The 288358-nt window shown below is 44.4% G+C and overlaps 1 protein-coding gene and 1 pseudogene across 14 annotated transcripts; both read left to right on the forward strand.

Annotated features, from left to right (window-relative positions):
• The first annotated feature begins 6708 nt into the window (after nucleotides 1-6708).
• On the forward strand, nucleotides 6709-143186 carry NEK7 (NIMA related kinase 7). Of its 14 annotated transcripts, none has more exons than XM_027975997.3 (10): nucleotides 6709-6984; nucleotides 60542-60626; nucleotides 76654-76794; nucleotides 83243-83305; nucleotides 84802-84912; nucleotides 106322-106430; nucleotides 107416-107523; nucleotides 122310-122404; nucleotides 126457-126570; nucleotides 140274-143186. In XM_027975997.3, exons 2-10 carry the CDS (start codon nucleotides 60570-60572, stop codon nucleotides 140382-140384), a joined length of 909 nt encoding a protein of 302 aa, XP_027831798.1. In that variant the 5' UTR covers nucleotides 6709-6984; nucleotides 60542-60569; the 3' UTR covers nucleotides 140385-143186. The 14 variants fall into 14 exon arrangements, with proteins under 14 accessions (XP_027831798.1, XP_027831799.1, XP_027831800.1 ...); XM_027975998.3 differs by having other exon boundaries at nucleotides 126472-126570; XM_060396771.1 differs by lacking the exon at nucleotides 6709-6984 and adding an exon at nucleotides 7395-7483.
• An 11045-nt stretch (nucleotides 143187-154231) lies between these two features.
• On the forward strand, nucleotides 154232-159731 carry LOC114117306 (6-pyruvoyl tetrahydrobiopterin synthase-like; annotated as a pseudogene).
• The last annotated feature ends 128627 nt before the right edge of the window (nucleotides 159732-288358 follow it).

Here is a 288358-nt window from a genome sequence, read left to right on the forward strand (position 1 = left end):
AACAGCTGAAAAGAGATGTATATTTTAAGCAATAAAGGCTTGAGCGTAAGCAGAGATTAGAAAGAGAACAACAGTGGATGTGGCTTTTCACCTTTTCTATTGACTTTGTTAGGAATGCACTTGAAGATTCCTAGTCCAAGGGCAGCCACTCCATTTACCTATGTGAAATACTAAAAGTAAGAAGAAAGACGTTATTTCCTGTTTCTTGCCTGCATAGGGAATAGACAACCGCTTCGACTGCTCAGGCCTGAAAGAATCTGGTGCATCGCAAGGCAGAAGCGAGAGCCCAGGCAGGTTGAAAGTGACAGAAATTAGAGAGGACTCTTCGAGATCTTTCCGTCCAGCTTTCTGAGATTACAGGGTACTTGTAGCATCCCCCTTGCAGGATAGATACACACACACAAAATATTCCAGAGAAACTGGCATTCTTCAAATTCATCTTTGAGATTTGATTACTGTATCACCAGGGCTCCCAGTTAGCAGAGGTCTGCGGAACTGCCACCAGTGTGGAGGAAAGTGTCTCCTGGGTAGTGGCCTCAGCTCGGCCCCACACCAAGAGTGGAATGTACAAGTGTGAAAAGGGAAATCATCCCTGAGTGTATTTCCTTCATTGCTTTGACTCACCGCCCACTGCATACTGGCCGTCGGGCTTCTGTGCCGTGCTGGGCTTAGCTGCTCAGTCGTTTCAGACTTCACAACCCCATGGACTGTAGCCCTAGAGTCTCCTCTGTCTATGGGGTGTTTTTTGGCAAGAATACTGGAGTGGTTTGCCAATTTCTTCTCCAGGGGATGGATCTTCCTGACACAGGGATTGAACCCACGTCTCCTGTATCTCCTGCGTTGTAGGCAGATTCTTTACCAGCCAACCGGGAAAGAGTAAAAAAAGCATAGATTCAGTTAAATTCTGTTGACCAGAGAAAATCACAATATAAACTGCTAGTTGTGTTGTTCCTTTCCTGTTTTGCAACCAATATAAAATATTACATTTCCCTACGTTCAGTTCAGTTCACTTCAGTTCAGTTGCTCAGTCGTGTCTGACTCTTTGCGACCCCATGAACTGCAGCACACCTGCCAGCCCTCCCTATCCATCACCAACTCCTGGAGCCCACCCAAACTCATATCCATTGAGTCGGTGATGCCATCCAGCCATCTCATCCTCTGTCGTCCCCTTCTCCTCCTGCCCTCAATGTTTCCCAGCATCAGGGTCTTTTCCAATGAGTCAACTCTTCGCATCAGGTGGCCAAAGGATTAGAGTTTCAGCTTCAGCTTCAGTCCTTCCAATGAACACCCAGGACTGATTTCCTTTAGAATGGACTGGTTGGATTTCCTTGCAGTCCAAGGGACTCTCAAGAGTCTTCTCCAACACCACAGTTCAAAAGCATCAATTCTTCGGCGCTCAGCCTTCTTCACAGTCCAACTATCAAATCCACACATGACCACTGGAAAAACCATAGCCTTGACTAGACGGACTAGATGTCTCTGCTTTTGAATATGCTATCTAGTTTGGTCATAACTTTCGTTCCGAGGAGTAAGCGTCTTTTAATCTCATGGCTGCAATCACCATCTGCAGTGATTTTGGAGCCCAAAAAAATAAAGTCTGACACTGTTTCCACTGTTTCTCCATCTATTTCCCATGAAGTGATGGGACCAGATGCCATGATCTTCGTTTTCTGAATGTTGCGCTTTAAGCCAAATGTTTTAACTCTCCTCTTTCACTTTCATCAAGAGGCTTTTAGCTCCTCTTCACTTTCTGCCATGAGGGTGGTGTCATCTGCATATCTGAGGTTATTGATATTTCTCCCGGCAGTCTTGATTTCACCTTGTGCTTCATCTCCACATTAAACATATGTATATATTTAAATGGGGTTTCCCCTGTGGCTCAGATGGTGAAGAATGTACCTGCAATGAGGGAGACCCAGGTTCAATTCCTGGGTCAGGAAGCTCCCCTGGAGAAGGGAAAGGCAACCCACTCCAGTATTCCTGTGTGGGGAATTCCATGGGACAGAGAAGCCTGGCGGGTTTCAGTCCGTGGACATGCAAAGAGTAAGATACAAATGAGCCACTTTCACTTCACTTCACTTCACATATAGGTATATATGTATACACACACACACACAAACACACACACACACACACACACACACACAAGATGTTGAAATGCTTCCTCAGTCTTAAAACTACTACAAAAATAGCTAGGAAAAAGCCACCGTCAGTATGCTGCTATTTTTAACCGGGAACTGTATTCTCCAAATACAGAACTAGACAATTGGGACCGAGCAGAGTTGTCTTTCCGTGACTTTGCATTCCAGGGGTTTGATGAGAGAACGAAATGAAGGCAGAGTTTATAGTTTGAAAGGGCGGTTCACCTGCGTGATCTGCTAATAAGTCAATGCAGGAGGTCCCGAGAGTGAAAAAGCAGCTTTCAGATGTTTTTCCTGAGCGTTCTCACAGCTTGGGGGAGAGAGGATTTCTGCTCCTGTACAGTGACCACTCCAGGCTCTGGAAAGGGATCTCCCCGGGGTTGTCTGCAGGCTGCACTTTGACCTCCTCCTCTTGGCCCAGGTTAGTCCAGACATTTCAACAGCTTGACTAAGCCTTGTCACTATTCAGGTGCCAGATTCGGTGGCTGCCAGGATCACTGGCAGCTTTGTATGTACACCTGTTGCCAGCGCTATGTATGAGTCAGGAAGGCTAGACCTTTCTGGTTTATCCCAATGGCTAGGATCTCTTTCAAAGGAGAATTCTTTTTAATATGATTTCATCATCCTTCATCAGGAAAACATTTTTTTTCTAGCAAGCTTCTTTCCTTACAGAGATGTTACATGGACTCTGAACCTGATATGGGACTGCAGGTCTGGGTTAACCTACAGGTTAAAAAGAAAATGGTTCTGACAATCAATACTGTCTCTACTTTTGATTTTTAATTGTGTTGGGCCAGCAGAGCTATGGATTTTCCAGCTGGCTCAGTGGTGAAGAATCCACCTGCAATGCAGGAGACACAGGAGACACTCGTGGTTCTATTCCTGGGTCAGGAAGATGCCCTGGAGGAGGAAATGGCAACCCACTGCAGTATTCCTTGTTTAGAAAATCCCACGGACAGAGCAGCCTGGTGGTCCACAGTCCATGGGGTCACAAAGAGTCAGACATGATTGAGCATGCGTGCTCGGCAGAGCTCTATTAACAACAATACATACAGACTGGGTGTTAACTAAAAGGTTTTAAGTGTCATAATCAAATATCCTTTACAGAAAAGTGAATCTGCTAGTTAATGGTATGTATTGCCTGGTAATTAGGAATAAACAGTAAGTAGCACATATATAAAGGACTGTAATTACCGCATTTCATGGAGTCAGGCAAGCATTTTTGAAGCAAGCTTGGTGGGAAACTTGGTGGGAGCTTGGGGGGAAGGGGCAAGCAGTTAAAGCTGGACTCTGCTCTGATCATTCCTGGGACCAGGGGAGCCTCTTTGGCCAGACCTCTGCCTCCAATGCAGGAGACCCCAGTTCAATTCCTGGGTCGGGAAGATCCCCTGGAGAAGGAAAAGGCTACCCACTCCAGTATCCTGGCCTGAAGAATTCCATAGACTGTACAGTCCATGGGGTTGCAAAGAGTTGGATACAACTGAGCGACTTGTACTTTCACTTTTTTTCTCTGCTTTTCCATGAGCATCTGCTCCAGGCCAGGGGCCTAGGGCAGGGGCACAGACCTCTCTATCAGCAAAGAGGTGATGAAAAGTCATAAAGAGAAAGTGCGTTGTATCTAGACAGTTTTCACAACTTCTGAAGCACTGTACACTATTTAGCTGTAGCTTTGTATCACTGCAGATGGTGACTGCAGCCATGAGATTAAAAGATGCTTACTCCTTGGAAGAAAAGTTATGACCAACCTAGACAGTATATTCAAAAGCAGAGACATTATTTGCCGACTAAAGTCCGTCTAGTCAAGGCTATGGTTTTTCCGGTGGTGATGTAGGATGTGAGAGTTGGACTGTGAAGAAGGCTGAGTGCCAAAGAACTGATGCTTTTGAACTGTGGTGTTGGAGAAGACTCTTGAGAGTCCCTTGGACTGCAAGGAGATCCAACCAGTCCATCCTAAAGGAGATCAGTCCTGGGTGTTCATTGGAAGGACTGATGCTGAAGCTGAAACTCCAATACCTTGGTCACCTCATGCGAAGAGTTGACTCATTGGAAAAGACTCTGATGCTGGGAGGGATTGCGGGCAGGAGGAGAAGGGGGCAACAGAAGATGAGATGGCTGGATGGCATCACTGACTTGATGGACATGAGTTTGGGTGAACTCCGGGAGTTGGTGATGGACAGGGAGGCCTGGCGTGCTGCGATTCATGGGGTTGCAAAGAGCTGGACACGACTGAGCGACTGAACTGAACTGAAGGTGAAGATGATGATGTCAGCATTCTGGGCACCGTAGAGCCATGATAGGAATCTTCCAGGGCTTCATGGGCTCATTTTGATCCATTTCCCTATTAGTCAGTATTCATAAGAGATATGTTTTCCTTATACCAATGAAGTTTCTTTGTATACCAGAATGTGTACTTTAATTAGGGCTGTTTTATTATCTATCTATGGACCTTTCTAAAAGGTGTTACAAAAGACAGTTTTTGAAAACCTTAACCTTTTCCTGCCAGGTGTGCCTGTGTATAACTCAAATGACCCTGTTCTTATTTGACTGAGTTTGGTTTGGTGTGACTTGACAGAGCAATCTGGTTCAAATGCTGACTTTATTGGCTTCATTCATGCATATTTACTTTTTTTAAGAAATATATTTATTTATTTGGCTACACCAGGTCTATCTCTGTTGTGGCACGTGGATTCTTTTAGTTGAAGCAAGTGGGATCTAGTTCCCTGCCCAGGGATAGAAGCAGGGCCGTTTGCACGGGAAGCATGGAGTCTTAGCCACTGGACAACCAGGGAAGTCCCTTGCCTACCTTCTTACCCCACGTTCAATTCATCTGTAAATCTTGTTGGCTGTACCTTAACAACATATCTGGACCTGAGCATTCTTAACACCTCCACTGTTAGCACAATGGTCTAAGTCATCAACATCTACCTGATCCTTATAACAGTCTTTTAACCATTTTAGTAGTTCCAGCCCTGCAATCTGTTCTCCACAGCAGAGCTATTTTATACAAACCCAAATGGATTTGGTCACCCCTCCAATGACTCTTCACACCCTGCTTTATTTTTGAATGAATCACCATTTGACACAGTATGCATTTATTGGCTTATTGTATTATTATTGCCTTTTTTACAATGTAAAGGCCATGAGATCAGGGACTTTGTGTCTTGGTAACTGCTTTACTTCTTAGAACAGTGCTTAGCAGATTTACCCATACTTTATTAGCCATTGAAATAAAAGTCTTCTACTGAGATCTTGAATTATTTTCTCTCTAAAAATAAACTTTCTAAATGATAATTCCATAGGTTTAACGTTTCAAGCATTTGAGCTATAATCTACTCATTCTTGGCTCGAATCCGTTGGTTGTGGAGCCAAACTAGTGAACAGGCCTAGGAGTAATAGCAGCTACTCAATGAACACTTCTCTGCCAGGCTCTGGCGCTTAAGCATTCTGCTGTATCTCACTGAATTCTAGTGTAGTACTAGTGCTGTGTTTAGTGGCTCAGTCTTGTCTGACTCTTTGCGACCACAAGGACTGTGCCTCACCAGGCTCCTCTGTCCTGGATTCTCCAGGGAAGAATACTGGAGTGGGTTACCATGCCCTCTTCCAGGAGATCTTCCCCATCAAGGCATCAAACCGGAGTCTCCTGCATTGCAGGTGGATTCTTTTCCAGCTGAGTTACCAGGGAAGCCCTAGAGACAGGTATTATTACTACTGTCCTCTTACAGAGTGTGACTACAGGAAAGGTGAAATAACTTGTCCTGCCAGGTCAGGGTTAACCTCCCAGGTGGCGCTAGTGGTAAAGAACTCGCCTTTCAATGCAGGTGAAGTTAAGAGATGCAGGTTCGATCCCTGGGTGTGAAGATCTGGTGGAAGGCATGGTTGGCAACCCATTCCAGTATTTTTGCCTGGAGAATCCCATGGACAGAGGGGCCTGGCGGGATCTAACCCTGGAGAGGGTTGCAAAGAGTCAGACACGACTGAAGAGACTAAGCAAGCTCACGCACCACCTGAGATTCAAATCAAGGTGAGGCTGACCCTTCCTAGCCCTGTCCCCCGGTTACCGAAGTAGCGAAGCGGCTGGATTCACAGTATTCCTTTTGTAGTTCCGTGTTCTAGGGTTCTGGGATGTAATGCATACCCCTCCACCCACCACCAAATCCTCCTAGGACCAAACCAGGTAGTTCACTTCTTAGAAATGTCCTAAAGGCCACTGTCCTCTAGGCTGGGATAAAAAACTCGATGATCCAGAAGAAAGCGACGTACCAATTCGGCTGACCTCTTGAACATTGGGCATTTAAAGTTGTCAAAAGGCAGCCGACCCCCGATTTGGAGGGAAGGGGGCCGGAAAGAGGGGACTAGGGCTGGGCCTGACCACAGGAAGGCTCCCCAAGACCCGCCTGGGCGCCAGCGGGGGACTTCGGGGCTCTGACGCTGAGGCCTGAGGGTAGTGGCCCAGTAGGCCGATCCCAGCCCGGCTTGGGGCGGGGCCGGCGGCTTGGGGCGGGACCGACGCCCTGGTGGGCGTGGCCGGCGCCCGCCCCGCCCCCTCCTCGGGGATGCCGGGATGTTTACACTCCTGACAGCCGCGGCCGGGGGAGGAGGCGCGGGAGTTGTGGGAGGATGGGCCGCCGCTAGGGTCTCGCTCCTGACGCGCCTCGCCGTGCGCAGGGTGGGTGCCCGCTCCTGCAGCGTCCGCCGGAGCGGCGCGGCGGGAGGTGGCCAGCGCTCCGGGCCTCGCAGCCACAGCCCCGGGCCCAGCGGGCCTGTCCGCGGCGCCGCCTGGCCGAGCCGCCCGCCCGCTCCGGGTCCTGCGCGGGCCAGAGGACGTAAAGCTCTCCGCTTCCTGGTGAGTCGCTGCCGCTGGGGTCTTGGGCACGCGGGCCGGGGCTCCGCCGGGTGGGGCTGCCGCGGAGCCAGGCGGGGAGGAGAGGTCGGGCCCGCGCGCGGCGGCCTGGGGACCATGCTTGGGGAGGGTCGAGGGAGGCCGGTGCGGGGCGCGCGCGGCCGGGGGGCTTTGGGCCACTCCTGGGCCGTGGGGAGAGCCTCGTGCCCCGCGCGGCTCCGGCGCCCGAGCCCGCCGCCGTAACTAAGAAACTCAGGCGGCCACGGCGGCGGCGCAACAGGTCTGGGTTTGGGGACCCGAGGAACTTGGCGAAGTCCCGCCTCCCGGCGCACGCTCATTGGCTGCGCGTCTTATTTATTCCTCGCGGATTGGCTAGGTCCAGCTGTCAGCAATCGGCCACCGCGGGACTGGGCAGAGCGAACTTCCAGGGAGAAGTGGGTGGTGGGAGATTTGCAGCCTGGCTTGGAGGAGTAGGGGGAAGACGACCGACCTTTTGGAGAAGGTGCTTTACTGGGGCTCTGTCAGGAATAGGAGACGTCAGAGAGAAGGACTGCAAGGCAAATAGCAAATGGTGGTGGTGCTAGTGGCAACAGAAGATAAATAAAGTCATTGAACATTGAGGCCAAAAATCAGAGACGAAAGGGAGCTCAAAGGAAAAAAGGAGAAAAAATGATAAGACTACATTGTCCCCAGTGTCAGGAAGGGAACACAACCTAGAGAAGGATGCTGCAGTGGGATTTAAGAACCCCTGTTACCTCTTTGCGGTAAACTAGGCCCTGGGAGATGATGTTTAAAACAGATGAGTCTTGTTCTCGCCCAGCTGTAGTTAGGGATGGATACTAAAAATAGTTACTTACAGTAAGATATGTTTCCATCCTTGAGCGTTGTTGGTGACGAAATTGAAAGAAACATTGCAGAAACGAAACGATTTTTCCTCTGCTTTGAGGCTACTGATCGTAAGGACGCAGTTGAAACAGATACCCATAGTTTGTAGAGCACTGTGTGCCCGCCATAATTAGAACCGCTGTTGATAATTCCTCCTCCAAGGAATTTGCAGTTTATAGAAATATGCATATTCCCTTCAGGCTACAGCTGCGCGTCTCACCAGGTTGCGTTACAGAGTAAAGGGCAGAATGTGTGCGTGATCATTCTGTAAGGGAGCTTGAGCTCTTGAGGGTGTGGTCGGAGAATGGCTTAGCACTTTGCCTCAAAAAATTTATAGTACCTTTGGGACAGTCTGACTGTGAAAAGGGTGAATAGTTAAACGAGATACAGTTAACTCTGTAATGCTTGCGGTGACTCCTGGTGAATGGACGCCGAGTATTTTTGGCCGGAACCCTTGATGAAGGCCCGTGCACCCAAAACAAGTTAACAGAAGACCTAAGGAATTTCATTTCCAGAGATCCAGTCCACAGCTTGCTTCACTCCTAAAACCGCAGCATCCTCAACTTGGTCCTGGACTGGGTGGGAGCTTTGAAAAAGTTTAAAACTGCATGGGGCCGACGGGAGGAGGGCGGCGAAATTAAAAGGCGAAGGTACCCCTAGTGGAAGCTGGTCGCTCGCTCTGCAGGGGTCTGGGGCTGCCCGGGACCTTTCCCGGAGGCGCGGGCCTGGGATTCCGCCCTCGCGCGGGAGGCCCCGCCCTCTGCAGACGGACGACCTCCGCAGCCAATGGGCGGCGAGGACGGCGCGGCTCCGGCTTGGGGGGCGGGCACTTCCTACGGCGCTCGGGGGCCAGCGGGAGGGGCGGGGCTTTTCATCGGGGGGCGGGGCTTGCGGAGTAAGGGAGAGGTGGGGAGAGTTGTGAGATAAATCCGAAAATAAGGAGGGGGGAACTGGTCAGTTAAACACATACAGTGGGAGGGCGGTGGCAGGTCCCTGGGATTCCCGCCCGCCCTCCCCCAGGTGCTCGTCTCCTTTCAAGGTTCTGCTGCACCTAGGGCTCCCCAGTTGGTGTGACTGATGTTTGTGGAGGTGCGGGGGGGGTTGTTCTTTGAAATCGTGTGAAAATGCAAACCGAGAACTATTAAGACTCCAATTCCTTAAGCCTTTTTACAGTTAATTTGGGGCGCTTTCCATATACAAAAAGTGGTTTGGAGTCGCCAAAGTGAAGACGACCCCCCGGGTGCAGACCCATTTGCTAATGCGCACTGCTGTTCTGCTGGGGTCCACTGATCCCGATCGCCCCTGCCGCCCTCCACGCCTCTCCACCACGCACGGCTTCTCCTGGCTGGACCATCTCGGGAGCCCTTTCCAGCCCAGTAAAGCAGCACTTACTGCAAGAATGAGGAAGGCACGCCTGGTATGATGGGTGCGTTCTAGTGGAGGAGGGGAGACTGGGGGCCTCGGTGTTAACGTCCCCGAATAATAGGGCTCAGTTTTGCAGTTTCACACGACCAGAATGTGGGCTTGAGTATCTCACCTCATACTCCCCTCCCTCTATGTTTCTGGTGGTTGCAGTTGGCAGTTTGAGGCACTGATTTATTTGGAATATTCACGTATTTTCTTCTTGACCATTGTGTATTTACTGAAACGTAGATTTATTTTTTTCACTTAAATAAGTGGTCTGAGATGTCAGTCACTACAGTGAGACTTCTACAGGCTTTTACATTTACAGTGAGATTGTTCCTAGAACCGAAGGTGTTTTTTCTAGAAACTGTCGAATGTTTTAAAATGTATCTTTCTAGTGTTACTGACGGAGCCACCCTTTAAGGCATCTGGAGGGGACAGAAGTGCTTACTTCATGCAGTTTTGGAAAAAAAGTTGCTTAATTAGATAGTAAGTCCCCAGAAATTCCTTTTAGGTTTTGTTTCATTTGATTTTTTTTTTTTCCTTTTTAAATGGGCTTTGGTATTTAAAATATGTGAAGTGTAGGTGCGCAAAGTGATACTCTGTCTGCATTCCTAGTTTCTCTCAAATTAAAATTTTTGTCCCTTCAAATATTTGCCCAAGAGTTATGTGGGTAGGTATTCTAGTACATCATATACAAAATGTGGCAACAAAGTCAGTAATATACTAAGTGTTTTGGAAATGGCATGTATAGTCCCGCTTGCTCTGGATTGCTTTATCAGCAGTAATTTTTCAGCATTTTTATAAATATGTAGTAAGATGTTTTAAGTGTTTTTTCATACTTTTGAAAGTTTCAACTTAATTCCTTCTCCCTTCAGATTTAAAGGGAATTTATATAATAGTAATCAAATTTATTGGCAGGATACAACAGTAGAGAATTTTTAAACTTATGCATAGAACTAATATAGGACCATTCATTCTTAGAGTTATAAAACCTCTAGACTGCTGATTTTCTTTTGGTGATTAAATAGTTTGACTATCCCTGTGTATTATACATCTTTCGTTCTAAAGGAAACAGAGAATATATTTCATTGTTTTCAGTGAGCAGTGGGAATGAGGAGAACAGATAAGTGGCCTTGAAGCATTTATTCATATTTTCAAGCAGGATAGCTTCTTTTTTTAACCTTTGTTAAAATACTAGCTCTGGCACACTGTTTATATAGTGAACTGATACAACGAGCTGTTTGGCAGTAGCCGTCCAGAGTGTGTTCACCAGAATAGTGTGCAAATGGATGGAACACAAAATTGGTATTTAATTGGTCTATCAAGTTTTAGAAATGTACGTGTTTTCGGTTATTTAGTGGAAACAGCCCTTTCTGCGAATCTTGCCGGTGGTCTTCTATTGATAATCACTGTAAGTCATTGAAGGAGCTTTTTCATTCCAGGTTGCTTTCATATAGAACAGGAGCTTGGTTGTCTCAGAAGGGCGAGAGAGTAAATATTTTTGGCTTTGTGAGCCTTGTGGTCTCTGCAGCTACTGCCACTGCACCCACGGGCATACCTGAACAGGTGGGTGTGGCTCTTCCAGTAAAACTTCATAGTCAGGCTGGAGGCCCCCTCCTGCCCTGGAAGGTAACACACAGATCTAAACCTGAATCTAGGATTGGTGTTTGGGCTGGTAGGGATTTTCCAGGGTGGCATTTTAGTGTTTCCTGGTCCTTTGATCCCTGTGACAATCTCTTGATCTTCCCCAGTCCTCTCAGAATAATGCTCAGTTATTCATTGCCAGATCTTGCGTGTAATCTCAGAGACCTGGTAACATTTCAACCTCTGTTAGGGATTTCTGCCGTCCTTGCCTCGGGGGACCCCGTCACCCATCCTGCAATGTGCCAACTCTTGGCTTCCTTCTTGATGTTAAGCCAAGATGGACCCTGATGTCAGACATTTATCTTTCCTTAACCGACAGATAACACTGGGAGGAATGTCTCTTGGTGTGTGTCTTTAGCAGCTTTTGTTCTAAGTCTGCTGGAATGGCTGCCTTTGCTGCCTTTAGAGAGAATTTCTGGCATGAGTAAGAGTATGCACAGATTTTTGTCTTTTTAGAAAAACTGACTTAATATTTTTTTATAAAAGACTTTTTTCCAGTTTTTTTTTTTTTTTTTTAAACTTCTAAAAAGGGCCTGCATTGTAAGGAGAGGCCACCATCTGGGTGTTTGTGTCCTGGGGTGTGCTTGGGGATTGCCTAACTCTTTCCTTGGCGTTCAGTAGAGTTAGCTGCCGCTGACCTGGGTGTAGATACTGGAAAGAGCTTGAATGCAATGGAAAAGGCAAGAGCTGTGAGCTTACACACGGTTTCCCAGCCCAGCCTGAGTAAGTTCTGGGTGGGCAGAGATAGTGACCCCTCAGGGTGGGGCCTGGGGCTTCGGGACTAACTGTCACCAGTTGCCACAAGCCTCTTCTCTTTGTGTGACCTCGCTGCACAAATACCATTTTCTGTGTTTACCCTGATGTGAAAAAGACTGAGGCCCAGGTTTCTCTTCTCTGCTGTGACCTTGGCTGAGCTACTCGATCTGTTCAGACCATAGTTTTCCCAGCTCGGGTCCCATCATTGCTTGGAGGAGTAAGTGACAACATTTTTTAGAAGTAGGGTAGGAGGCTTCGTCGGAGAAGGCAATGGCGCTCCACTCCAATACTCTTGCCTGGAAAATCCCATGGATGGAGGAGCCTGGAAGGCTGCAGTCTATGGGGTCGCTGAGGGTTGGATACGACGGAGCGTCTTCACTTTCCCTTTTCACCCTCATGCATTGGAGAAGGAAAAGGCAACCCACTGCAGTGTTCTTGCCTGGAGAATCCCAGGGACGGGGGAGCCTGGTGGGCTGCCGTATATAGGGTCACACAGAATTGGACACGACTGAAGCGACTTAGCAGCTGCAGGAGGAGGCTCCGTAGTGTTAATTTTTCTCTAAGGATGTTTGGTGGTGGAAACCCACTTCTTCTGTTTCTTCTGCCGGGAGACCTTGCTGCCTACCCTCTCCTGGCCCAGCTGTATCCGAAGAGGTTCCTTCCGGCTCTGCTGCCATCTCTATCTTCTCTGCCTTAATTCTTCTTCCCTTTTGCCCTGTGATGTTCATATTTATAATTTAATTGTTCCCAGTAGGAGTTAATTTTTTACTATATTTTCGAGGGATGGGGCAGTAAACCTTAGTTCCTCAGGAAAAAACCACAAGAGGCTTGGGGGTTATATTTTGGACAAAAAAAAAAAAGATGAGAGCTGCAAAAAGACACTTAAATACTGATTGAAAAATGGAAAAAGTTAGAATATTCTTTCTAGTATATTTCTACTGTGCTTCCAATTATTTTTTTTTAATTGTTGTTTTCCTAATATTCCCGTGTTTACCTGGAAAATTAATTTCTTTCTGATCAGAACCATAACAAAGCCATATATCATCTATTATATTATTATTGGGAAAGTGAAACATGTAGACATGTGTATTAAAAATTGTCACACCTCTGAAATGTAAGGAGTTGCAACTCTTCCATTGCCTTGTTTGTCTAACTGCTGGGCCCTATAATAAAATAATGTGATACATTTGCATACTGTCATAAAGATACCCAGAACCAGACAGTAGGTAATTTATTTTAGGCAAATAGCACGTCCTTATTTTAAGTAGTCGTGTTTAGGCATGTTTCGCTACTTAACAAATACGAGTAAATTGAAAGACATTGTACAAAGAGAATGCTTGCTGGTGGATTGTTTTATAGCAATAAATTGATGTTTCATTCTCAATTTCACATGGTAACCTATAGATTCATTTCTTTCTTTCTTTTTTTTTTTTAACAGTCTTTGATATGAAGAGCGTGGTAACAGGGGAAGTATTCAGTGAAAACAGCATTTTTAAAAAACATTTTTTGTCTACATCTGAAAGTTTTAGTAAAGTTTCTCCAGTTGATAAGTATTTTGATGGTTGAATGGCATACTCTTTTCAGCTTCACTTTGTCATCTTGAGCCCTGGAGTGTTCAGGGCATCAGCCGTAGACGACGAGTTGCATTTTATCAGTTGGTTCTCCACTAGTCATCGTTCTGATTCATTCTCTCTCTGTCTCTCTCTCCCTCTCTCTTGTCAGAAGGCTCAGGGGTATTGGGTGGCTGGGTGGGAGGGAGTCTGAGCTTCTGGCAGAGTTTCCCAGCACCCAGCCCCCAGGGAGTGGCTGCTGCCTCTTCCGTGAGCAGCAAGCCCAGGGCTGGGACTGCCCAGCCGCTGGTCATGCCTGTGCTGCCCTCCCGGGGACCCAGGACCAGACCTGGCTTCTGGGGTCCAGGCCAGGGCGCTCCAGGCTCCTGCACACAGCACTTCCTTTTGTTAGTTTCCTAGGGTGGCCCCAGTGAGTTAACCACAAACTGGATGGCTGCAGACAGCAGAGGTTTACACGTGCCATTCTGAAGGTCAGAAGTCTGGTTGTCCACCGGGCCGTGCCCCCGTAAGGGCTCCTGGGAGCGCGTGCCCTGGGCCTCTCAGCCCGCGTGTTGGTGGCCCTTCTGGGCCCTGCATGATGGGTGGCCATCCCCGTCTCTGCCCTGCCACCTGGCTGCCTTCCTGTGTCTCCTCCTGTCCTCAAAAGGATGCCAGTCTTAGTGGATTAGGGTCGTCCGATGACCTCATCTTTGTTTCTGATCGCTTATGCTTAAAATTTAACAAGCATGATCTAAATACTTTTTGTTTTTTTCTTCCAGTTTCTTTACCATACCAAAGATTTTTAGATTTCTGGTCTTTCTGTTCTGAACAGTCTTTTAAGGCTGTACAGGAATTGTGTTGTATCAGTACCGGAGGGACGCTGGCGCCCAGGTCATCCTGTACGGATGTCATCTGCAGCTTGTATCTTACTGCTACCCCAGAGCAGCTGTTCCAGAATCAAGTTTCCACTCACCCTTATTTTGTGGTTTCCCTTAGGAGACCTTAAGTGCGTAATTCACTGAATCAGATACTTTCAGAGCTGGAAGGAAACCTAAAAAATCGTCTAAACTGACCTTTTCATTCAATGTGAGAATAAACTGAAGCCCAAGGCTGTGGATTTGCTAACGCACATTCCTCCACATCCCCCTCATTCCCTAATAGCCCACACTGCCTCGTGTACCTCTGTCTGTCAGGCTCTTGGTGGTAGGCATGGTGTTCGGTTTTTTACTTCTGTTGGGTTAACAGTCTTGTGTTCCTCAAACAAGAAGAAATGCCACATGGTCTTTTTAGAAAAGAGTTGCTAATTTAAAGTAGTATTTATTTATGATGGGAGTCCGGCCCTGCTGCTCCCATCTTTCCGCTCTGGGGGTGGGCAGCTCTTGGGGCAGTTAATGCTTAAGAATCAGCCCCTCCTAGCAAGCACAGCCAGCCTCTCAGCTCAGCTGCTGGCCAGGTACTATCGACGTCACTGTTAATCATCAGTGAAAATAAATGAGGTAAGTACATATAAGTCTAGAGATTTCCCTGTAGCTCAAACGGTAAAGAATCTGCCTGCAAGGCAGGAAGCCAGGGTTCCAGGAAGCCAGTCCCTGGATTGGGAAGTTCCTCTGGAGGAGGGAATGGCAACCCACTCCAGTATTCTTGCCTGGAGAATCCCACGGACAGAGGAGCCTGGCGGGCTACAGTCCATGGGGTCGCAAAGAGTCAGATGTGACTGAGCAACTCACACACACACAACTCTGCATAAGAGTTGAGTAAGAACTGGAGAGGGAGTTTGGCTTCAGCCCAGCGGAAGAGAATAGCACCCTAAGTGTCAGTTTTGGTTCCGTCCTGACCCAGCGATCCCTGGTGAGTGTGCTGCTTTGCTGGTCTCACCATTTGGGGCTTGTTCAGGGTGTTTTCCTTAGTGTGAAAGCTCACCGCTGCCCCCGCCCCGCCATGGTTTGCTCTGCTTCAGGCCACAGCCCTGGGCCCCCGCAGAGACTTCACTCTGCCCGCCCCCCCTGCAGCCCGCGCTCACCCCAGGGCTTGCCACACCAGGCTTTCCTGTCTCGAGGATCTGGCCGAGCTGGCCCACGTTCAGGAAAAGCGCGATGACTCACCTGTTCCTCTTTCCATGACCGTCCTATTTCCATTGATAAGGTGGGCTGACTCTCTCCTTGTCCCTCAGCGCAGCCTTTGCATGGGAGTATGCTCTTAACCTGAGAGAGTGTGCGTGGTCATTTTAAAACTACTGTTATCAGTGATTTTTTCAAAAAAAAAGGCACCTATCTATCTGGGTCTTTATTTATTTATTTATTTACACCGCATGGTGTGTGGGATCCTGGTTCCCTGACTAGGGATTGAACCCATGCCCCCTGCCCTGGAGGCACCGAGTCCCAGCCACTGGACCCCCAGGGAAGTCCCTCTCTCAGTGGTTTTTTTGTTTCTCTTTTTCTTTAATTTGGAGTTTATCAATAAATCCAGGTCCTTTTTCCCACCATTTCTACTCCCCCCCACCTTAAAAAAATACATATACATATATATGTGTGTGTGTATCGTAAATAGTACCAGCAGAGGCAGCTTGACAAAGTGGGTTTTGAAGTCCTGGACTGAGTCTGGGTTCATTTCTGTGTGCTTTGAGATGGCAAGCACAGGGTCTCAGGGTGAGCTGGGTTGAAATGCATAGGACGTGGCCTAGGAGTCGAGTGTCTGGCTATGCAGGGAGAGCTGGGCATGTGGTTAATGGTTCGGTTAATGGGAAGGCACCTGGGCCGCAGAGATGCGCTCAGGGAGCAGGGTGCCCTGACTCCCTGGGCGTGGTGCCGGGCGGGCACGCTGCTGCCGGAGGCCTTTTCTGTTCACAAGGTGGGCTGTCAACCTCAGAATGTCAGTGTTTCCAGACTCGGCCTGGACACCAGTTTTTCTTCATTGTGAAGTCTGGGGGGGTATTTGCATATGCATTTCGAGACAGTTGGAAAGAGGATCCAATTGGCTGCCCAGCCCTTGACGTTAAGCTTTCTCTGGACTGGGAAGGCACAGCCGCCTGCAGGCCTCGCCTCGGCCTTTGGCTCTCCGGAGATCTGCAGCAGCTGAAGGGTGATCCGGGGCTTCTGTCCACGCTGGGACCCTCCTTTCTCCAGTGTTCCCCTTCACCGTTCGCCCCACTTTCCCCCTGGGTCCCACCACTTCACAAGTTGAAGACAGAGACTTGAGGGTATCGGTAAGTAGCTCAAAGTGAGTAGACGGATCATCTAAGCACAGGTCTATCTTTGTGCCCGAAAACTCGGTTTTGGTGAATTGCAGAAGATGGGAGACAGGCGTGAGTAGTAGTTTGTATCATCTCGCCTGGCTCACCTGTGCCTCCAGTCAGGACCCTGACTCGCCTTTCCAGATTCGCTTCTTGACTCTCCCCTAAATGTTAGTCCCACCTGACAGCTCAACTCTTCATTTTTTGGTAAATTCTGTATCCTTTCCCTGTATCCTTTGCTCTCTGATTTGTGATTTTCTCACTGTTTTTAATGCCTGTTTTTTTTTTTTTTTTTCATACTTCAGTTGTTAAATCTCAGTGGTTAAAAATCATCTTTATCCTTTAAGGCTCTGCCCACATGTTATTAAAAAAACACAAAGACCTCTCCTTTAGGCCTTCAGTGCTTATCCACTGGCCCCGTGGTTGTGCTTGTCTCAGCGTCCTTCCTGGCATCTGTGCTTCTGGAAGGTGTGAATCATGGCCTGTGCACATCTGTGTTTCCTGCAGGGCCTGGGACCTTTCTTGTCGGGACCAGCCATTCAGGGAAGGCAGGTGACGGCGCCCCAGTGCCTGTGTGAGGCCGAAGGCCCCGGGCAGATCCCTGCAGCGACGGAGGTCCTGGATGGCTGAGCTGTGGACAGGCCCTGAGGGGGCAGGGCAGACCCAGGGCCTCGGGTGAGGGGGGTTTACTCTGTGAAAAGGCAAAGGTCTGACCTTCAGGTGCTCACTGTCAGCCGGGGGTCTGGGCCTGGTGTCTGAACTCTGCATTGTAAAATTTGAAAGATCTCAGAGTGGGGTGAGGTGAGAGCCAGGACTGGGAGAAACCGGAGCACGCCAGGCAGGAAGTTGGTGGGAACTGGAGGGGTGTGGAGTCGGGACAGAGACCATTGGGATGGTTAGGTATGAATTAGAGGCTCGGCAGCCAGAACGAAGAAACAACTGAATGCCTCTAATTAGGAAGGACAGTAAACCAGGAAGGGGAGTCAGATGAAATTGATTTGAATCTGATTTGCCGAGATGTTCACTCAGTGTCCTTATGTTTGCCTTCCTTAGAGGCTGGCCCATTCCTAGTTCAAGGGAAGGAATTTGGCTTTTCTGTAAAGGGAAAGGAACCTCTTTCTATCCATGGAAAGTGCTTTTATGTATATATTTGCTAAATTAATTCCATTTTGTTGTTCTAATAATCCCCTCCTGAGGAAAACGTTGAACTAAGTTAATAAAGAAATCACTAGCTTAATACTTAAAATTATTCACTTCTTAGGAATAATTCATGTTGTGCTTAGTCTGGCTCTTTGCAACCTTTTGCAACTCTTTGAACTGTAACTCATCAGGCTTCTCTGTTTATGGGGTTCTCCAGGGGATCTTCCTGACCCAGGGATCAAACCTCAATCTCCTGTGTCTCCTCCACTGCAGGCAGATTCTTTACCTGCTGCTGAGCCATCAGGGAATCCCCTTCGAATGGATGGAAAATTATCATTTGATTAGTGGTCATCAGATACTGACATAGTAAAACCTTGTTTCACTTCCACACAGATACATTTTATTTGGTATCTTCATATTTTTCATTGCTGGAAGTTTGCGAGGACACTCAAAATGTCAGTAAGTATTTAAAAAAAAAACATGTAAGGTCTTTATAAAACACCAGGCCGCATGGACCCATGTACATTTGTATATTCGTGAATATATTCAGGAAGAAGCACATAGGACACTAACCTGGGAAAACACCCAGAGATCGTGTGTCAAAGGCCCCGAGCGTTGCTCGAAGGTTGGCCCTTCTCTTCGCTGTGATGCGATGGTAGACTGTCACTTGTACCTAAATGTGTTCATGGTCTGTTTTTAATAGCAGTGAGAGCTGTAGTGCTCTGGTACCTCTTTATTTGGTTCTTAGTTAATGGCAGGTCAGGAACTAGCATCAGAATAGAATCAAGATTGTTGTAGAGGGAACCTCAGATACGTTTGTTAAAGAAATGTCTGAAGCTTAGTTTGGCTTATGAGAGGTGTGAAGAAGTTTAGTTTATATTTGAAAATCCAGACTTCAGTAATACTATAGTATACTTTAAAGTTACCGAGAAAAAGTAAAATTACCAAGAAAAGGGGCTGTTTTTTCTTTAAAAAAAAAAAAATTCCCCATTAGTATCCTCTAACGTTCTCCCCTTTTAAAATTTAGGTTTGCATTAGATTTATTTGTTTATCTGTCTACCCGTTGATTCATTCAAGACCTTCTCCCCATTTGTAGGTAGGTTTTCCCCCTCGTTTCAAGTCCTCCAGCTACTGTCTGTAGAATACCTGCTGATCCCTTAGTCTCCTGAGTGTGTGCGTGTTAGTTGCTCAGTCGTGTACGACTCTCTGCAACCGCATAGACTGCAGCCCACCAGGCCCCTCCGTCCATGGGATTCTCCAGACAAGAACACTGGAGTGGGTTGCCATTTCCTTCTCCGAAAGGAACTATAGAAAGAAAGTGAAGTCGCCCAGTCATGTCCGACTCTTGGCGACCCTGTGGACTGCAGCCCGCCAGGCCCCTCCGTCCGGGGGCTCTCTGGGCGAGCACGGGAGCGGCTGCCATCGCCTTCTCCGCTTACTCTCCTACCTGCACGGTTCCGGCGTTGGTGCGTGCTCCGCCGCAGCCTGTCTCGCGCCCTCCTGCCCCGCGGCGGTGGCCTCGCTGTCCCCATACCCCTCCTCTGCTCCGTCGGCTCCCACACGTTCCTCTAGACTCCCCTTCGAGTCTCGGTGAGGCCGGCCCGCCGCCTGCGTGGACCCCCTGTCGGCTCTGGTACTGGCAGTCCCTGCCCCGGTGTCTGGAGGAATCCTGGTTTCCTGATGTGAAGTCCGTGTCTCCCCTGCGAATAGCCTGAGGGGTCACGATTGCCTCCCTTCTTGTGCATTTCTTGTTCTCAGCAGCAGTCTAGACAGAGTGGCTGTGCTCACAGCTGCCCAACGAGTTGGGGAGGACTGGAAAGGAGGAGAATGGGGGTCCAGGGAGGCCCTCCGTCTGCACAGGGCTCTGGGGGCAGCGTTGACCTGCAGCCCAGCACTTTGTTCTCGGCCTCCCTGTCCCCCATCTCTGAGTAGCTGTGGCTCTTCCTTGAAATGGGGTGAAATAAAGCAGTGAGAGACCTTACTTTCTTGCAGACTCTTAGGACGGCTTATCGGTGTCATGGTGTATGCTTCCTTGCTGAAGGCAGGGGAGTGCATGTCTTTGGTCATAAAGGGGTTTACTCACCTCTGCGTTTATTGGAGCATCTAGTTTTTTGCGGCTGTGGCTCTGTCCGCCTTCATCAACGGGGGTGATCACGGGGTTACAGGAGGAGCCGACCTCGCCCCGCGTGGTGCCGGAGGCATCTCACAGCTCTGCGCAGTCCCCTTGCAGCTGGTCTCTCCATGCCATCGTGGCGCTGAGGTGTTCACCCACGCCCTAGCACCGTCAGGTCAGAATGAGCGTCAGAGTGGTGTGAATTCCTCCAGTTGGTGGGAAAGGAGAGTTGAAATGCTCTCCTTTCAAGGCAGAGGAGACAGAGGTCTTGCTTTGGTTTGGGGTAAAGTTCTCATAGTGCCTGTCGGTGGAGAACCAGGGAGAAGAAATACTAGCCAGATCAGCATCGGGTTGCGAGCCTGCTGTCTGCACAGAGCGCAGGGCGGAGTCCTGTGTTCTCATGCAGTCCCCTTTCATCACAGCAACCCGAGTGCAGGACAGACCCGCCTCCATGTGAGGCGGGGAAGGATGCCCCACTCAGGTTCGAGTTTGGTTGCCTGGGGGACTCCTGGTGACATTCTCCAGGGACAGCTGGTCACCTGCGGCTTGAACACCGCAACGGGGTCTGGTGAGGGGGCAGCTCTGGGGTCACTGGTGTGAAAAGGGGAACTGGGAGCCTCTCTGGGAGGGTGTGTCCGCGGCTCACACCTTTGCTTGTGTACAAGGGCTGCTGCTGCTGCTGCTGCTAAGTCACTTCAGTCGTGTCCAACTCTGTGCGACCCCGCAGAGGGCAGCCCACCAGGCTCCCCCGTCCCTGGGATTCTCCAGGCAAGAACACTGGAGTGGGTTGCCATTTCCTTCTCCAAGTATGAAAGTGAAAAGTGAAAGTCAGCCGTGTCCACCTGTTAGCAACCCCATGGACTGTAAGTGACCTCATGGACTGTAACCTACCAGGCTCCTCCATCCATGGGATTTTCCAGACAAGAACACTGGAGTGGGTTGCCATTGCCTTCTCCAGTGTACAAGGGCAGTTTTACTAAAAGGTATGTCAGTACTCCATGAATCCTGGGAGAAACTAAAAGTTAACTTGCGTGTTGCCATCTGACTTTAGCTGTAAGTATAACATGTAAGGTATTTTCTTGTGAAGACCCGAATAATGCTATTTCCATCCTTTATATACCTGTTTAATTGGAGGATAATTACCTTACAATGTTGTGGTGGTTTTTGCCATGCATTGACATGAATCAGTCATGGGTGCACGTGGCCCCCAGCCTGAGCAGCCCCCGCCCACCTCCCTCCCCACCCCCGTCCCTCTGGGTTGTCCCGGAGTACCGGCTTTGGGTGTCCTGCTTCATGCATCGAACTTGCACTGGTCATGCATTTTACATATAGCAATAACCTGTGCTTTTAAAGTCTCTTGCTGTCTGCCAGCTTGCTAAAATTTTTATCGTTTCTTTAGGCAGAGGAGCGGGTTTCTGCAGGGGCAGAAGGTTTCTGAAAACAAACATAAGTCCTGTCAATTGTATAATAGCTCCGTTCTGAGCGTGTGTCTGGCGTCACTGCTAATCCGATTTTCAAGCTTTTGTGAGTCCTTTACGTTTAAAGTCTTGGTGGCTTCCTCAGCATCACGTGTCTGTTATTCCTGCTGTTAATTTAAAATAGTCATCTTTACTCTTTGGATAGTATATTCCTAAAGTCATGGTGTCACATGACACGGTGCCAGAGAAAGTAGATTTGTTTCTACTGAATGCAGAGGTTTGTGTGATTGTGGTCTGGGTGCGGAAGAGCTGGAGGGGCCTTCTGGGTGCAGGGCAGGGCGTCAGGGCAGGGGGCTGCAGCATGGGAGGGGATGGGGGGCACAGGGCAGGGCCGCAGGGCGGCACAGCAGGAGCCACAGGATTTGGCAGAGTTCGCTGAGGATGTCTGCCCAGCAGCTGCCTCACGGAATCCCCTCAAAGCCTGCTTGGGTTCTGTGACATCAAGAAGAATGTGACTGTGTAGTATCGCACTGTGTATACGGCCACGCCTTCTTTACCACCCATCTGCCCGCGGGCGTCTGGGTGGTTTCCGTGCCCTGGCTCTTGTGAATACTGCTGCAGTGAACACTGGGGTGCACTTGTCTTTTTGAATTGTAATTCTGTCTGGATATAACCAGAATATGCCCTCTGCCCATTCCACTCTTTAGGTTGTCCTTTTCTTATAAATGTGTAGGAGTTTTATTTTTATGTATTCTGGGTGGTAATTGTTTGCCTACTCTGTAGTAACTGTTTTCTCCTTTGCTCATGGTGCCCTTTCCAGTGATTAGATTTAGTTTCTCAGTAGGTAAACTTTAAAATATACAATATAACCATGACTTGCTTGATAAGCAAGCTCATCGAGAAGCCTTAGAAGAAACTAGGGCAGTTCTGTGCAACTGTGGAGCCTGGGGCCTTTCCTGCCTGCTTTGCTCCCTCTTTTCTCAATTTTCCGTTAATTTTAATTTGCTGTCAGAGTCCGCGCATGGTGAAAAGGAAGTCAGGTGGCCCAGAGGTCTGATTATTCTGCCTCTTTTTCGGAGGGGCGAGGGTGGGCAGGAAGGGGGCAAGGCAGCTGTTCTCATGGACATCGAAGGACACGTTCGGTCTGTTTTGCTGGACACTGACTGTGTCCGTCTCACCTGATTTTCCGTTAGGTACATTCTGTTATGACTGACGCAGGTCTCGGGAGAGTGGCGGGGCCTGGGTGTGGGTCAGTGGAGAAGCGTCCTGGCAGGGACGCGGGGAGACCTGGCGGGCGACCTGGCTCCCCGCTGGGCTCCAGGGCTCCTTTCCTCGCCTGGTGTTGAGGAGCGTCAGAGGGAGGCGTGAGAAGAGGGCTTTGAAAACCACTTCGTAGTTCACCGCAAACTAGTCTGGGCAGAAAGGAGGACCTTGGAAGTTCAGGAATAGTCTGTAGAACTGTGTCTGTTGTAGCGGACTTGTGCCCAACAGATGAATGAGCAGCAGTTAATGAGCTTTTTTTTTTTTAATAAGGATAAAATGTAAAATCATGAGTTAATTCAGAAAGATCTATTGACTTTTTCCTTTATTTAAATGAGAAGCGTTTTTCATTTTCTCGTGATGATTTTTGGCTTAGGGAGTGCTTGATACAGACGAAAGACTGTTAGAAGAGATGGCCTTACAATACATAATTCGTGCCCATTAAAGTATTTCCGAGTCCCCGCTTGTATTCCGTGGGGCCATATCAGCTTTGTTATGATAGAATTCACTACTATGAATTATTTAGTATTCTGTTATAGTATACTATTCAAAAGCAGGTGATCGTGTGAATTTGAACTTGTTAGGTCCCAATTGTTTGACCTGTGTTCCATGCAACTTCTTGTTTTCTAAATTTGGTTATTTAACAAGTGTGTTTATAGGACTTTCCTATGTACTGGAGGTGAAAAAAAAAAATGAAGCGATCGAGTGTGCTCTTAAATAGGAGTTGCTAATATTGTTATTGGACCTGGAGGTATTGGACCCCAGATGCTTAGATGACTGCTTCATTAAAATGCCCAGGGACAGGTTACTTAGAGGGGTGTTTTATAAAGGGTCACCTGAGTGTGAAGCAGGGGCGCCAGGCAGGTTACCTGGGAAGCGAGTTTCAGCCAGGGTGGCCCTGTGTCGGAGGCACACAGGCATGGAGGATCCTGGCATTTGGAAGAAGTGACGATGGTTCATTAAGGCCAGAGGGGAGGACGTATATGCGAGCCAGTAAGGAGCACGGCTGAGAAGAGAGCTTCTTTCCTCAAAGGGTTTTGGGCGGGACTGTGACATACCTATGTTTTTGTTTTAGATTGATCATGACGGTGGGTGTGTACAGTAGGAATTACGTTATCCGAGAACGTTTCATAGGTTATAGTCGTTGCGAGGGCTTGGGAGAAGCCGAGGGAGGTCTGGGAGGTAGACTGCACGGGCGGTGGGGACTTGTGGAGGTGAGGGGGTCGAAGGTCTGCTGTGGCCTGGAACCTGTATGCCCGGGCTGCAGGCAGTGCCGTTCCCTGAGAAGGGGACTCAGAGTAGGCTGGATTTGAGGGGGCGGGGATTGTAGGTGTTTCTGCTTTGGCTCATCAGGCAGAGAGATGGACCGGTAGGGTGGGAAATGAGATTCCAGAGCTACCAGCTCATAAATCATCAGTATGTAGGAGGCAGGTTCTGTGCCAGCTGAAAATGCATCCTTATTGATTTAAATAATCAAGGGACTTGCCATTAAAGGAAACCTGAACAAGCAGATAGCAGAGTTGCTCATTGATCATAGAGCAAAAGATGTATTTTGCGTGGAAATGAAGTAATTTCCTTATCACACCCTGTATGGTGGTGACTCAGGTTGCTGTTGCTGCTAAGTCGCTTCAGTCGTGTCCGACTCTGCTGCCCCGTCCCTGGGGTTCTCCAGGCAAGAACACTGGAGTGGGTTGCCATTTCCTGACTCAGGTTGCTAGCTTGATTTATTTCAGGCAGATACTAGATTAAGTAGTAGTAAATACAGTAGCTAATAATTGATAAAAGTAAGTCCCTAGAACTTGGATCTTCATCCAAGAAATTGGAAGGAATCCATGTTCTCTTTAGTATCACAAAATGCTGGAAGTAATGGACCACCTACTGCAGAGAACAAAGCAGTGTTGTGGCTGAAACAGTGTATACACAGCAAATTACTATTCACTTGCGAAAAGGGAGTGATGGCTTCAGGTTTCAATGATTAGAGGAAATGGGTTGCATGTGTGCCCTTTAGAAAAAAAAATACTTAGAGATGTGCTGTAGAAGTGAAATAAAAAAAGCTAAGTTTGGGAAGGGGCCATCTTTGTACAAAAGCTCTGGGAATGAGCATGGGAGCAAGTTACATGTAAAAGCAAGACTTAAAAAAAAAAAAAATGAAATCGCTCAGTCGTGTCCGACTCTTTGTGACCCCATGGACTGTAGCCCGCCAGGTTCCTCTGCCCATGGGATTTTCCAGGCAAGAGTACTGGAGTAAGCTGCCATTTCCTTCTCCAGAGGATCTTCCTGAACCAGGGATTGAACCCGGGTCTCTCGCATTGCAGGCAGACGCTTTACTGTCTGAGCCACCAGGGAAGCAAGACTAAACAGGAGTTATTCAGGATTTGAAATAGTAAGAATGCCAGGAATAACTTGGAGGGGCTATGGCTGGAGAACCTGTAATCTAAGCGTTTGGGGATGGAATGAGTATTAGAGGGGAAAGTAATGGCATTGTCAGTCCTTGGCTGCCCTGGATTGGACTGTGTGTCACAAGATGGATTTCACTTCTCCTTTGATGCTCAGCCAGAAACTGGTTAATGGAGAACTTAGAAAACCTTGAAAGTCACCGTTAGCAGAATTTAAAATAGAGTGGGACATATGTTTGTTTTCTTGGGGTTCCCTGGTGGCTTAGACTTGGAAGAATCTGCCTGCAGTGTAGGAGACCTGGGTTGGATCCTTGGCTGGGAAGATCCTCTGGAGGAGGGCGTGGCAACTCACTGCAGTATTCTTGACTGGAGAATCCCATGGACAGAGAAGCCTGGCAGGCTCCAGTCTGTGGGGTTGCAAATCTCGTGCGTGACTGAGCAACACACACACACACGTTTGTTTTCTGAGTAGTTGGATAGGATTAAGGCAATCAGGCATGGTCCCGCATGGCGAGAGATGAAAAAAATAAACATAAAGGAAACAGGAAGACTATAAAAGACCAATATCAGTAAACCAGTGTACATTAAATGTATTTAACATATGAAGAATGGTAAATTTCTGTTTTAAAAGATGGACTCAACCTAAAAAATAATCCTTAACTGCGTCCTGTTTTCAGAAGATACCTTAGAGCAAAGAAACCCAGAAAGGTTAAAAAGGGGGGTCAAGATTTATAGGGAAAACACAACAGGAAAGACAGCAGGTTAACAGTAAGAATTCCGAAGTAGAATTGAGTGAAGAGAAGCACCAGGTACAGCGAAGGGCAGGTTTCCGCAGCTCACTCGCTATGATTAGCAGCAGCGCGGTAACTGAAGAACAGAGGTTGCGCGAGCTGCCTTCACAGCAGACTTTTAGGCCCAGTTTTTATATATGTTTCATAAAATTAAATGAATGGGAGTCTTTCTATTCATGCCCTTGAGTTAATATATTTTTAATACCAAAATTGGACCAGAGGCGAACATTTAAATACAATATCAACCAAACTGTGTGCTACAGATTACCAGAGTTCTCCAAGATATTAATAGAAGTTCTGTGGAAGTAATTAGTGCCTAGACAATTCTAGAAAAATCTGTAGGGTACCATCTTGGAGAGTCACAGTGCGCTCTTTAGCATATTAGAGTCTCTAGGAAGCTGAGCCCAGTATTAGTTGAGCCCAGTATTTTGTAGACACCTTTATGATCCATCTCCTCTCTCTCTCAACTTAAGGGGATCTGGTGTTTTAAAGAACAGTTAGGAAAACACTGATGAATACTGGTGTACACTCTGTAATACAATGAAGACTTAAGGAACACTTGAAGAGTCTTTGACTAATCACAGAAAGTTTATCTGACCAAGAAAGGTTTATCTGCGCATATGAAGATGGCCTGATAGGAGAGATCTAGTTATATGAATCATTACGTCGTTTGGTTCAGTGAGAAAACTTGATAAGCTTGCTAGAGCAGAAAAGTGTTTAATGTCATTTGGTACCAACCCCCCCCCCCTTTTTTTCACATTAAAGAAAAGCCTCTTAGAAAGTTGGGAATATTGTTTGATATGGAATATGGTCATTATCATAATTCGCTGCAGTTTCGTAGAAGTTCGTCCTTATTGTTTCCTATCTGCTATATTTTAAGCTCTTTGAGAGAAGGAAAGTTAATTTTTACATTTTTTTGTCACCCATTCTAACATAGGACCTTATATTTTATGTATTGTATAGCAATTTGTCAAATAAAAACATTATTTGAAAGTGTATCCTTATGTAAATTTTAGATTAAAATGGATTATAATAAAAATTTTTCTTTTCTTTATGTAAAAATCTTTTTAAAGTGTGAAATATACGATTTCTCAAAACTGATATAGACACTCTTCAGGATGGGCCCCCATGTTTACTTTATTCATTTGTCCAGCAAACCTTGAAATTCTGAAGTGGATTTAAATCTTGTCTAACAGTCAAGTGACAGACAGGGGCATTTATAAACGTTCTTGAGCAGTAAAGGGGTATTTACAAGTACTGTTTTTAAAAAGGATTATCCTGGCCAGAAGGATTCTTCTTGATAAAGCAGGATGCCTGAGAGGAAGACTCCTGTAACCGTGCAGGTGTTCATTTAGGGAATCAGGGGGTTTGGGACCCAAGGCTGGCTCAGAACTTCCTAGGATGCGGTTGGGTTTCGAGCTCATTTCTCTATGGTCTTGAGTACTGCATTGCAGCCCATGAAACCCCAGCTCCGAACTGTGGCTTCACAGAGCAGAGAAAATGTTCATATTCAGATTTCTGCAGTCTTGAGGAAGAAGCTGCAGTTACTCAGGCTGTGTGTGCGGGTGTGTGTGTGTGTGAACAGGCACAGACAGGATGAGCTTTGTACTGATTTATAGGAGTCAGGAAACCTGGAGTTCCATTCTTTTCTCCTGCGGCAATCTTGGATAAGTCATGTAACTTCTCTCTTTGGAGTTTTCTCACCTGTAACCTGAACGTTATTCCTCCCTGCACTGTGATGTTTTGAGAAGTTGCCTGTGATAACATTTTAAAATTCCAAAACTCTAGGTCTCAGAGGTCACTGAAGCATATTGGTACTTATTTTACTGGAAGAGGACATATGAACATAGAATTTGGAAACCCTAAAAATCAAGGGATTAAGGAAACATGAAGATCTTTTTTCCTTTTTCTTTTGGGTTTTCAAGTAAAAAGTAAGCATGTAGTTTTAGCTGCAGTATTTACTAGTATTTAAAAGACTTTGTGTTACAGGAAAAATTAATAGTAAAGTTGCGTCATGATTCAGAATCAGTATTTACAGTGCTAACATTTTGTTAGTTATTCTATTCACTATTTACACAAAAATCTGCTGTTTTAACTGTGTGGTAAAAAGTAAAGTGTCCATGAGATCCTGCAGGCAGGAATACTGGAGTGGGTTGCCATGCTCTTCTCCAGGGGATTTCCCCAGTCCAGGGCTCGAGCCCAGGTCTCCTGCATTGCAGGCAGACTGTACCCATCCGGGGCACCAGGGACTGTATAGCTCGGTGCACACATGACGGAAGAGGTTTGGACCAGGTTTCTTCTCTGTAACAATTTGCTGGAAGAATGGGGAGGCTTTTCTTCACCTGACAGATGGTAGAGGGAAGACACTGAGAAGGCAAGTGGGCTTCTAGGCGTGTTTTTGCTGGATGGTGACAGAGTCATTGCTGGAATTCATGATTTTTGTTGTTACCACATTTCCCATTTAAGCACAGCATCTTTTGCTGATGATTATGACTTTGTAATAATATTTCATAGTTATAATAGTTTTTTAGGAAGATAGTCAAAGGGTGTCTGGTTTTTTTTAATTGATTTGAAGAATCACAATACGAAGCCACAAGGATTATTTTCTGTAAGAGGACATACTTTTTTTCCTTTGAGAAAACAAATTCTCAGGCTTATTAAATAAATTATGTTCATATAGTCATTTACTAAAAAAAAGTGTGAATAAGTAATGGGCTTATAGCTCACACATTTTTCCATGTTGATTTATAATAGGAAAAACTGTATACAACGTGTTTCATGAAATGATGCTCTAAATATGCATTCATAAAGTGGTTGACCTCTCCACATAGGAGAAATATCTATGTGGAAAAGGTTAAAAGGGAATAAGTTATGAAACTGAGGATGTCACCCATTTTATATCGTTTACCCCATTAACTTTATACACGTAATAGTTCCCATGCTACCTTGATGAGATAAATAATTATAAATCAGAATTTTAGAGCATCACATCATCTTTAAATAGTTCAGTAGACAATAGCAAACCCGGTAGTATTAACTTGATTTTTTTTTTGGGTGAGGTCAAGCCTGTAGTTGAAATGTCTTAAAAGCAAAGCAAAACTATTCCTTCTTGGTATTTCAGATTTCAGACTAATCGGTCAAGGTTTGCTTTTCAGGAGGGTTTTCCTCCATGAAGACTCTGATGGAATGGCTTCCTCGGGCTCCCTCTCGAGCAGCCCAGGCTCCCGGCCTGGAGCTGCTCTGTCTGAGGAAGCTGCTCTGTCAGGAAGCTCTGCATTTGTGCACCGTGACTTATTTCAGAGGAAATTAGAATCCGGCAGGCAGACGTTTGAGACTGGAAGGGACTTGGGAATTCAGGCCATCCAATACCTTCATTTGATACTTGAGGTGACGGAGGCCCAGAGCCTTCAGTCAGACGTTACACAGAAGGTTCCTGGTTAAAGTGGGTTGAGTTGTATTCTCTGTGTCGTATTCAAATGCTGTTCTCCCGTGGCTGTTCCTTGTGTTTGTGAGCATCTCCTTAATAACATCACCCAAGAAGTAAAGAGGAACGGTAAAGTTCTAAAGAGGTAGGTTGTAGGACTCTTAGATTTCATTCAGGGCTGTAACAGAGGAAATGATTATTTGAGAAATTTCTCCTCAGTTCAGTTCAGTTGCTCAGTCGTGTCCGACTCTTTGCAACCCCATGAATCGCAGCACACCAGGCCTCCCTGTCCATCACCATCTCCCAGAGTTCACTCAGACTCATGTCCATCGAGTCTGTGATGCCATCCAGCCATCCCATTCTTGGTCGTCCCCTTCTCCTCCTGCCCCCAATCCCTCACAGCATCAGAGTCTTTTCCAATGAGTCAACTCTTCGCATGAGGTGGCCAGAGTACTGGAGTTTCAGCTTCAGCATCAGTCCTTCCAGTGAACATTCAGGACTGATTTCCTTTAGGATGGACTGGTTGGATCTCCTTGCAGTCCAAGGGACTCTCAAGAGTCTTCTCCAACATCACAGTTCAAAAGCATCAATTCTTTGGTGCTCAGCCTTCTTCACAGTCCGACTCTCACATTCATACATGACCACTGGAAAAACCATAGCCTTGACTAGACAGACCTTAGATAGGCTAATCCACAAATTGTATTTAAAATATGATTTGTTAATGTTTAACAAAATGCTGTAAAGCAAATCAATTTCTGCATGAAAGGGGCTGTGCTTAAAGACCTCATTAAGCTTTGACAATTAATGAAATAACTACATTTGTTAGTACACCGGGTTTTATGTTAATACACTTACCTTTGACATATTAAACAGAAGTGTCAAGTTCCACATAGTCGACTGTAATGGACACTTTTGATATCAAAACTAAAAGTCCGGGGCGTCCCTGGTGGTCCAGTGGCTAAGACTCCCTGCTCCCAGTGCAGGGGCCTGCGCTCGAGCTCTGGTCAGGGCGCTAGATCCCGTGGGCCAGAGGTCGTCATTCACAGGCCACACCCAGAGATCCCGCATGCCGCAGCGGTGCCCACGTGCTGCAGATAGGACCTGGCCCAGCCAAGTGAGGAAAATAGTCTTTAAGAAAGACTATAAATCCCTAAGACGTAGAGATGTGCGTAATCTGACAGCCAGCTTTCAGTTCTGAGGGTGTTCTTGGACATGATAGTGGTTTTGCCACTCTTGAGTTTTCTCTTTTATTTAAGTCATGTATTAAATAATAAGTAGGTCTTGTTTGGCCTTTGTTTCCAAGCGGGCAAGGCTGCTGTAATCTCTCCGGCTTTGAGCTGGAGAGAGGACAGTGGTGATTAAGGGGGGGTGTGGGAGAGAGAAAGGCTGCCTGGTGTCACCTCACCTCCTCCTCACAGCCCACGGTTCTGGTCCTGGGCGATGACTTGCTCCGTTTTCTGGTTGGTGTGGCCTGCGATTTTGGTTTCTGTAGGTCTTACATGTAGTTAAGTCATATGAAAAAGTCCTGCAGGGAATTTAGGTTTAGTTTTTTGGAAACATTACTTCTGGTTTTAGATTTTAGAACCTGTTACTTTTCAACTCTCTGTCCTTTGTTCCATGATATTTACTCAGGGGCTTAACCAGACTTGACTGTTTCAGGGAAGTGTAGTCTAGCTAATCAGCAGCCGTCAGACCCTGCAGCTCGTGAAGGCACCTCCTGCAGGTGGACTGAGAGCCATCTGTGATCACGGATTCGGTAGCCCTGAGCAGTGGTGTCACTGACAGCAAGGTGATGCCCTCGACACCCTGGAGGGACCGTAGAGGGGGTGCGTCTTCCTGGCTCCAGGGGATACGGTGGGGCGGGGGGCCCTGGCTGCCGGGCTTTGCCTGGAAGCCCTGGAGGTAAGTGAAGTTAGGACTTCTGCAGCTCAAAAATGGGCCAGTTTGGCAAAAAGAGTGGGGCAGGAGGCTCTGATTCATTCTCTCTGTGGCTGCCAAAGTGGAATTTGTGAAATGGAAAACTAGCTGTGACGCCCCGTCTGAGAACCAGCCAGTCTTCCAAGGCTGCATGCAGTAGCAGGAAACCCGAGCCTGCCCTTGACTTTCCATGGGCTGCGTCTCCTCCAAAGCCTCTTCTGGGCTCGGAGCTCTTCCAGGGAAGGCTCCCTTTGTTGTTCGTCTCGTTTTCCTTGGTACCCGCCAGCTCCACAGAAGGGAGTCAGTACCTTTCTGTAGGATAAATGGGACTGTAATTCCAGCCTAAGGAATTTGTACTTAATTTTAATGGTGGAGAACAATTAGGCAGTTTTAAGCACAAGAATGATATGGTGAAGGTATTCTAGGATCTTTATCAACAATAGATTATTATGATGCAAGCCTTCTAAGCATTATGCTCTGAAACGCCTCAGACTTAGAGTAAGTACACATTTGTAGTCCCAGACATTTGGGTAAGTTACTGATGGAGCCGCTCCTTGCTGCTGTTCAGTCACTAAGGCTCATCCTCTGTCGTCCCCTTCTCCTGCCCTCAGTCTTTCCCAGCATCAGGGTCTTCCAATGACTTGGCTCTTTGCAAAAGGTAGCCCAAGTATTGGAGTTCAGCCTCACCATCAGTCCTTCCAGCTAATATTCAGGACTGATTTCCTTTAGGATGGACTGGTTGGATCTCCTTGCTGTCCAAGGGACTCTCAAGAGTCTTCTCCAGCTGCTCTTCTTAATTTTACGCTGAAGTAGCATGTAGAGTCAGTTGTAACCACGGCTTTTTAAGTTTACCGAGATGGAGCAGGACTAGGTGGACTTTATTTTTTCATTCCTTTGGCAAATATTTGAATGTCTCCTCTGTGCTTGCTACGTTCGGAGCTTTGGCGGACACAGCTGTAATGGGGCACAGCATGTGACTGCAGGAAGGATTTTTAATGCTTGAATGACTGAGAACCCTAGAGGGGCTCAAAAATCATGTGAAGAGAACGTGTCAGTAAAGAGACATTTTCCTTTGCTCTCTTCACATGTCTCTGAAGGACATCGCTAGTGTCCTGGGAGAGTAGGGGCCTCCTCTGATGATCCTCAGACACTGTGAGTGTTGGCGGTACCCGGACCGTTTAACAGTTTGGTGTTTAATTAGCGATACCTTTCAGGTGGTTTAGTAACAAGATATGCCCTCGCTGGATTTCAGTTCTAGGAACGCGTGTCAGTGTTATGCTGTTGGTGCTCCCTGGCTGTCCACAGTATACTGGGCACCCTGGCAGAGCGCAGGGCTGTGACTTTGTTCACTGGGCAGTTTTCACAGGTGGTGAATACGTTATAAATAAGTGTGCATGGTACTCCACTTCCGTAGACACTGGAGTTCGTCATAGTAATAAGTCTATGACTTTGCCTCAGCACCATTTTCAGAAGGAGCCTATTAATAAGCACCGTGCAGCTCAGAACTTTGTTTCCTCAGTTGACAGGCTTGACTGACTTCTTGTCAACCTATTTGAGAGTTTTTAAATGGCTTTATTGGAAAATTTGGAATATATTTTCAATTTAAAATAGTCAAACTGCTTATATATTCAGAGAACTTTCATTTCTCTCTAGATCATCCAAAAATCTGGAATATTTTGTGACTAATGGTTGACCTGAGGATTCTTAGACGAATTTGATTTGTGTTTGAAGTGGCTTTGCCAATTCCGGAACACACCCACACCCAGCAGACATGATGGTGGCTGTGCCAACAAGATTGTCCTTAGGTCCAGTGACGTCACGACACAGCGTTCTAAGCCAGAGGAGAGCGTTACTGGTGGTTCTGGGAAAGTCCAGTGACAGTGCCCTTTGGAAAGCTACTAGGAAAATCTGTATTAAAAAGTGTCTTCACTCTGCTCTTTTCAAAACACAAGCAGGGTTGCCTGTGAAGAGTGAGGGCACGAGCGTGGCCGCCTACCTCTCCTCTCTGGGGAGTGTCTTCTGCTCAGCACGTACTGTACCATTCTGTATTTTTGCTTTTCTCAGAAGAGAAGCTTTTTTGCCTAGTGATTGTTTTTGACCTAATCCTGTATCCCTGGTGGGTCAATGGTAAAGAATTCTCCTTCCAATGCAGGAGACCTGGGCTTGATCCCTGGGTCGGAAAGACCCCCTGGAAGAGGGCATGGCAACCGACTCCAGTATTCCTGCCTGGAGAATCCCATGGACAGAGGAGCCTGTGGGCTGCAGTCCATGGGGTCGCAAGGAGTGGGACACGACTGAGCACTGCGCTGGACTCATCTGTATTTGAACTTGGTTCTGTCATGAACGGGAATTGTGTCCTCAGCTGAGATTAGTGAGGTTTTCTGGTGGGTGTTTTGCTTTAAAGAAGTGTTTTCAGTGGCTGCCCCCTGTTAGGTGTGGGTCAGCCTCGTGAAACTACCTGAGATGTGAAACTTTCACTTTGCACCCCTCTGGGAGGGAGGAAATGAGTTCTCCCAATTTAGAACGTCCCCCGGCAAAGCTTTCTTGATGGCTCTTTTAAAGTTTGTTCTGACTTGCAGAACTTAGAATCTCATTTCTTAAACTATAGTGCTCTGATATAAGAACAGTTGACGTTTCAGAAATATGGTGTCTCAGCACAGAAGGACGCAGCCTTCCCTGGCCATCCGTGAAGTGGATCCTCTCTGTGTGTGAGAACAGACCGAACACCCCATCTGGGGGTGGGGGTTGCTGCTGGGAGGAGTCCCGCCTGCCCTGTTGCTTCCTCTTCTCTGCCTCCCTCCCCAAGTGAACCCCCCTCCCCTGACCCTTGAGGCTTCAGTGGAAGGATTCCTGGACACCCCCACCCCCTTCCCCCAGACTGTTCCATGCCCCTTATCACTTGGCCTTTTTCACGGGTCAAGCGGACCGTGCTTATTACTGGCCCTCACGGTGAGCTTTGCCGACCAGATTGCAGACGCCCCGAGGGCGGCGGCCCTGTCACTTTTGTGCAGGCCAGATGCCCTGTGCCTAGAACGTGTCTGCTTATCACAGGCCCTGATAAATAGTGTCCGTGAGCTGACCAAGGAGACAGGAAAGCCATCAGAAACACTTAATCTGTGTCCATGAGCATCCGTGTTCATGAAATTGGGTGAAACACAAGTCAATCTGAGAATGAAGAAGAGAAAATTGGTATGATAATGGTAATTGCCGAAATTCCTAAAAGTCACATTATGCCAGAAGATTAGATTTATAATCATGCTGACCAGCTTCCCATTGTGGATTTGAACGAACCTGAAAATAAATTCCCCAGGGCCTTCCTCCCAATCAGCTGCTTAGTTTTTATTTCTGTCCTGACTGTGCAGCTGTCCACGCATCAGCTGTGCTCACTGACAGCGCCGCCGTCTCCCCTGCAGCCCGCCCAGCGTCTGTAGCCCGTGTGATTCTGCCTGGCCTTACTGATCAGGTTCTCCTCAAAAGTTCACCGTGGTATCTGATTTCAGTGTTTCCTTTCTTGGAAAACATGGCTCTCCTCCTCCCTCCCAGGGTCTCATGGGTTTGGAAACTGTTTTTGTGATTGCTTACTGCCTGGTGTGGTGACCTTCTGATGGCTGCTGAGTTGTGGAAATAGGTTTGATGGTGGAGAGACAAGAGGACAGGCTCTCAAGGAGGGTTTTCCCTCTGTTTTTAAAGTGTTCTTGTTCTTAATCATGGCCAACCTGATTTAAACATTAAAAACAGTTATTCTGAACTTTTCTCACACTAATGAGCGTTCTGGACGGAGCACAGAATATACATGTGAGCAACACACACTGAAAGTGAAAGTCGCTCAGTCGTGTCCGACTCTTTGTGACCTCACGGACTACACAGTCCATGGAATTCTCCAGGCCAGAATACTGGACTGGGTAGCTGTTCCCTTCTCCACGGGATCTACCCAACCCAGGTCTCCCGCATTGCAGGCGGATTCTTTACCAGCTGAGCCACCAGGGAAGCCCAAGAAGACTGGAGCGGGGAGCCTGTCCCTTCTCCAGCGGATCTTCCCAGCCCAGGAATCGAACCAGAGTCTCCTGCATTCCAGGTGATTCCTTATCGACTGAGCTATCAGTAGAAGTTGATTTCCATGTACATTTGCTTGTGTAATCTTAAGCTTTCTTGTTAGCTGCGAGGTGTCACCCAGGGAACTGGTTTCAGAAAGCTGCAAATTATTGAATTTGCTAAAGAAACAGATCGCAGTGGTCCTGTGCATCGTATTAATATGATGGTTGCTTAAGGCTTACCTACAAATTGGTGTGGGAACAACAGCTGATGAAAGGGCCCAGAGTGGGGAGAGAGGTAGTCTTGTTACTTGTTTCACTGGAAACAATGTTGGTATAAAAAGTTATGTATAAATATATAGAGCTGGGTTTTATTAAAAGAAAGGATTTGTTCAGTTTGATTGGTGATTGGTTGCTGGTCGTCTTCCAGGTAACCTGTCATTTCTATTTCAATTTCCTGAGGCCATACCGTCGGGTGCATGCAGAAATACTGAATGTGAAAATGAAAATCTGTAAATCATTTTCTCTGTTAAAACATGAACCCAGAATCTTGGCTCTCAAAGATACCTTATCTCAAAGGAGTTACATGTTGCAGAGAAGAGAGAACTTATGCTGCGCTTCTTCAATGAGCCAGAAGATTTATGTCACCAGATCACCTTTCTAATGGTCGTTTTATTTAAACTTACGGTCAGTAAGTTTAGAACAGTAAACTGACTCATGGAAATTATTTTAACCTGTGAAAGGATATATTTGAAATTATTTCCGTAGCTATTGAAATACTATCTTACTTAGTTTTCGGTTTAGTAATGAACTCAGCTATAAAGGAGTCTTGGTTGTGTGTTTGATGAAATAGAACACTAAATTCATCGAGGTAAGAATTCTGATTTGTTGAACTTCCTCTTGCCTTTACAGTTTCCTTTAAAGGTTTGAAATGCCAGGGTACTGTGTGAAGAACAGGTGGTTGTCGTTTTATCTTGTTTTTCAATTCAGTTCAGTCGCTCAGTCGTGTCAGACTCTGCAGCCCCATGGACTGCAGCATGCCAGGACTCCCTGTCCATCACCAACTCCCAGAGTTTATTCAGACTCATGCCCATTGAGTCGGTGATGCCATCCAGCATCTCATCCTCTGTTGTCCCCTTCTCCTCCCACCTTCAGTCTTTCCCAGCATCAAGGGCTTTTTGCAGTGACTCAGTTCTTTGCATCAGATGGCCAAAGGATTGGAGTTTCAGCTTCAGCATCAGTCCTTCCAGTGAACATTCAGGACTGATTTCCTTTAGGATGGACTGATTGGATCTCCTTGCAGTCCAAGGGACTCGCAAGAGTCTTCTCCAACACCACAGTTCAAAAGCATCAATTCTTTGGCACTCAGCTTTCTTTAGAGTCCAACTCTCACATCCATACATGACCACTGGAAAAACCATAGCCTTGACTAGATGGACCTTTGTTGGCAAAGTAATATCTTTGCTTTTTAATATGCTGTCTAGGTTGGTCATAACTTTTCTTCCAAGGAGTAAGCGTCTTTTAATTTCATGCTGCAGTCTCCATCTGCAGTGATTTTGGAGCCCCCCAAAATAAAGTCTGACACTGTTTCCACTGTTTGTCCATCTATTTCCCATTAAGTGATGGGACCGGATGCCATGATCTTTGTTTTCTGAATGTTGAGCTTTAAGCCAACTTTTTCACTCTCCTCTTTCACTTTCAAGAGGCTCTTTAGTTCTTCTTCACTTTGTGCCATAAGGGTGATGTCATCTGCATATCTGAGGTTACTGATATTTCTCCTGGCAGTCTTGATTCCAGCTTGTGCTTTATCCAGCCCAGCATTTCTCATGATGTACTCTGCATATAAGTTAAATAAGTGGGGTGACAATATACAGCCTTGTTGTACTCCTTTTCCTATTTGGAACCAGTCTGTTGTTCCATGTCCAGTTCTAACTGTTGCTTCCTGACCTGCATAGAGGTTTCTCAAGAGGCAGGTCAGGTGGTCTGGTATTCCTATCTCTTTTAGAATTTTCCACAGTTTATTGTGATCCACATAGTTAAAGGCTTTGGCATAGTCAATAAAGCAGAAATAGATGTTTTTCTGGAACTCTCTTGCTTTTTTGATGATCCAGCGGATGTTGGCAATTTGATCTCTGGTTCCTCTGCCTTTTCTAAAACCAGCTTGAACATCTGGAAGTTCATGGTTCACATATTGCTGAAGCCTGGCTTGGAGAATTTTGAGCATTACTTTACTAGTGTATGGAATGAGTGCAATTGTGCGGTAGTTTGAGCATTCTTTGGCATTGCTTTTCTTTGATATTGGAATGAAAGCTGACCTTTTCCAGTCCTATGGCCACTGCTGAGTTTTCCCGATTTGCTCACATATTGAGTACAGCAGTTTCATAGTATCATCTTTCAGGATTTGAAATAGCTCCACTGGAATTCCGTCACCTCGACTAGCTTTGTTTGTAGTGATGCTTCCTAAGGCCCACTTAACTTCACATTCCAGGATGTCTGGCTCTAGGTGAGTGATCACACCATCATGGTTATGTGGGTCATTAAGATCTTTTTGTACAGTTCTTCTGTGTATTCTTGCCACCTCTTCTTAATATCTTCTGCTTCTGTTAGGTCCATACCATTTCTGTCCTTTATTGAGTTCATCTTTGCATGAAATGTTCCCTTGGTATCTCTAATTTTCTTGAAGAGATCTCTAGTCTTTCCCATTCTGTTGTTTTCCTCTATTTCTTTGCATTGATCACTGAAGAAGGCTCTCTTATCTTTCCTTGCTATTCTTTGGAACTCTGCATTCACATGGGTATATCTTTACTATTCTCCTCTGCTTTTTTCTTCTTTTCATAGCTATTTGTAAGGCCTCCTCAGACAGCCATTTTGCTTTTTGCCTTTCTTTTTCTTGGGGATGGTCTTGATCCTTGTCTCCTGTACAGTGTCACGTGCCTCCATCCATAGTCATCAGGCACTCTATCTATCAGAGCTAGTCCCTTAAATCTGTTTCTCACTTCCACTGTGTAATTGTAATGGATTTGATTTAGGTCATACCTGAATGGTGGTGTGGTTTTCCCTACTTCCTTCAATTTAAGTCTGACTTTGGCAATAAGGAGCTCATGATCTGAGCCACAGTCAGCTCCCAGTCTTGTTTTTGCTGACTTTATAGAGCTTCTCCATCTTTGGCTGCAAAGAATGTAATCAGTCTGATTGATTGATATATCGATCTGATATCTGATATAATCAATCGCCACTGCAGCACTGCACAGCTGCCGCTCTGTCTTACTTTTATTGTTGTTATTTAGTGGCTGTCTTGCAGGCTGGAAAGGAGTCAGTACTGAGACTCGAAAGTTAAGCGGCAGAGCGACCACCTGGACTCTGCAGTCCATGGAAAGTGATCAGGTTGGCCTGAGCTGTGCCAAGGATGCTGAAGGTGGGCGGGGAGACTCAGAGATGGAGGCAGCGCTGAGGAGGCACCAGCCCAGCAGCCTCCGTCCTCCTGCTGGGGTCTTGACCTGGAGCAGAGTAGGGGCCTGGATGGCCCCTGTTCTCACTTTGAGTTGGGTCAGAGCTCCTGAACCCAGGGCTGTCATTGGAAACAGACATTTGAGAATCTTGCTGCCTTTGGTTAATGATAACATAATTGATTGTTGATTGTATAAACCAGTGTCTTATTCTTTGATTAGTTATGTTGAGTGCACAATTGAGGGAAAAAGACATTTGCATATTTGCAGTGAGGTGGACTGAGCGTCCCTCTGAACCCGGAATGAGCAGGCCCAGGACACCGCCGGCTAGAGCGTCGCAGGGTCAGCTGACGTTCGGTTGGACTTTCCATTGTTAATCCTGCTTTTGGTTTTTATAACCTCTGGTTAAACATTCTTTCCAGGGAACAATTTGTATACAGATCTTCGTGTGGGAACACATATCCTATGACCCACTTACAGTCCTCTTTAAACAGTCAGATGAACGTTAAGGGCTTTTAAGATGAAGTCAGATTTTATGTTTTAAGATATTTCAAAATATTTATTCTCTGGGGACCAGCCACTGAAAATTATTTTATTCATTCCTGGAGGGGCTCTGCTCAGAATAGCTACTAAGCGCTGATGATACACTTTAAAAAAATAGAAAATGTAAGGACTCAGTTAAAGGGCTTTGAATGTGTCTTAAGAAGTTGTTAGAATGAATAAAGAATTTGTATCATTTAAAATTTAAACTTTAGATTCCACTGATTTAAGAAAAAGAAGGGGTGAGTGTCATCCTTTTGTGTTTACTTAAATTACTTGATCCATATGGCCGTCACAGTACAAACAGACGTGTTAATTTGTTAAGAGCACAGTGCTGTATTAGTCCGGGTTCTCCAGAGAAACCGAACCAAGAGGATATGTATATAAACACGCACTCAAGTTATACCTTTCTCTGTACATGTGGTTACCTTAATATGTAGCCTGCCACGTACCTAGCTCTGTACCCACTCTCACACATATACAGATGCACACATGTAGAGAGAGCCGTTGTGAGGAATCGGCTGGTGTGGTCACGGAGGCTTGGGTGCCCCAGGTCTGCCATCTGCAAGCTGGAGACCCAGAGGAGCTGGCGGTGGTGGTGTCGTATCCGAGGCCGGAGGCTCCTGAACCAGCAGCATGGGTGCGGGCGAGTCTGCAGGCCTGAGGATCCCACGTGCGGCGGGGCGGTCCCTGCCGGGCCGGGGCGCAGGCTCTGCAGCTCTGGGACGCCCTCCTCTCCCTGCCTGTCTGTCCTCCGCGGGCCTGGAAGGGTGGGTGATGCTCCCCCGCACTGGGGGCCGGTGTGCGTGTGGGCGGACAGGTGGCTTAACTGCGCGCTCCCCTCCGCCAGAAACTCTCTCCCGGATGCTCAGAAATCATGTCCAACCGAAGACCCAGGCAGCTGTGACCCAGTCAACCCGACACATAAAATGCACCATTCCCAGCACCACCAATAATTCTTTCCTACGCGCTGTTTCCGAAAGTGCTTGTCCCCTGCTTGACTCGGATGAATCCAGAAGACAGTGTTCTGATGAGAGTATTACTGTAGCACCAAGTTTTCTTCTGGAGATGCATACAAGATACCCAGCGACGCCCTCTCGCACCCCCAGTGCTGAGGACTGCTGTCCAAATCCACCGTGCGACCCCGGAGTGGAGGCGGGTTCCGGGCGGTCTCTGGAGGTTTCTGTCCGCTGCGGCAGACGTGGCAGACTCACAAGACCCGTCCGAATTTCAGCATGCCTCAGTCTTCCTACGTCCACTCACTGAAACTTTCTCAAAAGGCGAGCAAGCCCACTTGAACTGTCAGAGATGAGGAGTTTTTATGCCATTAGTTTTCTTTAAGGCTTTTTGAATGACTTAGGCTTTAATAAAACCTGTGTTTATTGAGTATGCTGTTTTCTGGAATGCTAGAATTAAACTAACAATTTTTCTAAATGAATAATTATCACTATAATTATACTTTTAGAGATTCAGCATTTTTTTTTCTGAAAGTGTTTTGTTTTCTTTCTTCCTACCATTTATTAGAAGATTGGCCCAAGAAGAGAAGAATGGTTTCTTTTTTTAAATTTTGTTTTCTTTCCAGCAAGTGGGAGTTGTCAGAATATTGACTTTTCTAAATCAGTAGAAAGTTTTTGCTGTGTTTTCTATTAGGTAAACAGTAAAGGGATAGTCATGAATTTTTTTTTTTTAAACAATATTTACTTGGTTGCACTGGCTCAATTTGGGCAGATAGGATCTTCTCTCTTCAGTGTGGCGTGTGGAATCTTTAGTTGTGGCCTGTGAAGTCTTAGTTGTGGCATATGGGATCTTGTTCCCCAGCCAGGGGTCGAACCTGGGCCCCTCAGTCGGGAGTGGGAAGTCTTGGCCACTGGATCACCGGGGAGGTCCCAGTCATAAATTTTACGTAGTATTTTGTTTTGGGCTTCTCTGGTGGCTCAGATGGGAAAGAATCTGCCTGCAATGCAGGAGACTCGGGTTCAATCCCTGGGTCGGGAAGATCTCCTGGAGGAGGGCATGGCTACCACTCCAGTATTCTTGCCTGGAGAATCCCATGGACAGAGGAGCCTGGCGGGCTGCAGTCCGTGGGGTCACAGAGGGTCAGATATGACTGAGCAGCTAACATGCATGCGTACAGTGCTTTTTAGGCTTAGAGGGGTATGGGGCCTTTGATCTTATTTTATTTGGTGTATCCCTTAGTATCTTTTATATTTTTAACGTGTTTAGAAACAAGTCATAACAGACATCAAGTTTAACAGAGATTACTTCTGTTTTAACTCAGTGGATTCAGTTCAGTCGCTCAGTAGTGTCCGACTCTTTGCGACCCCATGAATTGAAGCACGCCAGGCCTCCCTGTCCATCACCATCTCCCGGAGTTCACTCACACTCACAGCCATTGAGTCGGTGATGCCATCCAGCCATCTCATCCTCGGTCGTCCCCTTCTCCTCCTGCCCCCAATCCCTCCCAGCATCAGAGTCTTTTCCAATGAGTCAACTCTTCGCATGAGGCGGCCAAAGTATTGGAGCTTCAGCTTTAGCATCATTCCTTCCAAAGAAATCCCAGGGTTCATCTCCTTCAGAATGGACTGGTTGGATCTCCTTGCAGTCCAAGGGACTCTCAAGAGTCTTCTCCAACACCACAGTTTAAAAGCATCAATTCTTTGGCGCTCAGCCTTCTTCACAGTCCAACTCTCACATCCATACATGACCCCAGGAAAAACCATAGTCTTGACTAGACGGACGTTAGTCAGCAAAGTAATGTCTCTGCTTTTGAATATGCTATCTAGATTGGTCATAACTTTTCTTCCAAGGAGTAAGCGTCTTTTAATTTCATGGCTGCAGTCACCATCTGCAGTGATTTTGGAGCCCCCCAAAATAAAGTCTGACACTGTTTCCACTGTTTCCCCATCTATTTCCCATGAAGTGATGGGACCAGATGCCATGATCTTAGTTTTCTGAATGTTAAACTCATTAAATGTTGAGTTGTTGCGATTCCTAGTTTTTAGGTTGTAACTCTTGTGGTCTGTGATGTACAGACTATGGTTTATTGTATGTTATTTTATTAATCTGTGGGGTTTTAGTGGAAGAGGGTTGTATCTCCATTGTGGTAGGGGGGGAGTAGCAGAAGTGAGTCCTACCAGAATTACTCTTGTGGGGCAGCCACACAGTAGTTCAGTCTGCGGTGGTGGTGCTTACTTGTACCCGACTCTTAATGACCCCGTGGACCCTGCCCGGCTCCTCTGTCCATGGGTTTCTCCAGGCAAGAACACTGGAGGGGATTGCCATTTCCTTCTCCAGGGGATCTTCCCGACCCAGAGATCGAACCCGTGTCTCCTGCACTGGCAGGTGGTTCTTTATCACTGAGCCAGCAGGGAAGTTCGGTTTTAACTTTAGTATAAATGTAATAGGTCTGTATCCTGTTTTATCTCATTGATTGACTTTATTCCTTTGATAAACCCGGAGTATGTAGTGGAGTACTTAGTGGAGTGGGCAGGCTCCAAGGTTACCGGAGAGGGTTTCAGATTAAAAGGGCCAATGTAGTATTTCCCAGGTACTGGATGTTCACTGAGCCCAAGTGTGACAGATATGTGCTTTAGCTCAGGGGTGGGCAGACTATGGCCTGTGGCCAAATGTGGCCCCAGCTGGTTGTCCTGAATGAGGTTACACGAGAACACAGCCCCCTATTGCTTGGTGGATGGTCCATGGCGGCTTTGCTATCAGGGTTCAGTGACTGATACCAGCTTGTGAACCTGGACATGTTTGCTTTCTGGCCCTTCGCTGAACAAGGGTGCCAGTCCCTGCTTTAGATCATCAGACTTAAGTGACTGAATTCCTTCACAGAATCCTTCATTAATATGCTATGAAATTGGCCGCCACTGAAAAGAAAAAAGCCTCTGTCTTTCTTGTTCAGTTCAGTTCAGTTCAGTCGCTCAGTCATGCCCGACTCTTTGCGACCCCATGCACTGCAGCACGATAGGCCTCCCTGTCCATCACCAACTCCAGGAGTTCACTCAGACTCATGTCCATCGCGTCAGTGATGCCATCCAGCCATCTCGTCCTCTGTTGTCCCCTTCTCCTGCCTTCGGTTTTTGGGCACGGCTTTTTAATGCTTCCGTCTCTCCTGTGTCTGAATCTCACCCTGTTGATACTCTGCTGGGAGAGGGCAAGTGGCCCTGGCAGGCACGGTGTCTGCTCGGGGCTGTGTGAGCCTTGAGGAAGTAGCAGGACTGGGCGGTGCACCTACCCTCCTGGGCCACAGACAGGGAACGTGGGAAGGTCACCCTGAAGCTTCGTTTCAGAGTGCAGCAGAGACTAGACTGGTGTGAGACCCTGCCGGTTGAGAGTCATCAGCCTGGGAGAGCCCTTTGTTCAGCAGGGCTTTTAATAACCCTCGTGGCAGTGCAGAGAACAGCGTGGTTTAGCTTCAGCCCCGAGCTGAAATGTCACGTCTGAGGACACCTGGTTACAATCATCCGTCTCAGGCCTCCGGGCTGCTGACTGTCCCTGGCTGAATGTGGAAAGTCAGAGGTGCTTGCGCCAGGCCTCCTTCCAGACCAGAAATAGCTCAGGCGTGGCCTCAGCAGTGCTGCAGTCCGCGTTGGCTGCCCCAGCGCACGCAGGGGCTGGGTGTTCGCACGCATCAGTTTTCCTGCTCAGGTTCTGGTGTCCTCCGGAGCACGGACCAACGCGGCCTCCACCTCTGTTCACTCGGAGGGCTGCCTGGGCGCCCCGGGAGCCTGGCGTTCCCCTGCCAGTCTCAGGGAAGGTGCCGAAATCTGTGTGGAGGCTCCATGCTCAGGAAGGTGTGATCTTGGGCTGGACGCCGATGATGGTCGCATCTCTGGAGCGCGGTGTGCGCTCCTCGCCCCCGACCTTCCCTGGCACCTGCTCACCAGGGGTCTCACTGGAGTAGCCTCCCAGGCAGTCTCCGCTGGGAATGTCTCGCTGGGATGGTTCCACCAGGCTGGTCTGGCCGGGAGTCTTGGGGGCCTGGGTGGTGGAGGGGAGCAGTATTCTCCCCAGTCTCCCTCCTAGCTAATGTCACTCTCTCGTCAGGAGGGAAGAGGGTGAAGGAAAAAAACAGAAACAAAAATTTGTTGCAAAAAAATCTTGTGGCTGCTTTTGGTTTTGAGCTAGACTCGGCACATTTGAACCACAAGTGCTTTTAGAATAAAATAATATGAAGTTTGCATGCATTCACACATTGCATTTATAATCATTTCTCTCCCCGCCATTGATTTCCAAAGTCCATTTAGTCTCTCAGAGATGGTAATCCTTGTGTGAAATTGAAGAGGAGAGTGAAAAAGTTGGTTTAAAGCTCAACATTCAGAAAACTAAGATCACGGCATCTGGTCCCATCACTTCATGGGAAATAGATGGACAAACAGTGGAAACAGTGTCAGACTTTATTTTGGGGGGCTTCAAAATCACTGCAGATGGTGACTGCAGCCATGAAATAAAAAGACGCTTACTCCTTGAAAGAAAAGTTATGACCTACCTAGATAGCATATTCAAAAGCAGAGACATTACTTTGCTGACTAACGTCCATCTAGTCAAGGCTATGGTTTTTCCAGTGGTCATGTATGGATGTGAGAGTTGGACTCTAAAGAAAGCTGAGTGCCAAAGAATTGATGCTTTTGAACTGTGGTGTTGGAGAAGACTCTTGAGAGTCCCTTGGACTGCAAGGAGATCCAACCAGTCCATTCTGAAGGAGATCAACCCTGGGATTTCTTTGGAAGGAATGATGCTAAAGCTGAAACTCCAGTACTTTGGCCACCTCATGCGAAGAGTTGACTCATTGGAAAAGACTCTGATGCTGGGAGGGATTGGGGGCAGGAGGAGAAGGGGACGACAGAGGATGAGATGGCTGGATGGCATCACTGACTCAATGGCTGTGAGTGTGAGTGAACTCCGGGAGTTGGTGATGGACGGGGGGCCTGATATGCTGCGATTCATGGGGTCACAAAGAGTCGGACACGACTGAGCGACTGAACTGAACTGAACTGAATTGAAATAGATGGCGCAGTGCGCGCCCACATCCACGCTGGAGCACCTGCGGGTCAGCTTATTGCGGTTCATGTTCGTCCGGGGCCGCGCCTCATGAGCTTGGTTTCTGGAGCCATGATCCTGGGGCGTCAGTTGCTCTCATGGTTATTTTGGGGGGCACATGTGTTGCGTGATACAAAGAGAGTAAAAACTTGGCATCTTCTAACAGAAACAGTTGACTGGGAGTGAAGGTTTCCCCAACGTGACCCAAGTCCAGCTCCTCCTGCGCTGGAGGAGGTTGGAGAAGCCGCACAGGACACCCCAGCACTCAGGGACCTCGCTGCCCGGGGGCAGCAGGAGTGTGTGCCGTGCTTCTGTCTCCACCGAGAATGGGGTTCCTGTTCGCTTGGCCACTCTTGCTGCGCCTCTGAGCCCGAGAGCCCTGTCCGGGGAGTGGGGACCACAGTGAGGGCCGCTGAGGACTGCGGCCCCCATTCCCGGAACACTTCCCCATCAGGACAGGCCTGCAGCTGAAAGGATGGGAAGGCCGCCCGCACCCCGCCCCTGGGTCTGGGAAAAGCAGCATTGGTGCAGCCTAGACCAGGCCTCGCTGCCTCGCTGGCCTCCCTTCTTCCCGCGGCTCCCTCCTCCTTGCTCTTCCCTCTCTCCTGATTTCCTTCCCCGAGCCTTTCTTTCTCAGAGGTCCTCTCCAGGAATGCAGCGGTGGGTGCACCCTGGCAACCCATCCAGGGCTCAAGAGAGGAGCGCACGTCTTAGCCCTGACCGGTCGCTGCGCTGAACCCACAGAAAGGAAGATGCGTGATGGCTCTTAGGCTCAACAGCTTAGACATACTTACTTGTTATTTTAAAAATCAAACTCAGATTTTCATTTGTAAGTATGGTCTGACATGACTCTTCCAAACATTGTAATTTAGGGAATTAGATCCTAATACATGGTTTTGAAACCAATGGATGATCTGTTTAGATCTGTTTTAAATAGTGAGGGGGAAGACATTCAGAAGAGACTTCTGTGTGTGCTGAGAGGTGTTTATGTTCCTTCTAATTTTACTTAAAAAGGCAAACATACAATAATAACATGTTAACAACAGAAATCCACCTGAGAGCGTCTGGAGCTCCTACTGGGGTCACTCCCCCCTGCCCCGTCCGCCACCCCCACCTCCCTCCCCTCCCCAGATCACTGGTCAGTGTCCTGGAATAACCACACCACCCCCCACCCACCTTTTCTTTCTGTTTGGGTCCAGTTTAGACTCACACAGAGGAGCGTGAGCCGCCTGTCTGCCGTGTCTGACGCAGCCCGGTTGGTGGGCCCGGCCTGTGGGGCAGGTTTGGTGGCCAGCGAGCTGGTCACCCCAGCTGCAGTGATGCCCCGGACACCAGGGCAAAGTGGGACATAGCCTGTTAAGTTCTAACACCGTGTAGTTCACAAACCAAGTCGTGCACCGTCCTCCTCTGTGTACCTTTTGTGTATATTATTCAGCGGAGAGATGCAGGTCCCACTCCAGACGGATCGGCTGGAATCAGGGGCCGGGAATCGGGGCGGTGGTCCAGACAGCTGAACAGCAGCAGCAGCACAGACCTGGTAGCCAGGCACGGCTGAGAACTGCTTCACAGGCTGCGTTCAGGACTGGTTCTGTTCAGAACGGGCTGTTAGAAAGTAAATCTCATTTAGGTTTAAGCAACTCTTTGCTGCATCAGTGCATAATTAAGAAGTGAAGGTGATGTGTTTACTCACAACCTACACCGCACATTTTCTGACTTCGTCTTATGTATCCTTGAGCACCGTCTTGGGTTTGAATTAATCCAGCCTCTACTGAATGGTGGTGTGTGGAGCCTGTTGCTTATTAGATTTGCTGAACTAGGGAAAAAGTAGCAAGTAAAAAGATGACTTACTGGAGTATTTCTTTTTCTTTAGAGACATTACATTTTTTTTTTTAAAATGTTAGCAGTATGAAACAGCAAAGATCCTAGGAAGAAGAAACTTAATTTTTTTCAGGTTTGATATATTTATTCAGAGGGTGAGTCAACTGGAATGAAGCGTTTTTTAGCATTATGAAATCCAGTGTTAGGAAACCTTTTTCTTCGCAGTTCTATTACAGGTTTATAACCCTGAAGAGTGTCTTTCATCTGGAGTTTCCCATGCACTCAGGTGTTTCGCGTGACCTCTGATGTGATCGGCAGTAAAGACTGCGGTGCAGCGGTGGCTGTGAGCATAAACCTCTGACATCATATTTTATAATGGATTTAGGAGAGAGGAGGAGGAAGGGAAGGGGTAAAAATTTGAGGACTGACTGAGTTAGGGATGTGTGTTATCTTATTTTACCAAGACACAATTTTGGACTTGCTGAAAACAAACCAGAAAATTATCCTAGATAATATATTTGAAGACATTTACTTTTTGGCATTTTTGAATTCTAATAGCATGCTCTACTGTCTTTTGCAGTTGAAGGTTAAAAATGTAACTTTAGTATCAGAATTAAATAATAAGGTAGAATCAAAGTATTCGGTCACAGACAGCTTGTTTTCATCAAATTCATTGGGAAGTGACTTCTAGTAAACCCAGCAACACTGATTTCAGTCACTCAGTGGCTGTGAGGAGTGAGTAGTTGGCTGGCGTGTGCTCATTATGCTTTTGGCTCTTTGGTCCCTTGATTAATCTCAGGATTCTGTTTCATGTGCTACAGAGTTTGTATATAAAATGCTTCTGTCTCACACAAGGATGTATATTAGGGACGAAGATAAGATCAAACCAGCAGGTGTCACAAGAACCATAATGAAAACGTTGGCCCTGATTATCTCAACCTTTGTTTTGTTACTTTTCAGTGATTCTTTACCAAAAAACAACGTTAAAATGATTTTTCAGTGGACACTTCTCTGCCTTCTCGTGTCGAACCCTTCTTTTCAGATGTTCTAGGGAGCATGTTTGAACTGTAGCAGTGGCTCTAAAAAGATTTAGTTCAGAGAAGGACATATTTACCGAGTGTACTGAACTTTTCTTCTTTTCACTTTCTTGAAAAATAGTTCACCGTAAATTACTCCATATCCAGAAAGTTTATATTTTACTACTTAAACATATCTCTGGCTGGCTGTGTTCTACTTTTTTCCATATTTCACTCCTATTGACTAGTCAGCAAGCGTATGCATTTTATAGGAGTAGGAATAGGAATTCATAAACAAACTGTCCTCATACTGGGCTCAATTGTTCAGTGTGAAAATACAGCACTTACATTCTTTCACACCCTATTATCTGTTTTATTTGAGGCCAGTTCTGAGTCAGTGAATAATCACGGGGCAGTAATGTCTGCCTTTCCAGAAAAGCGAAAGGTTCAACACATTTCTCAGTCTGCCATAATTTTTATTAGAAATTCTCTCTCTTATTTCCTTGTTTCCCACGTGATGACTTGACAAATACAAATCCTGTAGGCAAATAGGATGCCTGTCTTTTACGATGGCCTCCCTAGAGTAAACAAACGATGAATGAGGAAGGAGCCACTCACTGAGACCGCAGGGGGCTGCGCGGAACGCAGGCTGGCAGCAGGCACTGTTCATTTCCTTACTTCTCAGCATACCAGATAAAGACCTTCTGTTTTGCAAGCAGCGTTATTAAAATCTTAACGTTACCCAGGTAATCTCTTTGCTAGATATTTACCTGTGTGAAGTGAAAACCTAGTGTGAACCGGTACGCAGATGTTTACAATGGTTTTATTTGTAACTTCCCAGAACTGGAAAACAAGTCACATGTCCTTTACTTAGAGAATGGATGAGCAAACAGAAAGCCTGAGCAGACTGCGTGCAGCAGCACAGATGCGTCTCAGGGACACTGGGCTGAGCAGAGGAGGCCCAGCTCAGAGGGCTGTGCTCCGGGTGGCTCCATCCGCACGCTCTCCTGGTAAAGGGGAAAGGAAGGGACGGAATACAGATGAGCGGTTGCTGGGAATGGGTGGGGGGGGGGGGGGCGCGTTTGACTGTGAAGGGACACAGAGAATTGTATGGGCCGACAGACCTTCTCATTTTGTTTCTGGTGGCAGTTAACAAGGCTAAATTTGCCCAAATGTATGAAAATCTTACAGGAAAATGGAAATTTTCCTGTATATAAATTATACTACAATAAAAAAAGTGCTAACATAAGTTTTAGACAAGATATATAGACTAGCAAGGTAAAGATAGTGTTAATTTGTACCTTTCTCTTTCCCAGACATTCTAAGAGGAACCTCACAGCGCTTTATCTCCACGTAGCCTTCTGTTCATGTGGCGGTTTTCACGTGTTCAGCCCTACTGTCACTTTTATCTGTTGGCTCATGCCGATAACACTTACTTAAATGTCTGCCAAATGTCTGCCGTCGCATTTATGATTGCTTCCTGCGTCTTCTGCCTTCTCTCCGAGAGGGCTTTCATTCTGTCTGTTCCGTGCTGGTTTTTGTCTGTGTGGTCTTGTTTGCTAGAGTGCCTGATTATTTTTTGTTACCTGTCTGAAATTATATGTTTAAGATTGATAGTAGAAGTGATTTGAAGCCTGAGATAATCTCTTTGTCCAGGGTATGTTTCCAGGTGTTTCTGCCAGGTGCCTGGGGGTTTAGCTCTGTGTGTGTGCCTGCGTGCTTAGTCGCTCAGTCATGTCCGGTTCTGCAACCCCATGGACTGTCGCCCACCAGGCTCCTCTGTCCATGGGATTCTCCAGGCAAGAGTACTGGAGTGGGTGGCCATTCCCTCCTCCAGGGGATCTTCCCGACCCTGGGATCGAACCCCTGTCTCCCGAATTACAGGCGGATTCTTTAACCCTGAGCCATCTGGGAAGCCCATTCTCTCAGAGATGACCTCAGTCCAGTTTTGGGGGATGTAATGCCCTGAAGGTCGTCCCAGCCCACTGGCGGGGGTGTCGCCAAGGCCTGGTGGGGAGCTGTGGACTGCACTGTTGCTCTCGTCCGCAGGGGTGGGGAGTGCTCTGCAGCCCCAGTGCTCAGTGGGGAGTGCCCAGATAGTAGACCCCCATCTCTGGGTTTTCCTCCACCCTTCAGGTACTGGTCCTTTAACTCTTCCCTGTTTCCAAACTGTGATGCTTTATAGTAGATTAAAAAGCATTTGTATAACTAACTGTCCTCCTGGGGGTAGGGGGTTGTCTGAATTGTCCTTTTGCCATTATGGAAGTGGAGTTTGCCTGTATTATTTTTTATACCCATACATGTAATTCAAATGTGCTTTAAAAAAGAGAACAACAACTGTTAGGATACTTCTGCAACTTGCTATTTTTGATTTACTATGCTGTGAATTAACATTAGAATTATAGATGGCTGTCTAGTCACTGTATGTTTAATTCCGTGCCGGGTATCGAGGGGGTGCAGTGACGTATAGAATAGACGATTTCCTACCTGCATCCGGCTGATCCTCTGGTAAAATAGTTAGCTTAAACAAGTGCATGATCATCTAATTGTCAGTGATAAAAACAGTATACTTTGAGTACATCTAACACGGAAATTCGGAGAAGGCAATGGCACCCGACTCCAGCACTCTTGCCTGGAAAATCCCGTGGACGGAGGAGCCTGGTGGGCTGCAGTCCATGGGGTTGCTAAGAGTTGGACACGACTGAGCGACTTCACTTTCCCTTTTCACTTTCATGCCTTGGAGAAGGAAATGGCAACCCACTCCAGTGTTCTTGCCTGGAGAATCCCAGGGATGGGGGAGCCTGGTGGGCTGCCATCTATGGGGTCGAAGAGTCGGACACGACTGAAGCGACTTAGCAGCAGCAGCAGCAGCAGCAACATGGAAGTTGTCTCTGAATCTTGCTTTTTCGTTTCACATTGTATTGGGTACATCTTTAACTATCATTGCAATTTTTATAAACGTTTGGTCAGTCTAGGGTTCCATTTTCTGTATTTACTATAATTTATTGAGACATTTTCTTATTGTTGGACCATTATGTTGTTCATAGTTTTCCTTTTTGATAAATGTCTTTTAATATACATTCTTGTATGTAATCCAGAATTCAGTCACTGATTTATTTCTTTAGGACTGAGTTGTGGGATTAAGAGTACTGAGTAAAAGGGTATGAATGATTATTAATGTTTATTTCTGTTTTGATTTCTAGAAAGGTTACTACATATATGTAAGCATTACATGTAATTTAAAAATATGTGTCATTCTGAAAGGCTAGCAATTGCATACTTTGTCATTGTTTAAATTTGTATTTCTTTATCAGTAATATTCAACATGTTTTATATTTATTTCTAATGTCATTTCTTTGTGCCTATAAACTATACACAATGTTAAGATAGGACATTCTGCTTTATGAATGAAACTGTAGTGTTCGATTTAAAACTAGAATTAGATCTTCTACTTTTTTTTCCCCAGTGCTATTATTTTATTATTTATACTTGGATTGCAATTTTTAACTTGCCTTTGTTGAGAATACTTTTTTAAAAGTTCCGTAATGAGTAGCAGGAAATAACTTCTGAAGTCTTTAGTAAAATGAAAAGTATATGTTAGTTAGAGAAGGAACCATATAATTGATCATTGTTTATCTTAAATCTGTCTTCAGATTGCTGCTAATAGTTTAATATTTAGGATTTTGTACTAGGTCTGCATTGGTTGCAGAGAACCTGGGTAGTGATGAAACTGTCAAAATATGTGTGTGGAAACAGAAGGAGAAAGATTTTTAATGAACAGAACCAATACATATCCATTGTTATGATTTGGATTTGCTAAAGCTTTAAGTTAGAAATTGAAAGATTGCAAGATTGACTGGCCTTTATGTCTTCATTGTTAGGTAATTTTTGTTGCAGCATGAAGGAAATATTTTTCTTTAGCTCAGCATTCTTTAACTATAATTACCTTTTTAAAATTTAATGGCTAGTTAGGTTTTTTGACCAACATCATGATCACAAGTAAAATTCACTAAATAATTTTCTTACAAATAAATATTTAAGTCTCATCTTTTTATATTCTATTACATATGTTTCAGTACTATATTTTACAGTTGACAAAAAGTCAGGTTTGTGTTTTGAAATGTATGATTTTTAAGTCAGTATCTGTAAAAATTAAAAATTTTTAAAGGTGAAATTCATTGAGGATGTCTGCAGATAATAAAGATTCTCATTTTGTTGAAGATTTTATCTAAGGTGAATATATTAACTGAAGGTATTTATTTCAAGTATTATGCAGAAAAAAGTATATAGTTAGCATGATTTAATTTCCTTTTAACTGTCTCAGGGCTTTGTATTTTACACATTTATTAAAATATGGGAACTAGGAAAGGTATTGTTTTCACTTAGGGAATGGTGCTGTAAGTGTTTCACTGTTTAAATTAAGATGGCCATATCATACTGTGTCCCTGAGGGCTGTATTATTTATTATTTATTATATATATAGTATTTTGATTTTTAACAATTTTCTTACCAGGGTCATGTGAATTACGAAATTTCAGTTCACTGGCAGACACAACTGCATAAAAATAGTTTGTCACTCAGCTTTTATATCTTGAGATTCAGATTCCTAATTTTGTAGTTTTCTTTTCTGCAAAATATGTGACTACACACAAGAATATGGGAAGATTGTTTTACTTTAATGTGTACTGAGGTTGTGGATCTACATGAAAATATTTGTAGTATTTAAACATCTACTTATGATAGAAACTCTCAACAAAGTTGGTATAGAGGAAATACACCTCAACATAATAAAAGCCGTAATGACAGCCCGAAGCTTCCTTCATACTCAGTGATGAGAAGCTGAAAGCTTTTCCTCTGAGATCAGGGGTAAGATAATGCCCACTCTACCCACTCTACCCACTTCTATTTAGCACAATATTGGAAATGCTAGGCACTGCCATCAGACCCAGGAAAAGAAATACAAGCACCCAGACTGGAAGGGAAGAAGCAATAGGTTACATGATATTGTATATAAAAAACCCTAAAATTCTCCACCCCAAAATTGTTAGAACTAATAAATGAATTCAGTAAGGTTGCGGGATACAAGATTAATATCCAGAAGTCTATTGCATTTCTGTACACTAATAATGAAACTATCTTTAGAAAGAGAAATCATGAAAATCCATGTACAACACCATCAAAAAGAACAAAATACTTAGGAATAAATTTAAGCAGATGAGAGACCTATACTTTGAAAAGTATAAAATATTGATGAAAAAAAATGGAAGATGATACAAATAGATGGGAAGATATACCATATTCATGAGTTGGAAGAATTAATATTGTTAAAATGTCCATACTACCCAAAGCAATATACAGATCTAATTCAATTCCTATTCAAAATACCCATGACACTTTTCACAGAATTAGAACAAATAATTTTAAAATTAGTGTGGAACCACAACAAAAAATGGGATAAATAAAACAGACATTAATGCTGTTAAAACAAGATTTGGTATTATTACTACACTACCTAAAGTTGGCTTCCCTGGTTGATCAGACTGCAAAGAATCTGCCTGCCAATGCAGGAGACCCAGCTTTGATCCTTGGGTCTGGAAGATCCCCCTGGAGAAGGGAATGGCAACCTACTCCAGTATACTTGCCTGGCGAATCCCATGGACAGAGAAGCCTGGCAAGCTACAGTCCATGAGGTTACACAGAGTTGGACATGACTGAGTGACTAACACAGAAGACCCCCAAATAACCAAAGCATTCCTGAGAAAAAAGCACAAAGCTGGAAGTATCATGCTGTCTGATTTCAGACTATGCTATAAAGTTACAGTAATCAAAACAGTATGGAACTGGGACAGAAATATACACAACAGTCAGTGGACTAGAGCAGGAAGCCCAGAGATAAAGCCGTACTTATGTGGTCAGCTAATGTATACAAAGGGGACGAGAATGTACAGTAAGGGAGGGACAGTCTCTTTTAACATATGGTGTTGCAGACACTGGTCAGCTATATGTAAATGAATGATATTAGAAAATTTTCTTATACAATATGCAAAAATAAAATAGATTAAAGACCTCAATGTAAGGGCTGAAACCGTAAAAGTCTTAGAAGGAAGCAGAGGCAGTGTGTTCTTTGACACTGATCTTAGCAATATAGTTTTTGATCTATCTCCTCCAGTGAGAGAAACAAAAGCAAAAAGAAATAAATGGACCCTAAACAAATTTAAAAGCTTTGGCACAGAGAATGAAATCAAAATGAAAAGAGCCTACTGAATGGGAGAAAATATTTGCAAATGACATGTCTGATAAGGGGTTAATCTCCAAAAATATATAAAGAACTCATACAACTCAGTATAAATTTTAAAAATGAGCAAAAGACCTGAACAGAGTGATGATGTGAAAGGTAAGTGGGCTGGGGGAGGTCTGGTCCTACTTTGGAGAGGATTTTTAGCATAGAGACAGCGAGCACAGAGGCCCTGAAGCCAGGGAGGACGCCAGCAGTTTCAGGGACAGAAGAGGGGTTTGTGTTGATGGAAGGGAGTTAGTGAGAGAGATTGGGATGACCTGCTGTGGGAGAGGTGGCTGGAGATGATTTACAGGGAGGGCCCTGCAGTATTTGGCAGGTAGTTGGGACTTTAACCCAAGAGCAATGGGAGCATCATGAGTTGATTTGTGTTTTTCAAATATCACTGCGAAGAGAATAGTGGAGAAAGAGAGGCCACTTCATAGGATATGAAGGTAATCCCTGGCAGAGATACAGAGATACCTTGTAGGGTTGTATTAGTGGCGCTAGAGGAGCATGGAAAATTTTCAGATTTGTCTTAGAAATAGAGCAAATGGTACTTCCTGATGTGTTGGAGTGGGGAGCAAAGAGATGATGGAAAGGGAACAGTCAGGATGAATTCTAGGTTTTTGACTAGACCAGAGCTTCGGAAAGTGTGGTCTGTCCACTTTGGCGGACCGTGGGGGTTTGGAATTGGGTGGGGTCCTTGAGGTTCATTCTTGTGGTCTGCACGAAGGATTTTTGTAATACTAAGACATTATTTGATACAGAGAGCTGACTCATTGGAAAAGACTGGGAAAGGTTGAGGGCAGGTGGAGAAGGGGCTGACAGAGGATGGGATGTTGGATGGCATCAGTGAATCAATGGACATGAGTTGAGGAAACTCTGGGAGATAGTGAAGGACAGGGAAGCCTGGCATGCTGCAGTCCATGGGGTCGCAAAGAGTTGGACACGACTTAGCGACTAAACAACAAACAAGTTTGTAAAAGCACGGATGCCTTAGCTTAAACTGGTGCAGCAGTACCAAACTACTAGTCCTTGTCTTATCTACCTGTATAAAATTGTAATAAAAAAGACGAGTTTCCTTTTAACCTGTATTTGATGAAGCAGTTAGAGAGTATTATTTTTGATCACATTTCGACCTTCGAGCACAAGTCCTTTAATCTGCGTGGTGCAGCGGGAGGGCGACATGAAGCCCCGTGGCAGCAGATGGAGTTGCGTCGAGGACGTGCATCTCTGCAGTTGTTGGACTGGCCAGCTCAGGTTTTCACCAGACACTGTTTTCACTTGAAACAAAAACAGACACTCAAACTTGGGACTTCTGTAGACATTTTCCTGTCATTTAAGGGAAAACAAGTGATACTATTTGTTCCTCATGGTGAAATTTGAACTTCTAAAGTGAAGGTTGGAATTTTGGAAAAATTATATCCATCACTCTGACCTTGACATCTTCCTGGTACTTGAAGATTTCTGATGAGATGAGTGGTGACACTGTTGAGTGTGTTTATGAATGCTGTATAATGAGATGGTCAGCATTCAGTGGATCTGTGTAACTCAAGGAGCTAAAGTTTTCCAGGTGACATGCACGGATGTTGTAAGATCATGCATGAATAGAGGATCTATTTAGACGGCAAGAGAGCCCGTTAGACTTTCACATCAGAGTACAAAAGTTCATTGATAAGTTTTGAGAGTCCATGTTGCAGTTAACCTTTACAAATCTGCCACTTGTCAAGTTTGATGTAGTGTTAAAGAAGAATATCCACAGTGGGTATGAAAAAACAGCTCTGTTTTCCGGCTGTATATCTGTGTAAGACCAGATTTTTAAAAATACACCTCAGCCAAAACAATACATCTCAACAACTTGAATGTAGAAGCTGCTTCTTTTCTGAAGATAGACATTAAAGAGATTAACAAAATGTAAAACAGTGCTTCTCTTCTGGCTAATATTTGCAAAGATAGCTATTTTTCATAAAAATATGTTATAGTCATGTAATAATTTGTTACTGTTATTTGTAAATGAATTAGTATGTATTTTAAACTTTTCTCCATTTTGATTTCTAATATGAGAAATAGGGATATTTATGACCCATGTGAGCAAAGAGTGGGGTCTTTGGGGTTCTCAGATAAAGAGGTCCTGAGATGCAGAAATTTGAGAGGTTTGGGCTGGATCAGCTGAGTAGGTGGTGATAATGTAAGGAGAGAAAGATGATTAAAGAACTTAGCAACTTTTTTTTTTTTTTTTAGAAATGGCAGATGGAATCTTCTGTTCAAAAACTGTGAAGATACTAGGTGGTCATTTGGATATTGGTGTTTGTGGTTCAGAACTCAGAACAGATGAGATAAATTTCAGAGTAATCATAGATGTAATGATTTCAGAGTAATCAAGTCATGGGACAGGAAAGGATGACCTGAAAGAATGTAGGTTTAAAAAAAAAAAAACAGGAAGATTCACATCATATAGCACTTGGACATACATGTTAGACTGGAAAAAGAACTCAGAAAAAGGAGTGATTATATGAGAGTCCATGGGGCACAGAACATTTCCAGAAAATGAGATAGTTGTGTTGAATGCTGGTTGAGGTCAAGTCAGAGGACCTTGGTGAGGGCCCTTATCATCTCCTGTCTGGATTGTTACTATCGCTTCTTGACACGTCTGTCTTGTGGTTGTGAGCCCCTCTCTGTCATACGGCAGGAAAGATTGTATTTCAGAAAGGGCACTTCCCTCTCTTAGCTGCTTGAAACAGAGCATTAGCTCTCTGATAGCAGTTGAATAAAGGGGGTATCATAAAAGTTAGCCTGAGTTCCCCCAGCTATCTCTCACCACTTGCCAATTTTCATTTTACTTACATGATGTTGTGCTCTGCTTTTGGATATTTTGATGTGTGTTTTCCTTTCCCCAGACTTCCTGTCTTCCTTGCCTCATCTAACCTGTGTGAGTGTTTCCTCCTTATTTAAAACCCAGTTCAAGAAGCATCTTCTTTGGGCAGCCTTTTTTGATGGAAGACTGGTTGCCAGATTTGTTGAATTGGATCGTAATTTTACTCACCATTGATTTTAGACTTATTAAAGTGTAGCAGTTATTACCTGATGTTTGGATAGCGATTCATTCATTCATTTATTCAGTAAATATTTGCTCAGCGCTCATTGTGTGTCAAGCATTGGCCTAAGCACTGTGAGCAGAGCTGTGGACAGCAAACACAGGTCCCTGCAGCATGGAACTCACAACTAGAAGACCGGATGTGTGTTTCACATTTATACATTGAGTGTCTTTATTTATGACGGGGTTACCTGGAAGATAATATGTAAGCATATATGGCCTTTGAAAATATGATAATATTAGATCAGCATGTAAACACTGCTATTTTCTTTTTCAACAGAAGCAGTTAGAATCGAGTGACACCTGGATCCATGTTAGATATTATGCAAAGAAAATTTTTTTGCTCCTTGTTCATTGTATTACCAGGTTTATGTGCAGTATGAGAATTTCACTCAGGCTTTCCTTTACTAAGCAGGGGCTGTTTGTCTGGGATGGTGTGGGAGTTGATTTCCCAGTGATGCAGACTGCTAGTCACTTCTAAGATTTCTTCGAATTTTATGTTTCTTTTTTTGTGTTTTATTTATTTTTTTCATTTTGCCTTCTTTTCTTCATAATTTTATTTGCTTAGGCATTGCACACATCAGGAGGTATGATGAAACCCACTTTGTTATAATCTAGCTCATTTCTCATAGCATCTTCTTACAGTTAGGCAAGCTGTGGACTATTAAAATATGCTGCACAAGGAAAGTGTTTTGTGACTAAATAAGTTAAATGCAAATGAAGTTTTTTGTTTGTTTCCTTTTTTAGCTGCTGGCCTGCTTGGATCCTTTAGTGTGCTAGTATTCACTATGATCCTCTAAGAGAGCTTCATATAGCAAGTAGTATTTCACAGAGGTTTTGGACCAGGAGGCCTTTTTTTTTCCCATGGATTGTCTCATGTAAATTGTATGGGGCACTAGATGTGAAATACTGGTTTTAATGATATAGATTTATTTTTTAAATTTCAAAAGTCTTTATTCTGATGTCACCTTGCTTTAAAAAATGAAAATATCTTGATGTTCTGACATGTGCAATTTTGAGCAATAATCTGTCCTGCATTAGAATAATAGCAATAAGTTGTAAGACACCATCTTGGATGTGTAGTTGGCCTGTAATAGTTTTTCTTTTCCTAAGCTGGAGATACTGTTTAATTTATATTACCTTTTGCAAAAGTGTCCTTGTTGCTTATACACATTTTAAATAATCAGTGTAGCCTTAATGTGTAGCCTTAAATAATTGTTTCTTGATTGTTTAGTGATTCAGATTTCACACTAAAAGGTATTCTAATTCATTACCAGGATTCTAATTCTCCTTCCCTCTTCTTCCTCCTTGAATCAAACACTATATAAACTTGAATCCAACAATACATAAATAGGATTCTATATCATGGCTAAATAGGGGTTCATCCCAGAAATATTGGCTGAACAGTTGCCAAAATAAATGTTCAAAATTCAAAATAAATGAGCCACCAAAATTCAGCATTTAAAAAAAGTGTTTAATCAGTTCAGACACAGAAGAATTTGACAGAAACCTAACATCTATTCTTTATAAAATCTTCCAGCAAAGTGAAAACAGAAGGGCACTATCTCATCCTGATAAATTAGGGCATTTATAAAATGCCCATCTTACATTATACTTAATGGTAGATGACTGAATGCCTTCGTCCTCAGATAGGAACAAGAAAAGGATGTCTTTGATTCTGTTCATTGTACTGGCAGTTCTAGCCATTGCAATGAGACAAGAATCTACAAAAAAAAAAAATCTACTTGGAACCATTAAGTGAGCTTAGCAGGTTTGTAAGATAAAGGGTCAATATACAGAAATCAGTTGTATTTCTGTACACTATCAGAAAGTTGAAATAAAAACACTTATAGTATCAAGGTATACTTAGGAAATAGCCTGAAAAAAAATATGGGAAAGACCAGTTTGTTAAGTGAAAACCATTCTTGAAAGAAATTAAACCTATTAACAAGATATCCTATGTTTATGGGTTTGAAGACCCAGTGTTATTAAAATGAAAGATCTCTCCAGATTGATCTATAGAGTTCTTGTAATCCTAATCAAAATCCCAGTAGGTTTTTTTTTTTTTTTAAGTAGAAACAAATAGGCTGGTTCTAAACTTTATATTAAAATCAGAAATATGATTAGGCATATATCTAGACTTTATAATAAAACTACACCAGACATGAGTCTAGTATATATATGTGCAGTCATTTGATATATGTTGAGGCTGGTATAGTGTAGTGAGACATGGGAAGATAAAGGATAATCTTTGCAGTAAATTGAAGTCAGTTGGATAGCCATGTGGAAAAATAAGCTGAATATTGACTTCACCTTACATTGTACAGAACTTTAACTCCAGGCCAATTGCAGATAGGAATATGAAAGAGCAATAAAGCTTATGTTGGAAGATAATGTGTGTGAATATACAATAGGAAAATTATTCTTAAATATTTAAGCATTTTGTATACAAAAGCATTAACGGTAGTAAAGAAAAAGATTGGTTAATTAGAACTGTTAAATTTCAAAAGTTAACAAGTTAATTAAAAGATGCCATTGGGAAGGTTTTTAAAAGACAAGTCACGGGATGGGAAAAATATTTGCAATACAAATGCCCCATGTCTAGAACCTTTTCACAGGTTTTTAAAGGGTATAATGAAGTGAAAATGTGTTTTAGTTTCTCTATCTGTTGATCCTAATGGACCCTAGTTTTTTAACCCACAGATTTTAGTTATAAAATTACAGTTATGAAGAGCCTAAAGATTCTTGGTGTTGTGTAGAATCAGAAGTGGACCCAGGTGTTTGCTGTGTTGCATTTCTAGCTCAGTTCTTCAGCCTTGTGCAGGACTTGGCGTATGGTCTTCAGCTTGTGTTTAGTGAATTAATGGATGGACGCCTTATAATCGCAAGGAAGGTCTGCATAAGTCCTCATAGGAGGACTGGGTTTCTAAACGTAGGCCTGGAAATCACAGGAAGCAGTTCAGTTGGACCTGAAGAGCGCAAGTGCTAACGTCTGTGGAGTGGGAGATGAGGTGCGATTTGGGAATCTGAAGCATTGCTCATGACTGCAGGAATCTTTCCATGGTGATTGTCTTCTCCTGTTGGGGAGGGAGTGGGGGAACCTCTGTGATCTGTAAAACAATGGAGAAGAGAGGACTTCATCGCATAAAACAGGATTTTCTAAGCAGGAAATGCTGCTTTTGAGAAAATGAGTTGAGACAATGACTGTTTGTGTTAGCCAAACAGTGCTTGGATTTAGCAAATGGCAGGTGAGAGTAGGGAATGTCTTAATGGCCATTTTTGAAGCATTGGGCTCATCTCAAGTGTGGATTGTGTTATGGTAATGATTGCATTATTTAAAGTTTGACTCAACATTTTTTGCAGAGTTCAGAAGTTCCTGTCGCTTCAGACAATGGATGAGCAATCACAAGGAATGCAAGGGCCACCTGTTCCTCAGTTCCAGCCGCAGGTAACTTGTTCTGATAAAGGCTGCCTTGAGACTGTGTGTGTGTGTCTATGTGTGCATGAGCACGCGCGCTCACAAGTGGATACAGGTACAGTGAGAAAGGAAGCAGAACCTGTACAGTTCCTTTAGGGATAAGGTGCTGAACATGCTGATTATGAGTTTCCAAGCTTAAATCAGAATTGTTTCCAATATAAAATACTGTTTTAGAATATTTAGTTCTCATGGACATATATTTGAAAACAAAAAATGGAGGCAGCTGTAGCTTTGACTTGAATGAGCTGCTGGTTTGGGAGCTCCTGTTGGGCTCGGGGAGGAGCGGAGGCGAGGCGGTGCCTGTGTTCAGCCTGTCTCCACCTCAGCCTGGGGTCCCGCATTGCCCACAGTGCCGTCTTCACTGTGGCTGTTCTCGTCCTCTCTGACCAGCAGTGTGTTTCTCCCGTTACGTATTAGCGCGTTCTTTTGTACCATAGGGTGAAGCTAAAGGAAGGTTTCGGCAGAAGGTGTACACACACTATTGAAATGAATTACTTACTGTGCTGATTGCCTGTGGACGCTCGCGCTGAAGCCCCAGCATGTGATGACGTGTCTGAAATCACGTTCACGCCTGCACAGCTGTCGTTCATAAATTCCGTGTTTCTCAGTTCGGTGTTGGAGGCCTTGTACAGTGCCCCAGGTTTACTCCGCTAGCCTTGCTCCAGCTCTGCTTGGCAGTCATTCTAGAAACGAAGAATCCATAGGTGTTCTTTCGTGGTGTTTTTGGTGTTGGTATGAGGGTGAAGGTGGCCTCACAGAGTGAGTTTGGAAGTGTTCCTTCCTCTGCAGATTTTTGGAATAGTTTCAGGTGTTAACTCATCTCCAAATATTTGGTAGAGTTTGCTTGTGAGGTCACCTGGTCCTGGACTTCTGATCGTAGGAAGTTTTAAAATTGCAGATTCAGTTTCAGTACTTTGCGATTGGTCTTTTACAGATGTGCTTTGCAGTGAGTGAGATGAGTTTGGGAAGCTTGGGTTTGCACAGCTGCTTCCTCAGAGAGGTGTGCACTGTGAATTTCCAGGCAGGGTTAGTGTTTTCCAAACTTATTTGACTGTGGACTGTTTTGTAAGCGCATCTATTGGCTTCTCAGAATCCGTGTCTGAGGCACAGCCCAGGAAATACTGCCGTCTTTTCTGTGAAGAATCGATGCTTTTGAACTGTGGTGTTGGAGAAGATTCTTGAGAGTCCTTTGGACTGCAAGGAGATCCAACCAGTACATCCTAAAGGAGATCAGCCCTGGGTGTTCATGGGAAGGACTGATGCTGAAGCTGAAACTCCAATACTGTGGCTACCTGATACGAAGAGCTGACTCATTTGAAAAGACCCTGATTCTGGGAAAGATTGAGGGCAGGAGGAGAAGGGGACAACAAAGGATGAGATGGCTGGATGGCATCACCGACTCAATGGACATGAGTTTGGGTGAACTCTGGGAGTTGGTGATGGACAGGGAGGCCTGGCGTGCTGTGGTCCATGGGGTCACAGAGAGTCAGACCCGCCTGAGCGCCTGAGCTGAACTCTCTGCCTGTGTGACTACTCATCTTGCCTGACCCCTCTTCTCCCTCTCCAGAGTTTGACATCTGCCCACCCTTCAAGGACTGTCTAAAATGCTGTCTCCACTGTGAAGCTTTTTCTGATTTTGTGAATGTCATACTTTTTCTTGGAGCCCTGATGATGCACCCTTGGTAACATCTCTTCTGGTGTTTCTGAGCCCTGTCACTTCACATGGACATGAAACCTCATCTTTCCCATCGGGTTAGGATAGGAAACCTCTCTCCACACCTTGAGGGTTTGTGCTTTGTCTTGCTCTCTCTGGGTGCACTGTGACGATACAGGTCCCTCATCGCTGGCAGGCAGGCGAGCGTGTGTCTGCTGGCCCTTTACCTAGTTGAATTTTATGGTGTTCCCTCTGTTACACTTGTTTGAATTCTCTGTACTGTATTCACAAAAGAGACCCTTAAGAGCTTTAGGAAGGCCAGCATTTTAAATTCAAGAGGATTGTTTTTTCAAATCTACCATCTGTAGTTTATATTACGGTCATAAAATGTCCAAGATCATGGTATGCAGTTTCTACTAGATGCAGCCGTATCTTCGTGCCAGTTTTACACACGCACACACAGATACACACGGATATTACTGTTTTGTATATTGTTTCTGTGCAGACGGTAAAAGCAGCGCTTCTGAAATTAGGCAGTTGTGTCATGATTTTGAAATTCTGTTTTGAACAGCTCCAAATTCCAAAGGAAAGGAAAAGGAGCACTTTGATTTTTGTTGCTGCTGACTCACCAGCCAGGAGTTGCGGTTTCCTGGGACCCACGGCTGCCACGCAGCACGAGTCTAAAGCTGTGTCCGTGGCTCTGTGTCTCTTTGACACGGTTCCCTTCATCCTGCCTCTGCCCCCCAGTGGGCAGAGGTACCCCCACTCTCCTGGGAAATAGGCCGGTGCCGCCCATGCAGGCGGGGGGTGGCAGGGGGACCCTTGTCTCTGCACCCAGACCGATGGTGGGAGATTACCTGACAAGAGTTCACGAGCATTACTGCTGATTAAGTCTTTGAAAAATGTGAACGCTCTCAGGAGCAGGGTTTTAAAAAGCTGGCAAAGGACAGCTTCTGCTCCGGGTTGACAGCCTCCTTTTGTTTTGTTCCACACCATTGGCCCGAACAACAGGGTGATGAGGCAGCATGCGGTTAGCTGAGCGGCTCCTTCTCTGTTGTGATCCTAACATGCCGTCTGCACAGAAACAGGGAACCGAGGTAGTCAGGTTTCTCAGTGTCAGGCACCCACTGCCTGTGTGACGACATGCGATGTACATTCTCCGTGTGTCTTTTTCTTGTTCTGAGATGAATACTCTAACCCTGCAGTGCGTACTGTGTGGCCTCATTTTTAGTGCCATATGAGTTCCTTTTTTTCCCATGCTCTAGGATGTGAGATTTATGTAGCTCTATTAATTTTTTTTGTTGTCATTATTGTCATTCACTGAACTCAGGGAATTTTTTTTTTCTGTCACCTTCCGTTTCCTTCCTGTTTTCCTTCTTTGACTCCTTCCACTAAAGTCTCAAAAGTACTGACAGGGCATTTTGACTAGAGTTGCACACTGTTACGCTCACGTTGCTTTTGGACTCTTGTTTTTGGAACAACAAATTTATTATAGCTTAATTAAAAAAAACCTGCAGACTGTATCATTGATGGTGACACAGAAATGGTAAGATATTTACATTTTAGTATGAGGCTGATTTTAAACGATGGAAGTCTGCAGCTAACATTTTGTGACTATTTTGATTTCTCGTCATTGAAGAGCACTCTGCTGCCTTCACTTTTTATCATAAAGTTAAATATGAAACAGTTATAATCAGAGCACAATTTTAAGAATTCCTGGGTGTGTCTAGAGGGTGGATTTATTTTAATTATGATCATCACCAGGACTTAGGTCATACTTACTGTTTGTAAACTTGAAGATGTTACTGTTTGTAACCCTTTGGCTCCCTGTGAAGGCGGGAAAGCATCCCAGGGGTACAGGTAGGAAGAGGGGCCTTCCTCATTCTGGTTGCTGGGAAGGTACAAGGGTCTTGTCTGGGACTAGCCAGAAAGCAGTGAGGTTGGCCGGCCGTCACTTTAAGCTTCCTGGCTGGAACAGACCTCTTTGCCCCAAGGCCGCTGTTTCCCAGCATCCTTTCCCCTGGAGGCTGCTGGTTCTCTGATGATATTAATGATAAACTGTGCACCATGAGAGTCCGGGGTCAGGGGCCACTTCTCCATCCACAGAGCCTCTTCCAGCCCATGACTTCTCCTTGTTTTTGGGGTGACGGGGGCAAGACCCGCTTCCTCGAGGCTCCGCCTCCCAAAGGAAGGGCGCTCACCTTCCTTGTTGCTGTTGTCTCCCAACCTCCTTTTGAGCCCTCACACTAGCTGGACGCTTGACTCCCAGCCCCCACCTTCCTTCTCAGCATCATCTGGCTTTTGTCCAGGACAGAAGCCCTGCTGCTGTGAGAGTTCTTCCAAGAGCACCCACCCTGCGCTGAACCCTGTGAACATGTGTTTCAGCTACAGTAAGTCCCCGACACATGAACGAGTTCTGTTCCAAGGATGTGTTCATAAGTCCAACAACGTTAGCTTGGGTACCCGGCTAACAGTCACCCATATAGTACTGCACTTCACTGGGTTCATAATACTTTCCAGGCCAATAATGTATAAACACCAAACACAGAAAGCAGAGGAAACGGTTTTAACCGGACAGTACAGTAGTGCAGCACAGCAGCTGGCATAGGGGCTGGCATCCAGTGGACAGGCGGGCGGAGTCACTGATGGAGGAAGGAGAGGGTTCTGCTGCCTCGAACTAGAGGCAGGGTCTCATCTTGGAAAGTTTGCAACTTGAAGTTCGTGTGTAGGGGCCTTGCTGCATTCCTGACACCAGCCGCAGGAGGCATTATCAGTGGCGCTTCACAAGCGAAGAGACCGAGGCTCAGACCGGTGATCTGACTCGCCCTTGGTCATTTAGCCAGTAAGCAGGGCGGCTGGGATTGAAGCCGGGTCTGCCTCCCGCTTTGGTTTCACAGAAGCAGCGTCTCACCTGTCTCTTGGCCAGTCTGATCTCAGTCGCTGTGACTCGATGCTTTCATAGTTCCCGCAAGCTCCTCCTTTCAGGGTGGCTTGCATTGCCTTCTGCCCAAGGCTGTCCTTTCGCCTGTGACTGTTAGCACCGTCCCTCTCGCTCTGCAGGCAGGTTAGTCACATGTTTCATATGCGGGCCGTTTCACATTGTCTCGACTTTGCTCCTTAAGCACCTCTGGAATCTGCTAGTTCTCTGCATCCCGACTGTGCCTACTGCCGCCTTTTGCCTGGATTATTGTGGAACCTTCTGAACCAGTCTCTTTTCCTCTCATTTTGCCATTTCTAGTTCAGTCTTCACACTGTAGCAAGAGTCATCTTTCCAAAGTGTGTGTTTCATCGTTATTACTTCTTGTTGTTGCTTAGTCACTGAGTCGTGTCTGACTCTTTGCAGCCCCATGGACTGCAGCCCGCCAGGCTCCTCTGTCCATGGGGTTTCCCAGGCAAGAATACTGGAGTGGGTTGCCATGCCTCCTCCAGGAGATCTTCCCGACCCAGGATTGAACCCGCTGCTCCTGTGTTACAGGTGGATCCTTCACCGCTGAGCCACACGTCCGAGAAACGGTGATCTCTGGGCTTGAGGAAGGGCTCTGCGTTTTCTTGTGCAATGCAGAGGGTCTCGCGTCATGGGGCTCCTTTTTCTTCTCCAGCTGCATGTTGTGTCTGTCCCTATTTTGGACACAGACTCAGTCATATCTCGCTTATACTAAGCTCTCTTTCAACTCCATATTTCAGGAACTTTGATCGCAGTCTCAGGAGCTGTTCAAGGAGATTTAGTCCGTAATGGGCTGTAATCAGGACTTTCCTGGTGGCTCAGAGGTTAAAGTGTCTGCCTGCAATGCAGGAGACCAAGGTTCGATCCCTGGGTCGGGAATATCCCCTGGAGAAGGAAATGGCAACCCACTCCAGTACTCTTGCCTGGAGAATCCCATGGAGGGAGGAGCCTGGTCGGCTACAGTGGACTGTAATCAGCATAAAGGCTCATTATAATGTATGTGAGCTACATGGCAGAGGCCATAAGAAGAGTGTTATCCTAGAGGAAGCATGTAATTTGGAAGAGAGCAGAAAGATTACTCTCAGGGAAATAATGACTACTGGGTAGTTTCCTACACTGATACGCTTCTAATAAATAAGAATGCACTATGCCAGCTGTGCACTGTCCACTTCTGCAGACCATACTTTATATGAATGAGTAGCTCATGGGTACCCAGATATTTGTTGGATGAATGAATTAATCTCTAAATGAAAGCTTAATTTTGATCAGCCTAATTATCTTAATATTATATGGATTTTAGTTATTGAAAGCTCCTTTAGGAAAAGACTTGGTAATGTAGACTAAAAAGAACTCTGTCAAATGAGAAGTGACATCAGAATATTTAAAGCTTGATTGAGTTTTGAATTTAGATTGGTTGTTCATACTTAATGTATTTAGGGCTAGATGTTTCTCAGCTTTTAAAGGAAATCCTTGAGAAATTTAGATGATTTTTAAAAGAATGGGAATACAGTAAGGGTTCTCCCATCTGCTGTCTTGGACATGTCTGTTTGAATAGTCTGATGTGTTCAAAGATGATGTTGTTTGGTCGCTGAGTCGTGTCTGACTCTTTGTGACTCCATGGACTGCAGCACACCAGGCTCCTCTGTCCTCCACCATCTCCCAGAGTTTACTTAAATTCATGGCCACTGAATCGGTGGTGCTGTCTAGCCATCTCATCCTCTGCTGCCCTCTTCTCCTCCTGCCCTCAATCTTTCCCAGCATCAGAGTCTTTTCCAATGAGTCAACTCTTCGCATGAGGTGGCCAAAGTACTGGAGTTTCAGCTTTAGCATCATTCCTTCCAAAGAAATCCCAGGGTTGATCTCCTTCAGAATGGACTGGTTGGATCTCCTTGCAGTCTAAGGGACTCTCAAGAGTCTTCTCCAACACCACAGTTCAAAAGCATCAATTCTTTGGCGTTCAGCCTTCTTCACAGTCCTCCGGCAAGGAGGAGGCGGGATGCGGGGCTGCGTGGCCCGGTGATGAGCGCAGCGAGCGGAGAGGGCTGAGCTTGGCGCCACGCGGACCCCAGCATTTACGGGGGTCCCGTCTGAGGGACCAGGAGGACACAGGAGGGCTGACGTTTAGCAGGGTGGCTTAGGGCCTGAGCCCTGACGTTGCACTGCCCCGAGTAAGGGCTTGGATACCCCCACTTCCTGGCTGCGTGCTGGAGGGCAGATTACTGAACACCTACGCCTCGCTCTTCCGCCCTGTGGGTTAGGGAGCACTCGTTTTTACCGAGTCCCGGCCGTGGAGCCCGCGTGCTGTGCCCGGCACGTGGACAGCGCTCGGAGGCGGGGACGAGATGCTGGGTCTCGGTGGGCGAGGACGCGTGCGGCAGAGACATGCAGCGCTCTCGGCGCACAGGTCTCTCTGCCGTGCCTGCTTCTGTGTCGTGTTCCGTCCTTTGTCACACCTGTTACCAACACACCCCAGTCAGCGACTTCCCTCCCGCGTCGACGTGCTCAAGCCCCGAGCCCATGAGCCGTCCTTGGCGTCCGGCGTCCCTCGCCCCTCGCCCTTGTGTTCAGCTCCCGCAGTCCGAGTCCTCGGGGTCCACCTGGGGGTCGCAGCGCGCGCCTCGCTGTCACCGTCCGGTCCGGCCAGGCCTTCCGTGCTCTCCCCGCTCTCCCCCTCTCTGGCTCTCCTCCTCTCCCTGCCTCTCTCCGCGCAGGGTCAGGGTCCTGAGTTCCGAGCCTCTCTGCTGCAGACCCACAGCCCACACCAATGCTCTCAGCGTGCTCACCGCTGACCCCGGTCCTTACCCGCGACCCCAGTGTTCACCACCCTCCAGCCAGTGTTTTTCCGACACACCTAGCTCCTTGCTCCCTGAAGGTTTCTCCCAGGGCTGCTTTCCAGCACTTTCTTTTCCTTCTGGTCTTTTAATCTCAACCAAAATGTCACCACCTCCGTGGGGTCATCCTAGTATCACCCAATCCAAAATAACCATCGTTTATTTCCTATTATATCACTCTTTTATTTCTCTGCATAGTACCTAAATATTAGATACTAATCTTGCTGCTGCTGCTGCTGCTGCTAAGTCGCTTCAGTCGTGTCCGACCCTGTGCCACCCCTAGACGGCAGCCCACCAGGCTCCTCTGTCCCTGGGATTCTCCGGGCAAGAACACTGGAGTGGGTTGCCATTTCCTTCTCCCAGATACTAATATTGCTTATTGCCTTTTTACTGTTTTTGGATTACATGTTTGTTTAAGCCCATCCTCTGTTAATAACTGTGAAATAAATGAATAAATTGAAGAAAACGTCTTCCATCTGTCTCTGCTGCAGTGGAAGGCTTCTGGTCGCAGTGCTGAATCTCACCAGCTGCAGCTGCTGGTGCTCACTGGGCTGGTGCCGGTATCTCTGTCCTGGTCCTGAAATGCCAGGAGAGGTGACTGGTATTTTTGGTTACATAATTTGGATATAGTAATTATCATGCTAGGTAGTATAACTAATGATGGTTAAATGATACAAATACCAAGATCTTATAAATGTTTAAATAATTGATTGTATTTGATCACTCATTTTTCTTATGCTGTAGTGAATTCTCTCCTTTGTTTGATAAAAAGCCAGTTACAATGATTAATGGTATATCATTCCAGCTGACTTAAATCTCAGACTTTTAGTGTCTTTAGGAATAGGTTACTTTTGAAATAGCTTAACAAATTTCAGGGAGATGATTTTTCAAATGGGAAGAAGAATGACTTAATTAGATTGCTGGCACCTGTGATGTTTTTGTTTTAACATGTTTTTTAAATTTCTGTTGAGGTTTATATAGAAAGTAGTGTGTAAGAGCTCTGTGTGAGATATTGTCAAAAGGGCGTTCCAGTTTGTGTAGTTGGGAACTGAGTAATGTCTCTTTAAAGATCATCCATAGAATGAGCTTCATTGCCAAATAAAATTGAAGGGCATTTTTAAGTTTTGTTACTTTCAAATTTTGGAGACATTTAATAATATTAACATAAAGTATAATATTTGTTAGATTACACAGTTGGTAAGATGAAAATCACCAGTAAGAGATGAGTTTGCAGTAATAGTGAAAACCTTGTTAATGGTGTTAAGTATTGTTAATCCTGGCTTGTACGTTAGATCGTTGATAACAGTACCTCCAGGAATTGTCAGGACAGGATTTTCTCCCTGGAGAGTCTGTCGAGTCCATGGCGGGGCTCCTCTGATTTCCCCAGAGAGAACTATTATCATCATGTTACCCTGAATTATCTTACTGCTCATTAAACGTTCTTGCCTTCAAATTTAAAAGAAATTAGAGAAATTAATTTAGTCCTGGGAAATCGTTGTTTAACGAGTTTGCACCTGTGAGAGTATGAGCCAATGGCACAGCAGACTGTGTTTTATTTTGAAATGAAAAGTATTTATGTGCAGGAGGGGACTGACACGGAGAAGTTAATCCCAGTTAGTCAGCATGATCTGGTGGTAGGTAATTAAAGCACATTCAGATCAACAAGAGTTTCCTTAGTGAGAATGCCGGACATTTAAGGTGTTAGATAAAGCTTCCTTCACTCTCAGGTTTGATTTTTTTAGTCGTCATATGTGATTTTGAGTAATTATTTTACTTTTCTGAGTAAAATAATTTACTTTTAACTTGCGGATTCACACATCTCAGGAGATTAAACATAATTTACCACAAAAATGTAATGCACATGCTTCCAGCGTCTGTCATAACCATGCCCTCTATTTAAGGAGTCACGGGTGTCTTACCGTTAGTAATTAAGAAATGAAATGACACCAGTAAAAACAATCAAACAGTAAGAAAAGCTGTATAAGCTTGCAGTTATATTGTCCATGTTGAATAGTTACATTTTAAGACTTAATCCAAAAAAGAATCCATTTGAAAAATGTTTTATGGAGTGTGTGGTCTTTATTTCATGATTTTGGAAACTACTCTGTGCTGAACTAGTCATGTCCCTCAGTTTCTTTTGTCACCAAGAGCTTGCAGTTTCAAACTTGGAAGGTTTACAGGCTTTTAAGCAGTTGCTCTCTTCAGTTTGCCTGCGACTTTAAACTTGAGTGTGACCATGTTCCAGCCAGAAGCCAACTTAAAACCACATGTGGTTTTAGGTATTACCTGCTCCCTCACAGTAATTAGAAGCCCTTTGGGCAGGAAAATTTTACTTAGATATAGTGTATGTCTCCAAGGAGCCTTATATGCAAGGAGTCCAGCTGTGTTCATCCATGGATCAGGGCAAGAGTCCACGTGCTAACTGGAGTGTCTGGCTGGAGGGCGAGCTCAGGGCTGGGCAGTGCTTGGAGACCCTAGTAGAGAGGCTGCTGGCATGAGGAAGTCTGGCTGTAGATTCAAGCTTTTTGGGGCCCAGAGGAGGGCCAAAGAAAAAAATCAAGGTCAGAACTAGGGAATTTCAGTCTTGATGCCTAGAGTTGGAGGAGGCTGTGAGTAGAGAGGGTCGGTGCCAGGCTGTGCCCGCAGGTGCCCCGGGGAAGGGGCATAGGTGACAGTGAGCACGTGTGTGTGCAAGGCTCTGTCCCTGGTAACACTTGCACGCCGCCTTCAGGTGGGCTCCCGCCTGCCCTGGAGGAGTGGGTACAAGGTTTGGGCAGCTGCCCAGCTGAGAAAGACACTGAGAATCGGATGTGAGGCTCCAGCCCAGCCCTGTGGAGTGACCGGCAGACCCTGTGCTTCTCTGGGGCTTTGTGAGAACCTGGCTTCCCTGGTGGCTCAGTGGCAAAGAACTCGCCTGCCGATACAGGAGACTCAGATTCAGTGCCTGGACAGGAAGATCCCCTGGAGAAGGGAATGGCAACTCATTCCAGTATTTTTACCTGGAAAGTCCCATGGACAGAGGAACCTGGTGGGCTACAGTGTGTGGGGTCGCAAAAGGGTCTTACTTGACTTGGTGACTAAAGCACCATCCCTGTCAGGTCAGGCCTCAGATGGCAGTGTTCAGGGCTTCGCATATCACCCCAGCAGGGACAGGGGATTAGCACTCAAGGCTCTTGACCTGGCAGGGGTGCAAGGCAAGTCTCGCAAGGCAAGTCTCGTCTCACCCGTTGGAAGCTGTTAAGGGCAGAGGGAGTTCTTTCAGCTACATTTACCTATTTAGTAAATACTTACTGTCTGTTTCATGTCACGCCACCTTCGTGGCATGTGGCTTCGTGGACACAAGCTTGGTTTCTGCCTTTGAGAAGCTGTGCTTGGAGGGAGAAATAGACCTATGTAAACAAATAATTAAAAGCCAATGAGATCTGGAACCCAGACCAGTGCCTGAGCTTGCACGGCTGTCTGCAGAGTTGACTGCTGCTGAAGACTGTGGGCCCAGGGCAGGGGCCCCTGAGAAGGGCCGTCAGATGGGTCTCCACAGTGAGCAGAAGTGGGCCACGTGTGCAGAGCACAGGTCCCCAGAAGGCCAGGTCACTTGGACGCTGTGTGTGGAGGAGTGAGCTGCTGCTGTAGGTGTAGGTGGGCTCAGTGTGTGATGGAAGAGGCAGAGTGGTGAACTTTCATAAAAGCTGAAAATCCTTTAAATGACTCACGTTATTCCAGAAGTCATTTCGAGCTGCTCAGACACACAGCCTGGTGGTGAAGGGGCTGCAGGGCCTGGGACCCTGTTTATGCACCGCATGGAGAGTAGAGTAAGGCAGTTGCAGTGCTTCTACTTGCTTTATTTTGTATCCAGTTTGCATCTCAGTATTTGCTGAGTTATTTTATTCCCCAGCATAACTCAGGTGCTAAGTTAAAAAACATGGGGAATTGGACCACATCCAAAAGAAAAAAGAAAATACAGCTCTTCCCTAAAAATAGTTCTTTACTTGCATGGGCACTGGCCTGATGATGCCATCTCTTTTATTTTAAGCACCTCACACAGTGCTGTTTACCGGGCACATAACTCATCCGCATGCAGCAGGGCACCGGCCACAGCGTCTGAGAATCACTGCCCAGGTGTGTGTCGCCTGCCCGGCCACATAAAGGAGACCACCCCGCGCCCAGGCTGATCCTTCCGCAGGTCGCCGCAGCGTGCCCGAGCCTCGGGGCGTGGGTGTCGAGATGTGCAGCCCAGCTCCGTCTCGTGTCTGCTCCGCGCGTCTATGCCGGGCGACAGGACATGGGAGCAGATGAGACAGGCTGTCAGTCAGCCGCGCTGCCCTTTGAAGAAAGGCCACGGGGGGAAAGGGTGCCGCAAATGGGCTGTGAAGTTTACATACACTGCCCACTGTTAAACAGATTACGTCTAATGAAGTGTCTAATGCTCAGGCCGAATCAGCCTAATCCTGGGTGGCAGCTCATCCCTCCGCTGCCAAAAAAACGCCGCCCTCTGGCCCTCACTCGCCACTCCGGCGGCCACGCGCAGGGAGGCGCCCAGCCTTAATAAACCCAGACAGTGTGTGATCTGACATGCAAATATAGGTCATTGCATATGTAAATGTGTGATTACGCGCCTGCATGCCAAAACACATTAGCCGGCCTCCGCGCTCAGCATGCGGTCATCACAGCGCCTCAGCAGCCCCTGCGCACGTTTGTCAGTTACCGCGCGGACAGGGGACGGGGTCCCTGGCAGGCCTGAAGTGCATGCAGGGCTTGCGTGGTAGCGTTCCCGATGAGGAAGCCGAGTGTCCCTGGAGACCGGCACGTTTTCATCTGGAGGAGGAGCGGTCTAGATGTTTGGAAGAGAGGAAGGAAACCCACCTCTTCGATGTTGCAGTCTGTCCTAGTGTGTAAATTAAAACAAACAAACAAACATTTGTTAGAGAAGCTTGGACAATTGAAAGTCTCTCCTCGTTGAGTGAAATGAAGTTATGAAAGCTAGAAGTTGCTAATATCCACTGACTGTATCTGAGAAGTGAGACTTCGTTAGGTTTCCTTTGTTAAGTAGGGGACAGTTCCTTGATGGGTCAGCTGGTAAAGAATCCATCTGCAATGCAGGAAACGCTGGTTCAATTCCTGGGTCAGGAAGGTCCCCTGGAGAAGGGATAGGCTACCCACTCCAGTATTCTTGGGGTTCCCTGGTGGCTCAGCTGGTAAAGAATCCACCTCCAATGCGGGAGACCTGGGTTTGATCACTGGGTTGGGAAGATCCCCTGGAGAAGGGAAAGGCCACTCACTCCAGTATTTTGGCCTGGAGAATTCCATGGAGTGTATATAGTCCATTGAGTCACAAAGAGTCGGAGAGGACTGAGCAACTTTCACTTCACTTTACAGTGACAGTTGTGAATTCATCTCAGTGACCACAAAAAGAAATCTTATACTTGAACAGCGTGGCAAGTAGCCTCTCTTTATTTTATGATTTCATTCCTATTTTTTATTTTCATTTTCGGTATGTGTGTTTCTAGTCCCATTTCTGTTTTACTCATCGAAAAGGCTAAAACTGAACATACTGTGGATTATCGCATAGGGTACTGTAATATTTATCATATTGTAGGTGGCTGTATGACTAACCCTGTGCTTGGGAACTGGGGCTTGGGCATCAGCTAGCCATAGATCTGGTGTGATAACATCTGTCTCATAGGATCATCATGAGATGGCTGGATGGCATCACGGACTCGATGGGCGTGACTCTGAGTGAACTCTGGGAGATGGTGATGGACAAGGAGGCCTGGCGTGCTGCGATTCATGGGGCCGCAAAGAGTTGGACACGACTGAGCGACTGAACTGATAGGATCATCATGAGAATTGAATTAAATAGCATAAAAAGTACTAATTTATAGGACCTGTTACATTATAGGTGCCAAAATGGGACCTTTTTATTGTAGTAGTGTTATTATTCTATTCTGGCAGTTATTTATGGTTTATATTCACATAATGAATTTGTGAAACTTGTATTCTGATTATTTTGCATCTCTTAAAGGAAGAGTGGTATTTCTCTTATTTTGTACTTTTCAGAAGAAAGAAAAGCAATGCACAGTAACAAGTTATTGTTACTTTTCCCCTCTTTTTTGATAAACGTTGCATTTGAATGGCAGTGAAAGTCCAGCAGAATTTTACAGGTTTTTTTGCTAGCATGATAGGTGTAGTGACATGGACAAGGTTGCATGTATTAGGGGTTAATGTAATGCCCATATGTCAAAACAGCCTTTTGCCTACATCATAGGATCATCAGCCCTAACTAAGGTTTATTTGACGACTAAGAGTTCAAGCTACCTTAGTGGGTTTAGGAACCCATGCGCCCTTTGTTTGAACCAGTAGGTCTTTAATGTTCGGCCTTAATCAGGCCCTGCAAGAATGTTATGTTTACTTCGAGTTGGTCCAGAGTAGAGACGGTCCATTCAGATGTGAGCAGAGTGGTACCAGGCCAAGAAGGGTCTACTTATCAGGAATCCCGGGATCTGGGAGAGGCCCATGAGTGGCCAAAAAAAGAGAAGATGGAAAAGCACATGTGATCGCTGAGCTGTTATATTTCAGTAGACTGAGATGCTGCAGGTAGAGCAGGAGTGACATGAGGCCGTGCAGAGGCAGCCTTCCCAGAGCATGTGCAGTGGCCTCCGCGCTGGGCAGCGTTCAGCCCCGTGGGCGCGCAGCTCAGGTCTGTCCTGTGGCTGGGTGATGGTGACTGAGTCTGTAAGCAAGGGACAGAAGAACTAGGACAGTGGGCAGAGCACATCCACCCCCAGAGGGGCCTGCGGTGATGCCGCCTCCTGGCCCCGTGATCCCAGTCGGCACAGTTGAGGCCCCTTCGTGTCTCCGCGTGGGCTCTTTCAGAGCAGAAACACTTCTTAGGATACATCTGTTTCCCTAGGGGCTAGTCCAGTGCCTGCTGTCTGCTGCTGCTGCTACTCCTAAGTCGCTTCAGTCATGTCGGACTCTGTGCGACCCCATAGACGGCAGCCCAACAGGCTCCGCCACCCCTGGGATTCTCCAGGCAAGAACACTGGAGTGGGTTGCCATTTCCTTCTCCAATGCGTGAAAGTGAAACGTGAAAATGAAGTCGCTCAGTCGTGTCCGACTCTTCGAAACCCCATGGACGGCAGCCCACCAGGCTCCTCCTTCCATGGGATTTTCCATGCAAGAGTACTAGAGTGGGGTGCCATTGCCTTCTCTGTCTAATGAGTACTAAAAAGTGTGAGTTTCAAAAAGAAATGACTTTTCCCAACGAACAGCAAAAAGTATATTGTTTAAAAGATATTTATGTACGAAGTGACAGAAAGAAAGACAGACAATGAAGTTGCTCAGTTGTGTCCGACTCTGCGATCCTGTGGACTGTAGCCTACCAGGCTCCTTCGTCCATGGGATTTTCCAGGCAAGGATACTGGAGTGGGTTGCCATTCCTTCTTCAAGTGACAGAGGCCAATCTGAAAGGCTACATACTGTATGATTCTAACTATGTGATATTCTGGAAAAAGCAGAACTATGGGTCCAGTGAAAAGATTGGTGGCTGCTAGGTGTTGGTGGGGAGCGAGGGTTGAACAGGCAGAGAACAGAGGGGTTTTGGGGCAGGGAAAATACACTATGATGCTAAAATTCTGGGGCGCTTCCCAGGTGGCTCAGGGGTAGAAGAATCCACCTGCCAGTGCAGGAGATGCAGGTTCAGTCCCAGGATCAAGAAACCCCCCGGGAGAAGGGAATGACACCCCACTCCAAGCCCATGGACAGAAGAGCCTGGTAGACTCCAGTCCATGGGGCCTCGAAGAGTTGGACACAACTAAGCGACTGAGCATGCACACAAGCACTCTGATTATGGATACAGGTTGTTGTCCATTTGTCCATGCCCATAGAATGTGCTGGGAAAGACTGAAGGGGGAGGAGAAGGGGAGAACAGAGGATGAGATGGCTGGATGGCATCACCGACTCAGTGGACATGGGTTTGAGTAAGCTCCGGGAGTTGGTGATGGACAGGGAAGCCTGGCCTGCTGCAGCCCATGGGGTCACAAAGAGTCGGATACGACTGAGCAACTGAGCGATTGAACTGAGAGTATCCAGCAGTAAGGGTGAACCCCAGTGTTAACTGTAGACTTTGGGTGACAGTGGCTTGTCAGTGTAGGTTCAGTGGTGGCCAGGGTCCGGCTCTGATGGGGTGTTGATAACGAGAAAAGCAGTGCCCGGGTGAGGGTGGGGGTGTACCGGGAACCTCTCTACTTTCCTCTTAATATTCTGCTTTTAAAAACTTAGGTCTTTAAAAAAAAATGTAATGATAAGGTGGTAGACTTGCTGCCCCTGGAATTGTTCTTTGCAGAAGTTAAGTATCATCAGAAAGTTTAAAAGGTTTTCATGTGCTAGTTGGCAGGTTGACTGAGTGAATGTGTGTGTTGGTTTTTATATAATATGAATAGTTTGATAAATGCCTGTCAAACAAATGACTGTCTGCAGGTTTACCATAGAAATCACCTACATAAGTGAAGACAATTGACAATTGTGTGCATATTGTGTGATTGAAAACTTTCCTGACTTTTTTAATTACAGAAGGCCTTACGACCGGATATGGGCTATAATACGTTAGCCAACTTTCGAATAGAGAAGAAAATCGGTCGCGGGCAATTTAGCGAAGTTTATAGGGCAGCCTGTCTCTTGGATGGAGTACCAGTAGCTTTAAAAAAAGTGCAGGTAAGATGACTTTAATTCTATAAATCCATGTAAAATTATATGCTGTGAATAATAAATAGAGAAAAGTATGTCCTGAACGATTGGGTCACGACAGTCTCGAGTTGAGAATGATGGGAGAGAGTAAAGATTGTCCTGTAAAGGCTTGCATTAAGTGCTGTGTATGGTGGAAATCACTTTTTAGTTGTAAGGCTACTTTTAAAACTGAGCTGGCTCTGTTCACGAAGATCAGTCATGGCTGGGACGGTCTTAGAAAAGCTTTCACAGCTCTTGGTTTTCAGAGGCAGATTGGAGTTGTCCCCACGGCTCCTAGCTGGGTGTGTGGCTGCACGTTGTAGCCTCAGCTGCAGGCCTCGAGCACGGAAACCTGACTCACGGAATGCACCGCCTGAAGCGAGGACTCGGCGGACACACCCCGGGGCGGGTCTCGGAGACTAGGCTGGAAAACCAGCCTGGCAGTAAAAGACAGAAAACCAAGGTGAACTTTATCTACTGGAGGAGACGAGAAATGAGATAGGTGAACGTAGGCAATTGCTGTCCCGCTTACCATGCCCACTCTGTGTTGGCATCGGCCCGTCCTCCTACCCTGGCTGTGTGCGGGCTCCTCAGGTGCCCGGGTCTGCCCAGCTCCCCTGGCCCGGCCCTGCCCCGATGGGCCCACTGCCTCCCCTCTGGAGCGCTCTCCCTTTCTGCCTCGGTGTGTGTTTGCCGTCCTGCAGTGTAACTTCTCTTTTCAGGGAGAAGGTCGTTCTTGTTGACACTCGCCTGTAGACTCCTGCTTTATTCTGCTACCTGGTGCTGTTTTCTCTGTCGAGTCCTGTGAAACCTCAGTGTCCTCTTCCTCTGTTTAATTTCATGAAGGATCAGTGTCCTTGCAGCAGCCATCACCAGCAGAGGTGAACAGTTTTCCCTTGTGCAGTAAATGTTTAGGAAAGTGTTTATAGGACACACATGTCAGAGGTCAAGACTGAAACAGATGCCCTCATACCCACCACATGGCTCAGACACATCCATCACTCCCTTCCCTCGCAGGTCACCACGTCCTGAATTTTCTGCGTATCATTCCTTTGCTTTTCTCTAGAGTTTTATCCACATCGGTGTAAATTCTGAGTGAATCCGTTGTTTCCTCTGCATTTGTGAATTAAATATTGCCACGTGTTGGTGTGTGGCTACGCGCTCGTCTTCACACGCACAGTAGTCAGGGTGTGGACCCGCATGTCCGTGTGTAGCGTTGCCTGTCGTGTGTGGAGTGTCCTCTTCTTGCGTGCTACTAGTTTCGGGAGTGTACGGTTGTGTGCCTTCGAATTATTTGTCACGTTCATGTCAGGTCCTGTGTGTCTCCTGGCGCACACATGCAGGAATCTCCCTTTTGGATGTGCCTGAGATGGAAGCAATGAGCCTTCTTCTCTGCTGTGTTGAGTTGCAGTTGGGACCTCTTCTAGCTTAAGCATAACTCCCTATATACGCAAGAGAGGAATGATGCTTCGAAGATATTCTTAGCTTATGTAATTAGGGAACAGTTATCTTGAACCTTTACAAGAAGAAATGTATTTGCATTTCAGACGTGTTGTTGATTTTTGTGCTATATTGCACTTGTGCTGAGCAAGAGAGACCAGGGTTCTTCCTTTTTAATAAGCCACCTCTGCAGCTTAGTGTGAAAATGTTTTAAAATACCATTGACCAGACTCCTTTCCTGTCTGAAGAATCCTAGCCTCTCTTCAGAAACTTCACCAGGAACCAGACATTGGATTTCCTCCTGCAGTTTGTTATTTTAAGGCTTCTTACTGGTCTGAAGGGCTGCGTCACTGTTTCCAGCTAATTCAGGACCCTTCCTGGAGGAGTCCCTGTGTTGAAATGTCGCATCTATAATTCATTGCTCTGCTCACAGATATTTCATGAGACTCTGCAGGAGCAGCGTCCAGCCTCCTCCGAGCCGCTCTCCGGGCGCTTCTGTGCTTCGTCTGCGTGTCAGGTTCCCGTTGGCCGTGACCGGCCTGCTGGAAGCCCCGGTGACTTTCCTGGATGTCTGCCTGGTACCTGCGTGTGCAAGGGAGGGAGTATGTGCTGAGTGCACCTTCCTTCTCGAAATCATGCAGGGATTGGGAGCCTGCGGTGGTGACAAGACTAGCGGGTCTTTTGGACAATTCGCCCCATCCCGTCACGGTTTGTTCGCCACCGTTAAGGTGCTCCTTAACTGGGGGGCACGGGCTGGCCTTGCTGCCCTGCCTCCCGGCCTCCCTTCCTGCTGCTCCTCCAGTGGGAGTGGGCGTCTGGTGTTCAGTGGTTAGTGCCAAAGGCTTTGAGAACCAAGATGAACGAAATAACAGGACTCAGGGATCCCAGTGCAAGTGCAGCCAAGACAGTGAGAGAGGAACCACGCGGGAGCAGCCTTGAGGAGCCCAGAGTGAGAGGGAGGTTGAGAAAGTCTTCCCGGGGCACTTGGCCTGGGTCTTAGAACCGCAGTTGTATCAGAAGATCAGCAGCCAGTTGTTTTGATCTGGTCCATGCAATGTCTAGTTATACTTAGCTCATCCATCGTTTGGTCATTAATTCTTGTCTGACTCTTTGAGAACCTGTGGACTGTAGGCCACCAGGTTCCTCTTGTTCATGGGATTCTCTAGGCAAGAATACTGGAGTGACTTGCCATGCCCTTCTCCAGGGGATCTTCCCAGCTCAGGCATCAACCTGGGTCTCCTGCATTGCAGGCAGATTCTTTACCATCTGAACCACCAGGGATGCCCCATATTTGCTTATATTTAATAGCTATTTTAAAGCATTCATCAAGAAAATCAGTTGCAAGTCAAATTTTCCATAATTCAAGCTTTTAAAAAACTATCCCTTTTTAAAGCATATTAATGCTTTTCTACCTGTGTTAATTCTCGATTCTACATTCTGCATATTTTGCATGCAGTCCTAATTGCAATTAGGATTTTCGTGCATTTAAAAATTTATGGATAGTTTCTTTTGTAACGCATGCAGTGATTCTAATATATTTCTAACCCTTTATGGCCATATATGCAGTCTCTTTCAGAGTTCACTGTGATTATGGAATTTATCCCAGTTAAATATTTGGCTCCATCTTTGTCCCTAGTCTTCCAGTCTGCAGGACCTCTCTTTATTTTCTCCTTTTTACAGTGTGTTCTCAGCCCCTGCTCTTATGTTCCTGTGCAGCTCCCAGCACCTCCTTGTTTCTGCCGAGACCAGGAATCCTGGTTTCTCCCCAGGCCAGCCACCGGCACCTGGTCGGTCTGCTTAGTCCAGGCCCTCACTGCGCTCCGGGGGTTCTGTCTCAGGCGTCCACATCCCCTCTCCTTCTCCCCTGCTTGTCTCTGACTTCACCCTGACCACGGCACACTGGCCCACATCCCCTAGACCTCTTACTCCAGGTCTGACCTCAGTTGTCTGGCTATGTTACTTGGACCTTTGTCAGCTATGAGCGCAACGTGCATGTTTCCGTTTCAGAATCGCCCCGTCTTGCTCAGCCCCGGGCAGGGTTTCTCTTTGCCGCGTGTTTCTTCATTTCCGCTTTCACCCGGAGTCCCTGTTCCACGCCCACAGCCCCGAGGGGCACGGCTCGCCTCTCTCTGGAGATGTACTCTCTTGCACGTCCTGCTTGGATGTATTTTAGCCACAGGATAAGCAGAACCAAACCAGCAGGCGTGCATGACTACAGTGCTGGCGGTGGCCGTGCCTTAGCCGGCTTGTGCCCCCAGGCTCAGCGGAAAGTGCCCACCTTGCTACGCGTCCGCGCTTTCCCGTCGTGGCCGCTCTTGCTCCCCTTCCCCCTGCCTGTGCTCCAGGGGGGCCCCCTCCTCCCTGCAGTCTCACCCCTTGCTGTCCTCACGGGGTCCCATGGCCGCTGCCGCTCCAGCACCCACCCCGACTCCCTGCCCGGGCTCGGTCCCGCTCTGCCTGGGGTCCCCATCTTCCTCCCATGGCGCCTCCTCCCCCCACGCCTTTCGGGGCAGGTCTCATCCTCAGGGTTTGGCTCAGTTGCCGCCTTCCTTGACTTCCGAACGGTGGCTTCTGAATCCCTCGAAGCCCTGACTAAACTTGGCTGAGCGTCAAGCTCTCGGAAAGTCAGAACAAAGCATGGATTTCCGGTGGTACCTCTCCCAGGCTTTCTGCTTTTAAGGACGTGGGGCGTCCCCTTGGAAACAGGGGTTTCGTGTTTTTTAATAAAGGACACAGGTATCCAGTTCCTTGCCGTCCTTTGCCGGGACCTTAGGAGCCCACGAGGAAGCATTGAGGCCTGTCTCTGATGTGCCTTGGGACGTGCAGGCGCCTGCAGAGAGGGGCCGAGGGCCCTGGGGAGCCCCTGCGCCCGCCGGCCCGCGGCCACTGCAGCCCCGGGGCCTGTGTTGGAGCGCACATTTCTCCTTTCTTTCTGAGCAGCCGCAGCCCTTCCCCCGGGGGTTACCTCCTCCCGCGCCGACTTCCGCCCTTCAGACAAGGGGACGGTCTGGTCTCCCTGCCCTCGGCGAGCGCAGGCCCGCAGTTGGCGGCTGACGGCCGAGGTTCTCCCCGCGGCAGAGGAGAGGCCGCCCCCTCGGTCAGCCAGGCCCCGCGGGCGGAGGAGAGGGGCCTGGACCCTACTGCGGGCCGGGGCTGCGAGGACGGAACCCGGGCAGAAGGGGGACCGTGCGGGCGAGGGCGGCCGGCGGGTGGGGGACCGCAGAACAGGACTCGCCACGGGCCATTCGTCCAGGTTCCCCTGGGCTCCGACTCCTGGCTGCCGCCGCTGCTGCTGCTAAGTGGCTTCAGTCGTGTCCGACTCTCTGCGATCCCATAGACGGCAGCCCACCAGGCTCCTCTGTCCCTGGGATTCTCCAGGCAAGAACACTGGAGTGGGTTGCCATTTCCTTCTCCAATGCATGAAAGTGAAAAGTGAAAGTGAAGTCGCTCAGTCGTGTCCGACTGTTAGCAACCCCATGGACTGCAGCCCACCAGGCTCCTCCGTCCCTGGGATTTTCTAGGCAAGAGTACTGGAGTGGGGTGCCATCGCCTTCTCCTTGGACTCCTGGCTAGGATTCCATTTATGCAAGATTAACTTAGAGTAAGATACAACACTCTCAGACTCTTAGTGCTATTTTTAAGTACTTTCTTTACTACATTCTAAGTGTTTTTCTTCTGATAGATGCCCTTTCAAGGACATTTGTGTTAAGTCACTTGAAGGCCTTTTTCTTCCTAAAGGTATAGGCGTTACCATTTTCAGTTTCATCAGTTGTGAATAATTCTGGCAAAATTTAAAGATGACAAAAGAAAACTTTTAAAATGATCCAGAGAATACCAAGAGCTTATCAGCCAATCACTTACCCTAAACACTGCTTTGCTCTTCTCAAATATAAATTTAAAAACCCACAGAAACTTGGGTAGAGCCGTGAAGATGCTTTCTAGAGACAACCCTGTAAACAGTTTATGAAAATCCAGATTTTGTTTTTCCCCATATCTGTTGTCTTTTCCTGCTCATGGAATCAGGTTTGAATCTGTGTCTGGAAATGATTTAAGCTAAAGATACAGTTTTTATTTTTGTCTTGAAATGTTGCCTAAGAGAAAAGGAAGATAAAATTCTTTTGAATTTCCCGTGAAATGTATCTATGGCTCAAAGTTTATAGTTTTGCCTTAAATGAGCCAGCAGTATTTCATTCCTCACTGTTTGGAAGTCACTTTTGGTACTGAGAATTCAGTTAAAGATAGTTTAATCTGTAGTTCTAAATTAGTTTAATTATAAGTATTTTTAAAAATATGTAACCATGTAAAGCTCTTTTATTGGCGTGTAGCTGTTTGATAATGTTGTGTTGATCTCTGCTGCACAGCACAGTGACTCGGCCATATGTACACGTGATATCCCTTCTCTTGGATTTCCTTCCCATCTAGGTCTAAGCACTGAGCAGAGTTCCCTGCGTACATAGCAGGTCCTCGTTAGTTGTCTGTTTCACACACGGTGGTGTATATATGTCAATCTCAATCTCCCAGTTCATCCCAGCCCTCCCCTCTTTGCCCCTTGGTATCCGTGCATTTTCTTCTCTACCTCTCTCTCTCTCTTTCTGCCTCCATTTCTGGGATGAGGTCGTCTATACCAGTTTTTTCAGATTCCACATATATGTGTTAACATATGATGCTTGCTTTTGCTGTTAATTTTCCACATGCTTGGAACATTGAGAGATTTTTTTTTGATTGTATATTTTAAAGCTTTTTGTATTATTTATGAAATATGTAGCTGTTCTCTTTTCCCATTTTTAATACTGACTGCCTCTGGAGGGAAAAACGTATACCCTCTAGTAGTAACGTGAGATAAATTACCTGTTGATCTCCATAGCTCCTAAATGCTAACTGGAAAGTGCACTACTAAATGTGTGTGTAATTATGTGTGGACTATTACAGTGGACTTATATGGTAGTTTGAACCATGGATTACTGTTTTATTGAGTAATACTGAATTTTATTTTTAGATATTTGATTTAATGGATGCGAAAGCACGTGCTGATTGTATCAAAGAAATAGATCTCCTTAAGGTAAATAACAAATGAAATGTTCACTGTTTTGAACATAACTGAGTGGGTTGATAAAAGTGATTTATTAAGATTTCATACTTATAAGGAAAACTGTTTTTGAGATGTAGCTTATGCCACATTGAATTCAAATAATGTATAAATTTGAAATCAGTATATTGCCTTTTGGATTCATTGTACACTAATTTAATTGGAATGTTTGGTAGGATTAACTCCCTCCCCCATTTCAAACTAGAAATAGACATAAACATAAAATGTGGAAGAAATTTTTTTCTTGACCATCCCAATTAGACATATTCTAAATGTTAGATAATGCAAATGCATATTTGGTGTGATAGATTGAGAATGTGAGCTGATCCAAGGGGTTCACATTATAAAAATAGTACTTCCATATCTTTTTTCCACATTTAGAAAGGGTGGTGTAAAGTCAGTTTCTCGCCCACTCAGAGAATAGGTCTGAGGTTTGAGTTACCTCCACATGCGTTTGTTATAGTGAAATTTCTTTTGAGGAATGCTGTGGCTTATGTTGTACTTTTAACTTTCAAATAAAGCTTGGATGATGTTTATGCTGTCCATTTTTGTTTGTGCCTGAAATAAATCAGATTTATTAAAAAAGATAAAAAGCAAGCTCAAAATAAGCCATGCATCCCACTGTTCTACTTATTGTAGTTATTTCCTGGGACAAGAAGTGACTGCTTTAACAAACCTTTGTTAGAGAAATAGTGTATCATCACAGAGAATGTGGGAGGGAAACCTATCTTCTATAAGTAGGAAGAAGAGAAGAAAAGCCTGTGTATACTCTGGGATAATTCATGAATAATTTTCTTTGAGAAATGATTTGTCTTATGTTACCTTGGTTAAAGATTGAACGAAAAGATTGTTAATATGTGTAGACTAATGTATATATTTCTACAAGGTGAATTTTTTAAAGATAATTTAATAATCAGCCTCACAGATAGGTTCAGAGTGTTTATAGTATTTGATATAAACGCAATATTTAGATATAGTAGATATCAGATATATTTAGATATATTTAGATATATTTAGATATAGTAGATGTCAGATTTTTATCACTGGCTGAAGTTATACTAGGATCAGCCTTCAAAATAAAAAGGGAAAGTGCACTTACCATTGAGTGCCTTTAAATAATAGTTATCATTTAGAAGGATATAATTTTGAACAATTGGCTATTTAATTTGGTCATTCATTTATATGCATAGTTTATATATTCATTGGGCATAGCAGTACTTTTAAAAATTTTAATGTACTCTATGATTTCTAAGAATATTACTAAAAAGTAATTGTTGTGTAGTTTTACTTTCAATAATTATAATACTTATTTCAAAATTCACTAGATAAAGAAAAATAGTCATGTTAAGATTTCTGTAACTTAAAAATGAAATGCAGTCACCAATTTTATTCTTGAGTTTTAAAGTCACTGTAAGTGACTCTAGGGAATTTACAGTAAGAAAACTTTTTGATGCCTTTTTTCTTCTCAGCAACTTAACCATCCAAATGTAATTAAATATTATGCATCATTCATTGAAGATAATGAACTGAACATAGTTTTGGAATTAGCCGATGCTGGTGATCTATCCAGAATGATAAAGGTAAGGTTTTTTGTTTTTTGTTTTTTTTTTTTTTTAAACTAACGATTTACTTCTTTTTTGGGGAGTTGTATGTTGCATGTGTAGGCACATCGGACACTTTCCACGATGCTTGACATTCGGTAGCCATGTAATGAATGGTAGGCCATGGTGATGGTTGTGATTAGGAAGCTAGGTACCTGGTGAAGTGGTTCCCTTGGATGTATGAACACTCCAGAACCAACTTGGAAAAAGACTGAGGGTGTGTTGTGTATCAGCTGAAGGTGCAGCTCTGCAGCTTGGCTTCTCCACGAAGGTCACCCTCCATCCCACGTGTCTGGGCGTCAGGCCGAGGGGCTGGCAGGGACTGTGGAGCAGCCTAGCCGGGCCGCCCCTGCTCGTGGGAGGGACGTGCCGAGAGGAGAGCGGGCCCCGCGCTCAGTCTTGCATGTCACACCCTGATTTGACCCCTTAGAAGTCATCTAACTTTCTTTTCTGGAAGTGAAAGTGTTGCTCACTCAGTCGTGTCTGACTCTCTTGTGACCCTGTGGACTGCAGCCCACCAGGCTCCTCTGTCCATGGTATTCGCCTGGCAAAGATACTGGAGTGGGTTGCCATTTCTTTCTCCAGGGGGTCTTCCTGACCCAGGGATCGAACCTGGGTTTCCTGCATTGCAGGCAGATTCTTTACCATTTGAGCCACTGGGTTGAAGTTCACCTACAAGTTACAGAAACGGCCCAGTGACAGTAGCCTGAGAACTGGTTATCCCTGGCCTTGGCCTAACTTACCTTCTTCTGTGTGCCACATCTCCCCCAAGACAGACTAATGGCAGAACCTGCTTCGTGGGGCATTTTAAATGATCAGTTAATTTATACACACACGCATATATTTACATATATGTATGTACGTACGTGTACACTCACAGCAGAACTCTGAAGAGTGCCCCCCCCCCCCCCCCCCGTAGGAACACTATGTTAGAGGAGGCCATTGCTGTATTATGTGTTGTTACGTGTATTTCTCTGTCCCGGGACTGATGTGGCAGTCGTGACCTCAGGTTCTCAGGCCTGAGACGTGAGGGGAGACAGGGACTCGGTGGCTATGTTTGTGGGCACGTCATTGGATGCTCACTGCCACCCCGTGTCTTCCGCTTCACACCGTTGACCAGAATGGTGTCTTAGGAACACGTGCAGGTGTGGGGAGGCTGGCCTGCATGCTCTTCATTTGGCTGTCCATGTGCGAGCTAACCTCCTCTTAACTCTGCAAGTGGACCCAAACAGTGCAGAAATCAGCCAAGGCCAATGGAGTGAGAAAAGTCAGGGCTGTGAGCTCTGAGCCTGCTCCAGCAGAGGAGCCACCCCATCACCAGCGTGTGGGCAAGGTTCCCAGTCAAGGGGAGGAGGACGGCGTCTCTACGGTGGATAAGCAGGGGGGCTCGGGTGTGTCCCGATGCGTGGCCGTGGCATGCTGAAGCCACCACAGAGCCCACTGCAGTTGGGCATCTTAGGTGACTGGCTCGCATGTCTATTTGGCTTCCTCTGGTTGTCCTAAGTTGGAAGCAGGGACAGAAATTGGGGAAGCTGTCAGTTACTGAGTCCTGGCCATCTGGGACTAATTGTTAACAGAAGTTATTGTTTAGCTTCCTGGATTGTCACCAGAGAGAGCAGTGTGACCTCCTGCAAGTCAAATGGAGCAGGCTGGCTTCTTGGGCAGCTTGCTAGAGTGGAAAGGTTGGCTTCCTGACCAGGTTGCTGCGGACTGTGGTTCGAAGGTCTGTTTTTACATGTGCTCTGCCCATTGTCTGTCAGTATATCCAGCCTCTCAGCAGATACTTGAGCACAGCCGGGAGTCTGCCTTGTGGAGTTCTCGCAAGGGGGTTTTAGAAACAGTGTTAGGTGCTTTGCGTGCATTATCTTGTTTACTCTTTACAGTGATTTGGGGAGGTAATTTTGACACCTAGAGAAGAGAAGTATCATTACCAGTAAATAGAAGAACTCTGTTTGAAATTAGGTTTGTCTGATGTAAAAATCCATGTGTTTTCCGTGAGAGGCCCTGAAGAATTTTTATATCACAGAACTCCTTTGGAAAGATCAGATGAAAACCTCTGACCGTCTCTACCTGGAAAATGCTGATGCACACAGTTTGCATTCCATTCCAGGCCTTCGCAGATGTCCTGATCAAGGTGTCTGGATTTGCTAGCAGCGATCCTGCTTTCCAGGGTGAATTTGGCATCAGCCTTTTAAACACTGTCGTATCAGTAAACTTCTTTTAGGCCCAGTTTCCTCATCTGTGAGATGTACAGAGGTTTACAATTTTTAAGTATAAAAAGTCTACATAAAAGGAAGGTAATGTTCTCATTATCACAGAACACTATCAAGCTGACTCTCCCGTGCTAGGATGACTCACTGCTCATCAGCTTTCTGTTTTAGGGACTTCCCACCACCGCCACAGAGAGCTAACCACCAACCAAGTGTGTCTTTGCAATTTAATTAACAAAGAAAGAAATGCAAATGCACAAAAGAAAATCTTAGAAAAACAGCTGTCTATGGAGATGATACATATAAAAGCAGCTGTAAATGATCCCTGCCAGAGGACAGGGACCACAGGGCCCCGTGTGGACGTGGAGTGTCTTGGGCCCCCAGGACTCAGACAGAGACCCACACTGAAGATAAGAAACTGGACCAACAGGAGTCCCGAGATAACTGATCCACAGGCATGAACCAGATCAACCGGGAACGGAGGGCAAAATTCTTTGCTTGAACCTTTAGGTAGAAGAGTTCTTTAATTACTTACAGGGGGAAGGAAAGTGGGCAAGTCCCTATTGGGCAAATGCCTGCTGAAGCAGATAAGAGAGACCATTTCAGTTGTCGAGTCTCACCCTAGACTGAGTGCTTTGCTTTAGAGTTTGCTTTCTTGTTTGGTGTGCTTTTCTTCCTTCACACATAAAGGCTGCCGTTCCTGGCCTGTGGCCAAGGCGTGCCTGCGCCTACAGGATTTACCTTGGGAGAATCCTTCTGTCCTCCGACCGCTGGAGAAAAGCTACTCTAGACCAGAGCACCTTACAGAAGCCCTGTTAACCTCTGTCGGCAGCAGACTCGGGTTTCTCTGGCCAAGTGAAGGAGGAAAAATTTGTCAGTGTGAACTTACATTTATTGTGGTGATGAGCTCAGCTCCGTGTTTAAACACATGTGTCATAAGTTGACATTATCAAGAAAATGTTTAAGCAACTGACTCAGTGGATCTTATAAGATAGATTGAGAACAGAATTCTGTTTGGTGATGAGTAGTAACTTAACCATTTATAGAACTGACAGCTAGACCCTTAAAGCATCCATCATGTAGAAGATGATTTGGGAAACTTTTTTAAAAGAAAAAAAAAAAAAAAACTTAAAAAGCTTTTTAGAAGCATCAACTGATTCCTAGTAAGACGCTTACAGAGCCGCTTAGCATGCTTTGGTAGAAGACGGAAGCGACTCTTCTTCAGAGGGTTAGCACCGTCATCCCTGCGTCCTCCCCCATGGGCTCCTCTGTCAGCCTGTCCTGGTCTTGTCCTTCATCAGAGCTGCCATCAGTTTGCCTGTCAAGATAGAAGACACTCTGGTTCTGGTTTTCCAGGTCCTTGGAGCGCTTCTAAAGGCTGAAAGTTGTATTATCAAACCTGCAGATCTGATGGTTCTCTCAGCATAGTGACTATAACAGAAAGCTTGCCCAGTGTGCAGAACGGAAAGTTTGACTGTGCAGTTTCACATGAGTGGAATGTCTTCACATCCTGATTAGTCCTGGGAGTCTTTTGTGGGATGATATTTCAGATCTGATCAAATGCCTAGTTGTATTGGGAAGGGGTAATTTATTAACTTGGGAGAATCTGACCTGTGGGATCTCCCCAGGTCCTTCAGCAAATAAAATCACTCTGATTATGGATTGTTGCATTTCAGTTGAACACCGAGTTGTGACTTTTCTTTTCATTTGACTTAGTAAGCCTGCTGCTGATGCTGCTAAGGCGCTTCAGTCGTGTCCGACTCTGTGCGACCCCAGAGACGGCAGCCCACCAGGCTCTCCCATCCCTGGGATTCTCCAGGCAAGAACACTGGAGTGGGTTGCCATTTCCTTCTCCAGTGCATAAAAGTGAAAGTGAAGTAGCTCAGTCATGTCCGACTCTTAGTGACCCCATGGACTGTGGCCCACCAGGCTCCTCCGTCCATAGGATTTTCCAGGCAAGAGTACTGGAGTGGGGTGCCATCGCCTTCTCTGAGTAAGCCTAGGGTTTATTTATTATTTTTTTAAATACATAATGTCTCTCATTAGTTTTCTCAAACGGTGAATATCCTTAACTTTCCTCCTTATGTTCTTATCTCCCAGATTAACCACTGACTTTTAATGTGCATAAAACCTTTCCAACTTTATGTTCTATGTTCACAGTTCAGTTCAGTCACTCAGTCGTGTCTGACTCTCTGTGACCCCATGGACTGCAGCATGCCATGCTTCCCTGTCCATCATCAACTCCTAAAGCTTGCTCAAACTTATGTCCATGGAGTCGGTGATGCCATCCAGCCATCTCATCCTCTGTCTTCCCCTTCTCCTGCTCCCTTCAATCTTTCCCAGCATCAGGGTCTTTTCCAATGAGTCGTTCTTCGCATCAGGTGGCCAAAGTATTGGAGTTTCAGCTTCAACATCAGTCCTTCCAATGAATGTTTAGGACTGATTTCTTTTAGGATGGGCTGGTTGGATCTCCTTGCAGTCCAAGGGACTCTCAAGAGTCTTCTCCAACACCACACTTCAAAAGCATCAATTCTTCGGCACTCAGCCTTCTTCACAGTCCAACTCTCACATCCATACATGACTACTGGAAAAATCATAGCTTTGACTAGACAACCTTTGTTGGCAAAGTAATGTCTCTGCTTTTGAATATGCTATCTAGGTTGGTCATAACTTTTCTTCCAGTGAGCTAGCATCTTTTCATTTCATGGCTGCAGTCACCATCTGCAGTGATTTTGGAGCCCCCCCCAAAATAAAGTCTCTCACTGTTTCCACTGTTTCCCCATCTATTTGCCATGAAGTGATGGGACTGGATGCCATGATCTTAGTTTTTTGAATGTTGAGTTTTAAGCCAACTTTTTCTCTCTCCTCTTTCACTTTCATCAAGAAACTCTGTAGCTCTTCTTCACTTTCTGCCATAAGGGTGGTGTCATCTGCATATCTGAAGTTACTGACATTTCTCCCAGCAATCTTGATTTCAGCTTGTGCTTCATCCAGCCCAGCGTTTCTCATGATGTACTCTGCATAGAAGTTAAATAAGCAGGGTGACAATATACAGCCTTAAAGTACTCCTTTCCTGATTTGGAACCAGTCTGTTGTTCCATGTCCAGCTCTAACTGTTGCTTCTTGACCTGCATACAGATTTCTTAGAAGACAGGTCAGATGGTCTGGTATTCCCATCTCTTTCAGAGTTTTCTACACTTTGTTGTGATCCACACAGTCAAAGGCTTTGGCATAGTCAATAAAGCAGAAATAGATGTTTTTCTGGAACTCTCTTGCTTTTTTGATATCTGACATACACAAATAGAAAAATATATACTGATACATGTATTCTTTCTCAGAAACATATCACAGTGCATTTTATTATTGCTTCATTGATAAACAGTTGGACTATTTCCATTGTTTAATTTGTTCAAGGAAAGCTCTACTACAAAACCTTGTGTATTTTAATACAACAGTCTCATACACACTATTTAACAGACGATTACAGATGCTTCTATAAAATAGCTGAGTAATAATGTATATGTTCAAGCTGGTTTAGAAAAGGCAGAGGAACCAGAGATCAAATTGCCAACATCCACTGGATCATGGAAAAAGCAAGAGAGTTCCAGAAAAACATCTATTTCTGCTTTATTGACTATGCCAAAGCCTTTGACTGTGTGGATCACAATAAACTGTGGAAAATTCTGGAAGAGATGGGAATACCAGACCACCTGACCTGCCTCTTGAGAAACCTATATGCAGGTCAGGAAGCAACAGTTAGAACTGGACATGGAACAACAGACTGCTTTCAAATAGGAAAAGGAGTTAGTCAAGGCTGTATATTGTCACCCTGCTTATTTAACTTCTATGCAGAGTACATCATGAGAAGCACTGGACTGGAAGAAACACAAGCTGGAATCAAGATTGCTGGGAGAAATATCAATAACCTCAGATATGCAGATGACACCACCCTTATGGCAGAAATTGAAGAAGAACTAAAAAGCCTCTTGATGAAAGTGAAAGAGGAGAGCGAAAAAGTTGGCTTAAAGCTCAACATTCAGAAAACGAAGATCATGGCATCCGGTCCCATCACTTCATGGGAAATAGATGGGGAAACAGTAGAAACAGCGTCAGACTTTATTTTTTTGGGCTCCAAAATCACTGCAGATGGTGACTGCAGCCAAGAAATGAAAAGATGCTTACTCCTTGGAAGAAAAGTTATAACCAACCTAGATAGTATATTCAAAAGCAGAGACATTACGTTGCCGACTAAGGTCCGTCTAGTCAAGGCTACGGTTTTTCCTGTGGTCATGTATGGATATGAGAGTTGGACTGTAAAGAAGGCTGAGTGCCGAAGAATTGATCCATTCTGAAGGAGATCAGCCCTGGGATTTCTTTGGAAGGAATGATGCTAAAGCTGAAGCTCCAGTACTTTGGCCACCTCATGCGAAGAGTTGACTCATTGGAAAAGACTCTGATGCTGGGAGGGATTGGGGACAGGAGAAGGGGACGACCGAGGATGAGATGGCAGGATGGCATCACGGACTCGATGGCAGTGTGAGTGAACTCCGGGAGTTGGTGATGGACAGGGGGGCCTGGCGTGCTGCGATTCATGGGGTTGCAAAAAGTCCGATACAACACGACTGAGCGACTGAACTGAACTGCAACTGAACGTGTATGTATTTTAAATCATAACAAATACTGCCAAATTGTTCTCTCAAATAATTATACCAATTTGTAACCATTAAAAATATGTTGTTTAATTCTGTATTTACTGGACATTGACTGTGTGCTGTATTCCTGTTATATGCCTTCTTGGAACTCATTGTCTAGGAGAGAGAAGCATTTGTCTGATGCTTAGAGAACTATACAACCAAAGTTGTAAGTTTTGTAAGGGCGTAGGATAAATTAGAGTGGTAGTTTACAACAGAGAGCCTAATCTAGACAGGGAGCTTCTGAGGGCGAGAGGAGAACTTTAAGCACTGGTACTGTGATGTAGGTACTTAGTCTTAGTGATTGAGCTCCAGTCTCCTTATCTGTGAAATTGGGTTAATAATTACCTGCCTTACCGTGTCCTTATAAGGGCTTTTATATATATATGTATATGTAACTGTGGTGTTGGAGGAGACTCTTGAGAGTCCTTTGGACTGCTAGGAGATCAAACCAGTCAGTCCTAAAGGAAATCAACTCTGATATTCAATGGAAGGACTGATGCTAAAGCTGAAGCTCCAGTCCTTTGGCCACCTGATGCGAAGAACTGACTCATTGGAAAAGACCCTGATGCTGGGAAAGATTGAGGGCAGGAGAAGACATGGGTGGCAGAAGATGAGATGATTTGATAGGATCACTGACTCAATGGACATGAATTTGAGGAAGTTCCGGGAGATAGTGGAGGATGGAAGAGCCTGGCGTGCCACAGTCCATGGGGTCACAAAGAGTGCACACGACTTAGAGACTGGACAGCAACAGTGTGTACACGTATTTGTTTTTGTAGGTATATGTACAAGTATATGCACATACATGTAATTACCTGTGCTGTCTGAATATGCGACAGCTGTTCGATAGGTATTACTGGAATGTGCGTTACTCTATTTAAATACTCTGAGTATCGCTTCTCCCCTTTTCATCACACTCTTCACAGATGACAGCCTGCCTCCTCTTCACAGGGAATGGGCATCACCAGTCAGGGATGCCTTCCCCTTCCCAAGGCCTCACCTGCCGGACCAGCCTGGCCCTGTCGCCACTTTCCCTGCTGGACAGGGGGAGCTCCTGTGTGTTCCCCCACGTGGGTTCTTTGTCCTGTCCCTGCCGCGGGGATCAGAAACCTCCGTCATGTATTCCCCGACCTGAGTGCACCTTCCTGTGCTGGCAGTGAACACACTCAGGCCCCTGGCACCTGAACATGCCCACATGCACACACGTGTCCCTCCACGCGTTCTCTGATGCATCTGAGAACCCGTTCTCTAGCAGGAAGACAGAAGGATAGGCGAGCGGATGTGCAGGATGTCCGATGTCAGTCAGCACCGTGAGGAGGACAAGGTCAGGTTCAAAGAGGGCGCTGCTCTCCGGACAGGTGACCAGGGCGGCCCTGCGCCTTCAGTCCTGGCATTCCCGCTGCCGCCTGGCTTCTGCTTCCCGCCACCCGCTTTCTGTGTGTCTCCACCGTCGGCCGCTCCGTGCTGACCCAGTCTCAGACACCCCCGGGCCCGCGCGCTCTGCTCGGTCCTTTGCCGCCCGAGCCTCTGCCTCCCCGCTCCTTCCTAGAGGCTCCCCCCACTGCCCAGAGGCCCGCAGCGCCTCTGTTTTCTCCTCGCCTCTCTGGACACTCCTGATTCTTCTTGACTGAGTCGTTCTGTTCCTCCTGGTCCTTCCTGACTGAGCTTTCAGAGCTTCAGTCCGGGGTTTTTTTGCTGTTTGCTTTCCCCTCCTTTCTGGGCTGGCCTTGCTGGTTCCTGTGCATCACTGACTCCCTAGGCTCCCGGGGATGCGGTTCTTGTCTCAAGCGTGGAGCTCTGTCTGCACCCTGAGCGCATCCGAGCCCCCGGGTCCGCCCAGACCGCGGTGCCCCCGGGGAGACCCTGTGGAACCGGCCCGCGCTCAGAGTCGTCTCCCCTCCTTCCGAATGCTGCTCCGCTTTCTCCAGCAGCTCCTTGTCCACCCTCTCCCCTGAGGGAAGGACCGGCACCTGTGCCCCGGAACGCGACATCCTCTCCTCCGTCAGTCTCTAAGAGAGGTGAAGAGAGAAACAGAGAAGAAAGGCCTCGGCCCCCAGACCGCCCTGGCGCCCCGTTGAGCCCCGGAGCCGTCCATAAGAGACCCTGGGGGAAGGCGTGGCCTCCCGCACCGGTAGGCGCTCGAGGACACTTGCTGCAGTCGGCCCCGCCCTCCCCCCCTCCCCCGTGCGCTGTCCCCAGGCTGGGGCATGTCCGTCAGTCCTGCCGCTCCCGGCTCATTCACCACTTCCTCAGGAATGGTCTCTTAGACCAGGACCAGGGATGGTGTTTCAGGACTCCTTACACCATCGTGCATTTGCTTGTGGGGTGGTTCTCCTGTCTGGATTCCCCGTGTGACCTTGTTGAGCGTGGGGACTGCCTGCTCTGCTCCCTGGGCTTTCATTTTCTAGGGAGCGCCTGGCTGATGGCAGCAACTCAGGAAATGTCTGGAGACGGTATGTGTGAGACCCGATGCCCTCTCCTCTGTTCGCCCCTCTGTTCCAGGGGCCTGTCGGGAAACGTGGCTGGTGGTCCAGCAGGCACACCGTGTCCTCCCGTTTCACACTTGAGTCCCACGAGGACTTGCTCACATCCAAGTTGAATGTGGCCGGGGAGGAGACTGCGTTCTGACACAAGAAGGGGCTTTTTGGCCCTAAGAAATGCTAATGTTGTTTTCTCAACCCTCTAATTGTGCTCTGTGCCATTCTTTATACGAGACTACATTACCAAAAAATAAAAAATGATAGGGACTTCTTTTATGAAGGAGTGTGGCAGTGACTTGATGCTTCGCAAAGGATAGCAATAGATCCGAGGGTTGTAAGGAGCCTGGTTCATTTCTTGATGGTACCTGATACTGTAAATCATGGTACATCACAGCGTACCCCACTGTCTCAGCTCCTGCTTAATTGGGTGGCAGCGGAAAGATCGCTCCTGGTCTGTATTCCAGGAAGGAACCTCTGGATAGCATTGCATCAAAGATTTTTACAAGTAAATAATTAATTGGTTTAGAGCAGGCTGACAAATATAATTAAGCAATTTATAGTTGAAATATTCAGTATTTCTCTAATTAGTGACAGAGGAATACCTGAGGCTGTGGTCAGATGAAATACTTCCCAGATGAGTTCTAAGATGAAAGGAAATCCAAAATTTTTCATCATGTATTTCTTTATCATCAATAATCAGAATTTTAAAGGAAAAGATTCTTACAGAGTGCCGATTGGGTTGCAGTTTATCCAGTTGTGATATATATGCTGTACATTTCCTTTACTGTATCCTAAATTGAACCAGTACATGTTCCACTTTGTAGTATGCCTTATTAATACTATGTATTTCACTTTTCTGTTGCTAAGAAACATATTTGGTGATGGAGACTTAGTATAGAGGAGATGAGAGACTAATCTCAGAACTATATAAACACGAGCTTTGTTCATTTCACTTTGTCAGTAGAAATATTCTTAAAATATATTTAAAATTTTTGTAGCCCATTTTTCCAAAATATAGTTTATTCTTTGAACTATTTATAAGTTCTTATATTTATAATTGCCTTTTAGAAAGTCAGATTATAAGTTTATATATTTAACATATTTTTTAAAGCTATATTTTACTAAAATATCAGTAAAACAAAATATAACCCAATATAATAAATCCTTTGAAGGGAAACTCAGAAGGTTTTTATCTGCCGAAAAATTGTCATACCGCACCTCACTGGCTAAGAGGAAAGTGAATGTTATTGTTACAGATGTTTGTTAGTGACATATGCAATACAGATAATTTAAATTGAACTCTGTTTTGTGCCAAGAGTTTGGCACAATTTCAGATCATTACTTAAGGCTATCTCTTCCCCCACCCAGTTTTGTTGAGCTGTAACTGAAATACGTGACTGTGTAGGTTTAAGGTGTGCAGCATACTGGTTTGACTTACCTGTATGAGTGAATGTATGTATGTGAAATGAATATCACAGTAAGTTTAGCTAACATCCACCATCTCATCAAGGTACACGGAAAAGCTAGAATGTTTCACTCTCAAACCCACCTGAGAAAACACTTCGGGTGCTGATTTTCTCTTCATTACAGTCAGTCTGTGGTGCAAGCAAGTGACTAACACTGTGCTTGGCCCTCCTTACCAGCTGCTTATCTAATAGAACACCCAGGTTCACAGTGTGCTGTGTGGGTATGCCTCTCACGACACACAGAACGACCAGTTCACACAGCTGCCTTTTTGGGAGGTTCAGTTATCCCGAGTGCATTTTCAGTGCTGGGACACTGCAGGGAAATATGCTGGGTGTGAACCAGCCAGCTGTATCTGCCTTCAAAAACACTTCTCACCCAGGAAGAGCTAGAACGTTTCACTTTCAAACCCTCCTAAGAAAACACTTTGGGTGCTGATTCTCTATTCACTAGTCAGTTCTTGGCGCAAGCAAGTCACTTTTCTGAAGGAAACACTGTGCTTGGATCTCCTTACTATGAGCTCCTCTAATAAAGTCCCTAGGTTTATAATGCTTTGTATGGGTATGCCACTCACCACCTAGAGAACCACCAGTTCACACGACTTCCTTTATGGAAAGGTTCAGTTTTTCTCAAGTGGGTATATTCAGTGCTAGACAATGCTGGGTGAGAACCTGCTAATTTGGGTCCACTGGCCAAAACAGTATTCTCACCCTCTAAATGCCAAAATGTTTCACTCTCAAATTCACCCAAGAAAACACTATGGGTGCTGATTCTCTCTTTACTAGAATCAATTCTTGGGAAAGCAAATGACTTCTCTGCAGGAAAATACTTGCTTTGATCTCTTTACTAGGAACTCATCTAATAGAACACCTAGGCTCATGATGAGCTGTAGAGTTGTGCCACTCACCCCCCAGAAAACAGCCAGTTCATACAGCTTCTTTCTTGGAAAGGTTTAGTTTGTCCTGATTGTGTATTTTCAGTCTGGGACACTGCAGGGTAATACGCTGGGTGGGAATCTGTCAGTTGGGGTCTATTGGCACACAGTGTGCTCACCCTGGGAAAGCTAGAATGTTCACCCTCAGACCCACCAAGGAAACCACTTTGGGTGCTGATTCTTCAGTGCAGTCAATTCTTGGTGCAAACTAACAACTTTTCTGAAGGGAACACTTTTCTTGGATCTCCTTACTGGGAGCTCAATTCCTAGTTCCTAGCAAAAAAGGAAAAAAAAATTTTTTTCTTTTGATGAGAACCCTTAGGCTTTACTCCCCCAACAGTTTCACTGATCCGGACAGCGGTGTTGTCTGGAGCATCATGCTGTGCGTTGCCCTGGTATGTACTTATCTCAGAGCTGGAAGTTTGCACCTCCTGACCCCCTTCATCCAGTTCCCCCTGTCACTTAACCCCTTGCCTCAGGTGACCACAAATCTGACCTTTTTTTTTTTTTTTCATGAGATTGTGTGTGTGTTTGTGCATTTAGATTTCATGTGTAAGTGACATCATGCAGTATTTCTTTCTCTGTCTGACTTATTTCACTTAGCACAGTGCCATCAGGGTTTGTCCGTGATTTTGTACATGACAGGATATCCTCATTTTTATGACTTTATAGTACTCCATTGTATACATGCTGCAACTGCTTTATTGGCCAATCAGTTCAGTTCAGTTGCTCATTTGTGTCTGACTCTGCAACCCCATGGACGGCAGCGCGCCAGGCTTCCCTGTCCATCTCCAACTCCCGGAGCTTGCTCAAACTCAGGTCTATTGAGTCGGTGATGCCATCCAACCACCTCAGCCTCTGTTGGCTGCTTCTCCTCCTGCCCTCGATCTTCCCAGCCTCAGGGTCTTTTCCAGTGAGGCACACTTAGGTTGTTACTGTATCTTGGCTATTGTAAGTGATGCAGCAGTAAGCATGGGGTGCAGATGTCTTTTCAAGACAGTGTTTTTGTTTCCTTTGGATATGTTCCCAGAAGTTGAATGGCTGGATCATATGGTAGTTTTACTTGTAACTTTTCAAGGATCCTCCATACTGTTTTTCATAGTGGCTGCACCAATTTGAAACCCCAACAACTATGTACAAGGGTTCTCCTTTCCCCACATTCTCACCAGTGTTTGGTACCTGTTGTCTTCTTTTGGTGGCCAATTTAACAGGCATGAAATGGTATCTCATTGCGATTTTGATTTGCATTTCTATAATGACGAGCGATGTTGAGCATCTTTTCATGTTCTTCTTGGCCATTCTTTTATCTTCTTTGGAAAAATGTCTACCCAGGTCTTTTGCTTGTTTGTTAACTGACTTATTTAGTTTGGTTATTTTTTGCTATTGAGTTGTGTGGGTTCTTTCTATATTTTGGATAGTAACCCCTCATCAGATACATTTGCAAATATGTTTTCCCATCCTGTAAGCTGCCTTTTCGCTTTTTGATCGTTTCTTTTGCTGTGCATAAGCTCTTTAGTTTCATGTCACCGTACTTGTTATTTTGCGGCTTACGTTCTAGGTATCATATCGAAAAAAATCATTGTCAAGGAGCTCTTCTGTGTTTTCTTCTAGGAGTTTCACAGTTTCAGGTCTCACATTTAAGTCTTTAATTTGTTTAGAGTTAATTTTTGTGAGTGGTGAAAATTAAGGTTTCAGTTTTATTCTTTTACATGTGGATATCCAATTTTCCCAGCACTGATATTGAGTATTTTTGGCTCCCGTGTCAAATATTAGTTACCTATAAATGCCTAGGCTTATTTATGGGCTCTCAGTTCTTTTCCATTGGTCTATGTGTCTGTTTTTAGTACCATACTGTTTTGATTTCTGTAAGTTCATAATGTGGGTCTCATCAGGAATTGTGATGCCTCCCACTTTGCTTATCTTTCTCTGTATTGCTTTGGCTTTGTGGGGGGGGGGTGTTTTGTGGCTCCACATAAATTTTTGAATTGTTTTGTCTACTTCTGTGATAAACTCCGTTGGAATCTTAATGTGGATTGCGTTGAATCTATAGATGGCTTCTGGTAGTATTGACATTTTAATAATATTAATTATTCCGATTATGAACATGGGATTCTTTTCCATTTATTTGTGTCTTTGATTTGTTTCTTCATCTTGTAGTTTTATGAGTAGAGGCTGTTTACCTCCTTAGTTTTAAGCTTACTCCTAAATATCTTATTGTAAATGGAATGCATTTTATTTTTTCAGATAATTCACTATTACTGTATAGAAACGCTACTGATTTTTGCTTGTTAATTTTTTTATCCTGTGACTTCACTGAATTTGATTAGAACTGCTTTTTTGATAGAGTCTTTAGAATTTTGTTTACCTATAAAATGATGTCATCTTCAAACAGAGACAGTTTTACTTCTTCCTACTCAGTTCTGATGCATGTTGTCTGTTTGTTTTCTCGTCTGATTGCTCTGACTGGTTCTTCCAGGGCTGTGCTGAATAGAGGTGGAGAGAGTGCGATCCCTCATCTTGTTCCTGAGTTAGACCCTCTCTTCCTATTCATAACATATTTAGATACAGACTTATTCTTAAATTGTCAACTTTATATTTTCTATGGTTACCACTTGTGTGGCATTTCCTTTAAATTTGGTAGGAGCATTAAGACTCTTTTCCTTTATAAAACATAAACTTACTTTTTTATATTTTTTTTTTTTTTGGCTGTCTGTGGAAATGCACTTCGTGTTTGTTTTTAATTGCTAATTACCACAAACCACTTAAAACACAAACATGTTATCTCACAACTTGGGGGGTTAGTGAGTTCACATCCTGCTTTGTGAGTTCTCTGCCCAGGATGCTAGAAACTGAAATCGAGGCACCAGCTGGGGCCATGATCTCATCTGAGGTTTAGGGTTCTCCTCCTCGTTGACTGGACTGTTGGGAGAATTCAGTTCCTTGTGGCTGTGTGACTGATGTCGTGCTCGCCTCCCGAGTGTCAGCTGGGAGCCATCCTCGAGGCCACTTGTCTGTCTCTGCAGCTAGCAGTTTGCTCCCTTATGGCCAGCAAGAGAGTCTCTGGCTTTGAATTTCTCTGAGTTCTTTGAAGAGCTTACCCAATCAGATCAAGTCCACCCAGGATAATCTCCCCAGTGATTAACTCAAAAACTGCTGATTAGAGAGTCTTCATTACATCTGCAGAATCCTTTCTGTCATGTAAGATAACCTAATATGGAGGGGACAGTTCATCACGTTCATAACCCAGCTCACACTCAAGGGGAGAGAGGTGGGTACACCACAGACTTTGATAAATTACTGAAAACATCAACAAATCTTGGAGATAATTATTATCTACAATTATTACAACTTGTAAATCTTGTTCACCTTCTTTGTGTGGTTGTTTTTTTTTTTACATCTGCAGACATATTCTTATCTGTTCTTATCCAAATTTAGATGCTGTACTGGAAGGAAAAGCACTTAGAAATGTCTTCTACACTCTTGACCTTTGGCTCCTTAAAGCAGCAGAGTCTCCCCAGCAGTGCCATCTATCTTTGTTGATGGTAGTTTATGGCTTGGAGGGTACAGACACTGTCTATTTCAGCATCTGGCGTAAAGTGTGCCGTCCGGGCCAGCCCACAGGGAGAATGGCCAGTTCTCCCAAGCACAGGCTGTTTCCTGCTGGGTCTCTTACATAAGGGTGCCACCTGTCTTACATTATCTTATGTCTTCAAAATTATTCTGAAGTCTTACGGTTACAAATTAGTGGCACTGTCTAGAAAAAGCTATGTAGAACTGAATATTCCATACATAGGCACCTACACATTATGCATGTACACCTGTGTGTGTGTGTAGCCGAAAAGGTCTGTCTGTGTTGTATGCATATGTGGGTATGTTACACAGCATTATTTTTAATAGAAGCAGTATTGCTTATAAAATATCCCTTGGGTTTTCTTTGAAACCTAAGACATTTGGTAATGAAATAGTATTGAACTTAGGGATTCTAATAAACTGAAAATTATGTGCCATAATGTAAGCATAGTGAAAAGGGGAGTAAGTTGTTGAACTGTGTGTAAGTTTTGAACTGTGTTTACTTAGGAAAAAATTAGAAGGGCACTTTTTGCTCCCTTTGAAGGTAGTGTTGGTGGAAAGTTGCCTTTGTGAACTTTTTGCAGATAGACAGCAGTGCTGGTAGCTGTAGCCCAGTAAGGGAGAAGGGGTTCAGACTTCCGTTTCATTTTCTTTCGTTCATATTCTACTGATAGACTTTTACTGGCTCCTTATCGTTCCACTGTTTTCCTTGTCCATTAAGAATATATTTCCGTATTCTCTCTTCATTGTTGTCTGGTTTAACATAACCAGAAAGACGTCATCAGAGAGACAAGTGCTCTTGTTTGCCTTTGTAGCCTTCTACGTCACCCTACAGACAGACTTGCCACTTTTTCGTCTCACCGTCTGTCTCTAGTCCTCTAATGCAGTAGCATCAGCGTTTTCAGGCATTTATTTTCCTGTCAGCTTCAGGCACTTGGGAGCTCCCAGGCTACGCATGTGGCAGCAGTGCAGTGCCACTCCTCCTAGTGATTCCGATATATTCCCACCTTTCTTCACTGATATAAAAAAATATTCCAAGTTTCCTTGATACTGGTACACTAACATTTAGAAGGCAACTTTTAGGAGTTAGGGGAAGAACATTTTGACTTTATAGGAGCTCATTTTTCTTGTTTGGTAAATAGGGTTTTTCTCTTTCTTCTGCCCGCACCCCACCCCCCGCCCCCCGCAAGGCTCAATTACTCAGGAAAAAAAAAAATCTTATATGTTTCACATTTTCTACCATAACATAAAATATGTTTTCCACTTCTGTTATTAACCTGTATGATTTTGATTTTGGGGAATGGATGGATTACATTGATAGTCTATTAAATTATAATTAGAAGCAGCTGAGTACACTTAGCTTTTCTGACATTTATAGGAAAGGAAAAAGAGAGTAGAGCTTGGGTGGGAAGTATTTTATCAAAGAGGATAAAATTAGATGCAGGTTTTTTTGTTTTTTTTTTTTGTTTTCTTTAGTGCGCCTCTGGTTGGCAGGCCCATTCTACTAGCATCTTCCAAAGCAACTTAGGCACCTGAGCTTTATCCAGAGTGCCAAGAGAGAGAGTGTTCACACACTGAAAATTAGTATCACATACCAAAACTCTGCATAACTATTTTACCCATTTATATAATACCCAGGGTTGTATATGGCAAGTACATGTACACTTTAGTCTGTTGAGACCTTCTTATACCCTTGGAAGAAAAATGTTTCCATGGAAAGATTGATATCTAATAGAAATCACACTTAGAACTGCCAGTTAATACTTTCAGAAGCATCCTGTCTTTTCCATCATCCAGTCTCTCTGCATTTAAATCTTTGAAAGAAGCACTGTGAAATATGTAGTCTTATAAAACTGCATTATAATTACAGAGATGCTTGGGAACATAATATTGCTTCTGTTGGTAAAGGTTTGATCTAATTACCTTGTAACTACCTTATTATAAAAATCTGACCTGTCATCTCATGTGAAGACCATTCATAGGATTAACTGGACCTCTGGGGATTTGGAGGTATTATGATTGTTATTTTTGCTTTGTTGTTATTAGCTGAAGATTTAAAGGACCGGACATACTAAAATTTGTTATTTTTCAGTGTGAAAATGTGCCAATCGGGCATTTGTTTTTTGTGTTTTATTCGTAACTGAGCTATTTTAGAGGCAGCAGGAGCCACTTACTCTGTTCATCTCCAAAACTGTTTAATATAGTGAGGAAACCAAGGCCCAGCAAGGTTAAGTGGCTTCTTCAAGGTCACACAGCTGTTACTGCCAAGCCCCATCATCAGGTCTGTTACGAAAGGTGCATATGGATTATGTGAGTGGCACATTAAACGTTTGACGACACTCCCGAGCAGGAAGTAGTTCCTAACATTGAACATAAATCACCTACTTCCTTGTGATACTTGGAAGAGATGGAAACCAGCTGGTGCCTGCAATGCCAGTTCTCATATGGCTTCATTATTTCTTACTGTTTAATTGCCGTTTCTCCTAATCTTCTTCAGGAACGACTTGCCTCCCAGGATCGTGTTTGTTGTTCTTTGGTTTTGTTTTTTAACTACAGCGGTACGTTGTTTCCCAAGGTTGTTGGTTATGTGCTTCCTGGGACCAGCTTACACTGTCTCGGGTCCCCGTAACAAGTGACCAGGAATTTCTAGCTGGTGAAAGAGCATTACACTTAGCACAGGGCCCGTGTGACCGTGCGGGCCGCACACTCATGAAGCAGACCCTATGGATCTGGGTGTTTTGTCTGAAATGTCCTTCTTTAAACATGAACATACTAAACTGTAGGGTTATATATTTTGATACACTACGGAAATTAGCTTGTTTTTTTGATCCAACAAGATAATTTTCTGTTCTTTCTCTGTTGATTAGTTTATACTGTGTAATAGTGATTTTTCCTAAGACTTCCCAAGGAGGAATGCTGGAATTGCAGAACGTAGAAGTAAGAACTGTATGTTCTGCTTGGAGTGGGAGTGTCCAGACTGAGGAGTGATTCCTCCCCAGAATTGTTACGTGATAGGCAGTGTCTGCTGTATAATTTGGTTTTGGGGCATTTAGTTTGTAAGAGAATGTTTGACAATGAAAAAAAAAAAAGCCGTGCCCATTTTCCAAAAAACCTTTGCGTGGAGGCAGCCTGCATCAGCTAGCCTCACCTTAGTGACACTGCGTGTTTTACCAAGGATGCCGAATTCCACCTAGGTGAGATGCTGGTCATCCTGTTACACATGAGTGAGAGAACAGTATCATCTGATGTTTGTATATGCCTTTTACAAATACACTGGTTAGCTTTTTGTTACATCTGGTTTCCTTTTTCTGATATGAATAATGTTCAATGTATGTTTGAATGTTGAAGGAGGTAGAAAATATGCTCTTAAAATAAACAGTATTTGAAGCTTTGCATAAAAAAAAGATGAACCCACCTTAAAAATTTAAAAAAGACAATAAAAATTCTGTTCAAATGATCAGGTATATCTGAGTGCTCATTTCTGTCTTTCATGACTTTTTAGATATTTTATTTTCAGATATAAGAGGTTAAAATTCTGTTTTATAACATAGTAAAAGTGACTTTAAAATTTTTTTCATAGAAATCTTTATTAATAGTAACCCTTTAAAATGATTTAGCTTTATTAAAAACACACCGCATGACAAATAAATGTACATTTTTTATTCCTATATATTGGTATTACATTTTCTTCCCCCAAATCTGGAGCTAAATTGTCTTTTTTTCAGAGAAAGATAGGATTTTTGAACAGTAATGCTATTTGATTAGATAATTAACTTTAAAAAGATATGTGTATTTTAGAATAAGTAAAGAGAAGGTTGTTTTTTTAAAAATATATTGGCATTATGTGAGTTCTTCTTTTATAGTGCTAATATAAATTTTACCAGAATTCAAATTTTTATTGCCTTTTTTCTATTCATCCCCTTAAGAGATAGCCAACAGTGCCACCATCAGAACAGACAGGCTCTTCTCATCATAGGTATTGGTTTTTCTCAATAAAATTTTTTTTTTTTAACTCAAGGATGGTTGAAAACTATATGTTTAAATAGACATGGAAAAAATATTGGGAGATAACCAATGACATGTTAAAACTGCTTTTGATTTATTTTATGATTGATTGAATCAAATTCATAAAATTACCCTTCAAAAACATTTTACTAATTTGGATACTTAACATTTATTTTGCCAAGTCATTCTGTCTAGCTAGCATTATATTGATGCCAGTTCATTGTTAAAATCTTTAACTTCTTGAAAGAAACAGTCCTTGGCCTGATCCCATCTTCCATTTTGAGGGCAGTTTCCTCATTGTGCCCTGTTTTTAATAAACAATTTATTTTTTCATAATGGAACTTTAAAGGTAAACTGTCAGGTTAATTTTAATTATGATGATTTCAGAATCTATATTGAAGCATAAAATTATTCTTTCATGGTCTGATACTTACATGATATGGTATATTTATTTTTGAATGAAAAGAAGCCTGTTCCCCATCTTCCTGTTGACATCAAACGGTCTTCTGATATGCTAATCCAGCGTCAGGGAGAGCGCATAGGCTTTATTTGGACTCATTCCAAGTCTGAAAGAAAATTAGATGTCTAAAACTGATTTTGCACTGTTGCCCCATAGACTGAAAACTGATGCTGATGCAGGCTGCGGTTAATAAGATTTAACGCTGAAACATGATCTGGGAGTTTTTACCATTTTAGTAATAACCCTGTCTGCTTCTTACCTAGTCTTCTGATTGTTACTTGTTTTTTGTTTTTTTTTGTTACTGAGGTAATAGTCATTGAAGTTGCTAATAAGTTCATTTCTATAGCACATGTTACGATAAAGATTACTCTGAAGTGATCTGCTTTTCCTTGAAGAGGTATCCTTTGGCGCACTGAGTGCATGTGAGTCGATAGAGTTGACCCTGTGCTAAGCACGAGGTAGGCAAGTTGGCAGCTTTCTTTCCCTGTATTGGCTTTCCTTGCAGCCCGCCCTCATCTGGTCACAGGGGTAGGGACTGACAGAGTGTGTTGTGTTGGAATCCTCTGAAATACCATTTCTCCATATTCAGTTACCAAAAAAATCAAAACAGCTGAACTTTCTAAAATGTCACATCATCAGATAAAGTGCGTTAAAGCACATGTTTAAATGTTGATGTCTGTGTAAATATTAAAAAGTTAAAATTGTCTGAAAATTTGTTTAAATGCAATACTGTTTCATGTTGGTCATTTACAAATTTTGCTAAGAAACCAGTTACATTTTGGCTTTGAAAAATAATTTTTATGTAAAGAATCCTTACAAATCCTATGAAATGAAACTAAGGTCTTTGTTCCTGAATTAGGATATTATTAGTATATTCTTCCAACAAATATAATGCAGAAAAATGGGCACACACATGTCCCTTGGGGTACTCAGTTACGGCCCCTCTTACGAATGATGGTGCAGTCCTTCCAAAGTAGGATGTGCACGCTCAGCTTTCTGCCCTGGCCTTCCGGTCACGTTTCGCTCCCATGCTTAGTTTTGTTTGTTCAAAGCAAAGTGCAGGTTTGACCTGGAATATGCAGTGGAAATATTCCTGAAAACTCTTCATTCAGTTCCCTCTTATTTATTTAATTTTTAATAAATGAAGTGATATTTCAAATCACCAAGGGTGGTTCAGTATTTAAAAGGAATTCTACTTCACTACCTTCTGTCAAGAGAAGCCCTGTCTTGTAATGAACGTAATTACCTCCAGGTCTCTAGACTTTCTTATTCTGGCTACTCTTAAATTTGACATCCTTCTTTTAGATAAGAAATCACCTTACATGGATGTTAAATTTTTGAAACAGGTGGACATCACAGGGATGCAGCCTGATATGGCCTATGCTGACTTTAGATACAGTAGGGAGAAATTAAAGGTGTGATATCAGGTACAAATCCTGGTATCATTTCACTATGAAAAGTCATATATTTTTAAGCTTCTAATAGGTAGGTGAGAATAGGTGTTTTTCTGACTTAAGTCAGAATCTAGTTTGAAAAAATTTTTTTAATCTTCTTGTTAATATTTTAAACAGCATTTTAAGAAACAAAAGAGGCTAATTCCTGAAAGGACCGTTTGGAAATACTTTGTGCAGCTGTGCAGTGCGTTGGATCACATGCATTCTCGACGAGTCATGCACCGGGGTGAGTCCAGGCTTGTGAAGCTGTTCTTGTTGTTGTAAAGCGTACTAGGCAGTTTACGAATAAATTCCTTCCAGCCATTGTGTTATCATGCTTTCTTAGGTGATTGATTTCCAAATTATAATCTTATTAATACCAGAATGATAAGCCTTTAAGTAAAGCCATATTTGGTTTTAAATAAGAATGAGAATTATTTTTCTGTTTAACTTTTTTTTTTTACTGATTATGTTAGTAAAAGTAAAAAAAAAAAAAGATGCAGGAAAGCAGTTGAATATGCTTAAGTAAGAGTTGTTTTTTTTTTTTTTTATGAACAGTATACCTTATAGCTACTCAGATTTTTAATGTTCAGCATTCACTCATAATATATTCATGATTCCCAGTCAAATGGTCAGACCAAATGTATGAAGGTTACATCACTGAGGCAGTGGTCCCTTCATTTTGGGATGTAAAAAATTTCAGTACAGTTGACTTAAGCAATTGAAATAATGTCATCTAAGTAATTATCTGCATCTTTTTTGATTTTATATTTTATGTAAACATGTCAATAAATTACTATTAGTGTTCTTGCCTGGAGAATCCCAGGGACGGGGGAGCCTGGTGGGCTGCTGTCTATAGGGTCGCACAGAGTTGGACATGACTCAAGCGACTTAGCAGCAGCAGCAACAGGGTGTTTAAAACTGATAGAAGGCCACACATTTATTTTGTGCTTTGAATTACACAGAAGTTCATTTGAAAATGGAAAAAATACATTTAAAATGAAAATTAATGGTGCTCATCATCCTGTATTGATGATTGTCTATCAAAGGACCAGGAACTCAGAAATACTAGGATATGTGAAAATTACTCAAAATAAATAACTGGTTCAGAATTCAAACTGACTTTCATTTTTAACATATATTTTAAGTTCTACAATGAGAAGTATTTTTAATCCCTTGAATATACCTACACTGACATCATTTTTCACCCAATGCCTTCTTTTAATTCACAGATATAAAACCAGCTAATGTGTTCATTACAGCCACTGGGGTGGTCAAGCTTGGAGACCTTGGGCTTGGCCGTTTTTTCAGCTCCAAAACCACAGCTGCACATTCTTTAGGTAAGAGACACAAGATAATTTCAGTTATCTGTCTGCTTCCCTCCACCCCACCCACATGATTAAAATATAAGGGACATATGAATTATATGCCAGCTCTTATCGTCTAAATACTATCAATATTTTAAAAATCCTTAGGTCCTGAGCTGAAACCTATCAGGTATAATGTGTCCATTCATATGACACTTGGACACTTCTCTTTGACCATCAGGCAGCCACTTAGTAAAAGAAAATGCCAGTGAAAAAATCTAGTTTTAACTGTTACCATGGACCTTCCCTTTTATTTTATGTTTGATAATATTAAGATAGTATGAAGAATAAACTGTATCTTGAAGACCTCACCTTACCATTTAAAAATGTTAGAGTAGTTTGCAAATTTATTAAAGTAGCATACATGGTTGTGATTACTCGTGGGGGGACCTACAGATGATTTGTGGCTCAGGAGGAAATACTCCCCTAAAGTGTAAAAGTACAAGTAGAAGACACTTGTAATTTATTGATTCTAGAGCTGATAACATACCCGTGTCCTTTGTACCTAAAACAGAACTGAATGTAGCTAGTCCAACAGTACCTTAATGTAAACTGGTTTTCCATTAACATAGCAATTATTGGGAAGAAATTATTTTTAGACTGAATAACTTAAAGGGAATGATAGTTTCTCCTAAAAGTTTTCAAATCATAGTTTCCTTGTAACATAAGACTTTGACAAAATGGTAACCATCAAATAAGAATTAAGATAAAAATAATTTGGCTTTAATTTAATGATGCCTCATCTTTGCTGTCATAATTTCATTGAAAACAATTGATTTTTTAAAATTAAGTTATTGTTTTTAAGTGAGAAATAAAAATTAAATGGTCTAATGAGGAATGAGTTTCACTGAATGACAAAATAATAAAACGAGCCAAATTAGGTGACTAGACATTTTTAAAGTTTTCTGACTTTTGTCGCTGAAGCTCTGTGAGACCTTGAACCTGTCGCTTGATTCTTCTGCATCCGGGATGGTGTGTGGCATATAGTCAATATTTGGTGGATGACAGAGCATTGGACCCTAGATTAAGGAGTTGTGGGCAGATAATACTTTTTCCGCCACACAGAGTTTCAGTTTTGTCTAGTACTTCAAGAAAATAAAATTTCAACTGATACTGAGTAGTACTGCTTTAGTTATTTCTTTCACTTCATATTTATTTTCATAGAACATTGCAATTTTGAGGGGGATAGGGAAATTTGATATAAAATTCCATGAGAACTGCATGAATTTGCATAGCACTTGAATAAAGTTTTATTTGGAAGTTCCAATTCTTACCATGCAAATAGTAGAGGACTTCTGTGAAGAAAACCTCAGACTGTTCCAAGCCAGTGCCACTGGCCCTCAGGAAAGATAACCCGTGTTGACTTTGTTACTCACCTGAACGGAATGTCCTGACAGCACTCTGTCAGTGATCTATTGTACTTACAAATGCTTGGTCATCATTACACACGCGTGCACGCACGAATGCACAGGCGTGTGCACTGTGTACATGCCGCTTTGCAGGCTGTCGCTCTGCACATGCGTGCGCGTGTTCCTGCACACGTGTGTGCACTGTGTACATGCCGTTCTGCGAGCTGTCACTCTGTACATGCTGTAGTCGCCTGACCCTGGAGACCCAGCATTGTCATGCGAAGCCAGGTTGGAAGTGCACTCCTTTAGCTCGCCTGCCACTGCTCCTTACAGATGCTCTCAGTGGGGTTCCAAATGTATACGCGTCTCTAGGTTTAGGGGATGTATTATTCCAAGCTATGTGACTTAGAGAGCAAAATTTTAATAGATTTAACAATTAAGAATTGCTAGGATGAGATGGCTGGATGGCATCACTGACTCGATGGGCGTGAATCTGAGTGAAGTCCGGGAGTTGGTGATGGACAGGGAGGCCTGGCATGCTGCGATTCATGGCGTCGCAAAGAGTCAGACACGACTGAGCGACTGAACTGAACTGAATGTCAATTTTTATCTAAACCAATTCACTTAGGGTCATGTAGTTGCATGTAGTTTATATGTGTGTGCACGTGTACACACACACACACACACGAATTGGGGATGCCCATAATCATAAAGCACGCTGAGGCACAGCCAGTGAGGAAGTAGCAATGAGACTGATTGCTTCGATGAATGAATCAATAGGAAAATAATTTATTTCCCAAGTATTTTTGTTTTCCATGTTATTTTGAGAAAGTATTCTTAACATAAGAAAGCATCTTGTATTTCTGCCTGTCTTTTCTGTGAAGTAGAAATTAATGGTTTGAAACTGAAGTTCACTAAGCAAAGTACATTGAATATCAAGAATTAAAGTTTGAACTCTAGCCCAACAAGGTGTTTGGACCCAATAAAAATCTTATGTAGAAGGATCAGGAAAAATTCTTTGCTAACAAAGAATATGTATAAAATAACAAGGATAGAAATTGTGACACAGACTTACGTTTGTTGACAAGTTGACCTTAATTTTTGCTTTTAAAAAATTATTGCCCTCCTGTGTTATTGACTTACACTTTTGTTTTTAAGAGCAAATTTGAAAGAGTGTTTTAAAAATAAATACTAAGGATATATGATACAGCACAGGAAAATTTAGCCATTATTTTGCAATAACTTCAGGTGGAGTATAATCTATAAAAATACTGAATCACTATGTTGTACACCTGTTATAAATCAAATGTACTTCTGTTTAAAAACTAAAAATAAAAGATTGCTTCTAAGAATTGGTTCCAAAAAGTACTTGAAAATGTGGTCACCTATATAAAATTATTTTGCTCCCAGAAAATTTGATAAACTATTTTATTGTATGTTGATTTTTTTTTCTGCTTTTGCTGAGAAGTAAATCTGTAGGGCATGATTTATTCACTGCTGCTGCTAAGTCGCTTCAGTCGTGTCCGACTCTGTGTGACCCCATAGACAGCAGCCCACCAGGCTCCCCCATCCCTGGGATTCTCTAGGCAAGAATACTGGAGTGGGTTGCCATTTCTTTCTCAATGCAGGAGAGTGAAAAGTGAAAGTAAAGTCGCTCAGTCGTGTCCGACTCTTCGTGACCCCATGGACTGCCACCTACCAGGCTCCTCCGTCCATGGGATTTTCCAGGCAAGAGTACTGGAGTTGGGTACCATTGGCTTCTCCGATTTATTCACAGTTTAGGTCTAAATATTATGAAACTACAAATAAAAGAGATCTGTATGTTCATAAAAGAAAATTCGAGTAAGTTTAGTTTGAATGAATTCTATTCTGGAGCTAAATTTCATTTAATTTTGTAAAGGAGATTTTCTTCCAGGAATTTAAGTCAATAGGACAGAAATACCAAGGATTTCTAGAAACATCTTATAATTATGCATTTATATTTTGTTTATTCCAAAATGTCTTTTTTTCAAATAGCAAATTTTTTTCACTTATTTTGACTTAATCATTATAAGGAACACTACCAAAGTTTTTTGTATTTAACAATCCTTAAGAGATTATTTGAATTTTTTAGTTGTCTCTCCAGTTTCTATCTCTAATATGTATCATTTAATTCCATGATAGCGTGTCAACCTGCAGTAAAATCTCTGGTTCTGTCACATTTTCTGTAGCAGATAAGGTTGTATAGACAGTCATGTTTCCAGCCAGTTTTCAGAACCAAGTTTTTAACTTAAAAGTATGTCAGCATGGAGCAATAATAATTCCTTAAATTTGGGGTTAAAAATTACATACCAAAGATGATGTTGCTGGATGTTCAGATCATGTCCAGATCTTCAAAACTGGAGGGAAAAAAAGAAAATCTCAGAAGCCTTTAGTTTATTTCTGCCCCCACCATACACACCCTCTCCCAGCCTCTCCACTTTCTTTTCTGTCCTCCTCACACTGTAAGCACTTCCTGTTTGGACTAGGAGAAGATCCTTCTGTGTTTGTAATATTCCTTTTTAATCCATTCTGGTTACCATATTCCCAGCAGAGAAAATCTCTTTCTTTAAAGACATTATCTGATTATCTTACTTCCTCCAAATCTTCACCTGTTCTCTATGGCCTAAGGACTACCATGGAAAGCCCTTGGCTCGGCATTTGGGGTCCTCTGGGGGTGGTGTCCTCTGGCCTGCTCCCCTCCTTGGCTACACGCCTTCCTCCATGATGTCTGCCACGCTTTTCTTCTTGCCTTGTTATGAGTGTGGAACAGAAGGACGTTTGTAGAGGATGGTGCATTTCTGGATTGACCTGCCCGCTGTGCTGTAGGACCTTGATCAGGCCATTTATTTCCTTTTCTCAGGTTCAGTTTCCAGGTTTCTACGAGTAGAAATGTGGGTAGTAACTGTGCTGTGTTCAGCCCCTAGCCTAGTCATGAAATGGAGGTAAACATGCTTTCTGAGCACTGTGGTGTACTGCATAAATGCTGAGTTGCCTTTGTGACCGTGATGGTGGTGAGGAGACAGGAAAAGGGGAAGCAGAGAGGGAGGTTACGAGCAATTTATTTCTCCTCTTGAAACAGCTGAACCGATCCATTCAGAAAAAATGGGTGCCATTCCAGGCTCTGGGTACGTAGCCTGAACAAGGCAAGCCCTCCAGAGGTTCTCACCTTGCGGTGGGAGGAAATAAATAGATGAATAACAGACGAAGAACCAACAGGGTTTGTTAGCCTGCACTTGGAGTGACCAGCAGGGGGAGTATTTTAGAAATGGCACAGCCCCTGCCAGGAGGTGGCATCTGAACACGGATGAGAGGGTACAGAGAGGCCCAGGGAGTGACATCCTAGGCTGACCAGAGGCGGTTCAGATAAGGGGCTGCAGCAGAGCAGGCGCTTCTGCAGGTTTGCGGGATGGGGGCCTCAGCCACACGTGGGAGTGGCTTGCCCCTTCCTCCAAGCTCGGGCCAGCCCTGCAGCGTTGGCATGAGGACCCAGCCGTGACCTTCCCCTGTCCTCGCGGTCAGCACACCCAGTGTGGTCTGCTCTCCTCGGGGGCTCCCCTGTGCTGACCGCCTCTTCTGTGGCTCTGTGACGGCCCCGCAGCACGTGCTTCCCAGAGCTGAGCAGTCTAACGTCTTTTTGCTCGCCAGCCCGGTGCGTGCCAGGTGTATCACTGTGTGTGCTCTGAGCTCAGGGTGCTCTGGTTTGTGTCCGCTTCCCCTTTCCTTTTCTCCATGGACTTAGCTAAGTCAGGGCTTCATTTAGTGCTTTTGTATGCAGTTCGACAGAGGGTGTGGCTGGGATACTGCTCGCTGGAATATGTATGTCCCCACATATAAACTTCACTCTGTCCTTTCCTGTTGTTCACCGACTGTACAGATGTAAGACTTGTTGGAAAATGAGTTGTGTGTGTGTGTGTGTGTGTGTATATCTCTAATTTTATGAGGAGGGCACGTCTCCCCCTTAAGTCAAGCTCTCTGGATAAGGGGCTCCCAGATTTCCCGATAGTGTGCTCCTGCCCCCCACACCCCAGCTGCACCATGACCCCATGGAAACCTCACTGCACAAAACGGAAGTGGAAATTCCCTGTTACAACCGTGGTGGTTCCTCCTGATACTGTCTCTTCTATTTTGTGTTACTAAAAATAAGGCTATTTGCAATCCAGTAAATTGATTTCACAACTCATTAATGGGTTATAACCTGCAATTTGGAAAACATTAGTCTGTGTTTACAGTACTTCCATGCTGTTCCATTTACTTAAGGACCGAGTCCTGTTTTTCTGCCTCCTGTTAGGCAGTCTGCTGGCCGGGCCAGTTCGGGTGGTCAGACAGGACTCAGTCATTCATGGAGCTGCACGTGCTTGTGAGGGCAGGACTCACGTATTTGATTGTCCTGCTCATTTCACAGTCTTTGGGCTCCCTGAGGCCCGGGGTTAGGCGCGAGCCATGGGTGCAAACTCTTCGCCTTCCAGAGTCCAGGAGCCTGAGGCCCAGGGGTGGGCGGGCTGTGCACGCAGGAGGCAGTGAGGTGCTCCCCTGCCCGGCCTGCGGGCGCGCTGCATCGGGGCCTGGTGGCATGGTCCTGACTCTGCCGGGTCCCCGATTTGCCCCTCACCTCCACCTGGGGTCACCTTATCCCACTCTGCACGCAGCTGAGGAGCCTCAGGGGGAGCGCTGTTTGTGCCTGCCCTGCACTTGCCTGTTCTCCGTGCCCAAGCCTCAGAAGCAAGCAGGATCCAGAGGTCTTTCTTTGTATCCTCCTGTCGACCCACAGCTGGGGCTGACATTTCCAGGGAAGCACCCCTTCGAGACTGGAAACTAAAACCTGTGAAGTAGGAACATGGCAGTCACGGTGTGCGTTTTCTCTTGTCACCTTGGATTATTTTAAAATAATCCAAATATATGATTTTAAAAAATATATGATTATTCAAGCCATATCCAACTACCCGTCTTTCCTGTGATACTGACCCAGAGGAGTCCTCTTTTGCTCCTCAGTACCAGCAGCCAGTGTGGCAGTGAAGATGGGCACAGCAGTTTGATATTTGCAAGTAGTTTGAAGGTGCCTCTTCTCCTCTGTCCCGTCACGTAGTGTGGGGGTCGGGTGGCGATCCCTGAGCTCACTCTATTTAATAATGAATCTGCTGCCCCTGACACAGAATTCCTGATCCTTATCGTGTTTTTGTTTTTTCCTGTTTTTCTTAGACTTCTTACCTTGGAACACGGTGTGTGACTCACTCAGTATGCCTAGTCCTTTCCTTCTCCCTCCCTCACCACATGTATCTTCATGAGGACCGGGGTCTCTGTGGTTTGGGTTCGTACCTCCTGTGTCCCAAGTGTATAGTAGAGGACATATGCTCAGTACCTCCTGAGTGAATGAATTAGAGGTGGGCTGGGCATCAGAGGGTGGATTTAACTAAATCCGTCACAGAGCACAGGTTAGAGCATGCTGCAGGAAGCAACAGCAGTCAGCACTGAAGCATATTATTTCTGTGGTTATCCAGAGTCCACTGTGGGCCCAGGTGGCCGCCCTGCCTCCACATGGTCACTTGGCATCTCAGGGGTTTCCGTCTTGTATAATCTTCACAAGGGAAAGAGATCACGAAGAATTGACTTACTGGCTCTCAGTTAAATCTTTCTGCTTGAATGTAACACAGGTTGATTCCCACTCATGTTTTATTGGCTAAAACAAGTCTCGTGTCCATGCCCATCTTAATTCCCTTGTGTGTCCAGGAAGAGGCAGTGAGGACCGTGAGCTAGAGGAAAAACACCTCGGGGTTTTTTTTTTTTTGTATGATTTGTCCTCTTTCTCTGCTTGTTTATTTTTGTGACATATTTGTAGCTATTGTACCTGAAGAGTACTTAGCTCTCTCGATGGGATTGTATGGTGGTAGGGAAGGAGGAGGGAACCATACATGGCTTTGGAGCGTGTCCATCATTCTGAATTAGGTGATTCTGCGCAGAGGGATTATTTTAAAATACAGAATAATTCATGAGGTATGCTAAGAGTCTTGATCCCTGGTAAGTTTTCTCTTATCAGTAGATCTGTGATTTTCCCTCCTAAAATACTGGACATACACGTGATCGGTTCAGTCGCTCAGTCATATCCGACTGTTTGCAACCCCATGGACTGCAGGCCTCCCTGTCCATCACCAACTCCTGGAGTTTACTCAAACTCATGTCCATTGAGTTGGTGATGCCATCCAACCACCTCATCCTCTGTTGTCCCCTTCTCCTCCCACCTTCAATCTTTCCCAACATCAGGGTCTTTTCCAATGAGTCAGTTCTTTGCATCAGGTGGCCAAAGTATTGAAGTTTCAGCTTTAGCATCAGTCCTTCCCAATGAATATTCAGGACTGATTTCCTTTAGGATGGACTGGTTGGATCTCCTTGCTATCCAAAGGACTCTAAAGAGTCTTCTCCAACACCACAGTTCAAAAGCATCAATTCTTTCGCGCTCAGCTTTCTTTATAGTCCAGTTCCCACATCCATATATGACTACTGGAAAAATCATAGCTTTGACTAGATGGACTTTTGTTGGCAAAGTAATATGTTGTCTAGGTTTTTAATGTGCTATCTAGGTTGGTCATAACTTTTCTTCCAAAGAACAGGCATCTTTTCATTTCATGGCTGCAGTCACCATCTGCACTGATTTTGGAGCCCAAAGAAATAAAGTCTGTCACTGTTTCCACTGTTTCCCCATCTATTTGCCATGAAGTGATGGGACCAGATGCCATGATCTTAGTTTTTTGAATCTGGAGTTTTAAGCCAGCGTTTTCACTCTCCTCTTTGATCAAGGGACTCTTTAGTCCTTCTTCACTTTCTGCCATAAGGGTGGTGTCATCTACATATCTCAGGCTATTGATATTTCTCCCAGCAATCTTGATTCCAGCTTGTGCTTCATACACATGATAGGAACCTTATTTTGGCAAATTTAAAACATTTATAATAAAAATTATTTTTACCAAGCTTCAAACATTAACTGTGAACTGAGTGCCATGTAGCATGTGACTTGCTTTCTCTTCTCTGTCTCTAATTCGAGTCTTTAAAGTGGTTGTGATTACCTGGTTTAGGGTCCTTAGCAGTCAGTGAACAACCAGGGTGCTTTTAAATTATACAAGATCATCATTTTATCCTTTCATTTGTCTTATTGTAAAATACTGGCTTCTCCCTCCATGCCCCACCCCCCCAAAAAAAAACCCTCAAAGACCGAACTGATCCCATCCCCAGACTGTCCAGTGAGCTTGCAGAGGTCATGGATGCTTCAGGTCACAAGCTTTTCCATCTCTCCCAGCGCCTGGTGGGTTCTTGGCCTGCAGCTGACTCAGCATGTGGACATGGCCCAGGTGGTGTGTGAATCGTTAGCGCATTTGTGTCAGATTCCTATTGCTGCCCTAACAGATTCCCACAAATGTAGTGGCTTAACAGAACTGTACGGCTTTTACAGTTCTGTGGGTCAGAATTCCAGCATTGCTCTCCCTAGGCTGCCATCAAGGCATCTATGGAATTGCTCTTTTCTGGAGTTTAAAGAGGAGACTTCTCCAGGTTGTGGGGAGAAGCCAGGTATTTGGTCTTGCAGGACCAAGGACCCTGTCCCTTTGTGGAGTCACCTGAGCATGCATGTCAGCTCCTAGAAGAGCCTTTGTGGGCGTGACCTCTACCTCCTTGCTCCATCTTCACAGCCAGCATGGCAGGTGTAGACCCTTGCACATGGCATAGACAGTCCCGGGTGGTCTCCGTTTTCAGGTCCATCACCTTCCGCCTGCAGAGTTCTTGTGCCATGTAGCATGATGCACATGGGTGTAACCCCAGGGCTGGAGATCTGCCTGCTCCCTGGTTTAGTCCACTTGACAGTCTTCCCCCTAAAGCCCGATGAGGTGACATGGTTTTGGTCAGAAGCTTCAGTTGATGTTTATACTACTGAAATTAAGTGCTTTCTTTTTTAGGCAGATGTTTCAGCGTTAAAATTTCACCTTTTTTTTTTAATTATAGACCTTTATTGGTGATACATGTTTACTTTCAAGGGAGAAAATACCACACTTGTCATAATAAACGTTTCTAGCAACAAAGTTGTTTTCTAGCATTACTATTAATTTATTAGCAGTTCTGTTTTTCTAAATTATTTACAAATTATTTAATTCTCAGGGGGTGTCTCCCCTTTGTACTATAGAGTACATCATGTACTTTAGTGTATATAAGAGATAGAAAGTAATTTTAACAAAACTTAGAGAAATTAAACTGCCATGAAATATAACCACATTATGTACTCCAAAGGTGTATATAAGTAATTAAGAGTAGTTATCTGTTATTCAGGCAAATCCATTTGCACCAAAGTTGCATTTATTATATATAGTGAAGTGTTTCCTGTCTCACTGCTTGTTCTAGTGAAAAGAAGGGGGGGGGGGAAGGCTTCATCATGTTCTAATATGGCACTTTACTTGCTTTCTTAATGTCTCCCAGAAGAGCAAAGTGGAGAATTTTCTTTTTGTGTGTACATGTGTGATTTAGTTATTATATATGCTTGCTGCACCTCCTGAGGATGGAAGGGGTTTTTACAAAGCACTGGCTACAATGCTCTGAGACTGGTCCTCATGCTGGACAAATATCTGAAACCACTTGGGGGCAATTGTGATGTCGTTGTTGTTTGTGTTACAGGATTGTTTGAACTCCTCTTTGCTATTCAGAATGAGACAATGGTTCTCTGATTTTGTGATGTTGCCAGCAGGGTAAATGCATGGCTGCCGTTCAGCCAGCCTCAGAATTTTCACACTGGGGTCTCTTGAGTGTACAATTCATGTTCCCCACACTATTTCCGGGTGTGATACATCCTCCAATTGCAACTTAGAAAATTAGTGTTCTTAAACCAGGCATGAAAGCAGTTTCATTTCTGGTGCCAAGTGCCACCTGTGGTCACTTGCCTGTTATTCCCACACCTTCCCTAGCACCTCTCTGTGGGCTTTCCTTGGCTGGTCTCCCTCCAGTTCAGTGTGGATGGAGCCGTAAAGACAGCATATGCTTGGTCAGTATTGAAGGCTGCTTGCACTGGTTTATTTTTAACTTTCAGTCCTTTCTTGACTTAAATCATCACGCTGGGAGGAAGCTGTTATCTAATTGTAAACTGTGCATGGTTAACCTCTCAACTACCATCACAAGTATTTATTTGAAGCAGAGGAGCTGCAGAGAAGCACTGATCCCTGACCCTCACCCGTGGCCTTTCGTGTGTACATGCTGAGACTTGCAGAAGAGTTCTCTGCTTCTTCATTTGGAAAGATTCAGATTTTTTTCCCCAGTCATGTTTCACAGTGGTCACTTTCAACAAAATAAATGTTAAAATGCAATGGACAGGACGACCTGGCTGGATTCTAGGTCCGTACCTTACTGGCTTTGTCACCTTTGGCAGATTACCTGACTTCCTTATTCGTCTTCTCTACAAGATAATAGTGGGAATATCTCATGAAATGGACCCCATTTCTCTAGCCAGTGAGCCCTACGACGGGCTTGGCTTGCTTTTTTCTGTCTCGCCAGCACCCTGAACATTGCAGGGGGGCTTGATAAACATTGTTGAAAGCTCAGCAAGATAATACATGTGATCCATTTAACACAGTGCCTGGACAGAGAAACAGTAACTGTAAAATTATCTGGGTTTTAAATGTTATCAGTTACACTGAAAAGAAGAAAAATTTATTTAATAAATGTCTTTCATAGAAGAAATGTTGATCTACTACTGAGACATTCTGTACTGACATGAGATAATACTCCAAATTAAGTAAATTTGGCCTCTCTCCATGAAGTCTGCCAACATAATTTCTGGGTTGACATACGAGTATGAAGGAAAAAATGAAAGTTAATTCCTATTCCCTGAAGTTGTGTGTGTGGGAGGGTGCGCACGCATGTTTAAATCAGATTGATGTTTAAGATGAGTTGTGTCCTTTCAGTTTTCCCAACAAGGAATGTTCAAAGCTTTCTTTTCTGCAGTTTATTCTAAGAAGCAACATTTCTAAACTGACTTTACTTGTTTGTACCCTACTTAGCTGTCCTAGGTGATAGTTTAAAATAGGAATATATTACTTTTCTCCACGTCACTTTTCCTATGGGCATTTGTAGGGTTTTTAAGAGTGCTACAGAATTTAGAGCAAAGGGATCTCAGAAATGAGCTTATCTTCCTCATCACTGCATCTTACAGATGAGGTGAGTAGAAAGAGAACTTTAGAGGTCCTGGCTAGCTCGCGGCAAAGGTGTGAAACGAATTTCCTGACCTCTGACTGGTTTTTCCTTCCCTCCCTTAAACAAAACAGAAAAATAGCAGCCCAGATCTAACCGTATAATAAGACGTTTCAGTGGTTCCATCATTTTTTCTCCTTCAAGTCTTTGGAGCAATGGCACTGCTAAATGTTTAGCTAAACTCTTGGGAAAATTCTGTATATAACTTATTCTGATGAAATGTAAGTTATTAACTATTTTAGTCATATATTCTGTAATAACAGTTTAACAGAATTCTTTGGCTCTCTTAACATATTGTAGAACTTGTGAACATTAGTCTTCATTTGTACAGGGATACATTTTCGAACGTATTTATTGTTAATAGAGTGCTTTCCGTGTACAACTCTTCTCATATAGCTAGAATAAGTCAATTAGCATAATGAAAACTTTAAAAATATATATATTTGAATGACTGTCTTACTATGTTTTAAAGAAAGGTCAGATAGCATTTTCATTTCTTTAACAATTTTTGTCTGGTCTCGGCCTTTCCTTTTTTTGTGGTGTCATCCGTCCCTCACCTCTCCCGTCGGGAGCCTGAAATGACCCAAGTGCGTGCTGTGGTGACCTCCCCTCCGTGGCGCGGCGCCCCCGCGGTGGAGGGGCCGTGCGCGCTCCCGCGCTCTGCGGCTCCTCGCGCTCAGCGTGGCGCGGGGGCGCGGTGACGTCCCCTCGCGTCCCCCGCACCTCCCCCTTGGACAGCTGTCAGGGCGGCTCCCCACATGCTGGAGGCAGCACAGCTGTCGGGATTTTTTTTTTAAGAAGGGTTTTAAGGAAATAATCATATATTCATTCAGTTTGAAACATGGAGAGTCAATGCATCTCACCTTCCCCTAGTGCTTGAATTCTGCGGACTCCCTGTCAGGTAGAGGGGGCGAGGGTGGGTCCTTGCTGCGCAGGGACCCCGCCTGTGCTCAGGTCCGTGTCAGGGCGCCTGGCGGAGAGCAGCGCCCCCCTCTCGGCGCGGGGTGCGCCCGAGGCACCCTCCTCCTCACTGCCGACGGCGCCCGGGTCCTGAGGTGTCGCGCAGCGAGGCGGGTAGCCCGCTCGGATTTCCGCTGAGATGGGGGCAGGACACAGAACGGACGGAGGCGGCATCCTGGGTAGGAGCGGTTCTCCGGGTCGCCGATAGGCGGAGTTGGCTCCTTCCGACGCGCGGGAGGCCCGGCGTCGAGTGGAAGGCGCGGCGGGCTGCGGGCTAACGGTTGCCCGTGACCCCCGCCGCGCCCCGGAAGCGGCTCCTCTGCGCCTGGCGCTCCTCGCCGTCTCAGGCGCAGTGTCCTGCAGCCCGTGCCGGCCTCCGGCCTCCCTGCTCCTGGCCGCGTGGGCCGGCGGCGGCGCGTGGCCCCGTGCGGCGGTCCAGGGGCGATGCCCGGGCAAACGCCCGCGTTTCTCCACCCGTCCTGCACATTCACCTCAGACGCCTGCGGTGTCAGCAGGTCTCCCTGGGCCAGTCACCTTCGCTGCTGGTAAACCCTGAACCTTCACGCCTCAGTGTTTGCCCTCGCCTGCCCCCGTGGATTCCGGGGAGCCCCTCTGCGGGTCACGGCCCTGCGCCCCGGGCCGGGAGCTGAGGCACAGCCGCGTGTTACCCGAGCCGCACCGCCGCCTCCGTCGCCCGCGCGCGTCCAGTCAGCACCGTCGGCGTCGCCGCTGAAGACGGCGGGCGAGAGGGCTCGCGGCTCCCGGAGGCGCGGAGCGAGTGTGTGTCCGGCTCGAGGACAGTGCACGTTCTTCACACCTAGCCGTTTCCACAGGCTGTCTGCCTTTTCTCCTGCCGATGGGAATCGGCGAATTTACTCGTCTTCGCAGGAAATGCTGCAATTAAATCATTGACGTCTTGTCTGCCTTTGACAGCATCCGAATGTGTCACTTTATTTCTGTGCCTTTTATCCTCCTGTTTGCACACTCCTTTTTTCATGTCCTCATTTTTATGAATACCTCCCCTTCCATCCGTTCTGATTAGGGCCATCCATTAGTAGGAAAAAGGGGTTTCAGTGTCGCTAGGATTTCCTCTGCAGGGATGGTTCCGTGGTGTTTTCCCTTTTTAGCCGAGTCGTTTCCGCTCACAGCCGGTGTAACGCCGTCCTTGTGGAGGACGATGTGTTTGAGCACGGCGTCTTGACTTTGCTGGGTCCACCCTTGTTGCCTCTGCCCGAACACCCCTGTTGAGCATCCCGAGTTACACTCTCACGAGATTTACTGTGAACTCCTAGGGAGTTCTTAAAAATTGGTGCAAGAGGGAGAAAGAGCTTTTCTCTGGGAGTAGCAGCACAGTTTGGTAGCTGTTGCCTCAAGCAAGTAAGATTTCTAAATTTTGTTCTCAAACTTCGATTTTCTATTTGGCAAAAAGCCTTAGGCAAAATGAGGGTGAAATAATAGCCATCTAAGTTTGAGATTTAAGATTCTCCCTTCAAAATTTACTTAAATGTTTCTGCCCTTGAAAATATTAAAAAGAAAGTATTCAAAACAAGCTAACATCGAAACAAACCCCAAATTATCCAGGGCACCTTGTGTCTATAAAGGTCTCAGTAGTAACAGCCTAAGACATTCTTCCAGAGATGTCAGTGGCCTTTCACAGATGTTATTATATAGCCCTTTCATATACAAAATTCTGTTTTATTCTTTCTAAAGTGGGAGTTAAGTAAGGTACTGAAGGTTGGTGACTATATTATTTGTAATTTTAAGAGTCACAACAGTATTCTAAGGGATGTTTGTAAAAGTTGCTAGGTATGCTTTGTACGCACTACACCAATTGTTATGTATTACTATCTATTTTAAAATCACTGTATTATCATGCTTATTTGGGACATACAAGCCATGTTAAAAATTAAGAAATGAAACCAGTGTGAGCCACTTAGTAGATTTTGTTAGAATTCCTTAGACTCTACCTGAATTAAAGAAAGAAAATCAAGTAGCACTCATCGCCCCCGTTTTAATGTGGGACAGATGCGAATGTGCGATTCAGGATCAGAGAGAAAAGAGGAAATGTAAACGTTCTGGAGTATGCCCCAGAATAGTTTTCTGATCTTAATCAATTATTTTGATGACATTTTAATCTAAAATTTTGGATGTAATTTCTTATCACAGCTGCATCTTCATTTTCACCCTCCTCTTGTTCTGTCTGGTTTCTTTCTGCAGTGGGTACACCGTATTACATGTCTCCAGAGAGGATACACGAAAATGGGTACAACTTCAAGTCTGACATCTGGTCCCTTGGCTGTCTACTGTATGAGGTGGGTAATGCTGATAAATTCCATACACGGAAGTGCTTTTACTTACTGGAATGTGTTTCCCCTGTCCTTTTAGTATGTAGTTAATTTTTTCTAGGTGATGTTTAAGAATTAGCTGTTTAATTATGAGGAAGTTAATTCACTGACTTAGTAACTGGTTTTATAATGTAGTTTAGTAACTACACATTTCTACACATTTATTTTCTCTAATTTAAATTGTTTCCTTTTGATCAGAGTTTAATTTCTTAAATGTTTTTATGTTAATATAATGTTGCTCCATAATCTTACTTATAAAAATATACATTTGAACATCTATTTAAAAAAAACAACTTGCCCATGCATAGCTGGAGAGATAACAATGGAATGGATTTAAAATATGAGAGCATGGTAAATATCTTTATCAGTTTTTTTTTAACTTTTATGTAGAGTAACTCAGCTTTCACGATAGTTTATAAAGAGAAAATTCTAGGTTACCAATTAGTTTAGTTTCTGTGAGTAACACTTTGTACTGGTAAAGCTTGGTGAAAATTCTCTCAACTGTTCTGCTGGTGATAATTTATCAAGGAAAGATGGAATTATGTAGACAGGTCCTCTAGCAAATATTGCAGTGTGACAGTTTGGGTGAATAGAAGAAAGCACGCTATGAGCACGTTTTATGCTCATTACAGAGTAATGGTGTCAGAGAAGGCTTAAGCTAGGGGCTTCTTTAACTGAATGGTAATTTTCTTCGGAATGTGGGCTTCTAGTCAGTGCTGTTCACTAAACATTAGCCTACACCTTGGTAACTCTTTTAATAAAATGAGATGAAGGAAAATAATACATGGAATCCTTTTCATATTTTAAGACATAGAAAGGAAGTCTAAAGTGGATAGATAGAAACCAGTGTATTTGTTACTATTTTCTGTCTCCTGTCTTTCGGCTTAAATAAAATATGATGAGATCATGTATTTTAATTGTTCCACCTTTACTTGGAAGTAGAGCATCAGAAGGTTTTTGAAAATGTGTGTCATAATCTTCAATTATTGTTTACAGATTGAAGGTCAGACTTCCTTAATGTAAGGAACATGAGATTATTGTGTTCTTCCTACTAAAATAACAACCACTTAGGAGCTTTTAAATGTTCTTAAATAACATTCCTGGGATAATTTTTTTAAGAAAAGTTATGAATTAGTGATAGTATAAAATACATGTTTGTTTGTATTCACTGTTCACATGAGATTAAAAGAGGTTTATGCTCAGTAATATTATATTCTGTTAATAATTTGGTACAGTGTTGCACTGATTTGACTATGTTGTTATTGTAAAATTTAAAAGGCACTTTGTACATTTTAAAATATTTTATACCTATTTAGGCAACCTTAGATTCTTTCAGGCCATAGTCTAATAAATTATCAAAGCAACATTTTCCCTTTATATACCTCAAAGTAAACTGCAAATTGGTTTCCAATAAGGAGAGTAAATTTAGCAATGAAAAAGAAAAAGTTCAGTTGTTATTTGAGAAGTCTGCATAATTCTTTTAGGACCAGAAGATTTCCATGTCAGAACTGAAATAATCCTTCACATTATGAATTTGCCTTTGAGAGGCAGCGTCCCATTTTTATGTATACTTGAAATGATCACCAAAATAAAAATTATTTCTTTGGATGCTCCTACATTCATGGGTATTATGTGTTGGGAATGATTTTGAGTGAAAGCATTTAATATGTTGACGTTAGTTTTCAGCTCAGAGCATTTTCCCAGTTGTTCCATGCAAGTCATTGGGAAGAACTAGAATTTTTTCTAAGGATTTAATTTGCTTTGATGTTGTATCTCTTTCTAATATAATGTCAATAAAAATGCCCAGAAGTTTATCTTTAAGAAAACTGGTCATAGCATCTCCTAGACATTTTCTATCGTATCCCACTAAGAACTTACCATTCACAACGGAGGAGTGGGAACCCTTTTTTGAAAATGTAATTTAAACTCAGCAAATTAGACTTTCAAATATTCCTGAAACCTCGCGCGCACACACACACACACACACACACAAAACTGGCAGTACAGTTTTAATTGATATGCAACAAAGTAGACTTTACTAATTAAAATCAAGATGCTGTGCTTTTGCTACACGGACCTTTACATGGAAAAGTAGGTTTTACACACTTCCTTTATTGTTCAGTGCAGCAATCGCATCCTTCCAGGGTTGTAGGTTGGTGGCTTACAGTTCAAAAAAAAGAGAGAGCTGCCACCAGCCCCGAAGACAGACAGTGGGCTCTCGTCCCTCCGACACCCCCAGAATACTAATCAGGGAAGTCGGACCCTGGAGGTCAGGGAGCAAGTCAATCATTCTAGCGATCGTCTCAGTGTGGAGGATCAAATTAGCCTGAAAAATTCAGCTGCTGGGAGGAGAGGGCGAGCAGCTGTCAGGGGCAGCATCGAGATGCACTAATGAACCAGATGAATAGTGCAAAAGCTTGAAAATAAAAACAGGACAGTTGACATTTTTCATCTGTCAAAGCAGGAGATGCATGAAAATATACTATTCCTGTTTAACTCCTTAGGGGACGTTCAGGTTTTTGGTTTTTTTTTTAACACTGCAGTATTGAGACAAAAGTACCGTAATGAGCTCCTGGCACGTGATAACGAACACACTACATTTACTTAGGGTTTTTGCAAACACAAGGAGACAATAGTTTACACACAGTCTATTTTTTTAAGGGGGCATCTTAAAAGATTCTGTTTTATCACAGAGTGTCCTTGTAACTTAACAGAAGACATAATTATTATTGTAATTGCTGTTCTGGAAATGTCCTCTCGGATGGAGCATTTTACACATGTAGGGACACACACCTGGTTTGGGGATTTCTCGTCGTGGGGAGCACCTCTTCCAAAGGTATTTGGCAGGAGCTGCAGCGAAGAGCTGGCAGGCGGCTCTGCGGGCCCACATCCCCCAGCCCCACGGTCCAGGCCGGGAAGGAGTTAAGCTCTGCTGCAGCTCCGACAGATGAGAGCCATTTTCAGCTCGTCCCATCCCCACTGACGCCCACCGAGGAGCCCTGCTCGGCCCAGCGTGTTGCATGCACGCCCGGCCTGTCTGGGGAATGTACACATTGTCCTTCCAAAATCAAACTTATTAGCACATGTAGAAAAGGGTGACTGACTTGGGGGCAGCCTTGCACTCCGTGTTGTAGTCGTGCTGCCTCGGTTCAGAGATTTAGGAGGTTTGAACAGGAGGTGAACATCCTCAATTGAATCTTGAGTTTGTAACCCTGCTTACCGTAGTCCTTGCTCGAACTTGAAATGTCAGGTTAGAACCTGGTCTTAAAGTTAAATTTGATAATGTCTTTTTTAAAGTCATTCATTCTTTGAGTGTTTTTTTCTCCCCCCTGCATAGAAATCCCATTTGGATGCCTTGCATCAGTGGCCACGACTCGTAGGGCTTTCGAGCACATTTAGTGTTTCTGAAACATCGTCACAATAGGAAAGGAGTTCTGATTCACTGTGAACTAGTTTGAGTATCAGAACATTCAGATTGAGAAGACATTTTTTTATTTCAGAATAGCCTTTTCCTGCAGAGATTGTCGTGAGAGATAAAATGCTATGTGTACCGGTCCCTGAACCATTGCTGGATTATACTGCAGTTTTAGCTCGTTTCATTTTTGTTGTATTTTAACCACTGAATGTTTGATATTATACCATTCGTGTCTGTCTGGTCATGAGATATACTAGTTGTTCCTACTGCACCGTATTTACAAAGAGTCCTAAGTTATATTATTTTTGTAATACTGTTTAATGCTGCCTAAGTGTGTGGGGGTGTATATATGTAATTCTATGCTAACCATATCTCCCTTCTAGGAAAGTTTCAATGTTAAAAATAATAACCAGAAATTGAAGAAAGACATTTTAGGACTTATGAACTAATTCTCTGGAAAGGATGTTCATGGAACGCCAAATGCCTGGAGAACTTTATTTAAAATGTTTGCAGTTATCCCCTTCCCTCCAGTGTCATATGCATGATGAAACCTCCTTTAAAGTTAACATGTAAGTGTATCAGTTTCATTGGGAGCGTTTTGCAGATGGCCGCGTTACAGAGTCCTTTCTATGGCGACAAGATGAACCTGTACTCGCTGTGTAAGAAGATAGAGCAGTGTGACTACCCGCCTCTCCCGTCAGACCACTATTCAGAGGAAGTAAGTCATCTTTCAGTTCGTGTGTCCACATTGTTCGTTTTGGTAATGCTTGCATTTTATTTTGGGCCCTTCTCTATTCCATGATGCACATGCTGAGTGTAGGTGGCAGAGAGAACACCTTCATTCCGCTTTCGTTCCCTCGGAGGCTTGGCTGTTAAAGAGTTGCCCATGGTTCATCCGTCACATGGAGAGGAACCCCGCACCGCCTGCGGTCTCATAGTGGCTGTAATGGAGCAGTGGCTGACGTCACCGCCTCCTGGACACGGTGCCCAGGCTCTGGGTGACCGGCACGTCCAGCATCCCTCCCCATGCCCACGGTCTCAGAGCAGCTATGACCCCTCTTCTGACAGAACCTCCCTCCTGCCCATGTTTTCCCAGAATGGAAGCAAACATCTCTCAGCTGCATCTCTCTCAGCCCTGTTCCTTGCTCTTTTTATTCTCACCAGGCCCGTCCCATAACCACCTCCCCACTGCAGTCATATTCCTATGGGAAATGTTTGAGGTCAACTGAAAGTGTTAGCAGACGTTGCCCAGTGAAGATCTGAGCGTGGGTCCTTGCTTGCTTTGGGAGCCCATTGAAATGAGTTGTTTGGCCTCCACCCAACATCCAGTGTTCCCCTGAACAAAACATCTCCCATTTTTGCCTAATGCATCATGATTTTGCCAGTATTTGAGGAGACACTGCAGAATAGCAGTGTCTCAGGTTAACTAATGTGTTCTCATAACCCTTTGGACAGCTCACGGGGGACCCACCCAGAGAAACCACAGTGTCAAGGACCTGCTCATGGGCAGCAGGGGTTCTGCCCAAGGAAAACGGAAAGGGGCAAAGGGAAAAAAATGAAGCAATTACAGTGTTCACCTTTCAGCTGGTCTTGTCACTCTATTTCAAAATGAATGCAGTTGGTTCTAGTTTTATATAAGGAAGATTGAGTCCATGTAACTTGAATAGTAAAATCTCTCTAAAGAATTTTTACCATATGGGAAAAGCACTCATGGTCCTAGGATATTGAAAGTACTTTTTTTCCCTCATCGTTTTGATACTGATAATCAGTGACGCTTGGATTTTTTTTGTTTCACAGCACTTGTGTTCAGGTGCTTAGAATAAACTCTTACAAGACAGCCCCGGTAATTTTAGAAGCATTATCTTTATTTGATGTTAATGCTGTTATTATGTTAGCCATTTTTAATTACTATTTTGGGTGTGGAATATAAATACAGCATTGCACAAAACCGGCTCCAGCACTCTCGGCCCACAAACGCGGGAGGGTGTGAACAGCCGTGCAGAATGATGGCGCGGGTGTCAGGGGCCGCTCTTTGTTGTGTCATTCACGCTGTCTCCTCTCTTCCACGAAGCACATGAATATTTCACGTATCTGCATCCTCATCCGCTATTCCTCTTGACTAATTTTCAGACCGTCTGCATTTGCATTTCACATGGTAGCTGATGAGGAGATGCCCGCGCAGCAGCGGAGCCTCAGCAGGCGGTTACCATGGCGACCTCCAGCTGGATTTTAATGATGATGCCACTGGTGGTTCGTTGAAGTCGGCCTGCCTGCAGGGCTACTTCACTGCAGCTAAGTGTGAAGTTGGATTCTCGGGTTCTCAGCCAAGGGGCACATATCAAAGTCTGGCCCAGACAGAAGAAGGTCTCACAGTTGGGAAAGGAAGAGAGATTCCACTTTTTACTTCCCTCCATATAGTTTACCAGTCTTGAAACGAGGTATAAAGCAAAACACGTTATATGATGTACTCACCAAAAGAAGCTAGTATGGGCCCTCAGATTGGTAAATTCTGTGGCTGCACAGCAATAAAATAGAAAGCTGTAGTACGTAGGTAAACAGGGAGACTAATTCTTATGGAAGAAATGAGCTACAAAAAATACAGACTAATGATCTTACTTTAATCTGTTCCATTATGTAGAGAAGTTCCCAGAACAAGAGCTTTGAAATGCAGATGTGCTAATAAATATTTTCTCTCCATAAGCAGGAACTCGGTTTGTTTGGAAGATAATTATTCAGAGTTTATGGTAGCAAAAAACCTGAACAGATGCCATACTGCCATACTTCAACCATATCTTCAATACTCCTTTATATAGTATGCCTTTTAGATCTTTTAAAAGTCTAATTTTTTTTTCTTTTTTAGTATGGCAAAAATTTAGGAAACAGTGAAAAGTGAAATATAAAGTTTTTAAACGGAAAACTTTTAATTAAAAGACCAGTCCATTAGGTGCCAATTTTATAGCTCAGATGGCAACAGACTCTATCTGTTTGAAAACTGAAACTTTTAAGCAAAATTAATTTCCTACCAGATACCTGTTTGAAAGCTTACCAGTTTGATTTAGCTACTGCTAAATTTTTAAGGCTCCTGCCCGAAGAGGAGATGCACAGGGAACATTTTTGTTCATGAGAATAAAAGCTGTGCCTCCAACCAGCCTCGACTGGTAGGAGTCCTGAGGAGCTCTATGAGGTCTATTTCCAGATACAGGCTTTCCGTGGGGAAGAGCTCAGAGCTTAAGAGCTTGGGATTTTTACATTTCTTATAATCTAAGACATAGATTCACTTACGCATTAGAAACCAAAACTGAGAAGTATTGCTAGTGTTCTTTGGAAAGATGAAGTTGTCTGTCAGATCTTTCCTGTTGAACTGTGCTATAGTAATTATGTGCAAATGATTAGGGTTCTTGATTGAAACATCTCAGCTGCACATGACTGATATTTAGAATGTGTATTTTAAGAGCTCCCTAAAATAATAGCTTTATGACTTTTGGTTATCAGTATTCTTTTCTAGTAGGGATCTCATCCATGTATAATAGGGAATTACTGTACTTAACAATAGAAATACTGGGTTGAAAAGTGGATATTTTCCCTGAACTCTCTCTTAGTTTTAATTAAATTTAGTATTGTTGGTAATTCAGGAAGATCCCCTGGAGAAGGAAATGGCAACCCACTCCAGTATTCTTGCCTGGAGAATCCCATGGACAGAAGAACCTGGCAGGTTAGTCAGTCCACGGGGTCTCAGAGTCAGGCACAACTTAGCAACTAAACAACAGCAACAAAAATTGTTGGTGATGAAGAAATTAACATCAGTGCAGCAAACAATTTTTGAATATTTACTGTGTCCAGGGAGTCCTGATTCCCCTGGCCCCTCATAGTCTGAACTGGGTTGAGCTGCCCAGACGTTGTGGTCACAGCACCCTCTCTTCTTTCCTGAACTCCACCATGCAGGTTCTACCAAAAGGCCCAGGAATTCCCATCTTGGCTGTGGGTGCTGTTTCCTCTTGTTGACATGCCCCACCCCCTGTGCCTTATCAGGTGAACTCATTCTCTTTAGAACAAAGCCTGGCCGTTGCCTCCCCCTTAAGTCACCCTGCTCCCCTTTCTCCACTTCTCAGGCCCTCTTCCCTTGGCAATCACACTGCTCTATAATTCCTTTTTTTTTTTTTTTTCCTTTGCGGTATAGTTGATTTACAGTATTATGTAAGTTTCAGGTGTACAGCATAGTAAGTTACAATTTTTAAAGGGTATTTGTCTTTCTCTCCTAACTTATTCACGTACCATAATACCCTCCGAGTTTATCTATCTTGTTGCAAATGGCATATTTTTTATGGCTGAGTCATATTCCATCACGCATGTGTATCTGGTCTTCATTGCCCGGTGGCTCCACCTTCAGACCTGTCTAGCTCCTGTGCCTGAAGAGCAGTGACTGCTTTTCATCTGTGTGTCTCTAGGGCCCAGCACACTAAAAAGTAAAAGGTTCAGTGATTGATCAGTCAATAGAGAAAGTGAGTTAAAGGAATAAATGAGAAAAAGAGTGAATGAACCAATTAATGTCAATGGAATGAGTGAGTGAATGTTCCTCTAGGTAGTAAGGAAGAAATTACTCAAAAGACAGGTCAGGGGTGTGATGTTTCTTTTATTGATACTGCCTGCAAGTGATCTTTTTCAATCTTGTAAACAAGCTATATCACATCTAGAATGTCCATATCCATTTACTAGGAAATAAGACGGATTTTTTTCCCCTTCAGCTTCAGTGTTTAGTTTCTTTGGGAGACCAATCATCAGAATTATGCATTTTTCACTCTTGTTTACTAAATTATCTCAGGAAAATCTAAGATTAAAAAAATAGTAAATAGTTATATTGAAAATCATTTAGAAAGTTGGTTCTTTTTAGTCAATATCTGAAAGTCTGAGCATTAACACCACGCAAAATATATATTTGTCTTTGCTTTTTTTTTTTAATTAAAAAATCCTAGCTAGCCTAAATAGAAAAGACACAGGAAAAGTTGGAGAGAATTGTGTCTCAGAGGTTTGGAAGGAAGTTCTGAAATTTGAGTAAAGAGTTTGCAGATGAAAGTTAAAAATGAAATGGAAAGAATAAGAGTGATCTTGGTCTGAGAAAATAGAGTAGGGAGAAACTGAAGATTTGAAAACAGTACTTGAGTGAAAAAGAAATTTGAGCACCTGTTAAAATGTGGTAAGATGGTTGAACCATTTTAATGAAGTGAATGGTGTCATGATAACAGTGCCTACTGACCTGAACTGTTAGGCAAATGCTTATCTGTTTACTAGTAGCTTTAAATCTGTTAATATAAGTGACACAGACCTTTGCAGAAGACAGGATTGTAGTTATCTTATAACTGTATTTTTGAAAGCTTGCTCATTTAGTACCTCTTACTACTTTTAGAGGTAAAAAAAAAAAAAAAGAAAATATAATCTTGGAATTAGAATTATTAGAACAGTAGTCATTTTTCACATTATTTAATGCCTCTCTTGTTGTACATTAAGTTTGTTTGTTTTGTGGCTCTATATCTCCAGCCCACAGATAGAAAAATATCTGTTTCTATTAAAACTCAGTTAATGAGACTACTCAAATAATGCAATTAATCCTTTAAAATACCAGCCTAAAAGGTCTAGTAGAGAATGGATGGAGTCTCGTAAATGTTCACCTCCAAAATCATCTTTTCTTTCTTTTTTTATTACTTCTTCCATTATGTTTTCTTCCTTCTTAGACACTGTCCCTTTCTTTTCTCCGCCCTCCGCCCCTTTAAGTTAGAGAAATGGAAGGCAGGAGAGGAGGGTTTTTTCCCAGAAACAGCTCAGCAGTACACACTGGACATGTTCTTCCCCACCACTTCACTCAGATGAGTAAGAATTTACAACATCATTTTCATGATTCCTGTTTTTAAAAAAAGCTGAAGCAGCATCATGATTGACGCATTGTGTTCCAGCTGTACAGCAGAGTGATTTAGTTATGTGCATGTAATTTTTCAGATTGTTTTCCATTGTTTATTATGTTGTTTTCCATTATATATCTGTGACAAGATATTACGTGTAGTTCCCTGTGCTATACAGTAAATCCTTGTTTCTTATCTGCTTTATGTACAATAGTTTATATTTGCTAATCCCAAACTCCTAACTGGCCCCTCCTCCTCTCCCTTTTCCCTCTAATTCCTGGAAGCTTCTTGTTTTTTGAGGAGCCTCCATTCTATTTTGCGTAGTGGCTGCCCCGGCTTACATCCCCACCCACAGTGCAGGGGGGTTCCCTTCTCTTCAGAGTTTCTTATCTGTGGACTTTTTGATGATGGCCATTTTAACCAGTGTAAAGTGATACCTCATCATGGCATTTTTCATTATTCTTGAGATTAGATAAGTATTGATTTTTTTCCCCAGAATATTTACAATATAAGGATTAAAAAGCTTGGTCCTTGCTCTGCTTTATTATATATGAATAACAAAATAATAATATACTTTGAGTTGAACTAAACTGACCTCAGATAGTTATAGGTTATTGTAGAGTATAGATATATTTACATGGCTTTAAATAAAATTGGAATACTGAGGTTTCTTTCTTTTTTTTTTTTTTTATTTCAGCATGTGAAATCACCATTTTCTTTCACCCACATAAGAACTTTTTTGCTAAAGAAAGGTCTGCGGGAAACATTATTCCCGTTTCACACCTGAGTAGACGGGGACCCAGCAGTATCAGAAGGAACCCTAGACTCCAGGGCGCCCTTCCAGCATCCACTGCTTGTGCCAGGGCAAAGGAAGCGCCTGAGGGGGGGCCTCTCAGGGGTCGCATGTGGTCCCTCCCCCGGCTCCCGGGCGCCTCTGCGTTCCCTGTACCTGCTCTCGCCTGCCGCCTCCTACCTCCGCGGGGCTCTGCTTCCCTGGGGGTGCCGCAGCTGGCTCAGAACACCCTTCCGCCTGGTAGTGGCTCAGCCAGGTCACACTGAAAGGAAAGAGGGAGGGAATTTTGCAGAAGGGCAGGAATGATGTTTACATATCAGAATATGGAAACGACTGCGTGTTTCAAATAAGGTATCAGAAATACTGATCCACAGCTGTGCTGAACAAAAAACAAAAGTTTTTTGCAGTGTGTTGTAATTTTACTGATGCTTCATTTCCCAAATGGTTATCCTTAAGGAAAGTACCGATTGAAAGCTTTAAAAACCCTAACTGGTCTTTTATTTCAAGTCATTTATTTTCGGCTGTGCTGGGTCTTCATTGCACAGGCTGTTCTCCAGTTGCGATGGAGGCGACCCTCCAGGAGCAGTGCCTGGGCTTCTCGCTGCAGCTTCTGTCGCAGAGTGCGGGGGCTCCGGAGCCCAGGCTCGGCAGCTGTGGTTTATGGGCCTAGTTGCTCCGCGGCTCGTGGGATCTTCCCAGGCCGGGGATCAAACCCACGTCTCCTGCATTGGCAGGCAGATTCTTTACCACTGAACCACCAGGGAAGCCCCATAACTGGTGTTTTAAGCAGAAACTTACAAGTAATTTATTTTTATATGTAAAATTCAGAATATGCTTAAAGAGGCTTTTTAAGAAAGTTGCCTCATTGACAAAAAACATGACCTTTGTTTTAGCTTGGGAAAAGAGCTACTGTACGTAAATTTTTTTTAAGTGTCAGGTACAGATTATTTTTGCATACTTTGAAACTTAAATCTTTGTATTCATTTGATCAGTCTAAATCATTCTATAAGAATATTTAAATGAGACAGTATATGGCACAAATAATACTTGGAAGTATATCTGTTTTCACAAATATTTCTCTAGTTCTGATTATTATGTAATCCATGCTAAGTTATATGAGAGTATTTTACTTTATTTCTTAAAAAAGTTTTGACTACTCCGGGTCTTAGTTGTGGTGTGCAGGATCTAGTTTCCTGACCAGGGATCAAACCTGGGCCTACTGCCTGGGGATTGAGGCGGCACTGGGCTACCAGGGGAGCCCCGAGAATATTTTACTTTAAAATGTAGGAGGATATCTAATAATATTAAATACAATCTCTAACCGTGCCATTATTTATTGAAGTTAATATTAATTACCTCAGACACTATTAGGAACATTTGATTTTCCTTCCTGAAAACGGTTTTAGGAAGTTTGATAACGCCCATCATTTATAATATCAGTTGACCACCTTCCTTCACTCAGAGTTGCCATGTAAGAGTAGATCTTTAAACTTTGACTGTTTCATTTTTGTTTAAAAAAATATACATATAAGCAGGTCCTTTGTTCACTTATGCTTCTGAAGTGACACTGGGGACTCACTCCTCTAAGAGGAATCCAAAGCAGTGCCCTACATTTCACGCATCCTCTGGGATCCTGTGAAGCCATTAACCTTCTGTAAGACGCTTCTGTAAGGTTTCAGAAGATGCTGAGTGATCTTTAGCTGCGGGCTGAAGCCGTTGCGTCACCTCGTAAGGATTCTGTGGGGGAGGGCTTTCTCCCCTCCGGCAGCCCCCCAAGTCAGTCGCTGGTGACTCTCTGGCCTACACGTCGAATCTGCCTCCTCGTTCTGTATAAACGTCTAAAGCGTCGACAGCCAGTGTGTGTTGATGCATTAGACCCACTTTGGGGGGCTGCAGTGTGTCCTTGGCTCGATGGAAACGGGGTGTCCGGGAGGCAGATGCATCGTAATTGGTCTCAGAGGAACGGGGTTGGGGTAGGCAGCAGCGCCCGGAGCCCGGGTCTGTGTTCCTGTCGGGTGTCGTGTCCCGATCCAAGGCCAGGCTGCACACAGCGCGCTCGTCTTCCCATGACTCGGCTGAGCTCGATGCTTCATCACCCGTCAGTGGGGACCATCAGCACTCCCCTTTTAATATCTCTGGTACCAACCTATATGCTTTGGTATTTCTTTAGAAACATATCAATCATAGCATTTTCTCTTTTTTATTGAAAATAGTCATTTATTTCCATATGACTGATGACTTCATAATACTTTAGAAATGTCAGAGAATTCATTTTATTTTTCCTTTATATGACTTTTCTCTTTTAAATGTTTGTGTTGCTTTTTAAATTTCCCTTAATCATCTGAATTAAAGTTTTTTCTTCTGATTTTGTAAAGACTCCTACAAATTCAGACCTTTTTCACCTTATTTTTAGGTTGTTCTATAAAACAGTTTAAAAACAACACAAAGTACATGTTTTTATAAACGTGTAAAGTAATGCAAATTCAACAGCTTTCTTGAGATAAACTATGAAATGTCTTTACTTACATGAAATATTTTACTTACTCCTGTTTATTTTTATTAATCTAATATCCACTGATTTGGGAATTACTTCTACAAAGTAATAAATGGGAAGCTAATTCCCTCCATTCAAACTCAAAATTTCTTTGAGCAAGTGATTGCCTGACAATATTATGAGAAATTAAAGCCTGACATGTAGGAATATATATAAAACTTTTTAAAGTGATTATATGAACAGATGTCTTCATCAACCATACTTAATAATGTAGTACTTAGAATCATGTCAAAAGGTTGGATAGTCGTTCAGGATTTTTAAAGTAATTTTTTGCAGAGGTTTGCAGGAAGAGAAAGTTTTTGTTTGTTTGTTTTTTCAAATGTAAGACTAACACTGAGAGAGCTCACTAAGATGATTATTCCTTTTTGATTATGTAATGTCTGTCTGATAGAACACTTAGAGGCTGCTTTTTTTTTGGATGCATCATGTCACTGTGTAAATTCCTAACCTGGTATAAAAAAATGGTTCCATGTGAAAATTCAAGTACATTTTCTCCGGAGGTAGTCACTGTCACTTTAATGAGTGAGGTCGCTCTAGTCAGAATATGAATCTGAACAGTTTTGTGTCTTGTAAGGCCCTTGTCTGGATGTTGGGCAGAGCCCTAGAGAAGATTTTTTGGTCTGTTTTTAGATCGGAGCTGGCTGTGAACTGTGAGGGCGACCCATTCACCTTAGGAACCAGATGAACCAGCGTCAGAGCTGGCGTCTTTTGAGAGTCAGACCACCTGTTGTCGTTGCTCAGCCTCTCATTCACGTCTGACTCGTTGCGACCCCATGGACTGCAGCACGCCAGGCTTCCTGGTCTTTCACCGTTTCCCGGAGCTTGCTCAAGCTCATGTCCACTGAGTCAGTGATGCCATCCTACCTGCCTGCCTTTGCCTGTTAGGTCACCCACCTTTGTGCACAGGTGGCTGTGAGGGAACCTGCAGACCAGGTGGGGCTTTCCCTGGGGTAGGAGAGCAGTAGTTTTAAAAGCCAGGTGTCTGAAGCCAGGCCACTTCAGTTCCCCTCCGGGCTGGGCGCCTTACTGCCTCTGTGGCCTTGGGATGCCGCCCCCTGCACCCTGCAGAGAGCTTCTGAGCTGGATCCAGCTGTGAGAAAGGGCAGAACTAAATCAGCAACAGCTTTCAGGAAATGGTCCTCTCTCTGCATTGGCACCGGAAGCAACTTCAAAGCCCCAGAGTTACCTCTTGGCACATGGAGATGCCTTTTATCTGAACATGTTCAGGAGATGAGGTTCCAGATGTCCCCTGGAAACTTAGAAATAACTGCCAATTCCTAGGAGCACCTCCATCTTGGCAGTGTGGCTTCCAGACTGTCCGCTGGCTGTAGAAAGTATGCCCGGAGCACTGAGTGAGACAGCCTGCCACGTTCAGCTGTTTAACAATTAAAGGCTGGGGGCTGTCAAGCAAAGAGAAGAGTTTTTCCTCATTCTCTAATTAATGACTGCTTAACCCCAACTGCCATCTCTTAATACCATTCCTGTATTCTGCTGTGTGGGCAACTGTTTTATCCTGTCTCCATCACGTCTGAAGCACACGTAACTCCCACGTCACAGAGATGCTGTCCTTCCGTATACATTACGAGAAGGGTGAGCGGTGACCTCACTTGCAGAGCTTAAAATTGTTACTTGGCGTGACAAGAGACTATGCATATATCAAAGTGAATTTTGCATTTTTAAAAAGCAAATTATTAAAGATGTAAAACTTGGCCCATGGCCGTTTGAAACATAAAAGTAGTAAGTTATCTGTTGTTTTTTTTTTTTCCCCATTTCCTTTGCCAAAAGACTACTGAAACTGGCTGCCCCCACCCCCGGCCTCTGCTGGGTTAATATGTCTACTGAAATGTATCTTTAGAATAACCAATAGTTATCAAATATCAGAGAAACATCCCTCAAACTAAGAATACAGGCCTGGGTAAATCTTCCATAACATGCTTACAGTCCACCTTTTTTCAAAAAGGATTTGAGCTGACTTACAATAGAAGACACAGGTTAGCGGTTATTAATGCAGAAACAGAAGTCAAGTTCAGAACCAAGGGGAGAAGGGCACGTAAACACACCTTCCCTCTCGGCCAGCAGAGTGGCTGCAGCACGTCTGCCTGGTTTCAAAGGAAACAGAAGCAGACCATGTTTTTAAGGACAAAAGTATACCTTCTCTGTCCCTCAGAGAAGACGGAATTTTCCCCTGCTGAATTATGATGGGAATATCACCTGTAAGGGTCTGTGAGTAATGTACCCAGCATCGGCTTATCCCAAGTTACTAGGATGAATGGGGCTTCCCTGGTGGCTCAGCAGTTACGAACCTGCCTGCCAGTACAAAAGACACAGGTTCGATTCCTGGGTTGGGAAGATCCCCTGGAGAAGGAAATGGCAACCCGCTCCAGTATTCTTGCCTGGGAAATCCCATGGACAGAGGAGCCTGGCGGGCTACAGTCCACGGGGGTCACAGAGTCAGACACAACGGAGCTGACTCAACAGCAGCCTGAGCATGAACGCTGTTTCTGAGTCTTCCCTAAACTCCCGTGCTCTTTACATGTTTGACAGGAGCTATGTATCATACCTCTCAATACTCGGATTCATATTTTTGAATATTCAAACTTTCGAATATTCACTCTACCATTGTGTATCCCTTGACAAGGACCTGTGGTGATAGGTTCTGTTCTGCTGCTTCAAACAGCAAGGCAGGCTGACACCTTTGATCGAAGCTGAAGTGTCTCACCACTCTGCTCACCTCCAAGTACCTGCATGAAGTCCTTGAGATGTTAGTGTCTCTCCCCTGGGTAACCACTTCTCATCCCCTAGTATCCACCATTTTCTCTCAGAACCCAGAAACTCATCTCTTAAGTGGAACTCAGATACACCTTAACCCAGTGGCATCCCTTTCTAGTGATCATGATTTGAAATTACACAGTGATTGTCTGTAATCTTGGCTGCTTTCTCCTGGTGGCAGAAACAAGTGAGGGCCAAGCATCCACTACAGTCGATTGGAAAGTAAACCCTATTCCGAATTATTAGGCAGGAAAAGTAAGGTTTCCTGACCAGCCTGAAGGGTGTGGCGCTTTTATTCAATCGAAAAACGGCTATTGCATCTGCTTGGATCCTGGTTAAATAGAATGAATGTGGGTACCACAGTTATCCTTTCTGCTCCTTTTTATCATTTTTATCTCTGAACAAAATTTCTGACCACTAGATAACCTGTTAGAAAACAGTCTTTTTATATATACATATCAGTAAAAATACTTTTCCTCCTGTCTTCTATTGTGTGTACAACTGAATGTATTTGTTTTTATTTTAATGGGTAAAATGCCAACAATCTCTTTCTGATTCAGATCACTATAACACAAAGGCTTGTGTGTAGCCACACCCCTTCAGTATGTTGAATGCTGTCCCCTGTGCCACTGCAGAGAACAGACCATGAAATCCTTGGACCCTCCCAGTAGGTCTGCCATTATCATTGGCATCTTTGAACTCCCAGAAGTGAAGCTGACTCGTGAAGCTTCATTCTGATAGAATCACATCACCTGAGGATTAGCGCTAGAAGAATCCTTATGGGTCCTCTACTCCAGCCTCTGTCCTGAATTGATGAAGAAACAAACTTCTCCAGACAGTGCCTTGAGCCAGCAGGCGTCCACGGGCTCCTCCCTTTCCATCCCCTGGGGGCCTCCTTACACACACCTTCTTTCCAGCTGACTGTTCTCACTGGCGGTGGGCTTCTCCGCTGTTAACACACTCAGCCCAGAGATTTTAGCATTAGTTTCTTTTTCCTCCAGGTGAAGAAATCTTCCTGGTGGAAAAAATCTTCTTGGTGAAAACTCTGTAATTTGATAATTTAAATTATCAAACTGTAATTTGATAATTTAAATTATCAAACTGTAATTTGATAATTTAACTATGTGCCACTATCGTGAGAAAGAGTAATGCAAGTTTTCAGAGTTCTGAGTAATTTACAAGTAAGGAAGTAAGTGTTAGTCGCCCAGTCGTGCCCGACTCTTTGTGACCCCATGGACTGCAGCCCACCAGGCTCTTCTGTCCATGAGATTTTCTAGGCAAGGATACTGGAGTGGGTTGCCATTTCCTTCTCCAGGGTATCATCCAGACCCAGGGATCGAACCCGTATCTCCTGCACTACAGGCAGATTCTTCACCGACTGAGCTAATCGTCGTTTTTTGACAAAGACATACTTAAATGCTAGGGCTTTCTTCCATACTTAAATGCAGGTGGTAAAGAATCCACTTGCCAATGCAGGAGACCAGGGTTCAATCCCTGGGTCGGGAAGATCCCCTGGAGGAGGGCATGGCAACCCACTCCTGTATTCTTGCCTGGAGAATCCCCATGGACGGAGGAGCCTGGCGGGCTGCAGTCCCTGGGGTCGCAAATATTTGGACAGGACTGAGTGACTAAGCAGAGGGCAGCACTTGAAGGCTAAGGGAGTCTGGTCCTTCCTCTTGATATGGCTTGTCCTCTGAAAGACCAGATTGTGAAGACATGTGGCTCCATGAATCACAGCAATTAGAATTAGCAATGAAGTGCCCTATTCTTCAGTCATCGGCTCTAGGGTCAGATGGAAGGATATTTTCTTAATTTATCAAAATATACTTTTTTCTGTGACGTAAGTAAACCTCAGCCCTCTCATCTGTAACATGAGGACACAGGTGTGCCTTCATACAGTTGAGAGAGCACTATTTGTTTCTTACCTTACTTAAATTTATTATTCTTAGTTTGAAGGAGTGCTTTTACTATAATAAAAAATATTTGTATAAATTCAGATATACAATAAGCTGGTTATTAAAATTTAAACTTACAATGAACATTGTTGTAGTAAATTCTAGATCAAACAATGTGTAGAGATCTATAGTCATTAATAACTCAGAGACATGGAGTTTAAAACTTCCTGTCTCCTGTGACTGCCATCCTCCGATTAGACTTTTCTGAAAGATAATCAGGTCACCAGCAAGCCACTAGATGGTAGAAAATACTCTTTGCTTGACCCGAACACTCACCAGTGAATATGCTTCTTAGAGCCTTCAACTAACTAAAGTCACTGACAGCGGTCACACATACTTCCAGTCAAATATTTACCAGCACACGTGCATTCCTGGTAAACCCAGAGCTGTGCAAAGCGTGTTCCTGTACCTCACCGCCCGGAGTGGTTCCTGAAGCAGGTTGTGTTTTCTTCTCCGCAGCTGCGACAGCTGGTGAACACGTGCATCAACCCAGACCCGGAGAAGCGGCCAGACATCACCTATGTGTACGACGTGGCGAAGCGGATGCACGCCTGCACCGCCAGCGCCTGAGCGCGGCCGGCAGAGCGCGCCGCTCGAGTGTTCTTGAGCAAAGCGCACTTCCTCCTCCTGGGTGTTAAAAGAGTCCTACTTCAGAGCTAACGTGCTTTGAATCCTTAACCAGTTTTCATCTAAGCTTCATTTTGTACCAATTTAAGTCACCTCGCAAACCCCAATGACTTTGGAATAGTCAGATTGCATGTTAGGAGAGCAGATGGAACACAGTGGTTCTTAATGGCGAAAGAGTTTTTAGAACGATCTCTAGCCTTTGTGCTGATCAGTCGTGCTCAGGTAAACTCTCAGTGCCAGACACCGGCGACCTGGCTTGGCCCCATCAGGACAGACGCGCAAGCCCGAGGACAGTGTCTGAACACGTGCCTTGCGTGCTTTCCCATCACGTGTGGACATCTGAGATGAACACAGTTGTGAACTGTTGTGACTATTTTATTTTTAGAGTTTGAAGTATGTGTTTTAGCATTGTAACTTTCAAATAGAATTCTTAAAGCTAAATATACACATGAGCTACATTTTTGTTCATGAACTATTTGAGAAATTTAAAATCCTTAGCTTAAACACTCAAAATGCAACTATTAAATGTGAAAAGATTTGGGGACAAAAATGTGAGTCAGACACTGAAGAGTTTTTTGCTTTGTTTTAATATCTTTGATATTCTCCTTGCATTAAAATGGTATAAATGAATCCATTTAAAAAGTGGTTAAGGATTCGTTTGGCTGGCTGGTGTGATAGTAATTTTCAAAGTGGCACACTGCCCAAGGCTTTTTTGTGTGTTCTTGCTATTTGTACATTTGAAGACTATTATTTGAATAATCCTGCAGTGCTATACTTCAGTTCCTTTATGAATTTAAATGCTCTACTCATGATCGTGCACTATAGTATATAGCATATGTTTTTATTCATAGAGTTTATTGAAATTCTGATTGGTCCCCTTCTGAAAGTTTTTTTTTTATATTCTTCAAGTTACTTTCCTATTTATATTGTACATGAGTTTTATCCACTAATGTTTCAGATGTTCTGACAACATTATAGCCTTGAAAGAATATTTGGTATGCCAACACTTTTCCTGGAAGGAAAACATTTTTTTAACTTTTTAAAATTTGGACTACCCCGTGTGTGTGTGCCCTGTCTTGTTAGAAAGGAAGAGGGGTGTGTGTTGTCCTGTGCCTGTGAACGCTGACGCCGTTTCAGTTCATCCGACAAGGTTGCAGTTTTAGGATATGTTTAAAGAAGTGAAAACTAGCCACACCGCAGTCGGAAGTTTTATGAGCTAAACATTTCTGTTGAGAAGCTTCTAGCCAAGTACTGTATTCATGCCCGCAGCTGCCCAAGGTGGTGTAGTTTACAGGAGCGGGCAGAGTTCAGTACCAGCCATCATGGAGACGTTTGCCCTGGACGCCTCCGTGTTAGCGGTGACCCACTCCCACACGGCTGCATAAGGACCACAAGGCCACGGTCCCGTTACCACCTAAGAACCCCGTGTCGCCCCAGAACCTGCTCAGTAACCCTGCCGATAGGAACCCCTCGTGCTCAGAGAGCGCCTGCCCTCAGCCCGTATAGCTGCTGGTTTTGTTTTTTCCATAGAAGTATTTTTCTTACAATCATTTGAATACTTTCATTTGTAAACATTTAAAATGTACAAAGTGTAGACGTCTTGTTTTTCTAAATTTAATCAGCTACAGTATCAGTTGTGAATTAGGGTGATGTACCCCAGTGCAGGCGGGGAGAGCTGGTGGCTCTGCATCCCAGGCTGCAGGGACGCCCCGGGCCCCTGGCGTCCCCACGCGCGTCTCCAGAGTAGAATCGTCTCTGTTGACCTTAGTGTCCTGTTCATTTTAATGTAATATGACTGATGGAGATGAGATGTCGTCTACTTGGAACAAATATGCTCCTTGTTCTTGCAAAAAGCCATCTAAAAGCCATTAGCTGGATCCCCTCACAGGACTTCTAAGCAGAGATTTAAACTTTTAAGTGACCCTATCTGCTATAAGGAAATTGGGAAGAATTTAATGATCAGGGGAATCCATTATTGTTTTCTACATGTGGAAACTTTCTGTCTTGGATATTTTTTCTTTTTTTTTTTAATCTCAGTGTTCACATTTTTCTGGAAGAAACCACTGTGCACAAAACAAATTTTAATTCTGAATATTTCAAAGAATTGTGAAGACGATGAGAAGTTTTAATGTTTTATAATCACCTATGAAATGTTCTCTTTGTATTTCTGTTTATAAGTAAATTTTGTATTGATTAAATAAAACATTTGACTTGAAATGAGGAACAGTAAAATGAAAGGTACATCTGATTTCTAACTCTTAATTCAGACTTTGGTACCAGTTCCCCAGGGCACAAGGTGGGGTGACCTTGGTCCGTGTGCCGATGCCTAGGAATGGTGGACGAAGGGTATCCCTGTATACATAAAGTGCTCAGCAGTGTGCACTGATGGTGAGTTCAGTGAGCTGTGACGGCCACTCCGTGACCCTTACCATCCTGCATGGTCTCCATTACAAAACACCCTGCTTGTATCCGTACACTGCAGGTGTTGCTGTTAACATTTGCATATTTATTTTAACCACAATGTTATTCATATTAAATGTTTTTTCTTTAAAATGAATGTATTATGTTTATATCCCACCAATGAATAATTATCTTATGCCTCATATTTCAATAGTACTGTAATATGAACTTTTGTGAAATACTTTTATTTTGTTATGCTTCAAATACACATACTAAAAAGACTGTTGTTAGCTTTGAAAATTGTATAATATCCTAATATAAATAAAAGTATAAAAGTAAAAATAAGCATAATAAGTTTTTCAGGTATCTGTGATTCTCCCCCCCCCCCCACTAAATTCTACCACTGTTGATTTCACTCAACAGTCAACCCACAGAAACAGTTCTTAATTCGTTTCCATGAATTATTTCCTTATCCTTTGGGAGATGGCTAAATATTGAAACATGACCACGGTGGGCCGACAGACCCTAGGAGGGACGTCTTTAAATATGCATTAAACTAAGGCACAGCTTCACAGGCCCCTCTTCTCTTTGATGCATCATTTGCTGTCTTTGAATAAGAAAAATTTCTTGAAACTCTAAAGTGTCTGAAATTCAGGCAACAGATTCTATTCCTGTCACTGTAATATACCCCTACTGATAGTACAGATGGTTTGAATGTTCTTTTCACATAATAAGTGACAGTTGCTGCCATGCCTGGAAACTCTGAGGCTGAAAGATCTTAATGAGATACAGTCTGCTGGGCTGGCGGTAGAGTGATCCTTACACATCAGGATCACATTCCAAACGGGTGAAGAAGAGCTTTATAACCTAGGACCTTTAGTGAGGAACTTGTAGCCCCACTGTGTGTGTGCATGATCATAAATCACAGGAAATTTTAGGTTCAAGATAGTGTGGGACTAGTTGAAGTTTTATTTCAAAGTATGTTAACTAGAAAAGCCAGTACCAGCCATAGATGTTTAAACGTGTCATTAGTTGGTATAGCTATCTTTACCAAACCGATACAGCAACTTTCAAGTCAAAATGATAACATAGGGACAGAGATTACCATCACAAAACCTTATCAGAAAATACCCACGGGGTGGACTTCCCTGGTGGTCCAGTGATTAGGCACCCGCCTGCCAATGCAGGGGACACAGGTTCTTTACGTGGGCCGGGAAGACTCCACCCCTCAGGACAGCTAGGCCCATGCGCCACCACTAGGGAACCTGGGTGCTGCAACTGCTGGAGTCCGTGCACCCAGAGCCTGTGCTCCCCAACAAGAGAAGCACCACGGAGGAGCTCACGGACAACCGCCTCGCTGCAACGAGAGAAAGCCCGTGCAGCAGCAGTGACAACGAATAAGTACAGTCATGTAAGGAAAAGTCCACGGGGCCTTCCCTGGTGGTCCAGCGGTTAAGACTCTGTGCTCCCGGAGCAGGGAGCCCAGGGTCGATCCCTGGTCAGTGAATCCGATCCCACACGACATGGCTGAAGACCCCACATGTGGCAACAAAGATCCGGCGCAGTGAGACTCTCAAAAATATCCACAGAGATGTTGCATTATCTGTTTCTAATTACATGTGAATTCCTGGTACAATTAATTCCTGGAGTGATTTTTCAGAGAAAGATGTGAACATCTGTGAAGTTTATTTTTAATTGAGAGGTTTATCTGAGCTTCTTTTCGGTCTTCTTACACACCCATTTCACTCTTCACCTGAGTCTCTAAATCTACTTTTAATCCTTAAGAGAAAAATGAAATAGAACGTGAAAGTTCACATTTGTAACCAGGGGTTTTTAAGTAAATTATTTTCACTGCGAGTATTACAATGTCTAGAAAGTAATTTCTTTTTTATTCTTTCCAGAAGCATAATCCTGTTCATACATTATTTCTCTAATCCTCACTTTCTCAAGTATAAAGTAGGGATATAAATTCCTAGTCCTACAAGAGAGTTAAACTGCAGTGCGTTTAATGAGGGACTGAGCGCAGTGCCTGGTACCTAGTGATTCCTGCTAAAAAGAGCTGCTGTTACGCCGTATTCATCTTTTCTGGCTCCAGTCTTCACCTACTTTTGCCAGTTCTGTCTCTCCTAGGCCTATGGGACGGATGTTTCAAGGGTCTCAAGTTCTCTCTCATCTTCAGGCCAGTGCAGCTTAAAAGCTCTCCCCTCCTACCCGAAGGAAACCCAGAAATCGGCCATGGTGGTCACTCAGTCATGTCTGGTGTCTGACTCTGCTACCCCACAGACTGTAGCCCACCAGGCCTCTCTGTCCATGACATTCTCCAGACAAGAATACTAGAGTGGGTTGCCATTCCCTTCTCCAGGGAATCTTCGTGACCCAGGGATCAAACCCGAGTCTCCTGCATTAGAGGCGGATTCTATCATCTGAGCCCCAGGGAAGCCCAGACTTCCTGTTTCCACCTGGAGATGCACACTTGGCATCCCACACTCTGCTTTGGTGCTGACCCCACTGCAGCCAAATGGTTACTTGTGTGACTTGTTTACTTGCAGTCTCCTGCTGGACCCTGAGCTCCAGGAGGACAGATGTTCCTGTGTTGTTCAGGGTGGTGCTGTGCCCCCCAGGACAGCCCCCCTGCCATGGTGTATAGTGAAGTGAAAGTCGCTCACTTGTGTCCGACTCTTTGCGACCCGTGGACTTGTATAGTCCATGGAATTCTCCAGGCCAGAACACTGGAGTGGGTAGCCTTTCCTTTCTTCAGGGGAACTTTCCAACCCAGGGATTGAAACCAGGTCTCCCTCATTGCAGGTGGATTCTTTACTGTCCGAGCCACCAGGGAAGCCCAAGAATACTGGGGTGGGTAGCCTACCCCTTCTCCAGGGGATCTTCCTGACCCAGGAATCAAACCAGGGTCTCCTGCATTGCAGGTGGATTCTTTACCAGCTGAGGAGGCAGGGAAGCCCTATGAATTAATAGTCCATGGCAAAAGAGATCAGTCAATCCACATGAAAAATGATGACATCAGGTGTCGGAGAAGATGCCAAAAATGTACCCTTCTGCTGCTTGTTGGCAGTGTGAATTGTGATCATTTTTAAAACGTTGGACTGCAAGGAGATCCAACCAGTCCATCCTAAAGGAGATCAGTCCTGGGTGTTCATTGGAAGGACTGATGATGAAGCTGAAACTCCAATATTTTGGCCACCTGATGTGAAGAGCTGGCTCATTTGAAAAGACCCTGATGCTGGGAAAGATTGAGGGCAGGAGGAGAAGGGGATGACAGAGGATGAGATTGTTGGATGGCATCACCGACTCAATGGACATGAGTTTGGGTGGACTCTGGGAGTTGGTGATGGATAGGGAGGCCTGGCGTGCTGTGGTTCATGGGGTCGCAAAGAGTCAGACGCTACTGAGTGACTGAACTGAATCCGGATAGATGGCAGAGTAGAAGGACCTTGAGCTCACCTCCTCATTCCAAGATCACACCTAACTGCTGAACAAACATGGATTAAAAAGATCGGAACCTACCAAAAAAGATATTCTGTAGCCAAAGACATAGCGAAGGAACCGCAAGCCATCCCACTGGCTTGATTGCAGGAGTTTCACAGGACAGGGGAGACAGGCTCCACTCTTAAAGGAGGTACTGGGACCAGAGCAAAGCAGTGACTTCATAGGCGTCTGCTCCAGACATATCTGCTGGTGTCGGAGGGTCTCCTAGGGAGGCAGGGGAAGCTGTGGCTCTCCCTGGGGTCCCAAAAGCTGGGTGGACATACGAGGGAGGGGTTATCTACTCAGACTCATACTGGAGGCAGACATTTTGCCTGAGTCCAGAGCAACAAGATCTGGTCCCACCCAACAGCCAGGGACCAGGCTCTGAAATAGCCTCACCCGTGAGGGGCCAACACCAGAAACAAGAAACCTTGTGGAGTTTGGGGCTAGAAGGTCGAGCTGTAAAGCACAGGGAAATGTATTCAATGCTCTGTGATAAACCATAATGGAAAAGAAAATGAGAAGAATGGACAGACAAACAGATGTGTAACTGAATCACTTTGCTGAACAGCAGAAGTAACACAACCTTGTAAATGAGCTATATGTCAATTAAATCAATAAAAAATAAATCCCTAGAGACAAATGAAAACAAAAACAGTGACTCAAAACCTATGGGATGCAGCAAAAGCTGTTCTAAGAGAGAAGTTTTTCAGTGATACAAGCTAAGGAGAAAAATCTCAAACAACCTAACCTTAGACCTAGTGTAACTAGAGAAAAATTTACAAACAAAACCCAAAGTTAGTAGAAGGAAAGAAATCATAATGATCAGAACAGAAATAAATAGAGTCTTAAAACAACAAAGAAAAGATCAGTGAAACTAAAGCCAGGTGCTTTGAAAAGATAAACAATATTTGTAATCCTTGGCCAGGCTTACAGGGAAAAAAAGGGAGAGGGCCCAAATCAAATGTTAAAATTAAACACAACTGACACCATGAAAATACAAAGGAGCCTAAGAGGCCACTATGAGCAAATATTTGCCAATAAAATGGACAATCTAGAGAAAACTAATGAATTTTTACAATGGTACAATCTCCTAAAACTGAACCAGGAAGAACTGGAATATATGAACTGGCCAACTACAATTTCTGAAATTGAATCAGTAATTTAAAAAGTTTCAACAAACAAAAATCCAGGACTAGATGGCTTCAAAGGGAATTTCTACCATACGTTTAGAGAACAGCTAACATCTAGTCTTCTGCAAATCTTTCAAAAATTGCAGAGGAAGGAGCACTTCCATTCTGTGAGGCCACCAGTAAGTACCCTGATACCAAAACCCAAAGGGATCACATACAAAGAAGAAAATTACAGACCCATATCACTGATGAATATAGATGCCAAAATCATTAACCCAGTATTAGCAACAGATTCCAGCAGCACATTAGAAGGATCATACACCAGGATCAAGTGGGATTTATTAAGTAGGGTTTATCTCAGGGATGCAAGGAGTTTTCAATATGCACAAATCAGTGTGATACACACATTAACAAACTGAAGAATAAAAACCATATGATCCGCTCAGCAGATGAAAGTTTTTGACAAAATTCAACACCTATTTATAATGAAACTTTTTTCACTTTCTTTCACCCTCATCAAGAGGTTCTTAAACTTGACATTGGCTTAAAACTCAGCATTCAAAAAATGAAGATCATGGCATCCAGTCCCATCACTTCATGGTAAATAGATGGGGAAAAAAGAAATGGTGACAGATTTTACTTTATTGGGCCCCAAATCACTGCAGATGGTGACTGCAGCCATGAAGTTAAAAGACGCTTGCTCCTTGGAAGAAAAGCTGTGACAAACCTAGACAGCCTAGGCAAACCGAGATAAACCTAAAAAGCAGAGAAATCACTTTGCCAACAAAAGCCATCTAGTCAAAGCTATGGTTTTTCCAGTAGTCATGTAGGGATGTGAGAGTTGGACCCTAAGGAAGGCTCAGCACCGAAGAACTGACTTTCAAATTGTGGTGTTGGAGAAGACTCTTGAGAGTCCCTTGGACAGCAAGGAGATCAAACAAGTTAATCCTACAGGGAATCAATCCTGAATGTCCATTGGAAGGATTGATGCTGAAGCTGAAGCTCCAATACTTTGGCCACCTGATCAGAGAGCTGACTCATTGGAAAAGACCCTGATGTTGGGAGGGATTGGGGGCAGGAGGAGAAGGGGACAGCAGAGGATGAGATGGTTGGATGGGTTGCCAACTCAACGGACGTGAGTTTGAGCAAACGCAGGGAGATGGTGATGGACAGGGAAGCCTGGCATGTTGCGGTCCATGGGGTCACAGAGAGTCAGACATGACTTATGGATGAAAAACAACAACATAATAATAACTCCCCAGGAACATATGAAAAACCTATCACTACCTGATATGTAATGGTGAAAAGCTGAATCACGTTTACTTAACACAGTCCTAGCCATGGAAATCTCCAGTACTTTGGGCACCTCGCATGAAGAGTTGACTCATTGGAAAAGACTCTGATGCTGGGAGGGATTGGGGGCAGGAGGAGAAGGGGATGGCATAGGATGAGATGGCTGGATGGGATCACCGACTCGTTGGACATGAGTTTGAGTGAACTCCGGGAGTTGGTGATGGACAAGGAGGCCTGGTGTGCTGCAATTCATGGGGTCGCAAAGAGTCGGACACGACTGAGCAACTGAACTGAACTGAGCCATGAAAATCAGAGAAAAAAAAACAAAATGAATCTAAACTAGAAAAGGAGTAAAACTGCAGGTTTGCAGAGGATGTGATTCTACACATGGAAATCCTGAGGATGCTACCAGGAAACTGCAAGAGCTCATCAGGGAATCCAGTAGATCTCCAGGCTACAAAACCAGCAGACAGAGATCTTGCACTTTTGTACACAAACAATGCAAGAGGAAAAAGAGAAATTAGAGAAACAATCATATTTACCATCACAACTAAAATGAAAGAAAGGCCACATACAGGTCCGCAGTTACCATCATCCTCTGGTGAAGAGCTGAAAGAATTTTCTCTAGGACGCTGAACAAGAGGATCATGAATGTGCCCCTTCTCACCTTTTATATAATGTAGGTTTGGAAGTCCTCGCAGTAACAGAAGAGAACAAAATCCACACTGCACAGGAAGAAGCAGCCCTGTCTGCTTGCAGATGACACGTTACGATGCCCTGAATGTCTAAAGAGGCGAACAATAAACTGTTAGAGCTCATCTATGAATGCAGTAAGGGCTTCCCTGGTGCCTCAGGGTGAAGAATCTGTCTGCCAACACAGGAGATGTGGGTTCGATCCTTGGGTCAGAAGATCCCCCGGAGAAGGAAATGAGTACCCACCCAGTATTCTTACCTGGAAAATCCCATGGACAGAGGAGCCTGGCGGGCTACTGTCCACAGGGTCACAGAGAGTTGGGCACCAGTTAGGGACTAAACAACAACATGAATTCAGTAAACTAGGAGGACACAAAATCACTCCTGAGAAACCGGCTGCATTTCCATACACTAATAATGAGAGAGCCTAAGGAGAAACTCGGGAAATGATCCCATTTACCATCGCATCAAATAGAAGAAAATATTTTAGGAATAAGCCTACTTGAGGAGGCAGAAGTCCTCTACTCTGAAAACTATAAGACACTGATGAAAGAAATCAAAGCCCACACACAGATGGAAAGAATGACTTGTTCTTGGATATAAAGAATCAACATTAAAAAAAAAAAATCAACATTGTTGAAATGCCCACAATACTCAGAGGACTACAGATTCAATGCAATCCCTATCAAATGACCAGTGGCATTTTTCACAGAACTAGAATATAAAAAATTTAAGTTTGTATGGAAACATAAAAGACCCTGAATAACCAAAACAATCTTTGGAAAGAAGAATGAAACTGGAGAAATCATGGTCCCTGTCTTCAGACTAGACTACCAGCATACAGTATTCAAAACCACAATGGTGTGATCACTCACCTTTAGCAAGACAGCCTGGAGTGTGAAGTCAAGTGGGCCTTAGGAAGCATCATTATGAACAAAGCTAGTGGAGGTGATGGAATTCCAGCTGAACTGTTTCAAATCCTAAAAGATGATGCTGTTAAAGTGCTGGATTCAATATGCAAGCAAATTTGGAAAACTCAGCAGTGGCCACAGGACTGGAAAAGATCAGTTTTCATTCCAATCCCAAAGAAAGGCAATGCCAAAGAATGCTCGAACTACCGCACAATTGTGCTCATTTCGCTTGGTAGAAACGCAGTGCTCAAAATCCTTCAAGCTAAGCTTCAGCAGTATGTGAACCAAGAACTTCCAGATGTTCAAGCTGGATTTAGAAACGGTAGAGGAACCAGAGATCAAATTGCCAACATCCACTGGATCACAGAAAAAGCAGGGGAATTCCAGAAAAGCTTCTGCTTCACTGACTACATAAAAGCCTTTGTGTGGATCATAACAAACTGTGGAATATTCTTAAAGAGACAGGAATCCCAGACCACCTGAGTTGCCCCCTGAGAAACCTGTATTTAGGCCAAGAAGCAACAGTTAGAACTGGACATGGAACCATGGAATGGTTCAAAATTGGAAAAGGAGTATGTCAATCCTCTATTTTCACCCTGCTTATTTAACTTATATGCAGAGTGAATCATGAGAAATGCTGCGCTAGATGAAGAACAAGCTGGAGTCAGGATTTCCGGGAGAAATAGCAATAACCTCAGATATGCAGATGACACCACCCTTATGGCAGAAAGTGAAGAGGAACCAAAGAGTCTCTTGATGAAAGTGAAAGAGAGTGAAAAAAAGTGAAAGTCACTGAATCGTGTCCAGCTCTTTGCAACCTCATGGAATAGTCCATGGAGTTCTCCAGGCCAGAATACTGGAGTGCGTAGCTTCTCCAGGGGATCTTCCCAACCCAGGGACCAAATCTAGGTCTCCCACATTGCAGGCAGATTCTTCACCAGCTGAACCACCAGGGAAGCATCTAGAGAAGAGATTGGTGGTTGGCAGGGAGAGGGGAAGCAGAGGAGAGTTAGATTGGGAGTTTGGGGTTGGCAGATTCAAATTATTAATACACAATGTGGATTAAAAAACAAGGTCCTGGAGAAAAGGGAACCTTCCCACACTGTTGCTGGAAATGTAAATTGGTACAGCTACTATGAAATGTTAGTTGCTCAGTCGTAGCCCCCCAGGCTCCTCTGTCCGTGGAATTCTCCAGGCAAGAATACTGGAGTGGGTTGCCAGTCTCTTCTCCAGGGGATCTTCCTGGCCCAGGTCTCCCACATTGTGGGCAGATTCGTCACCATCTGAGCCACCAGGGAAGCCCTAGCATACGATTTATCTAGTGTATGATTCAGCAATTCCACTCCAGGCCTACATCCAGAGAAATACCTGGTTTGAAACACACACACCCGAATGTTCACTGCAGAGCTCCATAGCCAGGACATGGAAGGAATCTAAATGTCCATCAAGAGAAATGGATGAAAACACGGTACATATATACAACGGACTATTACTCGGCCATAAAAAAGGATGAAGTGATGCCATTTGCCGCAGCATGGATAGACCTAGAGATTGTCATACTGAGTGAAATAATTCAGGCAGAGAAAAATATCATATAAGATTGCTTATTTGTGGAATCTAAAACAGTGGTGAACTTCTTTACAAAAACTTATTTAAATGAACTTATTTACAAAATAGCATAGTCTCAAATGTGGTTACCAGGGGCAATGGGTGGCAAAGAGGAATAGATGGGGAGTTTGGGACAGACACATACATACCACTGTATTTACAATAAAGAAGGACCTACCGTATTGCACAGGGATCTCTGCTCAATATTTGGCAGTAACCTAAATGGGAAAGAATTTGAAAAAAATAGATACATGTATATGTATAATTGAATCAGTCTGCTGTATGCCTGCACTAACATTGTTACTCAATTATACTCAAAAATTAAAGATTTTAAAATTTAAATTAAAAATTGATTTAATTTCTAGAAAGGAACAAGGTCTTATTGTATGCCAGATGGAACTATATTCAATATTCTATAATTAACCATTATGAAAAAAAATGAATGCATAGATAATAGATCATAATGGTCAGAGCTGAAATAAATTGAGCCTTTAAAAAACACACGAAGAATATATGAGTGAAACTGAAAGCTTGTTCTTTGGAAAGATAAAAATTGATAAGCCTTAGCCAGACTCATCACAAAACAAAAAGGGAGGGCCCCCAGATCAACAAAGGTAGAAATGTAAAGAAAGAACTTAACAACCAACATCACAGAAATGCAAAGGACCCTAAGAGAATACTACTAGCAATTATTTGCCAATAAAATGGACGATATAGGGGAAATGGACAGATTTTCACAAAGGTACAACCTTGCAAGACTGAATCAGGAAGAACTAGAAAATATGAGCTGATCAATTGCTGTTCCTGAAACTGAATCAGGAATTTAAAGGCACCCCAAGAACACATGTCCAGGACCAGCTGACCTCACAGGGGAATTCTACCAAATATTTAGAGAAGCGTTAACGCCTATCTTTCTGCAACTTTTCCAAAACACTGCAGAGGATGGAACACTTCTGAACTTGTTCTATGAGGCCACCATCACTCTGGTACCAAAAATCAGACAAAGAGACCACACACGAAAAAATTTTAGGCCCTTATCACTGGTGAACACAGATGCCAAAACCCTCAATACAACACTAGCAAACCAAATCAACAATGCATTAAAAGGATTATACACCACGATCAAGTAGGCTTTATTCCAGGGATGCAAGGAATGTCTCCAGAAAGTACTGGGACTTCCCTGTTGGTCCGGTGGTTGAGTGGTTTCCCAGGTAGCGCTAGTGGTAAAGAACCCGCCTGACAATGCAGAAGATGCAAGAGAAGGGTTTCAATCCCTGGGTTGGAAAGATTCCCCTGGACGAGGGCGCAGCAACCTGCTCCAGTATTGTTGCCGGGACACACACCAGGGAATTCCCTGAAAATGCATTTGGTTGAGAATCTGCCAGCCAATGCAGGGGACACAGGTTTCCAGATCCCTGGTCTGGAAAGATCCCATATACAGCAGAGCAGCTAAGCCCGAGCATCACGACTGCTGAGCCTGCGCTCTAGAGCCTGTGAGCCCCAACCACTGAGCCTGCGTGCACCAGGAACTGAAGCCCACGCACCACACTAGTGAGCCCACAGGCCTGGAGCCGGAGCTCCGACATGAGAGAAGCACCTGAAATGAGAAGCCTGCACCCTGCAACCACGAGTAGCCCCCGCTCATGGCAACAAGAGCAAGCCTGCATAGCAACGAATATCCAGCACAGCCAAAACTACAGTATTTTTTAAAAAGTCTCCAGAGTGGGGACATAGAAGGAACATACCCTTAGAGTAATAAAGGCCATATATGACAAACCCACAGCTAATATCATACTCAGCAGTGAAGAGCTGAAGGCGTTTCCTGTTAAGATTGTGAACAAAATGAGGATACCCACATTTGCCACTTAGGGTCAGCGTATTTTAGAAGTCTTAGCAATAGCAATCAGAGTAGCGATCAGGAAAGAAAATAAAATCTGGAAAAGAAGTAAAACCATCACTGTTTGCAGATAACATGGTTCTACACGTAGGAATTTCTAATGATGCTACCAGAAGCCGAGGGGACTCAATGAATTTGGTAATGTAGCCGGATACTAAATTCATGCAGAGCCATCTGTTGTTATCTCTATAAACTAACAACAAAAGAGAAAAACGAAAAACTTAGGAAGCAATCCCATTTACCACTGCATTAAAAAGATGAAAACTTCTAGGACTAAACCTACCTAAGGAAGCCATGGGGAGGCTCTGCCCATGCCAGCCTGGCGGTAGGCCAGGGGGTTAAGACGCTGGCCCGGGTGCGAGGATGTGAACCATGAATGGCCCGGGCTTGGGTCCTCGCCCTCGGGCACAAGTGTCCCGCCGTGCCTCTTCAGCATGACCCATCACCCCCACAGCAAGTCTCTGAGTGAAGAGGAAAACTTGAAACTGTTCGGGAGGTGCAACAACAACCGTACTTTCAAGTAAGTGAGGTGAGTGAAAGTCGCTCAGTGTTTCCCACTCTGTGTGACCCCACGGAAGAGTCTGTGCAATTCTCCAGGCCAGAATACGGGAGTGAATAGCCGTTCCCTTCTCCAAGGGATCTTCCCAATACAGGGATTGAACCCAGGTCTCCTGCATTTGTGTCTTCCTGCAAAGGTGTATTCCTTGCCAGCTGAGCCACCAGGAAGACCTTTCAAGTAAAGGTGGAACAGTTAAAACAGATGATCTCATCATATATTTCCTTTGAGCCAGAAAGACAGAAAATAGTAACAAATACACTGGTTTCTGTCTATCCACTGTTCAGTTCAGTTCAGCTGCTCTGCCGTGTCCGACTCTTTGCAACCCCATGGATCGCAGCACACTAGCCCCCCGTGTCCATCACCAACTCCCAGAGTTCACTCAGACTCACGTCCATCGAGTGAGTGATGCCATGCAGCCACCTCATCCTCTGTCGTCCCCTTCTCCTCCTGCCCCCAATCCCTCCCAGCATCAGAGTCTTTTCCAATGAGTCAACTCTTCTCATGAGGTGGCCAAAGTACTGGAGTTTCAGCTTTAGCATCATTCCTTCCAAAGAAATCCCAGGGTTGATCTCCTTCAAAATGGACTGGTTGGATCTCCTTGTAGTCCAAGGGACTCTCAAGAGTCTTCTCCAACACCACAGTTCAAAAGCATCAATTCTTCGGCACTCAGCCTTCTTCACAGTCCAACTCTCACATCCATACAGGACTACTGGAAAAACCGTAGCCTTGACTAGACGGACCTTAGTCAGCAAAGTAATATGTCTGCTTTTGAATATGCTATCTAGGTTGGTCATAACTTTTCTTCCAAGGAGTAAGCATCTTTTAATTTCATTGCTGCAGTCACCATCTGCAGTGATTTTGGAGCCCCCCAAAATAAAGTCTGACACCGTTTCCACTGTTTCCCCATCTATTTCCCATGAAGTGATGGGACCGGATGCCATGATCTTCATTTTCTGAATGTTGAACTTTAAGCCAACTTTTTCACTCTCCTCTTTCACTTTCATCAAGAGGCTTTTTAGTTCCTCTTCATTTTCTGCCATAAGGGTGGTGTCATCTGCATATCTGAGGTTATTGATATTTCTCCCGGCAATCTCGATTCCACCTTGTGTTTCTTCCAGTCCAGCTTTTCTCATGATGTACTCTGCATATAAATTAAATAAGCAGGGTGACAATATACAGCCTTGACGTACTCCTTTTCCTATTTGGAACCAGTCTGTTGTTCCATGTCCAGTTCTAACTGTTGCTTCCTGACCTGCATACAGATTTCTCAAGAGGCAGGTCAGGCGGTCTGGTATTCCCATCTCTTGAAGAATTTTCCATAGTTTATTGTGATCCACACAGTCAAAGGCTTTGGCATAGTCAATAAAGCAGAAATAGATGTTTTTCTGGAACTCTTGCTTTTTCGATGATCCAGCGGATGTTGGCAATTTGATCTCTGATTCCTCTGCCTTTTCTAAAACCAGCTTGAACATCAAGAAGTTCACAGTTCACGTACTGCTGAAGCCTGGCTTGGAGAATTTTGAGCATTACTTTACTAGCATGTGAGATGAATGCAATTGTGAGGTAGTTTGAGCATTCTTTGGCATTGCCTTTCTTTGGGATTGGAATGAAAACTGACCTTTTCCAGTCCTGTGGCCACTGCTGAGTTTTCCAAATTTGCTGGCATACTGAGTGCAGTGCTTTCACAGCATCATCTTTCAGGATTTGAAACAGCTCTACTGGAATTCCATCACCTCCACTAGCTTTGTTCGTAGTGATGCTTCCTAATGCCCACTTGACTTCACATTCCAGGATGTCTGGCTCTAGATGAGTGATCATACCATAGTGATTATCCGGGTCGTGAAGATCTTTTTTGTACAGTTCTTCTGTGTATTCTTGCCACCTCTTCTTAATATCTTCTGCTTCTGTTAGGTCCAGACCATTTCTGTCCTTTATCGAGCCCATCTTTGCATGAAATGTTCCCTTGGTATCTCTCATTTTCTTGAAGAGATCTCTAGTCTTTCCCATTCTGTTGTTTTCCTCTATTTCTTTGCATTGATCACTGAAGAAGGCTTTCTTATCTCTTCTTGCTATTCTTTGGAACTCTGCATTCAGATGCTTATATCTTTCCTTTTCTCCTTTGCTTTTCGCTTCTCTTCTTTTCACAGCTATTTGTAAGGCCTCCTCAGACAGCCATTTTGCTTTTTTGCATTTCTTTTCCATGGGGATGGTCTTGATCCCTGTCTCCTGTACAATGTCACGAACCTCATTCCATAGGTCATCAGGCACTCTATCTATCAGATCTAGGCCCTTAAATCTATTTCTCACTTCCACTGTATAATCATAAGGGATTGGATTTAGGTCATACCTGAATGGTCTAGTGGTTTTCCCTTCTTTCTTCAGTTTAAGTCTGAATTTGGTAATAAGGAGTTCATGATCTGAGCCACAGTCAGCTCCTGGTCTGGTTTTTGTTGACTGTATAGAGCTTCTCCATCTTTGGCTGCAAAGAATAGAATCAATCTGATTTTGGTGTTGACCATCTGGTGATGTCCATGTGTAGAGTCTTCTCTTGTGTTGTTGGAAGAGGATGTTTGCTATGACCAGTGCATTTTCTTGGTAAAACTCTATTAGTCTTTGCCCTGCTTCATTCCACATTCCAAGGCCAAATTTGCCTGTTACTCCAGGTGTTTCTTGACTTCCTATTTTTGCATTCCAGTCCCCTATAATGAAAAGTACATCTTTTTTGGGTGTTAGTTCTAAAAGGTCTTGTAGGTCTTCATAAAACCGTTCAACTTCAGCTTCTTCAGCGTTACTGGTTGGGGCATAGACTTGGATTACCATGATATTGAATGATTTACCTTGGAAACGAACAGAGATCATTCTGTCGTTTTTGAGTTTGCATCCAAGTACTGCATTTCAGATTCTTTGTTGACCATGATGGCTACTCCATTTCCTCTAAGGGATTCCTGCCCGCAGTAGTAGATATAATGGTCATCTGAGTTAAATCCACACATTCCAGTCCATTTTAATTCACTGATTCCTAGAATGTCGACGTTTACTCTTGCCATCTCTTGTTTGACCACTTCCAATTTGCCTTGATTCATGGACCTGACATTCCAGGTTCCTATGCAATATTGCTCTTTGTAGCATCGGATCTTGCTTCTATCACCAGTCACATCCACAGCTGGGTATTGTTTTTGCTTTGGCTCCATCCCTTCATTCTTTCTGGAGTTATTTCTCCACTGATCTCCAGTAGCATATTGGGCACCTAATGAGCTGGGGAGTTCCTCTTTCCGTATCCTATCATTTTGCCTTTTCCTACTGTTCATGGGGTTCTCAAGGCAAGAATACTGAAGTGGTTTGCCATTCCCTTCTCCAGTGGACCAAATCCTGTCAGACCTCTCCACCATGACCCACCAGTCTTGGTTTGCCCTGAATTGATGCTTTTGAACTGTGGTGTTGGAGAAGACTCTTGAGGATCACTTGGACTGCAAGGAGATCAGCCCTGGGATTTCTTTGGAAGGAATGATGCTAAAGCTGAAACTCCAGTACTTTGGCCACCTCATGCGAAGAGTTGACTCACTGGAAAAGACTCTGATGCTGGGAGGGATTGGGGGCAGGAGGAGAAGGGGATGACCGAGGATGAGATGGCTGGATGGCATCATGGACTCGATGGATGTGAGTCTGAGTAATCCCCGGGAGATGGTGATGGACAGGGGGGCCTGGTGCGCTGTGATTCCTGGGGTCGCAGAGAGTCGGACACGACTGAGCGACTGAACTGAACTGATAGCTTAGTTTCATTGAGTTAGACAAGGCTGTGGTCCTAGTGTGATTAGATTGACTAGTTTTCTGTGAATATGTTTTCAGTGTATCTGCCCTCTGATGCCCTCTTGCGGCACCTACCATCTTACTTGGGTTTCTCTTACCTTGGGCGTGGGGTATCTCTTCACGGCTGCTCCAGCAAAGCACAGCCACTGCTTCTTACCTTGGATGAGGGGTTTCTCCTCACCGCCACCCTTTCTGACCTGCAACGTGGGATGGCTCCTCTAGGCCCTCCTGTGCCCGCACAGCCACCACTCCTTGGACGTGGGGTGGCTCCTCCCAGCCGCCCCCCCAGCCTCAGACTCAGTGGCTCCTCCCGGCCACCGCCCCTGGCCTCAGTAGCGGGGTGGCTGCTCCCGGCCACCACCCCAACCTTGGACGCGGGTTAGCTCTTCTCGGCTGTTCCTGTGCCGTCACAGCCTGGCACTCTCGTCTGCTGCCCCTGACCTCGGACATGGGGTAACTCCTCTTGGCTGCCACCCTTCGGACATGGGGTCCTCCTGGCTTCTGCCCTGACCTTGGACGTGGGGTAGCTCCTCCTGGCTGCACTTAGCGCGCCGGTCGCGGCCGCCTGCCCCCATTGCAGGCTCCAGCGTAACTGTGTGCGATTGAGACTCGGCGATGGTCGGGACCCCAGTGAGATGGGCCTGCTCACCACCTAAAATGCCCCTTTCATGAGAAATCTATGCACTGTAGATTTCCTTAAAATATGAAAATGATTCTGTGTATTATTTTCCTTCATTTTATTTTATTAAAAGAGTTACCAAGATGTAGGCTGCTGCTGCTGCTGCTAAGTCGCTTCAGTTGTGTCCGACTCTGTGTGACCCCATAGACGGCAGCCCGCCCGTCTATGGGATTCTCCAGGCAAGAATACTGGAGTGGGTTGCCATTCCCTTCTCCAATGCATAAAAGTGAAAAGTGAAAGTGAAGTCGGTGTCCAACTCCTAGCGACCATGGACTGCAGCCTACCAAACTCCTCCGTCCGTGGGATTTTCCAAGCAAGAGTACTGGAGTGGGGTGCTTAATTACCTATAAAGTTGTGGTGACAGTACATGGAGAAATTAGTCCTGTTACAGGAATGGTCATGAATTTGACTGACCTCCAAGAGTATATGGAAGAGGCAGTTATGAAGCCCCTTGACCATTAAGTATTTGGGTCTGGACGTGCCGTATTTTGCAGACATTGTAAGCACAAAAGAAAATGTAGACATTTATACCTGGGAAAACCTCCAGAAATTTCTTCCTGTGGGAGTTCTTTATCAAGTAAAAGTGTATGAAACCAACAATAATATTGTAGTCTACAAAGGAAAATAGCTCTTAGAGATTAATCCTATAGAAGGATTTGATTTCTTCCCATACTTGAAGAAGATCTTTATCCTCTTGAATAATTAAGAAGCTCTGACATGACAGCTGCACCTCTACACTGTGATCTGAAATGACTGTGAGTGAGACCGGTTCTAAAATCTGTAATGTATTCTGAGTACCATCTAAAGAGCCTTCCATCTATCGATTAAAATCATTTAAGGAAAATGTTTTGGTGTAGAATCATTTGAAAGCAAAAGAAATCTGGGTTTGTTTTTCCATTATCTCATTTTCAGTATTCCTTTTTTTCTGGGTATAGTGTAAATGGCAAAAATGTTTATAAGACTTACAGTAGGTGAATCTTACAAAACATAAAACACTGGTGACCACAAAGTCTGGGAACATAGACAGTGTAGTGTCTCTTAGTAGAGACCGGGTTCCCTTGATCACTTCTCGGATATGCTAAAGGTGCAGATTATTCAGGGAAAATTAGACGCACAAATCCTGCGAGACAGTGCGCTGTGAGTGGAGGTACAGGACCAGTGGGAGTGCTGTTTCAGTGTACACTGCTCACTGCACATTTGCTGACTGAATTATGAACTGCTAGTGAGGAATGCTGAACATATCATGGAAGATCAGTAAAGCTGCTTATGTATCTTTGTCTATATTTTCATACTTTACAGCTACCTGAACAGTGTAAACTCAGAAGGCTGAAGAATAATCACCTGTATTAAACCCGGTCAAAATAATCAACATGAAAAGGATATATTATCCTGTAAAGTATCTCTTATGTTCAGTTTTTCCTAGTTAATCCCATTTTGTTCTGATTGCTAATTTTACCTGCTTTAACTTGACAAAACAAACAAATAAAAAAAAGAAACCTACCAAGGAGACAAAAGACCTCTACTCTGAAAACCAGAAGATGCTAATGGAGGAAACTGAAGCTGACACCCAGCTGAAAAGACAGGCCGGGTACCTGGATGGGGAGAAGCACTGATGCTAAAATGCCTGCACTGCCTAGAGCAATCCGTATCTAATGACCAATGGCATTGTTTATTCCACAAAACTGGAACACAAAACATTTACATTTGTGTGGAAACACAAAAGACACGAACTAGCCAAAACAGTCTTGTGAGAGAAAAATGGAGCTAGAGGAATTGCACTCCCCGACTTCAGACTATACCACAAAGCTGCAGTACTAAAAACAGCTTGGTAAGGGCACAGAAACAGAAATACAGATCAATGGAACAGGGTACAAGTCCAGAAACAAACCCATACACCTAAGGTCAATTAATCTACAGCAAAGGAAGCAGTAATATATGCAGTGGAGAAAAGACAGTCTTTTCCACAAGTGGCACTGGGGAAAGTAGAATGCTACCTGTAAAAAAATGAATCTGGAACAGTCTGTAGCACCACATCCCCAGATAAACTCAAAAGTGGTTAAAGACCTAATATTAAGACCAGGTAGTAAAAAAGTCTTACAGGAAAACCCAGGCAGAATACTCTTTGATATAAATCACAGCAATATCTTTCTAGATTGGGCTCCTAGTGTAATGGAAATAAAAACAAAAATAAACCAGTGGGGCCCAAACAAGCTTAAATGTGTTGGCACAGCAAAGGAAACCATAAACAGAAAGGAACAACAATCTACAGGTTGGAAGAAAATATTTTTAAATGAGGGTATGGACAAAACCATAATTTCCAAAATATACAAATGGCCCAACTCAATGACAAGATGACCCAATCAAAAAATGCACAGAAGACCTACGTAGGTATTTCTCTAAAGAAGATATATAGATGGCCAACAGGTACATAAAGAAATGCTCAACATTACTAATACTAGAGAAATGCAAATAAAAGCTACAGTGAGGTACTCACCCTCACACCAGTCAGAATGGCCGTCACGGGTATGGAGAAAGGGAAACCCTCCTACAGTCGGTGGCAGTGCAGATTGGTTCAGCCACCGTGGAAAACAGAATGGAGCTTTCTCAAAACCTACAAAGAGAGCTACCATGTCATCCAGCAATCACACTCCTAGGCATATATCCAGACGAAACTATAACTCAGAGAGATACAAGGACACCTATGCAGCTCTATTCTCAATAGCCAAGACATGGGAGAAACCTATGTTTTCATCCATCAACTGATCAATCAATAAAGCAGATGTGGTACATATATACGATGGAATACTGATGCTGCTGAGTCGCTTCAGTCATGTCCGACTCTGTGCGACCCCATAGACGGCAGCCCACCAGGCTCCCCCGTCCCTGGGATTCTCCAGGCAAGAACACTGGAGTGAGTTGCCATTTCCTTCTCCAGTGCATGAAAGTGAAAAGTGAAAGTGAAGTCGCTCAGTCGTGCCCGACTCTAAGGGACCCATGGACTGCAGCCTACCAGGCTCCTCCATCCATGGGATTTTCCAGGCAAGAGTACTGGAGTGGGTTGCCATTGCCTTCTCCATGGAATACTACTCAGCCATAACAAAGGATGAAATAATGCCATTTGTAGCAACATGGATAGACCTAGAAATTACCATACATAGGGAAGTAAGCCAGACAGAGAAAGACAAATATCATACAATTTTACTTATATGTGGAATCTAAAAAAAAAAAGCAGTGTACAAATGAACTCATTTCTAAAACAGAAACCAACTCACAGAGTTGAAACAAACTAAAGGTTACCAAAGGGCAAGCAGACACAACAGATAAATTAGGAGTTTAGGATTAATGTATACACTCTACCATATATAAAATAGTTAGCCAAAAAGGACCTGCTACTGTGCCAGATGGGAAACTATAGTCAGTACTTTGCAATAACCTGTAAGGGACTGGAATCTAATATAAAGAGAGAGATTGCTGAATCCTAACCACTAGACACAGGGGTTGGAATCTGATTAAGAATATATATACTTAAAAATATATGTATAACTGTCTCACTGTGCTATATACCTGAAACATGCATTGAAAATCACCTATACTTCAATTAAAGCATAAACTCATACAATGTACCATGTGTAGGGTAAACTGTAAAAAAGTAAAGAAATTTTAAAGCAACCTTTAAATTCAAATATAACAGAAATTATTAACCAACAATCAATCCATATTATATATATATAAGCTAACCAAAATCGGGCAAGCAGGATGATTCATTTAAATTGGAAAATTTTCCCACAATAGTTTCTGCAAATGTGTTCTCTCCATAATATTTCTATTACGTATGCAGATGTCCTGCCATCAAATATTTCCCCTCAATAATCTATTCGTTTAGTGCAACAAATATCTCAAGAAAGTTCCCACTTCTTAGAATATTAGTTACTCTTGTTTGTTAGTGTTCTGTTATTTTCTGGAAAGTTAACATTTCACCTCTGTGCTAATATTTATTCATCTAAGAATGTGCGCCAGCCAGATCATGAAACTCCTGTTGTTATTTTCTCAAGCAGACGTCCTTCTTTCTTTCTCCCACAGATCAGGGTATGGATCTTTCTTCTTCTGCTGTCTGCAAAATTCCCTCCCCGTAGGCGCTTCACACCAGCCCTGTAGCAAGATTGGCACATGATGCAAATTGACTTTTCTGAAGTTATTCTGATATATATATATTAAAAAAAAAACAGAATATACTGCTTATAGTGATACACTATTTCACAAGCAATATATCCTAAATTAAGAAGCCATAGTCTTTCAGGGACTTCCCTAGTGGTCCAATGGTTAAGACCCCATGCTTCCAATGCAGGGGGCCTGGGTCTGATCCCTGGTCAGGGAGCTAAGAGCCTGCAGGCATACAGCACAGTTTGAAGAAAAACAAAACAAGAAAAGCAGCCACTGTCTTTTACAAGTGAAATTCCTACAGTGTAGGGAGCCCCAGAGCAGGGAAAAGGCCTCCGACCCTCACTAGCCAGAAACATACATACCAACACATCCAACCAGCAGGCCATCAAATCAAAGTTGTTTAAACCCAAATATTGTCTGGAAGGGGAAGCCTAGACTTTCTCTCCCACCTCCGCCACTATCCAAGTCTGGACCACATCACCCATCACCCAAGTCTCCCTACTGACCCACCTGGCCTGCAGTCTTCCACGCAACGGTCAGCATGAACCATTTATCACAGAACTCACAGCACGTCACTTTCTCTGCTCAAAATCCTTCAGCATCGTCCTGTTGCCCACAAAATAAAATCCGAATTCCACCGCGGCTTGGGAAGGCCTCTGAATCTCTCTCCCACCCACTCTGCCGTGGCCGCACTGAGGTTCTTCTGTTTCTATAAGGCACCTGCCTGGGCCCCTCCAGAGCTCACAGTCTCTGTTTGGACGGAAGGTAACTTCTTCCCTTCCAGGCTTTTCTACCGTCAGCTCCTTCACATCATTTAGGCATCAGTTCAAGGTCTCTCTTGAAGACGCTGTCACGGACCACCCTAGAGGATGTCACAGCCCTCACCCGGGCATCCCGACCTTAATAGCAGTCACTGCCCTTTTACCCTCTTTGCTTCTTTAAAGCTTGTATCACATTCTGGGGACTTCTCTGGTGGTCGTGTGGGTAAGAATCTGCCTTGCAATGCAGGGGACAAGGGTTTGATCCCTGGCTGGGGAACGGCAATCCCACGTGTCTCGGAGCAGCTAGAGCGCACGTGAGCGGTGAGCCACAACTAGAAGATCCACCTGCCGCAGCTGAGATATCCCGCGTGACACAGCGGAGATCCCATATGCCGCGACTAAGGCCTGGCGCACCCAACTTTAAAACAAAATGAATGTAACACATTCTGGAATCATCTCACAATCTTCCTTGCTTGTCGTGATGCAAGTGAGTACACGCCTTAGCCTGGGCGTGCCCCAGGAACTGTTAGAGATGATCCCCCTTAGACACAGGGGACTTTTCTAGGTGATCAGATGGAACAAGACCAAGAAGGCCGCAGGAAGAAAGGAGGAGCAGACAACACACAGTGCTCCCTGCAGCTCATCCCCACCGAGACGGCCTGGGCCGGAGAACGCATCCCTGGGATCCCCCTCCTGGGGAGCGGCAGAGGGTTTGGGCCCTGGCCTGCAACGTCAGCTCTCTCACTTTCCAGCCATGCACGCTTGGGGACCAGGCCTCCTTCACTCGCACGGGACAGGCAGTGAGAATCAAACATGGATGCTGAGACCACACGCTGGAGAAGCTGGCTGGCCAGCGGCGGCTGAGGAGGCGGTAGCCGGGAGGTAAGAGTGTCCAGCGCAGAGGGCTCACCAGAGGACTTTTCTCCTTGCTAAAGCTTCACAGTCCAGACAGAATCTGAACACTCGGTTACTGCGGGATGAGGGGTTTTCATTTTACTAATAAAAAGGATTTGGCTAAGTGGAATTCTTCACTGAAAAGTGAGGGCTGAGGAAGGGTGGTGACCCATCCACAGAAGACATGATGGAGCAGAAGGGGTCGGGGGAAAGTACAAGGAAAAATGCCTCTTGGCAGTTTTGCCCAAAGCTGGGATTGTTGTTCAGTCACTGAGTCATGTCCGACTCTGCGGTCCCATGGACTGTAGCCCTCCAGCCTCCTCTGCCCATAGGATTTCCCAACAGGAATACTGGAGTGGTTGCCATTCCCTTCTCCGGGGGATCTTCCCAACCCAGGGATCGAACCTGGGTCTCCCATGTCGCAGGCGGATTCTTTACCCACTGAGCTGCCGGGGAAGCCAAAGCGTAAATAAGTCATTTGTTGTATTCTTTGTTGCTCCTTGTGGTTTGCTGATGGGGATTCTCAGCAGAAACAACTCGAAGAAAGTCTGTTAGCATGCATGTTGGATGCAGCCCTTGACGAATGAATGAATGACCTGGAAATGGAGAAAAGGGGGCCTTAGCAGCAGCACAAGGGTGAGGGAGAGGTTGACAAGAAAGCCCACAAAGCCCTCCTTCGGCATCCAGGAAGATGTCTGTTCACTGTGGTCAAGGAGATAGAAGACGGAGGTACTTACATTTAATTTGTATTCAATGGGGGACATTCTAAGTTCCAGACATGATACTTAGATATATCCCCTATATTTGTTTCTTTCTTTTTGCAAGTTGCCATCATTACTTCATTAAGTGGCTGTTAATATTATCTCCTGCTAGCTCAGATGGTAAAGAATCCACCTGCAATGTAGGAGACCCTGGTTTGATCCCTGGGTCAGGAAGATCCCCTGGAGAAGGATATGATAACCCACTCCAGTATTCTTGCCTGGGAAATTCCATGGGCAGAGGAGCCGGGTGGGCTACAGTCCATGGAGTTGCAAAGAGTCAGACATGACTTAGTGATTAACACATTTGTGCTTTTCAATATATCTCCATTTTAAACAAGATTAGACAAATTAATCTCAAACGTTGACTTGTTCAAGGTCACACAGCCCAGAAGCAGTGGAAGAAAATAACCTCCTGTCCACAATATACTCAAATATTTGTGTGAAAAATCAGTCAATGAGAAAAATGCTGGACAAGAAAAAAAATGGGATTTGGGAAAGAATATTGAGATGTTGACAAACTCAAGGGAAGTGGTTCATTTAAAAGAATCATGGCTGGAAAGTATTGATTCTGCCTGAAAGCTGACTTTCAAATTGGATGATCATCAGTTTCAATTCACGTAAGATTGTGAAAACAAGTACTGTTCTCTACTGTCCTGCCTATTACAGCAGTGTCATTTCAAAGTTTGTTGAGTTTGTTTTGTGAGTTGTCAAGTATCTAGGGAAGGACTGATTTATCCTAATGCTTAAAAACAAGCATAATGTATTTTAAAAAATCAAATACAAATGGGCTACGGTGTAGAAATCTAGACGTATGTATGAATGCTATTTGACGTAATCACCTGAATGCTGAAATTTCAGGCTGCTCTGTGTTCACGTTTCTGGAGAAGGAAATGGCACCCCACTCCAGTATCCTTGCCTGGAGAATCCCATGGATGGTGGAGCCTGGTGGGCTGCAGTCCATGACGGAGTCGCAGAGAGTCAGACACGACTGAGCACGCACGCACTTGTTCACGTTTCAGAGTAATTGCGCCTTAATCTTAACCTTAGCAGCATTTAGAAACACATCTTGAAAAGGGCACAACCGCCTCATAATTTCACTCGCCAACACAAAGGCAGTTCAAGGAAATTCAGGGAAGTAGGAGGCATGACAGGAATATTCTGGGTATGGGCTGTGGCATTCATTTTCCTCCTAACTCAGTCGTGCGCCAGATGCCGCATTTGGGACGGGCATCCTGCTGCGCGCGCGCCATCATAACGAGGCAGTAACGAGACAAATTAGGTGCAAATCTCATCAGTGGGGTTTTCCCTGCTTCTCTTGATTTGTCAAAACACTTTCTCGTGGAAAGGCACCAACGGAAACAACCGTTTTCCCCTCTGTGACCGTGACAGCACGCTTTGGGCTGGGTGCTGGCCCACAGAGCCCAAGAATCCCTTGACTATAAAGCCCTTGGCAATTCTCCTGTAGTTCTGAGAGCCAATCTCTTTCTACCCCGTTTCACTCTGTGCTCCGCGCCAGGCTCTCTTCCAGTTAAGGATTGAAAGCGCGCTCTTATGTACACAAAAATCAGGTTTATATCTTTGTACCGGGAAATGAAGCAATTATTTCGCCTTCCAATAGATCCCGCGTCCTTGGCATTGGCACTGGAGCTACCCACTGTTGTCAGCAAGGCGGGGACGCCGGTGGAAGGTTCATTAAACAGAGCCCTGCTGACTCTGACCATTGATCCAGCAGCCAGCACAGGTGCTTCCGGCTTCAGCGCTTCCCCCGCCCCTCACCCCAGGGACGACCAATCACAGGGGACGGCCCTCATGCCAGCGCTTTGAGAGGCAGAGAGCAGTTTGATTTCAATTGCCAACCTGTCCGCCAGCTTGGGAAATCAGATTTCAATATCCCGAGGGCAAAAAGGACGTGTCACTTGTGTGTGTGTGTGTGGTGCCTTCTCATAGGCTAAACCACAGGAATTCACCTGGTAACTTACAAATGAGGAATTCAGAAAGTACTTGCTCTGAAGAGGCTTTAGTCTTCTTTAGACATACCTTTATACCCTGAGACCTAGGATTACACATCAATGCCAGGGCTGTAAAATGAGCGTGCTTAAATTTGATCCAAGTCCTTACAGAAAACCGTGTCCCCCTTTTTGTGTGTGCCTTTGGTGACAAAGTTTGATTTTTTTAAAACCTCTTTCTGCTAAATCATCGATGCCATTTTCTCCAACTTGATGCTGTGAGATTCCGGAAATGATTAGAAATCTAGAAACTAACCTTACTGTGGTATATATCTTAGCTAATGATGTGCCTTTTGGTTCCACAGGTGTGACCACTTTAACAACAGCAATGTGCCAGCTCCCCGGCTTCAGCAGCTGGACCCTCTGCTCTGTGTCTGTAGAGAATTGAACTGATCATATGATGAGACTTTCCATTTTCAGGGTATATTATTCCACAGTTAAAGGACAGATTCTTTCAATTCTCCCCACCCTCTCCTTCCCCACTGTGCCCACAATACATTCTCTACGTCTCCCTCTCTGTTCCTGCCTGCAAATAGGCTCATCTGTACTATTTATTTTTCCTTTGTCTATGGAATTCTCCAGGCAAGAATGCTGGAATGGATTGCTATTCCTTTCTCCAGGGGATCGTCTCAACCCAGGAATCGTCAAGCCTGGGTCTCCCGCACTGCAGGCAGATCCTTCACTGTGAGCTACCAGGGAAGCCTCCTAGATTCCATATATATGAGTTAATATATGATGCTCATTTTTCTCTTTCTGACTTCCGTCACTGTATGATAGACTCTAGGTTCATCCACATCATTACAAATGACCCAGTTTCATTCCTTTTCATGGTGGGATGAACTGAGAGAGAGAAGCACATATATACTCTACTGCGTGTAAAATAGACAGCTAGTGGGAAGCTGCTGTGCAGCGCAGGGAGCTCAGCTCGCTGCTCAGTGATGACCTGGGGGGGGGGTGGGAGGGAGGGGGAGGGGATACATATATACGTGTGTGCGCGTGGTGTGTGTGTGTGTGGGGAGCTGATTCACATTGGTTTACAAAAGAAACTAATGCAACATTGTAAAGCAATTATATTAAAAAGAAAACAAAGAATCTAGCAATTCTTTACCACTATTCATTTTAAAACACCAAGCGTGAATTACTGTTCAAAACCCTTGTCTCTGTGTTGTAAATAAACCCAAAGTCACTCTAATTATAAAAGGAATAGCAATGATATATAGCACAGGGAACTATGCTCAATATTTTGTAAAACCCTATAAAGGAAAAGACCCAAAAAAGAATATACGTGTATAACTGAATCACTTTGCTGTACACTTGAAACACACCACTGAAAATTAACTATACTTCAATTTACAAAAGAAATGATACATAATTCAGCAGTTCTTTGAGGAATTCTTTTCATTCCCCACCACCACCCCACCTCCACTGCCACATACTGTTTCCTCCGTGGGCACTAAGCATTTTTAAAATCCAAACTAATGAAAACATGGAATTGTATGTATTTAACATTTATTTATTTATTTTTTTAGTTTTTTATTTTTAAAATTTTAAAATCTAATTCTTACATGCGTTCCCATTTAATGTGATGTTGTACATCCTATCTCCCACATAATTTGAGTCATTCACCTGTTTCGTGAGAAGAGATTAAACCTTGTCATTTTTCTAACTCTGCACCTGCTTTTCAGTGATTTTTAAAGACCTCACTCTTGATAATATACACACTATTTAAATAATTCTTGGGCTTCTATTAAGATTTTTATATTTTAAGTCATAAATGACTATCCTTTGATTAAACTAGAACAGGGTCTCTAAAATGAATTGGGAGAGTGGCCCACAGAATATTGTGGTTTTTCTAGAAGTTCCCAGTAACTATACAGTTTTATCTTAGTGCTGGCTATGAAGATGAAAGACAGTGATCACTGCAGTGAAAGAGGGGTCCGTGCTGTGTCAATGGTCCATGCATTACAAGGCTCACCCTGAGAAAATCCCCCTGTGCCCTGCTAACAGAAGACCAGATTAATAACAGGAAGCACAGCCAAGAATTACAGGGTGACTTCATGCCTCCAAAGTTATTCTTTTCTGTGACTTTAGTTTACACTAATCACTTAGGCTCGTGACTCTCAACCAAGAAGATTTTGTGCCCTTCCCCCTGGGACATGGTCGATATCTGGACATGCTGCCTAGGAGTAATGATGAGCGGGAGGAGGATGCTGCAGACGCCCAGGGGATGACATCCAGAGACGCTGCTAATGTCACAAGGCACGGGTCAGCCCAGGTGTCAGTAGCACAGAGGTCGAGAGATCTCAGGAACAATGGAGGGATACCATGAAACAGGGGAAACGAAACTAAGCTGGCTTCCTACACGAAGACCGTGCCCATGAAAATTGTCACACTGAGAGCTGTTAGTTATATGATCTAGAATAATCGTCCTTAACAGTGTTCTTTCAGTAAAGTCAAATAGAGGCTCATCCTCTCAGTCTACGTGTATAAGGACCCCTACTCCCTTCCTAATTTATCATGATGTAGATTAGGATGCATTTCTACAAGGAGACATGGTGTAGTTGAGAATGCAGAAGGAAAAATAATGTATGATATAGTTGAGAAGGCAAAAAAAAGGAATTTTTTTTTTTTGGTCTTCCAAGCTGAGTCAACAGCAAAAGCAATAATAGCTTTGCCCCCTTGTAACTTGCCTTTCATTCCTGTGAGACATTGGTGTCAACCAAAAATGAGCATATCTCATTTCTTCGGAAATGGCGCCCCTTTAATAACTTATACATGTTAAGTTCAAATACAAAATATAATTTTGAAGTCAAATAATAAAAAATGTGCTTCATTTCTTGAGATGTTTGTGACCTGCAAATCCATTAGTCAACATGTTGTAAGTTTATATATGTAAGGCCAGACCCCGGGGCCATGATGGGCCGCCCCCATCCCCCCCTCCCAACCCCGCGGCGGGGGAAGTCCCTGACGGAAGGCGCCTGCCAGATCCCGGGGACCAAAGACAGCACACTTCGCCAGCTAAAGCCGCCCCGCCCCAGCCATGTAGAAGGACCTGTCAGCCCGCGACGCCTTGGCCTGGCGACCTATCCGAACCCCGTCCATTAACCTGACCATCCCTCGCAAGGACGTATATAAGCCACCTCCAACACGGTCTGGGCCCGGACTTCCTTGACCTGCCTCGTTCAGGTCCGGGAACCCCGCCCAGTAGCGCTTCGCCATTAAAAAGCCTGTTAGACACTTTTTTGGTGCCCTGGTCTTCTTTTTACCTAACAATATATAGTTACATTACTGTGTAGTAATGAAACTGAGCAGGACGCTATGGTCTTTGCCCCGCATGCCCTTTGTCTATGGAAAAGCCTTGGGGGCTCGTGCTCAGGTGCATCTGACGCTTGGCAGCCCCATGGACGGTAGCCAGCCAGGCTCCTCTATCCGTGGGACTTCCCAAGCACAAATGCTGGAGTGGGTTGCCATTTCCTCCAGGGAACCTTCCTGACCCAGGGATTGAAACCACGTCTCCCTCATCTCCTGCATTGGCAGAAGGATTCTTTATTACTGAGCCACCTGGGAAGCCCCAGAAAAACTTTAGCCAAAGGATAAGTTTAATCAGAGAAGTGAGAAAATGCAGAAACAAAGGTAAAGAGTCAAAGGAGACCAGGTAATAATATAGTCATTAAGCAAAGTCAAGGCCTTTAGTTCCTTCTCAAAGGCTACAGACACCCTTCTGAGCCATATCCGGTGAGCTGTCCTACTGGTACTAAACCTCCACCAGGTGGAATAAGTTAACTACATAATGACTGACTGCAGCCGTGACTTTAGCTGCCACAATTCTGAGACATGGCCTCAAGAAATGGAAAAAAAAAACCAACAACCCTGGAACTGAAGACTAACTGGACCTGAAGCAATCAAGATGACCCTGGTCAGACCTTCTGTGACCAATTTGAAGATGACTGTCAGAGCCGACTGTGCTGTTTCTGCATGTAACCCCCTCCTTCTGTCTATAAAAGCTGTTGCCCACTGGGGCGGGTAGGTGGGAGGAGGGGGTCGTCAGCCTTTGGCATCCGCCCTCCCCCACCCCCCTGCCAGTTGCCAGCATCCTAAATAAAGCAAACTTTCCTTTCCACCATCCTGGCCTCTTTAGTGGCCTCTGAGCAGACAGCAGCCAGACCCCACTTTCGGTTACAGTAGTTCATGAGTAACCAATTTTATGAAACTAGGCAAGAGTTGTCAGCCTTCTGTATTTAATTCCAGTCACTTGTTCTTATTACCTTCTCCAAGTTACTTGTTGGATATTCATCCCCTCTGTCGGTTTTTGCTAATATTGTAGAGCTGCTTGCCCCCTTTAAAAAGTAGTTTCTGAGCGCTACTCCATCTCAGTAGTCAGAAGTTACTTACACATATACGTTATATTTCTATCGAGCACATGTTTTCATTAGAAAAACTGATTTAGAAACTGCTTCTTCTGATTCAGAGTATGGTTTGCAGAGTTAATATAATAGAAGGTGAATGGCTGTAACAAGACCTCTTATTATCTTATACTTGTTCTATAGATTTCAGTTGGTTGACAATTCTAAATCCTAGTTCGTAAGTAAGCCTCATTAGGGCAGAAATTAGGTTTACTTTGTATACTGGGGTAGCTTTAATATTTAGCTCAGTGCTGGCCCAAGATGGGACTCTAAATATTTATATTCACGTGTTGTTCCTCCTGGGTTTCCCAGGTGGCTTAGTGGTAAGGAGTCCGCCTGCCCAGCAGATGCAGATTTGATCCCTGGGTCAGGAAGATCCCCTGGAGGAGAAAAAGGCAATCCACTGCTGTATCCTTGCCTGGAGAATCCTATGGACAGAGGGGCCTGGCAGGCTACAGTCCATAGGGTCATGAAGGAAGAGACACGACTGAGCAGCTAAACACACATGCAGGCATTGTTGCTGCTAGAACAAATTATCTCAAATTTCATGACTTAAACACAAATGCATTACCTTACAGGCCTGCAGATTGGAAGCCAGTCCCGCATGAGTCTAGTTGGTCAAACATCAAGTCTAGGCAGGGCTGTGTTCCTTCTAGAGGCTCTGGGGAAAACCCTTCTGGACTTTCCTGCTCCTGGGACCCCCAGAAGCCCCCTTTGCTCCAGCGTCAATCCAGCCAGGCGCGTGACGTCTGCCTCACGCCGCCCTCTCTCTGCAACCCAGAAGGGCTCTCTGCTTTTAAAGCCTCATGTGATTAGATTGTGTCCACCTGGATAAGCCAGGCAACTCCCTTATCCCAAGATTCTGGATCCTAATCGCACCCGCAGTCTCTTTTGAGGACTCTTTACCGCTGACCCACCTGGGAAGTCCCCTCTTTTGCCAAATAAAGTAACATATTCACAGGCTCCTAGGATGAGGGTATGGACATTGTTGGAAACCTACCACAGTATCTGTTAGATAAAAAGGACCTCTAGGACCATCTCATTGCTTTCCAGTTCCAAATCCGCTCATCTGCTTCTAACCCTGTGTCTAGCCCCACAGGCACCTCACCAGGCATGGCCCCTTGCAGCGGGCACTGAGGCCATTCCCCCAAGAGTCCCTCGCCTTGGCTGACCTGGCTCCTTCTCCCCCTGCGTGCCCCTGCTCCCTGTTCTTATCTTGTCACCGGATCTCAGGGCTACCAGCTGTCATCATCATCCCCAGTGGACGGTAACAAAGGGACATCTTCCCAGGCGACCCGTGGAGAGGTGGGGGAAAAGACACCAAGGGAAAGCAAAGCCTCTCTGCCCTGAGCTGTGCCCGGCGTGGGCACACCACAGCCGGCTCGCTGGCGTCCACCGCACGCTGCTGTCAGCATTTATTCACGGCCCAGTGGAGCCCTGGCAAGACCCAGTGCTGCATCAGGGTCAGAATCAAGTTACAAACACAAAAAGGTGCTTCAAGCTTAATAAAGAGATCCTCTTGGGTTTGATTCATCCTTTCCTGACAGTATATTTGGTTTTCCTGAACCGAGCTGATCACAAGCAACGGATTTTGCTGTTTGGTGCTGGAAGCAAATACAATGGCAAAAGCAAGCAATGATAGTTTATCTGGCCTTTCAAAAACGTTGAATGGACACAGGTGTGTTTTAAGATCTGCTTCAGGTGCTGAGGATATGGAAGTAAGAAGAAACCCAGAGACACTTTCTAAGCTTTCTTTTTGATATGGAACATTATAAAAGTCTTTATGGACTCTGTTACAATATTGCTTCTGTTTTATGTTTGGGGTTTTTTTTGGCCACTGCACATATGGGATCTTAACTCCCCCACCAAGGATCAAACCCACAGCCTCTGCACTGGAAGGCAAAGTCCTAACCACTGGACTGCCAGGAAAGTCCCCTCAAAGACACGGGGACTAATGGTCTGGCTTATTAGAAAGAAGTAAACTTTGCAGAAAGCAAGTAGCAAAATACCAAGAGGACAGCCACGAGACAAGGTTGGCAAGCTGGCAGCTGGAGGTGGCTTCTGTCCATTACGTCACTGTGTACTGTTGTCAAGGAAAAGTAACCATTATTCTACGTACTGTTTCTCAGTAATAGCAAAGCACATGTTGCTGAGCCGTGCATCAGCCACCTGGAACTGTCCTAGGCACTTGTATTTCTCACAACGACACCACAAGGTTGTTACTATTATTATCATTTTACACGTGGGAAAATTGAGAAGGGTTTACAGAAAGTTTAAATGTCACGCCTCCCAGGAACAGATGGGGAGTGGCAGGGACAGGATTTAGAACCCAGACATTCTACACTTCAGGCAACACTGTAACGAAACGTGTACTGTTTCCAAAAATGTCACATAATGTGGTTAGAATAAAAGAGGGACACCATTACTTTCTGATAATTCGTAGAGCTATGTATCCCTAGGGTGAGTGTGCTTTTCTGTAGATATTAACCATGTGCTTTAGGCTTCCCTGGTGGTGCAGAGGTTAAAGCGTCTGCCTGCAATGTGGGAGACCTGAGTTCGATCCCTGGGTTGGGAAGATCCCCTGGAGAAGGAAATGGCAACCCACTCCAGTATCCTTGCTTGGAGAATCCCATGGACGGAGGAGCTTGGTGGGCTACAGTCCTCAGGTCGCAGAGAGTCGGACACGACTGAGAGACTTCACTTTCACTTTCAATTTTTAAAAGATGAATATCATGGTGTCTCAAAGACCTCTCAAACACCTCTAAATTCTCTGTAAATTTTATAGAAAAATGTATTTTCCTGCTGGTGCTATTGGGCTATATTTATAGATAAACGGGGCAGAACCGGAGAAAGCACAGAGATTGTTGATGTCTGTGAGGAAGACGTGGGAGCTTCCAGGAGGAAAGAGACCCCAAAGGAATTATGCTCTGTTATTTATTTTCCATGTTTCTGATGCTTTGACATCTGGGGTCTTGCTGACCCAGAGAGACTGCCCTTCCCAGGTTCAGACAGTTCCTAGAGACACCACATGACTCCCCTGCTGGCAACACTTTCATATGCAAAGTAACCAACCCAGCACCCACCCCCAGCTACTTCTTTATCAGGCTCTTCCAGAATGCGCGCTCAACCCTGTCTGACTCTATGACCCGTGGACCATAGCCGGACAGGCTCCTCTGCCCGTGGGCTTTCCCAGGCAAGAATGCTGGACTGGGCTGCCATTCCCGACTCCAGGGGATCTTCCCCACCCAGGGAAGGACTTGTGCCTTTTGTATCTTCTGCAGTGGCAGGCAGATTCTTTACCACTGACCCACCAGGGATTGCTGGAGCCCTACACCCGAGTTCACTGACATTATTCTGATTTAATCCTGCTCAGGGCTTCCCAGGTGGCACTAGTGGTAAAGAATCTGCCTGCCAACGCAGGAGACGCATCCCCTGGAGTAGGAAATGGTAACCCACTCCAGTGTTCTCGTCTGGAACATCCCATGGCCAGAGGCTGGCGGGCTACAGTCCATGGAGTTGCAAAGAGGTGGACACGACTGAGTGAGCGTGCACACACGTGCACACACACACACTCACACACTCACAACCCTGCTCAGCTGCTCACCGTACCTCTTTTCTTTCCTGAACGTGAAAGTCACTCAGTTGTGTGTGACTTTGTGACCCCATGGACTATAAAGGCCATGGAATTCTGCAGGCCAGAATACTGGAGCGGGGAGCCTATCCCTTCTCCAGGGGATCTTCCCATCCCAGGGATCAAACCCAGGTCTCCCAAATTGCAGGCGGATTCTTTACCAGCTGAGCCACCAGGGAAGACCAAGAATACTGGAGTGGGTAGCCTATCCCTTCTCCAGGGGATCTTCCCAACCCAGGGATCGAACTGGGGTCTCCTGCATTGCAGGAGGATTCTTTACCTACTCAGTTCCTGAAAGAGCTGCAATAAAGGTTCTTGCCCAGGAGCCCCCCTGGTTGACTCCAGGGATCTCCTCGTGGTTCCTGTGTGGTGTGGTGTGACCCCTTCCCATGGGAACTGTGAGCAACAAGCCACCCTCCAATGACAGCTGTGTCCTGATCTGTCCGTCTCACCCCACTTGAATAAGGATAGAACCCTTATTTTAAAACATACCCTCTTCTGAAGAGGAAAAAAAAGGGGGCTAGGAGGAAACTTGCCTTCTGTTCACTATTTCCACCACACATTTTGCTAACTTGTGATACACTTGAGTGAGTAAGTTTCCTCTACATTTAACATCAAAAGATTGAAGACCCATTATGGACAAGTGAGTTCTAGACACTATGGACATTTCAAAAATGGATAAGTCATGGCTTTTGTTGGTAAAGACTCTTCTTCAACCATGGGTGATAACATCATACACTGATAATACACACTGGGCTTCTCTGATAGCTCAGTTGGTAAAGAAACTGCCTGCAATGCAGGAGACCCTGGATCAATTCCTGGGTCAGGAAGATCCACTGGAGAAGAGATAGGCTACCTGCTCCAGTATTCTTGGGCTTCCCTTGTGGCTCAGCTGGTAAATACACTCAAGGAAGAGAATGTGAGCTATTAAAGGGGATCAGACAAAAGACTCTGGAAGCTTAGAAGGAGGCAAATGACAATGGAAACTTATTAGGGCGGCCAAGAAAGATTCTGTGAAACAGCTTCATGGGTTATGGGCTAAATTCTCCTGTACTGAAGAATGAAATGAAAGGGGAATAAGGACACATGTAATATATATTCAATATTGAATATAAGGGCAGGTGTTTTTTTGCAGGAAGTGTCCTGTCTTTACACCCAAGAAGCATGCTCGCCTCTGTCTACAGTATACTGGTACAGAACTGTGGTCCCCCTGACCCCGATTTTAGTAGACAATTAACAGGGTAAACTCAAGTATTGGGTTGGCCAAAACATTCATTTGGGTTTTCCATAACATCTTACAGGAAAACCGAAACAAATGTTTTGGGCAACTGTGTGGATCACAACAGACTGTGGGAAATTCTGAAAGAGATGGGCATACCAGACCACCTGACCTGCCTCTTGAGAAACCTCTATGCAGGTCAGGAAGCAACAGGTAGAACTGGACATGGAACAACAGACTGGTTCCAAATAGGAAAAGGAGTACATCAAGCCTGTATATTGTCACCCTGCTTATTTAACTTCTATGCAGAGTACATCATGAGAAACCCTGGGCTGGAAGAAGCACAAGCTGGAATCAAGATTGCCAGGAGAAATATCAATAACCTCAGATATGCAGATGACACCACCCTTATGGCAGAAAGCAAAGAAGAACTAAAGAGCCTCTTAATGAAAGTGAAAGAAGAGAGTGAAAAAGTTGGCTTAAAGCTCAATATTCAGAAAACTAAGATCATGACATCTGGTCCCATCACTTCATGGCAAATAGATGGGGAAACAGTGGCAACAGTGTCAGACTTTATTTTGGGGGGCTCCAAAATCACTGCAGATGGTGACTGCAGCCATGAAATTAAAAGACGCTTGCTCCTTGGAAGAAAAGTTATGACCAACCTAGACAGCATATATTTAAAAGCAGAGACATTACTTTGCCAACAAAGGTTCATCTAGTCAAAGCTATGGTTTTTCCAGTAGTCATGTATGGATATGAGAGTTAGACTATAAAGAAAGCTGAGTGCCAAAGAATTGGTGCTTTTGGACTGTGGCATTGGAGAAGACTCTTGAGATTCCCTTGGACAGCATGGAGATCTAACCAGTCCATCCTAAAGGAAATCAGTCCTGAATATCCATTGGAAGGACTGATGCTGAAGCTGAAACTCCAATACTTCAGCCACCTGATGCGAAGAACTGACTCATTGGAAAAGACTCTTATGCTGGGAGGGATTGGGGGCAGGAGGAAAAGGGGACGACAGAGGATGAGATGGTTGGATGGCATCACTGACTTAATGCACATGAGTTTGAGTAAACTCTGGGAGCTGGTGATGGACAGGGAGGCCTGGCATGCTGCAGTCCATGGGGTCACAAAGAGTCAGAAACGACTGAGCGACTGAACTGAACTGAACTGAAAATATATTTATTTATTTATTTTCAAAGAAACAACCTTCAGAAGATCAGATTTGATGTTTTGTTTTCAATAACCAGGAGGGAGATTTTGGCTTAAAGCAGAATCCTACAGAAGAGAAAGCTTAGTCTTTAAGCAGTAGCCATTTGCTTGGCTCTGTTCAGAAGTTCCCAGTGGCCGCAGGCTGGCAGAGTACACAGCAGCCATCAAAAATGATTGCTTATGTGGTCCAAGAGCCTGACAACACAGAGAAATAGAAATTCCTGCTAGAAGACGCTATCTTCCCAAACCCGGAAGAGCCACAGATTTGCTGGTGAGCGAGGGCCGCTGTCGCGGGCTCTGTCCTGCGATTGGCCGTCACAGGGCTCCGGGCTCGCCTTCCTCCCAGGTGGGGGTATCCCAACCCATGAGGACACCCCCCTGGCCACGCGGCGAGCCGAGCCATCACGTCATCAGCCGTGGGGAACCGGGCAGAGATCACGAACCGTGGGAAGAAAGACACGCTTTTCTACCCACCCGCCTCCCCTCTGCCGTTACGGCCAGTGCGGAAAGGGGGGTATGAAGTGACGGCATACCAAATCGCAATCAACAAACAGAAGAAAACCTTATTGATTTCCCTATTCTTTGAAGAGCTAAGAAGCAGGTACGGAAAACTGTGAACAGCATTATCCCAGGGCTCAGTGAGGCAGCTCTTGGAGCAGAACCGGGCGGACGAGGGAATTTACAGATCACCGGCTGCCCAGGAAGCACGGCTTTGCGTGCGTATCTCTGAATATGGAGAAGTCGAGGGAAGAGGCGCTCACCCCTTGCTTTGCAGGGTAGGGGCCTAGGAGGTACTTGAGTTCTTCTTTGATTCTCTCACCCATTTGTGTCTGAGTTGCCATGCTGGCCACTGGTGTTCTCCCCCCCCCCCCCCGCCCTCTGCCCCTTTTAACATGTGGGTACTTTATTATTTATTGTGTCTCATTTTGGCCACGCTGGGCCTTCGTTGTGGCCTGCACTTTCTCTAGTTGCAGCGCAGCGGGGCTTCTCTAGTTGCAGCTGGGAGCTTAGATGCCCTGACCAGGGATCAAACACATGTCCTCTGCATCGGAAGGCATATTCTCAATCTCTTCCCTGGACCCCCAGGGAAGTCCTGGGACTGGCATTCTGAACAACAGCCCTCGAGCCAAAGTCAACCTCCCCTGATTACTAACCTCACTGGTTTTTTGCATCCGGGTCTCCAACGAATCCATACACTTAGGTGAGATCAAGGGGTTTGGCAAATCCTCCACTACAGGTTATATACATTTTTCTAAAGCATGGAGAATTTTGTGATGATGAACCTCACTAATGTAAATCCTTCAGATTCACAAATGTAATCCATAAATAAGTTAATTTGTACCATTTTTAAGATTCCGCCTGTAAGTGATATGAGACTTGTCCTTCTCACAGATGTCACGATTGCATGGGAAGGCATCATTAGGGGACAGGATCCGAACAGAGTCGGCCCTAGGAGGTCAGTCCTGCATTTTATTCAGCTAAGAATGGCTGACCTCTGGAATTCCAGCTTCCTAAATTGCACTTTACAGGACTGTCAACAATTGTCTTCAAACCTACTCCAAAAGGCCTCTAAAGTTGAAATGCTGTATTTCATTTCTGACACTCAATCTATGAGGATGTCCGTGGAGAGCTATTATGCCTTTAAAATAATTTACGTATGTTCTAATGATGGGGTCCATACCGAGGGTGCTATCAGAAAGCGATGGGCTTTACAAATAGGTTCGATAGGTAGGTTAGATGCAAACTTTGTTAGGAGTTACTGGAGAACTAGAGTTTTTAAAAAAGTAAGCAGTTTATTCCAGTAGTTAATAATACGCTCTGAGTGTCACTCATACATGAATGCCACCCTTTCTCATGGGAAAGGCAGGTTGAGAACCTGCCTGTTAGTGCAGGAGTCTAAGAGACACAGGTTTGATCCCTGGGTAGGGAAGATCCCTGGAGAAGGAAATGGCAACCCCCTCCAGTAATTTTGCCTGGAAAATCCCATGGACAGAGGAGCCTGGAGAGCTACCGTCCATGGAGTCACAAAGGGTCAAGCATGACAGAGCTCATACACATACACAAGCTTGACTTTTTTTCCCTTTTTCTGCTACCTAGGACTCTGTGACTCCCTGAGTCTCAAGTTTCTTCGTTGCAAAAGTAGAGATTTAAAAAATCAAGCTATTTCAGGTTTGATTGCAAGGGGGAAAAAAAGCCCTTTCACATAGTACCTTTTGTACTGATAGGAAAGCTAGAAATTTACTTGTTTTCAAGATAAGTCAGGCAGGAATAGAGATGCGGACATTAAGAGGGTGGACACAGGTGGGGAGGGAGGGGAGGACGGGCTGGGAGGTTGGGCTGATGAGTGTGCACTGTCTGGGGTGAAATGGATAGCTCGTGGGGAGCTGCTGTATCCCAGGGAGGCCAGCTCGGTGCGCTGTGATGACCTGGAGGGTGGGGTGGGGGAGGAAACGGAGGGAGGCTCCCAAGGGAGGGGATGTATGAACACAGCTCATTCGCTTTGTCCAATGGCAGAAACCAATGTAACATTGTAAAGCAACTATATTCTAGTTAAAAATAAAATAATAACTGACAAGGAGCTACTGTATAGCGCAGGGAGCTCTGCTTAATATTCTGTAACAACCTAAAAAGGAAAATAACTCGTAAAAGAATAGACAAACGTCTGCGTATAACTGAATCACTGGGCTGTATCACAGCATTGTTAACCTAATCTGTGCATGCGTGCTGAGTCACCTCAGTCGTGTCCAACTCTTTATGACCCCACGGACTGTAGCCCGTGGCTCCTCTGTCCATGGGATTCTCTGGACAGGAATACTGGAGTGGGTTGCCGTTTCCTCCTCCAGGGGATCTTCCTGACCCAGGGATCGAACCTGTGTCTCCTGCACAGCAGGCAGATTCTTGACCTCTGAGCCACTGCTGAAGCCCTAATATAAAATAACAAGTTAGAGGAAGACAAGTAACAAGTGCTCTGAGTGTACAAAACAAGCAGCTCGCTAGGACTTGGCAGGTGGCTCACCACACTGGGAGCATCAGGAGGGCTACCCCCAGCTCGCCCCGCCCTCTCTTTCCTAACCATCTCCACGATCTGCCACCTGAGCTGGAGTCAGGAGGAGGAGTGTTGCCTCCTGGTGAGCACACACATCTCACCTGAAAGCCTCTCTAGACTCTTAGGCACCTGTTTTCCTCCAGCATGTGCCCCTCCCCCCTCCCAACGCTAATATGGTGCTGATAACTTTCTGATCACACCTCCAAGAGTTAGAATATTATTTGTCCACGCTTTTGGACAATTTAGTTTTTAGTGATATCAAGTACATTTGAGGGTAGTTATCTAATTATTTTTCTTTGATTATAAGCTATACTATTTGGTAGAAATACTCGGCATGTAGCTTCTGGTTGGGCTTCCCTGGTGAGCCCCAGGGAAGCTGACCCCAGCTCAGCTGGTAAAGAATCCACCTACAATGCAGGAGACTCCTGCTCAGTCCTTGAGTTGGGAAGATTCCCTGGAGGAGGGCATGGCAACACACTCCAGCATTTGTGCCTGGAGAATCCACATAGAAAGCCTAGCAGGCTCTAGTCCATGAGGTCACAAAGAGTTGGACATGACTGAGTGACTAACCCTAGCACAGCTTCTGGTTAAAATCAGAATGAAGATTTTCTTTCTCTTTCGCTACTTATATACTTTCTGTGAGGGGCATTTAGGATGTATTCAAATCACAAGACAACCTGTGGCCCTGTGTTTTCACAGCATAACCACAGATGGGTTGGCACGTGAGTCTAGGAGTATTTCTGGGAGTCGTTTCTATGCTAGCACGGCGGGCGGTAACCTGACTGAATGGGAGTGACAGAGACCCACACGAACACAGCCCACTGACCCCAAACTAAGCCTATTCCCAGCTCCACTTCCTCTCAACTGCATCCCAACACCACCCCACGTGAGAGAAGATGTCACCAGAGAGACGCTGGCCTGGAGAGAGACGCTGGTCTCCAGACGCTTCAGTTACAATGCTCTACTTTGGTGAGTTAGAAAAAACCCGAACCCAGGGATGATGTCAGTAGACTATTGAGCCCCCTTCTCAGGCTTTGGAGACTTCAGCCTTGTTAGTTTCATGGAAAAACATGCCCCGGGTGCTAGACCTCCAGTCCCGACTGCCAGGGGGCCCCGCAGCAGCAAGCCCGCGCCTCACGCTAGAGCCTTGGAGAGCTGATTCCAGCCATCGCCCCCCTGCCCGCTTCCTCGCCCCCTCCCTGCCTGGTGCCTGCCTCCTGCCCTGGAGCTCACGGTCCCTGCTGATGGGGGGGTCCCTCAGGGGGGTCCTTCAGGACTAGGAAAGCTTCCTTCCGTCCACCTGACTGTGGGGGTGTCAGCTGCTCTGCGGCTCCCCCGCCCCCCCTCTTTACCCATCACTCTGCTTCCTGTCTCGTTTCCCTCAAAGGGGTGCAGGGGACAGAGGGATGGAACCATCACAAAGAAAACCCCAACCTGCACGAAGGCGCTGCTCTTCTCTCGTGGACTTCCTGATCTCTGCCCGATGGGTGTTCTGTTCTTGAGCTTTGGATGCGCGGGAGGAGACGCACCCGCTGGACTCACGACTCTCCTCCAGACTGAAACCCGCAAGCCGGCAGCCGGCTTCTTCTCTCCGTCTTCCCCAGCCATCCGCTCAGGAACTGAGGGGCTCGGGGTGGAGCGGCGAACGGCGCCGGCGTCGGATGCGTTGTTGGCAAGGATGTCCGAGTACATCCTTGAAGTGGTGTCTGTGCCCAGTCGCTGGTTGTATTCTCAGAAGCCGTCCCTTTGGGGAACCCTCATTTCCAATTTCAGGGTAACCGAGGAAGAGAATTTCTAAGTCAGCCTTGTTTTGAGCCCGGGTTAGCACTTTCACCAGGAGCTCATGGGCCATTCCTCTCCATCACGTGCTCCGCTTTCAGTCTGCGCTGCAGGCCTCCGCTCTGCCCGCGTCCCCTCTGTGTCCACGGTTTCCGATTCTCTCCGCTTCTCCCTCTGAGTCTCCTTTGTTTAAGGAAGATCGTGTTGCATGCCAAAGAACTCCTCGATTCAAAGGAGCCTTAGGTGGCAAATGGTCCAGGCGTCTCATACCACGAGGAACAGAAAGCTCTCCCTCCCAGACAAATATCTTTATATTTATTTATTTATTTATTACAATATTTCTCAAATTGCGGTAAGAGTCACGTAATAGAAAGCGCACTATCTTAACCGTATTTAACGGAACAGTCCAGCAGCACTAAGCACGCTCACATTGCTGTGTAACGCTCACCACCATCCGTCTCCTGAAACGTGCACCGTCCTCGGCTGCAGTGAGTGAGTGAAGTGAGTGAAAGTCATGCCCGACTCCTTGTGGCCCCTGGACTGTAGCCCGCCAGGCTCCTCTGTCCATGGGATTCTCTCCCTTCTCCAGGGGATCTTCCCAACCCAGAAATGGAACCAGGGCCTCCCACACTGCAGGCGGATTCTTTACGAGCTGACCCACCAGGGCAGCCCTAACCCTGTCCCAGTTAAATAGGAAAGCTCTGTCTGCCCCTTCCACCCTCCCCTGCCCTGGTCCTGGCATCCACCAGTGCATTTGCCAACTCTATGAAGGTGACTCTTCTGGTACCGTGTATAAATGGATCAAGCAGTATTCAGACAAGTTATCTTTAAAAGGACCCTATTTTTCTTTTTTAAAAAAAAAATATTTATTTTTTAACTGAAGGATAATTGCTTTACAGAATGTTGTTGTTTTCTGTCAAACCTCGGCATGAATCAGCCACAGGTGTACATACGTCCCCTCCCTCTTGACCTCCCTCCCATCTCCGTCCCCACCCCACCCCTCTGGGCTGATAGGAGCCCCCCGTTTGAGTTCCCTGAGCCACACAGCAAATTCCCTTTGGCTACCTATTTTGCATATGGTAATGTAAGTTTTAAAAGGACCCTTTCTTGATCTGCAGAACAATTTCTTGACTTCAGCCCCCTTTTAGCTGCCTGTAACAAGCAGTTACTCATTGGACCATCCTCCATCGCAAAGTCTTTCTAAATATCTTCATATTTTGTTTTATCCTTGACTCTACGCTTGCTCCTTGGAAGAAAAGCCAAGACCAACCTAGACAGCATATTAAAAAGCAGAGACATTACTTTGCCAACAAAGGTCCGTCTGGTCAAAGTGATGGTTTTTCCAGTAGTCATGTATGGATCATAAAAAAAGCTGAGAGCTGAAGAATTGATGCTTTTGAACTGTGGTGTTGGAGAAGACTCTTGAGAATCCCTTGGACTGCAAGGTGATCCAACCAGTCCATCCTAAAGGAAATCAGTCCTGAATATTCATTGGAAAGACTGGTGCTGAAGCTGAAACTCCAGTACTTTGGCCACCTGATAGGAAGAACTGAGTCATTGGAAAAGACCCTTATGCTGGGAAAGATTGAAGGCGGGAGGAGAACGGGGTGACAGAGGATGAGATGGTTGATGGTTGATGAGGATGATGACTCAATGGACATCAGTTTGGGTAAACTCCGGAAGTTGGTGATGGACAGGGAGGCCTGGCGTGCTGCAGTCCATGGGGTCACAAAGAGTTGGACACGACTGAGCAACCGAACTGAACTTCCCAGTCCACTGGCACACAAGATTGCATTGGTATTTCTAACTTCACTGCTTCTTGGGTTGCTGAACATCCAGGAATGATGCATTCCTAAGGTACTGTTAATGTTGGATAACTTTTTATTTGTTGGGAAAGATGAGACCACTCTTTAATAGGCAGTAATCTTCAGAGGGAGATGTTTGTTTGCAACCACAAAGGAAGTCTGATTTAGCAAACTCTTAAATGTGGCTAGGGTACTTGCTTCAAATCAAAAAACCCCCAAAACAAATAAAATAACTCTTCCCCAAACCCCTGTGTGTACACATGCACCAAACACAAAAAACAACGATGAAAATTCACACTCTGTGTATATAATGAGACTGTAGGAACGGGAAGAGTGGACTGTTCAGGAAGAATATATATTTTTTGATGTTTAAGAATTCTGTGCAGTGCAGAATCACAAAAGAGCAGGGAGAGAAGAGAGAATTCCCAAAAGAAAGTCTATCTTATTGACTGACAGACAAATCAATGGTGAATAGATTCTTTAAACTTTTTGAGTTTTTCAGTCAAAGATGAAAATTAAGTACAAACAGCCTAATTTGTACCATTCTTAGATTTTGAAGACACCAGGAAAAGGACTTAACAAGGAGGTGCTCACCTGTCAAATGTCTTTAATGTGATTATATTAATAATGCCTTTTAGTTTGAAATGAGACTTTTAAAGTCTAATTTGTCAAGAGGCCAGCAAAAGCTATACCAAATAAGTGGGTATCTTATGCAGCTAAAATAATGGAACAGTTTGTATCAGTCTTCAATTAAAAGAATAACTAATCCAGCACTCCATATAAGTCTTTTAGTTGAGGTTAATGTCTAAGCCTTTATGCTATTCAGAATTGTCTCATTCTTGTTTCCAGGAGGTGTTACCCTCAAAGCTCACAGCTGCACAGTGTATCTTAAATGCAACATGTAAGACATTCTTGCTGTTTGTCAGCTTTCGTTTTCAACTCTTTTTTTTTTTTTACTTCATTGCTTACAATAATACCATACAAACACTAATTTTTATAGGACCATCTGTTCCTTTTTAACATATGAAAATTCTGGTTTTCTAAACTATATATCTGATAACTGCATTTCTGCATGAGAACAAATAATCATATACATATATATAATAAGGAATATATATATAAAATAAGGAATATCGGTTATATGTGTGTATGTGTGTGTGTAAACAAGGAAGATTATTATAAAATAAGGAAGACTAAGCTATATATATATATGTGTGTATATATATATATATATATGTATATATATATATATACACACACACACATATATATATATATATATGGAAGACCAGAGCTTTAAATAAAATGAAAAGCAGGTCCAAATTGGTATCACAAGTCACAATATCTTGAATATTTTTTCACCTTATTCAAGGAATGGTTTTGCTGATAGTCACCAACCATTAACATTTAACAGGTTAGAGTTCTTTTCCAAGAGTTGTAGTAACTTGATTCAGGGAAATACCTCCTCGTTAGGGGTGCAACAAGGTCCTCCCTGAAGAAACGATATGAGGCTACCAATATATACCCTCTCTCCTCCAAGGCACGCTAATCCCTGACTCTGGGTAGCTTTTCAAGACATCAGGTTCACAGAAGTGAATGTGTATCTGATTTAGGTTAGAATTCCCAGATAACGGAAACAGCTCAGCAGGGACACTAGCCCATGTAGCACCTTTGTCTAAATCAGATAAGCAGAATCCCTGCCCTCAGAACATTTTATTTTCATCTGGTCGGAGATTGTAATACACTAATTGATTTAGAACTAGACTCTTCACTGCCACCTGCTGGGAAAATATTATAATAAATATGAGACTCTAAATGGCACACAGGCTTGTGGGGACTTGAGGCTGAGAAAACAATTTTTTTTCTTTTTTAGTTTTGATTTTAATAAAGTTTATTTTTAAGAAATGTAACACCATAATGTGAGGAACTTAACGAAAGCCAAGACCTTGGTTTTTGTGTTAAATCTTGGTGCAGAAAGTAGTCCGTTGATGGAGCTCAATATTTCCATAATAATTAGAAGTCTTCGATTTGCTTTTACTGTTTTTGGATTTTAAAAAAGCAAAAGCCTCAGACGAGTGTCTAAATAATGCTAAATTTTAAACCTGTGTAAGGACTAAATCATCAGATTTGATTTGCCATCACAAGACCCATCTTCGTATGACTCATGTACACAGGGGTAGATCCAAGTTTGGGTGGACCTGAAGCTTATATGCTTTGGGAAAATTTAAAGAGAAATGTACGAAATTATCAATACAGAGTTCAGTACAAAAGCATGTAGGTATCCAGAATGAGGGAAGGAAATACAAGAAATAAAAATTTAAAACCCTGACGAACGCCGTGCAGGCGCGTGTGCCCGCTCAGTCACCCTAGACGACTCTTTCTCAGCCCCGGCGACTGTAGCCCACCAGGCTTCTCTGTCCAGGGGATTCTCCAGGGAAGAACACTTCCTCCTCCAGGGGATCTTCCTGACCCAGGGAATCAAACTCGCATCTCCTACGTCTCCTGCGCTGGCAGGTGGATTCTTTACCACTGTGTCACCTGAGAAGCCCAGACAAGTAACAGTATTTCTTATCAATTAGCTGCTTGCTTCTCTTGCTCTTACAGGAAAGTCAGGCTCTCTAGTAAGGAAGCGCCCCCTCCCTGCCTGCCCCACACTTGATCTCAGCCCTAGGGCGCTGACTGTCCTTGATTTCTGTCATTCCTATGTTTTGTTTTTTTTTCCCCCAGAATTTTCTTTCTTGCCAGCCAGTCCCTCTTTACTCCCATATACTTTCCCAGTCATAAATTCTGTGCATTAAGTTTTTCCACCTAAAATGACCACAACACTCATCTCCTGCTGTGATCCAGGCTGATATTCCAGATCAAATGTACCCCCATCTCAGCTGCCCCTCAGCTGTATGTATCCTAGCTTCTCCGCACGCTTTAACAAAACGGAAAACGAGGGCGAGCCGGAGTAGGAGATGACCGAAATCTTAAGCCTATTGTATTTAAAATAGTCAAACTTTTCAAATTTTACAAACTAATATTCCCCTGTGAACACATTTCTGGGTCATCACCCCAGACGTCGGAGGAGCCCAGGCCGTGAGGGGGCCACGTCTTGAGCTGCACGGTAGATCTGGAGCTGTGTACACACCTGTCGTCTCCAGTGGGCTTTGCCCCGGAAAGCGTGTAATTCTAGTTTTCCCAGATCTTCCTGCCTCGTCCTGCTCCCGCATTCTTCTCCCCTTTGTATGGAATTGGATTGATCGTTCTCCACATTCTGAGCTAAACTGGCAGCTTGATACAAGAAGATGCCTGCCGACTGGCACCCCCATTAACTGCAGCTAGCGTGACCTGCCATCACGGAACTCGGGGACCTTTCACCACATTCCATAAGAAGGCAAGAACTCCCCTTCCTGCGGTTCACCCGCCGCCTCCTCCACTGTTTCTGTGTTTCTCAGTCTTTTTCTGGCTCTCTTCCAATGGAGAAAACAGGAGTTTTCAACTGAAAATTCTCTAGCCTCAGTATTTTTCCCCTAAGAAACATATCTTGCTCTCGAGGTGTGTGTGCTATAGGGAATTTTCTTGATGGCAGATTATTCTCTCTCCTGCTGCAAGTCAGTTGTCATAATGTCAAATCTCTCTTGGGTTTGAAACATGCCGGTTAATGATTTAAAGCTAGATTGCCATTAATGGCATACATATTTTCTTTGTTAAAATGGTTACTATTAATTAATACATTTATATTTGGGCATGAATTTATGCAAAATAAAATTTTGCCCCCTAAAAGACTTATTACTCCTGAGAGTAGAGGAATTTATTAAACCTGGAGCATTTAGTGGGAATTGATCCCACCCCGTGTTGAAATCTGTGGCTTCTCTCCTTTTTGCCCCCTCCCACTTACTCTCTTTCTATTCATTTTTGAGCGGAAGGACCCAGAGCATGTGTTCCAACCTTCCGTCAGACTGTGTCTGAATTCAGCCACCTTCCCCCTCCACCTGCTTCGTCAAGTTCAAACACTCCTGACTTCACATCTTTTACTCCCTAAAGTTGGCATTAGCAAATGAAAAAAGAAGTTTCTTTGGGTAATGTTTATTAGCTACCAAAAACACGTAGGTGTTGACAGCAGCGTTTATGAGAAGCACCTTCATAATTGTGCTCAAAGAATGTTTGAACACCGTGCAAACATCCAAACAGAGTAAAATATAACGTATTGGGATTTGGGGGCAAATTTTAAAATCGTTTAAGAATTTACTTTGCAGGGAGTGTAGACTTTCTGCCTTCTCATTTCTTTTGTGTACTATGGAGCCATAGATACTTTGAGAACAACTCAAAAGCAAGCATTTGAAAAAAGAATTTATGTTTAGCATGGTTGATTACATGCTGTCTCAGCCTTTACTCCCAACCAAATTTCAAGAGGCGTTGCTGTCAAGAATTTCAGAAGCTGAGAACAGATCAGTGGTGAAAAATGAGAAATGCTGCCTCCTTATACAGTGAAGCCATGTCAGATGCGTGAACACAAGGGAAAATGATCTATTTTACCACAGTGTTTAGGATCTGGTTCCTGTTACCCTGCAGTTTAGAAAACACTGCGTTGATTTGACCAAAGTAAATTCATCAGTGTAAACTTGAGTGGGAGCTGAAGGAGATGGAGACCTTCGAGTTTAGGACTGTGTAGAAGGTTCAGATTCTGAATAATTCCCTTCCCCATCCCCCACCTAGAAATGAAAACCACAACCTGTGTGCATGGAAATGACTGTTCCACTCAAGAAAAGGATCTATGCAGGAGACCCGGGTTTGACCCCTGGGTCAGCAAGATCCCCTGGAGAAGGAAATGGCGACCCATCCAGTTTTTTGCCTGGAGAATCCCATGGACAGAGGAGCCTGACCTGTTATAGTCCACGGGGTTGTAAGAGTCAGACGTGACTGAGCAACTGACACTTTCACCTAAGTATGTTTTCTGTAATAACCACAGAAATCCTGAACTGGAGTAGAAGAGATTTATATTAGATATTAAGAAAATGTTTTCACAAGTAAATTTATCCTAATGTACTCAGAGGGGTTAAGAAATTCTTGATCTTTTTCAATTTTTTGTTTTTTTAACTGAGGTGGGCCATTTTTAAAGTCTTTATTGAATTTTTTGCAACAATGCTTCTGCTTCACGTTTTTGGTTCTTTGACGGAGAGGCATGTGGGGCCTCATCCTCTGACCAGGGATTAGATCCACGCCCCCTGTGCTGGAGAGTGAAGCCTTACCCACTAGACAGCCAGGGAAGTCTCAGAAATTCTTGCTTTTCATGTATCTTGCATAGTCGTTGAGAGCATTAGAAATCATATGTACAGCGTGCAGTAGCAGCTCAATAAAATCACTGCTGATAAAGTATTAAGAGGATGAAGGCTGTCGAAAGAAGAAGAGTTTGGGTGATATTAGAGCAAGTGAAATAATCCTGTGACTCTTGAATGCATGATCGGCAGTTTCTGAGCACGTCAGGAAAAGTCTGGATGTGCCATGGGCTGCTTTTATTTGTCCTGAGGAAATAAGTACTGTATGCATGGGGGGGACAGGATTCTTGCAAGAAAGGTAAAAGTCTGATTCCTGAGCTCCTAAATGAACTTACAGTGCATTCTGTCCCACCTCTGCCTGCCCACCAATAGAAGGTGATGGCTCAGCCCAACCACAGGACCTGCATTTTTCCCGACGGAAATCTGACCTACACTTGGATGTTTCTGGGTTCCTAGTAGTCTTTGAAAGGGATGTTTGCACTCATGTTCCAGTGGATCAAAGTGTTTTCAAAAGTCTTCAATCTTTGTGCTAGATTTCTTAGTGATGGATTAGATGATTTCTTCAGCATGAAAACTTTAAGAACATTGTCTTGCTGTTTTCTGTTTGATTCTGCAGAACATATCAATTTGAATCACTGGAGCATATTTATTATGTAATGTTTTTGAAATGATGCTTCAGAAATCAAGTTGTTACAACTGAAAAATAAAAATCCTCAGTGTCAGTGTGGTGGTAACTTTACAGGACGCACTCTACACTAGAGGGTAAGGAGGAGGACGAGGAAAAAAAACAAATACACAGTTACGGGCTTTCTTTCCTTTCATCCAGACGTCAGGTTCCTGCTGGCAGTAACCAGAAGGCTGGGAGGGAGGAAACCAGGGAGTGAGCGGGCAGTCTGCCGTTTGAGGGTCTGGCCCGTTTCTTTGTAGGTGGGAAGAGCAAGACCGTTTGTAGCAGGTTGACCTGGGTTTGAATCCAGTAGCAACCGCTAATAACTGCAACCTCAGCCAAGGCGGTGCTTCCCTGGTGGCTTGGATGGGAAAGAATCCTCCTGCAATGCGGGAGACCTGGGTTCGATCCCTGGGTCAGGAAGATCCCCTGGAGAAGAGACTGGCCACCCACTCCAGTATTCCTGCCTGGAGAATTCCGTGAACAGAGGAGCCTGGTGGGCTACAGTCCACAGGGTCACAACAAGCTGGACACGACTGAGTGATTCACACTTGCAGCCAAGTCACTCGGCGTCTCTAGCTTCAGTGTCAGTCTCATAGCAGAGGTAATAATATGGACCTTTGCACACTGTTCTGTGTAAAACACGGATAATGCAAAGTGCCAGGGGCCAGAGTGTGCCCTGGGGCTCACCTACCTCCAGGAAATAGAAATCTGTGCTCCAGCAACTGCAGTCTCTGTGGTCAAATGTGGGACACAGTGTTTTATGGAATCTCCTTGGCGGAGGTTCACAGTGCATGCACTGGCCGATATGTGAGTCACTCTGAGTAAATCTGCACTAAAAAGGGAAATCAGTTCACGGTTAAACATATCAATTTATTTCTTTTCCTTGGATCATTCATTCCTGTGGGATCATACTTCCCATAGGATATTCTTACCTGGACCTGGTTTGGAAAGCGGTGAGCTAGGGCTGCACGTGGGAGAGGACAGATTTCAGTAATGATCGTCATTCCTTCTGAATGTCTAAGAGTGTAACTTGAGGATGATGAAGAAGAGAAGGGCTGGTCTCTAGCTGAGTCAGTTCAGTTCAGTTCAGTCACTCAGTTGTGTCCGACTCTTTGCAGCACGCCAGGCCTCCCTGTCCATCACCACCAACTCCCGGAGTTCACTCAGACTCACGTCCATCAAGTCCGTGATGCCATCCAGCCATCTCATCCTCGGTCGTCCCCTTCTCCTCCTGCCCCCAATCCCTCCCAGCATCAGAGTCTTTTCCAGTGAGTCAACTCTTCGCATGAGGTGGCCAAAGTACTGGAGTTTCAGCTTTAGCATCATTCCCTCCAAACAAATCCCAGGGCTGATCTCCTTCAGAATGGACTGGTTGGATCTCCTTGCAGTCCAAGGGACTCTCAAGAGTCTTCTCCAACACCACAGTTCAAAAGCATCAATTCTTCGGCACTCAGCCTTCTTCACAGTCCAACTCTCACATCCATACATGACCACAGGAAAAACCATAGCCTTGACTAGACGGACCTTAGTAGGCAAAGTAATGTCTCTGTTTTTGAATATGCTATCTAGGTTGGTCATAACTGTCCTTCCAAGGAGTAAGCGTCTTTTAATTTCATGGCTGCAGTCACCATCTGCAGTGATTTTGGAGCCCAGAAAAATAAAGTCTGACACTGTTTCTACTGTTTCCCCATCTATTTCCCATGAAGTGATGGGACCGGATGCCATGATCTTCGTTTTCTGAATGTTGAGCTTTAAGCCAACATTTTCGCTCTCCTCTTTCACTTTCATCAAGAGGCTTTTTAGCTCCTCTTCACTTTCTGCCATAAGGGTGGTGTCATCTGCATATCAGAGGTTATTGACATTTCTCCCGGCATTCTTGATTCCAGCTTGTGTTTCTTCCAGTCCAGCTTTTCTCATGATGTACTCTGCATAGAAGTTAAATAAGCAGGGTGACAATATACAGGCTTGATGTACTCCTTTTCCTATTTGGAACCAGTCTGTTGTTCCATGTCCAGTTCTAACTGTTGCTTCCTGACCTGCATACAGATTTCTCAAGAGGCAGGTTAGGTGGTCTGGTATTCCCATCTCTTTCAGAATTTTCCATAGTTTATTGAGCGGCCTAGAGTGACAGGCTGCAACGGTGCAGGAACGGCCAAGAGGAGATACCCCGTGTCCGAGGTCAGGGGCAGCCGGGAGAAGCCACCTCGCGCCCGAGGCCAGGGCTGGCGGCCGGGAGGAGCAACCTGAGGAGCGGTGGCTGCGCAGGCGCAGGAGGGCCTAGAGGAGCTATCCCACATTGAAGGTCAGGAATGGCGGCAGTGAGGAGATACCCCTCGTCCAAGGTAAGAGAAACCCAAGTAAGATGGTAAGTGTTGCAAGAGGGCATCAGAGGGCAGACACACTGAAACCATACTCACAGAAAACCAGTCAATCTAATCACACTAGGACCACAGCCTTGTCTAACTCAATGAAACCAAGCCATGCCTGCGGGGCAACCCAAGACAGGCGGGTCATGGTGGAGGGGCCTGACAGAATGTGGTCCACTGGAGAAGGGAATGGCAAACCACTTCAGTATTCTTTCCTTGAGAACCCCATGAACAGTATGAAAAGGCAAAATGATAGGATACGGAAAGAGGAACTCCGCAGGTCATTAGGTGCCCAATATGCTACTGGAGATCAGTGGAGAAATAACTCCAGAAAGAATGCAGGGATGGAGCCAAAGCAAAAACAATACCCAGTTGTGGATGTGACTGGTGATAGAAGCAAGATCCGATGCTGTAAAGAGCAATGTTGCATAGGAACCTAGAATGTCAGGTCCATGAATCAAGGCAAATTGGAAGTGGTCAAACAGGAGATGGCAAGAGTGAACATCGACATTCTAGGAATCAGCGAACTAAAATAGACTGGAATGGGTGAATTTCAGTCAGATGACCATTATATCTACTACTGCAGGCAGGAATCCCTTAGAAGAAATGGAATAGCCATCATGGTCAACAAGAGTCCGAAATGCAGTACTTGAATGTAATCTCAAAAACAACAGAATAATCTCTGTTCATCTCCAAGGCAAACCGTTCAATATCACAATTATCCAAGTCTATGCCCCAATCAGTAACACTGACGAAGCTGAAGTTGAATGGTTTTATGAAGACCTACAAGACCTTTTAGAACTAACAACCAAAAAAGATGTCCTTTTCATTATAGGGGACTGGAATGCAAAAGTAGGAAGTCAAGAAACACCTGGAGTAACAGGCAAATTTGGCCTTGGAATGTGGAATGAAGCAGGGCAAAGACTAATAGAGTTTTGCCAAGGAAATGCACTGGTCATAGCAAACACCCTCTTCCAACAACACAAGAGAAGACTCTACACATGGACATCACCAGATGGTCAACACCAAAATCAGATTGATTCTATTCTTTGCAGCCAAAGATGGAGAAGCTCTATACAGTCAACAAAAACCAGACCAGGAGCTGACTGTGGCTCAGATCATGAACTCCTTATTACCAAATTCAGACTTAAACTGAAGAAAGAAGGGAAAACCACTAGACCATTCAGGTATGACCTAAATCCAATCCCTTATGATTATACAGTGGAAGTGAGAAATAGATTTAAGGGCCTAGATCTGATAGATAGAGTGCCTGATGACCTATGGAATGAGGTTCGTGACATTGTACAGGAGACAGGGATCAAGACCATCCCCATGGAAAAGAAATGCAAAAAAGCGAAAAATGCAGACCTAATAAATAAGATGGAAAGTTCCAATAGAGAATGAGGCTAATATACTTAGGTCATCGTTAATCTCTGAGGCTATTTTCTTCTTGTCTGTTTATATTGACGTCAGTACATATTGGAAGCATAAGAGTTTAAAGATACATGTGGAATCATCTAAACGATCGTTGACAAACACGCCCATGTTCCTTTTATGTGAAAGACAATATATAATGCTACCTCTGTTTTAATTTTTAAAATTTAAACCAAAATATCTGTCAACTGATAAATTAGTAAAGAAGATGTGGTACGGATATACAATGAAATTTTACTCAGCCATAAAGAGGAAGGAAATTGGGTCACTTGTAGAGATGTGGATGGACCCATGGACTGTCATACAGAATGAGTAAGTCAGAAAGAGAAGCATCAAACAGTGTATGTTGATGCATATATGTTGGATCTGAAAAAATGGCTACAGACGATCTTATTTACCAAGCAGAAGTAGAAGTACAGGCAGAAAACAAATGTATGGACACCGAGTAGGGGGATGGCGGTGGGATGAATTGAGAGGTTGGGGTTGACACAGATACACTATTGATACTTTGTATGAAATAGATAACTAATGAGAACTTCCCACAGGGAACTCTTCTCAATGCTCCCTGGTGACCTAAATGAGAAGGAAATCCAAAAAAGAAGGGATATATGTTTGAATACAGCTGATTCACTCTGCTGTACGCAAAAACTAACACAACACCATAAAGGAACCATACTCCAATAAACATTTTTTTTTTTTTACATGCTGGCTTTGGAATTCGTTTGATGCTTATCATGAACCAATTCTCCTAGTCCTTTAATGATGAGATTTCCTTCCTGTACTTGGGAGAATAATTATCCGTTTTCTAATTAAGAGCAAGGGCTTGAGCCAGATGGCCTGGGTTGGCTCTTAGTTCCAAGGTTTATGAGTCACGTGACCTTGAACAAATTTCTCTAACTTCAATTTGCTCATCTGAGTAGTGCCACCTCCACATGTTGTTTCAAGGATTAAATAAACTTATCACACTCAGGAATTTATCCCAGCACTTGGAACATGGTAAGCAGTCAATATAGTTTCCAGATATGATCTATAGGTCAAATATTTCTGTATAGACACACACCTGAAGGTATTTATTTAACCGAAAACTAACCTACTCTGAGTTGATTATTGTTCTATGTGCTTTACAAATCATTTGATCTTTATCAAAGCCCCATGAAGTGGATACCATCAGTGCTATCCCTAGGTCGAAATGGTTTTCCCCATTTGGTGGCTCATGGAACTGACACAAAAGAGGGGTAAGCCACTTGCCAAAGTGACACACGCCGAGAACAGAGGGAGCCAGGCTTGCCCGCCAGGCTTTGTCTCATCTAGGATGAGGTAGGTCCCTGGGGCGACAGAGGATGAGGCGGTGGGATGGCATCACCGACTCAATGGACATGAGTTTGGGCAAGTTCAGGGCTGGTGAAGGACAGGGTAGCCTGGCGTGCTGCAGTCCGTGGGGTCGCAGAGTCAACACGACTTAGTGACTGAACAACAACAAGGTCCGTGTACGGCACAGCGGAGACCCAGGGATTCCCCAGTTTCCAGCATCACATGAATTTTGTCGTCTTCTTGCCTCTGCTCAAGGCTTAACATGCAGCTTTCTGTCTGGTGTCCTGAAATCAGGGAGGGAAGTCGAACTCCGATGTTAACAGCTAAGGGGTCTATCATTACAGACCAAAGTTTTGATCAAGCTTTGGGTTCAGGCCGTTTCACTGCCTGGCATTTGATGTTCTGAAGGCCCGCTTAACCTCATCCCTCTCCTCCACCTTCGTGACATGAATTCTTGGCTACTGACCATGCAAACTTGACTATGCGTTTCCAAGTTTTTCCTTCTTCGTGGATGTAACGTGTGTCTTTGATTGTAGTCCATAAAATTGCAGGGCTGTACACGTAGTGTCCTCTCTTTCATGAAAATACTCCAGATACGTTTTCTTTTGTAAAAAGAGGTTTTTGGAGACACCTGAATTATTCTAATCTTACAAATTCTTTTTCTAAAAGTGTGATTTCAGGGGCACATTGTAGCATGAGAAGCTGTCAGCTTTGTAAGCAGAGAGACTGAGGGTAAGAACTGGGCCCCTTATTTCTCTTTGTAGCTGTAAGATTTGGGACAAATTACTAATCTTTTAAAGCTTCCATTTCCTTCTAGAGTTCCTCAATAAGACAGCCCATGAAAATCACTTAGCATGTGCCAAAAACATAGTAAATGTTAAAAAATATTAGCAATTATATACTTTACTAACAATGTAATCATGTTCTCTGCCCTGGAGACCTGCTCATCCGAGTTTCTTCCTCAGTTCCATGTGAGAACTGCGCAGAACACGTGGGTGAGAGTAACATTATTTTTTTCCTTCGCCAAGACTTTAAATAATTGTTTTGCTTTTGAAAAGGTGCTAATTCTCTTTCTGACCTCTGAGTTGATTCTATAAGACCACTGACAAATCAGACGGAGGCAGAGCCTTGCAATCAGAGCATTTACAGGGCATGACCCTCCTTGTCCTCAGAGAAGCGATCTGTGCTTCCAAGTCCTTGCTGAATAATTTATTTGTGTACAGAGGCTTTGGAAAATTGAGCAGACAAATGTTTCACTCACATTATATCGATGCAGTCAATCAAACTCTTCATGTGCGTGAGCTTCCAGCTTTCTCCTGATCAAAATTATAAGGAGACGGAAACTTTTTTCCCTTTTTTTATGGAAGTATAGTTGATTTACAGTGTGTTATTTTGTGTGTACACTTGGTGGACAGCCGAGTGAATCTGTTATACATTTACACATATCCACTCTTTTCGATTCTTTTCCCTCATAGATTATTACGGAGTGTTGAGTAGCGTTCCCTATGCTATGCAGTAGGTCCTTGCTGATTACTTTGTATCTAGCAGTGTGTATCTGTTGTTTAAAATAATCATTATTGGGACTTCCCTGGTGGTCGAACGATTCCACTGTAGGGGACCCAGGTTTGAACCCTGGTTGGGGAACTAAGATCCCATGCTGCCAAAAAAAAGGAGTGAGACAGGAATATGGAATAATGACTGTCAATCGCAGCTTCCCAAGAGCCTGTGTAAGAACAACGAGCATAATCACTGCCCAGAGGGAGCCCTCCCACTGCCAGGCAAAGCGATCGTGACTTTAATCCTCACTTATTTCCCAGTTTTGCAGATGAGAAAATGGAAGTTCAGAGTCTGAGGGACTTGAGTAAGTCTCTAGAACCGGCAGGTGCCAGAACCAGAATCCAGCATCCCGATTCTCAGCCCACAGCCGATGTCTGTGCGTCAGGCTGCTCCGTGACCGCTTCTTCCGTTTCATCCTGCTGCTCACAGCACAGACCGCTCGGCACACACCCCAAGAAGGCTCTGCTCGGGGCCCCAGCGTTTCCATTTTCCATATAGAGAGTTTGCTGGTCGCATTTTCACACGTTTGCCTTTGACTGGTGGTGGCGGTTTAGTCACTAAGTCATTCCCGACTCTTTGCAACCCCATGGACTGTAGCCCGCCAGGCTCCTCTGTCCACGGGATTCTCCAGGCAAGAACCCTGGAGTGGGTTGCCATGCCCTTCTCCAGGGGATCTTCCCTGACCAGGGATCGAACTCCCGTGTCCTGCAATTCCTGCCTCAGCAGGCGGATTCTATACCACAGAGCTACCAGGGAAGCCTGCCTTTGACTACCCCATGGTAATTAAGGTTATTCTACAGACAAAACTGATGAATGACCAATGGGGTCCAATAAAGGGCAGAGGTGGTCGATAGAAAAAGAAGCAAAGGGCGGTGGCAGTGACGGTACGGTGTCGGAAAGGCTTTCAATAACACAGATGTTCAAACGTCCGTGGATTCCACTCTACATGTTAACCTACTATAGGAGGTGAGCTGTGGCCCATTAATGGTTTGGCCATTAATTTCTCCCTAAATTAATTCCTGGAGAAATCACAGGCAAATAGCACCCACCCTGCAGTGCTTCTTTTTTTTTTTTTTTTTTTTTAATGCTGTGAGATAAGGATTAAGAAACCCCATGGCCCAGTAAGAAACCCATTTAGCAGTCTCTTTGTACTGATAAAATTTCTTCTGGCACTGAACTCCCGCTGTCAAAAATACTATAACATTTTACTAGTTTGCAAAAGATGAAAATGTTACCAGATGTTAAATTCAAGGAGCAAGTTAACAGCTTCTGTTTTCAAATAGGTAGGTTTCTATCTTAAAAAAGAAATAATAATAATAAAAAAAGGACTTCATTTGCCAGCCACAGCATTAAAAAAGTCGAGTCATTTCTGACTTGATTTTGTAATGACTTAGTCTCACAGGATCGAGCTTTTAAATAATGGGCTATGCGCTAATTATTTTAATTCCCAGCAGGCCTTCTAAAGGTTTCTTTTGAACCCAAAAGGCATGGCATGTTTTTGAACCCAAAAGGCATGTTTTTCAGAACAAAGTAATTAAACAACTTTTACCCGGTGGCATTACGGCCGTAGAGAGAACCTGCCTGAATGCAGGAGCTCTCACCATTGTTTGTGTGTAACATAGCTACATATTTTTTGCTCTGCCATGGCGATATCCCTCCAGCCCTGGCGTCGCTCCTTCGCGTAAAAGGTTTATGGAAATGAAAGCATTGCAGGGGTCGCTTGCTCACCTGGCTCATTAATCAGGGCTGGGCTTGTTACCTAGTCCTTCTTCACTCCGCGTGAGTCAGACGAGCGGAAAGGTGAGAAGAATAGGAGATGCGAGTGCTTGTGTGCCGTCAGTGTGGGCCTGTGCTTTCACTGGTCTTTGGATGGTTTGCACCGGGTACTTGGGAGACGCATGCATGTGGCATTTTCCCTCTGTATCCCGGAAGGATTTTTTTCCATGTTTCACTTTAGGGTCTTCAAAGAATAATTCTTTGGTTCAGTAATAGCTATAGAAATCTTTTCCTTTGATACCCAAGGGTGGTGAGGAACTCTCTTTTTGATTAAGGAACGCTCAAGCGATTGAAGACACTATAATAGATGAAATAGGGGTGGATGTCACTCATGTCCCATTAAGTCAGGCTTATTAAAGGCAAAATTGAGCCTCTCGTAGAATATTTGACTCCACATTTAAAGACACGCAGCGTTAGACTCCTGTCTCCTGTAAGTTTTCCTTTTCTGTTCCTTCCTGGAATGTGCTAATCATTTCAACCCTTTTTCTTACAGTTGGTGATGACAAAGGGGTCTTCCGATTGGTTTGAATGCTGTGTGGGGCCTTTGGTCATCAGTCTTGAATGTTTTGGCTTGCCCCTGTGCTGAGTCACTGGAGCTGTATCCAACTCTTTGTCACCCCATGGACTGCAGCCTGCCAGGCTCCTCTGTCCTTGGGATTCTCCAGGCAAGAATCCTGGAGTGGGTCGCATGCCCTCCTCCAGGGGGTCTCCCGACCCAGGGATGGAACCCGCATCTGGTGTGTCTCCTACATTGCAGGCAGATTCCTTACCACTAGCACCACCTGGGAGTTCTCAGACAGTGCCTGTTAGAACGCCTGTGTTTTTCTGGATGTTTACAACTCACCATTTGAAACGGGACAGGAAAGTGTGTTACTGGAGACACACTAGTCCTCCACACGGCCATGAAATAAAGGTCAGTAATTTCCTACCACACTTTCAGGACGCTTTGAAATTAAGAAGAATCACATTTCAGTTACAAAGACTTCCTTCAGAATTAATCATGTGGTTGCAACTTCCCTGGAAAGAGACAGAAGCATATGTGAAAAGTGCCCTTTAGCCGGGGAGCAATTTGTCGGTGTTTGAAATCTGTACAGAGGTTGAGAAGGCAAAGCTGCATGTGCACATCACTGATGCAGTAATGTGCTCGTCACATAGAATCCGGGTTCTATGTGAACGATTTTGTTTGCAGAGCCGCGTGCTTCTCTCCTGGACTGTAGGCCCATGAGCACGAACGGCCACGTCCCTCTTCTGCCCTGCCTCCCTCCCCCTCTCTTCCCCTCCTTCCCTCCCCTTTCCTTTCTCCCCTAAATTAAACAGAACATTTACTTTGTATCAAGCATCCTTTGCTTAGTGGCTAAGTCCTGTCTGACTCTTTGCGACCCCAGGGACTTCCAGGCTCCTCTGTCCATGGGATTCTCCAGGCGAGAACCCTGGAGTGGGTTGCCATTCCTTCCTCCAGGGGATCTTCCCGACCCAGGGATTGAACTCACGCGTCCTGCAGTTCCTGCCTCAGCAGGCGGGTTCTTTACCGCTAGAGCCGCTAGGAAACCATCAAACATCATGCTGTGACCTCCGTGAAATGTAAAACCTAAAGGAAGGCATACTAAAGATATAATCTCATGTCTATTACCTACATCCTTACGACAGAGATGACTTTCCCAGAGATCCTGATCCTCCTGTGACCTTTCATCTCTCATGAGAGGGACCCCCATCCTCTGAATCACACCAGCAGGGTTCTTTCCTCTCCCCATGACATGGAGCCTCTAAACAAGCGACGTCCATCGTACCCCATAGTCCCTGCTGACCACTCCCTCCTGTTCATCCTCCTCTTCCTGACCGTGGGGGCCTCGTCTCGCACCTGCATTTCACTCCCTGTGAAACCAGTCGCATCTCCCCTCCGGTATGGTCTTGACATTCGTTTTTCGAGATCATACATGTACTAAGGGCCCGGTGGTCACTGTGTTAGGTCTACGTTTCAGCACATACATCTGACCTCGTCTCTCTTCTTTCTCAGGCTTAGAAACCTCTGAGGCCAATGTCCGGCCCTTCACCGTGATATGTCTGGTCTTTAGACCGAGCCCCACCCTTTTCCTGTCTCTCTCCACCCTCTTTGCTCCTTCCCTCCTCCTTCCCTCCCTTCTTTCCTTCTTCCTCTCTTTCTTTCTTCTTCTTTCTCCGTTTCTTCCTCCCGCCTTTCTGCATTTCTCTCCAGCCTCCGCCAATGCTTCCCTTACCAAACCTCTCCGTGCCTCTAGATCTCTTCAAAGGCCGGTCTCTGTGCTTGTCCTTTATTCTCCGGCACAGTTCTACTAACCTTCTAAGAGCCAGTTCTGCTTCTTCCATGTGGGAGCCTTTCCTGACTGCCCCCCTGGTTTACACCTCTGTTTTGCACGATTGTGCTGTATTTACACTTTGCCTCTGGCATTAGGCATCAAGCTCTTTGGGCCTGAGACTTCCTCGTTTATTTTTGTGTCCTGACGCCGATCTGTGGGGAAATAGCAGGTAGCCAAGATGGCGTCAGTCAGGCTCTCTTGCCCCACAGCCAGTAAACAGTGACTGCCTGGCTATGTAAGAGCTGGGGTCACGTACAGCAATGTGCATTGCGCCATGTCGTCCCCGCTTAGCCACGGGCTGCTTTTGTTCTGTAAAGGTGTACGAGCCCCACCTGAGAAAGCCTTTTTGCTGCTGTGCCAGCCTGGAGAGGATAAACGTGTCTGCAGTTTCTACGACTCCTGAGATTTCTCCCAGCGTCCCCGCTCACGCCTTGCTTACCCTGGATTCAGTGGACAGTGTTTCATTGCTGGCACACAGTAGATGCCCAATAAAAACCGAACATATGGCCCACTGACTTAATGAAGGGACATTTGGTTTGTTTTCACTCATCAATCAGTTGCCAAATGTTTTTTCACAGCTTCACTAGGAAGATTATTTTGTGATTGATTTTTGAATATCCTAGGAGAGTGGAAATGTCTAACCAGCATCCCACAAAAACTCTTGAGACAATGGAGGTTTATCTGGGGAGGCGTTCCCTGCCTGTCCCCGTCCTGCTTGGAGGGCTGAGCGGCTGGTGAGCATCTGACGTGTCTGGGAGCCAGAGGACAAGGCAGACTGAGGGGAAGAAGCTTTGCTTATAGAGATTTCCCAGGTGGCTCAGTGGTAAAGAATCCGCTGGTCAGTGCAGGAGATGCAGGAGATGAGGTTTGATCCGAGAATCCGGAAGATCCCCTGGAGGAGGAAATGGCAACCCACTCCCGTACTCTTGCCTGGGAAATCCCATGGATGGAGGAGCCTGGTGGGCTACAGTCCATGGGGTCACAAAACAGTTGGACACAACTAAGTACCTGAGCACGCATGCAGCTTTATTTGCAGGGCTAAGTGAGGACAAGATGGTTTCAGGGTACACAGATCTTAGAACTCATATTTCCTTCCCAGCATGAGTGCCTTCTGAAACTCACCTGGTTTTCCCTTCAGAATCTGGCCCCTGAGACAGATTATCCCACTACAGTCTACAGACCAAGTGGCCCGGCTGGGCGCAGTTTTCTGCGCTGGTCCCTCTATCAGGCGCTTCATTTCTATTGTATTTCTGGCGCTTCCAGGCGCTGCACCTGGAGGTTAGCTTCCTGAGATGTGACGGCACGAACACCGGAGCGCCTGCCTCTGCTTCTGGGTCAGGGGGCAGGACAGCCCCGCGTGTCCTCCTCAAGCCAAATGGCAGAGACTTAGCGCCTGTGGGAGGGGAAAGCCCCTCCCCACCCCCAGGCTTAGCCTCCCACATGGCGATGCGGTTTCACTGGTCTATGTGAGCAGTTTCCGTCTTCTGTTGTCTTCTCACTTGACAGTTGAAAATTCCAGTTAATTTGTCTTTTAGCACAAGAGGTGCGATTAGACTCATTAAACAATAAATGTAGAACAGGTAGGGTACTGTTATTACTGCTCAGACCCCCCTGTTCCACCCCACCCCCTTACCCCCACCCCTGCCCTGAACAGCCGGCCTGGTGCCCCTTAGCATCTGGTTCTCCCAAAGCGAGATGACTGGTGAGGATTAGGATAGATCTGTGGCCGAAGCACAGACACCCAGGCCAGGAACACTTTCTCTGTCCTGCAGGATGGCCCTGTAAGGTCAATATTGCATGTGAAGGCAGCTTCCCTTTGAATAGGGCTTCCCTGGTGACTCAGGTGGTAAAGAATCTGCCTGCAATGCAGGAGACCTGGGTTCAATCCTTGCGTCAGGAAGATCCCCTCCAGGAGGGCATGGCAACCCACTCCAGTATTCTTGCCTGGAGAATCCCATGGACAGAAGAGCCTGGTAGGCTATAGTCCATGGGGTTGCAAAGATTTGGACGTGACTGAGTGACTAATTCTTTCACTTTCACACTTTGCTTTGAATATGACAAATACGCTATGCAGACGACCACAGGGAATCCAAGGGTTCCTGGAATAAGTACTAAGAACTGAAGCAGTCATCTTTTCCTCAACTGCAGATGTGACAACTGAACTGTGTCTGACTAATACCGAGCACCCATATTGACCTGCGGAGGTTAATAGCTGGGCTTCATTAAGCTCTGCACTGACCACTTACGTTTTCTAAATGAGGAAGAAATGGCCAGATGGGAAAATTCAATTGCACCTGGACTAAATTGTTTTATTTTTTAAAGGATAATTTAATTGTATATGGTCAATGAAAACTCTCTTTTGAAAATTTGGTTTTAGGTTAATTTCATTCACTAGAATTACTCCTATGGAGATCAATGTTTTTTTAGGGCAATTAGAGTGACATAGACATTTTCATTCATCTGTAAATCTTGGGCTAATTTGTTTTTAGAAAGTAGAGATACTGCAGAAAAATGGGAGTCTATAGACCATAACCCGCCAGGCTCCTCTGTCCATGGGATTCTTCAGGTAAGAATACTGGAGTGGGATGCCTTGCCCTTCTCCAGGGCATCTTCCCGACCCAGGGATCGAACCCACATCTCTTGCATCTCCTGCATTGGCAGGTGGGTTCTTTACCACCAGAGCCACCTGGGAAGCTCTACCTAAGTCAGGCGTATAATGTAGTCCATGGAGTCGCAAAGAGTCGGACACGACTGAGTGACTGAAGTGATAACGTATTATCTAGACTTCCAGTTTTCACTTGTGTAAAGTGGGGGTGATAAGGAACGTTATGTAAGAAACTCAATAAAGTGCTGCTGGATATATTTTATAGTTTCTCTCCATTTTTTTCATTTGTCATATCTACACTTAATAGTAACTTATTTTAGCAACTCGCCATTTTCAAGTCTTTCTTAGAAATAACAGGCCTCTTCTTGTGCTTACATTTTCTTATTTAATCAGGTTGCATCATGATGGTAATAAGTACAGCAGGCAATGAGCATCCGTGTGGTGGAACGCGGCTCCTTCTTGTCAAGCACACAAGCAGCAGAAGGGCCCCCTCCAGAACAGGGCTGCTGCCCAGCTACACATGTGAGCTCCTTACGTAATTCGAAATTGTCTAGAGACCGATTAGAAAGGGAAGAGAAAGGGGTGAAGTCAATTTTAATACTGTAGTATGTCTAACTGAATGCATTGCCTTACTGGCTGCATTGATAAGATAGTCATAAAAATGAGATCAATTTTTCTTCTTTTTTACTTTGATTAAGTAAAAAAATTTGGCGGAGCACAGTTGCTTTACAATGCTGTGTTAGTTCCTACTGTACAACAAAGTGGATCAGCCGTAGCGTATATATCCCCCCTCTTTTTTGGATTTCCTTCCCATTTAGGTCAGCACAGAGCACTGAGTCGCGTGCCCTGTGCTGCAGAGTAGATTCTCATTAGTTATCTATTGTATACGTAGTATCAGTGGTGTGTATATGAATAGTATCAGTGGTGTGTATATGAACAGTATCAGTGGTGTGTATATGAACAGTATCAGTGGTGTGTATATGAATAGTATCAGTGGTGTGTATATGAACAGTATCAATGGCGTGTATATGAGTAGTATCAGTGGTGTGTATATGAATAGTATCAGTGGTGTGTATATGAACAGTATCAATGGCGTGTATATGAGTAGTATCAGTGGTGTGTATATGAATAGTATCAGTGGTGTGTATATGAACAGTATCAGTGGCGTGTATATGAGTAGTATCAGTGGTGTGTATATGAACAGTATCAGTGGCGTGTATATGAATAGTATCAGTGGTGTGTATATGAATAGTATCAGTGGTGTGTATATGAATAGTATCAGTGGTGTGTATATGAACAGTATCAGTGGTGTGTATATATGAATAGTATCAGTGGTGTGTATATGAATAGTATCAGTGGTGTGTATATGAATAGTATCAGTGGTGTGTATATGAATAGTATCAGTGGTGTGTATATGAATAGTATCAGTGGTGTGTATATGAGTAGTATCAGTGGTGTGTATATGAATAGCATCAGTGGTGTGTATATGAACAGTATCAATGGCGTGTATATGAGTAGTATCAGTGGTGTGTATATGAATAGCATCAGTGGTGTGTATATGAACAGTATCAATGGCGTGTATATGAGTAGTATCAGTGGTGTGTATATGAATAGTATCAGTGGTGTGTATATGAACAGTATCAATGGCGTGTATATGAGTAGTATCAGTGGTGTGTATATGAATAGTATCAGTGGTGTGTATATGAATAGTATCAGTGGTGTGTATATGAACAGTATCAATGGCGTGTATATATGAATAGTATCAGTGGCATGTATACGAATAGTATCAGTGGCGTGTATATGAATAGTATCAGTGGCGTGTATATGAATAGTATCAGTGGTGTGTATGTGAACAGTATCAGTGGTGTGTATATGAGTAGTATCAGTGGTGTGTATATGAATAGTATCAGTGGTGTGTATATGAATAGTATCAGTGGTGTGTATATGAATAGTATCAGTGGTGTGTATATGAATAGTATCAGTGGTGTGTATATGAATAGTATCAGTGGTGTGTATATGAACAGTATCAATGGCGTGTATATATGAACAGTACCAGTGGGGTGTATACGAATAGTATCAGCGGTGTATACATGAATGGCTGAGATTTTGCATTCTTTTTTTTTTCCTATGACATCTTCAGATCTGGTGTATATTTCACACTTGCACCCCATCTCAATTCAGACTGGACGCATTGCAAATGTCCAGCATCCACATGGGGTTCATGTCCACCATGCTGGGGAATACAGCCTAAGGATTAGCCTATCATTCACAGGTGGCCAGCATGCCATGGGCCTCGGTCCTTATTGTAAAAGAGGGGTGGGCGGCTGTGGTCCATCCAGTGAGGCGGGGAAGGGGGTGGTCTGCTGAGGCAGGTGGTTCCAGGCCTGAGGCGTAAGGACGGTCAAACTGAGAATCTGCTCCAGGCGGCCATGATGTTTTGTGACATTCCATAAGCCACCTCACTTGATCCTTAAGACGGCACCTGAAGGAAAGTGCTGGAAACCAGAAGCAGGGGTGCAAAGTGACTTGTTGGTCATCACAAGGCAACTGAACAGTGCAGCCATTTAAAAGCTACTTTTTACAGAAAGGAAAGAAACTGTGTCGTTTGTAGCGATGCAGATGGATCTAGAGCCTGTCTGTCCCACAGAATGAAGGAATGCAGAAAGAGAAAAACATATACATTAACCCATGTCTGTGGGATCTAGAAACATGGTAAAGATGAGCCTGTTTGCAGGGCAGGAGTAAAGACCCAGAGGCAGACGACGGACGTGTGGACCCAGTGGGGGAAGGAGAGGGTGGGATGAATCGAGAGGGCAGCACGGACACATGTGCCTCAACTTGTGCCCAACAGACAGCTAGTAGGGACCTGCTGGAGAGCAGGAGGCGCTCAGCTTGCAGCTCTGTGATCGCCTGGAGGGGTGGGCTAGGGGTTAGGGGGGAGGCTCAAGACGGAGGGGATATATGTATACAGAGAGCTGATTAACTTTGTAGTACAGCAGAAATTAACAACACTGAAAAGCAATTGTACTCCAATTAAACTCCCTGCAAATTATTTAACTTATGTGCAGAGTATATCATGCACGACCCCAGACTGGATGAAGCACAAGCTGGAATCAAGATTGCCGGGAGAAACATCAATCATCTCAGGTATGTAGATGACACCTATGGAAGAAAGTGAAGAGGAACTAAAGAGCCTCTTGATGAAGGTGGAAAAAGCTGACCTAAAATTCAACGTTCAAAAAACTAAGATCATGGCATTCAGTCCCACTTCATGGCAAATGAGTGAAGTCGCTCAGTCGTGTCCGACTCTTTGTGACCCCGTGGACTGTAGCCTACCAGGTTCCTCCGTCCATGGGATTCTCCAGGCAAGAGTACTGGAGTGGGTTGCCAATAGGGAAAAAATGGAAACACTGAAAGACTTTATTTTCTTGGGCTCCAAAATCACTGTGGACAGTGACTGCAGCCATGAAATTAAAAGATGCTTGTTTCTTGGAAGAAAATCTATGACAAACGTAGACAGTGTATTAAAAAGCAGAGACATTACCTTACCAACAAAGGTCTGTATAGTCCAAGCTATGATTTTTTTCAGTAGTCACGTGCGGATGTGAGAGTTGGACTGTAAAAATGGCTGAGTGCTGAAGAATTGATGCTTTTGAACTGTGATGCTGGAAAAGACTCTTGAGAGTCCCTTGGACAGTAAGGAGCTCAAACCAGTTGATCCTAAAGGAAATCAACTCTGAATCTTCATTGGAAGGACTGATACTGAAGCTGAAACTCCAATCCTTTGGCCACCTGATGAGAAGAGCCAACTCACTGGAAAAGACTCTGATGCTGGGAAAGATTGAAGGCAGGAGGAGAAGGGGATGACAGAGGATGAATGGTTAGATGGCGTCGCAGACTTGATGGACATGAGTTTGAACGAATTCCAGGAGACAGTGAAGGACAGAGAAGCCTGGCGTGCTGCCGTCCGAGGTTCACAAAGAGTCAGACTGAACAACAACTCGGTGGCTCGTAAGAGCAGGAATAAATCTCTTCTACTTCTGGAGGCCAGAGATCTGGGCTGAGTCAAGGTGTGGGCAGGGCTGTTTCCGCTCAGGAGTGGGAGTCTGTTCCCCTGCCTCTAGGAACCTCTGACGGCTGCTGGCACTTCTCTGCGTGTGGCCACACTGCTCCAATTCTGCTCCTTGGGTCTCATGACTGGCCCCTTTGTGATCTGTCCTCAAATCGCCTGTGGCCTCCCGTTTTATAAGAACGCTGGTATTTACACTGAGTGTCCATCCAGACACTCCAGGTAACGGTCCCATCTGAAGGTCTGTAACGTCACCACAGCCACAAAGTCCCTTTCCTCATGTGTCGTGACGGCCACAGGTCCCAGGATTAGACCTGGATATCTTCAGGGGCTGTTGTTCAGTTCACCACGTGCATTTGGAATGAAGGGACGATACTTAACCCTTTTAAAAATCATCTTACACCTAGGTGAGTGAGTGTTATACTTAAAATAAGTAAGTATGACTTACACACTTCGTGGGACTTCCTCGATGATTCAGTGGCTAAGACTGTTCCTCCATGCTTCTGCTGCAAGAGGTCCAGGTTCAATCCCTGTCTGGGAACTAAGATCTCACTTGCTGTGCACGGTGTGGCCGAAACAAACAAACAAACAGAAACACACCTCTGATTAGACTGGGTTTACACAAAAATAAAGACATAATTAATTAACCTCATTTAAAAATAAATGCTTTGATTGTTTGTCAGTTTTACTATGGGACTTGAATGATAAGGTTTCTGTGTAGTAAAGAGCATAACTAGGCTTGTCTTATTTGTAGGCAAAGTTACGGTTGGTGTAGAAAAGTGTAAGATGAGTCAGTTTAAGGAAGAAATTAACTTCTAATCCCAAAGAGCCTTGAGTTATTTATATATTTATTTTGATTTGACTATTTTCATATTTTTATTGATGTATTGATTTATAATGTTTCAGATGTAAAGTGACTCAGTTTTAGTGATTCTTTTCCAGCTTCTTTTTCATTAGTTTATTACAAGATATTGAGCAGAGTTCTACAGTGCCTACTCTACCGTAGGTCCTTGTTAATTTTATACGTAGTCATGTGTATGTTAACGCCAAATTCCAACAAAGGAATCTAGTTGAGCAGATGTATGAAGGAAAGGTAGAAATCTTTCTGGAAAAGCCCACAGCAAGAGAGGGAAAGCTGGCAGAAGAGGGTCCAGGCAGAGGTGACAAAGGCTGAGAATTTGCTAGAACTAAGGGAAAAGAGGAAGCCGTTGGCTCCAGAAATGAGGTTATGAAGGTGAGACAGGAATGCGGACCTTACACTTAAAGTTTTTAACACAAAGCTTCACATAGAACAAGAAGAAACACACCACTTAATTAATGAATAAATCAATGAATGAAAATCAGTGAGCAGAGGATACGTGGTATGTTTCAATATTGATAATTTCTGGATTTTTTCCAAAAGTTTCTGAACATGTAGATGAGGTATCTATACACAGCTCTCATCCACTCTCAGCTCTTATCAAGGGAAAACTGATTTTGAAGGAATGAGAAGCATCTCTGTGGCCCCGTGCTGCACAAAGAGATCTGTGCCTACTCAGACCTCGGTCTGTGACTCGTCCGCTGCATGGACCCATCACTACAGTCACATTCGTGGGCTAAGGGACGTGCCCACCCTGGGCTGATAAGAGTCCTGGGTGACGGTTTACCATCTTCTTCCTTGTCTCCATTCACTTACATTTTACATCGGTATCCAGATCCAGGACTACCCTAGAATTGGGAGGAATTATCAGAATCCACTTCTAAATGCAAAGCACAACAAATAAATAAATAAATACGACAAATAAAGAAGGTGGGCTCAGGGGCTGGTTTTGATCTGTTCTTCGGCACTGCAGCAGCTGATTTTGTTAGGCTCTCAGGGGACGCAGGATTGGGGGGCACATGAAAGCTGGATTTTAAAATTTTTCCTTAAAGGAGCCTCTGCAATGAGATGAAATTGCTTCAGAAGAGAAGGGCTCTCTTCCGAAAGCATGAAAAAGGTAAAAGGCGATGAAATCAAAGTAAGGAAGAGGGGAAAACATTAGAATAAAAGGCTCACGTGTAAGGGAATGTCACTTGGGCTGAGGGAATAGACGGTGAGTGAAGTGGAGAAATACTGAAGACCACAGAAAATAAAAGGCCTTTGAAGAAGGGACTGGCATCATGAAAAGAAGGAGGCTGTTTGCTTAACAAGAAGGATTTGCGTTCGATCTAAATTAGATGAGATGAAGCAGGAAAATAAAGAATGAGCTTCCACTCTGTTTCGTGTCTATGGACTGTAGCGTTACCTCTAAATCTCTCCATACATCGGCTGCGCAGAAGAGGCTCAGCCTTGAACTTGGGTTGAAAAGACCTCATGTGAACAAGCAGCATTGGATTCAAATTCTAGAACTGCCTTTCTGAGAGACCTTAGATGAAGCACGGTGATTTTCTCCCGTTTCAAATTCGTCCCCTCCTGTGGCAAGAGGGACCTGCATGGAGGTGTGAATTTAAAACTGAGTTGGGGAAAAACGGGGGAACATCTGTAAACAGCGTCAGTGGGAACTGGAATATGCTTCTGGCTTCAGTTCTACCAAGACCATGTGGCCTGTGGAAACGTTGAAGGCGGTGACAAAGAGAATTCAAACTGCGCGTTGACTATGGCTATGGCCAAGAGAAAAAGAGGAGATAATTGATATGGTAGAGACAATGACTATTTTTTCTTTGTGTCATTTTAACATCATTTATACAATCTTTTGAGTGTTAGAGAAAAAGATATGTCGACACACAGCTGCTAGGATGTAGAAGTGGTGTTTTATTCCTTCAGTTTGTCAAGTCCTCACTCCACACACAGTTAGAAAATGTTTAAGTGACCGTTTTCTAGCACTCACCTTATGTCAGAGGGACCCTTGCCCTGACACAGGAGAGATGAGATTCTTTGAGGAGAAACTGGTGGCAAAGCCATGTATAACCATTATTTATCCCTCTTGTTTATAACACTTATGTCTGTTAACAGACCCTCCCCAAACCCCAATTTCTGTGCATAATCAAAGCCCAGATCCTGTGCAGGGGATCCCCTTAGGAGGGTTTCTTGAGTAGCTCCAGAAAGGTGCATTCCTAAATTATCTCCTCTCTTGAGGAGCTTTTCCTTTGTCTGAAGAATTCCCTTTCATGGGGCTTTCCTGGTGGACCAGTGGCTAAGATTCTGCTTTCCCAACTTGGGGGCAAGGGTTCAAGCCTTGCTTGGTGAACTAGATCCCACATGTGGCAACTAAGAATTCACACACCACAACTAAAGATTCTGGTGCTGCAGCTAAGACCCAGTGCAGCCTTCCCTTTCTTCAAGATTTTCTTTGAAAATGTGAATAATCCTGAAAATGGTAATGTAGAAAATCACCAAATCTGACCTTAACATTCTGCATCTTGCTATTTTAACTCTGAGCCCTTTGCCCAGACCACTTTATTGCCTGATTCTAGCTTTCCACTTTCCAAACTCTCTTCTCTTATGGTGCCAGTTCTCTTTCTAAAATTCAGATTAACTGTATTCTTCACATTCTAACACCCATTGCCTGTAGCAGATTTTCTTTCAAATTGAGGTTATGGTCCATTTGGTGGGTTCCACAGAGACATTACTTTGCCGGCTGAGGTCCGTCTAGTCAAGGCTATGGTTTTTCTTGTGGTCGTGTATGGATGTGAGAGTTGGACTGTGAAGAAGGCTGACTGCCAAAGAATTGATGCTTTTGAAGTGTGGTGTTGGAGAAGACTCTTGAGAGTCCCCTGAACTGCAAGGAGATCCAAGCAGTCCATTCTGAAGGAAATCAGCCCTGGGATTTCTTTGGAAGGAATGATGCTAAAGCTGAAACTCCAGTACTTTGGCCACCTCATGCAAAGAGTTGACTCATTGGAAAAGATTGATGCTGGGAGGGATTGGGGGCAGGAGGAGAAGGGGACAACAGAGGATGAGATGGCTGGATGGCATCACTGACTCGATGGACATGAGTCTGAGTGAACTCCGGGAGTTGGTGATGGACAGGGAGGCCTGACGTGCTGCGATTCATGGGGCTGCAGAGTCGGACACGACTGAGTGACTGAACTGAACAGACCTTCACAAAATGAAAGAGGGTTAAATAGGACTGAAATATCAGTATTTTCACAAACTGAAGGGTTACATTTTGTTACGCAAAACTTTTATTTATTGCATGTACATTTTGCACCTTGATACATATAGAAAGCATTTCCTGCTACATTGGGGTTCGAAATTGAAACCCACTGGCCTAGGGGCTTCCCTGGGGCTAAGACTGCAGGCTCCTGTTGCAGGGGGCCTGGGATCGATCCCTGGACAGGGAACTAGACCCCACATGCCACAACTAAAGATCCTGCATGCTGCATCTAAGACAAGCGCAGCCAAATAAATACATTTTTAAAAGGAGACAATATATCTCAAAAAAGAAAGAAAGAAAGAAAGAAAGAAAGAAAGAAAGAAAAAACAGAAACACCCTATCACAATAAAAAAAATTAAAAAAAAAAAAAAAAGCCACTGGCCTCTAGGATGCAGTTTCGACACTTGGGGCCTTTGGGCCCTTTCCCAGGTGGTCTCCCTGCGTTTCCAGCCGCGCCTCTCCTTCTCCGCATCCTTTAAAACATGGGCTCTAACCGAGTGGCGCCCTCTTTGGGCTCTTTGAACAAATCGTGCGTCTTGATGCCACCGCTCCCGTTTCTCTTCTCCATGAACCTGGAAGGCCTGGTTCACGTATCCGCTCCTCCGTGTTCCTCGCATGCAGAATCAGGCACTTCCGGTTGCCCTTTGGCACGAGCTCTCTCAGTGCACATACCACATCCGGTTCTATTTTGTGTGTCCTCTCTCTGCTGTGAGAGCCTCCTCCGAGAACAGCCATCTGTGAGAAACTTTCACTCTCAATGTCCACGAGGAAGCGAAGCAGAAACGCAAGGGAAATCATCAGTTCAGTTCAGTTCCTCAGTCGTGTCCGACTCTTTGCAACCCCATGAATTGCAGCACGCCAGGCCTCCCTGTCCATCACCAACTCCGTGAGTTCATTCAAACTTATGTGCATCCAGTCGGTGATGCCATCTAGCCATCTCATCCTCTGTCGTCCCCTTCTTCTCCTGCCCCCAATCCCTCCCAGCATCAGGGTCTTTTCCAATGAATCAACCATGAGGTGGCCAAAGTACTGGAGTTTCAGCTTTAGCATCATTCCTTCCAAAGAACACCCAGGACTAATCTCCTTCAGAATGGACTGCTTGGATCTCCTTGCAGTTCAAGGGACTCTCAAGAGTCTTCTCCAACACCACACTTCAAAAGCATCAATTCTTTGTCGCTCAGCTTTCTTCACAGTCCAACTCTCACATCCACACATGACTACTGGAAAAACCATAGCCTTGACTAGACGGACCTTAGTCGGCAAAGTAATGTCTCTGCTTTTTAATATGCTATCTAGATTGGTCATAACTTTCCTTCCAAGGAGCAAGCATCTTTTAATTTCATGGCTGCAGTCACCATCTGCAGTGATTTTGGAGCCCCCCAAAATAGAGTCTGACATTGTTTCCACTGTTTCCCCATCTATTTGCCGTGAAGTGATGGGAGCAGATGCCATGATCTTAGTTTTCTGAATGTTGAGCTTTAGGGAAATCATAACTTGTATAAAATATAGAGAAGATGCTTTGGTTTCATAATTATGGGATTTTGAGGAAACCTTGAGGAAAGCAACAGGATTAAGGCCGTGGATGGGGAGGACATTTCTACCCAACTGACAGTGGTTGAGAATTCCATAAGGAAGCTGTGAGGAAGGTAAATCACAGAAGGTCAGCTTTAAAAAAAAGAAAACAATAAATTTAGCTATTTAACTTGTTTATTTTATATTTTTTATTTGGCCGTGTGGGGACTTAGTTGTGGCACACAGGATCTTTTATTGCAGTGCATAGACTCTCTAGTTGTGGCCCAAGGGCTCAGTAGTTACTCACTGGCTTGTGAGGTCATAGTTCCCCAACCAGGGACTGAACCTGCATCTCCTGCATTGCAAAGTGGATGCTTAATCACTGGACCACCAGGGAAGTCCCCAGAGAGTTAGTTGTGTGGGTAAAAATTTTTTACGTAAACTTCTCATTCTTTATATTCCAAGTCAAGGATATTTAATATTTTCAGCATTTTCCCTGAGCATATTTAATGAAATGTCTGTGGCATAAAATACCTGGTAATGATTTCTGATAGACCAGAGATTACTCCATGGGTTGGGAAGGTCCCCTAGAGAAGGAAATGACAACCCACTCCAGTATTCTTGCCTGGAGAATCCTGTGGACAGAGGAACCTGGTGGGCTACAGTCAATGGAGTCTCGGACATGTCTCGGAGAATCGGACATGACTGAGCGAACACATACACGCAGATTACCCCATGTATCTTGATATCTCAGGTATTTTGCCCTTTTCCTTAAGTTACAAATGTCATTTTTGTTTACCTTCTTTCCAACTTGCATTGTTATGGGTATAAAATTAATTTTATTTAAACAATGTAAAGAATTTCTAAATTTGACAGTTAATTTCTCGTGAGAAGAAAAATGAACACAGAGTTAACCAGTAACCATTTCTGCACCTGACAAATTTAATCCAAATCAGAGCTCTAGTTTCCTAATATCTGCACTTATGCTCATTAGCACAGGTCACTAGAGATTTGTGTGGTTGGGTGTTTTCACTTCTGTCATTGAAATGTGTTACTCTTTTCAGTCCTTACTTATCAGTAATCATCAAGCCTGTGGCTTATCTAATTTGAGATGAATGAAGCAGAACTAGATTAATTCCAGAGGGGATTAGAAGTAATAAGGACAAAAACCTTGTGTTCAAATTTTACATTAATAAAAGCCCGATACAAATTAGAATATAGATATTGTACATTGCTCCACTCAAATCATTTTAAGGAGAAAAACAACCTCAGATCTTTGGTAGCAAAATATCTCTTTCCCTGTCTTGACATTATAAAATGTTTATAAAATACGGTGGCACTTTTGTTCTTAATTTTCTCCTGCATTTTTCATTTACTGTGAATCCCCACCCCGCCCCCACCCCCCCACCCCCGCCCCCCCACATACATACACCACCTTTCGCTGTGGTGGCTTTTCAGTTTTTCCTTATTTCTGTCTCCTCCTTTTTGTTTATCTCCAATTTTCCCCTCTTCCTCCCCTCCTCCGTTTTCTCTCTTCCCACCTTGCGGTGTTGTTTAAGCATGCTGTAAACTTATTCATTCCCCAAAGGCAAAACCAGCTATCTGAGCAACACTTTGTCAGCATAATACATTTACAGAATGCATATTTATGAACCTTTGAGCTTTTATTGTTCCACAGGGCAAATAAAAAACATGAAAAGTAGCAATATAGTGTTTCAAAGGTCCCTCAAGGAAAACAAAAGTAGCTGGAAATAAATTTGGAAAAAGATTCTTCTGTACAAACAGATCCTTGAATTGGTTCTTACAAAAGGCTGAAGAGTAGGACCGATTTTGTTTTTCCCCCTACTAAGACTTAGGAAATTTTAAACTTTTTAATAGGTCTAGCCACTTACAATTTGGAAAAGAAAATAATTTTAAAAGAGGATTGGACATAAATGTTTACAATCTAGAGAATCTTAAAACAGCATGTTGCATTTGGCTATAATAAAAAAAGATGAGAAAGATGGGGGCCGAAATTGAAAAGCCCATCTTACCTCCAAATTGCCTTCCAGCATGGAGTCAAACTAAACGAGCCAGATTAAAGAGCTAGGGAGTAGAGATGAAAATCTTATAAAATGTCTTTTGAGAGTCTTATTTTCATTGATCTTAGCAGAATAATCGAATTCTCATCATGTTCCCCAACTCCCCAAAATGAACAGATTATTAATATTTAATGCTTGGTGGGGAAGTGGCCACAGGACCCACCCACTGTGTTCAGACAGAGTGAGATAAACCTAGAGAAAGTGAGAAGCTTAGAGGTGAGAATTCTGAAGACTTCTAATGGGGACTCCAAGCCCCAGTTCTGATTTAGATATCAAGGTGGGGGTGTACGCCTTTTTCGGGATCATCTCTGTCCTTCAGTACACTCCATTTATGGATGCCATATACTTCAAGCTCTCAACAGACTGAATGGCATATATCCAGAAGTTGTATCTAAGAAGCATCAAAGTGGAGCCTTCGGTTTTGAACCTGCAATTCTGAGGCTCTTGCAGTTTGAACAGTTAGTAATGCCAGACTCTACAACAATGAGCCCAAAGTCAATCTTTAATCACTGGGCAAACAGGTCTTGGCAATGAGCTGTACCAAAATAAGGGACCGAATTCCAGAGAACAGAGTGAAAGAAGGTTCTCAGGTGGGCTTCCCAGGTAGCTCAGTGGGTGAAGAATCTGCCTACAGTGCTGGAGCCTCAGTAGACACAGGTTCGATCCCTGTGTTGGAAAGATACCATGGAGAAGGAAACGGCAACATACTCCAGTATTCTTGCCTGGGAAATCTCATGGACAAAGGAGCCTGGTGGGCTACAGTCCAGTGGTCCTCAAAGAGCTGAACACGAGTGGGGACAACAACAGGTTCTAAGTTGCACGTGAAGTGGGAAGAATGTAGACTCCTTGGATTCAGAACGTTCCAGGCTTTAATTTCCGCTGGAGAATGAGTGCCAGGGAAGAGCACAGCCCTGAGGACGGCATTCGTCTGCCCCTTGTGTCCCACTTGTTTAAGGCCCTGAAAGCACTCAGAGGGAGACATTTCCTAAGGAGGACAGAGGAGGAGCCCTGGTCCCAGCCTTACTCCGCAGCAGTCTTCACCAACAGTTGTCTCGGCTCCACCTCCTTCTTCTCAAGTTGTTTCCTTCCTGACTCTAGACAGGGGCTTCCCTGGTGGCTCAGAGGGTAAAGCGTCTGCCCGCACTGTGGGAGACCTGGGTTCGATCCTTGGGTTGGGAAGATCCCCTGGAGAAGAAAATGGCAACCCACTCCAGCACTCTTGCTTGAAAAATCCCATGGACAGAGAAGCCTGGTGGGCTACAATCCACACAGCCACAAAGAGGAGCAGCCTGGTGGGCTACAGCCCATGTGGTCACAAAGCGTGGGACACAACTGAGTGACTTCACTGACTCTAGACAAAGAAGACCCCCAGGTAGTGACCCCGGTGGGTCCTAACAACATCCCTGCCAAGCCAAGATGAGGGGGGCTGGCGTTCACACTTGTGTTCCCTGGGGAAAGTCCCATCCCTTAACGCTTACTTTATTAGTAAGAAAACGAGGTCTAGGTGATGATGATTACAAGTTTCTCATCAAACACGGTCCGGGAGAAGGCCGGTGAGCACCACGGCAGCAGACCAAGTGAATTCTCTGCGTCGCCGTATAGCCCGTGTCCAAGGTGCCCGGGACACAGTCAGTAGACGAACGATGGGGACGGGCTTGTGTTAGTCAATCTGAGTTAAGTTTGGCCTCTGTGCCTTGCTCTCCTGATTATCACTCGACTAATTCCAATTGCGCATATCATGTTTATTCTGCAAGGACGTTAAACAGCCGTCTCTGCGTTTTACTTCACAGAACAAAGAACTGGTTTTTCTGCCTTTGGCATGGAGACATGTCACGTTTCCTTCTTCTCTCTAGTTTATCTGCTTCTCCTCCTTTCTCTACCTCTGTGGCACAGTTCTATGTGGGACATTAATAATCCTAACAACTGCCTCCAGGAATACCCACACACAAGGCCATGGGGCATAAATAACCACAGTGTCCCCATCACCTAAAACTCAGGTTTAGAAAAAAAAAAATTGAAGCAGTAATTAAAGAATAACTGTTAGCATTCAGAACCACTGAACATGCTGCCTGTAGTGTGATTATTCACTGAAGGAGATGCTAAGACTGATGGTGCTCAGGAGAAAGACAGAAAGAAGCCGCAGTCCTTAAGGAACGCCTCCTAGTAACCAGGAGCTGCCTCTCCTTCCAGGGCCTCTGCTTGTGCTTAGTGGCTCAGTGGTGTCCCACTCTTTGCGGCCCCGGGGACTGTAGCCTGCCAGGCCCCTCTGTCCATGGGGTTTCTCCAGGTAAGAACACCACAGTGGGTAGCCTAGCCCTTCTCCAGCAGATCTTCCTGACTCAGGAATCAAAGCAGGGTCTCCTGCATTGCAGGCAGATTCTTTACTAGCTGAGCTACCAGGGAAGCCCAGGGCATCTGCTTACCTACAGTTTTAAAATATAAAGTCCTGGGACTTCCCTGGTGGTCCAATGGTTAAGACTTCACCTTCCAATGCAGAGGCTGTGGGTTCAGTCCCTGGTCAAGGAGCTAAGATCACACATACCTCATGGCCCAAAACCCAGAAGGTAAACAACAGGAGCAATATTGTAACAAGCTGAATAAAAACTTGAAAAGTGGTCCACTTCAAAAAATAAAATTAAAAAAAAGCAATGTCCCAAAATGATGTATGAAGCCCTGCTTTGTCTCTATCCTTGACATCTGTTGATTTCTTGAAAAGTAAAACTGTTGGTTGTCTAGTTGTGTCCGACTCTTTGGGACCCCATGGACTGTAGCCTGCCAGGTTCCTCTGTCCATGGGATTCTCTAGGCAAGAATACTGGGTAACCATTCCCTTATCCATGGGATCTTCCCAACCCAGGGATTGAACCCAGGTCTCTTGCATTGCAGGTGGATTCTTTACCTTCTGAGCCACTGAGAAAGCCCTCATTTATTTCCTAGACGTCCTCTGTTCTTTGTCCATGCTACTTTCAACTTTCCAAGCATTCAAGTTTAAAATTCCTCTTTCCCCATGATGTTGTGTGAGTTCCATGTACCCAGCAAACTCCTGCTCATCCCTCAAAAGACTGGCTCATGTCCTCCCTCAGAATTTGATCCGACACCAAGGCCCTGCAGAGGTGGAGGAGGCAGCAGCTGCTGGTCTCTGTTACATCCCCCTGAACTCGTGTTGTAACTACAGAACCATGAGTATCTGGAGAGAAAGGACCATGTGTTGCTTATTTTTACGTTACTTGGGTGGGTCACAGCCTGGGTCACATAAAAGGTACTTAGATGTGTGTTGAATTCATGGCTGGCTGGATGGATGAAAGATTAAAGTTGTAGTGGGAGACTGCTACTAGGGTGAGCAAGCTCAGAGAAGTCAATGATGATGATTTATAGAAAAAGCAGAGATTGGGGTGATGGGGGGTGCTGTCATCTCCTCCAGCATCAGCTGCTCCCCACAATGTATTTCCAGGCTACCCAGGTGGTGCCAGTGGTAAAGAACTAGCCCACCAGGCTCCTTTATCTGTGAGATCTCCTAGGCAAGAATACCAGAGTGGGTTGCCATTTCCTTCTCCATGGGATCTTCCCAACCCAGGGATCGAACCTGCATCTCTTGAGGCTCCTGCATTATAGGCAAATTCTTCATCCACTGGGCTACCTGGGAGTCATAAGAGACACAGATTTGAGCCTTGGGTAGGGAAGATCCCCTGGAGGAGGAAATGGCAACCCACTCCAGTATTCTTGCCTGGAGAATTTCATGGACAGAGGAGCCTGGTGGGCTACAGTCCATGGGGTGGCGAAGAGTTGGACACAACTTGGTGACTGAGCAACAACAAACGGTTGTGGGTTGAACCACCGAGTTTGAAGGTGGTTTGTTACACAGCAGCAGATCATGGGAACTTGCGAAAGCCTATTTGTGATTCATTAAATCAGCCTTAAAATGATGCCCCAAATGACATATTCTTCAGCAACGAGTCTTCTAGGGTGTGATACATGTAAAGCATTGATTACAATTTTCAGAGACCTTTGCTTAGGCACACTCATCTCTCTTCAAACCACTCTCTTGAGCTTCCCTGGTGGCTCAGCTGATAAAGAATCTGCCTGTGATGCAGGAGACCCTGCTTCAATTCCTGGGTTGGGAAGATCCCCTGGAGAAGGGGTGGCTACCTAGGTAGCCACCCTCTCCAGTGTTCTTGCCTGGAGAATCCCCACGGACAGAGGAGCCTGGCGGGCTGCTGTCCATGGCGTCACAGAGTTGGACACGACTGAGCGACGAAGCACGTTCATAGCTCACTTGCCTGCCTGTGGATGCGTTCTCTACTCTTCCAGCACTCTGCACACCGGCTCCCTTCTAAGCTACATCTGTGCTTCAAGAGGAATTTTTTTTTTTTCTGGAATTTATAGCAATAACACTTTGACCTCGATCCCTGGTATCTAAGGTGTCAGAAAGGGGCTTTTTTATGTTTATCTTATAATCGGCTCCAAAAAGCAGGCACAGCCTTATGCTGTTTTCAGTGTATACGTTCTGAGAAGAGCTGCTGCTGCTGCTAAGTCGCTTCAGTCGTGTCTGACTCTGTGCGACCCTATAGACGGCAGCCCACCAGGCTCCTCTGTCCCTGGGATTCTCCAGGCAAGAATACTGGAGTGGGTTGCCATTTCCTTCTCCAGTGCATGAAAGTGAAAAGTGAAAGTGAAGTCGCTCAGTCGTGTCCTACTCTTAGCGACCCCATGGACTGCAGCCTCCCAGGCTCCTCCGTTCATGGGATTTTCCAGGCAGGAGTCCTGGAGTGGGTTGCCATTGGGAAGAGCAGCGTCCAACAACTCGTGGGAACAACTAGGTTCATAGAATCACTCAGCCACATGCTACTCGATTTTTCCATGATGTTTCAGGCGGGTTAAGTTGGAAATTTTGGTGAAGGAGAAGTTGAAATTGATAAGATTCTCTAAAGGAAGAATACAGCATCCTTCTAAAGAACTGGGTTTAAACAATGGCTTCACAGAAACAAATATCGTGCATTAACGCATATGTATGGAGTCTAGAGAAATGATACAGATTAACCTATTTGCAGGGCAAGAACAGAGACAGACATAGAGAAGGGGCTTGTGGACACAGCGAGGAGAGGGTGGGATGAATTAAACGGGTAGCTCCAAGTGTACACTGCGTGTGTGAAATGGGCAACCAGAGGGAAACTGCTGTGCAGCGCAGGGAGCTCAGCGCAGGGTGCTCAGCGGAGCACCCGTGATGAATCAGAGGGTGGGATGCCGGGCGGAAGAAAGGCCAAGAGGCCTGGATGTTTGCATATAGCTGCCTCACGTCACCACCCAGCAGAAATTAGCACAACAGTGTAAAGCATTTATACTCCAATTTAAAAAACAAAATTACAAAAAAAAGGTAACTAAGGGAAAAAAAAGGCTTTACAACTCTTGGCCCATATCCTTGCCAGGGGAATAAAAAGGCTCTGGGGGGTGAAAATATTTTATAAAGGGAACTTGTTGGAGGGAACTGAGCTGGGAGGTCTCTGCCGAAGGAGATGGTGGGACGAGCAGGAAACACTCTCCTTGTCCACTGAGCTCCACAAGGGGGCCTTGTGGACCCCTTGGAGCACGTGTGCCCTGCACGCAGGGGGCACGGGGCACGTGACTGCTGTCAAGGACCTGTGACCCCGGCGTGAGGGCGGCCTGGGGCAGCACAGCATGGAAGCTAAATGCGGCAGAATATCAAGGGCTAGATGAGGAACTCTCTTCTTTCTGTTTTTTATATACACATTTAAACAAAAATTTTTAAATTGGAATATAGAGGTTTTTCTTTTTGCCTTTATACAAAGTTTTTTATTTTAAGAGTAAAGCATTTTGTTTAAAAAAAATACTTGGTGTGAAAAAATAACTATCAAATGCAATTTGTTATTGCTGTTGAGTTGCTAAGTCCTATCCAACTCTTTGTGACCCCATGGACTGTGGCCTGCCAGGCTCCTCTGTCCACGGGATTTCCTAGGCAAGAATACGGGAGTGGGTTGCCATTTCCTTCTCCAGGATATCAGAGGATAGTTGCTTTATAAAGTGTTAGTTTCTACTGTACAGCAAAGTATATCAGATATATGCGTAGACACATATCTCCTCTTTCTCTTTGGATATCCTTTCCATTTAGGTCACCATTTGCAGAGATGTGGATGCACCTAAAGATGTCATGCAGAGTGAAGTAATTCAGAAAGAGAGAAACATATGTCATATATTAACATATATGTGTGTTATCTAGAAAAATGGCACAGATGAACCTATTTGCAAAGCGGAAATAGAGGCACAGACGTAGAGGACAAATATACAGAAGGGTAACCCTTAGCCTGGCCATTGGTCCCTGTGGAAGAGGGCCCTGCCTCCGAAGGGATGTCCTGGTGCCAGCGTGTCTGGGGTGGAGGAGAGCAAATGGCAGGAACAGCCAGTTCAAGGAGCCCCTGCGCCCTCTCTGCCCAGGGAAGGAGGGGCCTCGAGAGAGTCACCTCCTGTCACCCCAGGAGCACCAGGGGTGGTTTCTGACAGCCCCAGTCAGGTCAGAGCTTCCTACGTCCCCTCTTCTTCTCCACTCTTCTCTGCCCCCGGCTGGGTCAGAAACATCTTTGAGCAGGGATGATCCCAGAAGAAAGAGGGCCCCGCCTTCCCCACAGTCATGGCAAGCCCACAGCAGGACCCAGCTGGAGAGGGAAATTCCCCTTTAAATCAGGTGTGTAGTTTTGATTATGACCTGAGCCTGGACGCTTTTGCCTGATTTCAGACTGTGCTTTCGACTATACAGTCACGATACGATGCTGTCTTATCCAAGTTTGGACCAGTCAAGTCATGAGAATAAGTCAGAGACAAGATGATTTGCACAGAATACAGAATACAGAGTACAGGGAAATGACAGAGGAGCCCGGCAGGCTACAGTCCGTGGGGTCCCAAAGAGTCGGACACGACTGAGCGACTAAGCACCCACACCGGGAAACGAAGCTGCACTGCAATTCAGTTCAGTTCAGTCGCTCGGTCGTGTCCGACTGTTTGGGACCCCATGGATTGCAGCACGCCAGGCTTCCCTGTCCATCTCCATCTCCTAGAGTTTGCTCAAACTCACGTCCATCAAGTTGGTGATGCCATCCAACCATCTCATCCTCTGTCGTCCCCTTCTCCTCCTGCCTTCAATCTTTCCCAGCATCACGGTCTTTTCCAATGAGTCAGTTCTTCGCATCAGGTGGCCAAAGGATTGGAGTTTCAGCTTCAGCATCAGTTCTTCCAATGAATATTCAGAACTGACTTCCTTTAGGATGGACTGGTTGGATCTCCTTGCAGTCCAAGGGACTCTCTAGAATCTTCTCCAAAACCACAATTCAAAAGCATCAATTCTTTGGCGCTCAGCTTTCTTTATGGTCTAACTCTCACATCCATACACAACTACTGGAAACATCATAGTTTGACTAGACAGACCTTTGTCAGTAAAGTAGCGTCTCTGTTTTTAATGTGCTGTCTCTGTTGGTTATAGCTTTTCAACCAAGGAGCAAGATTTCATGGCTATAGTCATCATCTGCAGTGATTTTGGAGCCCAAGAAAATAGTCTCTCACTGTTTCCATTGTTTCCCTATCTATTTGCCATGAAGTGATGGGACTGGATGCCATGATCTTCGTTTTCTGAATGTTGAGTTTTAAGCCAGCTTTCTCACTCTCCTCTTTCACTTTCATCAAGAGGCTCTTTAATTACTCTCCTTTTCTGCCGTGAGGGTGGTGTCCTCTGCGTAGCTGAGTGTATCGATGTTTCTCTCAGCAGTCTTGTTTCCAGCTTCTCTACTGTGACTCCATTCCACAGAATCAGACAGGCTGTCACTCAGCGCATTGTTTGTATCAACTAGTGGGGTCTTTTTTTTTTTTTTTCCAAAGAATTGCTAGTTCAAAGCATTTGAAATCTAATTAAAATCTATTCTTACATTCTTTCCCAACAGTAAGATTTCATTTATTCCCCATATCTTTGATTTTCAAAAAAATGAGTGATAAATTAAATACGGGGAATAGAACACTTCGGAATTGTTTGAACAATAAGGATCTTTTAAAACCAACTATTGCTTATTGATACTAAAATGATAGACTGACATTTTTTTTTCCCCTGAGCTAAGCTTGGTCAAAAATCTATCATGATCACACATCTTACAAATTGATGTACTTACTCTGTTGATATATTATCGCTGGTGATACGGCACGCTTTTATGCATTTTGTGTCAAAATGTGGTAAATAGGATTCAGCGCACACAGGCAAAAGAAATGTGTCGTCTTTTCAAAAAGCGTAGTCGGAGTTGTTGATTTTGAGTATGAGTATCACCACAAGGGGCTTCCCTGGTGGCTCAGCTGCTAAAGAACCTGCCAGTGCAGGAGGCCTAAGAGATGAGGGTTTGATTCCTGGCTTGGAAAGATCCCCTGGAGGAGGAAATGGCAGCCCACTCCGGTATTCTTGCCTGGGAACTCTCATGGACAGAGGAGCCTGGCGGGCTCTGATCCTTGGTTTCCCAAAGAGACGGCCATCACTGAGAGCACACGCACACACAGGTCACCCTGAGAGTAACTCTTCATGAACACCCATTTTCTGAACAAACATGACATCATATAATCAACGGTGTGACTGTCGGATAAAATGCTCTTCAATAATAATATCTCCCAAGATTTCCAAGTTCTCTTACAAGGTATATTATTTTCACTCATGTGAAGGAGAAAAGAATTTCAGCAAGGTTAGCCTTAATTCAGCAAAGTTGAAGTGACTCGCCCAAGGTTATATACCAAGCTATGAAAGGAGAGTCCTGGAAAGGACTTCCCTGGTGGTCCAGTGGCTAAGACTCTGGGTTCTCAATGCAGGGAACCCAGGTTCAATCCCTGCTCAGGGAACTAGATCTCACACGTCACAGCTAAGACCTAGCACAGCCAAATAAATGAAAAAAAAAAAAAAGCTTAAAAAAAGAAGTTCCTACCTGGAAGCCTCAAACCACCAGACTAAGTAGAAGGTCTGGATAAAACATGGGAACAACACAGCTCCTATGGAAAATGGGGAGGCAGGCGTGTACCCCTTGGATGAGACTGTTATTTCTTGTATTCCCGCTTGTCTGAGTCTTTGTGGAGTTCTAAGAACAGATAGATCTGCTATGTATTTAACAGAACAGTCCCTGGAAACACACTTTGACCTACTGTACTTACTTATATTGTCTGTGAGTGAGCACACAGGACCTGTCCTGAACTCTGCCAACAGAAGTAACAAGGAGGGAAAAACTCTTTTGCTAGTAAAACACAGACTTACTTCATAAAGAGGGAGTTTTAAAATAAATGCAGAAAAATGGAAGTTGTGAGGAAGGTAGTTCTTGAAAGATAGTTGTAAAAACACCACCAGCAGAGTTGTGTGTGTTGAAGCAGGAAAACACTGGGGTCCAGTCCTAGTCCTGATGTGTTCTTCATTTACTGCAAGACCTAGTGACTTAAAGAATGTTTATGGCCTTATCATTTCCTCCAGTTAGGAGTCCACACGTATATTAGCTGAGGTCTTGTTTCCAAGGTCTTTCCCAAAGCTGCCATTAAGTAGATGTGGCCTATGCCCTTATCTGAAATAAGCTGTGGATTCACTTATGAGTTCATCTGAATTCTCATTCAGAATTTTCAGAAAGCAACCTTTAAGTCAAGATACAACCTTGACTTAGGAGGACTTGCAAATTTATTCCTGTAATTTCTATTACCTTGCCTTATCAACTCCCTTTTGCTTTCCTACAAGGCAGGGGACTCGCCCAGTCTTTCAATTTGATGCGCAAGAATAACCTGAACTGAACTGACGTTGCTTTTTTCCTCTCTGCTTGTTACTGCTGTGGCTTAAACTTTTCCTAGTTTAGCAGAGAGAATATTTTGGCTTTGAGCAACTGATGAACTGCAAATTACTTGCAGAAATCAAAGTTAAAAATGAAAAGTATTAGCAATAGGCAAGTTACTTAATTACACCAATAAGAACTTGGAAGCATCAAATTCACATTTAAAAGTCACATAAGCAGAAAATTTATTTCTCCAATGTGATTCTATTGTATTTGACATGTGTGTATGTGTGTGTCCTTACATATATTTAGGACAGTTTCTGCCCATGTCATCCAAGCATTTTTAGAAATTAAAATTGGATCAGAATATTATGTCCATGGCTGTGTGACCGATAAATTGTATACACAGCATGTTTTCCAGCTGTTTTCGAATTGTTTTAATTTATTTACCCCTCTTCACACAGAAAGTTCATATATTATAAATCACAAGGGTATTTCAGGGCATGACAGACCCTCATTCCTGAACAGAATGGGCTCTCATGCATAACTTTCTTTGATCAACAACTCAAGCCAAATGAGTTTAGGGTGAAAAGAACATGGAACATATTTAAGCCAGGAAGAAAATAGCACCCAGACCATCATTTAGTGTAAGAAATATCTGTTGCTAGCTTCGTGTTTTGTTTTGACTCTTTATGAAAACAACAGACAGATTTCTCAACAGGATACATCTAATAGATTTTAAATATTGAGAGATTCAGTCATTCTTTTTGCAGCTAGTAAAAATAAACTTTCAAACTGATTTTTAAAAAGATAAATTTAAAGGCTCCGAATTGTTTTTTGATGTAGTTCTTGGAAAATTAATCAAACTAGTATCTATCTATAATTCTGAATTAAAAGGTGAAGGTTTTTGGAAGGGACCACCTATGGTAGGATAAGAGAATTAGTTATCCACAGATATAGTCTTGGCTGGAGATACTATAAAATTTACTTTTATAAAAATATTATGGATAATTTAATCCTCAGATACTTAGAAGAAATTCTATACTTGTACATTGAGATAAAGAGAGAGATTGACTACTATAATGTTGATTAGAATATAATTCCAGAAATTAGATGTAGCTCTATAATAAATTTAAATGTTTTAGGTTGATCTGATTTTTTAATGCTTTTGAGAAGAGGTTTATTTTTATTTCATCCCCACACATATTATCCTTATGATTTATACAATATTAGGGAGTCTTTTTTGTTAGTGAAATTAGTTGATGTAATGTTTACAAAATTCTCATTAGCCTAAAACCTAAATGGCATTTTCTGTATGTTTAATACAAGTTTTGGCCAGAATTTTATTGAAATGTCTACAGTTTGATAATATATTGACATGATAAAACAGATATATTCAATTTGCATACATGTTCTTCATTTAAAGAAATCACCTAATTACGTAATTATATGGAGAGTTTTGAGTCATTGCAAACTCTTAGATAAGTAATATAGTATATACGTTTAAGAAAGATGAAAGGGCTAATTACACATTCTTCAGAGAAGCATTATTTGATTTCCAGTAAAATGTTTGAGCATTTTAGATAAAATGATTTTTGAAAATTGATGATCTTAACTAAAATCATTATTAAATTTTAATACTTTATTTGATTAAAAGTTTCAAATAAAGACTGCATCATTCCAGAAAAGTTAAAATTAATTCTCTTATAAATAGAAGACCATGATTTAATCCACTTGAAAGTTTTGTTGCTCTAATACATTACAATTCCAAAAATATTTTCAATTCTTCATTGTTATGAAACTAATTCTTCAGTTTTAGTCATGAATTCCACTGAAGAACAAAACGTCTTTGGCTATAGTTCTCATGTTTTATTAAATATGTTTATATTTAAGTGTATTTATACTTTTTGATCAATACAAATCTGAATTATGACATAGTTAGTTTTAGAATATTTTATGTGTGGACACAAGCAGAATTTTATTACCAGGCAGATTTGTTTATCTCATGGCGATTTCTGAATGTTCTCGTGCATAAATTTTCACCAAACTACTGCAAGACAATATGAGGAAACTGATTTCGGGTTAAGGATTAGTCAGCTTTCTTTGGCACAACTCCTGCTCTCTCTCTTTAAAATAATTCACTCATGTGTTGAATCCTCCTGGTTGCGCTGGGTCTTCGCCGGCGTGCGGCCTTTCTCTGCCGCGGTGAGCGGTGAGCGGAGGCTCCAGTTCCTCGCGGCGCGCGGGCTTCTCGCCGCGGCGGCCTCTGTTGCTGCAGAGCGCCGGCTCTAGGCGCTCGGGCTTCAGTAGCCGCCGGGCTCGGGCCCTGGGGCTGCGGCCCTTGGGTCCCGGAGCAGGGGCTCAGTACTTGTGGTGCACGGGCCTAGCTGCTCCACAGCGCGAGGAATCTTCCCTGGACCAGGGACCGAACCCATGTCCCCTGCACTGGCCGGTGGTGTCTTATCCGCTGCACCGCCAGGGGAGTCCTCATCTCCTCCAGGGACGGCTTTTAGCTCTGCGTCCATCCTTCGATCCGTCTGTCCCTTCGTTCGGTCGCTCCCTCTGCGCTATTTGCCTTGCACTGTGCCGCGCGCCGTTAGTGCCCTGGCGCCCTGGGCGGACTCCACGGCTGTTACAGTCCTTTCTTCTAGACGTAGACGGAAGTGGTCGTCCAACAGCTATTCAGTCTGCGTTGGGGGAGCAGGGGCAGGGCTCCGACAGCATTTGGTGGGAGGAGCTGACCAGCCCGGTGACAGAGTAGGGGTGAGGTCAGGAGGGCAGCCCAGAAGCCTGGCCCGGAGGCTCAGACCTGAGGGGCGAGAGTCGCTGGCCCCAGGAGGCGGGTGATGGGCTTGCGGACTGGCATCCCTGGCCGAGGGAACGGTGTGTGCAAAGGGACAGAAACGGGAAGGGGCTGGGCCTCCCTGTGCAGGAAACACGGGTGAGAGCGTGGCTGGGAGGGCCGAGGACCCGGTGCGGCAGGCCTTCAAGGTTGGTGCTGTTTCTCGCAGAGGCTCTTCAGAAGAGTTAGCGGAGGGAGAGGAGAGGAGGGGAGTCTCGTTGGGTCAGCCTTCTGCTAAGAGCCTCCATCAAGGTGGAGACAACTGTGCTGGAACGCTCTCCTCCTGCGGCAGTGAATTTCTAACCCCTCCAGTCTAACTCTCTTCCTGCCCACTTCAGTATCTTGTGAGAATGTCTCTATTAAACGGAAGAAAAGGCAGGGAAGATGGCTTTGGGCAGTTAGCTCTGTGAAATACATAGAACATATACAAAGACCTTTTTGGCGGCATTGAAATCACAGCCGCCTGGACAAACAGACCCCACTCTGTGGCCTTGTCCTGGCCTGCCTTGGTAGGAGAGAAGATAGCTGTTATCCCTGAAATGGGGGCTGGCAAGGTATGAAGCTCACTAGTCTAGTTAACCACATGAAATGTGGTCAGTGGCCCTGGGAAAAGGGTTTGCAGAGTTAGCTTGGTATTTGAGATGGGTTTACTGTTAGAGAAAGGAAAGGCCACCCACTCCAGTATTCTGGCCTGGAGAATTCCATGGACTATATAGTCTATGGAGTCTCAGAGCGTTGGACAGGACTGAGCAACTTTCACTTACTTAACTTACTTGCTGCTAGGTATGACCTTAGCCTTCATATGTCCTTGAAAAAGAAGATTTTTTAAAATTAAAACAAACATACATGGTTTTATTGGTTTTAAATGGGCTTCCCTGGTGGCTCTGATGGTAAAGAATCTGCTTACAACGCAGGAGACCTGCATTCAATTCCTGGGTTGGGAAGATCCCGGGAGAAGGAAATGGCAACCCACTGCAGTATTCTTGCTTGAAGAATCCCACGGACTGAGGAGCCTGGTGGGCTAAATCCATGGGGTTGCACAAAGTCAAACACAGACTGAGCAACTATCACTTTCACTTCCATGTAAATTCTTTTCAGGAGAAGCCACCGGGGACTGGGCCCTTAGCACTGTTCGCACGTCCGCTCCTCACTTCACGGTCAATGTCCCAAAGGGAGAAATGGCCCTGCTCTCCTCTCTGTCTCTGCTCCTGAGCCAAACACACAGCATGCAATAATATCCACTGGACTTGTGGACGCCATCACCTCTAGTCTGGAGCAGATCTGGCTGAGGTGGGAAAGGGGAAAACACACTTGGCTGGCCTCCAGTAAGACTTGGATCCAGAGCCCACCTGCAACCCCTCCTACGTGTTTGTTCCCATTCAAACTCTCAGAGACTCGGTCCTTTCTGACACAAGGTAGGGAATGTTGATGTCAACTCACAGGGTTGGCATAACTATCAGAGACCATATGGATTAATATAAAGGACCTGGGGCCTCAAAGAGGCTCAATCAGTGGAAAATTTCCCAGGGCCATGAGGTATGAGACAGAGAAATATCCTGTTACTGTGTAATTATTAAAAACGCACCTCGGGTCCCTGCTCAGCCCTGATTCCTCTGCCCCCTTCTCCCTCGCCATGTCCTGTGGAGGGCTACTTTGTTTAAATCAGTCATGATGGCTTCCTCTTGAAACGTTGGTTTGTGGTGGGATATATGCATACGTAAGTCAGGAGGAAGGTGCAGGCTTGGAACGGCAAAGCGATGATTAAACCCTCGGAGATGACAGAACCCTGAGGGGCCCTTTCTGTCCGAGGCATGATCCTCATCACAGCCACCCCCCTGCCTGCCCTGGCTTTGGATCTCCAAGGGACCCCAGACTCATGTCAATTTTATGAACAGCTGAATCGAGAGTGACCTTTTCCTGCAGTAGAAGCATTAAAAGGAGATTACAGGACCAAACCTGCAGAGCAGCCACGCTCTAAAATCCCCCTTCTTGAAAATGGCAAAGCTGCTGGAATTTTGCCAGGAGAACCCCACTGAAGCAAGGGGAATGAATAAATAATCATTCGGGGCATCTTGTCTTCCTTTGTTTGAGCTCTTAAGGCCAAGACAGCAACCACTGATTAGAAAAGATTTTGTGTTTCTTTTTACTGTTCAAAACAATGCTGCTGTTTGCTGCTTAGCCCTTTTCAGCCTCCTCCCTTTCACAGGGGGCCCCGTCCTTGATCTTTTCCTGGCTCTGCCGCTTTTCATCTTTCCATTTTCATCATTGCCGCTCATTTTCTTCCCTTCAAACCTTTCCCTTTTGGTCCAGAGTAGATTTTCATTCCGAGTAGCAAGGTATCCCCCGGTTTGCCTTAGTCATCATCCTCTTTGGTGTCTGTTGCCACAGACTTCCTTCCATTTCCTGCTTTTCTCCACCCTCCCTACACTTTCCTCTCCTCACCCACCCCCTTCCTCTTATTTTCCATCTGACATTGTTTTGGAGAAGACCTCTTCAGTGTACACCCCTCCTTCTTTACGTCAGGTCCTGCTCAGGAAAGTGAAAGTCAAGTTACTCAGTCGTGTCCGACTCTTTGCCACCCCATGGACTGTAGCCCACCACGTTCCTCCGTCCATGGGATTTTCCAGGCAAGAGTTCTGGAGTGGGGTGCCGTTTCCTTCTCCATGAATCGTCCCCCCAACGCCAGTGGGAAGCATTGATTCAGCTCCCAGGAGAGTCACATAAGTTTACATATTAAGAGTGAAACTAGCTTCAGGTATACAGAGACCCCATAAATATCCAAATATGACATGATTCCGGGTGGCCTGACATGCCTGTGTGTGGCTCTGTGACCAGAAGTGTTCCTTGTGCTTGGGACTCCGGCGGTGCACCATCTAACTCCTTATGGCCTTTTCAACGTTTTAAAAGTAAGCGAGTGTGCGATTTTCTTAAAATCTTGTTACCTAGTGTCACTGCTTTTCTTTGCCTTCACAGGGCAGATAGAAGTTCTGCCCACTAATGATGAGACAGACCTTGTCCTCGGATGAAGCTTCCAAGTACCAAGGGTGCCCCGGGAGAGGCTAGTGTTTACTGCCTTGTTCCCAATTAACCTTGGGATTCTGTGACATTCCTCATGCCTGCCAAGCAGATTACGGCTTAGTGGTGGTGAGAAACTCTGCCAGTGCCAATGTTTTGCATAACAGACTTGTGTTGGCTTAGTGAGGGGAGCCCCCTCTCCAGCAGACATATTTTAGCAGAGCATGTGTGCCTGAGTGCATGGACTCGGGTACACACACACACACATACACACACACACACACGGCTTCTCCTCTGCACAATTTGCTCACGATGATCAGAAAACTCTGTTCACTTAGGGGTAATTCGGTCTGATGTTGAGGCTTGAGTGAGTGAATAAGAGGATCTTTGCTTAGCTGAGCGTTTACAAATACCCACCGAGTCCGGCAGGCATTCACTGAGACCTCAGCATGAAGAGCACTGGCCAGGACAGCGAGCGCGCTTCGAGCCTGGAATCCCAGGACGGCAGAGAGGCTGAGGGGGTCGCCCTCATTAACGCCTGCCTGATGCCCGCAGCCCCTCTCCCTGACAGGCCCCCACAAAGCCCCACTGATGCTGTGGACGCTGCCAGCCGCTGGGAGCTCACGGCACTCCAGTGTGAACAGAATTTCAACCCACTAGCTGGTTCCAGTTCTTTTCAAGGTGGCAGCTCTTATTCTGACCAGACTCTCTCAGGAAAGAGCAAAGAGGTCTCGAGAACACTTGACTGTTTCTCCTGCTCCTCCTCTGTGTCCCTCAGGACACCGAGAGCTTGGTGACGAGGGCAAGAAGAGAGTCAGTTCTCTGGTGCAGCCACTGAGGACCACAGTACGGACAAGATTCAAAAATTAAAACCGGAAGTAACGTACGATCATGCAACTCAATTTTGGATATTTCTCCAAAGGAAGCAAAAACACACAAAAACCCATCTGCATCCCTTGCTCCTTGGTGCATCATTCACAACAGCCAAGACACGGAAACAGCCTAGTGCTCCTTGATGGATGAACGAATTAAAAAGGTGGGCGTGTGCATATAAACCAATGGAAGGCGATTAAGCTGTAGAAAACAACAAAATCCTACCGTTTTTAAGCACCTAATGAATGAAACAGTAGAGTAGGTGGAGACAGAGACCCCTTGGGAGCGACTAGACTGTCAGGATGACTTTCAGAGAAAGGACATTGCAGGAAATTGAACTTGACCTACTCAAAATGCCGCTCCAGTGCTGAAAAGTCTTTCATTCTGGACCACAAAACTAGGAATAGAAGAGGGAAGGAGGAGCACTACCCAGGTGGAAAGAGAAGCAGTAAAATCATTGAGAAGCATAGCTGTCAAGTTGATGCTGGGTGGCTGCACTGGATAACTTTTGTTTTCCTGAAGGACGGGGAATAGATCCACACCTTATCACCGGGGAGAGGAACCGCGTGGCAGTGCTTCCTAGCTGGGCTTTTCACGTCTGGGTAACCACTGGTGCCTTGGGACAAGGATTCCCTTCCCATGCATTATTCTTGAGTATCAACTCATTTAGGGAGAGGTACTTTTTTTTTTTTTTTTTTAATCTCCCACTGTCATGAAAGTTTTAAAGGCTCAGATCATGTTTGCTGAATGAAATTGGGTTGAGTGGGATCTGGCCAGCAAGTCTATCATAGAAGACGATTCAACATGTTCATCCTTGGCCTTTGAAATGTGGAAGGAGGTTTAGGTGGAAAATCAGAAGAACCCAGATTGTTCTTCCCCTTGTTCCACTGAACAATGTTTTACTGAGAAGAATATTCAGCTGACCTTATTGTTTCAGTAACCCTTAGGAACCCTGGAAGAAGGTGGCGGGCATGTCCGGATATGTTCTGGAGGAGGGGGCAGCTGTTCTCTGCCGTAGCCCTCCCGTGATCTGAGAAAATGATTTCCACCCAGATGGGTCGGAGACAGCTGTTCTCCATCTGATCCGGGCCCCTCTCCTCTCTGTTTCTTAAGCCTTCTTTCCCTTTGGGTCATGTAAAATTTCTGAGACTCACCCAGGACCAGCCATGCTTAGAAAAGTGGTAAAAATTCGTTGTATTTAATATCCTGTGATAAACCATAATGGAAAAGAATATATATACATATATATGGAAAGAAAAATATATATATGAATCACTTTGCTATACAGCAGAAATTAATACAACATTGTAAATCAACTATACTTCAATAAAATAAAATTAAAAGTGGCAAAACTTACTCTATTCAATATCCTGTGATAGACCATAGTGGAAAAGAATAGGGAAAAATCATGTTGGGTTGGCCAAGAATTTCATTCCATAGTATCTCTCTTTCGATGTGTATATGAATATAGATAGACAGATATAGATATGCATGAGTGCGTGCTAGGCTGCTTCAGTCCTATTCGACCCTGCAGCCCTATGAACTGTAGCCCACAGGGTCCTCTGTCCAGGGAGGAAAAGAAGAAAAAAAAAAAAAAAAGGCAAAACTCCCCTCTCCAAACACCAAATATCTGAGTCATGAAAACCCCTTGCATTTTTTCCTAGAAGTTTCTTACAGGGCTTCTGTTTCAACTCTGGACTCTGGCACTGGAGTGATAGTAAACGAGATGATTGGCATTACACCTTCAGATCTTTATTTATGAGGGACTCTGGAATCGCTGCGTCTGCCCGAGCAGGGTGGACACACGGTGTCCTCCCCGTGCTTTATTGCCACCCACGGGCTGGACCGCAGACGCCGAGCCGGGCTCTGTCAGTGCCGGGGACCAGAGCCCGCTCCCAGACCCCCAGATCCGGCGGGGCCACCGGCTGGGGGGCCGCCCACCCGGGGGGCCGGGGTGTTTGCGGTGCCCGGAATGTCTCCCAGTCACCCCCATCTTATTAATGCCTCAGTGTAGCATAAAGCCTCATTCATTATTCATAATAATCCAGTCAGAGGGCACCCGGAGACCTGATAAATTCTCACCTCAGTGACAACGGCTGACAGGGCCCGGGGTTTTATAGCCCTCCTCCTGCCTCGGCAAGGTGCGCTGGGCAAAGGTCCACCGCCATCCGCCGCTAATGACCAGGCTGATATACGAGCCGCTGCTGATTTCCTGACATCAAGGCCCGTCGGCTGAGGCCCCCACCTGCAAGCCGGGGGCAGAGATGAGTATCTGTCAGGCTGGAAAAGGCAGAAACAGGCCAGGGTGCGGGCAGGAACGGGTTAACTCAGAGCGGGGAGCAGGAGCCTACCGCTGGGAGGAAACCGCTGGCAGAGAAGCCACCGGCCCAGACCCCGCCATGGAACTAGGGTAGCTTTGGGACTGTGTCCACAGGGCTCGAAGGAGGGGGTCCTCTGTTCTGCAGACTCTATCCCTGCCAGCACCCCCACGGGCTGAGTGATGATGATTTTTAAAATCTGGTGAACTGGCTTATAAACATCAATAATAAGATTTTGAAGAACATGAATTGCAGTCTTCATAAAGGGCAGACACTTTGGAATATTGGGTTAGTTTTCAAAGTCATCTTTGCTGTCACAAGATATGAAGGGAAAGCTATTTGCTTTTGTCCAAACTGAACCTACTTTAAAAAAAATTTTTTTTTTTTTTAGTGTTTAATGAAGACAGAGTTTCAGTTTAGAAAGGTGAAAAATTCAGGAGATGGATAATGGTGAGAGTTGTACCATGTGAAGGTACCACTGAACTGTACACTTAAATATGGTTAAAGTAGTATGTTTCATATTATGTGACTTATCACAATAAAAATTTTAAAATTTTATGTTGAAGTATACTTGATTTACAATATCATGTTAGTTTCAGGTATACAACACAGTGATTCAGCTCTATCTCTATATATACACATATGTAGAATTTTCCTTTTTCAAATTTTTTCCCTCATAAGTTATTACAAAACATTGACTAGAGTTCCCCATGGGACCTACTTTCTTAAAAGCACATTTATCTTCCTCTTAACTGCTGCAAATCCAATCGTGTGTAGGTAGAGTTGTTAGCATTTTCCCTTGGCTCTTTATATCAAGAGTGCTGACCACATGAAGATTTTCTTGATTCACAATTTTTCTTTTCATTTTCACATGATGTGTGTGTGTGTTTAGCTGTCTTGATTTTCCACCTTCTGGAGGTTTTTCTGGACTTAGAAATTGGATGCAAGAAAGTGAGATATAGCAAACAGGGTAGAGTTCTAGGAAGAAGCTATTCGATTCCGGCGGGTCAGGATGCATCTATCCTATATTTCTAATAATGAAGGGGCTTCCCTCACGGCTCAGTCAGTAAAGAATCGGCCTGCAGTGTAGGAGATTACCTGCAACAGAGGAGACCCAGGTTTGACCCCTAGGTCAGGAAGATCCCCTGGAGTAGGAAATGGCAACCCACTCCAGTATTATTGTCTGGGAAACCCCATGGACAGAGGAGCCTGGTGGGCAACAGTCCATGGGGTCAAGAGTCAGACACAACTTATCGACTAAAGCAACCAATACTAATATATTTTATCTTAATATTTAATTAAGGATGTATATTTCAAAGGAGCTGTTCATGGAGACAATTCATCTCCACTCATCAGGTTTCCTTAAGACAGGAATTTTTCTAAAAACCCTTGACTTTGTGCCCTACGCTGTCATTCACTTCTCCCTGGAGAAGACAAAGTGAATTGACTGTTAATTTGGGAGGAGGAGGCAGGCATGTGACCCTCAGTCCTGTTTTCTTCTCTCCTCCCAGGAGCCTGCCTTTCTCAGCAAGCTGCGGTCTAGTCACGTCTTCCATGCAGAAGAGTTTGCAGGGGACAAGTCAAGCACCTAAGAGAGGTGTGATCCTGGGTATAAGTAGCTTCTGTACTGGGAAGCCCTTGATGGCAGAACTAAGCAACATCTTCCAACTCAAGTTTCCACCTATAATAAAGCTAATATTTTAATTTCTTTGTGCATTGCTTTTTGTTTACTGTTGGGCTTAGAATTCAAATGGTGAAAACAGTAGTATTATTTATTGGTTGTTCTCAAAATCCCAACAGCATCTGTATTATGAATGGCCATTTACAGGGAATAGGGCAGCACCCCAGAGATATAATTCTGTCCATTTAGTTGACGAGTTACCGCTGAAGACGTGTCTTTCTGATAACTAGTAGACATGTGTGTTTGGATTTAAATGTTACTTAAATTGGAGTAATGAACTCGCCAGGAAAGCAACTGAAGAGCAAAAAGTTCTCAGCTGAAGACTAAAGTCTCTCTGTCATCCTCCAGGTAGCATTCTGCAGGCCATTGTGTTTTCTACTTGCTTATAATCCATGTGTCAGACATGACTTCTGTTCCATTCTTGAGTCTACTTGAGGAGTAAAGGCTTATTTTTGATCATTTTTGTACTGTATCTTATTTGGACATAAGAATCTATGTGAAAAATACTCCAGGACCACAAAAACCAACAAAATGGTTGAAAGCTCTGAACCCTGGCACCAAGCAATAGATTTCTCTCTCCCCCCTGTGGTTAGTATACTACTGAGCACATAGAAAACCTCTTACAAGTAAAAGTTGGTTTTTATATTCACAGGTCCATATACAAGGAAGGATCTATAATCTATCTCCTCTCTCTGATTAGGACGATCTCAAAAAAAAAAAAAAGCCACTGTCGCTTCCTTTGCTCTGCTCTGATATGGAAGATATGGGATCTATCTCCTCTCTCTTTGAGTCTGGAATGGCCTTGTGACTTTCTTTGACCATCAGATGTGGTCAGTGGAAGGTTTGTGCCAGCCAGCTCTGGGACCGGCCTTAAAGAAGCTTTGTTGGGCATTATTACCTACAAAGGTGAGTTACTTTTCTATGTGTTCCAGTTTTAAGCCACCAACTAGGTTACACACTTGTCAAAGGCAAGAACTGTTCCTCTCTGTGCATCCTCAAAGCCCAGTTAGGAGCTTGTGAGTTGCCGGGACATCCCTGGCGGCGCAGTGGTTGAGAGTCTGCCTTGCGATACAGGGGACATGAGTTCCACCCCTGGTCAGGCAACTAAGGACCCGTGTGCCGAAACTGCTGAGCCCTTGTGTGCCAGAGCCCAAGGACTGCAACTGGAGTCCCGTGCAGCTCGACAAAAGATCCCACGTGATACAACGGAGGCCCAACTGAGGCTGGAGGCAGCCGAGAAATAAATAAGTAAACACTTTAAGAGAGTCTGTGAATTTTAAGCATTCAGTAAATCTGACTGTTAGTCATTGGTTACTGAAAGTACTTTATATATTTTTCATCTTAGAAGTGTATCATCAACTGCTTATCAAAATCATTGATAAGAAATTTGAGAATAAGCAGTCTAGCTCGTGTCTTCTCCCAGTATCCCAAGCAGCTGAGATATTAATGCATTCAGTTAAAAATATTTTTAAGCATATGCAAATCCAGTATTCATGAGTCCTTAACCATTCTCAAAGATTTTTGTCTAAGACTTTTATTTCTGGTTGTTGTTTTATTTTCATAAAACAACAACGAAAAAGATAAAACCTTGAGTGCTCTGGAGAGAAGAGATACTATTAAAAGCATAAAGGAGTATTCTTTGCTTTTAAAGATTTTATTTGTTTTTAAACTTTTAAAATATACACCCGTGGCGGATTCATGTTGATGTATGGCAAAACCAATACAGTATTGTAAAATAAAATAAAAATAAAATAAAAATAAAAGTCTGGTGGCTTTGCGGTGTTGTGTTGGTTTCTGTACACATGTGTACAACACGTGAATCAGCTCTATGTATACAATATATTCCCTCTTTTCTGAATTCCCTCCCAATTTAGGATACCACACTGAGTTCCCCGCGCTGTACAGAAGGCTCCCTTCAGTTACCTATTTTATACATGGTGTGTATATAAGGGAGTCTTCTTGACAAGGTTATTTTACTGCTAAAAATAAGTTAGGTAACCAATCAGACACTTCAATGGGGAAATCACTGATTGCTTCTGATAGATGCTCTGCAGGTAAATGTTTTGTACAGAATTCTAGAGGCTTCTGGCCCTTTCGTGGAGAAAGGAGACAACACATTGCTGGTACACATGTGTTTTAATTCCCTTCAGAATTTTTATAGCCCCTCTGTCCCCTCAGGGCCTGAATAAACACATTAAACAGGATAATTCTCTTTCTTGTTCCACCCTCTCCCTCATTTACTAGGCTAATTAATTTATTTTAATCAGGAAAACTGCATTCTCTTTCAGTTGGGGCCCCAGGCCCTCTGGAAATTCTTTTTTTTTTTTTAAATTCTTGTTTTCAACTGTTCCCTTGAGATTTTCTGGCCTCACAGCAGCTTCTTTGGCCTTTTTTCTGAGTGCAGGGGAAACATGTCTTCTGTGGGAAAATTCTATCCCTTCAGAATGTCAGTAGGGAAAAAAAAAAAAAAATTCTCCTGTTGTGGAAATAATGGCTAAAAGCATTTGAGGAAAAGTTTTTACTGGGAATTTCCTAGAGAGAAGCGCGTGGTCTTTCTGCCTGGGGGCTGTCCCTGTGCTAAGGGCATTGCTGCACTCTGGAAAGAAAACTGTTGAGCTGAAGCTAAAAATCCGAAGCAGCATTGGTTGGTCTTTGGCAGAACTCAGGCTTTAATAATCACGCAGGAGGATCCCAACCAGACAGACTAACACACACTGGAGCGGCCAGGGGGTGGCTTTCTGGACATCCGCCCCAGACAGACGGTGCGTTGGAAGGTCCTCCCCCTGGAGAAAGGGCTGCAGTGTGCCGGTCCTCACAAGGCGCTTTTGGTTTGCCGTGCTTCCTCTTGTCTTGTTTATCATGACCCGCCTCTCCCAGCTCATCCCTGATGGCAGAAGTTCGTCTTCCGTGGGCACTGCATGGACCCAGACTTTCATTTCAAATCCCACAACACAGAGAGATAGGACGAATAGAAATATTTCTTTTCCAAAGTCCCTGGCCCTGCCCGCAGGTGTAGAGGGGACTGGATCAGCTGCAATGTCTGGACATAAATCCACCCCCGACTTCCTTTCATGGCAGGTCCTAAGTACAGTTGTTCACACTTTTGTGTTCGGGGGTGGGGGTCACTTTCTCAGAAAAGTCTCATTTTCCCAGTCCTTGCCTTGGGCTAATAGTTAGTTACAAAGCTCAATCTCCAAGATGTCAAACCTAATGAAAAGAAAGAGAAATCATAAAAGAGAAAGATGGCCGCAGTTACCATTCTGGGTCCCTCTTGCTCAGGCTCTGCAGATCCATCAACCAGTTAGGAGGCCAGGCAACCGCCTCTGCAGCTCTGGGTGCCATCAGCTGCTTGCATCCCTGGGGTGCCATTCGTCAAAGAGCACCTCTGGAAGCGCAGTATCGCAGGGCCCGGCTGCTGATGGCGAAGGAACTCGAACCGGGTTTCCACATTCCTCGTCTAGTCACAGCAGCATTTATGTCAATCAGGAACGTTAAAGGCCATGAAGCTTTAATTTATAGAGCAAAGGGCCTTTTTCTCCATCTTTGCCTGGAATCCCAGGCTGGGATACTTGGATATAAAGGAAGGCGGATGTGATAGGATGTGAAGAAAGGTGGTAGGAGCCTGCTGGAGTTTTAGGCAAATACACAACTGTTCTAAGCCAGATGCTGCCATGGGGAGGAGGCTGATACCAGAGAAAGAATCCACTAGAGCAGATCTCTGGGATTTAAAAGAAAATCAGCCATAGTTGTCCAGAACAGAAGCAATGACGGCAAGATTCTTGCCCTCCCTGCTTTTCTCCCTCCCTCTCTCCTGACCCCTTCCTCCCCTCCTCCTTCTCTCCTTCCTTCCCTCCTTCCGTTCCTCCTGATATATATTTCCTGAACATCTGCTATATACCCAGCAGAGTGCTATGCTCCTGGTTTACCATAGTGAGCAAAATAAGGGCAGAGCCCTCACAGAGCTTACATTTTAGTTCAGTTCAGTTCAGTTCAGCTGCTCAGTTGTGTCCGACCCCATGGACCGCAGCACGCCAGGCTTCCCTGTCCATCACCAACTCCCGGGGTTTACTCAAACTCATGTCCGTTGAGTCGGTGACGCCATCCAACCGTCTCATCCTCCGTTGTCCCCTTCTCCTCCCGCCTTCAATCTTTCCCAGCATCAGGGTCTTTTCCAGTGAGTCAGTTCTTTGCATCAGGTGGCCTAAGTATTGGAGTTTCAGCTTCAGCGTCAGTCCTTCCAGTGAATATTCAGGACTGATCTCCTTTAGGATGGACTGGTTGGATCTCCTTGCAGTCCAAGGGACTCTAAGAGTCTTCTCCAGCACCACAGTCCCAAAGCATCGACTCTTTGGCGCTCAGCACTCAGCTCTTGCACTAGCTACTGGACCACCAGGGAAGCCCCAGCCTCACCGAGACTTGTTTCCTGCCTCACATTTTATCCCTAATCACAATCTGTTTTGAAACAAATGGTGTTAAAAAAAATTCCATCCCTGGAGGCCATGCTCTCTGAGACAATATGACTGGAAGACAATAATTATCTGGTAAATGTGACCAAGCAGTAAAGAACAGACATCAATGGCAGAGATTAAACATAACTTTAAATGACAACACAATAGGGGCTTGGAAGACCTTGATGTATTCAGCTAATCTCAGTTTTCTTTTGTATTTCTGGCTAAATCGACACAATCCCAAAAGGCTGTTGGTAACTTAGGAAGTCTATTAGTCATTCTTTAAAATTCAGGTTCAGAGAGGAAAGATAGAAAAGCGTCCTCCTATGACCACCGTGGTGAAGCCTCTCCATGTGGCTTCCTTACCCAAATCTGCTCCAGCTGCTGGCGGTCAGTGTGCTGTCTCTAGAGGCCCAGTGTGGACAGGACAGGCCCAGGGCATCTGCCACGCTCCCAGGAGCTGGTCAGCAGCCCTTTGCAAGGTTCTATTCATTCATTTAGCAAATTACTGAGCACCTTGTGTATGCCAAGCTCATTTCCAGAGTCTGAAAACAGAGCAGTGAGCAAAGCAGACGGATGCCCTGCGCTCAGGCAGTCATCTTCTAGTTAGACAGCGAACAGGATCAGCAATAAAGTCCATACTCCATTAAATGCTGATTCTTGGGAATCAATGCTTTGTGAGAGCTTTCCATTTCTGCGTATCAAGGCTCTTTTAGCAGAAATTCCTGGCAACCTGGCTTAACGAACGATGGGGTAGAAAACAGAACCTTGTAAAGCAGCTATACTCCAATAAAAATTAATTAAAAGTGGTGGGTGTTTGGAAATTCAATATACTGTGATCTCTAATTTTGTGTGTTTTAACTATGTATGTTTCTACTTACCTGTCTGGTTAACAATTATAAGTTAAAGAACAATAACATCCTTGAGGGGTTTAAACTGGTAAGAGGTAATAAAGCAATGATACCCAAGGTTGGGAGTATGTTGCAAAGTGAGCCTGTTCTCTTTTGCTGCTGGTATAAGCTTAAACCTAATTGTGACAAGCACACATTTCTGGAAAGCAATTGGGAAGTACAAGTCTTAAAAAAGCTCATACTTTCCCACTGTCTGACTACATGCTAATACAAATTTTTACCAGTTTCTACCTTGTTAGCTCCATTTAGTTCCACACAGGGATGGAGCGGCGCTTCACTGAATCAAATTCCATCCATGTACAATCTGCAATGTCTCAAATACACCAGGCTCAAGTGTACTTCTCCTCTGCCTGCGAAGGTTTAATAAATTAACCTGTGGTTTAAATAAGATGACAGAGCTTATTTAATTTTAAAGACAAATCAGCTTAAACAAGCTATTTCCTTTTTTAAAAAGTTAAAATGTTAACATCAAATGAGTCTCTCCTGTTTATGCACTCAGAATTTAATACTATAGCGTGAGTCATTCTTTTTCTCTCTTGGAATAAATGCATTTGTTGCCAGGGGAATTTTATTTTTCATTTTGTTTATATCTTTTCAAACATTCTGTAATGCACGATTACAAGCAATGTCAGTTTTCTAAAAAGAAAACTTGCTTATCTTAAGGGGGGATTATTCATTACTTGTGTGCAGTATTCTGGATTTTTTATCTGTCATTCTGGCCCTCGGATTCGATTATTCCCTTACTAGAGTTTTATTTTAGAAATGAGGTGGAGAGGAGAAAGCTATATTGCATTTATTTCCCAAATTGCAATAAGAAGCAACGATGCTGCTCGGTGGCATCGTTAAGAGAATTCTCACCGCCCTCAGCCTACAGTGGCATAAACAGGGAGCTCTATTTATTTTGCATTGTGATTTGAATTCTATGTTGTGGCCGTGGTAAAGTCTCTTTATGACAGCTGGATTTTGAATATCTTTCTCCACTCTCTGTTTTTTCTTCTTTCCCTTCCTTACCTTACACTTTTCTCTGTGGCATCAGGAGACAAGTTTTTCTGTTCATTAAGCAACTTTAAAAAGGCAAAGAGAAAAAGTTTTCTTTATGTTTCAGACAAGAGAATTTCATTCTGCCTTGGGTAAATAAAAAATTGAATCCCATCACCTTGTTTTGTGTTTGACATTTAAAGCTTTGAGTAGATTTCAAAAAAGGACTCCTTTTCCTAATTTTTGAGGGCAATAGAATTAGAAATAAGTATTTCTTGCACCCACAATATTCTTAAGAAACGTTTTCCCTCTTGGGAGGGTGGTCAGAAGGTTCTCATGGGTTGAGTTCATCACCTTCATACCTACAGTATTTTTGAAAAGATTTATGAAGAGACAACACATAATTCATACATCTTCTCTAGAGAGAGATTTCTGTAGAGAGAAAATTGTTGCTTTTCCTTAAGGCCTAGAAGCAACATTAAACTTGGATTATGCTCTGGCTGAGGCCTGCATAATGACAAGGAATCGGGCAGGCCCTCTTGGTGGTGGCGGTCCGCTAGCAAGGTCACCGCGTTTCGTTGAGATACAGGAAAGCTGCCGGGTCCGTGTGCCCAATTCGCTGCCTCCTGCAGGCACTCTGAACTTCCTGGGACTTTTTTGCATGTATTTTCACAAACATTTTTCCTTCAGCATCCTTTTTGGAAACTAAGCCTGAAGGAAATAGGTTTCCGAGATTGACTGTGTGAATGTCTCGAGGGCCAGGCGGGAAGCAAACCCGCTCTGAAATCTCAGCCACGAGACGTCGAGGTGAGACTCATGAATCTGGGGATCCCCAGAGACTCTCCCCAGAGTCTGAGAGTCAGACTGGGTATCTCTTGTTTTTGGGTTTTCAGACAAATTTAGAAACACAAGGACCCAGAGCAACACTGATCCAGGGTCTGTCTCCCAACTCCAAATTTAGAAACGGAAAAAAGTATCAATAAATGTGATCTCCAGTGTTTGCAAAGAAATTAAGCAGGTAAAGTTTTGACTTGGTGACTGCTCACTCCCGCACGAAGCCACCACCTATGGAGACCCCCCCCCCCGCTCCTGGCCTAGTATCCTCGACTTACTGCCCTGTCCACCCCCTCACCCACTGCCTGAATATTTTTTTTGCAAGCAGTACTTACCAGGCTTCTCAGAACTTTTCCAGGGTGCAGGTTAACCTAAAAATAAGTCAGTGAGAACAAATCCTGCTTCAGAAACCTTCCTTTTTTGAAAGAATTATCATACTTAAGAAAAGGAAAAATGCTTCAGATGCTCTGGTTCCATGTTTAGATAAATATGTTTAGATATTTGGGTAGGTAAATTGGAGAAATATAGAGGAAATGATTATGGAGTCACTTAAATTCACTATTTGTTGAACTCTGTACTAAAAAGATTGCTGATGAACAGATTTCTATTCCCTTGAGAGAGGTTTCCTAACAGTATTGAAACTCTGCATGCCTTTAGTCATTCTTTTTATTAATGACCTGAATGAGGATAGAATTAGCACCTGCCAGATGTGGGCTCTGCTCTGAAGCTTGATGTCTGTTTTTGGTCTAGATGTTTCATTCTATTTTATTTTAAATTCGTTTTTATTGGAGTCTAGTTGCTCCACAATGCTGTGTCAGTTTCTACTGTGCCGCAAAATGAACCAGCCATGTGTATAAAGCCCTCTTCTCTGGACTTCCTTCCCATGTGGATCACCTGTGGCGCACAGTAGGTCCTCGTTAGTCATCTGTTTCACGCATAGCTTCGGTGGTGTGTACATGGCAATCCCAATCTCCCAGTTCCTCCCGCCACCAGCCCCTGGCCCCCACTGGTACCCATACGCTTGTTCTCTACACCTGTGTCCCTATTTCTGCTTTCTGAATAAGACCATCTATACCATGTTTCCAGATCCCACCTGGATACATTAATACTTGATATTTGCTTTTCTTTCTGTCATCCTTCACTCTATTTGACTGTCTCCAGTTGATATCTTTTAACTCATTTAATCCTCATTTGGCCCTGAGGGTCAGATATTACTTTCAGAGGTTATTATTCTGTCCAGTTACAGATTAATTCTACCCACCTGTAGATGCTGTTAGCCACTAATGAATGAGGCGTCCTGTGGAGCTAGGATTCTCCCCAGTAAGAAAGAGGAATAACCAGGAGGAGGCACTGCTGCTCCATGGGCATGGGGACTCAGCAGACTAGGTGGGGCCTTTCCTCCCTGAGGGCTTAGACACCAAAGAATCTGCCTGCAATGCAGGAGACCAGGATCGGACCCCTCAAGGTCCCCTGGAGAAGGAAATGACTACCCATGCCAGTATTCTTGCCTGGAGAATGCCCTGGAAAGAGGAGCCTGGTGGGCTATGGTCCACGAGGTCGCAAAGAGTAGGACACGACTGAGTGACTGACACTCACTTCCTCCCTGACTCTACGAGACAGCTCACCTGGCCATCTACCCACTGAATGGTTCTCTCTCTCCTGATTCCACATGTGTCTCTAGAAACCACATGCATGATCGAAGTGTGGAATCCTAGCTCTGCGAAATAGCACCAAAGCAGTCTGCAGGCAGGCTACAGTCCTTGGGGTCGCAAGAGTCAGACACGACTTAGCAGCTAAACCACCACCAATCTGCAGTAAGGCCCAGCAGGGTTTGACTCACCGCAGGAAAAGAGAAGGCTGCCAGGCAGACAGCTTCAATGCTGTGTCAGCAGCGGTGCAGCTGGACGTTTAGCCGGTGCTGAAGTCTGGTTTGAGGTCGGTCTTTCCATGTAGACGCTGAGCTAGGACTATGTAGGGACCGTAACGTAATATGACTAGTGGGCGTAGCTAGAGTAGGACTTTGAGGTAAGGGTTTAAAGAATTTGGGGACAGACATAGAAAGCAAACATATGGTTACCAAGGGGGGATGGAGTAGGGGAATGGGTAAATTAGGAGGTGGGAATTGACATATACACACTGCTGTATATAAAACAGATAAGAAACCCACTGTATAGCACAGGGAAATATACTCAATATTTTGTAATGACCTATAAGGGAAAAGAATCTGAAGAAGAAATATAAATATGTACATAGACATATACATAGATATATGCATAACTACGGAGAAAGCAATGGTGTCCCGCTCCAGAACTCTTGCCTGGAGAATCCCAGGGATGGGGGAGCCTGGTGGGCTGCCCGTCTATGGGATCACACAGAGTCGGACACGACTGAAGTGACTTAGCAGCGGCGTAACTGAATCCCTTTGCTGTATACCTGAAACTAACACAACATGGCCAACCAGCTACACTCCAATAAAAAAGGAAAGTCATTATAGAATTGAAAAAGAGTTGGGGGGTATAAACTGTCATTCTATCTTTTCTACGGAAAAGTTGATGAATCCTTAGGAAGTTTGTGGAATGGGCAGTGAAGTTATTTGCAACTCACCTTTCTGAGTAAGAGCTGCCTGGAGGTTTAAAGTGAGGACGAAGCAGGATACCTTCTGTCTTGCCCCCACCAATTGTAATTTGTGTAGATAGTCTTCATTCTTAGGTTCAACTTCCCAAGACATAGTAAATGAAGGAATGGAGATATTTTAAAACGTTCTTAGTCTTTAAAGTGAAACTTAACCAGTCAAACATAAACCGAAGTAAGCTACACAAGTACAGAATGAAATTGACTGAACGCTAAACTCACTCATCAGGGTTGCAGAGGGGGAACCCATGTCAACATCTTGATGCTTCGTTCGACTTGCATCAGAAAGGCAGCTCAGTGTGGTGGCTCCAGAGAGACCTGATGCATTTTGGGTGGGGCTACTGAGCTATATTTTAGAGCAAGCAAATTAACAGCCCAGCTCTTGACATTGAGTCTAGCTCACATTAATTCAGGTATCCACCCACTGATCCATCCGTTGATCATCCATCGAATAATTAATTAATTTGATTAATAATTTGAGCAAACTGTGTTTCTTAGGGACTGACTCTCTGGTACAAGACATGAACAAAGGGAGAAGCCAAGCTAATTCAGGCCCTCAGCTCCTCAAACAAGCCATCTCACCCTGTCATTTGCCAAAAGCTTATGCAGCTAAACCCAGTTGTAGATAACTGCTTGGAGCTTATATTTATGTTCAACTTTAGCCAAAAGGATGACTTTCTCACCTGGGGAAAGAATTTCAAATGATTACTTAGTGTAGGCCAGAAAGGTCATGTGATGATAATGGGAAATTAAAAAGAAAAAAATACTAAGTCAGGCACACATTTATGTTTGATAGTCATTGATAATCGTTTCACTAAAAATGCAAGATTTGGGTCTTGCCTTCAATTAAACCGTGAGTTCCTTGGGGACAAAGGCTGTGTCTCATTCATTGCGGTCTGATCATATCCTGTGCAGGCCGATCCATTTCTCAGGTGTCCGATAAATCGTCCTCTGTTGAATGAAAGTGTGACATACACTGCGGTTATCATGGTAAGCTGAGCATAATCCTTCTGAATCGAAGTATTTTATGGAGACACTTGTAAAGGGCGACATCCTATTGCGATGTGGTCATAGGGTGATACGAGAAGGCTGAATGCACGATGCAGGTGATCGGAAGCGGATGGGTCTGCTTCGAGATGGGAAGGGCTTGACAAGGCAAAAGCCACAGCTGGGCTTCAGCACAGGCTCCCCCAGGATCCGGCTCCCTGGCATTTCGGGCATCCTAAGGCGAAGGCGCGTAGGAAGCAGGAGGAGCAGGAAGGGGCGCTGACCGGCCTCGCCCTCCCCTTCTTCCCTGAGAAAGGTCATGAAACTCCCACGTGGGAGATGCCGTCCCTGCACCAGGAGGGGACACACTCTCACCTGCAGAGCTGGGGAGTTTGGGGGCTGAGAAATCGGTGTCAGTAAACCTCGTTAGACTCACCCTCGTCTCCCCTGCTACTCCTCCACCATTCGCTCCCCTTTGCCCAATCCCCTTACCTACTTAACCCTTCTTCACAAATTTCTTGTCTGTCTGTCTTCCTGCTCAGGTCATTTCTTGGGGTCTTTATGCTGTAGTGAAGGCTACACCACCGTAAAAATGAATTCAGATTTGTACACTTTTTTCCTCTCAACCTGTCTTTGTCAGTTTAATTTTCAGGCTTAGCCAGGGACCGTAGGAGAATCAGGGAAGATGTTTTCTTCTCCTACAAGATCTTTCAGACCAAGAATCAGAGAAACACCAGGAGGAAAGGTATAGCATTAAAAAAGTATCGCTGTGCAGGGCGGAAATAGAGATGCAGACATAGAGAACGGACTTGCGGACACAGGTAGGGAAGGGAAGGGAGCGACGAGCGGAGACGGCAGCACTGGTGCATACACGCGACCACAGGTGAAATGGACACAGCAGTGGGAAGCTGCTGCGTGACACAGGGAGCTCAGCTCGGTGCTCTGTGACGGCCTGGGGGGTGGAGTTGGGGGAGGGAGGCGGGAGGCTCACGGGAGAGGCAACACGTGTGTACACACGGCTGATTCGCGCTGGTGTAGAGCAGAAGCTACCACAACATTGTAAAGCAAGTGTGCTCCAGTTAAAAAGGAAAACAGCATCCTCGTGCAAATCTCAGCCGGCGGTTTAGCTGGAGCCTAGGCTGTCTAGAGGGGGGCGGCTGGGAGCACGGGGGGTTGAGTTAGGAAGTGGCTTGGCAGGGGCAGGGGAATTCACAGGAAGGAGTCTGAAGCTGACCCACAGGCCCTAGGGATACTGTTTAAGTGGAAGAGTTTAAAGCTAAATCTCCAAAAAGGGTAAAATCATGACTCTGATACAGGTATAAAAGCGAGGACATGTTAAGGATTGTGGGGGAATCAGACAGATGTTAGAACTGATTCCTAAAAGAAGGCAAGAAACACAAACTTATCTGGAGTAAAGGAATGTTGAAATGAGTGCATATCAGAGAGAAAACTGGCCTCCCAGAGCTAGAGAAGGCAGGTCGATCGAATCGCTATCTGACAGGCCAGAAACGTGTGTATCTACGGTTAACGCAAAACTTACTCTGCTTATAAGTCATTCAGAAATAATGAAGAGGACCTCCTTGGTGGTCCAGTGGTTAGGACTCTGTGGCCTCATAGCCAGGAACCGGGTTCAGTGCCTGGTCAGGTAAAAAGAAAAGAAGTTATCTCCACCCTGACATGGCAATTGTTTTTGTTGGTTTGTTTGATGTTCTCTGAAGCAAAAGTGAAAGTCGCTCCATATCTGACTCTCTGCCACCCCCTGAACTATGCAGTCAATGGAATTCTCCAGGCCACGATACTGGAGTGGGTAGCTGGTCCCTTCTCCAAGGAATCTTCCCAACCCAGGTGTCAAGCCCAGGTCTCCTGCATTGCAGGCAGATTCTTTACCAGCTGAGCCATCAGGGAAGCCCTGATGTTGGTCTCTACTGGAACGTAATCCCATGAGATCAGGTTTCTAGTTTTATTTACAGCTATGTCCTGCAACACCGGGGCCTCGATGACTATTTGTTAAATTAAATAATATGGCAGATTTCAGTAACTCCAAGGACACTGTCTGACCTGCTTTTCTGGAGGTAGTTTCAATGGGCAAGTCGGGAGCCCCCACCTGCCCTAGCGCCACGGATTACTGAAGTTTTATCAAGGGAAGGTGTGAAATTACAGAGGATGACCCTCTTTAACGGGGAGAAAATACTTTCAGAAGTGTTTGCTATTTAACATGAAAAACTAAACTGAAAAACTCATAATGTAGAATACGATCATATCTTTAACTGTGAAACTTCAAAAACTGCAACCTCTTATTACAGTATAAATTACTTTTTTATTCTATGCCTACTAAGAGAAAGAAAGTATCAGAAAATCCAATGGATGGAGGACTGAACTGAACTGAATACTATTAATACTAAGGCAAACAAATTAATACTATTAATACTAAGTAAATTAAGACTTCAGTTCAGTTCAGTTGCTCAGTCGTGTCCGACTCTTTGCGACCCCATGAATCGCAGCACACCAGGCCTCCCTGTCCATCATCAACTTCCGGAGTTCACTCAAGCTCACGTCCATCAAGTCGGTGATGCCATCCAGCCATCTCATCCTCTGTTGTCCCCTTCTCCTCCTGCCCTCAATCCCTCCCAGCATCAGAGTCTTTTCCAATGAGTCAACTCTTCGCATGAGGTGGCCAAAGTACTGGAGTTTCAGCTTTAGCATCATTCCTTCCAAAGAAATCCCAGGGCTGATCTCCTTCAGAATGGACTGGTTGGATCTCCTTGCAGTCCAAGGGACCCTCAAGAGTCTTCTCCAACACCGCACTTCAAAAGCATCAATTCTTCGGTGCTCAGCCTTCTTCACAGTCCAACTCTCACATCCATACATGACCACAGGAAAAACCATAGCCTTGACTAGATGGACCGTTGTTGGCAAAGTAATGTCTCTGCTTTTCAATATGCTATCTAGGTTGGTCATAACTTTCCTTCCAAGGAGTAAGCGTCTTTTAATTTCGTGGCTGCAATCACCATCCACAGTGATTTGGGAGCCCAACAAAATAAAGTCTGATGCTGTTTCCACTGTTTCCCCATCTATTTCCCATGAAGTGATGGGACCAGATGCCACAATCTTAGTTTTCTGAATGTTGAGCTTTAAGTCAACTTTTTCACTCCCCTCTTTCACTTTCATCAAGTGGCTCTTTAGCTCCTCTTCACTTTCTGCCATAAGCGTGATGTCATCTGCATATCTGAGGTTATTGATATTTCTCCCGGCAATCTTGATTCCAGCTTGTGCTTCTTCCAGTCCAGCGTTTCTCATGATGTACTCTGCATATAAGTTAAATAAGCAGGGTGAAGTGTCTTCTTGAACATTCAGAATAAAGAGCCACCAGAAAATAATGAATGTGTCATCAAATAATTACTGGATGTAATCTATCACATTCATATTCAGTTCCATTTTCCTCAGGAAACTTCTGTAACTACTCCAGCACAGTACAAGGCATTTTTTCTAAATCTGTATTTCTAAAGCTCAATTTCATTGAGATAACATGGCACTAAATTAAATTCATTAATTTAAAAATAATCTAAAGTCTCATCTTCCTAGATAAACCTAATGGTATACATATTTTCAGTGCTGTTTATTTATTTTGTTTTTTTTTTTAAGTGAAGGACCATGTCTCATATTATTCTGGTTCTTAAACCTTAAATCTGGCTACAGCATAATTGATGCTTAATACAGAATACTAGTAATAACAAGCACCATTACTGACACTGTTTAAAAAGGTATCAATTAACTTTTCATGACTATGTTATACATAAGTTCTCTTGTTACTGAAATATATGCATAGAGGGTCTGGCTGCTCACTGCTCAAAAGCCAGTAAACAGGCCCGGTTGGTGGAAAGGGAAGTTTGCTTTATTTCAGATGCCAGTAACTTGGGGGAAGGGCAGTGGACATCTGTCCAAAGGCCAACTTCTCCCTGCCCCACCCCCCCGACACACAAAAAACCAAGCAGGGAGTGAGAGCTTTTATGGACAGTGTGTGTGTGCGGGGGGGGGGGGGGGGGGGGGGGGGGGGTTACATGCAGAAAGAGCATAGCCATCTCTCACAGCCATCTTCAACTGGCCTTCAGTGGTCTGACCAGCATCGTCTTGGTTGTTTTAGGTACAGTTAATCTTCACTTCCAGGGTGCACTTATTCCCATTTCTTTGCAGTCAATTCTTGGAACTGTGGCAGCTCATGTCCTAGGTACAGTCTGGTCATCGTGCAGTTAACTTCTCCACCTGGGGTTTTAGTGTCTATAAGGCAGCTCACAGGATATGGCTCAGAATATTATCTACAGCCCTCGAGAAAGAGCCAACGGTCCTCGACTCTGCTTAACGCCTACATTACTATTGTTTAGTCTCCTGACTGTTTTCCTCTGTCTCAGCATTTCTCACTTCTCTGATTAAACTTAGTCTTTGACTAAAGCTTCCTGCAGGCAAAAGGCAGGCAGCGGGCATGGTGGTGGGGTTGGGGGGCAAGGACCATAGGGTCCTGCTCCATTTCGATAGTGTTACTCCTCATTTTAAAAATAAAGAAACTGGGCCGGAGAATTTAGGTAAGACGAGCTAAGGCTGGGCATTGAATACTCATCTGACTTGTTGACTCATTTCAGGATATTTGGTGTAAGTCAGATGACACTGATCTGTTCAGAGAGAATGTGCCGGTTCCCTCTGTCCTAACACGCCCACTCCAGCATCCTCGCCTGGGAAATCCCATGGCAGAGGAGCCACGGGCTCACGAGTCAGACACGGCTGAGCAACTGGACAACAGCAGTAGCAGACTGCCACACGGTATTCACAGCCGCCGTGAAGCCAACCTCCTTTCAGTCATGACGCTGAGCACGATGCGGCTCTTCCCCAACCACTGTCTTCACTTTATTGCCATAGGTGCAATTGCTTTTGATGTTTTTCTAAAACACACATGCATTTTGGAATACCTCCTGGTTATGTTGGAGAGAAGAAATATTCTTTTCTGAGTGTGAGCCCCATTCGCTGAGCATGTTATAATAATTCATTCTTGAGTAACATTTTTATTCCCCAAATAATTACTACTGTAGCTTACCTCGCCTCCTTTCGAAATGGATTAAAATGGCTTATTGATTAGTTCACAACTCACGATGAATGTTCTTACTAAAAATTAAGACAGTTCAGAGAGAAAGCACATGCCTAGAGACTTAGAACCATGTGTGGGCAGTTTCCCTCTAAGATTCTTAGAAACTAAAGTGGAAAATCCACAGTCATTTGATTTTCATATTTGAACAACAGAACAAAAGCAAAAAGTGTGTAAAAATGGTTATTTTCCTCCCTTGGCTTAAATGTCCCTCCTGTAAAATACGGACAGTAGGCTAGGTGATCGCTTAGATTCCTTCTTGCTCTATTACTTTACAATCTTCAACTACAACACGGTAAAAGTAAAATGAAAAGGCATTTCTTAACGTAATTGTCTGCAAAGGCACAGAAAAGGTGAAGTTCTTTCTCTGACAGAATAATGTAAGTCAGTCCACACATTTGCTTTTATTATTATTATAATGGTCACTGTTACCTTTTGCTGTGCTGGGTCTTTGTTGTGGTATGCAGGCTTAGTTTTCCCGCAGCGTTCGGGGTCTAGTTTCCTGGGATTGAACCCACGTCCTTTGCCCTGGAAGGTGAATTCTTAACTACTGGACTAGCGGGGAAGTCCCTTTCATGTGCTTTGAGTTTTAAATATCTCTCAATTAATACAGGGTTGGATACTGTAAACGGTGGTTTTAATAAGTTCAACTAAGGCTTTCATTAAAAAGAATGATTATTTAGAAACAACCAGTAGTTTGACAATTTTTTTTTACTAAATGTTGTTTGTATGTACTGTGTATATAGAGATAGCTGGATTCGGTTATCATGGAAGGCAAAGTTTAGGCTTTCTCTTTAGTTTTTTCTGTCTTCTAATGAGTCTGGACTTCTGTTTATTTACTTATTTTTTTAATTGAAGGATAATTGCTTTACAGAGTTTTGTGGTTTTCTGTCGTACGTCGCCAAGAATCAGTCATAGGCACACCCATGTCCCCTCTCTCCCAGACCTCCCCCCCATCGCCCTCCCCACCCCACCCTTCAGCCTGTCGCAGAGCCCCTGTTTGAGTCCACCGAGTCACACAGCAGATTCCTGCTGGCTATCTGTTTTAAGTGTGGCATTGTAAGTCTCTATGTCACTCTCTCCATGCATCTCCCCTTCCCTGTCCTCTCCTTCCGCTGTGTCTGTAGGTCTGTTCCCTCTGTCTGTTTCTCCACTGCTGCCCTGAGAGTAAATCCATCAGTGCCATCTCTCAGATTCCATATATATGTGTCAGTATACGACACTTATCTTTCTCTTTCTGACTTGCTTCACCCTGTATAATAGGCTCCAGTTTTGTCCACCTCATTAGAACAGATCCACATGTGTTTCTTTTTATGGCTGAGTAATATTCCATTGTGTATACGCACCACAGCTTCTTTATCCATTCATCTGCTGATGGACATCTACGTCGCTTCCATGTTCTAGCTATTGTAAACAGTGCTTCAGTGAACACTGGGGTACACGTGTCTTCTTCAGTTTTTATTTCCTCAGGGTGTATGCCTAGGACTGGAATTGTTGGGTCATAGGCTGTTTTTTTTCCCCAGCTTTTTAAGGAGTCTCCATAGCTTCTTCCATAGTGGCTGTATCAGTTTACTTTCCCACCAACAGTGCAAGAACATTCTCTTTTCTCCACACCCTCTCCAGCATTTGTTGTTTGTAGACTTTTTGATGATGGCCATTCTGCCGGGGTAGGTGGCATGTCATTGTAGTTTTGATTTGCATTTCTCTGATAATGAGTGATGTTGATCTTCTTTTCACGTGTCTGTTAGCCATCTGTGTGTGTTCTTTGGAGAAATGTCTCTTCAGGTCCCTTTCCCACTTTTTGATTGGGTTGTTTGCTTTTCTGGTATTGAGTTATATGAGCTGCTTGTATATTTTAGAAATTAGTTCTTTATCAGCTGTTTCCTTTGCTATTATTTTCTCCCATTCTGAGGGTTGTCTTTTCACCTTGCTTAAAGTTTCCTTTGCTGTGCAAAAGCTTTTAAGTTTAATCAGGTCCCACTTGCTTATTTTTGTTTTTATTTCCATTACTCTAGGAGGTGGGTCATAGAGGATCTTGCTTTGATTCATGTCATTGAGTGTTCTGACTATGTGCTCCTCAAAGAGTTTTATAGTTTCTGGCCTTACGTTTATGTCTTTAAGCCATTTTGAGTTTATCTTTATGTGTGACATTAGGTAGTGATCTAATTTCATTCTTTTGCACATAGCTGTCCAGTTTTCCCAGCATCACTTATTGAAGAGGCTGTCTTTGTCCCATTAAATATTCTTGCCTCCTTTCTCCAAAGTAAGCTACCCACAGGTAGCTTAGGTTCTCTATCTTATTCCATTGATCTATATTTCTGTTTTTGTGCCAGTACCATACTGTCTTGATGACTGTAGCTTTGTAGTATAGCCTGAAGTCAGAAAGGTTGATTCCTCCAGCTCCATTCTTCTTTCTCAAGACTGCTTTGGCTATACAGGGTCTTTTGTGTCTCCACATTCTATTTAATTTTTTCTATCTTTTTATGAGTCTGGACTTCTGTTTATTTTCTAAGAGTAATAAAAGAAAATGTGTCAGTGAGGAATACATTTTCCTCCCCTTGCTCCTGTCATCTCTAGCTCAAGAACTTCTGCCTTCAGCAACCTCTCAAGAATCGCCTACTTACCATCTGCTCTGAGTCGGATCTTAAACCAGGAGAAGGGGTGATTCTCATGTCTGTATCTGAGACACCGGCTCTGGTTCCCAGACGAATCTTACAGCAACTTGCCAGGGAACTTCACTTGGCCATGCTGCTTTAATCTCAAATTCGACATCTCCCTTCAACCCCTGCCTGTGCCAACTGAACTCTTCCTAATCCTTCCTCTGAAATGTGCCCCAGATCCTAGTTTCCAATCATGGGCAATCCGCTGATTCATTCAGCAAGCACTGATTTAGCTCCTTCTACATGACAGGCACTTGGCCCGGTGCTGAGGACTGGGAGGAGAACAGGAGTGGCGGAGCTCCTGTTGGTGTGTGGTCTTCAGACAAGGACTAAGCAAGTCATGGTATAAAATACATGAAGACTTTGCACTGTGGTCTGTGCTCAGAGGAGGCCCCTTTTTGTGGCGTCGGAGGACGCCTCTCTGAGACCTGAAAAGTGATGATGACCCTCGCTCTCCGACCTGTGAACTCACCCTTATGCTGCTTTCGCACGTGTGTTCACTCATTCTCTCATTCGCTTGTCCATTCACTCACTCATGCACACTCATTAATACGCGCGTCATAAGCGCTTGTGAAAGGCCCGACGACTGAAGACCCGAGCACGGCGAAGATGCAGAGGTATTGGATGCAACACCCTGCGTTCTCCCTTGGGCTTTCCTGGTGGCTCAGATGGGAAAGAATCTGCCTGCAATGCAGGAGACCTGGGTTCAGTCCCTGGGTCGGGAAGATCCCCTGGAGAAGGGCATGGCGACCCACTCCAGTATTCTTGCCTGGAGAATGCCATGGACAGAGGAGCCTGGCGGGCTGCAGTCCACGGGGTCACAACTGGATGACTAACACTTCCACTGTCTGCTCTCCCTGGGTGTTGCGGGCTAAAGTGAAGAGGCAGATCAATAAGCAAATACCGCCAATGAAGTGCGTCGTTATTTTGATAGATAACAACAGGGGTAGGTAGGTCTTGGTAGGCATGGGCAGGAGGAAGACGCTTTCTAGAGTATAAGCTTAAGGGCATAAATTATATTTTATTCCTCTCAATATCCCCAGCATGGGGTCTGGAAATAGGCACTCAGAGGAAGGCAATGCAGGGATGTATGAGCGACATCACGCAGACATCCCACTGCCACTGATGTCGGAGCTTAGATGCAGGACTGTCTTACTGGTTTGCTTTGTTTGTCCACAATTCTATCATCCCAGATATGGTGGGTTTCTCTCCATATCCGTCTACAAGGATTTCATGATTCACGATTCCTTACCTGGAATTTTTGAACTCTCTTTTTTCTCTGGAGGTTCATTTGCACACAAGTTCCTTCATGAAAAGGGTTTATAGCGACGCCTCTGAAGCAATTCCTAAACATCCTCCCCTCCCCAGATACTATACCAGCCAGCGTCCAACCTAGAGAACTCCAGTTTCCTGACGCTGGTTCTGATGTTTGCTCCAGAACTCCGCAATGGGCATACTGCCTCTGGAGAAGGTTTTACAGCTTTCATCCAGGATGAATGATGGCTTCTGTGGTACAAAGGAGAAAACATTATGTGGTGTCTCAAAACAGCAACAAAAACAACAAAAAACCCCACAAAAAACCAACCTTGCTCCTCCCCAAACCCTAATGAAACACTAACTGTTTCATGGCTATGTCACGGACCCTGGCGCATGTATTATCTGAGTTATTACTCACAGCAACCTACAGAAATAGGTAGTCCCATTTCTCAGATGAAGAAACTGAGCCTCAAAGAAATCAAGCAGCTTCCTCGAATCACAGGACTCACAAATGACACAGAGGGTGATGGACGCACCAGGCCTTGACATAGACTAACAGACGATGCTTTCCTGTCCATGCCTGCTGCTCTGTGGACAAGGAAAAGCCTGGCTGAAACCTCCTTTCAACCTTGTAAAATCTAATACCGTTTATCACTCACAAGTTCATGATTGCTTTTAATTTTGCTCCTTGTTGCTAAGTGTAACCGGAAGAGGTTTCATCTTCCCCTGCCTTTGCTGTATTGAAAGAATAACAGACGAGCTTTCATTTCTAAGAGCTTTTCACAGGTGGAAGATGAGTTTGTCCTCCAAATGTCTCTTTATCCAGGTAAGAATCCTTTCTTGATATTTTGGTTTATTTATTCTTTTTTCAGCTGTGTCTTTTGTTTTGAAGAAAGTTAATTATTTCTTGTTGAGACAAAGGATCTCTCTCTCTTAAATTCTGCGCTGGCAACATGGTTTCAAACAGAAACCATGGTAGTTTTGAATTGTCCTTAATGTGTTCCAATTTGGTGGAAATTACTTATACTGTTTCCTGGAAAATTATGACTGATGACATTTATAGTTTTATTTAAAACTTGATTTTTATAAAGACCTGAAAATTCAGTTGATTTAGTGTGTAACCATATGAACATTGAAGGCAGTGCTTTTTTTTAACTTTAAAAATTCTTCTTTTTAATTGCACAGGTTCCTATATTCACCATTTTTATTCAAATGGTGACACTGGAGCATGTTTTACACCTCTTTGAAAATTACAAGGTAGTGCATTATGTAATCCATCTAAGTGTGTCTTATAACCACTCAGTTGGGGTTTTTTTTGGAAAGTACTATATCTCCCTGATATATTTTATCTTCTAGGATAGTCATCTAATAAGGAATTGATAGTCTTTTAGAAAAATCTATTTTAAAAAAATTTGGACATCCGTTTGATTTATTATTTTCACTCTGCTGCTGCTGCTAAGTCACTTCAGTTGTGTCCGACTCTGTGCAACTCCATGGATGACAGTCCACCAGGCTCCCTCGTTCCTGGGATTCTCCAGGCAAGAACACTGGAGTGGGCTGCCATTTCCTTCAGTCTAGACTGAGTAAATTTGATGGTTAGGGGAACCAAATACCTTGCCAGAAATCTCAACACTTCCATAGACAGGGATATTTTTTTAACGGCGTTTGTGAACAAGAAAATTTGCTTGATGGCCTGAAGTTCATAACGGTGACTGGAAATCTTGATATTCTAAATACAGCCTGTCACAGTTGGCAACTGAGAACTCAGGTGCCTATTAAACGTGCCTCTTGAGGGGCAAAAAGACACTCGTGCCGAACTGAACCCGAGGAAACAGTGCAGGGTCCGTTCTTGCTGTGTGTGTCTCTTTTTTAAACTCTGAGATAACAGGGCCTGAGAGCAAGTCAGCATCCTAATGATGCCCGTTATGAGACAGTGTCGCTGGAAGGAGGGGGGAGATACCAAACTGGAACCAACGACGGAGGAGAAGCTCCTGTCCGAGTGGTCCAGGAGAGGAGGGTGCCAGCCTCAGCATCAGCCCTGCCGCCGCGAGCAGGCGCAGATGGTGCCTGAGCTCCGGGGGCCTCTGGAATAAATCCTTGGTGATAATAACACAGCCCGCAACAGGGCCACTTTTATATTTATAGTTTATTCTCCACTATTGCCAGAGGCCTCAAATCCCACATAGTCAAAAACCTCCATTCACTGTTGCCTGCTGGGCATTTAACAAGGGCTCTTGTAACAGGACCCAGAACAAGTCTGTGCGTGAATAGGAAGTGCAGGGGCCAGGCAGGCACCGCGGGCTGCCAGGCGCCCAAAAGGAGGCATCGAGAGAGACGCAGAGAAAGCACACAGTGACCCCGAGTGCCTCAAGGCACGGCTTCAAAAGGTGTCAACACCAATTAAATTGTAAAAGCTCTGTCAGCCTCTGAAAAGTCCTCCAGACGGGACAAGACAGTACATAATCAAAGGGCCAGGATGCGATTCTGTAGGGTCCACCCTGTACCAGGGACACGCACGCATGCCTGGCAATTCGTGATCTGTCCAGGAGCCTTCACATTCTGGCTGTGCCCCAAGATGTAAACACCCTTCTGCCAGGAGCTCTCTGGCTGTATCACTGGGGAACCTGGAAAGCCTTTATTAGTGGGTAGAGACTGGTGGCTCCTACAGGTAAATTGCCTCGAATGCAGCTCTAACTAAAACGTGTACCGCTGCTGATGCCCTCAGATGATGAGCTGAAGGATAATTGCCCAGTGTCTCAGTCTGAGCTGAAGAGTGCCACATGGATTTCTGTAACAAACAACACTGCAGAGAGCCGTTCTTTGTCAGCCAAAGGCTGGTGGAATCTACCCTTTCTGGCAACAGGACATTCTGATGGTAATGAATTTGCAGGGGGCTTGTTTGAAATATTTCTACCCATAAGGAGATGACTATGTGTTTCCTATTTGGCCTTGGAGAGTGTTAACGTGTGTCTTTAAAGAATTTATTAGATCTGGGCAAAGGTACCCTAATCTCAATTCATGAACCGATGTCTCTCTCTCTCTTCCTGTGTCTCTCTGTTTTTCTCTTTTGCCTACGGGTAACTGTGATAGGTATGACCAATTTATTGGATGGTTTTCAAAGTGACAGCAGAGTTGGGGAGGAGAAGAAATGCGTTTTATAGCCAGGGGAAAAAGATTGGGAGAACTGTCAAAGTATTTCTCACATATTTTATTGCTAAGGCATTTTCTTGGTCTACAGAACTTTTTTTCCCTTACCAGATCAAGCGAAATGCCTGGGGTTTGAGGTAGGTGAATTCATGCTGAAGAGCAGGCTATAATGACATTGAAGTTCCAAGCATGGTCTTTCTTTTTAAAACAGAATAACTCAAAAAGATTACTCTTACCTACTGTCTTTATTTTTGAGAAAGAACCTTATACTTAATATAAAGATTTAGAATGTAATTATTTTTCTTTTTGACTCAAACTGTTGGTATTTGACTGCTTTTAAAAATCGAAATTTGAATAAAGTTGAAATTACTCTTTTATTTTGAAGGAAAGATTAACCAGATATAAAATAACACAGCAGATTATTGAGAACTGGCTTGCAGCTATCGTTTGTTAGATTATCTATTAGGTAACTTCTAAAATGGAACAGTAGAAAATGAGTTCAGTCATCACAAGGCGATGGAAACATTGACGAACATACTTATTATTCAGATTGTAGTACTGATCCTGTGTTAATCAAGTTGGTCTAAGTCATGCTATAGTAACAAAGACAGATCTAAGTGGCCTAAGACAGAATCGATTTCTCAGGTACAAGGGCTGAGAAGACCACAGAACAGTGTTCCTCCACTTGGCTTGTGTACGGCACCTCTTTACCAACATGAGCTTCCAAAATGATCATGAAGTGCCTGCTAGGAAATTCATCTACCCAGAAGTGACATCATTTCTGTTCACATCAAATTAGCCAAAGCAGGTCATGGGGCTGCCCGCGACCTCCCAGGAGGGTGAACACCACTGTCTGTGAGTCTGAAAGGAGAAGGAGTTGATACCAGTTAACACTCATGGATCTGGCCATAGACCACTCTTCCCATAACCAAATATCCTTTCCTCTTGTCCTCAATCCACAGCCAAGGAAAACAACCCCCAAACTCCCATCCAGCACAAAGTCCAGGATCTCAGATAAGAATGAGCCTCCTCTTGGTACAGATGTAACCGAGAGTGGGGTCTGGCTGTTCGCTGCTCAGAAGCCAGCAGAGGCCAGGTTGGTGGAAAGGAAAGTGTGCTTTATTTCGGATGTCAGCAGTGGAGCGGGAGGGTGGACATCTGTCCAAAGGCCAACTCCCTCCCACTCCCCAACAATCAAGGGGCTAGAGGTTTTATAGGCTGAGGGAGGGGGCTACATGCAGAAACAGCACAGTCATCTTGAAACTGGTCATCAGTGGTCTGACCAGCATCATCTTGATCGTTCTAAGTATAGTCTGCTGTTCCATGGTTGGTTTGTTCCCGTTTCTCTGAGGCCAGTGCTCGAAACTGTGGCAGTTTATGTCACGGATACAGTCTGCTCATCATGTACTTAACTTCTCCACCTGGTTGGGGTTTCACTATCTGCAAGACAGCTCACAGGATATGGCTCAGAGTACCATCTACAGCCCATGAGGAGGGACTAAGCGTCCTCGGCTGTGCTTAATGACTAAGCTGCTATGATCGGGTCTCCTTTGACCATTTCCCTTTGTTTTTGCGTTTTCTCACTTCTCTGATTAAACTTATTTGTTGGTTAAAGTTTTTCCCCCAACAAAAGGCAGGCTGGAACATGGCCGTGTGGGGTAAGGACCATAGGGTTCTACTCCATTTCACAGAGAAAGACGAACTTAAAAGAAAGGTTATTTTCTCCCCACCCACCGTGATCCGTAGACTATAAAGAAATGAAGCCAGTTCTGAAACTCGCAGTCACTGCGAAGACTACCCAGAATGTTCCAGATGAAACCCCACTTCTGTTCCCCGGGAAGAGATGCCTTGTCTGTTGTTCTCGGTAACTCCTGGCTCCCCACTCTGGAAGGTGAATTATTCCTCTGCTTTCCTTTGTCACATCTGGAATGTGTGCTGGGGAAACCTTCTCTCTGAGGAGTACGCAAATTTCTTAGTCGGCTCCTTGCCTGAGAAGGGTTATGTTCCAATGGTGATTTTAAGTCACAAAAGCCGGTCTTTTTGAGTGCAGGCTTAAGCTTCCTTTAGGATGAAATCCTGTCAAAAGTTTCATAGGTTTCTTCTCTGCGTGGTTCTGTACAGCCCTGTGGACCGATTCCACACCCACAAGGTTTGCTTAGGTTTGGTTCCTGGAATATTTGCTTTCTTATTTTCTCCTCCCTCTTCCTCCTTTTTCCTCCTTCTCTAATAATATTAAAGATCCAAGAATGGACATCCTTAAAAAGAAACAAACTCAAAAAGATTACTCTTGTATACTGTTTTTTTTTTTTTCAAAGAGACCCTCCCTTCAATATTTGCAGTTGCTTTTCCCTTAACTCTATTGAGATGTGTGTGAGAGTCACACAGCATCTCTTTGCTATTTTTGTCCAGTTGAAAGGATGAGTGAGGTGCCCCACTTTTAATTATATCTTTATCTGGAGATACCTTAATCCATTGCCAGATTTCAGTGTGGTGTGGTAGCAATACCTTTGATCCAATGCCTGCTTTAATGCTTAGATTTCACTTTCCCGTATGGCACAACGTTGTCTCTCAGAACTGAAAAGTCATGTTTGACTTTTTTGTGACCCCGTGGCCTGTAGCCCGCCAGGCTCCTCTGCCTGTGGGATTCTCCAGGCAAGAATACTGGAGTAGGCTGCCATTGCCTCCTCCCCGGGATCTTCCCCACCCAGGGATAGAACTTGCATCTCCCGCATCGGCAGGCAGATTCTTTTACCGCTGAGCCTTCTGGTCTCCAAATGTCTGTATTCTTTTGTTTTGGTTTATTCCTGGTTGCAAACCATTCTGTCCTTTCCGAGTTCACCTCTTTTTCTTTTCCATGCTGCCTTCCGAATGTGGCTGACATTTTCTAGTTAGTCTTTCTTCTAGAGTGGCAAGTTTATTTTTATCTCATAAATTATCCTAGGTGGTAATATTGCCAAATGATTTGCCCCTGCCTTGATTGATTGCCACCTTCCCGCCTCCATGGGAGGTAGCCATGCATAGCCGCCACCCCCTCGTCAGATCGACAGAGTCTTGCCACATATTTTGGAGTTTTTGTCATGTCAACCTATAATCCCAGCATCCATATAAATAGCTGTTGTAGTCAGTGTGGATTAGGCTAGGCTGGACTAACAAACAACCCCAGTTTTCAGTAGCTTGCAGCACAAAGATTTATTTCTGTCTCACGCAAAGCCCACCAGAAGCCCAGAGAACTCTCAGGACAGCTGAGCTGTCTCTACATGATAGCTCAGCACTGTCCTTCCTCCGAAATGCAGTTTTCCAGTAGCCATGCCTGAGGAAAAGTGGGGTACAGAGTTGAGTGCCAGTAAGCAGAATGCTTCTTCGTGAAAGTGATGTGTATAATTTCTACCACTCTTACTTTCTCGGAGACCAGAATGTGCATTTCTCTTCTGCTTCCAGAAGATCAGCAAGCTGGGTGCCAAACCTGCTGAGTCTGTGCCGATGAATGAGACCTTGAGTTTAGGTAGTGGGTCCTGGGATCCTAGGACTGTACACACCTTATTAGTACAATTTTAGAATCACTGGTATAACCTGAACTGGCAAACTTTGTATACTTAATAACTTTTAAAAATATTTAAGAGGTTTTAATACAGCTTTTGTCAAAGGCTTATAACTTCTGCTTATTCAGATTCCAGCTTACTTTCCGAATGGCCGTGGTGAAATGCTGCTCATTCATAGCCTTCCAGTTGTAACAGTCAGCTGTGGGGTAGGAGCACTTAGGTCCTGTCTTCATGACAAATGTTCAGGCATCAGCATCTGTGGTGGATTGAAGGGTGGTTCTCCCCGAAGTCCCCGTCCTGAAAGCTGTGAACATGATCTCATTTGGAGCAACTGTCTTTGCAGAGGTAATGAAGTCCAAGCTCTTGAGCTGAGGAGGCCATGATGGGTCCAAATCCCACAGGGAGTGTCCTTATCAAAGAGGGGGGAGCAGACGCACAGAGCAGGGCTGCGCGAAGACAAGCCAGACGGGAAGGCAGGTGCCCCCAGGAGCAGGCAGGGGTGAGAGGGGCTGTCCTCGGCGATTTCAGGGGGTGCGGCTCGACTCTGGGCTCCACAGGAGGGAGAGAGCGAACTGGTGTGGTTTTAAGCCACCAAGTTTGAGGTCATGTGTTACCACCACCCCAAGAAATGAATACAGGATCCATCTAAGTTCTAAGCATAATGGATACAATGAGTACATGTTTTCAAATACTATGTTTACTGAGCTAAAAGAGCAGTGGAGAGTGACTTAGACACTATCATGACAAAGTCCATGATTTAGGGCAAGCTGTCCTAGGTTTGAATTCAGATAACTTGAATTTCAAGTTTAACATTTTGAAGAGGTTATGTCTATTACAAATTTAAAAAAAATAGCATTTCCTCACCCATAAAAAACACAATTATAATAAACCCTGCCCTGACAACCTGGGAGGCTGCTTTATGAATTACAGGAGGATATTGATGTGGAGACTCAATAATAATCCAATAAAAGAGAGTTTTGTTAGGATGATTGTGAACATCAAGCCAATGAGAAGCACAAAGCCTAGATCAGGTATGATAATTTCTAAACACTGTCCATCGAAACTGGACTTCATGCGCTGAGTTTCTTAGATTTGCAGCAAAAGAACAAAATGGCCAAAAGATGAGACAAACAAAAGCCTTGTCCCCTTGTGAAAAAAGCCCTTTAACTTCAAACCTTTAATTTCTATTCACTATTGTAAACTGCATCTGAAGAATGAAAAGGAACTGGAAAAAAAAAACCCACATTTTGGTCAGGACTCAAGTAATGTTTAAATAAAGTTCTACGAAAAAAGTCTTAAAGGTTGATTGAAAATATCTTTTTACATTTCAACTCATACACGTTATTCCTAGACAATGACCATCATACTACAATAACTATATTCTAGAAATAATAAGACTTTATTTCTAAGGCTTCCCTTCTGTAACAAATTTTTAATATACGAATGAATATGAACTCATAAATTCTCATCTTCATTCACAGACATGGTTTCCATCTTATAGATGACCCAGGGAAAAGCTGCAGATTACAGAGCTGCTGCTGCTGCTGCTGCTGCTAAGTTGCTTCAGTCGTGTCCGACTCTGTGCGACCCCAGAGACGGCAGCCCATCAGGCTCCCCCGTCCCTGGGATTTTCCAGGCAAGAACACTGGAGTGGGTTGCCATTTCCTTCTCCAATGCATGAAAGTGAAAAGTGAAAGTGAAGTCGCTCAGTTGTGTCCGACTCCTAGCAATCCCATGGACTGCAGCCTACCAGGCTCCTCCATCCGTGGGATTCTCCAGGCAAGAGTACTGGAGTGGGGTGCCACTGCCTTCTCCAATTACAGAGCTAGTTGAGAATAAAACTTCGTGACACAACTTTGAAGTAATGGTGGCATTGTATGTGTGTGTCCTGGAAGGTATTGCTTTTTGTTCCTATAAATGGAAGCAAAAAAAAGTTAAAAACAGTGGAATGTGGATCTTGAAAGCAGAAGTCCCCCCGCTTGTTCAGTTGCTTCTCGGTTTCCTGTGGCTGAAAGGCTATGGTGGGCACTTGATGTTAGTCTTTGTCCCTGATGAGCTTGGAGGGCTGGGTCATACATTGCCTTTTGAGCAAAGATTTTTGCTTGCCTCATCACCTGGGGGCTTGTGCCAACCCTGGAAATCTAATTTCGCTCTTGTTTCTTTAGTCCTGTCACGAAATATCCCTCCATTCCTTTGGTGGAAATCTTATCTCCGTGGCTTTAGTATTAAAACCGTGCATTAGCTGTGTCATCAGGCTCTTCTCCCAGAAAAGGGCTAAGGAGGATTTTCATGCTGCTGCTGCAGCCTAGGCTTTCTGGGAGCTCTAGATGCCTTAAAGGAGAGAGAGGAAATTGGATGACTGGTGATGCTTTAATATTGCACCTGGAAAACCTTGGGAGGATTTAAAATCAATGCTATCAACTTGAGTCGGAACAAACCAGGACAGGACAGAAAGTATATTATGAATTCAGGGAATTTGAGGAATATAAAGAAGAAATTGCCATGATAAGATGCCAGAAGCTCGTGTCAGCTGCGACCAAGTAATAATGACCTGCTAGATGCTGATGCGGTTAGACTTCTTGTTTTCAAGAGCTCATCTGTCTAACATCTCCTCCTCCTGGGTGAGCCTCATGCCTCACTTCTCTGTGCTCAGAAGCTCAACAGTATCTTGTAGCTGTTCAGTCACTAAGTCGTGTCTGACTTTTTTGCAACCCCATGGACTGCAGCACGCCAGGCTCCCTTGTCCTTCACTATCTCCCAGAGTTTGCTCAAACTCATGTTCATTGAATCAGTGATGCCATCCAACCACCTCATCCTCTGTCACCCCCTTCTTCTCCTGCCATCACCCCCTTCTTCTCCTGCCGTCAATCTTTCCCAGCATCAGGATATTTTCCAATGAGTCAGCTCTCTGCATCAGGTGACCAAAGTAGGTACCTACTGATCCATTATAACACAAGCTATCAAACCCCCTCCCCAATATAACCAATCCCTTAGCTTGTCCTTCCTCCTCCCCAAATCTTCTGGAACTCCAACTCTATGATTAACAACCCCACTTATCCCATCCATTTCTTCCCAGAATATTCCTGTCACTTGCTATCCAAACTTGGCAGCCTTCTGAGCACCCACTTCCCTGGAACATCTTCCAAGGAGAGGCTGAATTTCCTCTTCTACCTCCTTATTCCAAGGTCAGGCAGTGGGATGGCCCTGGCCTTGGTTCCCATTGTTGTTTCGTAGCCACCTCCTTCCTCTCTCAAAGTCCTAGCTGGAGGTCTTGATGCTAATTACCCAAGTAAGTTGTCTGTCTCCAGCAAGAGTTCAAGTGCATAGACTCTCCCTGATGTTTCTGCCACCAGCTTTTATGACCCCAGAGAGAGCCACAGCCCCTACCCCACCACCCCCCCACCCCGCCTCCCCAAGAGACCCTCCAAGACCAGCAGGTAAAAGTAGAGGATGGTGAACTCTGCTTGTTGTTTTAGTATCTTACGGGAAATATCCTGACCATACTCACCTGTGAATGGCTGCAGGAAGGAAAAAATGAACACATCTCTTCTAGAGACTGGGAATATTTGCAACAACTTATCACCTTTTTGGGGGGCGGGGTGGGGAGTGAGCTTCCCTGGTGGCTCAGAAGGTAAAGAATCTGCTTACAATGCAGGAGACGTGGGTTCAGTCCCTGGGTCAAGAAGATACCCTGGAGGAGGGCATGGCAACCCACTCCTGTATTCTTGCCTGGAGAATCCCATGGACGGAGGAATCTGGCAGGCTGCAGTCCATGGGGCCGCAGGGAGTCTGACACGACTGAGCGACTTTACTTTCACGACCTTTTTTACTTTGCTGCCTCACCTCCCCCTCTTGGTCCCATACGAGAATTTAGCATTCGAGCCTGGGCAGGACGGTTCTTTGGGGCACTTGTCCACCATCTTCTCCATCTGCTGGTTTTCTGAATAAAGTCGCCATTCCTTGCCCCTCCACTCAAGGAAGACCTCCAGTCTTCTGAAGGCCACACTGTCCCCCCTTAGCACCTCTTCTCCTTGTTTCCAGCTGCAAACCATGGCTCACTGTTCCTTCCTCGGCACAACCCCAGGCTCTCCCTCATTGCCTTATTCTGCAATCTGCTACCGTCATTCCCAGAGATGTCAACCTCTACACAGGTCATCCATTTATCTACGTGTTCAATTCCTTAACTTCACCTTGAACATTCTTTTTCTCATCTCCACTTCAGTTTCCAACTTCCAAGCCCACATTTCAGGCTTTGTCGTCAGTAATTGTTCCTCCTCCAAAACTCCTAGTGTACGTATCCTGTCTTCTGACTGCCAGCTCCTGGTCGACTCACTCACAAGACAGCTAAACAGGGTGGGAATTTGGGAACAGAGTCCCCGTGTACCAAGCCAGGACCAAACCTAGAAATGATCTCTGATGCTTGAGCACAGGGAAGCCTCATTTGTGTTTCTGAGTGGCTTCCTCAAGCTCTCTGTGCAAGGAGATTTGAAATGGACCGTTTCCTGGAAGGAAGGACTTTCTCCTTTTCTGCTTTTTGTCTTTTTTTTTTTCTTTCTGCCTCCCAGGTCTACCTCCCCACTGGATAGAAAAGCAACTAAAAATGCCTGAGGAAAAAGACGACAACATTTTTTAATAAGCCCTTTCCTGTCTTCTATATATTTTGAAAGATGTGAAAGTGATAGTCCGACTCTTTACTAACCCATAGACTGTAGCCCACCGGGCTCCTCTGTTCTTGGGATTTCCCAGGCAAAAAAACTAGAGTGGGTTGCCATTTCCTTCTCCAGGGGATCTTCCTGACCCAGAGATCGAACCTGTGTCTTCCTGCATTACAGGCAGATGTTTTACTCTTCTCAAATCAAAACCCTGATATTATAACAGAAATATAAAAGCGTATGTGAAGTCATCCTTTTGTTGTTATTGTTGTGGGTTCCATTTAAACGTAAACTGGTGCCATGTAACAATACCGGTTTTTGTTTGAAAGCAATGTTTCCTATACTGACAGCTACCAGGGAATTAAATGTTGTGTAATGAATGGAACCCCACTGTCCCCACGGTCAAAAAGCACTGACCTTGGAATGTTAAAAAGGTAGCACTTACACATTCCCTTTAAATTTTACCAAACGAAATTTCATACCAATGTCTGTGAAAGAACAGGATAAGGAGATCTGAAGTCCTCATAGGAAGAAAATCGCAAGTTACAACAGATTCACTGCCTATCATTCTTCTACTTCCTTGGGTTCACTCTCTGTTGCTTCCTCTTCCTCACCCTGTTTTTGATTTTACCTTATCTGTGCGTGTGTTTTTTAAATACTCCTAGTGCACAGCCAGGTGAGAACCAAATTAACATCATGCAAATGTAGAGAAAATGCTCTAAGTTGTTTATTATAAAGAAGATGAGTGTGATATGCTGTCAGCCAGATGGCCAGATGCTTGTAATAAGGCTTTTGTGTTTTGCATTGACTGAGTTTATACTTTTAAGAATTTTCTAGCTCAAAACTGACATAAACACATACATACATACATTTAAAATAAGGTTGACCAGTTTGGCAAGTTATTAAGTAAAATCCAAATAACCCACAATTTTTTTTGTATGTCCTCTAAAATTCTTATTGGCTAATAAATTAAAAGACGCTTACTCCTTGGAAGGAAAGTTATGACCAACCTAAATAGCATATTAAAAAGCAGAGACATTACTTTGCCGACTAAGGTCCGTCTAGTCAAGGCTATGGTTTTTCCAGTGGTCATGTATGGATGTGAGAGTTGGACTGTGAAGAAGGCTGAGCGCTGAAGAATTGATGCTTTTGAAGTGTGGTGTCGGAGAAGACTCTTGAGAGTCCCTTGGACTGCAAGGAGATCCAACCAGTCCATTCTGAAGGAGATCAGCCCTGGGATTTGTTTGGAAGGAATGATGCTAAAGCTGAAACTCCAGTACTTTGGCCACCTCATGCGAAGAGTTGACTCATTGGAAAAGACTCTGATGCTGGGAGGGATTGGGGGCAGGAGGAGAAGGGGACAACAGAGAATGAGATGGTTGGATGGCATCACTGACTTGATGGACGTGAGTTTGGGTGAACTCCGGGAGATGGGATGCACAGGGAGGCTTGGCGTGCTGCAATTCATGGGGTCGCAAAGAGTCGGACACGACTGAGGAACTGAACTGAACTGAACTGAATATCTTCATGAATCTACCAAATTCTACTCACCTCTTTATGATTACCCATGCCTTAAGTTCAGAAGATACATCCCTGTGTTAGAAAAAGTCTACATTGTTTTTTGACCTAATTATCAGAGTCATTTTGTCTTTTCTTCTTTCCCTTCCCCTTCCCACCCCGCTGTGTTTTGAATATAAACACCAGCTTGCATTCAAAGGGCTGTTTCAGTTGGAAGTGATAGCAAACTCATTCAGGTGTTTGTTAGCAGAAACAGTAATTTATCACATCCTGTAACTGCAAAGTACAAGGATAGATTCAGATGCGGTTTGATTTAGGAGCTCAAACAACATAACCATCTCTTTCTCTTTTCTTTTCATCTTCCATCTCTCTCTAGTCTTGCTCTTGCTCCCTTATTAATCTTCTCTTTGGCATTATCCAGGTCTGGATATTGCCATTTGAAATAGTCAAAAGTTATACTAGTCCCCATTCCAGGAATTTCATTATAACATCAATGGGGCAAAATAGAGTGGATATATTTTCCAAGTTATATTTCTTTGAACTTTCAACTTAATATATAGCATAGATGGTCTCGCTGTGTTTATTCAGTGACTGTTGGTTTCACTGGACTATTTTTTAAATGTTGGTTCTTTCTCAGTACTCTAAGAAAATTATGTTGGAGCACCATAAAAAAATTAAATGGTGGAAGTGTTTAAGCCAAATATTTATTATGTGAAGAAACCTAATCATGAAAAAAATTAATATCCAATAGTACTCTATTCTGTGATTTAAATAATCAGTAATTTTGAGTCAAAAATAAATACCTGTTTCAAGAAAAGAAATGCTCTTTGGCTTCATTCATGCTTCCTTCTGTGTGTGGCAGCAAGGAGTTTCAAAGTTCTAGGCTTATGTCATATTTTTTAATAAATTTATCTTTCTTTGGAGGATAATTGCTTTATAATATGGTGTTGGTTTCTGCCATACATCACCATGAATCAGCCACAGGCACATGTATCGCCCCTCCCTCTTGAACCTCCCTCCCACCTCCCACCCCATCCCACCCCTCCAGGTAGTCACTGAGCGCTGGTCTGAGCTCGCTGTGTAACAGAGCAAGTCCCCACTGGCTGTCTGTTTCACACAGGGCAGTGTATATGTTTCCATGCTGCTCTCTCCACTTGTCCCTTTCGCTCCTCCCCCACCATGTCCACGAGGCTGTTCCCTACATCTGCATCTCCACTGCTGCCCTGCCAATAAGCACATCAGTACCATTTTTCTAGATACCATATATATGCATTAATATGTGATCTTTGTTTTTCTCTTTCTGACTTACTTCACTTGGTATAATAGCCTTTCATTTCATCCACATCATTGGAACTGACTCAAAAACATTCCTTTTTATGATTGAGTAATATTCCATTATATACATGTACCATGGCTTTTTTATCCATTCATCTGTCGATGAAGGCTTAGGTTGCTTCCATGTCCTAGCTACTGCAGATAGTGCTTCAGTGAACATTTGGGTGCATGCATCTTTTTCAGTGATGATTTTTTTCAGGGTCTGTGCCTACTAGTGGGATTGTTGGGTCATCTTAAGGCTGACAATCTGGTTAGGAAGTTTTATTAAGTTTCCAAATAATTAACAGAAGTCTTAGGATTGATTTTGATTCATAGGCTCTGAGTCACATGCTTACCCATGAACCAACCGGTGTGGCCAGGACAGAATGCTGTTTTCAACTAAGCCTGGGTTACAGATTCATCTCTGGAGCCAAAGGGTGAAGAGTCTCATGGGCCGATATGGAAGATAGGAGTTTGCTGATGGCCAATCTCTCTGCCGTGATTAAAGAGATGAGGTTAGGGCAGGCAGAGAGCAATGCTGTGTATCAGGGAACTCATTTGAGGTCAATGGCAGAGTTGTCACAGACGTATAGCTCTGTACGTTACACATGCTTGGTAGGGTCCCACTTTCCTGAGCTTTGAATAGTTGTGGAAGCCGCACAATTGCTTAGTACAAGCACTGCATTCAGATGGTCATCCGTTTTGTTAACAAAAGTTCAGTTTCCAATCAAGTAGGAAGATCAGAGGTGGGAAAAAAAAGGGTCAGACTTCAAATTCATTGGATTTTGTTGGAGAACAGAAATAGACAGGGTCAGAAACAGGATGCTTTTTGAGAAACTCTGAGCACCTAAGCATTGACATTTGCTTTTTTCCCCTACTCCCAAATCCTTGAGAATTTTGTGTAGACAGTGTTTCCTCACAAATGCCTAATGTAAGGGGGAATTGGAAGGAGAGATAGTGACGTCTACATACATCTTTTGAGCTGCTGTCTGGTTTTCTTAAACTGATATTCATTAGGCTGCCTTGATGTCTTTCAGTTCTTGTGAGCATAAGAGAGTGTTTATTTTAATGGCCACTGAAGACAGGCTTGTTTTTGAAGCCAGTAATAGTTTTGAGTCATTTAAGCTGAATCTCATGTCTTCTCTCATGATTTTCTTAGCTCGGTTTGTCACTCGCTGTTTGTATGAACTTGAGGATTATGAAGACACTTAGAAATAACAAACTAAAGTGAAAAGTTTTTCCATGAGCCAGATCCCTTCCTTCATGCAAAAGAACAATTATTCAGCATAAACAGTACATTTTCAACCCATAGTGACTGATTTCACAAACTTTATATTGAATGAGAATTTATGTGACAAACATCCTAGATATAGCTGGATACTTTCATGAGATAAAAATAATCATTATTACTTTTTCGAAGGCATGCCTAAATGTTTTACAGAGAGATTTAGTCTTGTGGGCTTGCAAAGCCTTTTAGTTTATATGAACACATTGAACACTCAAATCTAGGATTTTAAAAAGAATCCCAGTGCTTACTATTGAACTGGGACATTGGATATAACCAGAATACATTTGTTGTTTTTTTTTTTCCAGTTTTTAAAAAAATCTTTTCATTTTGTATTGGGGCAGAAGAGCCTGGGAGGCTGCAGTCCATGGGGTCGTCAGGAGTTGGACACGACTGAGCGACTTCACTTTCACGCATTGGAGAAGGAAATGGCAACCCACTCCAGTGTTCTTGCCTGGAGAATCCCAGGGACGGTGGAGCCTGGTGGGCTGCCGTCTATGGGGTCGCACAGAGTCGGACACGACTGAAGCGACTTAGCAGCAGCAGCAGCAGAGCTGACTAACAGTGTTGGCATAGTTCTAGGTGAACAGCGGAAGGTCTGAGCCACACATATACAAATACCCATCCTCCCCTGAACTCCCCTCCCATCCAGGCTGCCACGTAACACTGAGCTGAGTTCCCTGCGCTGTACACAGCTCCTCGTCGGTGATCCACTTTAAATCTAACAGTGTGCTGTGCCGGAGATGCGGAATCGCTCGATCCCGCCTGCCGAGGAGCCACTAAGCCCTATGTGCAGGGACCATCAGCCCATGTTCTAGAGCCCAGGAACCGCAGCTACTGGGCCATGTCCCCTAGAGCCGTGCTCCGCAAACAGAGGAGTCACTGCAACGCGCACCACGGCTAGAGAGCAGGCCCCGCTTGCTGCAACTAGAGAGAGCCCGCCCCTAGCCACGGAAGCCCAGCACAGCCACACAGATAGATGACGTCATAGGAACAATAAATTAGTAGTGTGTACAGGTCCGCTCCAAACTCTCTAACTGTCCCCCGCCCCCATCTTTCAGAATACAGTTGTTGACTGAAGATGTTTTGAGTAGAGTCCTGCTGAGTGCTGTTGTGCGGTTACAGTCAAGATGCAATCCAAGTGGCCCAATGAAACAGGGAGAGGGTTTGGCTCCAGGCGCTTGAGGAATAAACTGGAGGGAGTGTGGAGTAGGCGCGTGGGTCCACTGGGCAAGGAGATGGAGGAGGAGGGAAGGCCGGGGCTGTCAGGGAGGAGTATCACAGAGACACGGAGCTGAACAGAGTGGGCGGAGGCGCTCTGAGAGCCTCTGAAGCCCCAGCCGCAGCGGCGGCGGCGGAAGCGGAAGCCCGGGACCCACTGAAGCGGGAGCTGCGGCAGGCGGGATCCACTCCGCCGCGCGGGATCCACTCCGCCGCGCGGGATCCACTCCGCCGCGCTGTGACCCATTTTTCGTTTGTTTTTCTTAACAGAGGTTAATAACAAAGGGGCTGTGTGGCCTGTCCGCGTCTGAATTACCTGATGGTGCGGCATCACTCCTTTCTAAACGCCTTCACTGGTGCCTCCTTCTTTGGACAGAACGCAGTCTGAGCCTTCAGGTGGGAGGGAATAAATACTTCTCGCCTCCACCGTGTCTCCCAGGCAGACAGGAGTCCTGGAGCCTCTGTGTCCCAGCGGTGCCGTTTGTCTGTTACGCTGTGTCCTCTGCCTAGAAGTCCCTCCTCCCCTTGCAGCTGTCAGAGCCATAACCCCTTTTAATGACAACTCAAATGCCACCGTCTCCATAACCGTTTTGCTCATGCCAACTGCTTCTCTGTCTTGCTCCCACGGAAAGTGTCTTTCTCTGTCATGTTTTTTTTATTTTTATTTTAAAATTTTTAAGCCTCAGACTTGTGGGAACTTGGCTCCCCGAACGGGGATCAAACCTGAGCCGTCAGCAGTGAAAGCATGGAGTCCTAACCGCTGGACAGCCTGGGAATTCCCAGTCAGTCAGGGGTTTAAAAGCTTCCTTTTTCCTGTCTTTCTCATAGCACTTCTCACTGCTCTCTTGAATTTTGATTATATTATATATATATATGTATATATTCATATATGCCCATAATACATAATAAATGTATTCAGGCACATATGTGAGTCTCATTACTAAATTTTAGGATCGCAGACAACACGGCTTGCCTACTTACATATTTTATTAATTTATTCTAGGAGGACTTAGTGCTCTAGTTGACAGAAAGGAAAAGGGTGGGCACTATATCATCCAGAGAGTGGATAGGCAAATACTATCTGTAGACAGATTTTTTTTCTGGGAGCTCATCAACTTAAAAGAACCATTTTACGCTTTTCAGAAGGACATGTGACATGTGAAATCAATCAATTAAAACTGTGGAACTTCATAAACCACTTTTCAAATCGTCGACCCTTAAAAGTTAACTTGGGTGAGAATTTGGCCAGATGTGGTGGAAAAAGTCTACAATTGACTTAATGACTTTCAGGAACTCTTCCCCGACCTTCGAAAATCTTGATGAATCTAGCGTGATGGTTTCTGGATGAATTCATAAAATTCAATCTACTCCAATGTCTATCCATCTCAAATTTTATGATACGTTGCCCACATTGTCTTAGATGACTGAAGTTCATCCTATATTTTATTTTTTGAGCCTATAAGTGTATTTCACTCTCTCTCCTGGTGCCAGGAGAGAAGACTCTTTGGCAGTAATGTCCAGTGGAAAATCCATTCTGGGATGTGCGAGGTGGCGGCCGGCACCCAGGGCACGTGTGAATTTAACAGACAGATTTAGTGAGTCGTTCAGCAGCAGAGAGCTTAGGAAGCTGAACTCAGTAGTTTCCTAGACGCTGACGTTATTCAACTTCTGGTAAAAAGCATTGCATATGTTAAAAGTCTGGACCGGGTTTAACCATGTGCAGTAATTGAGGCGCTTGTGGTTTCAGCAGTTCTGTATAATCATAACCATATTCTCTGAATCCTTGGAAAACTTTATCAGAAGAAAAACATGATCCAATCTGTTTAGCTGTTTTCACCTTACCAAACAATACTGTAAATTCTGTGGACTGCAGTCTGAAAGAGAGCCCAGCATTTGCCATTTTACTTTCTAAACAGTTGATTTCACTTTGAGCTGATTTTTAGAAAGAGGTGTTTCTGCACCAGTCTTGGAGACAAATGCTCACAGCTCTATGTCATCTTTGAGTGACCACACTGGTCCCTTGATTGGCAGTTTCCCAGGATACACCATCTCTCCCCTCTATTTTCTCTGCCTTCTCTCCATCTTTTGAGGATAAGCTCCTTTCTCAGTGAACTCATTTTTCTCTTCTGATTTTACAACTCTGGCCTGAATCAATGACATCTGATCATCCTGAATATTAATTCTATCGGAAATATTGAAAAGCAAAGCAGTTGTTTTGACATTTGAATCTTTCTTCCTTTCTCTTTTTTCTTTCCCTTCCTCCGTTTCCTTCTGTTTCTTTTTTTCCTTCTTTATTTGAGGAAGTCTGTGATATTCTTTAGAGTTTGACCACTTTAGGCTTTCAGGTAGTGTACTATAGTCAAACATTGGTGGGATCTTTATGTAGGTCTTTTTGAGCAAGCAAATTCAACTTATTCTAATTGTTATTGAGTACACAGACAAATTTATATTGTCATATGATTGATAACTAAGTTTTGAAATTAAATTTTTCTTGGAATGTAGTTGATTTACAATGTTGTGTTAGTTACAGACGCGTAGCAAAGTGAATCAGTTATACATACACACATATCGACTCTTTTTTCCAGAGTGTCACCAAATGGTAAATTTATTTGATGGTGATTGAGCTGTGAACATGTGAGTCGATCTCTGTGCATTGATTCAGATGTTCAGATTAGGTAGCTTTTGGCACACAGCCCCTACCACTAGACAAGAGAGCTATCCAGTCTTAACAGATGTACGGGAGAAATGATGATAGCTGAGAAAATGGACTAAAAGAGAATTTTAATAGCAACATACTTCGAATGACAATATATTGTTTTCTACACGGAATAGAAATGGTAGGATTTCTTTTGAAATTTTATGTGTTTACTTATTGGCCGCATTGGGTCTTTCTCGCTGCTGAGGAGCCTCTCTAGCTCTGTCGAGCAGCGGCTACTCTGTGTTGCGGAGAGCGGGCTCCTCTTTGCAGGGGCTCCTCTTGCTGAGGAGCTCAGGCTCTAGGGCGAGCAGCTTCAGGAGTCGTGGCACACGGGCGTAGTTGCTCCACGGCGCGTGGAATCCTCCCAGACCAGGGACCGAACCCATGGCCCCTGCCCTGGCAGGCGCATTCTTAACCACTGTTACCACCGGAGAAGTCCAAAATGATAGGATTTTGATTTTGATGTGGTAGCTTTTCTGACCAAATTTTCCTGACTGAATGGAGAATAAAAATCTAGCAAATAATCCTCCTAACATAGTAGGACAAAAAGAAATAAAACATGCATTTAAAGATATTATTTTCCAAATACACAATTTCAACACTGGCTTGTAATAAAAAATCCACCTTTCTTAAGGGCCACTTTGCCTATTTTAGTTTGACTAGTGAAATTTTTTTTTCTTTTTCAGTGACACTGAGACGTCTAAAATAGTAGCATCTTAGAGGGTCCAGAATTGCTCCCCTGCCCCCCTCCCCCAAGAGACCAGTGTCCTACTGTGAAATCGGGTCCGATGCACCGTACGTATGAGTAACACGAGTTGCTGTGATCTGCACGAAGGTGAAGCACCATCTCACCATAACAGCCCGGGTTAAGGATCCCGCACTTTCTCGGGTGGGTGGTGAGGCAGAGGTCAGGCCTGCGGACCGGTGAGAGGGTGTGGGCGAGAGAGCCTGCGGGGCGCGGACTTTTCACGCTGTTTGTTCACTCGTGAGTCAGCCCTCTGAGTCAGCTCATGACAAGTGTGTGTGGAATCCAGGGAGAGGGGCCAGTGCCCGGCTTCAGCCTTGGAGGGGTTTGTTGATGACAGGATGCTGTGCCTGTAGCTTCAGTCCCAGTTCTAGCCCTGAAGCCCAAGAGCGGAGGGTCAGTTTGCCTCTTTGCCTGCTTCTCTCTGTCTAAGTGCTGCTAAGTCGTGTCCGACTCTGTGCGACCCCATAGACGGCAGCCCAGCAGGCTCCCCCGTCCCTGGGATTCTCCAGGCAAGAACACTGGAGTGGGTTGCCATTTCCTTCTCCAATGCATGAAAGTGAAAAGTGAAAGTGAAGTCGCTCAGTCGTGTCTGACTCTTCGAAACCTCATGGACTGCAGCCTACTAGGCTCCTCCGCCCATGGGATTTTCCAGGCAAGAGTACTGGAGTGGGGTGCCATCGCTTTCTCCAGTGAGAAGAGTAAACTCCCCCAAATGGAGCTCTTATGCTTCTGCCCTTTGTGGGTCTGGGACTCACTGTGGAGAATCTGAAAGGCCACGTGCAGCAGGAAAACCAAACCAGAGCGCCTGTGATGGGACACCAGCAAGCCTCTGGGGACTATCAAGTTATCCTAAAAGTGTTAATCGCCATTGTTTCTGGCTGATTTCTTCTCTCTCTCATGTAGCAGGGACGCAGTCATGAAGTAGAGGACTGAAGGCAATTAGGGGTCAGCTCTGCCAGCCACTCAGAGCTCGGGACCTGTTCTGTCTCCTTTTCACCATCTTAAATCTCTTACACAAAGTGGTCCATGCTTGCCGAGCTTCTCTTCTCTTTCACTTTCTGCAGAAAAAGGTAGACACACGCTCAGAAGGATCTGGCTGTGAATATTCATGATGGAAAATGGATGGAAGTCATTTAAAATATCCAAATGGATGAAAGTCATTTAAAATATTGAGTCATTTAATCTGTTTGTTTTTAAAATAGTTCGAATTTTAATACATTTAGACCCTGAGATTTTTGCACCTTGTTTTATGTCCCTGGGTATGTTCCAGTATCTTCTGGTTTATAGTCTACGGAAACTTGAATAGAATATTTATCCTACTATTGTGTGAAAGTTCTAAAATCTGAATTATGTTAAATTGGTTCACAGTGATTTTCAGGTCTACTATAACCTTCTACTTTTCTGTCTATTCATTCTATTAATTTTTGAGAGTTTGATATTGAAACTCCAACTAAAAATCTTAATTTATCTACTTAAAAAGTAATTGTAACCTTTGGTGGAGCTATATGTAACCTTATTCTGTATTTTCCAAGTCACCTGTAAATGTGTTATCATACTTTCATAGTTTAAAAAAGAAAATAGTTCATAATTTCCATGAACTCAGTCAATATTTCAAATCTGTACAATTTTTATGGAGCATTGATTCTTAGTGTGCCTATTTTAAAATGTGAAATAGTTTTCTGTGCAATTCAGCATTTCTACAGATTTGGTATTGGTATTAGAAATTGGATACATATTATGCTTGGGAAGAATACATGGAAAAGGAGGTGACTAGGGCCCAACAGCTAGTTCCCTCCATTATACCTTAAATATCATAGACTTCAAAAATGCAACATATTAGAATAGAACTCTTCTTGCTACTAAACAAGAAACATTCTTACTCTTGCAGCAAATTTCTATTAGGTATAGAAACATTTCAGAGAAAAATGGCTGATTCAAGTTGAGGCTTGACAGAAACAATAAAATTCTGTAAACCAATTATCCTTCAATTAAAAGATAAATAAATTTAAAAAATAAAATGAAGTTTGAGATTCTTAAGACATAACCTTTTCTATAGTTAAACTAAAGTCAATATTAATTAGCAAGTTAAATTTACTGAAGCCAGATTTATGAAACTTGAGAATGGAATCTGTTTTCTGGAAAATTCTTGTGGAAAATTTTGGAGCTGAGGTGTTATTAAGAAAGAATGTTCAAATAAATACAAAATTAAAAGTGGTTTTATGGATGATGACTGGCGCTTGCATAGTAAGGGGGATAATCTTCTGGAATTAAAATGTGTTTCTTCACTGAACTTAAACCTTAGAGGAAAATTCCTAATATTTGGAAGTTGGGCCAAAGGAAAGAGTGACTACAGAAAAGTACAACTGATTTCATCACTCTATCTTTTCAGTGAATTCTTCTCATAGTAGAAATCATTCTGAAGGAATAGTTAAGGACTTCACTGCGGCTTGGTTCACATCCTGCTCTGTTCCCATGGCGGAGAGGAGACCGGCTGGCTCGTGAGATTAGGAGCTCCCGCAAGACTCTGAGAACTTCCTGGCTTTATGCTAGCCAGAAACAACAGCATGGAGTGTTTTTACAATAATCCTGTTTTGGGGTAAAAACAGGAAAGGGAGAAGCATGTTAAAATTAAGTATTTTATAAGAAGAACCAAAAGGAAACAGAGCTGTTTCAGTTTGGGGGAAAGTTAAAATTGAATCTGATCATCCGAATTATTTCCTTGCCTATTTTTGAACAGAAAAGCTATCCTGATATGCCCTTAAAAGACTGTAAAGCTTCTATTCATGTCTTGCTCTGAATCTAGGCTCCCAAACTAAGGTGACAATATTGAATTCCCCACTCTGCCCTACTTAGAACACCCACTCTGTTGGAAAGACATACCAGTGCTTGCTGACACTGGTTCCCCTGATCAGATCTAATTTATTGTGTACTTGAAGGATTTTTCCCAATATTTCTTAGAATTGAAATAGACTGTTAATACCTTATTTTATTGTATTGTATCTCATCATCAGCAATCAACAAATAGGTATTATTTAGTGCTAATTCATATGTTATTCCAAAGTTCTAACTAATATTTTCTAAATGATTTTTTTAAAGGCCCTATTGTTAATGGACACAGTGTTACTTCACAAATTTTGAAGGGAAAAACGTTATTATCTAAATGGACTCCTGGGAAATCTCAGGTGATCTTTTGGCTTCTTTGTGTTTCCCTTTGGGTGTCTGTTCTTATGCAGACAATAAATATCTCTCCTGTCTCTGACTATCCTGGTATTTTCCTCTGGTCCTTTTGAAATGGCATCAGTTTTTCTTCTGACACGACTGTTATTCTTTCCAGCATAGCAAAGCTTGGGCTCACAGCACACATCAGGAAATGCTATGCTTTTTCTTTAAGGCTTTTCTAATTTTTAATTAAAAAGAAAAGCTTGGCTCTCGCTGATCACCTACAGGAGTGTGACTCTCCATGGTTACCTGTCACTCAAAGAGCTCCCGCTCGGAGGAATGCTAATTAGCCCTACTAAAGCTCCGTAATTGAACTGGAGAGAGGCTGCCAGAGGTGCGTGTCGGCCTTCACTCGGCACAGCCTCGACGTGTGAATGGAGGGGGCAGTCTGTCCACAAGGAGAGGAACAAAGGAAGCTGGGGACTGAACGAGAAACAACAACATTCCATCTGCCATTTGTTACTCTCAGTTGTAAAGTGATTTTCAAGATGTAGCCTGGATACTATGTCGATTTTTTTTTAAAAAAAGAAAAAAGTTGCCTTTGGGCAGAAGAGAATGAGCCACAGCGTCCTCTAGGGGATGATCTCCGGGATGGCTGACACATCCGAGCGGCAGATAATCATAATGGTGGGAACAGGTGCCATGTTTGGGGGAAATAGTCTTTTATGTAGATGAAGGTGGTGTTTGAACCCAGACAAGCCACCTCACAGGAAAGCTTCTTGGTTATTCTTTGGAGAATAAAAGAGAAAGTTCTTGGCACTGCGATGCCCTCTCCCCAGACGCAGACAAACATGAACACTGGCATTTAGACAGTTTAAAGGAGAGTGAGAAGTTCAGTGGGTAAAATCTTAGACCATCATTTATAGCAGAGGAAGAACACTAAGGTGACTGTGCTTTAATTGTGTTTCAATGGGAATTCATCTTCTCTTCAACTTGGTTCAAAGTGTTAATGTTGGAAAAAGAAAACACAGCTGATGTAGTAGGCCCCTAAACTCATGTTAAGGACTGACATGGTTCTTAAATGCAAGCTTTTTTTTTTTTTTAATCCTTTATTGTAAAATTATCCAGTTCAAACCAAGCGTTGCATTTTTAAAAAATTATTTTGGGTGTATAGCTTGTGGGATCTTAGTTCCCCAACCAGGGATTGAACCCGAACCCCTGGCATTGGAAGTTCCAAGTCTTAACCCCTGGACCGCCAGGAAAGTCCCAATGGCAGGCTTTCTAACCTCAGATTTTTTAATACTGAAGGTAGTGTTTAATCATGGAATCATAGTGTCTTGGAGCTGCTGGGACCTTGGGTAGAGCATGTACACCTTGGAAAGTTTGGGAGAAGCTGTCTTACTTCAAAACCATACAGTGAAGGATGGGCTAAGCTGGAGATAGTGCCTCAGTCTGTGGACCCCAAGGTTCTCATCTAGAATAAAGCCTACAAAGCAATAGATAAAATGTTATCTGATTCTAAGGTGGGTGCTGCACAGTCCACGACCCACAGGTCAGAGGACTCTATCCTGCCCTTTGCTATCACCAGTGTCTGCAGCACTTGTAATCCCCTGGTGTTTGCTGAATGAATAAATGCATTCTTGTGTGATTTGAATATTTCAATTGACTTTCAAGTATTTAAAATGCTGAACCACCCAAGAAGTTAATTCTGCTCCTTTTCCTTTCTTTCTCATATTGAGCTTATCTCAGACCAAAGGTTTCACTGGGTGTGGTGACTGACACATGTTGATAACGGGGAATCTCTGTTGTCCTAACTTACCGTATGATGGAGGAGCTACTTTTTACTTCAGAGAAGCAAGGGCTTCCCTGGCTCAGCTGGTAAAGAATCCACCTGCAATGCGGGAAACCTGGGTTTGATCCCTGGGTTGGGAAGATCCCCTGGAGAAGGGAAAGGCTACCCACTCCAGTGTTCTGGCCTAGAGAATTCCACAGACTATACAGTCTATGGGGTCACAAACAGTTGGACACAACTGAGTGACTTTCATTTTCAAAGAAGCAATGGCAACATACTTATGCAATGTTCAGAGAAACACATGATAATTTTTTTAAAAACCTGAAAATTAAAAAAAAAAAAACTAGCCTAAGTAATACTCTATTCTGCATACATAAGTTTATGTAATTTTTACAGCAAATCCATAGTTTTGACACTCTATACACATTTTATTGATGAGGAAACTGAGTTTCAGGATGTGATAAGTAATTTCCTCAAAGTTTAAAGCCAGTAAGTGAAAGAACTAGGATTTAACCCCAGTTTTACTCCAGAATTTGATCTTTCCTCAACATTGTGCATCACAGCTTCTAACCGCCATCTCCTAGTCTCTTTAACATGAAAATCCAGGCGCTTAAAAATCAGTTCTCTTCATCATTCTGATGGAATTCCAACAATTTGTATCACTGCATGAACAACTTATACATAAGGGTGAGTCTCTCAATGCTTGGCCCTTCTGCTTTGGTTGAGGTAGTCAAGGAAGACTTCCTGATGGGGGTGACCTTATTGCTGAGACCCAAAGAAAGAAAATGGGCCAAGAAAGCTGCCAGCTTGGATTAAAGGTAGAAGGAACAGATTCAAAAGCCCCATGAAAAAAACAAGTTTGGTGCGTGTGAGAATTTTACAGAGGGTCCAGGTACCTGGAGTGAACTGAATGGGATAAGGGAGGGAGAGAAGATGAGGTAGGAAGGTAGGAATCCGTCAGCCCTTGTAGGATCTGGTAGGCAGAGTGAGGCATGAGGGCTTTATTCCAGTGGTAGTGGGCAGCAGCTACAGAGATGTAAGCAGGGATGGGCTATGATACCACTGGTGCTTTAAACCACTCAGTCCAGCACAGGGGACTCAGTCTTCCGAGGCAGCCTGGGTGGGAGGGGAGTTAGAGGAGATACATGTGTAGGTACGGCTGAGCCCCTTTGCAGTTCACCTGAACCTATCACAACATTGTTAATCAGCTATACCCCAGTAAGAAGTTTTAAAAAAGGTAACAGCAGCAACAAAGGTCACTGAGAGGCTGATAGGTTGTAGAGAATTCTGTAAAGCAATTATCCCTTGGTAAAAAATAAATGAATGAAAAAAAAATTAGGTTGTAGGGAGGAAGAAGGAGACTGTGGCAGACACTTGGTCACAGCTTGAGCCATGGACGGTGGGGAGTCAGCAGGCTCAGAACACACGTGGCAGGCTGTGCCCCGCTGACCGCAGGCGACCGGAAGTGGGCGTGGGAGGGTGGGGCACGCCGGAAGTCCGTTCACCCCCGAGAGCCAGTGGATGGTGTTGACCCGGTGGAAATGAAGTAAGACCAATTTGAGGGACATACTGGGGGTGCTTTTTGCATAGAATATTCTCAATACACTTTTTTTTTTTTTAAATAAGAAGAGTAAAAGGTGGTTGGAGACTTAGGTTGCTTGATGTATGGACACTCAGTGAATACCTCGCTGTGTCAGACCAATGACATGGCCTAATGTGAAACAAGGCTACTATTTATTTCGTCTCTTTTAATCTTATTCCATTATCTTATTCTGCTCTATTCTATTCTATTCTTTTATTTTATTTGTTGTGGCTACTATTTTAAACTAAAAAAACAAAAACAGCCCAGAGTCATAATGAATGATAAGGTATATATCATTTTACCATTCAAGAAACAACATCTATTTTGAAAAGAAACAAAAATGGCCGTGAAATTCCTTCTTAGGATCATTTGGATAGGCTTCAGGGAGAAAAAATTAAACAAAAGAGAAACCATAATTAAAAACATGTCAAATGAACCTCTTATCATACGTTTTCCCACCTGGTAAGTAAGGAGGCACATCTCGTCAGACCTGGTAGTTCATGTGCCTGGAATGCTGTAGGAAGACTCGCCCTTCCCCATGCCCTTAACGTTTTCTCCTCCACTCCAGAGTGAAAATGCATAGAAATAAAATTTGACTTTGGGTAAAAAGAAACTGGTCTCAGCACAAGACCCTGAAAGATAATCATTATTAAAAATACTCTGATTTTTGAAAATAATACTTTGATGTTTCTGCCTCCTATTTAAAATTTATGTGTGTGAGAGAGTGTTGTGTGTGTGTGTGTGTGTGTGTGTGAAGGTTTTTTCTTGCCTGCTGGTCATGGCTGCCATTATTTTTATTAAACACAGGATTGTTAACCTCTTTATTGAACACAAGCATAACACGTATGATGGTTGATTAATAGCCAAAAATACCAGCACTTGAAGTTTGTTCCAGAATTGGTGTAAAGTCCTCTGTTGAGTTTACATATTGAGTCTGTTTTCTTAGCACTAAAGTTTCCCTCCTGATCTCGATTCCAGCCTGTGCTTCATCCACCTGGCGTTTCGCATGATGTACTCTGCATGCAAGTTAAATATGCAGGGTGACGACGGTATTCTATCCGTATATTTTGCAGAGAATTGTGTAGCTGTCTCCCACATGTATTCCCCTTGGCTAACTCATTGTTCTTTCTTTCCTCTTGCCTTTGAAACTTAAATCCATAGTTTCCACTGTATTCATTTATCCTTTCTAATACTTGGCCTGCAAGTATTCTTTACATGTATTTTATCTGTTTGTTTCAAGCCTCCTTAAATCTCAAATCCAGAAATGTATCAGGGCACATATATGAGGGCATGTAGGAAGAGCTATCTCTGGTAGAGTGGAGATGAGTAAACGCCAGCTGAGCGTGCCTGCCTTCTTTTCTCTTATGACTCTGGGGTTGAGACGAGACTTCAGCCTGGGTGATGCAGATCCTCAGGGTTCGGCCATTTCTTCAGGACTGAGTATGGACAGAGTGTCAGATTGTTCCACCTTCAAGACTGCCCAGTGGACATGCCATCATTTCTTTCATTTATTTCCATGTTGAATATGTCGAATCCCTTCCCTATCATATTCCCATGAACTCTTTTCTCTGATTTTTCACTATTATAAAGAAATGGTAACCAGTGAAGGATCAGACACTCTTATGGATGGAAAGGCTGAGAGTCACACAGGACACTAAGTAACCCAAAGCTGTTGAGAGCAATGGGGCAACAATTTCTGAATTCTGAAATCAACAACATTTAATCTAACCACTTGTTGTCTCCATGCATTCCATCCCTATTATGTTTGAAATAAAGAAAAGGTAAATAATTAACCAAATAAGATATTTGGAAATTTGTTGATTTTCCTGCCATTTATATTTTGGCATTGAAAATGGCAGGAATGCTGAGTGGCAGACACTGGTTGTCCCCAGTATCGTGTGTTGTAATAGAAAGATTATACTTCCAGCTTCCCACATGAGCCCAGTGACAATGTGGCTAAGCTCTGGTCAAAGAGATGCAGACCGACATGATGTGTAAGAGCGGGCACAGCGTTCTTCTCCACCCCTCCTGCTGGCAGGGATGTGGACCTGCTCGTGGGCCATCGTGCACCACGTGAATGGAGCCAACACCCCAGGGACAGCAGAAGATCATGAGAGGAAAGTGACTGAGCATCTAATGATTTAATGGGATGGAACCTAAAGTCACCCAGACTCTAGTGAGGGGTAAAGTATCCACCCAGCATCTCTGTCACACACCCATCAACCTACAGTCCAAGGAAGGCAGGCATATAACTATAGTATCAGTGGGAGGGAGGCTCGGGAGGGAGGCTCAAGAGGGAGGGAATATATGTACACTTGTGGCTGATTCATGTTGCTGTATAGCAGAAGCCAACACAGCATTGTAAAGCAACTATACTCCAAGTAAAAATAAATTAAATATATATATCAAAATATCCTATTGAAACAGTGTAAAATTTAGACAAATCCATTTTGAAAATTAGGTTTAGAAAACTATAAAGTATTCAGTTCAGTTCAGTTGCTCACTTGTGTCTGACTCTTTGCGACCCCATGGACTGCAGCATGCCAGGCCTCCCTGTCCATCATCAACTCCCAGAATTTACTCAAACTCATGTCCATCAAGTCGGTGATGCCATCCAGCCATCTCATCCTCTGTCATCCCCTTCTCCTCCCACCTTCAATCTTTTCTAGCATCAGGGTCTTTTCCAGTGAGTCAGTTCTTTGCATCAGGTGGTCAAGTATTGGAGCTTCAGCTTCAGTCCTTCCAATGTATATTCAGGCCTGATTTCCTTTAGGATGGACTGGTTGGATCTCCTTGCTGTCCAAGGGACTCTCAAAAGTCTTCTCCAACATCACAGCTCAAAAGCATCAGTTCTTCAGCGCTCAAACCTTTGTCAGCAAAGTAATGTCTTTGCTTTTTAATATGCTGTTTAGGTTGGTCATAGCTTTTCTTCCAAGGAGCAAGCATCTTTTAATTTCATGGCTGCAGTTACCATCTGCAGCGATTCTGGAGCCCCAAACCAAATGATAAAATATTAGATTCAGTCTTATTGATTTGTGTGAGTGGTTCCAGCTTAAGCTACATTGACTATCTTATTCATGAGAGATAAATTTCTATTTAGATGAATGAGAAATACCTTATCTTAGCTATACTTATGGCTAAATTTACATCCTGCATTATAGAATTAGAACTATATTGAAATCAATACATTAAAACAACAACAAAAAATTGTTCTAGGTGACAACATTGATATTAGTCAATACAGAAATCAGAGGTGTTTTTGAAACAGTGACTTTGCACTGCTTCATAAAAAGTCCCCCACCTTTTGGAAGATGAAATAGAGTGGACATTTGATATTGCTAAGGAATATGCCCGAAACCTTCCCGAATTTCCTAATTTTAGGATATAATTTCTACACGAGCACGTGACAAGAACAGTCACAAACGTGAAGTCGTCTCTTTGGACCCCGAGTGAGAATAGATGTGTCCAGTAGCGAGCAGAGAGAGCCCTGAAGCTGGGAGTTGCCAGGAGGTGCCCAGGCTAGTAGGTGCCCCGTTCCCACGCGGCATTCCCAGACAGCCCTGGGAGCGCGGATCTGTGCCCTGGAAAAACACACGCTGCCTCATGTCAGTGACTATGGAGGTTTCTTTCTCTTTTTTAAAAAAATATCAGTTTTAATTGAGGGATAATTGCCTTACAAAGTTGTGTTGGTTTCTGCCGTAGATCAGCATGAATCAGCTCTGAGTAGAGGTGTCCCTCCTCTCTTGAGCCGCCCTCCCACCCCCGCCCCAACCCCTCCCCTGCTCCAGGTCATCACAGAGCGCTGAGCTGGGCTCCCGAGCTCCACAGCTGCTTCCCTCTGGCTGTGCGTTTCGCACGTGGTAAGGGCCGTGTTACAGTGTTACCCTCTCTACTCATCCCGCCCTCTCCTTCCCCTACCGCGTCCACCGGCCCATTCTCCGTGCTTGCATCTCTACTCCTGCCCTGAAAAGAGACTCATCTGCACCATTTTTCTAGATTCCATATGTGTGTGTTACTATACAGTATTTGTCTTCCTGTCTCTAACCTACTGCGTTCTGTATGACAGCCTCTAGGTTCATCCACTTCAGTTCAACCGACTCAGATTCATTTTGGAGGTTTCTTGAGGGCTAAAACCTCAGATGTCAGATTTGTGCACGCCGAGGGTCGCCTCCCCAGTGTCTTGTGCTTTGGTCTGATGGAATCTCTGGGGAGGGCTTCATGGCAGATTTTCCTTAACAACCCCTTTAGTGAAGGAGCCGGGAAACACTCTGGACCGGAAACAGCTCGGTTAATCAACAAGAGACACCTATGATGGTAGCTGATTGTAAGGACTGGGCTCACCCAGAGCAACTGTGTGATTTCTTGCTTTGCTGCTCACACCTTTAAAAGGTACTGCTTAGAAAGCATTAAGTGCTAAAGGCTTAATCACATAAAATTGAAAGGCTCTAGGTAAACATTGAGCCTACAAATAGTCTTAAGTAACTCTGGGAATGCACTCGCTAGTGTTAGCTGCTAATTGAAATTCTCAGATGCTGGCCAGAAAATCATAGTGGATAAGGATCATTCAAGAACAATAATAGCAGAAACTCAAGCTAAACTCTATGCTAATCCAAGAACTCCAAGAAGAATTTTTGTGGGAAAGAAGTCTTTCCGGGGGACTGGCATAAGTCTCCTCATGTAGCTATTACTATTTTTAAAATTTTTTGGCCACGCCACATGACATGTGGAATCCTAGTTTCCCAACCAGGGATTGAGCCTGCAACCCCTGCATTCGAAGCATGGAGTCCTAACCACTGGGCCATTGTTGAAATCTTATGACTATTATATATTGAGCACTTACCCAGGTTCAAAAATGTGCTGAGTACTTTGTATGGTATATCTCACTGGATCTTCAGTGTAATTCTATGAAAGAGTTAGCACTATTGGTTTAAAAAGGAAACAGATTTAGATAGCTTAAGTACGTTGTCCCAAACCACTTACTGAATATCTGACAGCACGAAGATAGAAACCCAGATTTGTCTCAGTCCAAAATTCATGCTCTTACTATAAAGTGTCAATCTATTTATTCACAGAACAAATAGCCACATTCTATTTAGTATAAGAAATTGAGTCAATGTCACACAGACTTAGAAAACAGGCCTGCGGTTTCTGGGGAGAAGGGACAGACAGGAGTCCAGAATGCTCATGAACACATGGCTATGTTTAATGTGGGTGACCAACAAGGTCCTACTGTGTAGCACAGGGATCTCTGCTCACTGTTATCTGGCAGCCTGGATGGGAGCAGGGCTTTGGAGGAGAATGGATACATGTAAACGTATGGCTGAGTCCCTTTGCTGTTCACTGAAAACTATCACAGTGTTGTTAATCAGCTATACTCCAATACAAAATAAAAAGGTTTTTACATAAAGGAAGATTTTCATATACCAAAAAAATTGAGTCAATGTGATATACCTCTTTTAATGACAAAGCAGATCATTATCTTGTATGGCAAAAGTCTTTTCCACGAGCAGTTAGCAATCTTTTTTTTTCTCCAAAGGCTCTACTTGTGTTATGGAAACTTCTGGCAAAATGCACTTGGTCTCCCAAACACATGGATCAGTTTCACAGTGTGCTTTACTGTTCCCATATTCAGACATTTGTCTTAGGGCTCCTCTATGCAGGCGGAGAGTCTTGAGAGTCCCTTAGACTGC

This window comes from Ovis aries, chromosome 12 (genome assembly GCF_016772045.2).
Source record: "Ovis aries strain OAR_USU_Benz2616 breed Rambouillet chromosome 12, ARS-UI_Ramb_v3.0, whole genome shotgun sequence".
Taxonomy (NCBI): domain Eukaryota; kingdom Metazoa; phylum Chordata; class Mammalia; order Artiodactyla; family Bovidae; genus Ovis; species Ovis aries.

What these genes read in the sequence shown, in the direction of transcription:
- NEK7 (XM_027975997.3), top strand. Translation starts at nt 60,570, where the DNA reads ATGGATGAGCAATCACAAGGAATGCAAGGGCCACCTGTTCCTCAGTTC. An exon ending in TCGACGAGTCATGCACCGGG is followed by an intron (nt 106,431 to 107,415) that starts GTGAGTCCAGGC and finishes TTTAATTCACAG; the next exon opens with ATATAAAACCAGCTAATGTG. An exon ending in CACAGCTGCACATTCTTTAG is followed by an intron (nt 107,524 to 122,309) that starts GTAAGAGACACA and finishes TTCTTTCTGCAG; the next exon opens with TGGGTACACCGTATTACATG.